A 268,195-nucleotide genomic window follows, 5' to 3' on the forward strand; every position below is an offset into this window, starting at 1 on the left:
CCACCCCTTGCCTCAGTTTGGGCATTCTGGAAAACGGGAGCTGTCGTTGTTGGTGGGAGTACTGCAGGCTTGGCCCTGCGGAGCAGACCTGAGACACAGTTGTCCTTCCAAATTTGGTGGCCTTTTCCTTGGTGGGGAGGAGAAAAGAAATGCAGCTGGCCTCCAGACTCGGCACCTTGCTGTGCCACCACCGCTGTGTGCCCTCAGGTGTGTCTGGCCTCCCTTGTCTGGATTTCCTAATCTTTAGGTGGGTACAGTGTTGCAGATAATGATAAGGAGACAGACGTCTCACGTGTTCCCCCCAGTGGCAAGGGCGGTGGTGGCGGCTGGCACTGGGCTAAGTGACCACCTCCTGAACATCACTCCCTTTCCTCCTCTCGACAACGTTTTGACGTGTGGACATCAGCTGGCAACTGAGGATGCAGAGAGCTTAACTACCTGATGCAAGGGCGCGCGTCTCATCGGTGGCAGAGCTGGCACTGGACACGTGGGCCGCTGCTCTGAAGCACATGGCTTGGCAAGTTGCCATTGACAGTCCTCCTTGTTGTCACACCACGAGAGGCTGGTCTCCCACCCCCAAATCCTCAGAATTACCCAGGCACTCAAACTATCTCCATGCCTGGGCCCACCCCAGACCCACTAAAGCAGCCTTTCTGGGACGTGGGCACCAGTATGTTGCAGGCTTTGCAGGTGATTGCTGTGCCTTGCCACGTTTGAGAAGCCTTGCTCTTCTAGTCCACCCCTCACAGATCACTTTCCTCCCCGTGTGGTCTTCACTGCCCTGTCCAGTCCTCTCTCTCCTGGTAGATCAGAGGAGCCTTCCTCTCCAGGGGCTTTCACCTCTGTCCCATACCCCTGACTGCTTCCCGGGCTAGGACGCCCTGCCCACCAGGGGTCCCACACCCTCATCCCCGGGTTGCACCCCTCTTCCTTGCCTTGATACCCGTTCCTCTCTCTGGGTCAGATCCCTTCCACCCCCATTACACCTCCCACCACCACCGTCTTTCCAGGTGTTGTTATGGGTTCCTACTTGGAAGAATAAAGGCCAGATGCCCATTATGCAGAATCTAGGAGGTTCCCCTCTCCCTGCCTTGTGCTAGGCATTAACCCTCTAGCTACTGGGTCGAGGGGCCAGGCTGGGGCACTAAGGGGGCTATGGCAGTAGCCATTTACTAACGGGTTGGAAAACACTTCAACGTTTTAAACCGTTGGTACAGCCATGCTGGTGAATGTGTCTCGGGTCAATGGTCAGCAAGAGGGCTTGTTGATTCTCACAGCGTCTGTCCTCAAAGGGGCTGGCTGTTTTGCAGACTCCAGTTCCATCTTTCCCACCCCACTTCCCAGTCCGGTGTTCCTGCCTGTCCCGTCCTCCCCACCACTGCAGTGCTCACCTGTCCATCCAGGCAGACAGGAACATCGTGGGCGGCCTGAGGCCTGGATATGGCAGCGGCCCATTTTGGAACAGAAGGAAGAACAGGGGTCCTTGAGTTGGGCCTGGCACCTCTGGCCAGTGAAGCCAGAGGGGCAGGTGCAGGAGAAGCTGGGGGCCAAGGGAGAGGGAAGGCTGGGGGAGCCTGGGAGGGCGGGAGGGAAGCAGAGCTTGGCAGCTGCCCCCATTCTGGCAGAGCTGGGCATCCTGGCAGGGGTCAGGAAAACTGGCATGTCTCACCCAGGAAGCCAGGGGCACACCTGAGCAGGGGAGGAGAGTGGAAACTTAAGTCACTGGGTCCTCTTTGCCTTCTCTCCCACCACCTCCCTTCCTTTGCCTTCATTTGTTTCCCTTTAGTGCCTTTACCTCCTCCCTTTCTCTCCTTCCTTCCCAGTCCCTCCTCCTCCCCAGCTCTCCCTCCCCATTTCCGGTCTCCCACTCCCAGGAGACACACTCACTGGCAGCTCCCTTGTCCCTGAGATAGGCTCAGGCAGGTGCCTCCGTTGGCACAGGGTTCTGGGAAGTCCCCACACCGAAGCACTAGGGATGGAGATGAGGAAGGCATGGGAGTGGGGAGCGCTGTGCTCCCAGATTTCTCTGGGTGCTTTGCTGCCTGCAGCAGCCCCACACGTGCTCTCAGCCACCACCACTTCTGCACTTGCCTGATCCTTAAGGGAGTGGTGCTCTTGCCCTCGCTTCGCCCCGCCCCCATCCCAGGCCTGGGGATCCTCTGAGCTCCTAATCCCCACCCCCTTTCCTGTTTATTAGCCAGCCTTCCAAGTCAGCCTCAGGCTCCATCCCTTGGAATGGAGACAACAGGGCTCAGGAGGGGGGCCCAGGGGACTCCTGGAAGGTGAATGGCTGAGACATTGAAGGGATTTCCTCCCGGAAGGGCCCAGCATTGAGCCATCCGGGGGGTGGGGACAGCTGGACCGGGAAAGGGACTTGGTCAGCCCTTGACCTTCCCATGTCTCCATCTCCTGCTTTTTTCTCATCGCCTTCCCTAGCAGGTGGCCAGTCTTTTTCCCTCTTTACCTCCTAAATGTGATTGCAAGAGCCTGCTGTCCGCCAGCACTAAGGCCAACTGGGTTCTCCCTGAGGCGGGCACCCTCCCACCCATTCCCCAGACAGTCACCGCCCCTGGCACAGGCCCCAAAGCCTTGGTTTGTGCAGCTGCAGCAGCAGAGTCTTCTCTCCCTGCATTTGGGGGGTGATGGTGGTGAGATTCTCTTCCACCCGGTGTCCTCTCAAAGCATGGGGCTTGGCCCTCCGCCCCCAACCCATCAACACCCTCTTAAGGAAGATGGGTCCCGTCACCTCTCTACCCCATGCCTCACCTCTGGTCTTGACGACTGAGTGACACAGCAGCAGCAGCAGCAGTGAAGGGGGCTGCATTCCAGAGCACCGCCCCACACCCAGATCCTCTGCCTCCTCAGGCAAGGACCCTCAGAGCCCTCAACCGAGGCAGGAGCCACCTCCTCTGCTCCCATGGCCCCTTCCTCCTCCTCTGCCCACTGCAAGCCTCACGTCTGAGCTGTTTCCTGAGTCACACAATGTCCTGGACACCCTAGTGATGGGAGGGGGAGGAGTGGAACAACATTGAGGGGGATGAGGGAGGGGCCTTCTGTCCCTGACAACCCCTGGGGAGAGGGGGAGTGGGATGGTGTGGCAGGTGAACAGGACGGGAGCACCGGGCTGGGAGGGGAGGTTCTGGGTTCAGTCCCAGCCCTTCTGTTGTTGTGTGGTCTCCCCTTTCTAGAGATGAGAATGACAAGGTGGCTTACCCTTGCCCTGGGAGGGTCAGGGCCTGGAACAGAGGTGTGGGGTGCTGAGGCATCTTCTATTCCAGGTTAGTATCCGTGCTTCTTGGTCAATCTGCAACTTTCTATAAGTCGAAACCACTAACCTTGGCAGTGGGAATGCAGGGCACTCCTAGCCATTACCTTGGCCCTTGCTGGGGACTTAGTTTTCTCCTCTGGGGGAATGGGCAAGTTACTGGGCTGGTTCTGGGGGAAATCTTGGCCTTCCTTTGTTGGGAAACGTATAAAACCAATATCAATGATAAATGAACGTTGTCGGTACTGAAATGTGCAGTCTGGATTATCCAGCACAAACTGTATATTTAGGTAGGTTCCCTTCCCTTTCTCTACCACAGAGATCTCTGAGATGTACGGAATGTCAGTTTCTGAGTTCAGAATTGGAGTAAATAAAATGACAAAAGAGAATTCATTTCCCTGACTCATCCTACCTTTTTCGAGTCAATCCAGGACAGCTCCAGGGTCAATCACACACTGAGTTTCCTTAGTAGCACAGAGAGCTGAGAGTCTGGGGTGGCTGGAGGTGTTATCAATAGCCATGCACAGCCCCAGCACTGTGGTACCCAAAGCGGCAGCCTGGTGTGCCCGGAGTACCTTCCCTTTTTAAAACTCTTTTTTATTAGCATAAGAGACTCTTAAAAACTGAGAACAAACTGAGGGTTTTTGGAGGGGGGGGTGGGAGGGAGGGAAGGGTAGGCGATGGGCATTGAAGAGGGCATCTTTTGGGATGAGCACGGGGTGTTGTATGGAAACCAATTTGACAAATAATTTCACATATTAAAAAAATAAAATTCTTTTTTTATTTGGAAATAATTTAAAGCTCACAGCAAAGGGGCAAGAATATAATTCCAGGATACTCTTCACTGAGATTCACCAACTGGCATCATGACCACATCTGCTTTATCATTATTTCTCTAAATACACAGTATTTTTTTCTGAACCACTTGAGAGTAAGTTGTACACAAGATATTCCTTTACTTATAAAAACACGGGTATGAATGTTTTAAGAACAAGAACATGTTTTATATAACTACAGTACAACTATCAAAATTGGGAAACTTAAGTTGATACAATAGTATTATCTAATCTACTGTCCATGTTCCAAATCTGCCAATTGCCCCATAATGTCCTTCATACTGAATTTTTTTTTCTTGGTCCAGGATCATGCCTTGCACTTAATCATCATGTCTTTTCAGTATCCTTTAATATGGATACAATTCCTTAGACGAACTTTGCCTTTTATTATATTAACAGGTTTGAAGAATACAGGTCAGCTATTTTGTAGGTTGTTTCTAAATTTAGGTATGTCTGATGTTTCTTCAGTTTACTCATTTTGGCCAGGAATACCACCAACGTGAGGCTATAGCCTTCTCAGCGCAGCACACCAGAAGACACACGGGCTAACATCATTCTTAATGGTTGGCAAGTATCCCACTGCTTGATGAACCCTCGTTCATTGAGTCCAGTTTCCCATTGTGGGGCATTTAGTTGGATCTCAATTCTTAAAATTACGGTAAGGCATGCTGCAGTAAATATTCTCGAACATACATATTTGCATGGTTGCCTAAGTGATTCCATGGGCCGAATTCCTAGAAGTGAAACCACTGAGTCAAAGCGTCAAAGGATAGGCTTATTTTGAAAGGTTTTGGTATCTAAGTGTTGCCGAGTCATTCTCCAGAAAGCAGCACAGGACTGCACCTGGGCCGTAGTGTCTGTGCATGCCCTTATTCTCGCCGACCCTGCTGATCAGAATCGGAATACCTACCACTTTGACAGGTGAAATGGTGTCTCATTGTTTTCAGTTGTGCTTGTTGGAGAGCTGACATTATTTTCATCTATTTAGTGGCTATCCTTGTTTCTTCTTCGTGAGTTTCCTGTGTGTGTTTCTGTCCCGTTGTCCTGTTTATGTCATTGCCACTTTCCCATCATCTTTGTTAGTTGGTGGCAGCTCTGAGGATGGAGTCTTGGGCAGAAGAAACCTAGTGTGAAAAGTCTCTCTTTCTGGTACCTTCTGGTTTGTTGACTGGTGGACGGGGTGAGATTTGATGTTTGTGAGAAGGGAAAGGAAAATAAGAAGGGACACTACGCTTCTCGCGGAACTATGAAGACCTGAGTGGAAAAAATGAAACTCTCCATTTCTTCCATATTCTTGACTCCACATTTTTTTGTGTGTGTGGGAAAGGAGGCTAGTGCACTAGGCCGCAGCTTGAGAGAATGAAAGGATAACAGAGACAGAAAGGGAGTGGTTGGGTAGAAGGGGGATTTGGGGTGTGATAGGGCAGAAGCTGAGTTTAAAGACAGTGTCAGTGGCGTGTATGGGTGGCTCAGTTAGTTAAGTGTCCAAATCTTGATTTCAGCTCAGGTCATGATCTCATGGTTCATGAGCCCAAGTACTGTGTCGGGCTCTGCACTGGTGGCTCGAAGCCTGCTTGGGATTCTCTGTCTCCTTCTCTCTGCCCCTCCCCTGCTCGCTCTCTCTCTCTCTCTCTCTCACAAAAATAAATAAACATAAGAAAAAAGACGGGGCACCTTGGTAGCTCAGTCAGTTGAGCACCCCACTTCGGCTCAGGTCGTGATCTTGTGGTACCTGAGTTCGAGCCCCGAGACGGGCTCTGTGCTTACAGCTCGGAGCCTGGAGCCTTCTTCGGGTTCTGTGTCTCGCGCTCTCTCTGCCTCTCCCCCACTTGCGCTCTGTCATTCTCTCTCAAAAATAAATAAACATTAAAAAAGAAGACATTGTCAAGAAAGTGCACAGCCCACTTCTTGCCTTATCCCTGCCTAAGGAAGACAGCATGCACCTGTTCAGGTGTTATGAGCTGTGCTTGGGTCACAGATACCCTCCCTGGCCTTTAGGATCTTACCGTCCAAAAGAGTATTGATGCTTTCCTAAGAGCTTGTTTCTCTGTCCCAGGAGACACAGAAAGTTCTTTCTGGTGTAAAGTGACCTCATTCCTTACAACATTCCATCAAATAGAGGTTTGTTTTACTCAACTGACTCTTCTTATATTGTATATCCCCTGAGGAGAATAAACTTGTCAATCATTCACACTTTAGTCCTGGGGACTTTTGACTTTAAGATAGGATCCATCTCTGAGCTGGGCCTTGATAATGTGACCAAACACAGAGAAGATGCTCACGGTAGATGTAGAAATGCACAACAGTTGGCCCACCCTGAGAGATTACTTGTGATTATATAGTTCAGGAGACTTGGAGCCTCTCTTGTTCCCTCAGACCTCCCTTCCCTGCTGGTGACTTCTCGTCTCCTCAACTGTGTACCACTGTAGTGTCCATGGTTCAATCTCTGGGCCTCTTCTATTTTTCATCTGTCCCTGAGTGATCCCATCCAGTCTCATGTCTTTGCCAGATTTAAATATCACCTAGGAAGACTACCTTTGTGTTGATGACTCCCAAATTAGTGTTTCTAGATCAGACTACTCTCTTAAACTCTTAATGTACACTTCCAGGGTCTCATGAGTACTTCAGACTGGTCATGTCCAGAACTGATGCGACCTTCCTCTCCAAACCTTCTCCTTCCTCTCAATGGACTTGGCCTTTGCCTATTCTTTTAGTCTGTTCAGGCCCAGATCCTTGGAGACATTGCTGACTCCTCTCTCTCATACTGTATATCCAATCTCTCTTAAATCCTACTGGCCGACATTCACAATCTTTCCAGAATCTGACCACTTCTCATCTCTTCTCTTCCCCACTGGTAGCACCCTAGTCCAAACCACCATCATCTCTTGCATCTCCTAACTTGCCTCCTTGCTGTTGTCATTGTTCCCTTGGCTATTTGTCTATACAGTAGTCACAGTGAATCTGTTAAAATATGAGTCAGAGCATGTCGCTCCTATGCCCAAAACTCTCCAATCACTTCTGCATTCACTCATAGTAAAGCCAAATTTCTTAAAGGGCGGGCAAGGCCCTACATATTGTCTCCTTTCCTCTCCTGCCTTGTTTACCTCTCTGACCTCATCTCCTATTACTCCTCCCCTCCACTGTGCCACACTGGCCTCCTAACTGTTCTGTAAACAGGCACATTCACACCTGAGGACCTTTGTACTTGTTCTTCCCACTCCCTGGACTGCTTCCCCCCCCCCCCCCCCCCGCCCCCAGCTACCCATATGGCTTGCTCCCTCAACTCAAAAACTTTCATAAAATTCATAGAAAATATGAAGGACTCAGAATAGCCAAAACAATAGATTTATATTTCCCAATTTCAAAAGTTACGACAAAGCTATGGTAATCAAGGCAGTGTGGTATGGACATAAGTTTAGACATTAAGCTCAATGCAATAGAATTGATTTATGGTCAATTGATTTTCAACAAAGGTGCCGAGACAATTCAGAGGGAGGAAGAAAAGTGTTTTCAACAAATGGTAGTGGGGGGCACCTGGGTGGCTTGGTCAGTTAAGCACTGGATTCTTGATTTTGGCTCAGGTCATGATCTCATGGTTATGAGATCAAGTCCTGCATCGAGCGCTGAACGTGGAGCCTGCTTGGAATTCTCTCTGTCTCTGTCTCTCTCTGCCCCTCTGTCCTACTCACTCTCTGTCTTTTTTTTTTTAACGTTTTTTAATTTATTTTTGAGACAGAGAGAGACACAGCATGAACGGGGGAGGGGCAGAGAGAGAGGGAGACACAGAATCAGAAGCAGGCTCCAGGCTCTGAGCCATCAGCCCAGAGCCCGACGCGGGGCTCAACTCGCGGACCGTGAGATCGTGACCTGGCTGAAGTCGGACGCTGAACCGACTGCGCCACCCAGGCGCCCCACACTCTCTGTCTTAAAATAAATATGTTAACATTAAAAAAACCCACAACCAAATAGGGGCGCCTGGGTGGCTCAGTCAATTAAGCGTCCGACTTCGGCTCAGGTCATAATCCTGCACTTTGTGAGTTCAAGCCCCACATCAGGCTCTGTGCTTATAGCTCAGAGCCTGGGGCCTGCTTCAGATTCTGTGTCTCTCTCTCTCTGCCTCTCCCCCACTCATGCTCTGTCTTTCTCTCTCTCTCTCAAAAATAAATAAACATTTAAAAAATTTAAAAACAAACAAACAAAGAAACACCAAATAGTACTGGGACAATTGTTTCTCTACATACAAAGAATGAGTTTGGACACTTACCTCACAAAATACACAAAATTTAACTCAAAATCAATCATAGACCTAAACATAATAGCTAAAGTATAAAAATGTTAAAAGAAACCCTAAGAGTGAATATCATGGTTTTGGATTGGACAATGGTTTTAACATGTGATACCGATGCCTAAGCAACAAAATAAAATTTTGATAAATTGGACTTTATCAAAATTACAAATTTTTGTGCTCTGAAAGGCGCCTTAAGAAAATGAAAAGACAAGCAACAGAATGAGAGCAAATATTTGCAAATCATATATCAGATAGGGGACTTGTATCCAGAATATATGAAAAATTCATAAGTCAATCATGAGACTCAGAAATGGGCAAAATATTTGAACAGCTTTTCCCCCAAGAAGATGTACCAATGGCTAATAAACACATGGAAATATGCTCTTTGGGATTCACTCAGCTTCTTTTTTTTTTTTTTTTTTTCCTTTTTCTCGCCCAGGTAAAAATTGAGACATACATTTATTTATTTATTTATTGCCTTATTTATTTATTTATTTATTTATTTATTTATTTATTTTTAACGTTTATTTATTTTTGAGACAGAGAGAGACAGAGCATGAACAGGGGAGGGGCAGAGAGAGAGGGAGACACAGAATCTGAAACGGGCTCCAGGCTCTGAGCTGTCAGCACAGAGCCCTATGTGGGGCTCAAACTCACAGATCGAGAGATCATGACCTAAGCCGAAGTCGGACACTTAACCGACTGAGCCACCCAGGCACTCCGATTTTTTATTTTTTAAAATTTACACCCAAATCAGTTGGCGTATAGTGCCACAATGAGTTCAGGAGTAGATTCCTTAGTGCCCCTTACCCATTTAGTCCATCTCCCCTCCCACAGCCCCTCCTGTAACCCTCAGTTGGTTCTCCATAGAGTCTCTTCTGTTTTGTCCCCCTCCCTGTTTTTATATTATTTTTGTTTCCCTTCCCTTATGTTCATCTGTTTTGTCTCTTAAAGTCCTCACATGAGTGAAGTCATGTGGTTTTGTCTTTCTCTGACTGACTAATTTCACTTAGCGTAATACCCTCCAGTTCCATCCACGTAGTTGCACATGGCAAGATTTCATTGTTTTTGACTGCTGAGTAATACTCTATTGTATATATATATCACATCTTCTTTATCCATTCTTCCATTGATTGGTTCGGCTATTCAGGGTCTTTTCTGGTTTCATACAAATTTTAGGATTATTTGTTCTAGCTCTGTGAAGAATGCTGGTGTTACTTTGATTGCGTTGACTATGTAGATTGCTTTGGGTAGTATCGACATTTTAACAATATTTGTTCTTCCTATCCAGGAGCATGGAATCTTTTTCCATTTTTTTGTGTCTTCTTCAATTTCTTTCATCAGCTTTCTATAGTTTTCAGTGTATAGATTTTTCACCTCTTTGGCTAGATTTATTCATAGGTATTTTATGATTTTTTGTGCAACTGTAAATGGGATCAAGTCCTTGATTTCTCTTTCCGTCACTTCATTGTTGGTGTAGAGGAATGCAACCAATTTCTGTGCATTGATTTTATATCCTGTAACTTTGCTGAATTCATGAATCAATTCTAGCAGTGTTTTGATGGGATCTTTTGGGTTTTCCATATAGAGTATCAAGTCATCTGCAAAGAGTGGAAGTTTGACCTCCTCCTGGCCAATTTGGATGCCTTTTACTTCTTTGTGTTTTCTGATTTCAGAGGCTAAGACTTCCAATACTATGTTGAGTATCAGTGGTGAGAGTGGACATCCCTGTCTTGTTCCTGACCTTAGGGGGAAAGCTCTCAGTTTTTCCCCATTGAGGATGATATTAGCATTGGGTTGTTCCTATATGGCCTGTATGATCTCAAGGTATGCTCCTTCTATCGCTACTTTCTTGAGGGTTTTTATCAAGAAAGGATGCTGTATCTTGTCAAATGCTTTCTCTGCATCTATTGAGAGGATCATATGATTCTTGTCCTTTCTTTTATTGATGTGATGAATCAATTGTTTGTGGATATTGAACCAGCCCTGCATCCCAGGTATAAATCCCTCTTGGTCGTGGTGAATAATTTTTTTAATGTATTGTTGGATCTGGTTGACTAATATCTTGTTGAGGATTTTTGCATCCATGTTCATCAGGGAAACTGGTCTATAGCTCTCCTTTTTAGTGGGGTCTCTGTCTGGTTTTGGAATCAAGGTAATGCTGGCTTCATAGAAAGAGTTTGGAAGTTTTCCTTCCATTTCTATTTTTTGGAACAGTTTTAAGAGAATAGGTGTTCACTCTGCCTTAAATGTTTGGTAGAAGTCCCCTGAAAAGCCATCTGACTCTTGTTTTTTGAGAGACTTTGATTACTAATTCCATTTCCTTACGGTTATGGGTCTGTTCAAATTTTCTATTTCTTCCTGTTTCGGTTTTGGTAGTGTATATGTTTCTAGGAATATGTCCATTTCTTCCAGATTGCCCTTTTTATTGGCATATAATTGCTCATAATATTCTCTTATTATTGTTTTTATTTCTTCTGTGTTGGTTGCGATCTCTCCTCTTTCATTCTTGATTTTATTTATTTGGGTCCTTTCCTTTTTCTTTTTGATCAAACTGGCTAGTGGTTTATCGATTTTGTTAATTCTTTCAAAGAACCTGCTTCTGGTTTCATTGATCTGTTCTACTGTTTTTTATTTTTTTTTTGGTTTTGATAGCATTAATTTCTGCTCTAATCTTTATTAGTTCCTGTCTTCTGCTGTTTTGGGGTTTTATTTGCTGTTCTTTTTCCAGCTCTTTATGTTGTAAGGCTAGGTTGTATATCTGAGATCTCTCTTCCTTCTTTAGGAAGGCTTGGATTGCTATATACTTTCCTCTTATCATTGCCTTTGCTGCATCCCAGAGGTTTTGATTGTGGTGTTCTCATTTTCATTGGCTTCCATGTACTTTTTAGTGTCCTCTTTAACTGTTTGGTTAGCCCATTCATTCTTTAGTAGGATGTTTTTCAGTCTCCAAGTATCTGTTACCTTTCCAAACTTTTTCTTGTGGTTGATTTTGAGTTTCATAGTGTTGTGGTCTGAAAATATGCACGGTATGATCTCGATCTTTTTGTACTTACTTAGGGCTGGTTTGTGTTCCAGTATATGGTCTATTGTGGAGAACGTTCCATGTGCACTGGAGGAGAATGTATATTCTGCTGCTTTAGGATGAAATGTTCTGAAGTTATCTGTTAAGTTCATCAGGTCCAGTGTGTCCTTCAAAGCCATTGTTTCCTTGTTGATTTTCTGATTAGATGATCTGCCCATTGCTGTAAGTAGGGTGTTGAAGTCCCCTACTATTATGGTATTGTTATTAATGAGTTTCTTTATGTTTGTGATTGATTGATTTATATATTTGGGTGCCGCCACATTTGGAGCATAATGGAGCATAAATGTTTACCATTGTTAGGTCTTCGTGGTGGATAGACCCCTTAATTATGATATAATGCCCTTCTTCATCTCTTGTTACCGTCTTTATTTTGAAGTCTAGATTGTCTGAGATAAGTATGGTTACTCCGGCTTTCTTTTGTCGACCATTAGCATGATAGATGGTTCTCCGTCCCCTCACTTTCAATCTGAAGGTGTCTTTTGGTCTAAAGTGGGTCTCTTGTAAGCAGAATATAGATGGATCTTGTTTTCTTATCCATTCTGTTACCCAATGTCTTTTGATTGGAGCTTTGAGTCCATTGACGTTTAGAGTGAGTACTGAAAGATATGAATTTATTGCCATTATGTTTCTTGTAGAGTTGGAGTTTCTGGTGGTGTTCTCTGGTCTTTTCTAGTCTTTGTTGCTTTTTGTCTTTTTTTTTTTTTTGGCTTTTCTCCCTTACAGATTCCCCCTTATAATTTCTTGCAGGATGGGTTTAGTGGCATGAACTCCCTTAATTTTTGTTTGTCTGAGAAACTTTTTATCTCTCCTTGTATTTTGAATGACAGCCTTGCTGGATAAAGAATTCTTGGCTGCATATTTTTCTGATTCAGCACACTGAATATATCCTGCCACTCCTTTCTGGCCTGCCAAGTTTCTGTGGATATGTCTGCTCTACACCTGATCTGTCTTCCCTTGTAGGTTGAAGACTGTTTTTTCCCTTGCTGCTTTCATGATTCTCTCCTTGTCTGAGTATTTTGTGAGTTTGACTATGATATCCCTTGTTGATGGTTGGTTTCTGGTGAATCTAATGGGAGTCCTCTGTGCTTCCTGGATTTTGATGTCTGGTCTCCCCTCAGGTTAGGAAATTTTTCTGCTATGATTTGCTGACATAACCCTTCTACCCCTATTTCTCTCTTTTCATATTCTGGGACCCCTATGATTCTGATGTTGTTCCTTTTTAATGAGTCACTGATTTCTCTAATTCTTAAATTGTGCTCTTTTGCCTCAGTCTCCCTCTTTTTTTTGCTTCATTATTCTCTATAAGTTTGTCGTCTGTATCACTGATTCTCTGCTCTGCCTCATCCATCCTTGCCGCTGAACATCCATTTGAGATTGCAGTTCAGTGATAGCATCTTTTATTTCATTCTGACTAGCTTTTACTTCTTTTATCTCTGCAGAAAAGGATTCTAATCTATTTTCGACCCTAGCTAGTATTATTATCATGATTCTAAATTCTGGTTCCGACATCTTGTTTGTATCTGTGTTAGTTAAGTCCCTGGCTGTTGTTACTTCCTGTTCTTTCTTTTTGTGTGAATTCCTTCATTTCATAATCTTGAAGGGAGAAAAGGAATTAATGAGGGAAAAAATTTTTTTTAATTAAAATTAAAAAAAACTCACAATTAAGGAACTAAAAACAGCACACACACACAAAAAGTCAAATAAATTATGCTAGATCTAAGCTGTGTTTTGGTCAGGGTGTTGAAAGGGGCATGATAGATTAGAGAAAATAGGGAAAGAAAAAAAATCATTTGAAAATTTGAAAACATGAATACACTGAAAGAGAATAAAATGAAATGATGGAAGTAAAATAGAATTTGAAAAAATTTACACAAAAGTAAAAAATATAGTAGAAAAAAATTAAAAATATTTTTAATAAAAATTGAAAATAAAAATAAATTTTTTCTCTTTGTGCATTCAAGAAAAAGAAAAGAAACGAAAAGAGTAAAAATATAAAGGAAAAAGAAAGAAAATTGAATAGATGGACCAGTGAACAGACTGAAATATGATTGAAATTAGTTCGTTTTCCCCTAGAAGTCAAACTATGAAGTGCTTTATAGTTTGTATACTAAGCAGACAGAGAGACTTGTGTTCCTGAAGAGTGAAGTTGGCCCAGTTGGGTGGGGCTTAATGTAATGGCCTTGTTCTCCACTAGATGGCGCTGCTTCGCTTCCTGGGGTGGATTGTTGTGGCGCTTGTAGGGGTGTATGTGCATGCGCCAGAGTAGTGAAAGTGGTGTCACCCAGCTACCCAGTCTCTAGTATCAGAACCCTGTTTTCCCCTATCAGCAATCACTCACCCATCCTTTGTCTTTGGCTTCTGTCCACTCCCCAGTTTTACACTGTCCATGACCAAGGCTCAGGCAGCACCTCCCTCCTGAGTTTCATCTCAGATGCAACTGTGTTTCCTGACCCCTTAATTCTGAGGGCCTGTTTCTTTGACCCATTCTGTCCCTCTGTGGGAGGGTCTCACAGAGCAAAGGACAGGTGCTGGCTGCACCCAGAAACGTTCGTGGGACTGTGCTGCTACCAATGTCCAGAGACTATGGCTGGGTGGCAGCCTGCTCCAGAAAGAGTTCACACGATTGTGTAGTAGCACCGTGTCAGGGATTATGGCAACTCACAACATGCATCTGGCACCAGGCTTCACCCCCAACAACTTTGTTCCAGCAGCAGTAAATATGATTGTTCTCCCTTACCCACTGGGGCCTTTGCCTTGGGGTGGGGGGGGGCACACAGCTCCTACCAGATGTCCTCCCAGCAGGGGAACCTCCTCTCCCCGTGTGGCCTGAAGATCGCTGGACTTCACTCTGCTCCTGGGGATTCACCCTTCCCACCAGAGCACCACCAGGTATCGGGCTGTGGAGTTTCAGACTCTGTGCTCCCCCTGTTTATAGAGTTTTAATGAAATTTAAACCCTCTCCTTTCTCCTTTCTCCCTTTTTAGTTTAATCCCTGTGACTGTTTCCACTTTGCCCCGTTGTCTCCAGCTGGTTTGGGGGCGGGGTGCTTTTCCCATATTCTCCCCCGCCCCCCTGTCTCCATCCTTTCTCTGCATGCAAAAACAGCTCCTTGCCCTCCGTGGCTTCTGTCTCCCCCAGTTCACCTCTCTGTGCCATGCACCTGCTGAATTTTGTGGTTCAGGTTATGCAGATTGTTGTGTTAATCCTCAGATCAGTTTTCTAGGTATGCAGGATGGTTTAGTGTTGATCTGGATGTATTTCATGGATGCAAGACACAAAAAAACCTTCCATGCTGTTCTGCCATCTTGGCTCCCTGCCATTTGCTTTTTAAGATAAGAAGTATATCATGTTTGTTTTCTTGTGGGTGTGATTTTCAGAGGGAAAGGCAGCATTGCAGAAGAGGGAGGGTTGCAGGAGGAATGTCCTTGAATAGGTGGGAGGGGCTGGGGTTCAGTGACCAAGTGGAGGAGTTGGTTATCAGTTGAAAGTGGAGGGGAGGGAGGGTGTGTAATTAAGAAGAAATGTGAAATAATTGCCTTGAAAGTTTGTGAGTGAGTAAACGGGAAAATTCTGTGTCCTTTTATCGACGAGCATGAAGTTTGGATTATAAATATTCCATAGGCATGTTTGAGTATTTTTATCCAATCACTTAGCTGCTTGTATTTACACATGGAGTAGGTGGGAAGTTGGATTTAGGCAAAGCTGGATTTTTCCAGGATGGTATGATGGAGAGAATGCGGAAAATGGGAGTTGAGTGTGCAAGGTAGTTATAACAATGGGTCTGGAAATCTAAGTGGGATATTGTTAAAATCGGGCAGAAGCGGTTGGAAGTCTGGGAAGAGGACAAATTATGGGGGTGGGGCAGAAGAGTGACTTGCAAAAACAGGAGGTGTTGAGCACAGTGTGGGATACTGAAAAATTTTCAGTATTTCCTAAATGACCTCCTTCCAGCTTCAGAGAAGGGTTTCCATTTCCTGGATCCTGGTTTCTTGTGAATCAGGCTAATTGCCTTTCTTATAGGGACTGCTCTCCCCACATGCATCTCTCAGCTGCCCTGGCCCTCTCCCCATAGATGACCAGTATGTGGTTCTTGGTTCTTGGATATTCTGGAGAATTTATTACATCGAGTGACTGCTCTGTGCTCATGGAAGGTATAGATAGGGCCCTTGGGGCTTCTGGACAGTGGCTCTGAAGGTGACCCCGAAGATGCTGACATCCTTTCATGATGTGAGAGCCCAGAGTAGTACCTTCTGGAAAGTCTGACCTGGGAGGAGGGGTGGGCTGGGGAAATGGTTGCCTCTCTAGGTCTGGGATCCAGAAGGGGCTGAAAGCGGCTCCTGACATAGCACAAAGTGTGTTCTTCCTAAGTCAGTGAACTGTGCCTGTCCCTTTTCCTCAGCACACTACTGGCCCTGGGCACTCACACCTTGGCCGTGGAGGTTGGGGCTAGTGTGGGTCAGTCAGTAAGTGCTGGATTAGGAGCATGGGAGGTGCACAGGGAGGTACATGGGTACTTGACCAGTCAGATACTGTCCTAGAAGACCCTAAACTGGGGCTGCTGGGTGGTGCAACATTACGGGTTATCCCTTTGCCAGAAAGATTGGCAATTAAACCCATAAAATAGACTAACATTTTTACTGGACACACATGATCATAGACTGATTCAGAACATTCTCCATTTTAAAATTACAAACTATTGCATAAGCAGACAAAAGTTAAAGATAGCACAACGACTTATTTATTCTTTTCCTGAAGAGAAGCAGTCTTTTACTGGGGCCTAGTATGAGGAACAAATTTATTTAAATATTAAGGAAATTTAAGTCCACAAGTTGATAAGTATTAAAACAATTGGCAGGATAAGTAAGAGAAGCAAAACTACTACTTGACCTCCAGTAAATGTCTCTACGTCCTAAGCCCCAGGGACCCAAAGGGTTTGTGAATCTGTGTGTTTTCTCCTTTTTTTCCTACCTCTTTTGCCAAAGTTTACTGAATTCTTGGTGAAGAGAGAGGACTGTTGGATGTGTTTTCAGTGGAAGGAGGAAGAAGCCCTTAGGCAGTGGCTGGGAGTGGGGTGGTGGAGGGTCTGGAGTAGGCAGGGGACGTGGCTGGGGTTGGGGAGTGGTGGGAGAGTTGAGGTTAGGATGGGGAGAGGTGGAGTTGGGGAGGTAATGGGGGTGGGGTGTGACTGGGGTGGGGGCAGCAGGCTGGGGCTTTAGGACTTGTCCTGGGGGGAACTGTTTAGAGGGCAGACTCAGTGAGGATGCAGAGGGTCCCAAGATGCGTGATGTGGGGGCAGGGAGGTCATCGTGCAGCGAAGGCAGCCAGAGGTGGTGAGATTGGCAGCTAGCTACCTGTGTGGGCTGCTCTGGTCTACTCACAATCCACCCTCCCTGGGTGTTTGGGACAAGAGGTAAAGTCTCTGCTACATGGCCTATGTTGATGGAAAGGCTGGGAGTGGCTCTCCTGGGTCTTGGGCCCCGGCCTGGCACAGTCATGGGGCAAGAGCTGCCCAGCTGGTACTTTCTTCATGGGTTCTCTGGGCCTGACCCAGCTTTAGGTGTTGGGAGGATCTGTCTATACTAAAGGATCTTTGACCTTCCACTGCCCTCCAGAGGTTCCCAAACTGTGTGGGAGACCCGGACAGTTATAATAAGTAAAACTGTGGATGTGAAGGGAGGTGGTATGAACATCCCCTGTGGAAGCTCAGAGAGAAGCCAGCTGTTCTCCATCCCCACAGCTCTGACCACCATCAAATGGTCCTGAGCCACACAAAGGATGTTTCCAGCCCAGAACTTTTCTTTTTTTAATAATGCTTATTTATGTTTTGAGAGAGAGAGTGAGAGAGAGAGAGAGAGAGCATGAGCAGGGGATGGGCAGAGAGAGAGGGAGACACAGAATCAAAAGAGGCTCCAGGCTCTGAGCTGTCAGCACAGAGCCCGATGCAGGCTTTGAACTCACAAACTGCAAGATCGTGACCTTAATCAAAGTCGGATGCTCAACTGACTGAGCCACCCAGGCGCTCCAGTACTTTTCTTGGGCTTAAGACCTACATGTTCAACTGTGTCTTCCACTCCCCACCAAGATGTCTAACAAAAAAGTCAACAGAAACACATCTAACCCCAAACTCTTGATTCCCTTCCCCGAAATGGAGCTCTCTGGGCTGGATGTGGGCAGAGGCACTGTGGATTCTGCCCTTCTGGGCACAGGAGCTCCTTGGGTGCAGTTGAGGCCTGAAGACTCTCCCCTTCTGTGACCTCTGGGACTTGGGAAAAGGGGAGGCCCTTAGGAAGCTCCTGGAAGACTTTTCACCCCCATAGCCCCAAAGCATATCCTTTGGTGCATGTGACCTGTCACATGCTACCTGGGGAGAAGGCCTCCTTGAAGTGTGGGTGCTGGGCTTCTGCCCACTGAGGATGTCCAACTCTTGGCTGTGGAAAGGGGGAGGAGCAGGCTGACCCCTGTCTCCCAGCAGGTGCTGATGTGGCCCGTGCCCTGCAGACCTCTTCAGAAGCCAGTGGCCAGGCTTGGCACTCTGGAAGAGGGGCAGTGTACATGTGGTGGGTGCAGGTCTAGGGCATTACAGGAATCTTACCCTGCAATGCGGGAAGGCCCAGGGCCAGGGAAGGCCAGGTTGCCTCAGGGAGAGGCAGCCAGCCACAATCATTGGGAGCCACTCCCTCTGCCCATCTGTATTTTTAGCCAAGGAGAAGGTATCACTTTAGAGGTAGAGAAGATAGAGTGGGAAATGGTGAGCAAGGTCAGTGGATAACTTGAACTCAAGGGTTTGAACTAGAAGTTTCCAGGGCTCCTTTGGGTCTCCTATCTGACACCTGATGGCAGTGAGTAATTTGAGGAGGGACTGAGAAGAACTGAGTGGCAGGGAAGACGTGGAGTGGCCGGTCAAAGGAAATTGAGGATGGTTGTTGCCCACAGAAGCTAGTCTGTGTGGGTGAGGGTGGTGCACGAGAATAGGGCTGGTGAGTGCAGGAAGGCAAAGCGGGAGAGGGGGAGCTGGGATCATGGGGTTAAGGCACTGGGCTTCCCAGAGCAGACAGGTGTGACAGGAGAGTCCTGAGGGGATGGAGAGACATCTGCAGAGTAAATCTGGGGCATGGGGAACAGCCTCAGAGCTCAATGGGGTGAGAGATTTGGGGAGAGGAGGTGGTTCTGGAATAGCCTGAGGCTGGTCCCACTCAGCTACTGTGCTTGGCCCCCTGCCAGCTGTCATTGTATAGGCCTGTGAGAACCTTGTATTTTGACAATCCTTCTTTTCTGTGTCCTTATGTTTCCTTTTGCATTTCCTATGCAAAGTTCTCTAAAAATGAATCTCTACCTTTTGCGTGTGAACTAAAAGGATGCAGGGGGTGATTCTTCCTGGCCTCTGTGGTGGTGATGGTGGCAGAAGTGGATGGGGGCTGTCTCTGGGGAAGGCTCCTGGGGGTAAACCTACATAGAACCTAGTCCTCAGGTCTTTGTAAACACCTGCTGGGAGGCTCCCCACCGTTCCTAGTCTGGGCTATGACTTTGGGCCTGGAGACATCAAGAATTGTGTTTTGTCCACTCCAGAGCTGCCTGGCAGGCCTCCCTACCTCTCCCACCTCTATATGCACCCAGATTCCCCACTCACTGGGCTTGTCACTGGTGTCCTTATCTTTGTTGGGGGGAGGGTTGTCATCTGGCAGAAGCAGTAGTTGGATCACTTGGGAAGGTGCTTGTGGCAGAGATGGATCAGGTGGGGGTTCTCATGTTAACCTCTTCCCCTGGGTCCCTTTGTCCTTTGTTGTGTTACTCCCTGTCTGCCCTTCCTTGCTCTTCCTTGTCTTTTCTCACCTTTCCCTGCCTCACTCTGTACCTGGGGACACTGACTCCCTGGACTGATCACAGGGAGCGAGGGCTTAGGGACTTGCTGGTGGCTTCTCACTGGGGACAGCCAATGGGAGGCACTAGAGGGAGGCTTTGGTGGAGGGAGAGTAGGTGGGGTATTCTCCCTCCCTCCCTGCCAGTATCTGGGCTCCTCTTCCCTGTCCCTTTAAGGCTGGGAGGGGGAATAAAGGCTCTCAGGTGCCTCAGAAGCCCCTGCTGTTCCCTTGTCCCACCTACCCCCAGATAAATTACTTCTTTACAACTTTGTAACTGAACCATCTAATGGAATTCTGCTTCCTTCTGGGGCCCTCCACCTCTCTTCTGTCACACTCTGGCCTCAGGTGGGCTGGCTAAGAACTGAGTTTCCATGTGGTGGGAGACCCTCTCTCCTCACTCAGTGCTGTGCTTTTCTCACCACAAACTGTAAGGCAGAATCTTCAGCTTCCTTTCCATCGCTCACCCTCTTGGGATTCAGTCTTTAACTCCCTCCCTCTACCTTGAATCTCTGGTTCCAACTCTGAGCCAGTGTCTCCTCAGCAAGGAAGCTGTCTTCTCAGAGGTGTCACACTTGGACTTGCCACTTCCAGCTTTGTTCCAGGGAATTTGGAGTTTCTCAAGGGGAGTCAACATTGCAAACCTAGGGCACTTCTCCAGCAAGTCTGCCCAGGGCCTCCCTTAGGTGTATCGTATCTTTAGTGTATCTGAGGGTCCACGCTTCTTGCTCACATTGCCTTGCGGTTTCTCTGCTTTGCCATGTGTCATATTAAGTGGCCAGGTTGTGAGAATGTCTGGGGCAAGAGACTTTCTTTGTCTCCCCCAGATGCTTGAAGCCAGCTGTCAATAGATGCCCACTGAACAAGTGAGTGTAGAGATTGTGTCCTATGACCTTTACTAGGGGCACAGTGAGGGGTGAAAGGGGAGGGGGCAGGTGGAGAAGACAGCTTTTGGTTTGGGGGAAATGGCAGAGCCAAGGCCTGGCAGTGTGGACCTTTTGCAAAGACAGGATACAGTGGTGTGTGTGTGTGTGTGTGTGTGTGTGTGTGTGTATGGGGGTGTCTGTGAAGGGGGATCCTCACCCTACCAGGCTTTAGAGGAACAGTGAGAATGGGGAGCCAAACCAATGTGTGGAGACTTGGTTGGACAGAGATGCTGACATCTGTCCCAGCACTTTCCTGTGGGAACTCAGTTTTGTTCTTTAAAAATGAATAATATTTAATTACAATAAATACATAAAATAAAAATAATAAATAAAATGAATAAGCTAACTTCAGTAAGTCGGTAAGTATGAATGAAGCCCCACCACCCCAGGATAACTATGTGGTGTCCTTTCCTGTCCTAACTACCCCTCAGTGCTATGGAACTCCTCATCGGACTTCTGCCACCGCGGATCCGTTTTACCTTCCGTTTTGCCTGTTCTCTAATTTCATCTATCAGGAGTCCTGTAGCCCTCGGTCTTTTGTGCCTGGTTTCCTGTGCTCCCATCCACATTTATAAGGTTGTATCTGTCCCTCTGTCCTCCCGCAGGGAAGCGCTCCTTCGGTGCTGTGCGTGCTGGCCACAAGGGGGCAGCAGAGCCTGATGGAATCTGGGAGACTTGCTAGAGTCTCCAGGGTTACTCTCCCCTCACAGCACCCTCTGTCTGGTTGCCTCCCAGGCAGCTGCTGCAGCATAGTCCTCCTGCTTCCGTCTCTGAGACCTGCTACTTTAGAGAGGATTTCTGGGCCCAGGGCCTCCAATCTGGTGCCCTCTGTTTAGGGCTCACCTGAGTTTTGGGGTGGACCTGCCTCAAGTAGGGTTTGGCCCTGGGCAGGTCCTCGTGTCCCCGTGTATTCTTCAGCTTCTGTCTCTCAGCTTTAAAGTGAGGAAAGACTCTCCTCTGAGGATTAGAGTAAGTCATTTATTGAAACAAAGTACATAATGACCAGAGTGAAATAGCACTAGATAAATGGTGGGCCTGAGTATTTGGTGAAAGTCAGTAGTGAGCTGGGGCCTGGCCTCAGGGCTTCAGCCTACAGCTCAGCCTGTGGAGGCAAGTCTCCCTGACATGGAGGAACAGGGTGTTGGGCATGCTGGGGACTGTTAGAATCAGCCTCTCAAGCTTGGCCAGGGCCCCTCCTGACTTTTCTGCCTCGGGCCTCTCTCCTCTGATTCTTTCAAGGTCAGAGGCTAAAGTAGCAGATCTCCAGGCCCTTTTCCCATAACTTGGCACTCACCCTCCTACAAGGACTTAACTGTTTCAGCCTTGACTGTGGATGGGCCTGACCTACATGCGATTGGGAGAGTGAGTAAATGCTTCCCAGGTTATGACTGGGTCACCTATATGTGGGCGGTACTCGTATTCACTCACTGCAAAACATTCACTGACATCTCAGTGACTAGTGAATGTACTTGAGACACTGTGGGCATACCTGTGTCCCATTCAGGTGTCTTGTCCCCAGATAGATCAGGGCTGAATGCAAGGTGGGGCTTGCACCTCCTCTTTTCCCTTTCCTTTCCTCCCTGCTTGCCCTTCCGTCCCTCTGTCATCCTGTTCTCCCTTTTCCTCTCCCTCCTTCACTTCTTTCTTCTTGCTCTTTCCATTCTTTTTTTCCCCTGTTCTTTCCATTCTTACACCATTTTTCTCTTGGCTTTCTTTCAATTTCTTATTTATCTTTTGCTAATTGATGGCGTAATAAAATTTACTAAAATTTCTATAAGAATGTCTTTCTCCCAGGTCTCAGTCCTTTGCCTTTATATATAGCTCAGAGGGGTGGGAGTGATGCCTCTTCATGTCCCCAGGAATCTCAGACTTTGGAAGCAAAGGGACTTGCCCATTCGGAGGGTGCCGGGGTAGGTGCCCTGGCCAGTTGGGCTTTGCCGTCGACCTCTGAGAGGCCTGGGCAGGCCCCACTCCTGGGAATGAGTAAGGGTCTAAGGAATTTTCTGAGGCATCTTTGGTTGGATAGTTCAGATATGGGAAGACAGCCTCCATTAGGAAGGGCTGTGCTCACCAGAGGGGCAGGTGTGCAGACTCAGGGGATACTGATCATCCCCACTGAGCCCTTGGTCTTGTCCTCAGCAGACTCCCAGGGCAGAGCTCAACCCACCAGAATGGTCATACTGGTTAGAAAAGGAAGGAACATTTTGAAATCTACACGGAAAGTATCGCCTTATGTGTGTGTACCCGCATGTGTGTATGTGTGTGTGTGTTTCCTGTTATTTTTCAGCTTTCCAGATACCAAACAAGCAGGAAAACTTGTATAAACTTTTTTCCTGCAGTGGAAGATAACCCAGTGAACCTTCACCTTCACAGCGTCAAAATAAATTAAGATTCACCAGATTGCAGATTTTTAAAGATGAGGTTTAATCCTTTCCACCAAATGTCACATTTTAAAATTACACTTCTTTTTATATTAGCCGTTGATTTATGGCTTAATATTTATCTGAAAAGTGTTTCAAAAGTACTTGTAACAACTAAAGATAAGAGGCATTAGATGGCTGTTAAAGGAGAAAGTATAATATTAACACACTAGCATCGGGATCACTTATATTGAGCAAGAAAAATCATTCATGGCCAGTGGACAGTATTTGTTGACGAACAGCTGGAACATGAGTCTGAGAGCTGGGGGAGGACGGTGAAGTTTGCTGTGTGGTGTCCTTCCTGCAGTGTCCCCAGGTGTCCTTCCAGTGTCCTTCAGGAACATCTTCCCAGTGCTTTGTCATTCCTTCCTCTCCCCTTCCTCCCATCCTGGGATCGAAGGACTGGCCTTCAAGGGAGATAAGCTTTCTGGCCATATCATTCTGGTCCGTTGCTGAGTTCAAGGTCCTCTTCCTGCTCCTCTTTCACCCAGAGCTGTGTGGAGCTAGGGGCCGGGCTGGGCTCGTGGACTGGGTCATATGGGGCAGTAAGGAGGGGTGCAGCTTGCAGATCAAGCCTTCCCTCCTCTAGGAAGTTCCTGGATTAAAGGTTAATAGAGGGCAGGGCTCATGTCTTTCTTCATCTCTGTGTGCATGTGTGAAAATGAAGTGTCATAAATACAACTTGTGTAGCCCAGTTCCTGGCACTTAGTAGGAACTCAGTCAAATTCTTCCCACAGTCTTTTCAACAAATTCCCCTAATGTCTCTTAGGCCTTGAGGAGTCTCCCCGTTGGGCAGGGATTGGTGGTGGCATGGTTGGGGGGTGAACCTGGAAGCTGATATTGGTCCTTATCTCATTTGTTATTTTTCTTTCTTTTTTTTGAAAAAATATTGACTTTTTAAAAAGTTTATTTATTTTTGAGAGAGAGAGTGAGTGTGTGCACCCACGTGAGTGAGCGAAGGTCAAAAAGAGAGGGAGAGAAAGAATCCCAAGCAGGTTCCTCTCTCAGCACAGAGCCCAACAAGGGACTTGATCCCACAAACTGTGAGATCGTGACCTGAGCCAAAATCAAGAGTCAAATACTTAATGGACTGAGTCACCCAGCCTCCCCTCATTTGTTATTTTTCCGTTAAGGTACATTTTCCCAATAGTTCCAAGTCTAAGTGGATATTGGCAGAATAGACCTTTGCGGATGACAACCTGGGATGTGTTCAGATATATCCAGAGGTCTTGGATTTGTGCAGAGTTTTCATATCTCAGACCAGACATCTAGGCAGAAAACTATCAAGCCCATGCACCATGAGCCAGTCAGGCCTTGTTTCATGAAAACAAATCCAGTGAATTATTCAGAACAATCAAGAGTGAATGCAGGCTGGGTGAGGCTTTGCTGGGTGTGTGGTTGCAAAACTCTGAGAGATTTGGTTTCCTCTCCTGTAGAATGAAGATAAATGACAACAACCTGGCAGAAATGTGACCAGGGAAGCTGTAGCCCAAGCTAGTGTCTTAACACCAGTCACTTAACTCATGAACACCCGAGCACTGGGCAGGCTTGAGGGAGTAAACAAAGGTGGTTGAATCTGAGTTTCTAGCCTGGGGATGTTTCGGTGAAGCGTATATATTTGGGGCAGGAAGAAACAAGGAGCAGGAAAGATGGTGGGGTTGTACCACTGAGGGGCTGGGCTGACTTGTTTAGGTCAGAGTTAACCGTCTTTGTGTTTCTCAGTGGAATGAAATGTTTTCCAAATTTGGTCAAGGCTGAGTAGCCAATGGGCTGCTGCAGTGAGTCCTCTGCAAATGAGCTCAAGCAAAGTTTATTGTTTACTGTGTCCTGGGCATGTGAGCAGGGCAGACAGTGCCTCCCTTTGTGGATGCCACAGACATTCCACAGAAGAACCAATGTCAGAGCTGTGCTGGAGGACAGGGTGCTGGTAAAACTCCAACAAGTACGTGTATGGGGCACGTATGGGGATGAGCAGGTGGGCGAGGGTTCCTCTGAAGAAGGTCACATTAGGCAAGACTGAGACGTTAAGGAGTTTGGGGGATGAGAGAGAGAGAGAGAGAGAGAGAGAGAATGAGAGAGCAAGATGATACAATGACTTGTGAGAAGGCCCGAGGCTTCAGAACGGAGGAACTCACTCAGGCCAGTGAGGGACAACTGGCAGAGTGATGGAAAGAGGTCAGAGAGGAAGCTGTGCCCTGGGAATCACAGACAAGGCGTTTATAGGAGGATCCCTTGAACAGATAAGGCAGATCTGACTTGAGAGGATCATGACCTTGGAAGGAAAATGAACTTGAGGAGGTCAGGCTGGAGGTGGGCAGGGGACACTCATGGGGAAGCAGGGACACCCTGCTTGGGCCAGGGGAGAAATGGGGGTGGTACTGGCCACGGATATGGATTTGAGAAAAGTCTTGAACATTTCTGGTGCATTGGAGGTAGACTGGGTGGGAACATGGACTGTGTAGTGGAATGACCCTCCAGTTTCTGGCAGATGTAACTGAGTGAACCAAGGTGTCCTGCTGAGATGGGAACATACAGGTAGGGAGGGGCTGGAGGAAGCCCCAGTGCTCCAGGGTTTTCCTTCAGAGACCATAACATCCATCTTTCCTAGAGCACACTGCAGCCTGGCAGGGAGGGGACTAAATGGTGTACCCAGGCCATGCATACTTGTAAAATACTAACAAGCCACAGGGTGCTGCCCATTCAGCTTGGGCAGGGCCAGAGTCCTGGAACTGGTCCTGGAAGCTCCTGATGCCCAGTAGTAACCTTTCTGTTGCCACACCTATGTGGTCTCAGGGTGAAGAAAAGCAAAGCAGCTACACCAGGGGCTTTTCAAAGACTCTTGCCTGATGGTATTCACCAACTGTCATGAGTAGTCTCAGTAGTGAACAGCCATGCATAGGGCTAGGTATTAGTCTTGGCTGTGCCATACACACTCTCTGCTTATGGTTTAGAAGTTAGCCAACCTGGAGAGTAGCAGTTGTTCATCAAACTATTGCTGAGTCTGTCCCTCTGTGTGACTCCCTGCAGGGTGGGTCAGTGGACCTGGACCTGCCGTGTTTCTGTGGCTCTGATCACGTTGCTTCCTTACTGATAACTGGGGTGCACCATCCAGAGGGCAGGGCAGAGTCTGCTGGGATTGTTTTTTGTAAGCTTTCACTTTCAAATGGTGCAGGAGTCAGAGAAGGGTGGATTCTCCTGTCTGGGAGTGCTTAGTGGGGGCCCAGGACCCTGTTTTGGCTCAGACTCCTGCAACCTGTTCAGGTTCTGCTTCCCCACTCATCTGGGAACCACCTGCCTCTCAGGCAAGAAGACCCTATGGCACCCAACGTTGGAATTGGAAGCAGGTTTTGGGGCTCAGAACAGCTAACTGGAAGTGCAATCTCTGAGAGCAGATTTGGGGTCTGCTGAGATCTCACACTACTGAGTTAGAGACATTCCAGAAGACTCAGCTTTCTAAGCAGGTAAGTTGGTTCTGAAGATGCTTTTGGCCAATAAAAGGAAAGGTGGGAGCAGCTGGCTTTGAGGAAGTGGCTGAGATTGTGGTGAGGGTGGTGGTGCTGGGTAATAATGAGGCTCTGAGAAGACCCAGGACAAATACAGTGATGCCTGCACTTCATTCACTTACTGACATTTGTGTAGCACTACATCCTTGCATGTTGGGGTGAGATCCCATTACTATCCCCACTTGACATTGAGGAAACTGGGGCAGAACAGGTCAAGAAACTAGCCTAAGGTGGGTGCCTAAAGAGTGGCTGAATCTGGCCACTAGAGAAGTCAGCAGTCACCTCCAGCATCTGTTCTTCTCAGTACTATTTGCTGCTGGACCCCCACCCAACCAGCAGTAGGTGGTTTGAAGCCCCTTTTTGTCTGACCAGGACACATTTTATCGTTTCTGTGCTCTGTCTCTCCTGGGATCCTCTTATTTATTTTTTTTTAAGTAGGCTTCACACGCTGTGCCAACGTGGGGCTTGAACTCATGACTTGAGAACAAGACCTGAGCTGGAATTAAGGGTCAGATATTTAACCGACTAAGCTACCCAGGCAGCCCCCTCCTGGATACCTTTGTCCTGGGGCAGAAACTCCTCAGAGATATAGAGGATGAGGATCAACTTTTCATGGGGAATTGATGGAGCCCTCTGTTGGGAGTAAGGCCAGTTGCTTTGTCCTGAGCAGCCTTTGTCCTGGGGCCCCCAGCCCCATCAGCATAATGACTAGTAACAAAAACTCTTCTTGTTCTGGGGATTATTATCAGCCCTGAGCCCTTCTGTCTGTTCTGAGGCCCAGAGCTGTGGGCTGGCCCTCCTCATCTCTGTAGGTGTTCTCCTGCCTCCTGCCGTGTGTCTCCCCAGCCCTGAGGAAATGGAGGATTGCTGCAGAGGCTCTTGGCTCTCCTGTCTCACCTCCCTGCTTCTCTTCTTCCAGTTGCCTGCTGGGGGGTCTGCAGGTAAGTGTGTCCCCATCCCCCTTCCTGCATCTCCCTTGGGTGGGCGAGAGCCTCTGGGAGCCCTGCTGTGTCTCCATCAGGACAGATGGTTCTTGGTGGAGGCCCTGGCTGTAGGAAAGGTCTGGTAGTCCCCCAACCACTAGGTATAATTAAATATTTAAGAAGAGTCCCAGAACCAAATGCAACCTGGTGCAGCCACTCTAGAAGACAGTATGGAGGTTCCTCAAAACATTAACAATAAAACCACCCTACAACTCAGCAATTGCACTATTAAGTATTTATCCAAAGGAAAACTATGTACTGATTAAAAGGGGCACACCCCCCCAATGTTTATAACAGCACTATCAACAATAGCCAAAGTATTGGAAAGAGCCCAAATGTCCATTGACTGATTAATAGATAAATAAGAAACAGTATAGATGTACAATGGAATACTACTCGTTGAGCAAGAAGAATGATATCTTGCCATTTGCAACAATGTGGATGGAACTTGAGGGCGTTATGCTAAGCGAGATGAGTCCAAGAGAGACAAATACCATATGATTTCACTCATCTGTAGAATTTAAGAAACAAAACAGCAGAGGGGAAGGAAAAGTAAGATAAAAACAGAGAGGGAGGCAAACCATTAGAGACTCTTTTTTTCTTAAATTTTTTTCAACGTTTTTTATTTATTTTTGGGACAGAGAGAGACAGAGCATGAACGGGGGAGGGGCAGAGAGAGAGGGAGACACAGAATCGGAAACAGGCTCCAGGCTCCGAGCCATCAGCCCAGAGCCTGACGCGGGGCTCGAACTCACGGACCGCGAGATCGTGACCTGGCTGAAGTCGGACGCTTAACCGACTGCGCCATCCAGGCGCCCCATTAGAGACTCTTAAATACAGAGAACAAACTGAGGACTGCTAGAGGAGAGGTGGGTAGGGGATGGGCTAAATGTGTGATGGGCATTAAGGAGGGCACTTGTTGGGATGAGCACTGGGTGTCATATGCAAGTGATGAATCACTGGGTCCTACTCTTGAAACCAATACTACACTGTATGTTAACTAATTTGAATGTATATAAAATAAATTAAAAAAAAAGGAAGAGTCCCAGGATCATAAAATAAGGGAAGGGGACCAAGACAGTTGTCCAATGAGGAGTTTATGTCTTACAAAGTAAAAAAATGTGAATTTCACTATGAAAAGTGTGAAAATAAATTTCTTTTATTTTTTGTTTGCTGGCTCTATTGGTATCTAAGTAGTTATTCGATTATTAATTCATTACATTCCATAAATATTTACAGGTTATGAAGTTTGTGTAAGGTGCTGATCTATGTACACACCAGAGTCCCTGTCTCCACAGAGCTTACATTCTGGCAGGAGACAGCGAGTACTAACTACCTCAACTCCATGGAATCTATGTCTGTTAGAGGAGTGGACAGTATGGGAGAAGGAAGTAGAGCAGGGTGGGCAGTCAGCGGTGCAGGAGGGTGTGTGGGCGGGCAGCTGTGCTCAATAAGGTGGTCGGTGTAGGCAGTGAGATGGGAATGAAGATGTGGAGTACCATCCTGTCCGGATCCCCATGGAAAGAGGGTTTCCAGAGTGGGGAGCAGCCAGAGCAAAGCAGGCAGTGTGCCTGGGTGTTGAAGGAGCAGAGGAGGCACGTGTTGGGTGGAACAGAGTGAGCAAGAAAGAGAAACAAGAGTTGGATGTCAGAGAGCACTGAGGGATCATCCTTATTGGGCTTGCAGGTCACCTCGGGAACCCGAGAGGCATTGGAGGGCTTGGATAGAGAGGGGACCTGGTTTTACTTGCAGGTTAAAAGGGTCACACAAATGGGGCCGGGAAGAGGATAGTCCCAGGGAGACTAGTCACTGTCATTCCTCAGGTGAGACAGATAGTGACTCAGCCAAAGTTGAGTAGCACAGGAGATGAGAAGTCACTCTTTGGCGATCCAACAGGGTTCTTTCTGCAGAAGTGTCATGTCGTGACATGTCCACCAGGTCTCAGAAAACCAAGGCCTGTGAAAGGTGGTGGTGATTTGGGTGCTTGTGTGATGGAGTGAGGGCAGGTTTTAATGGAAATAACTGTGGGCTCTAGTTTTTAATGCACATGTAATTCAGCAGAGGAGAAACACATGGGCAGAAATAATAAACTTCAACCAGTTTTCAGTCCTGTTCTAAGAGGAGCCAAACTGGAGCTGTGATCTCAGAGTATGGTCCCTGGAACATCAGTCTCAGCATCCCTGGGAACCCCTTAGAAATGTGCATCGTTGGATCCACCCCAGATGTACTGAGCCAGAAGCTCTGGGGGTGGAGCCCAGCTGTCAGTGTTTTACAAGCCTTCCTGGTGATTGTAATGCTTGTGGAAGGTTAGAAACCCTGAGTTAGAGAGTCCTTCATGGAGGGCTCGAAACCAAGAACACAGGCTGCTGAGGGAGTCTCTTTGATATCATTTCCGGGTTTCAAAGGTGTGGTAAGATGATCTTGTCCCAATTCAGAGTGGTCACAGCTCAGTCTGTCAGGTCAGAGCCTCCCACCTGCTACTCACCCCTGCCTGCCTGGGCCCCCCACCTGACAGTATGTGTTCCATGCCTCCCTACCTGTGTCTCTCCACTTTCTCACTCCTGTGTCTGTGTCCACAGAGGAGTTTGTGGTGGTTGGCCCCTCGGACCCCATTGTGGCAGTGATTGGTGGGAACGTCACGCTGCCCTGTCATGTGTCCCCAGCCATGGATGTGGAAAACATGGAGCTGCGGTGGTTCCGCTCCAAGTTCTCAGAAGTAGTGTTCATCTATGAAAACCAGCAGGAACAGAAAGAAGAGCAGCTGGCTCAGTACACAGGGCGGACCTCGCTGGTGAAGGACTTCCTCAGCCAGGGGAAGGCCACTGTGCGTATCCACAAGGTCCAGGCTTCCGACAACGGGCTGTATACCTGCTTGTTCAGAAAGGGAAGTTTCTATGAAGAGGCCAGTTTGGAGCTGAAGGTGGCAGGTGAGTGGTTGATCTATATTTAGTGTCCTGAGTGTTGGAGTTGGGAGCGACCTCAGGGGCCAAGTGAATCAGTCCCCTCATTTTAGAGAGGAGGAAAGGAGCGATTTTCACTTATTGATTAGTTCAATAGGAATCCTTATAATTCTTTTTAAAAATTTTTTAATGTTTACTTTTTTATTTATTTATTTATTATATAATTTATTGTCTAATTGGTTTCCATACAACCCCCAGTGCTCATCCCAACAGGTGCCCTCCTCAATGCCCATCACTCACTTAATTCTTTTCTTGTTGTTGTTAGAAAAATCATCAGTTTATTTCTTTTTTTTAATGTTTATTTATTTTTGAGAGAGACAGAGACAGAATGCGAGTGGGTTGGGGCAGAGAAAGAGGGAGACACCGAATCTGAAGCAGGCTCCAGGCTCTGAGCTGTCAGCACAGAGCCCAACGCAGGGCTCGAACTCACAAGCTGTGAGATCATGACGTGAGTTGAAGTCGGACGCTAAACCGACTGAGCCACCCAGGTGCCCCAATCACCAGTTTATTTTTAAGTTTTCTTTCCTAAAATAAAGTATTATGACTTGAGTATAAAATCACATTTTTGTTAAATTGATGAAAAGTAAATCAAATATTTCTTTTGATTTACAACTCTGTCATCAATGCATGCAAGTTCATGAGTACATCCTTTTAAAATTTTTCCTCTGAGGACTGGCTAATTTCTGTTACTCAACACCCCTTGCCCCCATTTTTGCATTAAGTTGTCTGTCCTAACAATATACCAGTATCTTTTTTTTCCCACGCCTGAACTTTATTTATTTATTTATTTATTATTTATTTAATTTTTAATTTTTTAAAATTTACATCCAAATTAGTTGGCATATAGTACAACAATGATTTCAGGAGTAGATTCTTTAGTGCCCCTTACCCATTTAGCCCATCCCCCTCCCTTAACCCCTCCAGTAACCCTAAGTTTGTTCTCCATATTTATGAGTCTCTTCTGTTTTGTCCCCCTTCCTGTTTTTATATTATTTTTGTTTCCCTTCCTTTATGTTCATCTGTGTTGTCTCTTAAAATCCTCATATGAGTGAAGTGATAGGATTTTTGTCTTTCTCTGACTGACTAATTTCACTTAGCATAATACCCTCTAGTTCCATCCATGTAGTTGCAAATGGCAAGATATCATTCTTTTTGATTGCCGAGTAGTACTCCATTGTATATATATACCACCTCTTCTTTATCCATTCATCCATTGATGGACAGTTGGGCTCTTTCCATACTTTGGCTATTGTTGATAGTGCTGCTATAAACATGGGGGTGCATGTGTCCCTTCGAAACAGCACAACTGTATCCCTTGGATAAATGCCTAGTAGTTCAATGGCTGGGTCATAGGGTAGTTCTATTTGTAGTTTTTTTGAGGAACCTTCATAGTGTTTTCCAGAGTGGCTGCACCAGCTTGCATTCCCAACCCACTTAATTCTTTATACCCTTATAAGATATATAGAATCCCTACTAAGTGCCAGGGCCCCTCTGGGCACCTGAATACATCAGTGAACCAAATAGAGATCCCTGTCCTGCAGAGTTTATGTTAAAGACAGTAAATAGACAGACAGATGGGTTATAGAGGATGTTCGATGGTGGTGAGTAGAGACTTAGCTAAGTGGGTATCTGGGGGTGAGAGTTCCAAGCAGAGGAATACTCATGTGAAACAACCAAGGTTGGAGTGTGGCTGGTGTGTCTGGGCAGACAAGGAAGCCATGTGGTTGGTGAGACAGGTGGATGGGAGGTTGGTGAGAAGTGACAATCCTGGTCCACGGGCAGAGAGAAGGGATTGATCTTAAACAGTGCATGAGGAGTACATGCTTGTGCAGGTACTTGAGTGAATCCAGAAAGTGTTCCAAAGAGCCCTGGTGGTTGATGAAGGGCACAGAGAGCATGGTGAATGTGGTTATAAGCAGTTCAACAGTTAACCAAATAGTCCTGGGGCTGGAGTGGCCTGGGTGGGAGAACTTGGGAAGAAGTGGTGAGGGGTTTTGAGGTTAGGGGCGATGCCAGACCATAGAAGGCTTTGTGTGGTGTATTACGGAGTTGGGAAGAAGAGCTGAAGACATTTTAAACAGAGCAGTGAAGGGAGGTGTTTTTGGGAGGAGGTTTGCTTTGACAGCTGTAAGAGAGGGTACATAGAAGGTGAGCAAGACTGGAGAAAGACATGTAGTTACAGGGTGGGGAGGATGGTTCCCTGAATTGATGTCACAGCAGTGGGGTGGAAGAAGAGAAGGGGTTCCAGTGTCAGAGATGTTTGGAAAGTAGACCCAACTGAGTGGGTGGATTTGGGGACACAAAGAGTTTGGGGGTTGGAGAGAAGGGACTGGAGACTCCCAAGGTTTTTTTTGTTTTGTTTTTGTTTTAATTGTTGTTTGTTTGCATGTTTTTTGGCAACTTGTTGTTTAGTAGTAGTATTTAGAAGTATTGCTATTTTGTGTTAGTTGTTGATTGCTGTCATAATGCTGTGCAACATAGACAGAAATCTCAGCTGCGCATAGTAACAACCATTTATTTACTGTTGAGCATTAGGGGAGTTCAGCTCACCTGGGCTGTGTTTGACAAATCTTAATGGTGCTTACTCATACATCTTAAGTGTAGGGGAAATATAATTAAAGACAAAGTCTCCGAATCCAGAAATCGTCTTCACAAAGGTAGTAGGGAGAGAAAACATTTTTATTCTGGCATTAGCATTAACCAGTAAGTGATGTGCACCCCAGAGAATCTACCAAGGGGTTTCAAAGACAGAAAAAATCTCACCTTTTTACATAGCCATGCAGACGCAACTTGTTACATACATGTTCTCTGGATAGACAGTTACTAGCCCTCAAGTAAATGGACTTGACAGTATCATTTGTCATGGGCAGTGCACCCTAAATGTACTTGGTAATTGTGGTGACCATCTATGTTAGCTGATTGGCTTTATCCCAAGGAAAACAAATTCTCCAATCTTAAAAGTTAAAAAAAAAGCTTTTAAATTCCAGTGTAGTTAACATGTAGTTTTATTTTATTTATTTATTTATTTATTTATTTATTTATTTATTTATTTTTCAACGTTTATTTTTTTGGGACAGAGAGAGACAGAGCATGAATGGGGGAGGGGCAGAGAGAGAGGGAGACACAGATTCGGAAACAGGCTCCAGGCTCTGAGCCATCTGCCCAGAGCCCGACGTGGGGCTCGAACTCCCGGACCGGGAGATCGTGACCTGGCTGAAGTCGGACGCTTAACCGACTGCGCCACCCAGGCGCCCCAACATGTAGTTTTATATAGTGGCTCAATATAGTGCAATATAGTGGTTCAACACTTCCTCCTGTTACTCGGTAGAGATTTCAACAGAAACTTGTCAGGCCAGGAGGGAGTGGCATGATACATTCAGAGTAACTGAAAGGAAAAAACCTGCAGCAAGGCTGTCATTCAGAATGGAAGGAAAGATGAAGAGTTTTCCAGACAAATAAAAGTTAAAACAGTTTGTTTTTACAACTTCTCCCATCTTTATGACAGGAAGTGGTTTTGCGCTTGGTCCCTGGTCCCCAGTGAGGTTAGGCTCCTACACTCCCCCAGTAACTGGGAGAGAGGGGTGCTGTCCACCTTGGTGTTAACAGTTCAGAAAGAGGGCTCCCATGGTCTTTAGAAACACATTCCTGGATCACAACCCCGACAAAAAGTCTATGTAGTTTTCGCGAAGGACTTATATACATTTCAAAGAGGAGAGAAAGCCCCCACAATCACAAATTTCCTCAAGTAAATGGCATAAGAAAACTGATGGGAAGGGACCTTACTTTCAACAGGGACAAGAAGCCTCTGCCTTTTAATATATTTTGCCCTGACAGTCGACCTTGACTAGGTTTACTCACACGGGTGAAGTTCATTGGGCTGTTGGCTGATCTAGGACAGCTTTGGCTGGAAGGACTGCTCTAGCCCAAGCATGTCCTTCCTGTGGCAGAGGGCAAGGCAATGGCACAAGTACTTTCCAACTCTGCTGGAGTCACATTCCCTGACCTCTCAGTGGCCCAGATAAGTCCCATGATGGAACCCGGAAGCAGAGTGTGAAGGCATTAAAAATATGTGGCAGAAGGTGAGCTGGATGTGAAACAGGCTTAAGGATTGGGAATATTTTCATCATCAGCCTATCACAGAGAAGCCAAATATGAATCAGTTCAGGGTTTGAGTTTGAAGCATCTGTGAGGAATCCTGGCAGAGCTAACATGTGGATATTAGCGGGGGGAGCTCAGGAAGTAGGTAGGGTTGTCAAGGATGGAAATGATTTACCACAGGGTACTGAGTGTGCTAGCGGATGCCCTGGAGAGTGTGTGAGGTGAGAAGAGCAGAGAAGGATAGAACTTGGGACGAAATTCCTTTGTGTTACTCTGGGTGATGGACTTCCCAGCTTTATGGATGGGAGAAGAGCCCTGCCCTCTGCAGGTCCCCATGCTCCTTCCTTCTGTTCCCTGTGGCAGGACCCCTGCTCTAATCCTTGCAGGGACCACTCCCCAGGGAGCCCTGGAATGCAATGCTACACCAGAGTTGTGCAGAGGAAGGCTCTGCTGGCATCCCTGGATTCTGGAAGGCCTCCTTGTGCTCTCCAGCTTCTCTCTCACAGGTGTGGGCTCTGTCCCTCAAGTGCACATCACAGGGCCAGAGGAGGACGGGGTCCGAGTGGTGTGCACGGCCTCGGGATGGTTCCCAAAGCCCCAGATACAGTGGAGAGCTGCTAATGGGGAAAAGTTCCTGACATTCTCTGAGACCCATGCCCAAGACACTGAAGGGCTGTTCAGCGTGGAGTCTGCTCTGGTGGTGAGGGACAGCTCTTCAGGGAACATGACCTGCTCAGTCCTCAACCCCGTCCTGGACCAGAAGAAGGCGATGGCCATTTTCATCCCAGGTCAGCACTACTTCCCATTCCCAGCAGGGCCAGAGGGAGTGGCCTAGGGCTTCTGTGAGTGTTGGGCTGGGTTGCCCTGGTCTGTGCCGCTGATGGGGTCTCTGGCTGGCCGCAGAGCCCTTCTTCCCCCAGGCCTCTCCCTGGAAGCCAGCTTTCATAGTGAGCCTTGTGGTGCTGATGCTCTCACTCCTTGGGGCTGCCTATTACATCAAGACAGAACATACTGTAAAGAGGCAGGAGATGCAGGAATGGGAGAGACTGCACAGGGACAAGGAGGAGGCCCGGCGGACAAAGGAGGAGGCGTTGAAGGCCAGAGGTAAGGCAGCTCAGGAGCCAAGGCAGGCAAGTGTGGAAGGTGGTGCAGAGGACAAGCTGACAGCAAGGGGCTTGGCTGGAAGCAGGTGGCTGAACAGGTCCAGAGAGAACAGCTGGAGCTGTAGAGGCGGGTCTGGAGTTAGATCTTCAGGGTACAGAGAACTCCTTTTTTTTTTTTTTTTTTTTTCCAACGTTTATTTATTTTTGGGACAGAGAGAGACAGAGCATGAACGGGGGAGGGGCAGAGAGAGAGGGAGACACAGAATCGGAAACAGGCTCCAGGCTCTGAGCCATCAGCCCAGAGCCTGACGCGGGGCTCGAACTCACGGACCGCGAGATCGTGACCTGGCTGAAGTCGGACGCTTAACCGACTGCGCCACCCAGGCGCCCCGAGAGGAGTCCTTTTATGGGTTCTCTAGGTGCAGTCTTTCCTTTCTTAAGGATGGGAGTTCAGACTTATTTTTCACTCTCTTTCAGATGAACTCCAAGAAGATCTCGGTAAATTCTGTTCTTTCCCCAGAAGTTTCTGAGTCCCCTGTGTAGGAGACACTCTGGTTATTAGCTCACCAGTTTCCTGTGTTGTCTTTCAGGCAGGAGGAAATCCATTTACCTGGGTGGTGAGTGACTCTCCAGTTGTCTTTGGGTCTCCTGTCCTACCTAAGCTAAGGTGTCCCTTCTCCTTGTTTCAGGCACAGACATACGGACCCTTCCCTGGGGCAGAAGTGGAAGCTGGTGGGGGGCAGGACCCTGCCCCATGGACTTTCCCTATCTGGGGTGCTGTTTCCCACCCAGTGCTTGGGAACCTGGGGGGATGGTGGTCCCTGGAGTCTGTCACGCATCTTGGGTTTATTCCAGTGCTGATCTCCCCACCATCTTGCCAACTTTTTAGCCTTCAATGCAACTAGTTCTCATTCAAACTGGATGCTCTGAGATTTTGGCAAAGAAGCTATGTAAATAAATGGGGTCATTAAGTTTAGGAGTGTGTCCCCTGCATATAACACCATCCAGGGAGAGTCTTTTCTCTCTAGTTCCTGGAGGTGCTGGTCACAAAGTATGGGTAGAGGACTGGGCAGACCATGGGTGGGAATGTGGTGGGGTCAGCTGTCAATGCTCCAGAACAGTGATGTGTTTTCTGAGAAAGTTTGGCCCCTTTTACCCCAGATCTTACCTAACGTCCCTATCCTTAATTCATGTCCCCTTTTGTGTTCTTTCCCAAATATCTCTTTGCTGGAAAACATTGGATGTAATAATGATTTCTGTTTATAATTATGGAATAATTTATATTTTATTCCCTAAAATATTTTCATAGAAGCAAAACTGAATGGAGATAGAATAAAAATATTTGAGGTTTTTAGGGCACAGGATACTAAATGGCTTTGCAAAAGGTCACACAGCTGCAGCAGGCTGGGGTGGAACTCAGCCTGCAATTCAGGCTTTCTGACCTGTGATCCAGGGAATTTCCCCCAATACCCTGCTGTCTGCACATCGCAGGAGGATATCTCCTCTCCAGCCTCCCTACTCTGTTGGGAGTGTCACCTGTAGTACATAGAGGAGGCAAGGCCAGTAGATCAATGCTGAGCATACTTGTTCTGGCCCATATTTCACTAGAGTGTGTCCCTTTTCAGGCTGGAGGAAGGCGCAGTTGTATGCAGGTGAGTAACTCAGTTTTCTGTGCCCTTACCCCTTCAGCCTCAACTCTTCCCCCTTCTCTGTCAGTGGACCCCATACCAGGACAGGGTGGGTGTCCCTGTTCTCCTTGTCATGTTTGTCATTTCCTTGTGAAGACTTCAGGGACTCTTCTGGGAAACACAGATCTGCCTCTATTCTGACATGTCTTCCACTGTAGTTCACTATTAGGCTTAGCAACTTCATCTGAACACACCTTGTTCAACTGATGCTTTTGCTGGTGCAGTGACAAAAGAGTGCTCATTTATAAGAACAGTTGGAACACAGTAATGGCATTGTAGACCAGAAATTGCTGTCTCTAGAAGATTTCAGATATCATTCTTGCTTGCTTACGATTCAGTATTCCTAAGGGGATCCTTGGTTCTGAATCCATTTTACCCTGAATTCCTACATCTTGCAGATCTACTTTTGATTTTCCTGTTTTTGTCTTGGTCCCCTGGAATGGTGGTCATCATTTGTTTCCTCATGCTCCTTGTCCAAGTTGGGTTTCTTCCTCTAAACTTCCCTGCTTGCTGTGAAAGTAATTGCTTTAAATTGCCTGTTCTGAATCTGAGATCCAGAGCTTCCAGGATATTTATGGACTCCTGGTGGTGGGTCTGAGAGCTACCTGCAATTATATACAAAATCTTATGTGTATGTTTGTGTTACAGAGGAAGAAGTTAAAAAAATTTTTTTTTGAACTGTAACTTATAATTGTTCGCAACCATTATCTCTCCTTTAGGAGAATTGCATGTTTACCTGATGGGCTTGTTACTGGTTTGATTTATCAGGGCAATGTGTGAAGATACGATAGGAGAAAGTTAGAGGAGTGAAAATTGTTTATCAGAGAAAAGTTGGGAACAAATCAGGGAAAGAAAAGCAGTGAGGAAGAGAGGAGATGAGAAGGGAGTAGAAATCCTGTGATTCCTCTTGGAGAGATTTTGGGTAGCTCAGAGTGGTGGAAGAGAGACCACAAATTATAATCACGGTGGTTTGAGTGTAAAGTACACAGAGGGTGTGCACAGTTTTTGGGTGCACAAGAAGTAATAAAGTCCCTGATACCTCTTTGAGAGATTTCTGAAAAGACTTACAGTATTTTGAGCAGTTTTGAAGTACTTTTCTGACTGAGTTTGCTTCTGATCTGAGATCATCTCAACCTTCCAGTAGCAGTTGGGGCAAGAGTGTGGTGAGGGGGATCTTAAAGCAGTGAAAGGTTATCTAGAACACCACTTAGCACCGGTGTGAGTTAAGAATCTGGGTCCTTTGAACCTGTGTGGGGTGTGTATGTGTGTGTGTGCACGCGCGGGTGTTTGTCCCAGCTGTTTTGTTCATGATCATGTACATGGACTATGACAGCAGAGAAGGGGGAGCCAGGGATGCAGGAGACCTGGGTCTAGATGTGTGAGGAACCCCCCTTAGAGAGTCTCACTGATTCTTGGGATTTATTTATTAAAAATAAGGATCAAATAGTCTTCTTTTAGCATTCCCCCTTCTCTGATGGATTGAAGTGCATGTGTTTTAATGTATACCTTGTATACCTTTTTATTTTGTAAGGACGATAGCATCACAGTAGAATAAATATTTGCATATTGATTGGCTCATAGCATGAGGTGAACTAATGTCTGAAAGCATCATATTTAAAAATTGAAAAATAGGGGCGCCCGGGTGGCGCAGTCGGTTAAGCGTCCGACTTCAGCCAGGTCACGATCTCAACGTCCGGGAGTTCGAGCCCCGCGTCAGGCTCTGTGCTGATTGCTCGGAGCCTGGAGCCTGTTTCCGATTCTGTGTCTCCCTCTCTCTCTGCCCCTCCCCCGTTCATGCTCTGTCTCTCTCTGTCCCAAAAATAAATAAACGTTGAAAAAAATTAAAAAAAAAATTGAAAAATAATTTTTCAGTGTCATGAATAAGGGGGCCTAGGACATGGGGTTTGGGTACCTACCACGTGGGGTTTCTCCTGGTGATTTCGATCTCTCTGAGCAATTAAGGGGGGAAGCAGATGACTAGACCCGATGTTTTTGATTTCCCCTTACATATAGGGATATTTTTCCTCCCAATAACCCACGAAAAGGGGAAACAAGTTCATAGTGTCTGTCCTTTCACTGGATGTATGTCTTTTCTGCTTGAACTTCTGTCTCTCCCTTCCTTGAAACCTCTCCATTGCCTTCTGACTAGGGACAATTTCTCTGATGCTGTGTCCTGAATTCTCCTTGCCCAGGGCTTGTAGTTGTCCTCCAAGTTCAGCTCTGCCAGGTTGTATGGTCTCTACCATGGCTTAGATTCAACCTCCAAGTTCAGTTTAATCAATTCTTTAGAAATAAATGGAGGCCTCAGAATTTTTTATCTCCCCAATTCTTCTCAAGAAAACCTAGCTTTCAGGATAGATGTGTGGCTAAGGATTCTTGAGAAAGCATAATATGATGGTGAAATCTGGGTCTAGAGCTTTCTTTTCAGGTTGTTATCCAGCCTCTCAGTGGTATTAAGTTTTATAGCTTGTCTTTCATGGGAAGGCTGTAGCATGATGGCTGTGTGTGTGTGTGTGTGTGTGTGTGTGTGTAAAGAAATAAATGCTTCACTTGAATGTTTCCAAATGATTTTTCCAAAAGATATCGACACTGATATGTACAGTCTCCTCAAATCTCTGATTTGTTGTTACATTTGTGAAATATGGTTCTCTTGTAGACTGGCGGAAGGAGAAGTTCCAGGCCTGTGAGTTACTTCTCATTCTTTCTGGGTACTCCTACTGCTGCCCCATGGCCTCTGATGTCTCCTTTAGCTTGCTGTGGTGATACAAATGCTGGCACCATCAATGGTTGTGCAGTGGGATGGGGCAGTAAAAGTCACATAGCTGAGCCTAGTGGATGTGACTGATGTTGGATTCTAAATAGATATCTTTCAGTCCTTGAGTCCAGACTAGTCCTCAAGTTCCCTGTGACCCATCTAACCCTCAGATCAGTCTTATGCTTACTTCTCCTGCTTGGAGAGCTGTGTACTTGAGTCACAAGACTCTCATCTCAGGAGGCTTAGCCCTTCCCATATGCAACTAGGTGTCTGAGGGTGGTGGTGGTGTTTGTGTGCCCTTGTTATGGGGCAGGGGAAGGTCTTGCATGATTGGCAACTCTCTCTGCAGTGTCTGTCACTCTGGATCCAGCGTCTGCACATCCGCACCTTGCTGTCTCTGGTGGACAGACTAGTGTGACCTTGGAGGACACAACTGAGGACCCAGGAGGACCCTGTAGCATCTTGGGCCAGGAGGCCATCACATCAGGGCGCTGTTACTGGGAGGTGGAGATCAAGAATGGAAACAGAAGCGAGTGGGTTCTAGGGGTCTGTAGGGGAGATGTGGGGATGAAAAGCTGGTACAGAGAGTGGCCAGAAGTGAGGTTCTGGGTTCTGGGGTGGTACGGAGGTAAATTCTGGGCCTTTCTCCCCCATGAGCATCAGGTAATCTGTGATGAAGTTCCCCACAGGGTGGGTGTTTTCTTAGACCTCAAAGAAGGGGATGTCTCCTTCTATAACATGACTGATGGATCTCACTTTTTCTCCTTCCCTCTAACTTCCTCCACTGGGACTCTGTTTCCATACTTCATGATTCAGTCAGGGGATGTGTCCCTGACCATCTGCTCTGTGGTGGGTGTGCCTACAGAGACCCCTGTTCCCCTTAACAATCCTGTTTCTTCTTTGGAGGAACCTGTAAGCCTCTCAGGGGATGGGTTCAGCTCAGGCTCTGCTGTTGATGGTGCTCTCCCAGGGGCCGACTCTCCATTACTCTCCTATGGCCCTGAGGCTATGTGACCATAGGACCCCAACACTGTCCCAGACTCCTTATGGTGGCTTTTTCTGGAGCTTCACATTCCTTGAGACAAAAGCCTCTGAGGTCAGTCCTGGATGACCTGGTGTCTTGCACTCTTGCTCTGGATGCAGTCTCCTGGGGTATGCCTATGAGAACAGTCAGTTCATGCCTTATGCTCAGGCAACAGAAGATGATAGTTGACTGAGCTGGTTTAGGGTAGGCTGCATTTAACTGTTGGAAGTAATGCTTCTTTTGGTAATGAAAATTATTTCATACAGTCTTTATTCTGCTTGGATATGAAGGAGATGAGGGCTGAATGACTGCAGAATTAAATGGTGTATATTTTATCCAACTTGAGTTGTGCAGATGAACCCAGAGGCTATGAGTAGGTCACCAGTTCTATTTTGGGAAATGTGCACTCTGACCAGAGACATTGGCCATCCAAAAATTTCTGGAGAAATGAATGGCTGATTGATGTTCAAGAGGAAAGCAGTCTAATATTCTACTGTATATACCTCCTATTCTGGAATGGTGGAAGCACACTTATCTTACCAACCTTAGTAAATATCTGTTATTTGTGAAATACCAGTGCTGTGTTAATACAGGAATGAAGAAGAAGGGTCTGGTTCTTCCTGTGTGTCAACTCCAGTTGGAAAGAAGAGAACTTCTACCAGAATAAAGATATGAATGAGGAAGAGAATTTTCAGATGCTGGGTGAATTTCAGAAAGCTTTGACTATGAGCACAGTTTCCAGAATCTGTGTAGTGCCTCTCATTACTTCCAAGTCCAAAGGTGGAGTGCCTGAGTGGCTCAGTGGGTTAAGCGTCCAACTTCAGCTCAGGTCATGATCTCACAGTTCGTGGGTTCAAGCCACACATCAGGCTCTGTGCTGACAGCTCACAGCCTGGAGCCTGCTGCGGATTCTGTGTCTCCCTCTCTCTGCCCCTCCCTGCTCACGCTCTGTCTCTTTCTCTCTCAAATGTAAATAAACATTAAAAAAATGGGGGAGGGGAAGAGGACCTAATAGATATTTTTCCAAAGAAGACATACAGATCACCAATAGACACATGAAAAGATGCTCGACCTCACTCATCATCAGGGAAATGCAAATCAAAACCACAATGAGATATTACTTGACACCTGTCAGAATGGCTAAAATCAAAAAGACAAGAAATAAGAAGTTGGTGAGGATGTGGAGAAAGGGGAACCTTCTTGCACTGCTGGTGGGAATGCAACCTGTTGCAGCCACTGTGGAAAACAGTATAGAGTTTCCTCAAAAAATTAAAAATAGTATTGCAAAATAGTAATAGTAATAAATGAATGATTGATTAATATCACTATTAGGTATTTACACAAAGAAAATGAAAACACTAATTTGAAGTGATGTATGCATCCCTATGTTTGTTGTAGCATTATTTACAAAAGCCAAGTATGGAAGCAACTTCAGAGTTCACGGATTGAGGAATGGATAAGGAAAAGTTGGTTTATATACATAATCGAATATTACCCAGACATAAAAAAGGATGAGATTGTGCTATTTGTGACAATATGAATGGACCTAGAGGGTATTATGCTAAGTGAAATAAGTCAGACTGAGAAAGACAAATGCCATATGAGTTAACTCCTATGTGGAATCTAAAAAAAAAAAAAAAAAGGGAGAGAAATGAATAAACAAGCGAGCAAAAAAGCAGAATCAGACCTGTAAACACAGAGCACAGCTAGCATAATGTTTAAACTTGTTGAGTCACTAGGTTATACATCTGAAGCTCATGTAACATAGTGTGTCTACTATACTCAAATAAAAAAATTAATAAAAAATTAAAATAACATAAGTTAAGCTTTATTTTATTACAGGTTTTTAAAAAGCGTGTTTAATCGTTTCCACCAACTGTCACATTATAAAAACACAATTCATTTTACCTTAGCCCTTCTTTCATGGCTTAGGTATTTCTCTGAAACTGTTTGAAACACACATGAAGAAAGATAGATATTCTATGGCTGCTAAAGAAGAAAGTATAGGGGCGCCTGGGTGGCTTGGTCGGTTAGGCGTCCGACTTCGGCTCAGGTCATGATCTCACGGTCCGTGGGTTCGAGCCCCGCGTCCGGCTCTGTGCTGACAGCTCAGAGCCTGGAGCCTGTTTCAGATTCTGTGTCTCCCTCTCTCTGACCCTCCCCTGTTCATGCTCTGTCTCTCTCTGTCTCAAAAATAAATAAACGTTAAAAAAATTAAAAAAAAAGAAGAAAGTATAATATTAACAGCATTAACATTAGAATAATTTATATTCTGAGCAAGAAAAATCATTAATGGCCAGTGAGCAGCCAGTGAGCAGTAGTTGCTGATAAAGCAGTTGAGACATGAGCCTGATGAGCTGGGGGAGAGCAGTGAAGTTTGCTGTTTGGTGTCCTTCCTGCAGTACCTCCAGGTGTCCTTCCAAGGTCCTTAGGGAACATCTTCCCTGTGCTTTGTCATTCCTTCATGTTTCTCCCTCCCAACATGGGATCCAAGGACTGGAATTCAGAGGAGATAAGCTTTCTGGCCATGTCATTCTGAGCCATTGCTGAGTCCAATGTCCTCTTCCTGCTCCTTTTTCACCTAGAGTTGTGTAGAGCTGGGGGCTGGGCTGGGCTTGAGGACTGGGAGGTGGGGGGAGTGTCCTTGCAGGTCCAGCCTTCCCTCCTCTAGGAAGTTCCTGGATTAAAGGCTAATAGATGGCAGGGCTCATGTCTTCCTTCATCTCTGTGTGCATGTGTGAAAATGAAGTGTCATAAATACAACTTGTGTAGCCCAGTTCCTGGCACTTAGTACAAGCGCAGTCAGATTTGTTTTCCTTCCCTCAGTCTTTTCATCAAACTCCCCTAATGTCTCTTAGGTCTTGAGGAGTCTCCCTCAAGCAGACTTGAGGGCAGGGATTGGCGGGGGCCATGGTGGATGGATCTGGAGGCTAATATAGGTCCTTATCTCATTAGTTTACTTTGCATTAAGTTGCATTTTGCCAACATTGACAAGTCTAAGTAGATATTGGAAGAAATGGACATTTGGGGATAAAAAATCAGATGTTTCAGATCTCTCCAGATGTCCTAGGTGTGCTTAGAGTTTTAGTATCTCAGACCAGACCTCTGAGCAGAAGCCAATCACTCTCGTGTATCAGTGGATCAGGCAGTCCTTGTTTCATGAAAACAAATATAGCAGATCATTCAGAACAATCAAGAGTGAACAGAGGATTAGAGAGTCTTTGCCAAGTATGTGGTTGTGGAATTCAGACAGATTTGGTTTCCTCACGTGCAGAATGAAGACAGTAATGACAACAACATGGCAGAAGTGTGACCAGGGAGGCTCTAGGCCAAGCTATTGTCTTAACACCAATCACTTAACATGTGAACACCTGAGAACTGGGAAGACTTAAGTGAGCAAACAAAGGTGTTTGATGTTGAATCTGATGATTCTATCCTGGGGATATTTCAGTGATGAACTAACTTATGTTTGGGGTAAGAAGAAAAGTGGGAAAGATGGTGGAGTTGTTGTATCCACCAAGGGGCTGACTTGTTTAGGTCAGCGTTTTAACAGTCTTCGTGTTTCTCAATGGACAGAAATGTTTGCCCAATTTAGATAAGGCTGAGTAGCCAATGGGCTGCTGCAGTGAGTCCTCTGCAAATGAGCTCAACAAAGTTTATTGAGTGTTTACTATGTGCTGGCCATGTAAGCAGGGCACACAGGGCCTCCCTTTGTGAATGTCACAGAAATGCCCCAGAAGAATGCTTGTCAGGGCTATTGTGGAAAGCAGGGTGTCATTAAACTCCAACAAGCGTGTGTATGGGGCATGTATGGGGATGAATGGTTGGCAAGGGTCCCTCTGAGGAAGGTCACTTTAGGTGAGACTGGAATGTTGAGGGGTTTGGGGGACAAGAGAACAAGCAGGATCAACCAGTGGCTTGCGAGAAGGCCTGAGGATGGCAAAGCTCCATGAACTGGAGGGAGTCACCCAAGCCAGTGAGGGAGCAACTGGGAGAGTGTGGAAAGAGGTCAGAGAGGAAGCCTGGGATTGGGGGTCACAGACAAGGGGTTGATAGGGGGATTCCTTGGACAGATGAGGCAGATCTGACACAAGCTGATTTGAAAGGATCATGAACTTGGAAGGAAAATGAACTTGAGGAGGTCAGGCTGGAGGTGAGTAGGGGACACTCATGGGAAAGCAGGAACACCCTTCTTGGGCCGGGGGGGTGGGGATGAGGGTGGTCAGGAGCCAGGTAATGGCCATGGATACGGATTTGAGAAAAGTCTTGAACATTCTGGTACATTGGAGGTAGACTGGGTGGGAAAATGGAGTGTATAGTGGAATGTGCCTCCAGTTTCTGGCAGAGATAACTGGGTTCACCCAGTTATCCTTTACTGAGATGGGAACCTGCAGGTAGGGAGGGGCTGGTGAGGAAGCCCCGGTACTCCCTGGTTTTCTTTTGGAGACCATAGAATCTGCCTTTTTTTGTGCACACTGTGGCCTGCCAGGGAGAGGGCTGAATTGTTGTAATGAAGCCATGTGTGAGAACAAAATACTAACAAGCGATAGGTCAATGTCCATTCATTTGGTCAAAGCCAGGGTCCTGGAGTTGATTCTGGAAGCTTCTGTTGCTCAGTCTTAACCTCTCTGCTGCCAAGTTGTGGGGAGCACCTTGGTGGTCTCCTGGTGAAAAAAACACATAGCAACTACACTGGGACTCCTCAATGGCTCTGGCCACATGTGATTCACAAAAAGACATGTAATCATCTGGGTAGTGAAGAGCCAGTACAGAGAGCCCCATGCACAGGGATAGGTATTAATCTTGGCTCTGCCACACATACTCTCTGCTTTTGGTCTAGAAGTTAGCCAAAGTGGAGAGTAGCAGTGCTTCAACAAAGGATTGCTGAATCTGGGCCTCTGTTTGTCTTCATGCAGGGTGGGTTTGTCCTGTATTTCTGGTTCTGGTCATTCTGTTTTATTCCTGATAATGGGGGTGCATATCCAGAAGATAGGGCAGAGTCTGCTGGGATTGTTTTTTGTAAGCTTTCACTTTCAAATGGTGCAGGAGTCAGAGAAGGGTGGACTCTCGAGTCTGGGAGTGCTTAGTGGGGGCCCAGGACCCTGTTTTGGCTCTGACCCCTGTAACCCGTTCAGGTTCTGCTTCCCCACTCACCTGGGAACCACCTGCCTCTCAGGCAAAAAGACCCTATGGCACCCAACATTGGATTTGGAAGCAGGGTTTGGGGCTCAGAGCAGCTAACTGCAAGTGCAATCTCCGAGAGCAGATCTGGGGTCTGCTGAGATCTCACACTACTGAGTTAGAGACATTCCAGAAGTCTCAGCTTTTTAAACAGATAAATTGGTTCTGATGATGCTTTCGGCCAATAAAAGGAAAGGTGGGAGCAGCTGGCTTTGAGGAAGTGGCTGAGATTGTGGTGAGGGTGTTGGTGCTGGGTCATAATGAGGCTCTGAGAAGACCCAGGACAAATACAGTGATGCCTGCACTTCATTCATTTATTGACATTTGTGTAGCACTACATCCCTGCATGTTGGGGTGAAATCCTGTTACTGTCCCCACTTGACATTGAGGAAACTGAGGCAGAACAGGTCAAGAAACTAGCCTAAGGTGGTTGCCTAGAGAGTGGCTGAATCTGGACACTAGAGAAGTCAGCAGTCACCTCCAGCATCTGTTCTTCTCAGTACTATTTGCTGCTGGACCCCCACTCCACCCAGCAGTAGGTGGTTTGAAGCCCTTTTTTGTCTGACCAGGACAAATTTTATCTTCTCTCTGCTCTCTCTCCTGGGATCCTCTTTTTTTTTTTTTTAAGTAGGCTTCACGTGTCGTGCCAACGTGGGGCTTGAACTCATGACTTGAGAAGAAGACCTGAGCTGGAATTAAGGGTCAGATATTTAACCGACTAAGCTACCCAGGCAGCCCCCTCCTGGATTCCTTTGTCTTGAGGCAGAAACTCCTCAGAGATATAGAGGATGAGGATCAACTTTTCATGGGGAATTGATGGAGCCCTCTGTTGGGAGTAAGGCCAGTTGCTTTGTCCTGAGCAGCCTTTGTCCTGGGGCCCCCAGCCCCATCAGCATAATGACTAGTAACAAAAACTCTTCTTGTTCTGGGGATTATTATCAGCCCTGAGCCCTTCTGTCTGTTCTGAGGCCCAGAGCTGTGGGCTGGCCCTCCTCGTCTCTGTAGGTGTTCTCCTGCCTCCTGCCCTGTGTCTCCCCAGCCCTGAGGAAATGGAGGATTGCTGCAGAGGCTCTTTGCTCTCCTGTCTCACCTCCCTGCTTCTCTTCTTCCAGTTGCCTGCTGGGGGGTCTGCAGGTAAGTGTGTCCCCATCCCCCTTCCTGCATCTCCCTTGGGTGGGCGAGAGCCTCTGGGAACCCTGCTGTGTCTCCATCAGGACAGATGGTTATTGGTGGAGCCCCTGGCTGTAGGAAAGGTCTGGTGATCCCCCAACTGCTAGTTGTAACTAAATATTAAAGAAGACGGTTTGCGAGGGCAATGGCAGACCTCCCAAGGCTTTGTGTTCTGTCTCATGGAGTTTGGATGCAGAGCTGAGGAAATTTTCAACAGAGCAGTGGAAGGAGGTGTTTTGGGTAGGAGTTTTGCTTTGACTGCTCTAAGGGAGGGTATACGCAAGGTGAGCAAACCTGGAACAAACAGGTAGTTATGGGGTGGGGAGGTGTCTGAATTCACATAGGGGCAATGAGATAGAAGAGGGGTTTCCAGCGTCAGAGAGGTTAGGAAAGTAGACTTAACTGAGTGAGGAACTTTGGAGACAGGAGTTTGGAGGGGGAAGAGGGGACTGCAGAGACTCCCAAGGTTCTCTTTGGCAGTTTGTTGTTTAGCAGTAGAAATATTGATAACTATGTGTTAGTTGCCTATTGTGAGTGTGTTGTCTCAGAAAGCTGACGCAGAAAGCTCAGGGGCATATAGCAACAACCATTTAATTAATCTGTGCATTAAAGCAGTTCGCCTCATCTGGGCTGTGTTTGGCTGATCCTTTTTTCTTTTTAAATTTTTTTTAACATTTATTTATTTTTGAGAGACAGAGAGAGGCAGAGCATGAGCAGGGGAGGGGGAGAGAGAGAGATACAGAATCTGAAGCAGCCTCCAGGCTCTGAGCTGTTTGTTAGCACAGAGCCCAACGCGGGACTTGAACTCACAAACTGCAAGACCATGACTGAGCTGAAGTCAGATGCGCAACCGACTGAGCCACCCTGGCGCCCCTGTGTTTGGCTAATCTTAACTGGGCTTACTCATACATCTTCGGTCATGTAGGGGAAATATGATTAAACACAAAATCTCTCAACTTGGAAATCCTTTTCAGAAAGATAGTAGGGAAAGGAAACATTTTTATCATTGCATTAGCATTAACCAGATTGTGTTGTGCATCACAGAGAATCTACCAAGGGATTGCAAAGACAGAAGAAATCTCACCCTTTTACATAGCCATGCAGACACAATGCATTACACACATGTTCTCTGGATAAACAGGTATTAACCCTCAAGTAAGTGGATGTGACAGCAATATTTGTCACAGTTCATTCCAAGTTTGCTTGGTAATTGGGGTGATTAACTCTTGGCTTCATCCAGAACCCCCCCCCCCAAGTTTCCTATCTTAATGACAGGAGATAGTGTTACACTGGAATCATGGTACCCACTGAGATTTGGGTCACAGGAATGGGGACAGAGGGGTGCTGTCCTTCTTGATGTTAACAGTTCAGAGAGAGGGCTCCCTGGTTCCAATCCCTGGAAACACTGATCTCTCTGTTTCTGTTGCTTTACCTCTTCTGGGATTTTCATGTGCATGGAATCATTCAACATAGCCTTTTGTGTCTGGCTACATAACATGATGGTGGTTAATAATTCTTGAAATTTTTAATGAGAATAACATTTTTATTACCAAGGAATATCCCCCAAAGAACATAGATTATGTGAAGCTCCAAAATGAACTATCTTCATTATGTGGGATAGGGACACCTTTTGTATGTAAGTTTGACTCGAGGGCCACAAACTACAAAAGAAATGTCTGGACCAGTAAAATACCTGTAAAATCTTTCATTTTCCCGGACAGGCCATGTTTAAATTAGGCTAATGGGCATAGTATAAAAATACCACAATAAAATATTAAATCTTCCCATTTATTACCAATATTTTAGGTAATAAAGTATATTATTGAAGGTTTTAGATGAGTTGTTTATTTAATAAAATAATAATTTAAGTAATGCAGATAGGTGCAGGGTGACTAGTTGAGCGTCCAATTCTCGATTTCGGCTCAGGTCATGATCTCACAGTTTGTGGGACTGAGCCCCTAGTCAGGGTCTGTGCTGACAGTTTGGAGCCCTGCACAGGATTCTCTCTCCCTCTTTCTGCCCTTTCCCCACCGGTGTTTACTCTTTTTCGTTCTCTCTTTCTCTCTCTCAAAATAAACATTAAAAAATAACAAATAACTGAATATGAAGAAAAAAGATACACTCCTAACAACAAATAATTGCAATAACAAATGGTTTCCCTGTTTCCAGTCCTTTCTCTTTGTAGCATGTGTGTGTGTGTGTGTGTGTGTGTGTGTGTGTGTGTCTGTGAGTGTGTGTTGGGTTGGGGCGTGGAGGGTTCCAAGACTATGCTCTTATACTACCTAATGTCTCCACAGTGACAGGCACAGTCACTCCTGTCCCCTTGTGCATTCTCAGTGGCCACACATCATCATTTATTCAGTGTCTCCAGCTGTTGAATAATTGAGCCAATTCCAATTTTTTGACTCGCATAATTGTAGTGAACGGTATATCTGTGCCATAAATCTCTCTTTCTTTAGGACTGATCCCTATAAGCACAATTCCTGGAATATAATTTATATACTTTCTTGAGGTATTGGTTACAGTTTCCAATAGTTACAGTCTCTCTTTTTTTTCAATATATGAAATTTATTGTCAAATTGGTTTCCATACAACACCCAGTGCTCATTCCAAAAGGTGCCCTCCTCAATACCCATCACCCACCCTCCCCTCCATCCCACCCCCCATCAACCCTCAGTTTGTTCTCAGTTTTTAAGAGTCTCTTATGCTTTGGCTCTCTTCCACTCTAACCTCTTTTTTTTTCCCTTCCCCTCCCCCATGGGTTTCTGTTAAGTTTCTCAGGATCCACATAAGAGTGAAACCATATGGTATCTGTCTTTCTCTGTATGGCTTATTTCAGTTCGCATAACACTCTCCAGTTCCATCCATGTTGCTACAAAGGGCCATATTTCATTCTTTCTCATTGCCACGTAGTATTCCATTGTACAGTCTCTTTATTAAGTTGGGGCCTTATTTGGGAAAGGAGGGACCCCAGAGACTGAGTGGATACCTGAAGAATTAGGAGGACAAGCCAAGATTGAGCACATGAGAGTACCTAGGAGTGACCCATAGAGCAGGGAAGAGCCCAAATCCCCCTCATATGGCCACCCTGACAGCATCCCTATCCTATGTCCTGGAGCACACCTCATCCAGGCCCCGTCCTGTGATGCACCCCAGCCACTTCTTCCCTCCTGTTCCATAACTCAGCTTCTAAGTAGAGCAGCTGGGCCCTGCTTTCAGGCTAGTGGGAGATGCAGCCTGGGCCACTGCTGTCTGTTTGCTGGCCCTTCGCCCTGGCTGGGCCTGTTCCTCTCAGGAAAGAACCTGTAAGTGCAGATCAGGTCATGAGTTATAGACCATCAGTAGGAAATGTAGTTGAATGTATTCATCCAGATGTAGTTTTATTGGCAACAGCAAGAACCACTTGAACTTCTGTGAGCAAGGGAGACCTTTACAAATCACATTAAGTGCTCATGGAAGCTGCAGGATAGATAGAGCCTCAGCCAGGGGTTTTGGCACTGGGTATACCCCTCAACACCCCTCAGGCTCCTCCGGCAGTGACCCCCTGCACCTGCTAGCCCCAACCTTGGTATCCCTCAAGTTCAATTTTTGTGAGAGAGGGGGCTGTGCTTCCTGTTTAAGATACCATGTGAGAAGAAGGGGGGTTTCCTCTCCTCCCATAAAGTCAATTCAGGGAGAGTCCACTTTATCTGAAGCAGTAAGAGAGGCCATGGGCAGCAACCTATGTCTTCTCTGCCGCAAGATGGGGCTCCCCAGACAGAGGAGATAGATCCTCAAAAGGAGGAAACTTGGGGCTCTCCCTGAAGGAAGAGAGAGAAACACCATTGAATGGGGAGCAGGTAAGAGAGGAGAGTCGTGAGGGCTAAGGGGGAAAGGCTGCCATGAGCTGGGTTACTGCCATATTGGTCAGGGGCACAGGCTCTGTGGTGGTTTGTTGGAAGTGGCCAAGCTTCATCCTACTGATGTTTCCATCAAAACCCAAATTCACCTCCAGAAAATATTTTCAATACTAAGCACCAAAAGACACTGGGATCCTAGCATCCAATGAGGCCCAAGATGCTGTGCACCACTGATTGCACAGAAGGGGTGGGGAAGGCAGGTGCCATGGGGGGCTGAGGGCAGCTTGCTTTGGCTGCTTTGGAGGGAAAGAGCTCCTTCAGTGAGCATTACAAAATTTGGCCCAAGGAGGAGCTGACAGTTCAGGGAACTCCAGAGCACAGATCTCAACACTTGGGACTATGTCCAGAGACACAAGCTGTGGGTGATGTCCAGTCCTAGGGCTGGCCTGGGTGTGATGGGTGAACAACAGTGCTGTGGGAGCCCAATTGAGGGACACTCCACCCACACTGGAGGTGATAAAAGGCTTTCTGGAGGGACAGTTGAGTCAGAGGGAGCAGGGCGAACCAGGCAGAGGGGACAGAGAATGCAGAGGTTGAGTCCATGGCAGCAGTGGGCTCACAGTGGAGTAACATGTACAGGTACAGCTAAGGATTACTGAGTGCCTTTTTGGGACATGAATCATGTCACTAAGTCACCATAACAATTCCATGAGGAAGGTAGAAATGCTGTCCCTGTTTGACTAATGAGGGAACTCTGCCCCACAGAGAGGCGGAGGCAGGATTCGAATTCGGTGCTTGTCACCCCTGTGGGGCCTACCTGACAAGAAGGCTGCAATCAGATGCTGCAGACGAGACATCTCAGCCCTGAAGCTACATGAACCTTTGTTCCTGGTGCCCAGGGAGAACCCTCCTCTTTCTCAGATAAAGGCTGGCTGCCATTCCTGGCCAACAAGCCAAGCCCCAGTCATAAGGGCAGGCAACACTGCCCCCTCAGTTCAGTGAGGTCTTCAGGCCTAGAGATTCGATATGGAAGATTTGCAGACCTCTGGGTTCCTGGGTGGAGCAGTGTGGATGGAGCACAAGTTCCAAAGGCAGAGAGACAGCAGTTCTAGCCCCTGCTCAGCCTCTTTGTAGTTGAGTGACCCCAGGGGTTCCTATGAGCCTCACGACCCCATCTCTGAAATGGAGAAAGAACTGATGTTGCTAAGTGGGTTGTCAGACGAATCACTTGAGAAATGATTTGTACGATTCTTGCCTGGTGCCTGGAGCACATGAAGAGCCAAGTGGAAAGGCAATCATGTTGGTGACCATTTATCCACATATGTGTTTTTCCTCTTGTTGATTTTGGTATCATCCTTAAGAAACAGATGCCAAAATAAGGTCAGGAAGACTTGTTCTTATGCTTTCTTCTCAGAGTTTTAGTTTTATCTCTTAAATTTAGGTCTTTGATCACTGTGGGTTCATTTTCTATATTATGTTAGGTGAACGTCCACCTTCATTCAGTCATTCATAATTTTATGTGTCTGTGTAAGAAGGGACATCTTCTAGTCAGCATATTACTTTAAGTGTTACTTGCATAGCATTTTCAATAGATCCCAAAGAAACTAGAGCGTAAAAGCGAATAAGTAGTCGTTAAAGCAACTGGCGAAGACTGTGAACTAAGTCCTGAAGGAGATTAATTTGGATCCTCTGTTGAAGTGGAGCCGTGTCCTTGTCAAGAGCAGCCAAACACCGCCCTCTCGTGGTCACAAGAGACATTGCCGGAATACTGCTAGGCTGTCTGATCTTTCTGCAAAGGAAGCCCCATGCAAAATTAAGACATCCTCACAGGATTCCAGGTAGATCAGAAACACTTCTGTAAAATTCAGTGTTTTGGGGAGGGTGCCTTTCAGGAAATCTATGAAAAAATAAGTCTCTCCCCAAGTGCATTATTTCGAGAAATATTCATTGAAGAGTTGAGTCAGGCACTGGGTTCCAGGACAGAAAAAAGAGACAGGGTGGCTGTCTCCCAAGACGCACAGAGTGTGGGGTGGGAAAGTGTTGGGAAGAACCGGTCTATGTCACAGCTCTATATGTCTGGTTTAAAGAAAACAGTATATCAAAAACAAACCATACTTATGGACTCGTTTGATTATATTAACAACAAAAGATTTTAGAAAATTTGAAAACAATCACTCCATATGTCTGCATACTCTCATCCAAGTTAGATGACATCATTCTATATTCCCAGTTACCTTTTCACTTATTAGGAGTGCATGATATGCCATATAGAAACCTAAATAACCCTACAAAAATGCCCTTAGAACTAGTAAATGAATTCAGCAAAGTTTAAGAACAGATATTCAATATATAAAAATGTGTTGAATTTCTATACATGAATAACAAACTAGCAGAGAGAGAAATCAAGAAAATAATTTGCAGTCTCTCAAAAAGAATAAAATACTTAGGAATAAATTTAAACCAGAAGATGAAAGACCTGTATACCGAAAACCATAACTCATTGGTGAACGAATTACAAGAAACAGAAATAAGTGGAAAGACGTTCCATGATAATGGATCCCAAGAGTTAGTATTGTCAAAATGCCCACAGTGCTTAAAGCAGTGTGCACATTCAGTGCAATCCCTATCAAAATTTAAGAACATGTCCAAAAATAGAATGTGAAAAGAATATTCCTTAAATGTGAATAGAACCACAAATGGCCCCGAATAGCCAAAGCCATCTTGAGAAGGAAGAACAAAGCTGGAGGCATCATGTTTTCTGCTTTCAAACTCTATCACAAAGCTATAGTAATCAAAACAGTATGGCATTGGTATAAAAGTAGACACCTAGATCAATGGAACAGAAACAGAAATCCCAAAAAGAAACCCACACATATGTAGCCAGTTAATTTACAACAAGAGCCAAGGATGTAACATGGGCAAAAAGCAGTCTCCTCAATAGGTGGTGTTGGAAACACTGGGCAGCCACAAGCAAAGGAATGCAACCGGACACCTATCTAACACCATACACAAAAACTAAGTCAAGATGTATTCCAGACTTAAACATAAGAGCTAAAACTATAAAACTCCTGGGTGAAACTGGGGGCAGAACGTTTTTGATCTCCGTCTTGACACTGAGTTTTTGGATTTGACACCAGAAGTAAAAGCTACAAAGTAAAAACAAACAAGTGGGACTACATCAAACCAAAAAGCTTCTGCACAACAAAGGAAATCATCAGCAGAATGAAAAGGCAACATACTGAATGGGAGAAAACATCTGCAAGCTACATATCTGGTGAGGGGTTAATATCCAAAATATATAAAGAACTCATACAACTCAATAACACAAAAGCAAATAGCAATTACAAAATGTGCAGTGTTCTGAATAGATATTTTTCCAAAGGAGATATACAGATGGCCAAGAAATACAGGAAGAGATGTTCAAGATCACTCATCGTTAGAGAAATGCAAATCAAAACGCAAAGAGATATCACCTATCAACTGTCAGAATGGCTGTAATAAAAAAGACAAGAAATAACAAGGATTGGCAAAAATGGGGAGGAAAGGGCAACAATGTGCTCTGTTGGTGTGATTGTAAATTGGTGCAGTGACTATGGAAAACAATATAAAGGTTTCTCAAAAAACTCAAATAGAGCAACCATTATCACCCAGCAATTCCCCTCCTAGGTATTAATCAAAGGAAATGAAATTACTAAACTCATAAAGATACCTGCACACCTGTATTATTGCCACATTATTTTTAATAGCCAGGAGGGCATTATGCTAAGGGAAATAAATCAGAAAGAGAAAGACATATACCAAATTATCTCACGTATATGTGGAATCTGAAACAAAAAACAAGAAAAAAAAATACCACCCCCTCAACATAATAACCCAAACTCACAAATACAGAGAAGATATAGACGATTGCCAAGGTGAGGGGCAAGAAGTAGGCAAAGTAGGTAAAAGGGGTCAAAAGATATAAACTAATAATAATACTATTTTTTATGGTTTTAAATTTACATCCAATTTAGTTAGCATATAGCGCAACAGTGATTTCAGAAGTAGATTCCTTAATGTCCCTTTCCCATTTAGCCCATCTCGCCTCCCACAGCCCCTCCAGCAACCCTCTGTTTGATCTCTATATTTGTCTCTTATGTTTTGTCCCTCGCCCTGTTTTTCTATTATTTTTTGCTTTTCTTCCCTTATGTTCATCTTTTTTTTTTCTCTTAAAGTCCTCATATGAGTGAAGTCATATGATTTTTGTCTTTCTCTGACTAATTTCACTTAGCATAATACCCTCCAGTTCCATCCACGGAGTTGCAAGTGGCAAGATTTCATTCTTTTTTCATTGCCAAGTAATACTCCATTGTATATATATATACCACTTCTTTACCCATTCTTCCATTGATGGAAATTTGGGCTCTTCCGTATTTTGGCTATTGTTCATAGTGCTTCTATAAACATTGGGGTGCATGTGCCCCTTCAAAACAGCACACCTGTATCCCTTGGATAAATGCCTAGTAGTGCAATTGCTGCGTCGTCGGGTAGTTCTATTTTTAGTTTAGTTTTGGTTTAAAAAATTTTTTTTAATGTTTATTTATTTCTGAGACAGAGCATGAGCAGGGGAGGGGCAGAGAGAGAGTGGGAGAGACAGAATCAGAAGCAGGCTGCAGGCTCAGAGCTGTCTGCACAGAGCCCGACACAGGGTTCAAACTCACGAACTGCGAGATCATGACCTGAGCCGAAGTCGGTCGCTCAATGGACTGAGCCACCCAGGCGCCCCTATTTTTAGTTTTTTGAGGAACCTCCAAGCTGGTTAGTAGCTGCACCAGCTTGCATTGCTACCAACAATGCAAAAGAGATCCTCTTTCTCTGCATCCTCGCCAACATCTCTTGTTGCCTGAGTTGTTAATGTGAGCCATTCTGACAGGTGTCAGGTGGTATCTCATGGTGGTTTTGATTTGTATTTCCCTGATGATGAGTGACGTTGAGCAGTTTTTCATGCATCGGTTGGCCATCTGGATGTCTTCTTTGGAGAAGTGTCTATTCATGTCTTTTGCCCATTTCTTCACTGGATTATTTGTTTTTTGGGTGTTGAGTTTGATAAGTTTTTTGTAGATTTTAAATACTAACCCTTTATCTGATATGTCATTTGCAAATATCTTTTCCCATTCTGTCGGTTGCCTTTTAGTTTTGCTGATTGTTTCCTTTGCTGTGCAGAAGCTTTTATTTTGAAGAGGTCCCACTAGTTCATTTTTGCTTTTGTTTCCCTTGCCTTTGGAGGTGTGTTGGGTAAGAAGTTGCTGCGGCCAAGATCAAAGAGGTTTTTGCCTGCTTTCTCCTCGAGGATTTTGATGGCTTCCTGTCTTACATTGAGGTCTTTCATCCATTTTGAGTTTATTTTTGTGTATGGTGTAAGAAAGTGGTCCAGGTTCATTCTTCTGCATGTCGCTGTCCAGTTTCCCCAGCACCACTTGGTGAAGAGACTGTCTTTATTCCATGGGATATTCTTTCCTGCTTTGTCAAAGATTAGTTGGCCATATGTTTGTGGGTGCATTTCTGGGTTCTCTATTTTGTTCCATTGATCTGGGTGTCTGTTCTTGTGCCAGAACCATATTGTCTTGATGCTTACAGCTTTGTAACAGCTTGAAGTCTGGGATTGTGATGCCTCGTGCTTTGGTTTTCTTTTTCAAGATTACTTTGGCTATTTGGGGTCTTTTCTGGTTCCATACAAATTTTAGGATTATTTGTTCTAGCTCTGTGAAGAATGCTGGTGTTCCTTTGATAGGGATTGCATTGAATATGTAGATTGCTTTGGGTGGTATCGACATTTTAACAATATTTGTTCTTCCTATCCAGGAGCATGGAATTTTTTTCCATTTTTTTTTTTTTTGTGTCTTCTTCAATTTCTTTCATAAGCTTTCTATAGTTTGGGGCATAAATGTTTACAATTGTTAGGTCTTCTTGGTGGATAGACCCCTTGATTATGATATAATGCCCTTCTCCATCTCTTGATACAGACTTTATTTTAAAGTCTAGATTGTCTGATTAAGTATGGCTACTCTGGCTTTCTTTTGTTGACCATTAGCCTGATAGATGGTTCTCCATCCCCTTATTTTCAATCTGAAGGTGTCTTTATGTCGAAAGTGGGTCTCTTGTAAATAGCATATCAATGGATCTTGTTTTCTTAACCATTCTGTTACCCCATATCTTTTGTTTGGAGCATTGAGTCCATTGGCGTTTAGAGTGAATACTGAAAGTTATGAATTTATTGCCATTATGATGCTTGTAGAGTTGGAGTTTCTGGTGGTGTTCTCTTGTCCTTTCTAATCTTTGTTGCTTTTGTATTTATACACACACACACACACACACGCACGCGCGCACACACACACACACACACACATATATATATATATATATATATATAAAATTTTTTTTCATCTTTTCTCCCCTCAAAATTTCTTGCAGGGCTGGTTGAGTGGTCACAAACTCCTCTAGTTTTTGTTTGTCTGAGAAACTTTTTATCTCTCCTTGTATTTTGAATGACAGCCTTGCTGGATAAAGAATTCTCGGCTGCATATTTTTCTGATTCAGCACACTGAATATGTCCTGCCATTCCTTTCTGGCCTCCCAAGTTTCTGTGGATAGATCTGCGGCAAACCTGATCTGTCTTCCCTTGTAGGTTAGGAACTTTTTTCCCCTTTCTGCTTTCATGATTCTCTCCTTGCCTGAGTGAGAGGGACTCAGGATCGCCAAAGAAACTTGACCCCCTTCTTCATTCCAGAGAGATGCCTGATATTCCACTGCCTCTAGGGCACAGGTTGCTAAGTGGATACAGCTCCAGAGCAATGGGCTTAGTCAGGCCCTGGGTGGTAGGTAGTTGAGACACTCTAATGTCTATGACACCCTTGTTTCCTAAGACTGTCCCTTCTCCCTACCCTCCCAAGCTCTCCTGTCTCCCTGAAGGAGAGTCCAAAGACCTTTTCCCTCAGGGGTGCTGGTTGTTAGGGGAGATACTCCATGGCAACAGGTCTTAGAGAGGCTTGAGGCCAGAGCTCTCACAACTCTTAGGAGCCCAGACAGAGGCAGTGCCCTCCTTCCTGGTCCCCATGTTAAATATTGATGCTGCCCTATTCCCCTGGGCTGGAGCCTAGTGTCTTCCACCCCTACTTGGCAATGGTTATCAAGGGTGGAAACTGCCTGGAGTTGAGGCTGTGGTCACACTGTAACTTAGAGGCCTCCCCACCCCCAACCTGAAGTCAGGGTTTTAGGCTCACGTGCAGGCTGGAGGAGTCTCACAGTCGTAGCCATCAAACAGACACTCTGCAGAGTCACACTGTGGGTGGCACTGCCCATCCCGGAAGAGAAGCCAACACCGGGAGAGGGAAGGGCAGCCCTTCCAGGGGTCCGGGACCCCCAGGGAGCAGTCTCCCCCATCCCAATTTCCTCCAGGGCCGCTGCAGCCAGCATCACAGGCCCCATCTCCACCTCTGCCCTCACATCCCTTTGCTCCAGGCCTCTGACACCGGGGCCCTGGAGAGCTGGGAGGGCAGGAGCATCGGAAGGCTGGGGACCCCAGCCCAGGGATCTCTGAGCAACTGCCATTGTGTAGGAATGGAGAAGGAGGGCCACAGCCATGAGGAGCAGGTGGGGTCAGACAGTCAGGGCCCCCGTAGCCATTGAGGCAGGCACAGCGGGGTGGGAAGCCAGGCTTGGGGGAGGGCAGACACAGGCCACCGTGGTGGCAGTGGTGGTGGCCACAGGAGGGGGCTCTGTGGTTACAGGTGGGGCCGTCAAAACCCTGTGGAGAGGAGAGAGATGTTGGGGAAGGCCCTTGTATTATTCTTCCCACTCCCCCCAAGCAAACTCTTGGGTTAAGATAACACAGATGGCCCTAGAATCTCATATCTGGAAGGGGCCTCAGAGAACATCAGGTTTATATCAAGTCATTTTATAGATGTTGAAACCATGGCCCATGGTTTTTTCACATAATGACATATTACACAGTGAAAACGGATGAACCACCGCTGTGTGCAACAACCTGGAAGACTAAACACTTAATAGAGTGGTATTAAATGAATATTATCTTAATCCTTGGACATAGGGTGATAAACTGTCTTTCTCTGGAAGCGGAAGAGGCTAGAGGAAGACATAAGTACATGTGAGTCATCGTTACTGTTGTAATTCTTAGGTTAGGTTCCTGGGTATTATGTTGTAAGAATAATAAAAAGAAGGCGGTGCACAAACCAATGATGATAGTGTATCATGAGCAAAGGCTTATGATTAACCTGATTTCATGCATCTGAGGTCCACGCGCGCGCACACACATACACACGCACACGTAAAAGAACTTACCCAAGGTCGCCCAGCTTGACTCTGGGGCCTTACCTTGGGCAGTGCCAATGATTTCTGAAAATCCATTCATGCTAACACCTGATCCTGCCTGCCCCCCTGAACTGCTTCTGAGAGCCACTCATCGCCATTCACGTGGGCTTGTTCTCATCAATAATTCCCACTCCAGTGCTCCCTAGACTCCCCTCTAGGATCCCACTCAGGCATTCTCACCTGGCACCAGTGTTGGGGGAAACAGAGAAGACTGCTTTGTGGTTACTTACCTGGAGGCAGTGGCAGGTGAAACCCAGGGGTGGTCCTGCTGTTGTCTCACAAGACCCTCCGTTGGAGCAGGGCTGGCTCTGGCAAGGGTCTGTCTCCACTTCACACCACTGGCCTGTGGTGGGTGGAGTTAGATGTCATATGCTACTTCAGTTATTGCCCCCTTCTTAGCTCATTACTGGGAATTGACCCAGTACTACCTGCACAGGAAGGGATCCTGGGGCATATTCCCTGGGGTGGGGAGGCAGGGGGATGGACATGATGACTAGGCTGCCTTGTGGGTGGGGGTTGTCAACTCAGCTGTGCCACAGAGATGCCTACACACACCCTCCCAGCCCTCACCCGTGTATCCAGGCAGCCATTGACAGTACAAATCATTGGCCAGAGAGTGGCAGGCTGCAGTGCCTGGGGGGTGGCAGGGCTGGTCCAGACACTCATCTACGTCCCCTTCACAGCGCAACCCCACAAACCCTGGAGGGCAGGTGCAGTAGAATCCTCCAGGTTTGTGGGTGCAGGTCCCATGGTTGTGACAGGGCTGGGATTGACAAGCGTTGGATTCCTTTGAGCAGTTCTGTCCATTATAGCCTGGGGCACACTGCCAGCAAGGAGGGCCAGACAGGGAACCAATAATCCAGCCCATCTCAACAGTACAGGGGAGCCAGCTCAAGACCGTCTGCCCAATCCCTTCCCTACCTTCCAGTTCAGAGTATCACTCAACTGATCATCCATCACAGCCCTGCGTAGCTTCACCTTTGTATCTCAACTCCATGCTATACCCTTGTTCAATAGTGGGCAATTTAACCGCTCCAGCAGTCCCAAACCATCTTATGATACAATGCTATTAAACATAGTTCTGTTTTTGGTAAGACCTCCCTCCCTCAATCACACGCCTGACAGCCAGGCTCTGCCATGCTTTCTTAATTAATTTGTAAGTGTTTATTGAATGCCTGCTTCATGCCAGGCACTGTTGTAGGCACTAGGAATATGAAGAAAATTAGAACTCATCCCTGCTTCCATGACGTTCTCAGTAAACCAGAGAGACAGCTAGCATTTATTGCATGATTTCTATACATAAGCTCATAAAACCCTCCCAACAAACTTGTATGTGAATTATCTCATTTGATTCTCACTTTACAGAAAAGGCAAATGATTCCTGGAAAGACTGCATGACTCGGCTAGCAGGTGGAAGAGCTGGGATTCAGTGCAAGTCTGTGACTTCATAACCAGTACCCTTAGCCATTTTCCAATTGTTTACCTTTCTGCTAGTGAGAGAAGGGTCATCGATGAGGTCTGTACCATGTGCTGAGTTCTTGCAAGAGGAAGGAGAGCATGTAAGAATGCAGTACCAGGCTTCAGAAAGGTGGAGCAAAAGGGAATTACAGAGAGCGTGAGGAGTGGCTGGAGGGCTGGGAGAAGCGGGTGAGGGGGTATCTTGGACATATCGGAGGGAAGGAGTCTCAGGAAAGGGGAGGTAAAGCTGAGTGTTGGGTGAAGGGGTGTTTGCTACTAATTAGTACACTGCTTTTGTGTGTTTGAAAATGGTCATAATAAAAAGTTAAAGAATAAAATTAAAAAGTTAAAGAGGATGGTTGGGGGATTTGCATCACACCTTTTATCCAAAGTCAGCCTTCTGAGTACAGGCATCAGGCTGCTTGGGCTTGAATCCCAGCTTTGCCTCTTCTGCTCAGTGATCTGAACCACCAGGGAGAGGCCCAAACCCAGTCTGGAGAGAAGTTAGGGATATTTCCCTGAGGAAGGCACCTCTTGAGCACCGTCCAGTGGAAGTGGGTGGGGAAGGACACTGGAGAGCCAGTATAAGGGGTGTGTAGGGAAGCCAACAGCAGCTGGAGCAGAGAGTAGGAGGGCGGGGATGTGGGGACATGAGACCTAAGAAGCAGGCAAGGCTGGGTCACGCTGGCCTTAGATTTCACTATCAAAGAGCCACAACGGGGCGCCTGGGTGGCTCAGTCAGTTGGGCGTCCGACTTAGGGTCAGGTCATGATCTCGCGGTCTGTGAGTTCGAGCCCCATGTCGGGCTCTGTGCTGACAGCTCAGAGCCTGGAGCCTGCTTTGGATTCTGTGTCTCCCTTGCTCTCTGCCCCTCCCCCGCTCATGCTCTGTCTCTGTCAAAAATAAACATTAAAAAAATTTTTTTTTTTTTTAAAAAGAGGTGGGCAGCCACTGAAGGATTTTAAGCAGGGGAGTGACAGGTCAGCTTAACGTTTTCAACAGAGCACCCTGGTAGTGGAGTAAAGGTTGAGCCTATAGGTGGACAAGGGGGGAGGCAGGGACAATAGGAGGAGGGTGGAAGGCAGCAAAGGCCTAGACTGAGGCAGTGGGACAAAGGGTGAAGGAGGAAGGACAGAACTGAGAAAGATTTAGGAGGCAAAATGGCATGACTTGGTGGTTGGTTGGGTATGTGGGTAAAGGAAAGGGAAATGAATACATCACTACACGCCCCCACAACTGCTTTTCCCACATCCACCCACGCTTGTCTCCCCTACTGCTCTCCTCTAGACCGGCTTACCTGGCAGAGATACCCAGTGGGCTGGGCCATGCACGTGGCCCCATGTTGGCAGGGCCTGGACTCACATGGGTTCACCCTGTCCTGACATACGCTGCCTTGGAATCCAGGGGGGCAGTGGCAGAAATAGGAGGAGCCACTGTCGATGCAGAGACCTCCATTCTGGCACAGGGAAGAAACTTCTGTGCCTGAGAAGAAGGGCAAACAGGGATAGACAAAGCTAAGTTAGGTTCTCAGGGGCCCCAGACACAGAGCAGAGAGGCTCATGGGGATCACTGACATTCCTGGGGTAGGTGGAGGACACTTGGAGCCTGAGGAGTCAATAAATTCTGGTGTTCAAGAGATTAAGACATCAAGATCCCCCTCCTGCCTGTTCTGCCAGAATGGAGAGAGATAACTCTTGTTAAACTTATTAGAGCATTGTAAGCAACTGTATTCTTGGCTTAAAACAAGTCTCAAGGAAGAAAGAACTCAGTGGAAACTTTAGGTGCCTAAGTCTGTCCCCTGAATTGGCATCCTGTGATGTTCTCTCACTGTGATTCCCATCTGCTAACCCCACAGTAGTCTCTTTCCTGATTTCTGCTCATATTAAACCTCATTGGAATGAGGGGGGGTATTCTTTCACAAGGGGTTTGGCATAACATGAAAATGATTGGGAGCAGCAGTTGAGTGAAGTTGGGTTAAGTGTGATCCATTCTAGCTGAGTTATGATGATAGTGACAGAGTTGAGTTGCTTCACATGGAGTTATGTCTCAGTGGTTGTGATAAACTGGAGTCTTGTTGTCTGGGTTGGTTGGTGTTGCTTGAGTTGCTTTGAGCATGGTGATAGGAGGGCTGAGCTATAGAATCAGCAGTAGTGGTTGGTCTGTGTTACTTTGACTCTTAGTTGGTTGTTTTGGTCAAAGGTTGTATGTGGATGCCCTTAGGGATCGGGTAGAGAGGGACACCCGTTCTCTCTTCATCTGTTCCCCAGTTGGTCCTTGGGTTAGTACCTTGGCTCAAAGCGGCCTTCTGGCAGGAGGACAGTGGAAGGTTGCAGAGAGGCCCGGTCCATCCCTGGAGGCACAGGCACTGGAAGGAGGGCCCAGTCTGGAGGCAGTGGGAATTGTGTGGACAGGGCTTCTGGGCACAGATGTCCACCAGAGTCTGAGGTTTAGGAGACAGCATGGGGCAAGACTGAGTGTCATGTGTTCAGGCCCAGAGATGGTCTTCTGCCAGCTGCTCAAAATCCTTACCTGTCAAGCTCTCTCCTGAATGGTCTGGGGCCAGGTGATAGCCTCCCTCCCCCACCCCCACATCCCAGAACAGTTCCTGGGATCAGAAATCCTTTCCTTACTTCTACTCCATGCAAACCTCAAGCTAGAGCTCAACTCCCAGATTCCACACCCCCTTTCATGTGGTTACCTTCCCAAGCTCCCTGCTCTTCTAGTCCCTGAGACCCTCCCACTAGAGCCCATCAGCCACTGCCCTCCTCAGCACACTTGGCTCAGCACCCCTCACCTTGCAGCTGTCTCCTGTGTAGCCAGGGGGGCAGAGGCAGTGGGGACCCTGAGGACCATCTTGGCAGGTTGCCCTGTTCCTACAGGGGCTGGACAGGACAGAGGCAAGGCATGGTGGGAGGCAAGGCATGGTGGGAGGCAATCCCGGCAACCAAAGAGGAGGGAGTGTGTGACGCGGTGATGAGATAGGAAACCAGAAAGGGAGTCATAGTGAAAGGATGTGGGATGTGGATTCAAGGCAGCCTGGAGCCCCAGAGGAGATGGACAGGAAGGGTGGGAAGGCTGAGGGGCCCCTTCCCTTCCTCTAGGGGTCTTTTCTCACTTGTCTGCACAGCTAGGACGGGTCCTTCCCTCACAGCAAGGCACCTGCTGGGACCCGAGGGGCAGCAAGGAAGTACCTTTGGGGGCCATTCTCTGTGCCCAGATGGCAGGCTCACTGGGCTGGGCTAATGAGCCTGGAGGTCCTCAAGGTCAAATGAAACAAATGGGCATCTGCTTGGAGGTGAGTCATGCCCCTTGTTCTACCCCAGCAGGCTTCTGTGCCAGGGAGACCAGGAGTCCCCAAGGGGGGGTATTTGAAGGGCATTTGGGTAGCCTGTTGGTCACATATTTGTCCTGTGTCTTTGGGCTTGTCCTGGTATCCACAGTCTCACCCTGAACTGAAGCTGGATCAGCCTCTAGACCTCGGCTGCCTCCCACTTCTTGCCTGGGGATTCTGCTTCTGAAGTTCCTTGGTATCTATGACCTTGTCCCTTGGATGACTGCATGGTTTTCTCAGCTTTTTTCCTTGGATGCTGCTCAGTTTAGGAAGGCTGTTTGGTGTAGTGGTTAAATCTACTGAAGCCCTGGGTTTGAATCCCGGCCATGCCACTTACTGGCTGGACAACTCACTTAATCTCTCTGTGTCTGTTTCTTGTAAAATGGATACAGTAACAATACTGACCTTAGAGGGTTCTTGCCACGATGACAAAATGCATGTAAGATGTTCAGGTGGTACTTGGCATAAAGTAAGCTATTATTTTTTTGGTTTCATTCAGCTTCCTGATATCGGGTTGGTGACTATACCCCTGGGGAGACCTGTCTCCTTTAAAAGTAACTTGGAGGTAGGTGCAGCCTTGTGGCACTTTTTTTTCCTATTGTACCAAATTCAAGCATACAGGCCCTTTGGGGTTTTAAGGATTTACTCAATCTCTACAGGGGAGAGTTTCTGTGATTAGGAGGAACATTCTGAGTTGGCATGAGCCGAGGCTGCTGTTGTTCTGCTCTTCCTTGATGGGCCTCTGTGCACAGTGGACCAGGCTGCGCACTTTACAATGACTATGAAGTGAATGCTCTCCTGTCACCCCCAGAGTTGAGCAGTGTACAACCTCAGTACCATCTGTGGCTGCCCTTCTCCTAGAGGCCATGGGTTTCCCAGAGTGTTCATCTTGGGTGGGGAGATGAGAAAGAGGTATTCTTTGATAGCTGATCCCAACTGGCCTGGGGCTATCTATGTTCTGGAGGGGTCATGCCTAGTGGGTTCAGGATTAGTCCCCTGTGTCCTCTACTCAGGGCCCCATCCATCTAGTACCTGGTGGGCAGAGGCAGTGGAAGGTGGCAAGCAGGTCCAGGCAGGTGCTGCCTAGATGGCAGGGCTGGGACAGGCACTCATTGTGATCAGCCTCGCAGCGGGAGCCCGTGTAGCCAGGGGGACAGAGGCAGTCAAAGGAGCCAGGGGTGTTGAGGCAAGAGCCGCCGTGTTCACAGGGACTGGGGCCTTGCTGGGCTAGGAGGAGAGGAGTCAGAAGTTCACAGGGGCCCAGGGCAGAAGGGCAAGGAGGCCAGACTGCCAGGGAAGGCACGAGGGCCTGCTTGTGGCAGAATGAACACAGCGGAGAAAGGGCTGGTGTCTTTAACACAGACGAGGACTAAGTGGGGCCCGGAGGGCTAAGCACTGGTGAGAAGACCGTGTAGGGAAGAATTGCCAAATCTGGACCAAATTGGGAAAAAAGAGATGATTGTATTTTTAATTTGAAAAACAATTTGCAGAGGCTGTTTGGGACTCAGAGAGGATCTGATGTGGGGATGCCTTACCCATCTGACACTCGTCCAGGTCCTGGTGGCAGGTGGGCCCCGAGTAGCCAGGCTGACACAGGCAGAGTGGAGAGCCTGTCAGGGGATTGGTGCTGCACTGGGCTTCCCCGTGGCATGGCTGGTTCAGGCACATGTCCTCCATGTGGCACAGGAGTCCTGGAGGGCAGGATGGGCCGCTTGAGGATCCCAGCTGCCCCCCTTATGCTTCTGTCACTTGCCATCCTCACGGCCACCTCCCCGAGCCCTCTGTCACACCTGTGCGGCCAGGTGGGCAAAGGCAGGAGAAGGAGCCCACACGATCGATGCAGGTGGATCCCGGGGCACAGGTGGCAGCAACACAGTCGTCTAGGTTCTCTTCACAGCCTGTGCCTCCCCAGCTGCTCACACACACACAATGGAAGCTGCCAGCTGAGTTCTGGCAGGTACCCCCATTTTGGCAGCGAGGGGGACCCTGAGCCTCACATTCATCCACATCTTCGGAGCAATCCCAGCCTGTGGGGGATGGGATGGGAAGGGGACAAAGGCTGGAGTTGGGAGCCCTGTGAGGAGGGGAGGCTAGGGGCTGATCATATGGACCACGGGGGCCATGGACTTGGCTTAAACGACTCACCTGTCCAGGCCTCTGGGCAGAGGCACGTGTAGGTGCTCAGCCCATCCGGGCAAGTGCCCCCGTTCTGACACTGGTGCCCAGCACAGTCATCTGGATTCACCTCACAGCTCGGGCCTCTGAAACCTGACAGGGTCATGGGATTAGCGAAGGGAAGGGGCCTCCCTGCCCCGGGAGAGGGGTGGCAGACGTGAGGACGCACCTTGGGGGCAGAGGCAGAGGTGGAGGGTGGAGTCTCTCCCTGGAACCAGCTGACAGGTGCCCCCATTGGGACAGCCCGTAGTGGGGCAGGGTCCTGGCTGGAGCTCACAGCGTGGACCCTCCTGCCCAGTGGGGCAGTGACACCAGAAAGATCCCAAGGTGTTATGGCAGGAAGTGCCTTTGGGGCAGGGCCCTGGGTCCAGGAAACACTCATTGATATCATGTTCGCAGGCATGACCCTCGAAGCCAGGTGGGCAGCGGCACTGGATCTGGGGGTACGTGGCCAGACACACCCCTCCATTGACGCAGGGATTGGCTGAGCAGAAGTCCCGAAGCTGGCACTGCTCACCTGAGGCAGAGGACAGAGGGCGCTGTTCAATCCCCGCCCCCTCTCTGCTGGGAGAATCCAGCTCTCACTCTGGATTATCTGTGTCTGATTTTCATGTTGCCTTCTCTTTGTTCCCATACGCTTTTTGCCCTGCTCCACTACCCCTTGCCTCAGTTTGGGCATTCTGGAAAACGGGAGCTGTCGTTGTTGGTGGGAGTACTGCAGGCTGGCCCTGCGGAGCAGACCTGAGACACAGTGTCCTTCCAAATTTGGTGGCCTTTCCTTGGTGGGGAGGAGAAAAGCAGCTGGCCTCCAGACTCGGCACCTTGCTGTGCCACCACCGCTGTGTGCCCTCAGGTGTGTCTGGCCTCCCTTGTCTGGATTTCCTAATCTTTAGGTGGGTACAGTGTTGCAGATAATGATAAGGAGACAGACGTCTCATGTGTTCCCCCCAGTGGCAACGGCGGTGGTGGCGGCTGGCACTGGGCTAAGTGACCACCTCCTGAACATCACTCCCTTTCCTCCTCTCGACAACGTTATGACGTGTGGACATCAGCTGGCAACTGAGGATGCAGAGAGCTTAACTACCTGATGCAAGGGCGTGCGTCTCATCGGTGGCAGAGCTGGCACTGGACACGTGGGCCGCTGCTCTGAAGCACAAGGCCTGGCAAGTTGCCATTGACAGTCCTCCTTGTTGTCACACCACGAGAGGCTGGTCTCCCACCCCCAAATCCTCAGAATTACCCAGGCACTCAAACTATCTCCATGCCTGGGCCCACCCCAGACCCACTAAAGCAGCCTTTCTGGGACGTGGGCACCAGTATGTTGCAGGCTTTGCAGGTGATTGCTGTGCCTTGCCACGTTTGAGAAGCCTTGCTCTTCTAGTCCACCCCTCACAGATCACTTTCCTCCCCGTGTGGTCTTCACTGCCCTGTCCAGTCCCCTCCCTCCTGGTAGATCAGAGGAGCCTTCCTCTCCAGGGGCTTTCACCTCTGTCCCATACCCCTGACTGCTTCCCCGGGCTAGGACGCCCTGCCCACCAGGGGTCCCACACCCTCATCCCCGGGTTGCACCCCTCTTCCTTGCCTTGATACCCGTTCCTCTCTCTGGGTCAGATCCCTTCCACCCCCATTACACCTCCCACCACCACCGTCTTTCCAGGTGCTGTTATGGGCTCCTACTTGGAAGAATAAAGGCCAGATGCCCATTATGCAGAATCTAGGAGGTTCCCCTCTCCCTGCCTTGTGCTAGGCATTAACCCTCTAGCTACTGGGTCGAGGGGCCAGGCTGGGGCACTAAGGGGGCTATGGCAGTAGCCATTTACTAACGGGTTGGAAAACACTTCAACGTTTTAACCGTTGGTACAGCCATGCTGGTGAATGTGTCTTGGGTCAATGGTCAGCAAGAGGGCTTGTTGATTGTCACAGCCTCTGTCCTCAAAGGGGCTGGCTGTTTTGCAGACTCCAGTTCCATCTTTCCCACCCCACTTCCCAGTCCAGTGTTCCTGCCTGTCCCGTCCTCCCCACCACTGCAGTGCTCACCTGTCCATCCAGGCAGACAGGAACATCGTGGGCGGCCTGAGGCCTGGATATGGCAGCGGCCCATTTTGGAACAGAAGGAAGAACAGGGGTCCTTGAGTTGGGCCTGGCACCTCTGGCCAGTGAAGCCAGAGGGGCAGGTGCAGGAGAAGCTGGGGGCCAAGGGAGAGGGAAGGCTGGGGGAGCCTGGGAGGGCGGGGAGCAGAGCTTGGCAGCTGCCCCCATTCTGGCAGAGCTGGGCATCCTGGCAGGGGTCAGGAAACTGGCATGTCTCACCCAGGAAGCCAGGGGCACACCTGAGCAGGGGAGGAGAGTGGAAACTTAAGTCACTGGGTCCTCTTTGCCTTCTCTCCCACCTCCCTTCCTTTGCCTTCATTTGTTTCCCTTTAGTGCCTTTACCTCCTCCCTTTCTCCTTCCTTCCCAGTCCCTCCTCCTCCCCAGCTCTCCCTCCCCATTTCTGGTTTCCCACTCCAAGGAGACACACTCACTGGCAGCTCCCTTGTCCCTGAGATAGGCTCAGGCAGGTGCCTCCATTGGCACAGGGTTCTGGGAAGTCCCCACACCGAAGCACTAGGGATGGAGATGAGGAAGGCATGGGAGTGGGGAGCGCTGTGCTCCCAGATTTCTCTGGGTGCTTTGCTGCCTGCAGCAGCCCCACATGTGCTCTCAGCCACCACCACTTCTGCAGTTGCCTGATCCTTAAGGGAGTGGTGCTCTTGCCCTCGCTTCGCCCCGCCCCCATCCCAGGCCTGGGGATCCTCTGAGCTCCTAATCCCCACCCCCTTTCCTGTTTATTAGCCAGCCTTCCAAGTCAGCCTCAGGCTCCATCCCTTGGAATGGAGACAACAGGGCTCAGGAGGGGGGCCCAGGGGACTCCTGGAAGGTGAATGGCTGAGACATTGAAGGGATTTCCTCCCGGAAGGGCCCAGCATTGAGCCATCCGGGGGGTGGGGACAGCTGGACCGGGAAAGGGACTTGGTCAGCCCTTGACCTTCCCATGTCTCCATCTCCTGCTTTTTTCTCATCGCCTTCCCTAGCAGGTGGCCAGTCTTTTTCCCTCTTTACCTCCTAAATGTGATTGCAAGAGCCTGCTGTCCGCCAGCACTAAGGCCAACTGGGTTCTCCCTGAGGCGGGCACCCTCCCACCCATTCCCCAGACAGTCACCGCCCCTGGCACAGGCCCCAAAGCCTTGGTTTGTGCAGCTGCAGCAGCAGAGTCTTCTCTCCCTGCATTTGGGGGGTGATGGTGGTGAGATTCTCTTCCACCCGGTGTCCTCTCAAAGCATGGGGCTTGGCCCTCCGCCCCCAACCCATCAACACCCTCTTAAGGAAGATGGGTCCCGTCACCTCTCTACCCCATGCCTCACCTCTGGTCTTGACGACTGAGTGACACAGCAGCAGCAGCAGCAGTGAAGGGGGCTGCATTCCAGAGCACCGCCCCACACCCAGATCCTCTGCCTCCTCAGGCAAGGACCCTCAGAGCCCTCACCGAGGCAGGAGCCACCTCCTCTGCTCCCACGGCCCCTTCCTCCTCCTCTGCCCACTGCAAGCCTCACGTCTGAGCTGTTTCCTGAGTCACACAATGTCCTGGACACCCTAGTGATGGGAGGGGGAGGAGTGGAACAACATTGAGGGGGATGAGGGAGGGGCCTTCTGTCCCTGACAACCCCTGGGGAGAGGGGGAGTGGGATGGTGTGGCAGGTGAACAGGACAGGAGCACCGGGCTGGGGGGGGGGGCGGTTCTGGGTTCAGTCCCAGCCTTTCTGTTGTTGTGTGGTCTCCCCTTTCTAGAGATGAGAATGACAAGGTGGCTTACCCTTGTCCTGGGGGGGTCAGGGCCTGGAACAGAGGTGTGGGGTGCTGAGGCATCTTCTATTCCAGGTTAGTATCCGTGCTTCTTGGTCAATCTGCAACTTTCTATAAGTCGAAACCACTAACCTTGGCAGAGGGAATGCAGGGCACTCCTAGCCATTACCTTGGCCCTTGCTGGGACTTAGTTTTCTCCTTTGGGGGAATGGGCAAGTTACTGGGCTGGTTCTGGGGGAAATCTTGGCCTTCCTTTGTTGGGAAACGTATAAAACCAATATCAATGATAAATGGACGTTGTCGGTACTGAAATGTGCAGTCTGGATTATCCAGGGCAAAGTGTATATTTAGGTAGGTTCCCTTCCCTTTCTCTACCACAGAGATCTCTGAGATGTATGGAATGTCAGTTTCTGAGTTCAGAATTGGAGTAAATAAAACGACAAAAGAGAATTCATTTCCCTGACTCATCCTACCTTTTTCGAGTCAATCCAGGACAGCTCCAGGGTCAGTCACACACTGAGTTTCCTTAGTAGCACAGAGAGCTGAGAGTCTGGGGTGGCTGGAGGTGTTATCAATAGCCATGCACAGCCCCAGCACTGTGGTACCCAAAGCGGCAGCCTGGTGTGCCCGGAGTACCTTCCCTTTTTAAAACTCTTTTTTATTAGCATAAGAGACTCTTAAAAACTGAGAACAAACTGAGGGTTGATGGGGGGGGGGTGGGAGGGAGGGAAGGGTAGGTGATGGGCATTGAAGAGGGCATCTTTTGGGATGAGCACTGGGTGTTGTATGGAAACCAATTTGACAATAAATTTCATATATTAAAAAAAATAAGACTCTTTTTTATTTGGAAATAATTTAAAGCTCACAGCAAAGGGGCAAGAATATAATTCTAGGATACTCTTCACTCAGATTCACCAACTGGCATCATGACCACATCTGCTTTATCATTATTTCTCTAAATACACAGTATTTTTTTCTGAACCACTTGAGAGTAAGTTGTACACAAGATATTCCTTTACTTATAAAAACACAGGTATGAATGTCTTAAGAACAAGAACATGTTTTATATAACTACAGTACAACTATCAAAATTGGGAAACTTAAGTTGATACAGTAGTATTATCTAATCTACTGTCCATGTTCCAAATCTGCCAATTGCCCCATAATGTCCTTCATACTGAATTTTTTTTCTTGGTCCAGGATCATGCCTTGCACTTAATCATCATGTCTTTTCAGTATCCTTTAATATGGATACAATTCCTTAGATGAACTTTGCCTTTTATTATATTAACAGGTTTGAAGAATACAGGTCAGCTATTTTGTAGGTTGTTTCTAAATTTAGGTATGTCTGATGTTTCTTCAGTTTACTCATTTTGGGCCAGGAATACCACCAACGTGAGGCTATAGCCTTCTCAGCGCAGCACACCAGAAGACACACGGGCTAACATCATTCTTAATGGTTGGCAAGTATCCCACTGCTTGATGAACCCTCGTTCATTGAGTCCAGTTTCCCATTGTGGGGGCATTTAGTTGGATCTCAATTCTTAAAATTACGGTAAGGCACGCTGCAGTAAATATTCTTGAACATACATATTTGCATGGTTGCCTAAGTGATTCCATGGGCCGAATTCCTAGAAGTGAAACCACTGAGTCAAAGCGTCAAAGGATAGGCTTATTTTGAAAGGTTTTGGTATCTAAGTGTTGCCGAGTCATTCTCCAGACAGCAGCACAGGACCGCACCTGGGCCATAGTGTCTGTGCATGCCCTTATTCTCGCCGACCCTGCTGATCAGAATCAGAATACGTACCACTTTGACAGGTGAAATGGAGTCTCATTGTTTTCAGTTGTGCTTGTTGGAAAGCTGACATTATTTTCATCTATTTAGTGGCTATTCTTGTTTCTTCTTCGTGAGTTTCCTGTGTGTGTTTCTGTCCCCTTGTCCTGTTTATGTCATTGCCACTTTCCCATCATCTTTGTTAGTTGGTGGCAGCTCTGAGGATGGAGTCTTGGGCAGAAGAAACCTAGTGTGAAAAGTCTCTCCTTCTGGTACCTTCTGGTTTGTTGACTGGTGGACGGGGTGAGATTTGATGTTTGTGAGAAGGGAAAGGAAAATAAGAAGGGACACTATGCTTCTCGCGGAACTATGAAGACCTGAGTGGAAAAAATGAAACTCTCCATTTCTTCCATATTCTTGACCCCAGATTTTGTGTGTGTGTGTGTGTGTGTGGAAAAGGAGGCTAGTGCACCAGGCCGCAGCTTGAGAGAATGAAAGGATAACAGAGACAGAAAGGGAGTGGTTGGGTAGAAGGGGGACCTGGGGTGTGATAGGGTAGAAGCTTAGTGTAAAGACAGTGTCAGTGGGGTGTATGGGTGGCTCAGTTAGTTAAGTGTCCAAATCTTGATTTCAGCTCAGGTCATGATCTCGTGGTTCATGAGCCCAAGTACTGTGTCAGCCTCTGCATTGGTGGCTCGAAGCCTGCTTGGGATTCTCTGTCTCCTTCTCTCTCTGCCCCTCCCCTGCTCTCTCTCTCTCTCTCTCACACACACACACACACACACAAATAAGTAAGCATTTGTGTTGATGACTCCCAAATTAGTGTTTCTAGATCAGACTACTCTCTTAAACTCTTAATGTATACTTCCAGGGTCTCATGAGTACTTCAGACTGGTCATGTCCAGAACTGATGCGATCTTCCTCTCCAAACCTTCTCCTTCCTCTCAATGGACTTGGCCTTTGCCTATTCTTTTAGTCGTTCAGGCCCAGATCTTTGGAGACATTGCTGACTCCTCTCTCTCATACTGTATATCCAATCTCTCTTAAATCCTACTGGCCTACATTCACAATCTTTCCAGAATCTGACCACTTTTCATCTCTTCTCATCCTCACTGGTAGCACCCTAGTCCAAACCACCATCACCTCTTGCATCTCCTAACTTGCCTCCTTGCTGTTGTCATTGCTCCCTTAGCTATTTGTCTATACAGTAGTCACAGTGAATCTGCTAAAATATGAGTCAGACCATGTTGCTCCTATGCCCAAAACTCTCCAATCACTTCTGCATTCACTGATAGTAAAGCCAAATTTCTTAAAGGGCGGGCAAGGCCCTACATATTGGCTCCTTTCCTCTCCTGCCTTGTTTACCTCTCTGACCTCATCTCCTATTACTCCTCCCCTCCACTGTGTCACACTGGCCTCCTAACTGTTCTGTACACAGGCACATTCACACCTGAGGACCTTTGTACTTGTTCTTCCCACTCCTTGGACTGCTTTTTCCCCCCAGCTACCCGTATGGCTTGCTCCCTCAACTCAAAAAACTTTCATAAAATTCATAGGAAATATGAAGGACTCAGAATAGCCAAAAGAATAGATTTATATTTCCCAATTTCAAAAGTTACGACAAAGCTTTGGTAATCAAGGCAGTGTGGTATGGACATAAGTTTAGACATTAAGCTCAATGCGATAGAATTGATTTATGGTCAATTGATTTTCAACCAAGGTGCCGAGACAATTCAGAGGGAGGAAGAAAAGTGTTTTCAACAAATGGTAGTGGGGGGCACCTGGGTGGCTTGGTCAGTTAAGCACCGGATTCTTGATTTTGGCTCAGGTCATGATCTCATAGTTATGAGATCAAGTCCTGCACTGAGCGCTGAATGTGGAGTCTGCTTGGAATTCTCTCTGACTCTGTCTCTCTGTCTCTGTCTCTCTCTGCCCCTCTGTCCTACTCACTCTCTGTCGTAAAATAAATATGTTAACATTAAAAAAACCCACAACCAAATAGGGGCGCCTGGGTGGCTCAGTCAGTTAAGTGTTTGACTTTGGCTCAGGTCATAATCTCTCACTTCGTGAGTTCAAGCGCCACATCAGGCCCTGTGCTTACAGCTCAGAGCCTGGGGCCTGCTTCACATTCTGTGTCTACCTCTCTCTCTGCCCCTCCCCCGCTCTTGCTCTGTCTCTCTCAGTCTCAAAAATGAAAAAATGTTAAAAAAAATTTAAAAACAAACAAACAAAGAAACACCAAATAGTACTGGGACGATTGGTTCTCTACATACAAAGAATGAGTTTGGACACTTACCTCACAAAATACACAAAATTTAACTCAAAATCAATCATAGACTTAAACATAATAGCTAAAGTATAAAAATGTTAAAAGAAACCCTAAGAGTGAATATCATGATTTGGGATTGGACAATGGTTTTAACATGTGATACCGATGCCTAAGCAACAAAATAAAATTTTGATAAATTGGACTTTATCAAAATTAAAAATTTTTGTGCTCTGAGAGGAGCCTTAAGAAGATGAAAAGACAAGCAACAGAATGAGAGCAAATATTTGCAAATCATATATCAGATAGGGGACTTGTATCCAGAATATATGAAAAATTCATAAGTCAATCATGAGACTCAGAAATGGGCAAAATATTTGAACAGCTTTTCCCCCAAGAAGATGTACCAATGGCTAATAAACACATGGAAATATGCTCTTTGGGATTCACTCAGCTTCTTTTTTTTTTTTTTTTCCTTTTTCTCCCCCAGGTAAAAATTGAGACATACATTTATTTATTTATTTATTTATTGCTTTTTATTTATTAATTTAATTTAATTTAATTTAATTAATTTAATTTTTTTAACGTTTATTTATTTTTGAGACAGAGAGAGACAGAGCATGAACAGGGGAGGGGCAGAGAGAGAGGGAGTCACAGAATCTGAAACGGGGTCCACTCTCTGTGCTGTCAGCAGAGAGCCCTACGCAGGGCTCAAAATCACAGATTGAGAGATCATGACCTGAGGCGAATGGGACACTTAACCGACTGAGCCACCCAGGCGCTCTGATTTTTTATTTTTTAAAATTTACATCCAAATTAGTTAGCATATAGTGCCACAATGAGTTCAGGAGTAGATTCCTTAGTGCCCCTTACCCATTTAGTCCATTTCCCCTCCCACCGCCCCTCCTGTAACCCTCAGTTGGTTCTCCATAGAGTCTCTTCTGTTTTGTCCCCCTCCCTGTTTTTATGTTATTTTTGTTTCCCTTCCCTTATGTTCATCTGTTTTGTCTCTTAGAATCCTCATATGAGTGAAGTCATATGGCTTTGTCTTTCTCTGACTGACTTTTCACTTAGCATAATACCCTCCAGTTCCATCCACGTAGTTGCACATGGATTTCATTGTTTTTGATTGTCGAGTAATACTCCATTGTATATATATATCACATCTTATTTATCCATTCTTCCATTTACCCAAAAGTAAAAAATATAGTAGAAAAAAATTAAAAATACTTTTAATAAAAATTGAAAATAAAAATAATTTTTTTCTCTTTGTGCATTCAAGAAAAAGAAAAGAAACGAAAAGAGTAAAAATATAAAGGATAAAGAAAGAAAATTGAATAGATGGACCAGCGAACAGACTGAAATATGATTGAAATTAGTTCGTTTTCCTCTCGAAGTCAAACTATGAAGTGCTTTATAGTCTGTAAACTAAGCAGGCAGAGAGACTTGTGTTCCTGAAGAGTGAAGTTGGCCCAGTTGGGTGGGGCTTAATGTAATGGCCTTGTTCTCCACTAGATGGCACTGCTTCGCTTCCTGGGGTGGATTGTTGTGGCGCTTGTAGGGGTGTATGTGCATGCGCCAGAGTGGTGAATGTGGTGTCACCCAGCTACCCAGTCTCTAGTATCGGAACCCTGTTTTCCCTGATCAGCAATCACTCACCCATCCTTTGTCTTTGGCTTCTGTCCACTCCCCAGTTTTACACTGTCCATGACCAAGGCCCAGGCAGCACCTCCCTCCTGAGTTTCATCTCAGATTCAGCTGTGTTTCTTGACCCCTTAATTCTGAGGGCCTGTTTCTTTGACCCATTCTGTCCCTCTTGGGAGGGTCTCACAGAGCAAAGGACAGGTGCCAGCTGCACCCAGAAACGTTCGTGGGACTGTGCTGCTGCCAATGCCCAGAGACTATGGCTGGGTGCCAGCCTGCTCCAGAAAGAGTTCACACGGTTGTGTAGTAGCACTGTGTCAGGGATTATGGCAACTCACAACATGTATCTGGCACCAGGCTTCACCCCCAACAACCTTGTTCCAGTGCCAGTAAATATGATTGTTCTCCTGTATCCACTGGGGCCTTTGCCTTAGCGCGGGGGGGGGGTGGCACACAGCTTCTACCAGATGTCCTCCCAGCAGGGGAACCTCCTCTCCCTGTGTGGCCTGAAGATCCCCGGACTTCACTCTGCTCCTGGGGAATCGCCCTTCACACCAGAGCACCACCAGGTGTCGGGCTGTGGAGTTTCAGACTCTGTGCTCCCCCTGTTTATAGAGTTTTAATGGAATTTAAACCCTCTCCTTTCTCCTTTCTCCCTTTTTAGTTTAATCCCTGTGACTGTTTCCACTTTTCCCCTTTCTCTCCAGCTGGTTTGGGGGGGGGGCTTTTTCCATATTCTCCCCCGCCCCCCTGTCTCCATCCTTTCTCTGCATGCAAAAACAGCTCCTTGCCCTCCGTGGCTTCTGTCTCCCCCAGTTCACCTCTCTGTGCCATGTACCTGCTGAATTTTGTGGTTCAGGTTGTGCAGATTGTTGTGTTAATCCTCAGATGAGTTTTCCAGGTATGCAGGATGGTTTAGTGTTGATCTGGATGTATTTCATGGACGCAAGACACAAAAAAACCTTCCATGATGTTCTGCCATCTTGGCTCCCTGCCATTTGCATTTTAAGATAGGAAGTATACCATGTTTGTTTTCTTGTGGGTGTGATTTTCAGAGGGAAAGGCAGCATTGCAGAAGAGGGAGGGTTGCAGGAGGAATGTCCTTGAATAGGTGGGAGGGGCTGGGGTTCAGTGACCAAGTGGAGGAGTTGGTTATCAGTTGAAAGTGGAGGGGAGGGAGGGTGTGTAATTAAGAAGAAAATGTGAAATAATTGCCTTGAAAGTTTGTGAGTGAGTAAACGGGAAAATTCTGTGTCCTTTTATCAACGAGCATGAAGTTTGTGATTATAAATATTCCATAGGCATGTTTGAGTATTTTTATCCAATCACTTAGCTGCTTGTATTTACACATGGAGTAGGTGGGAAGTTGGATTTAGGCAAAGCTGGATTTTTCCAGGGTGGTATGATGGAGAGAATGCGGAAAATGGGGGCAGCAGGCTGGGGCTTTAGGACTTGTCCTGGGGGGAACTGTTTAGAGGGCAGACTCAGTGAGGATGCAGAGGGTCCCAACATGCATGATGTGGAAGCAGGGAGGTCATCGTGCAGTGAACACAGCCAGAGGTGGTGAGATTGGCAGCTAGCTACCTGCGTGGGCTGCTCTGGTCTACTCACAACCCACCCTCCCTGGGTGTTTGGGACAAGAGGTAAAGTCTCTGGTCCATGGCCCATGTTGATGGAAAGGCTGGGAGTGGCTCTCCTGGGTCCTGGGCCCCAGGCTGGCACAGTCACGGGGCAAGAGCTGCCCAGCATGGTACCTTCCTCATGGGTTCTCTGGGCCTGACCCAGCTTTAGGTGTTGGGAGGATCTGTCTGCACTAAAGGATCTTTGACCTTCCACTCTCCTCCAGAGGTTCCCAAACTGTGTGGGAGACCCGGACAGTTATAATAAGTAAAACTGTGGATGTGAAGGGAGGTGGTATGAACATCCCCTGTGGAAGCTCAGAGAGAAGCCAGCTGTTCTCCATCCCCACAGCTCTGACCACCATCAAATGGTCTTGTAGCCACACAAGGATGTTTCCAGCCCAGAACTTTTCTTTTTTTAATAATGCTTATTTATTTTTTGAGAGAGAGAGAGAGAGAGAGAGAGCGAGCGAGAGCGCATGAGCAGGGGATGGGCAGAGAGAGAGGGAGACACAGAATCAAAGCAGGCTCCAGGCTCTGAGCTGTCAGCACAGAGCCCGATGTAGGCTTTGAACTCACAAACTGCAAGATCATGACCTTAGTCAAAGTCAGATGCTCAACTGACTGAGCCACCCAGGCCCTCCAGAACTTTTCTTGGGCTTAAGACCTACATGTTCAACTGTGTCTTCCACTCCCCACCAAGATGTCTAACAAAAAATCAACAGAAACACATCTAACCCCAAACTCTTGATTCCCTTCCCTGAAATGGAGAGCTCTGGGCTGGATGTGGGCAGAGGCACTGTGGATTCTGCCCTTCTGGGCACAGGAGCTCCTTGGGTGCAGTTGAGGCCTGAAGACTCTCCCCTTCTGTGACCTCTGGGACTTGGGAAAAGGGGAGGCCCTTAGGAAGCTCCTGGAAGACTTTTCACCCCATACCCCCAAAGCATATCCTTTGGTGAATGTGACCTGTCACCTGCTCCCTGGAGGGAAGGCCTCCTTGAAGTGTGGGTGCTGGGCTTCTGCCCACTGAGGATGTCCAACTCTTGGCTGTGGAAAGGGGGAGGAGCAGGCTGACCCCTGTCTCCCAGCAGGTGCTGATGTGGCCCGTGCCCTGCAGACCTCTTCAGAAGCCAGTGGCCAGGCTTGGCACTCTGGAAGAGGGGCAGTGTACATGTGCTGGGTGCAGGTCTAGGACATGACAGGACTCTTACCCTGCAATGGGGGAAGACCCAGGGCCAGGGAAGGCCAGGTTGCCTCAGGGAGAGGCAGCCAGCCACAATCATTGGGAGCCACTCCCTCTGCCCATCTGCATTTTTAGCCAAGGAGAGGGTATCACTTTAGAGGTAGAGAAGATAGAGTGGGAAATGGTGAGCAAGGTCAGTGGATAACTTGAACCCAAGGGTTTGAACTAGAAGTTTCCAGGGCTCCTTTGGGTCTCCTATCTGACACCTGATGGCAGTGAGTAATTTGAGGAGGGACTGAGAAGAACTGAGTGGCAGGGAAGACGTGGAGTGGCCGGTCAAAGGGAATTGAGGATGGTTGTTGCCCACAGAAGCTAGTCTGTGTGGGTGAGGGTGGTGCACGAGAATAGGGCTGGTGAGTGCAGGAAGGCAAGGCGGGAGAGGGGGAGCTGGGATCATGGGGTTAAGGCACTGGGCTTCCCAGAGCAGACAGGTGTGATAGAAGAGTCCTGAGGGGATGGAGAGACATCTGCAGAGTAAATCTGGGGCATGGGGAACAGCCTCAGAGCTCAATGGGGTGAGAGATTTGGGGAGAGGAGGTGGTTCTGGAATAGCCTGAGGCTGGTCCCACTCAGCTACTTTGCTTGGCCCCCTGCCAGCTGTCATTGTATGGGCCCGTGAGAGCCTTGTATTTTGACAATCCTTCTTTTCTGTGTCCTTATGTTTCCTTTTGCATTTCCTATGCAAAGTTCTCTAAAAATGAATCTCTACCTTTTGAGTGTGAACTAAAAGGATGCAAGGGGTGATTCTTCCTGGCCTCTGTGGTGGTGATGGTGGCAGAAGTGGATGGGCGCTGTCCCTGGGGAAGGCTCCTGGGGGTAAACCTACATAGAACCTAGTCCTCAGGTCTTTGTAAACACCTGCTGGGAGGCTCCCCACCGTTCCTAGTCTGGGCTATGACTTTGGGCCTGGAGACATCAAGAATTATGTTTTGTCCACTCCAGAGCTGCCTGGCAGGCCTCCCTACCTCTCCCACCTCTATATGCACCCAGATTCCCCACTCACTGGGCTTGTCACTGGTGTTCTTATCTTTGTTGGGGGAACGTTGTCATCTGGCAGAAGCAGTAGTTGGATCACTTGGGAAGGTGCTTGTGGCAGAGATGGATCAGGTGGGGGTTCTCATGTTAACCTCTTCCCCTGGGTCCCTTTGTCCTTTGTTGTGTTACTCCCTGTCTGCCCCCTCTTCCTTGTCTTTTCTCACCTTTCCCTGCCTCACTCTGTACCTGGGTACACTGACTCCCTGGACTGATCACAGGGAGCGAGGGCTTAGGGACTTGCTGGTGGCTTCTCACTGGGGACAGCCAATGGGAGGCACTAGAGGGAGGCTTTGGTGGAGGGAGAGTAGGTGGGGTATTCTCCCTCCCTCCCTGCCAGTATCTGGGCTCCTCTTCCCTGTCCCTTTAAGGCTGGGAGGGGGAATAAAGGCTCTCAGGTGCCTCAGAAGCCCCTGCTGTTCCCTTGTCCCACCCATCCCCAGATAAATTACTTCTTTACAACTTTGTAACTGAACCATCTAATGGAATTCTGCTTCCTTCTGGGGCCCTCCACCTCTCTTCTGTCACACTCTGGCCTCAGGTGGGCTGGCTAAGAACTGAGTTTCCATGTGGTGGGAGACCCTCTCTCCTCACTCAGTGCTGTGCTTTTCTCACCACAAACTGTAAGGCAGAATCTTCAGCTTCCTTTCCATCGCTCACCCTCTTGGGATTCAGTCTTTAACTCCCTCCCTCTACCTTGAATCTCTGGTTCCAACTCTGAGCCAGTGTCTCCTCAGCAAGGAAGCTGTCTTCTCAGAGGTGTCACACTTGGACTTGCCACTTCCAGCTTTGTTCCAGGGAATTTGGAGTTTCTCAAGGGGAGTCAACATTGCAAACCTAGGGCACTTCTCCAGCAAGTCTGCCCAGGGCCTCCCTTAGGTGTATCGTATCTTTAGTGTATCTGAGGGTCCACGCTTCTTGCTCACATTGCCTTGCGGTTTCTCTGCTTTGCCATGTGTCATATTAAGTGGCCAGGTTGTGAGAATGTCTGGGGCAAGAGACTTTCTTTGTCTCCCCCAGATGCTTGAAGCCAGCTGTCAATAGATGCCCACTGAACAAGTGAGTGTAGAGATTGTGTCCTATGATCTTTCACTAGGGGCACAGTGAGGGGTGAAAGGGGAGGGGGCAGGTGGAGAAGACAGCTTTTGGTTTGGGGGAAATGGCAGAGCCAAGGCCTGGCAGTGTGGACCTTTTGCAAAGACAGGATACAGTGATGTGTGTGTGTGTGTGTGTGTGTGTGTGTGTGTGTGTGTATGGGGGTGTCTGTGAAGGGGGATCCTCACCCTACCAGGCTTTAGAGGAACAGTGAGAATGGGGAGCCAAACCAATGTGTGGAGACTTGGTTGGACAGAGATGCTGACATCTGTCCCAGCACTTTCCTGTGGGAACTCAGTTTTGTTCTTTAAAAATGAATAATATTTAATTACAATAAATACATAAAATAAAAATAATAAATAAAATGAATAAGCTAACTTCAGTAAGTCGGTAAGTATGAATGAAGCCCCACCACCCCAGGATAACTATGTGGTGTCCTTTCCTGTCCTAACTACCCCTCAGTGCTATGGAACTCCTCATCGGACTTCTGCCACCGCGGATCCGTTTTACCTTCCGTTTTGCCTGTTCTCTAATTTCATCTATCAGGAGTCCTGTAGCCCTCGGTCTTTTGTGCCTGGTTTCCTGTGCTCCCATCCACATTTATAAGGTTGTATCTGTCCCTCTGTCCTCCCGCAGGGAAGCGCTCCTTCGGTGCTCTGCGTGCTGGCCACAAGGGGGCAGCAGAGCCTGATGGAATCTGGGAGACTTGGTAGGGTCTCCAGGGTTGCTCTCCCCTCACAGCACCCTCTGTCTGGTTGCCTCCCAGGCAGCTGCTGCAGCATAGTCCTCCTGCTTCTGTCTCTGAGACCTGCTGCTTTAGAGAGGATTTCTGGGCCCAGGGCCTCCAATCTGGTGCCCTCTGTTTAGGGCTCACCTGAGTTTTGGGGTGGACCTGCCTCAAGTAGGGTTTGGTCCTGGGCAGGTCCCCGTGTCCCCGTGTATTCTTCAGCTTCTGTCTCTCAGCTTTAAAGTGAGGAAAGACTCTCCTCTGAGGATTAGAGTAAGTCATTTATTGAAACAAAGTACATAATGACCAGAGTGAAATAGCACTAGATAAATGGTGGGCCTGAGTATTTGGTGAAAGTCAGTAGTGAGCTGGGGCCTGGCCTCAGGGCTTCAGCCTACAGCTCAGCCTGTGGAGGCAAGTCTCCCTGACATGGAGGAACAGGGTGTTGGGCATGCTGGGGACTGTTAGAATCAGCCTCTCAAGCTTGGCCAGGGCCCCTCCTGACTTTTCTGCCTCGGGCCTCTCTCCTCTGATTCTTTCAAGGTCAGAGGCTAAAGTGGCTGATCTCTAGGCCCTTTTCCCATAACTTTGCACTCACCCTCCTACAAGGACTTAACTGTTTCAGCCTTGACTGTGGATGGGCCTGATCTACATGGGATTGGGAGAGTGAGTAAATGCTTCCCAGGTTATGACTGTGTCACCTATATGTGGGCGGTACTTGTATTCACTCACTGCAAAACATTCACTTACATCTCAGTGACTAGTGAATGTACTTGAGACACTGTGGGCATACCTGTGTCCCATTCAGGTGTCTTGTCCCCAGATAGATCAGGGCTGAATGCAAGGTGGGGCTTGCACCTCCTCTTTTCCCTTTCCTTTCCTCCCTGCTTGCCCTTCCGTCCCTCCGTCATCCTGTTCTCCCTTTTCCTCTCCCTCCTTCACTTCTTTCTTCTTGCTCTTTCCATTCTTTTTTTTCCCTGTTCTTTCCATTCTTACACCATTTTTCTCTTGGCTTTCTTTCAATTTCTTATTTATCTTTTGCTAATTGATGGCGTAATAAAATTTACTAAAATTTCTATAAGAATGTCTTTCTCCCAGGTCTCAGTCCTTTGCCTTTATGTAGCTCAGAGGGGTGGGAGTGATGCCTCTTCATGTCCCCAGGAATCTCAGACTTTGGAAGCAAAGGGACTTGCCCATTCAGAGGGTGCCGGGGCAGGTGCCCTGGCCAGTTGGGCTTTGCCGTCGACCTCTGAGAGGCCTGGGCAGGCCCCACTCCTGGGAATGAGTAAGGGTCTAAGGAATTTTCTGAGGTATCCTTGGTTGGATAGTTCAGATATGGGAAGACAGCCTCCATTAGGAAGGGCTGTGCTCACCAGAGGGGCAGGTGTGCAGACTCAGGGGATACTGATCATCCCCACTGAGCCCTTGGTCTTGTCCTCAGCAGACTCCCAGGGCAGAGCTCAACCCACCAGCATGGTCATGCTGGTTAGAAAAGGAAGGAACATTTTGAAATCTACACGGAAAGTATCGCCTTATGTGTGTGTACGTGCATGTGTGTATGTGTGTGTGTGTTTCCTGTTATTTTTCAGCTTTCCAGATACCAAACAAGCAGGAAACACTTGTATAAACTTTTTTCCTGCAGTGGAAGATAACCCAGTGAACCTTCACCTTCACAGCGTCAAAATAAATTAAGATTCACCAGATTGCAGATTTTTAAGATGAGGTTTAATCCTTTCCACCAAATGTCACATTTTAAAATTACACTTCTTTTTATATTAGCCATTGATTTATGGCTTCAGTATTTATCTGAAAAGTGTTTCAAAAGTACTTGAAACAACTAAAGATAAGAGGCATTAGATGGCTGTTAAAGGAGAAAGTATAATATTAACACACTAGCATCGGGATCACTTATATTGAGCAAGAAAAATCATTCATGGCCAGTGGACAGTATTTGTTGATGAACAGCTGAACATGAGTCTGAGAGCTTGGGGAGGACGGTGAAGTTTGCTGTGTGGTGTCCTTCCTGCAGTGTCCCCAGGTGTCCTTCCAGTGTCCTTCAGGAACATCTTCCCTGTGCTTTGTCATTCCTTCCTCTCCCCTTCCTCCCATCCTGGGATCGAAGGACTGGCCTTCAAGGGAGATAAGCTTTCTGGCCATATCATCCTGGTCCCTTGCTGAGATCAAGGTCCTCTTCCTGCTCCTCTTTCACCCAGAGCTGTGTGGAGCTAGGGGCTGGGCTGGGCTCGTGGACTGGGTCATGTGGTGCAGTAAGGAGTGGTGCACCTTGCAGGTCCAGCCTTCCCTCCTCTAGGAAGTTCCTGGATTAAAGGTTAATAGAGGGCAGGACTCATGTCTTCCTTCATCTCTGTGTGCATGTATGAAAATGAAGTGTCATAAATACAACTTGTGTAGCCCAGTTCCTGGCACTTGGTAGGAACTCAGTCAAATTCTTCCCACAGTCTTTTCATCAAATTCCCCTAATGTCTCTTAGGCTTTGAGGAGTCTCCCCGTTGGGCAGGGATTGGTGGTGGCATGGATGGGGGGGTGGACCTGGAAGCTGATATTGGTCCTTATCTCATTTGTTATTTTTCTTTCTTTTTTTTAAAAAAAATATTGACTTTTTAAAAGTTTATTTATTTTTGAGAGAGAGTGAGTGTGTGCACCCACGTGAGTGGGTGAGAGACAAAAAGAGAGGGAGAGAAAGAATCCCAAGCAGGCTCCACTCTCAGCACAGAGCCCGACAAGGGACTTGATCCCACAAACTGTGAGATGGTGACCTGAGCCAAAATCAAGAGTCAAATGCTTAATGGACTGAGTCACCCAGCCTCCCCTCATTTGTTATTTTTCCGTTAAGGTACATTTTCCCAATAGTCCCAAGTCTAAGTGGATATTGGCAGAATAGACCTTTGCGGATGACAACCTGGGATGTGTTCAGATATATCCAGAGGTCTTGGATTTGTGCAGAGTTTTCATATCTCAGACCAGACATCTAGGCAGAAAACTATCAAGCCCATGCACCATGAGCCAGTCAGGCCTTGTTTCATGAAAACAAATCCAGTGAATTATTCAGAACAATCAAGAGTGAATGCAGGCTGGGTGAGGCTTTGCTGGGTGTGTGGTTGCAAAACTCTGAGAGATTTGGTTTCCTCTCGTGTAGAATGAAGATAAATGACAACAACCTGGCAGAAATGTGACCAGGGAAGCTGTAGCCCAAGCTAGTGTCTTAACACCAGTCACTTAACTCATGAACACCCGAGCACTGGGCAGGCTTGAGGGAGTAAGCAAAGGTGGTTGAATCTGAGTTTCTAGCCTGGGGATGTTTCGGTGAAGCGTATATATTTGGGGCAGGAAGAAAAAAGGAGCAGGAAAGATGGTGGGGTTGTACCACCGAGGGGCTGGGCTGACTTGTTTAGGTCAGAGTTAACCGTCTTTGTGTTTCTCAGTGGAATGAAATGTTTTCCAAATTTGGACAAAGCTGAGTAGCCAATGGGCTGCTGCAGTGAGTCCTCTGCAAATGAGCTCAAGCAAAGTTTATTGTTTACTGTGTCCTGGGCATGTGAGCAGGGCAGACAGTGCCTCCCTTTGTGGATGCCACAGACATTCCACAGAAGAACCAATGTCAGAGCTGTGCTGGAGGACAGGGTGCCGGTAAAACTCCAACAAGCACGTGTATGGGGCACGTATGGGGATGAGCAGGTGGGCGAGGGTTCCTCTGAGGAAGGTCACATTAGGCAAGACTGAGACGTTAAGGAGTTTGGGGGATGAGAGAGAGAGAGAGAGAGAGAGAGAGAGAGAGAGAGAGAGAATGAGAGAGCAAGATGATACAATGACTTGTGAGAAGGCCCGAGGCTTCGGAACGATGGAACTCACTGGAGGAACTCACTCAGGCCAGTGAGGGACAACTGGCAGAGTGATGGAAAGAGGTCAGAGAGGAAGCTGTGCCCTGGGAATCACAGACAAGAGGTTTATAGGAGGATCCCTTGAACAGATAAGGCAGATCTGACTTGAGAGGATCATGACCTTGGAAGGAAAATGAACTTGAGGAGGTCAGGCTGGAGGTGGGCAGGGGACACTCATGGGGAAGCAGGGACACCCTGCTTGGGCCAGGGGGAGAAATGGGGGTGGCCAGGAACTAGGTACTGGCCACGGATATGGATTTGAGAAAAGTCTTGAACATTTCTGGTGCATTGGAGGTAGACTGGGTGGGAACATGGACTGTGTAGTGGAATGACCCTCCAGTTTCTGGCAGATGTAACTGAGTGAACCAAGGTGTCCTGCTGAGATGGGAACATACAGGTAGGGAGGGGCTGGAGGAAGCCCCAGTGCTCCAGGGTTTTCCTTCAGAGACCATAACATCCATCTTTCCTAGAGCACACTGCAGCCTGGCAGGGAGGGGACTGAATGGTGTATCCAGGCCATGCATACTTGTAAAATACTAACAAGCCACAGGGTGCTGCCCATTCAGCTTGGGCAGGGCCAGAGTCCTGGAACTGGTCCTGGAAGCTCCTGATGCCCAGTAGTAACCTCTCTGTTGCCACACCTATGTGGTCTCCGGGTGAAGAAAAGCAAAGCAGCTACACCAGGGGCTTTTCAAAGACTCTTGCCTGATGGTATTCACCAACTGTCATGAGTAGTCTCAGTAGTGAACAGCCATGCATAGGGCTAGGTATTAGTCTTGGCTGTGCCATACACACTCTCTGCTTATGGTTTAGAAGTTAGCCAAGCTGGAGAGTAGCAGTTGTTCATCAAACTATTGCTGAGTCTGTCCCTCTGTGTGACTCCCTGCAGGGTGGGTCAGTGGACCTGTACCTGCCCTGTTTCTGTGGCTCTGATCACGTTGCTTCCTTACTGATAACTGGGGTGCACCATCCAGAGGGCAGGGCAGAGTCTGCTGGGATTGTTTTTTGTAAGCTTTCACTTTCAAATGGTGCAGGAGTCAGAGAAGGGTGGATTCTCCTGTTTGGGAGTGCTTAGTGGGGGCCCAGGACCCTGTTTTGGCTCAGACTCCTGCAACCTGTTCAGGTTCTGCTTCCCCACTCATCTGGGAACCACCTGCCTCTCAGGCAAGAAGACCCTATGGCACCCAACGTTGGAATTGAAAGCAGGGTTTGGGGCTCAGAGCAGCTAACTGCAAGTGCAATCTCTGAGAGCAGATTTGGGGTCTGCTGAGATCTCACACTACTGAGTTAGAGACATTCCAGAAGTCTCAGCTTTCTAAGCAGGTAAGTTGGTTCTGAAGACGCTTTTTGCCAATAAAAGGAAAGGTGGGAGCAGCTGGCTTTGAGAAAGTGGCTGAGATTGTGGTGAGGGTGGTGGTGCTGGGTAATAATGAGGCTCTGAGAAGACCCAGGACAAATACAGTGATGCCTGCACTTCATTCACTTACTGACATTTGTGTAGCACTACATCCTTGTATCTTGGGGTGAGATCCCGTTACTATCCCCATTTGACATTGAGGAAGCTGGGGCAGAAAAGGTCAAGAAACTAGCCTAAGGTGGTTGCCTAGAGAGTGGCTGAATCTGGAGAAGTCAGTAGTCACCTCCAGCATCTGTTCTTCTCAGTACTATTTGCTGCCGGACCCCCACTCCACCCAGCAGTAGGTGGTTTGAAGCTCTTTTTTGTCTGACCAGGACACATTTTATCATTTCTGTGCTCTCTCTCTCCTGGGATCCTCTTATTTATTTTTTTTTTTTAAGTAGGCTTCACACGCTGTGCCAACGTGGGGCTTGAACTCATGACTTGAGATCAAGACCTGAGCTGGAATTAAGGGTCAGCTATTTAACCGACTAAGCTACCCAGGCAGCCCCCTCCTGGATTCCTTTCTCTTGGGTCAGAAAGTCCTCAGAGATATAGAGGATGAGGGTCAACTTTTCATGGGGAATTGATGGAGCCCTCTGTTGGGAGTAAGGCCAGTTGCTTTGTCCTGAGCATCCTTTGTCCTGGGGCCCCCAGCCCCATCAGCATAATGACTAGTAGCAAAAACTCTTCTTGTTCTGGGGATTATTATCAGCCTTGAGCCCTTCTGTCTGTTCTGAGGCCCAGAGCTGTGGGTTGGCTCTCCTCATCTCTGTAGGTGTTCTCCTGCCTCCTGCCGTGTGTCTCCCCAGCCCTGAGGAAATGGAGGATTGCCGCAGAGGCTCTTTGCTCTCCCGTCTCACCTCCCTGCTTCTCTTCTTCCAGTTGCCTGCTGGGGGGTCTGCAGGTAAGTGTGTCCCCATCCCCCTTCCTGCATCTCCCTTGGGTGGGCAAGAGCCTCTGGGAGCCCTGCTGTGTCTCCATCAGGACAGATGGTTCTTGGTGGAGGCCCTGGCTGTTGGATAGTTCTGGTGGTCCCCCAACCACTAGGTATAATTAAATATTTAAGAAGAGTCCCAGAACCAAATGCAACATGGTGCAGCCACTCTAGAAGACAGTATGGAGGTTCCTCAAAACATTAACAATAAAACCACCCTACAACTCAGCAATTGCACTACTAGGTATTTATCCAAAGGAAACCAATGTACTGATTAAAAGGGGCACACACACCCCAATGTTTATAACAGCACTATCAACAATAGCCAAAGTATTGGAAAGAGCCCAAATGTCCATTGACTGATTAATAGATAAATAAGAAACAGTATAGATGTACAATGGAATACTACTCGGTGAGCAAAAAGAATGATATCTTGCCATTTGCAACAATGTGGATGGAACTTGAGGGTGTTATGCTAAGTGAGATGAGTCCGAGAGAGACAAATACCATATGATTTCACTCATCTGTAGAATTTAAGAAACAAAACAGCAGAGGGGAATGCAAAGTAAGATAAAAACAGAGAGGGAGGCAAACCATTAGAGACTCTTAAGTACAGAGAACAAACTGAGGACTGCTAGAGGAGAGGTGGGTAGGGGATGGGCTAAATGTGTGATGGGCATTAAGGAGGGCACTTGTTGGGATGAGCACTGGGTGTCATATGCAAGTGATGAATCACTGGGTCCTACTCTTGAAACCAATACTACACTGTATGTTAACTAATTTGAATGTAAATAAATACAGTAAAAAAAAAAGGAAGAGTCCCAGGATCATAAAATAAGGGAAGGGGACCAAGACAGTTGTCCAAAGAGGAGTTTATGTCTTACAAAGTAAAAAAAAATGTGAATTTCACTATGAAAAGTGTGAAAATAAATTTCTTTTATTTTTTATTTGCTGGCTCTATTGGTATCTAAGTAGTTATTCGGTTATTAATTCATTACATTCCATAAATATTTACAGGGTATGAAGTTTGTGTAAGGTGCTGATCTATGTACACACCAGAGTCCCTGTCTCCACAGAGCTTACATTCTGGCAGGAGACAGCGAGTACTAACTACCTCAACTCCATGGAATCTATGTCTGTTAGAGGAGTGGACAGTATGGGAGAAGGAAGTAGAGCAGGGTGGGCAGTCAGTGGTGCAGGAGGGTGTGTGGGCGGGCAGCAGTGCTCCATAAGGTGGTCGGTGTAGGCAGTGAGATGGGAATGAAGATGTGGAGTACCATCCTGTCCGGATCCCCATGGAAAGAGGGTTTCCAGAGTGGGGAGCAGCCAGAGCAAAGCAGGCAGTGTGCCTGGGTGTTGAAGGAGCAGAGGAGGCACGTGTTGGGTGGAACAGAGTGAGCAAGAAAGAGAAACAAGAGTTGGATGTGAGAGAGCACTGAGGGATCATCCTTATTGGGCTTGCAGGTCACTTCGGGAACCAGAGAGGCATTGGAGGGCTTGGATAGAGAGGGGACCTGGTTTTACTTGCAGGTTAAAAGGGTCACACAAATGGGGCCGGGAAGAGGATAGTCCCAGGGAGACTAGTCACTGTCATTCCTCAGGTGAGACGGATAGTGACTCAGCCAAAGTTGAGTAGCACAGGAGATGAGAAGTCACTCTTTGGCGATCCAACAGGGTTCTTTCTGCAGAAGTGTCATGTCGTGACGTGTCCACCAGGTCTCAGAAGACCAAGGCCTGTGAAACGTGGTGGTGATTTGGGTGCTTGTGTGATGGAGTGAGGGCAGGTTTTAATGGAAATAACTGTGGGCTCTAGTTTTTAATGCACATGTAATTCAGCAGAGGAGAAACACATGGGCAGAAATAATAAACTTCAGTCAGTTTTCAGTCCTGTTCTAAGAGGAGCCAAGCTGGAGCTGTGATTGCAGAGTATGGTCCCTGGAACATCAGTCTCAGCATCCCTGGGAACCCCTTAGAAATGTGCATCGTTGGATCCACCCCAGATGTACTGAGCCAGAAGCTCTGGGGGTGGAGCCCAGCTGTCAGTGTTTTACAAGCCTTCCTGGTGATTGTAATGCTTGTGGAAGGTTAGAAACCCTGAGTTAGAGAGTCCTTCATGGAGGGCTGGAAACTGGGAACACAGGCTGCTGAGGGAGTCTCTTTGATATCATTTCCGGGTTTCAAAGGTGTGGTAAGATGATCTTGTGCCAATTCAGAGTGGTCACAGCTCAGTCTATCAGGTCAGAGCCTCCCACCTGCTACTCACCCCTGCCTGCCTGGGCCCCCCACCTGACAGTATGTGTTCCATGCCTCCCTACCTGTGTCTCTCCACTTTCTCACTCCTGTGTCTGTGTCCACAGAGGAGTTTGTGGTGATTGGCCCCTCGGACCCCATTGTGGCAGTGCTGGGTGGGAACGTCACGCTGCCCTGTCATGTGTCCCCAGCCATGGATGTGGATAACATGGAGCTGCGGTGGTTCCGCTCCAAGTTCTCAGAGGCAGTGTTCATCTATGAAAACCAGCAGGAACAGAAAGAAGAGCAGCTGGCTCAGTACACAGGGCGGACCTCGCTGGTGAAGGACTTCCTCAGCCAGGGGGAGGCCACTGTGCGTATCCACAAGGTCCAGGCTTCCGACAATGGGCTGTATACCTGCTTCTTCAGAAAGGGAAGTTTCTATGAAAAGGCCAGTTTGGAGCTGAAGGTGGCAGGTGAGTGGTTGATCTATATTTAGTGTTCTGAGTGTTGGAGTGGGGAGGGACCTCAGGGGCCAAGTGAATCAGTCCCCTCATTTTAGAGACGAGGAAAGGAGTGATTTTCACTTATTGCTTAGTTTAATAGGAATTCTTATAATTCTTTTTTTTATTTTTAATGTTCATTTATTTATTTATTATATAATTTATTGTCTAATTGGTTTCCACACAACACCCAGTGCTCATCCCAACAGGTGCCCTCCTCAATGCCCATCACTCACTTAATTCTTTTTTTTTGTTGTTAGAAAAATCATCAGTTTATTTCTTTTTTTTAACGTTTATTTATTTTTGAGAGAGACAGAGACAGAATGCGAGTGAGTTGGGTCAGAGAGAGAGGGAGACACAGAATCTGAAGCAGGCTCCAGGCTCTGAGCTGTCAGCAAAGAGCCCGACACGGGGCTCGAACTCACGAGCTGCGAGATCATGACATGAGCTGAAGTTGGACGCTGAACCGACTGAGCCACCCAGGTGCCCCAAACATCAGTTTATCTTTAAGTTTTCTTTCCTAAAAGAAAGTAATATGACTCGAGTATAAAATCACATTTTTGTTAAATTGATGAAAAGTAAATCAGAAATATTTCTTTTCATGTACAACTCTGTCATCAATGCATGCAAGTTCTTGAGTACATTCTTTTAAAATTTTTCCTATGAGGACTGGCTAATTATCTGTTACTCAACACCCCTTGCCCCCATTTTTGCATTAATTTGTCTGTCCTAACAATAAACCAGTATCTTTTTTTTCCCACACCTGTACTTTATTTATTTATTTAATTTATTTAATTTTTAATTTTTAATTTAATTTAATTTTATTTTTTTTAAAATTTTTTAAAGTTTATTTATCTTTGAGACAGAGAGAGACAGAGCATGAACAGGGGAGGGGCAGAGGGAGAGGGAGACACAGAATCCGAAACAGGCTCCAGGCTCTGAGCGGTCAGCCCAGAGCCCGACGCGGGGCTCGAACTCACGGACCGTGAGATCATGACCTGAGCCGAAGTCGGCCGCCCAACCGACCAAACCACCCAGGCGCCCCTTAATTTTTTATTTTTTTAACATTTACATCCAAATTAGTTAGCATATAGTACAATAATGATTTCAGGAGTAGATTCTTTAGTGCCCCTTACCCATTTAGCCCACTCCCCTCCTTCAACCCTTCCAGTAACCCTCAGTTTGTTCTCCATATTTATGAGTCTCTTCTGTTTTGTCCCCCTCCCTGTTTTTATATTATTTTTGTTTCCTTTCCTTTATGTTCATCTGTTTTGTCTCTTAAAATCCTCATACGAGTGAAATGATATGATTTTTGTCTTTCTCTGACTGACTAATTTCACTTAGCATAATACCCTCTAGTTCCATCCACGTACTTGCAGATGGCAAGATTTCATTCTTTTTGATTGCCGAGTAATACTCCATTGTATATATATACCACCTCTTCTTTATCCATTCATCCATCGATGGACAGTTGGGCTCTTTCCATACTTTGGCTAATGTTGATAGTGCTGCTATAAACATGGGGGTGCATGTGTCCCTTCAAAACAGCATACCTGTACCCTTGGATAAATGCCTAGTAGTTCAATGGCTGGGTCATAAGGTACTTCTTTTGTAGTTTTTTTGAGGAAGCTTCATAGTGTTTTCCAGAGTGGCTGCACCAGCTTGCATTCCCAACCCACTTAATTCTTTATACCCTTTTAAGATATATAGAATCCCTACTAAGTGCCAGGTCCCCTCTGGGCACCTGAATACATCAGTGAGCCAAATAGAGATCCCTGTCCTGCAGAGTTTATGTTAAAGACAGTAAATAGACAGACAGATGGGTTATAGAGGATGTTAGATGGTGGTGAGTAGAGACTTAGCTAAGTGGGTATCTGGGGGTGAGAGTTCCAAGCAGAGGAATACTCATGTGAAACAACCAAGGTTGGAGTGTGGCTGGTGTGTCTCGGCAGACAAGGAAGCCATGTGGTTGGTGAGACAGGTGGATGGGAGGTTGGTGAGAAGTGACAATCCTAGTCCACGGGCAGAGAGAAGGGATTGATCTTGAACAGTGCATGAGGAGTACACACTTGAGCAGGTACTTGAGTCAATCCAGAAAGTGTTCCAAAGAACCCTGGTGGATGATGAAGGGCACAGAGAGCATGGTGATTGTGGTTACGAGCAGTTCAACAGTTAACCAAATAGTCCTGGGGCTGGAGTGGCCCGGGTGGGAGAACTTGGGAAGAAGACGTTAGGGGCAATGCCAGACCATAGAAGGCTTTGTGTGGTGTATTACAGAGTTGGGAGGAAGAGCTGAAGAAATTTTAAACAGAGCAGTGAAGGGAGGTGTTTTTGGGAGGAAGTTTGCCTTGACAGCTGTGAGAGAGGGTACATAGAAGGTGAGCAAGACTGGAGAAAGACATGTAGTTACAGGGTGGGGAGGATGGTTCCCTGAATTGATGTCAGAGCAGTGGGGTGGGAGAAGAGAAGGGGTTCCAGTGTCAGAGATGTTTGGAAAGTAGACCCAACTGAGTGGGTGGATTTGGGGACACAAAGAGTTTGGGGGTTGGAGAGAAGGGACTGGAGACTCCCAAGGTTTTTTTTTTTTTTTTAATTGTTGTTTGTTTGCGTGTTTTTGGCATTTGTTGTTTAGTAGTAGTATTTAGAAGTATTGCTATTTTGTGTTAGTTGTTGATTGCTGTCATAATGCTGTGCAACATAGACAGAAATCTCAGTTGCACATAGTAACAACCATTTATTTACTGTTGAGCATTAGGGGAGTTCAGCTCACCTGAGCTGTATTTGACAAATCTTAATGGTGCTTACTCATACATCTTAAGTGTAGGGGAAATATAATTAAAGACAAAGTCTCCGAATCCAGAAATCGTCTTCACAAAGGTAGTAGGGAAAGAAAACATTTTTATTATGTTTATTATTATTATGTTATTAGCATTAACCAGTAAGTGATGTGCATCCCAGAGAATCTACCAAGGGGTTTCAAAGACAGAAAGAATCTCACCTTTTTATAGCCATGCAGACGCAACTTGTTACATACATGTTCTCTGGATAGACACTTACTAGCCCTCAAGTAAATGGACTTGACAGTATCATTTGTCATGGGCAGTGCACCCTAAATGTACTTGGTAATTGTGGTGACCATCTATGTTAGCTGATTGGCTTTATCCCAAGGAAAACAAATTCTCCAATCTTAAAAGAAAAAAAGGTTTTTTAAATTCCAGTGTAGTTAGCATGTAGTTTTATATAGTGGCTCAATATAGTGCAATATAGTGGTTCAACACTTCCTCCTGTTACTCGGTAGAGATTTCAACAGAAACTTGTCAGGCCAGGAGGGAGTGGCATGATACATTCAGAGTAACTGAAAGGAAAAAACCTGCAGCAAGGCTGTCATTCAGAATGGAAGGAAAGATGAAGAGTTTTCCAGACAAATAAATGTTAAAATAGTTTGTTTTTACAACTTCTCCCATCTTTATGACAGGAAGTGGTTTTGCGCTTGTCCCTGGTCCCCAGTGAGGTTAGGCTCCTACACTCCCCCAGTAACTGGGAGAGAGGGGTGCTGTCCACCTTGGTGTTAACAGTTCAGAAAGAGGGCTTGAGGTCTTGAGAAACACAACCTGGATCACAACCCTGACAAAAGGCCTATGTAGTTTTCGCAAAGGACGTGTATACATTTCAAAGAGGAGAGAAAGCCCCCACAATCACAAATTTCCTCAAGTAAATGGCATAAGAAAAGGATGGGAAGGGACCTTACTTTCAACAGGGACAAGAAGCCTCTGCCTTTTAATATATTTTGTCCTGACAGTCGACCTTGACTAGGTTTACTCACACGGGTGAAGTTCATTGGGCTGTTGGCTGATCTAGGACAGCTTTGGCTGGAAGGACTGCTCTAGCCCAAGCATGTCCTTCCTGTGGCAGAGGGCAAGGCAATGGCACAAGTACTTTCCAACTCTGCTGGAGTCACATTCCCTGACCTCTCAGTGGCCCAGATAAGTCCCATGATGGAACCCGGAAGCAGAGTGTGAAGGCATTAAAAATATGTGGCAGAAGGTGAGCTGGATGTGAAACAGGCTTAAGGATTGGGAATATTTTCATCATCAGCCTATCACAGAGAAGCCAAATATGAATCAGTTCAGGGTTTGAGTTTGAAGCATCTGTGAGGAATCCTGGCAGAGCTAACATGTGGATATTAGCGGGGGGAGCTCAGGAAGTAGGTAGGGTTGTCAAGGATGGAAATGATTTACCACAGGGTACTGAGTGTGCTAGCGGATGCCCTGGAGAGTGTGTGAGGTGAGAAGAGCAGAGAAGGAAAGAACTTGGGACGAAATTCCTTTGTGTTACTCTGGGTGATGGACTTCCCAGCTTTATGGATGGGAGAAGAGCCCTGCCCTCTGCAGGTCCCCATGCTCCTTCCTTCTGTTCCCTGTGGCAGGACCCCTGCTCTAATCCTTGCAGGGACCACTCCCCAGGGAGCCCTGGAATGCAATGCTACACCAGAGTTGTGCAGAGGAAGGCTCTGCTGGCATCCCTGGATTCTGGAAGGCCTCCTTGTGCTCTCCAGCTTCTCTCTCACAGGTGTGGGCTCTGTCCCTCAAGTGCACATCACAGGGCCAGAGGAGGACGGGGTCCGAGTGGTGTGCACGGCCTCGGGATGGTTCCCAAAGCCCCAGATACAGTGGAGAGCTGCTAATGGGGAAAAGTTCCTGACATTCTCTGAGACCCATGCCCAAGACACTGAAGGGCTGTTCAGCGTGGAGTCTGCTCTGGTGGTGAGGGACAGCTCTTCAGGGAACATGACCTGCTCAGTCCTCAACCCCGTCCTGGACCAGAAGAAGGCGATGGCCATTTTCATCCCAGGTCAGCACTACTTCCCATTCCCAGCAGGGCCAGAGGGAGTGGCCTAGGGCTTCTGTGAGTGTTGGGCTGGGCTGCCCTGGTCTGTGCCGCTGATGGGGTCTCTGGCTGGCCGCAGAGCCCTTCTTCCCCCAGGCCTCTCCCTGGAAGCCAGCTTTCATAGTGAGCCTCGTGGTGCTGATGCTCTCACTCCTTGGGGCTGCCTATTACATCAAGACAGAACATACTGTAAAGAGGCAGGAGATGCAGGAATGGGAGAGACTGCACAGGGACAAGGAGGAGGCCCGGCAGACAAAGGAGGAGGCGTTGAAGGCCAGAGGTAAGGCAGCTCAGGAGCCAAGGCAGGCAAGTGTGGAAGGTGGTGCAGAGGACAGCTGACAGCAAGGGGCTTGGCTGGAAACAGGTAGCTGAGCATGTCCAGAGAGGACAGCTGGAGCTGTAGAGGCGGGTCTGGAGTTAGATCTTCAGGATACCAAGAAGTCCTTTTATGGGTTCTGTAGGTGCAGTCTTTCCTTTCTTAAGGATGGGAGTTCAGACTTATTTTTCACTCTCTTTCAGATGAACTCCAAGAAGATCTTGGTAAATTCTGTTCTTTCCCCAGAAGTTTCTGAGTTCCCTGTGTAGGAGACACTCTAGTTATTAGCTCACCAGTTTCCTGTGTTGTCTTTCAGGCAGGAGGAAATCTATTTACCTGGGTGGTGAGTGACTCTCCAGTTGTCTTTGGGTCTCCTGTCCTACCTAAGCTAAGGTGTCCCTTCTCCTTGTTTCAGGCACAGACATACGGACCCTTCCCTGGGGCAGAAGTGGAAGCTGGTTGGGGGCAGGACCCTGCTCCATGGACTTTCCCTATCTGGGGTGCTGTTTCCCACCCAGTGCTTGGGAACCTGGGGTGATGGTGATCCCTGGAGTCTGTCACGCATCTTGGGTTTATTCCAGTGCTCATCTTCCCACCATCTTGCTAACTTTTTAGCCTTCAGTGCAACTAGTTCTCATTCAAACTGGATGCTCTGAGATTTTGGTAAAGAAGCTGTGTAAATAAATGGGGTCATTAAGTTTAGGAGTGTGTCCCCTCCATATAACACCATCCAGGGAGAGTCTTTTCTCTCCAGTTCCTGGAGGTGCTGGTCACAAAGTGATGGGTAGAGGACTGGGCAGACCATGGGTGGGAATGTGGTGGGGTTAGCTGTCAGTGCTCCAGAACAGTGATGTGTTTTCTGAGAAAGTTTGGCCCTTTTTACCCCAGATCCCACCTAACGTCCCTGTCCTTAATTCATGTCCCCTTTTGTGTTCTTTCCCAAATATCTCTTTGCTGGAAAACATTGGATGTAATAATGATTTCTGTTTATAATTATGGAATAATTTGTATTTTATTCCCTAAAATATTTTCATAGAAGGAAGACTGAATGGAGATAGAATAAGAATATTTGAGGTTTTTAAGGCACAGGATACTAAATGGCTTTGCAAAAGGTCACACAGCTGCAGCAGGCTGGGGTGGAACTCAGCCTGCAATTCAGGCTTTCTGACCTGTGATCCAGGGAATTTCCTCCAATACCCTGCTGTCTGCACATTGCAGGAGGATATCTCCTCTCCAGCCTCCCTACTCCGTTTGGAGTGTCACCTGTAGTACAGAGAGGAGGCAAGGCCAGTAGATCAATGCTAAGCATTTTTGTTCTGGCTCATATTTCACTAGAGTGTGTCCCTTTTCAGGCTGGAGGAAGGCGCAGTTGTATGCAGGTGAGTAACTCAGTTTTCTGTGCCCTTACCCCTTCAGCCTCAACTCTTCCCCCTTCTCTGTCAGTGGACCCCATACCAGGACAGGGTGGGTGTCCCTGTTCTCCTTGTCATGTTTGTCATTTCCTTGTGAAGACTTCAGGGACTCTTCTGGGAAACACAGATCTGCCTCTATTCTGACATGTCTTCTACTGTAGGTCACTATTAGGATTAACAACTTCATGTGAACACACCTTGTTCAACTGATGCTTTTGCTGGTGCAGTGACAAAAGAGTGCTCATTTATAAGGACAGTTGGAACACAGTAATGGCATTGTAGACCAGAAATTGCTGTCTCTAGAAGATTTCAGATATCATTCTTGCTTGCTTACAATTCAGGTATTCCTAGGGGATCCTTGGTTGTAAATCCATTTTACCCTGAAATTCCTACATCTTGCGGATCTACTTTTGATTTTCCTGTTTGTGTGTGTTTGGTCTCCTGGAATGGTGGTCATCATTTGTTTCCTCATGCTCCTTGTCCAAGTTGGGTTTCTTCCTCTAAACTTCCCTGCTTGCTGTGAAAGTAATTGCTTTAAATTGCCTGTTCTGAATCTGAGATCCAGAGCTTCCAGGATATGTATGGACTCCTGGTGGTGGGTCTGAGAGCTACCTGCAATTATATACAAAATCTTATTTGTATGTTTGTGTAACAGAGGAAGAACTTAAAAAAATTTTTTTTGAAAGAACTTTAACTTATAATTGTTCACAACTATTATCTCCCTTTTAGGAGAATTGCATGTTTACCTGATGGGCTTGTTACTGGTTTGATTTATCAGGGCAATGTGTGAAGATATGATAGGAGAAAGTTAGAGGAGTGAAAATTGTTTACCAGAGAAAAGTTGGGAACAAATCAGGGAAAGAAAAGCAGTGAGGAAGAGAGGAGATGAGAAGGGAGTAGAAATCCTGTGATTCCTCTTGGATAGTTTTTGGTTAGCTCAGAGTGGTGGAAGAGAGACCACAAATCATAGTCACAGTGGTTTGAGTGTAAAGTACACAGAGGGTGTGCAAAGTTTTTGGGTGCACAAGAAGTAATAAAGAGAGATTTCTGAAAAGACTTACAGTATTTTGAGCAGTTTTGAAGTACTTTTCTGACTGAGTTTGCTTCTGATCATGAGATCAGTAGCAGTTGGGGCAGAAGTGTGGTGTGGGGGATCCTAAAGCAGTGAAAGATTATCCAGAACACCACTTAGCACCGGTGTGAGTTACGAATCTGGGTCCTTTGAACCTGTGTGGGGTGTGTATGTGTGTGTGTGTGCATGCGTGGGTGTTTGTCCCAGCTGTTTTGTTCATGATCATGGACATGGACTATGAGAGCAGAGAAGGGGGAGCCAGGGATGCAGGAGACCTGGGGCTAGATGTGTGAGGAAACCCCCTTAGAGAGTCTCACTGATTCCTGGGATTTATTTATTAAAAATAAGGATCAAATAGTCTTCCTTTAGCATTCCCCCTTCTCTGATGGATTGAAGTGCACGTGTTTTAATGTATACCTTGCATACCTTTTTATTTTGTAAGGACAGATACCATTACAGTAGAATCAATATTTGCATATTGATCAGCTCATAGCATGAGGTGAAGTAATATCTGATCTCATTGTATTTAAAAATTGAAAAATAATTTTTCAATGTCATGAATAAGGGGGCCTAGGACATGACCATATTTGGGTACCTACTACGTGGGGTTTCTCCTGGTGATTTTGATCTCTCTGAGCAGTTAAGGGGGGAAGCAGATGACTAGACCTGATATTTTTGATTTCCCCTTACACATAGGGATATTTTCCTCCCAATAACCCACAAAAAGGGGAAACAAGTTCATAGTGTCTGTCCTTTCCCTAGATGTATGTCTTTCCTGCTTGAACTTCTGTCTCTCCCTTCCTTGAAACCTCTCCATTGCCTTCTGACTAGGGACAATTTCTCTGATGCTGTGTCCTGAATTCTCCTCGCCCAGGGCTTGTAGTTGTCTTCCAAGTTCAGCTCTGCCAGGTTGTATGGTCTCTACCATGGCTTAGATTCAACCTCCAACTTCAGTTTAATCAATTCTTTAGAAATAAATGGAGGCCTCGGAATTTTTTATCTCCCCAATTCTTCTTTCAGGATAGATGTGTGGCTAAGGATTCTTGAGAAAGCATAATATGATGGTGAAATCTGGGTCTAGAGCTTTCTTTTCAGGTTGTTATCCATCCTCTCAGTGGTATTAAGTTTTATAGCTTGTCTTTCATGGGAAGGCTGTAGCATGATGGCTGTGTGTGTGTGTGTGTGTGTGTGTGTGTGTAAAGAAATAAATGCTTCAGTTGAATGTTTCCAAACGATTTTTCCAAAAGATATCGACACTGATATGTACAGTCTCCTCAAATCTCTGATTTGTTGTTACATTTGTGAAATATGGCTCTCTTGTAGATTGGCGGAAGGAGAAGTTCCAGGCCTGTGAGTTACTTCACATTCTTTCTGGGTACTCCTACTGCTGACCCATGGCTTCTGATGTCTCCTTTAGCTTGCTGTGGTGATACAAATGCTGGCACCATCAATGGTTGTGTAGTGGGATGGGGCAGTGAAAGTCACATAGCTGAGCTTAGTGGATGTGGCTGATATTGGATTCCAAATAGATATCCTTAAGTCCTTGAGTCCAGACTAGTCCTCAAGTTCCCTGTGACCCATCTAACCCTCAGATCAGCCTTATGCTTACTTCTCCTGCTTGGAGAGCTGTGTACTTGAGTCACAAGACTCTCATCTCAGGAGGCTTAGCCCTTCCCATATGCAACTAGGTGTCTGAGGGTGGTGGTGGTGGTTGTGTGCCCTTGTTATGGGGCAGGGGAAGGTCTTGCATGATTGGCAACTCTCTCTGCAGTGTCTGTCACTCTGGATCCAGCGTCTGCACATCCGCACCTTGCTGTCTCTGGTGGACAGACTAGTGTGACCTTGGAGGACACAACTGAGGACCCCGGAAGATCCTGTAGCATCTTGGGCCAGGAGGCCATCACATCAGGGCGCTGCTACTGGGAGGTGGAGATCAAGAATGGAAACAGAAGCGAGTGGGGTCTGGGGGTCTGTAGGGGAGATGTGGTGAGGAAAGGCTGGTACAGAGAGTTGCCAGAAGTGGGGTTCTGGGTTCTGGGGTGGTACGGAGGTAAATTATATGCCCTTATCCTCCCTGAGAGTCAGGAAATCTGTGATGAAGTTCCCCACAGGGTGGGTGTTTTCTTAGACCTCAAAGAAGGGGATGTCTCCTTCTATAACATGACTGATGGATCTCACCTTTTCTCCTTCCCTCTAACTTCCTCCACTGGGACTCTGTTTCCATACTTCATGATTCAGTCAGGAGATGTGTCCCTGACCATCTGCTCTGTGGTGGATGTGCCTACAGAGACCCCTGTGCCCCTTAAGAATCCTTCTTCTTCTTTGGAGGAACCTGTAAGCCTCTCAGGGGATGGGTTCAGCTCAGGCTCTGCTGTTGATGGTGCTCTCCCAGGGGCCGACTCTCCATTACTCCCCTATGGCCCTGAGGCTATGTGACCATAGGACCCCTACACTGTCCCAGACTCCTTATGGTGGCTCTTTCTGGAGCTTCACATTCCTTGAGACAAAAGCCTCTGAGGTCAGTCCTGGATGACCTGGTGTCTTGCACTCTTGCTCTGGATGCAGTCTCCTGGGGTATGGCTATGAAAACACTCAGTTCATGCCTTATGCTAAGGCAATAGAAGATAATAGTTGACTGAGCTGGTTTAGGGTAGGCTGACTTTAACTATTAGAAGTAGTGCTTCTTTTGGTAATGAAAATTATTTCATACAGTCTTTATTCTGCTTGGATATGAAGGAGATGAGGGCTGAATGACTCTGCAGAATTAAATGGTGTATATTTTATCCAACTTGAGTTGTGCAGATGAACGCAGAGGCTATGAGTAGGTCACCAGTTCTATTTTGGGAAATGTGCACTCTGACCAGAGACATTGGCCATCCAAAAATTTCTGGAGAAATGAATGGCTGATTGATGTTCAAGAGGAAAGCAGTCTAATATTCTACTGTATATACCTCCTATTCTGGAATGGTGGAAGCACACTTATCTTACCAACCTTAGGAAATATCTGTTATTCGTGAAATACCAGTGCTGTGTTAATTCAGGAATTAAGAAGAAGGGTCTGGTTCTTCCTGTGTGTCAACTCCAGTTGGAAAGAAGAGAACTTCTACCAGAATAAAGATATGAATGAGGAAGAGAATTTTCAGATGCTGGGTGAATTTCAGAAAGCTTTGACTATGAGCACAGTTTCCAGAATCTGTGTAGTGCCTCTCATTACTTCCAAGTCCAAAGGTGGAGTGCCTGAGTGGCTCAGTGGGTTAAGCGTCCAACTTCAGCTCAGGTCTCACAGTTCGTGGGTTCAAGCCACACATCAGGCTCTGTGCTGACAGCTCAGAGCCTGGAGCCTGCTTCAGATTCTGTGTCTCCCTCTCTCTGCCCCTCCCTGCTCATGCTCTGTCTCTCTCTCTCTCTCTCAAATATAAATAAACATTAAAAAAATGAGGGAGGGGAAGAGGATCTAATAGATATTTTTCCAAGAAGACATACAGATCACCAATAGACACATGAAAGGATGCTCGACCTCACTCAACATCAGGGAAATGCAAATCAAAACCACAATGAGATATTACTTGACCCCTGTCAGAATGGCTAAAATCAAAAAGATAAGAAATAAGAAGTGTTGGTGAGGATGTGGAGAAAGGGGAACCTTCTTGCACTGCTGGTGGGAATGCAACCTGTTGCAGCCACTGTGGAAAACAGTATAGAGTTTCCTCAAAAAATTAAAAATAGTATTGCAAAATAGTAATAGTAATAAATGAATGATTGATTAATATCACTATTAGGTATTTACACAAAGAAAATGAAAACACTAATTTGAAGTGATGTATGCATCCCTATGTTTGTTGTAGCATTATTTACAAAAGCCAAGTATGGAAGCAACTTCAGAGTTCACTGATTGAGGAATGGATAAGGAAAAGTTGGTTTATATACATAATCGAATATTACCCAGACATAAAAAAGGATGAGATTGTGCTATTTGTGACAATATGAATGGACCTAGAGGGTATTATGCTAAGTGAAATAAGTCAGACTGAGAAACACAAATGCCATATGAGTTAACTCCTATGTGGAAATGTGGAATCTAAAAAAAAAAAAAAAAAAGGGAGAGAAATGAATAAACAAGCGAGCAAAAAAGCAGAATCAGACCTGTAAACACAGAGCACAGCTAGCATAATGTTTAAACTTGTTGAGTCACTAGGTTGTACATCTGAAGCTCATGTAACATAGTGTGTCTACTATACTCAAATAAAAAAATTAATAAAAAATTAAAATAACATAAGTTAAGCTTTATTTTATTACAGGTTTTTAAAAAGCGTGTTTAATCATTTCCACCAACTGGCACATTATAAAAACACAATTCATTTTACCTTAGTCCTTCTTTCATGGCTTAGGTATTTCTCTGAAACTGTTTGAAACACACATGAAGAAAGATAGATATTCTATGGCTGCTAAAGCAGAAAGTATAATATTAACCGCATTAACATCAGAATAATTTATATTCTGAGCAAGAAAAATCATTAATGGCCAGTGAGCAGCCAGTGAGCAGTGTTTGCTGATAAAGGAGCTGAGACATGAGCCTGATGAGCTGGGGGAGAGCAGTGAAGTTTGCTGTTTGGTGTCCTTCCTGCAGTACCTCCAGGTGTCCTTCCAGGGTCCTTAGGGAACATCTTCCCTGTGCTTTGTCATTCCTTCATGTTTCTCCCTCCCAACATGGGATCCAAGGACTGGAATTCAGAGGAGATAAGCTTTCTGGCCGTGTCATTCTGGGCCATTGCTGAGTCCAATGTCCTCTTCCTGCTCCTTTTTCACCTAGAGTTGTGTAGAGCTGGGGGCTGGTCTGGGCTTGAGGACTGGGAGGTGGGGGGAGTGTCCTTGCAGGTCCAGCCTTCCCTCCTCTAGGAAGTTCCTGGATTAAAGGCTAATAGATGGCAGGGCTCATGTCTTCCTTCATCTCTGTGTGCATGTGTGAAAATGAAGTGTCATAAATACAACTTGTGTAGCCCAGTTCCTGGCACTTAGGAGGAGCGCAGTCAAATTTGTTTTCCTTCCCTCAGTCTTTTCATCAAACTCCCCTAATGTCTCTTAGGTCTTGAGGAGTCTCCCTCAAGCAGACTTGAGGGCAGGGATTGGTGGGGGCCATGGTGGATGGATCTGGAGGCTAATATAGGTCCTTATCTCATTAGTTTACTTTGCATTAAGTTGCATTTTGCCAACATTGACAAGTCTAAGTGGATATTGGAAGAAATGGACATTTGGGGATAAAAAATCAGATGTTACAGGTCTCTCCAGATGTCCTGGGTGTGTTTAGATTTTTAATATCTCAGACCAGACTTCTGAGCAGAAGCCAATCACTCTCGTGTATCAGTGTATCAGGCAGTCCTTGTTTCATGAAAACAAATATAGCAGATCATTCAGGACAATCAAGAGTGAGCACAGGATGAGAGACTCTTTGCCAAGTATGTGGTTGTGGAACTGAGACAGATTTGGTTTCCTCACGTGCAGAATGAAGACAGTAATGACAACAACATGGCAGAAGTGTGACCAGGGAGGCTCTAGGCCAAGTTATTGTCTTAACACCAATCACTTAACATGTGAACACCTGAGAACTGGGCAGGCTTAAGTGAGCAAACAAAGGTGTTTGGTTGTTGAATCTGACGATTCTATCCGGGGGACATTTCACTGATGAACTAACTTATGTTTGGGGTAAGAAGAAAAGTGGAAAAGATGGTGGAGTTGTTGTATCCACCAAGGGGCTGACTTGTTTAGGTCAGCGTTTTAACAGTCTTTGTGTTTCTCAATGGACCGAAATGTTTGCCCAATTTAGATAAGGCTGAGTAGCCAATGGGCTGCTGCAGTGAGTCCTCTGCAAATGAGCTCAACAAAGTTTATTGAGTGTTTACTATGTGCTGGACACGTGAGCAGGGCACACAGGGCCTCCCTTTGTGAATGTCACAGACATACCCCAGAAGAATGCTTGTCAGGGCTATTGTGAAAGCAGGGTGTCATTAAACTCCAACAAGCGTGTGTTTGGGGCATGTATGGGGATGAATAGGTTGGCGAGGGCTCCTCTGAGGAAGGTCACTTTAGGTGAGACTGGAATGTTGAGGGGTGTGGGGGACAAGAGAGCAAGCAGGATCAACCAGTGGCTTGTGAGAAGGCCTGAGGATGGCAAAGCTCCATGAACTGGAGGGAGTCACCCAAGCCAGTGAGGGAGCAACTGGGAGAGTGTGGAAAGAGGTCAGAGAGGAAGCCTGGGATTGGGGGTCACAGACAAGAGGCTGATAGGGGGATTCCTTGAACAGATGAGGCAGATCTGACACAAGCTGATTTGAAAGGATCATGACCTTGGAAGGAAAATGAACTTGAGGAGGTCAGGCTGGAGGTGAGCAGGGGACACTCATGGGAAAGCAGGAACACCCTTCTTGGGCCAGGGGGGATGAGGGTGGTCAGGAGCCAGGTAATGGCCATGGATATGGATTTGAGAAAAGTCTTGAACATTCTGGTACATGGGAGGTAGACTGGGTGGAAAAACGGAGTGTATAGTGGAATATGCCTCCAGTTTATGGCAGAGATAACTGAGTTCACCCAGTTATCCTTTACTGAGATGGGAACCTGCAGGTAGGGAGGGGCTGGTGAGGAAGCCCTGGTGCTCCCTGGTTTTCTTTCGGAGACCATAGAATCTGCCTTTTTTTGTGCACACTGTGGCCTGCCAGGGAGCGGGCTGAATTGTTGTACCAAAGCCATGTGTGAGAACAAAATACTAAGAAGCAATAGGTCAATGTCCATTCATTTGGTCAGGGCCAGGGTCCTGGAGTTGATTCTGGAAGCTTCTGTTGCTCAGTCTTAACCTCTCTGCTGCCAAGTTGTGGGGAGCACCTTGGTGGTCTCCTGGTGAAAAAAACACATAGCAACTACACTGGGACTCCTCAATGGCTCTGGCCACATGTGATTCACAAATAGACATGTAATCATCTGGGTAGTGAAGAGCCAGTACAGAGAGCCCCATGCACAGGGATAGGTATTAATCTTGGCTCTGCCACACAGACTCCCTGCTTTTGGTCTAGAAGTTAGCCAAAGTGGAGAGAAGCAGTGCTTCAACAAAGGATTGCTGAATCTGGGCCTCAGTTTGTCCTCATGCAGGGTGGGTTAGTCCTGTATTTCTGGTTCTGGTCATGCGGTTTCATTCCTGATAATGGGGGTGCATATCCAGAAGATAGGGCAGAGTCTGCTGGGATTGTTTTTTGTAAGCTTTCACTTTCAAATGGTGCAGGAGCCAGAGAAAGGTGGACTCTCCTGTCTGGGAGAGCTTAGTGGGGGTCCAGGACCCTGTTTTGGCTCAGACCCCTGTAACCCGTTCAGGTTCTGCTTCCCCACTCACCTGGGAACCACCTGCCTCTCAGGCAAAAAGACCCTATGGCACCCAACGTTGGATTTGGAAGCAGGGTTTGGGGCTCAGAGCAGCTAACTGCAGGTGCAATCTCTGAGAGCAGATCTGGGGTCTGCTGAGATCTCACACTACTGAGTTAGAGACATTCCAGAAGTCTCAGCTTTTTAAACAGATAAGTTGGTTCTGATGATGCTTTCGGCCAATAAAAGGAAAGGTGGGAGCAGCTGGCTTTGAGGAAGTGGCTGAGATTGTGGTGAGGGTGGTGGTGCTGGGTAATAATGAGGCTCTGAGAAGACCCAGGACAAATACAGTGATGTCTGCACTTCATTCATTTATTGCCATTTGTGTAGCACTACATCCTTGTATCTTGGGGTGAGATCCCGTTACTATCCCCACTTGACATTGAGGAAACTGGGGCAGAACAGGTCAAGAAACTAGCCTAAGGCGGTTGCCTAGAGAGTGGCTGAATCTGGCCACTAGAGAAGTCAGCAGTCACCTCCAGAATCTGTTCTTCTCAGTACTATTTGCTGCCGGACCCCCACTCCACCCAGCAGTAGGTGGTTTGAAGCCCTTTTTTGTCTGACCAGGACAAATTTTATCTTCTCTCTGCTCTCTCTCCTGGGATCCTCTTATTTTTTTTTTAAGTAGGCTTCACGTGCCGTGCCAACGTGGGGCTTGAACTCATGACTTGAGAACAAGACCTGAGCTGGAATTAAGGGTCAGATATTTAACCGACTAAGCTACCCAGGCAGCCCCCTCCTGGATTCCTTTGTCCTGAGGCAGAAACTCCTCAGAGATATAGAGGATGAGGATCAACTTTTCATGGGGAATTGATGGAGCCCTCTGTTGAGAGTAAGGCCAGGTCCTTTGTCCTGAGCAGCAACAGGCTGGGGGGAGGTGGGAGCTGAAATTTGGGTGAACTCAATAAGCAAACGGCCTCAATACAGGATGCGTGTGGTGGGAACCACAATGTCCTTGAGGAGGATGTTGTCTGACACTCATGCTTCTCAGTGGTTCCTGGTCATAATTAGGGGGCAGGAGAAGAACAGCACACAGGACCTGGCGGGTCCTTCACGGGCAGGGGCCTGAGTCTGGGCCTGTGTCCCTGGGCATCTCTGGTGGTCTGCGACTCATACAGACTTGGAGGAGGCCCTGTACTAAGGCAGGAGGGTTCTGGTCCTATGAGCAGAGCAGTCTGCGAAAGCTTTCTGAGGGACTGGGAGGGATTTCTTGGTACCAGGGTTGTGGGGGTTCCCAGCCCCATCAGCATAATGACTAGTAACAAAAACTCTTCTTGTTCTGGGGATTATTATCAGCCTTGAGCCCTTCTGTCTGTTCTGAGGCCCAGAGCTGTGGGCTGGCCCTCCTCATCTCTGTAGGTGTTCTCCTGCCTCCTGCCCTGTGTCTCCCCAGCCCTGAGGAAATGGAGGATTGCCGCAGAGGCTCTTTGCTCTCCCGTCTCACCTCCCTGCTTCTCTTCTTCCAGTTGCCTGCTGGGGAGTCTGCAGGTAAGTGTGTCCCCATCCCCCTTCCTGCATCTCCCTTGGGTGGGCGAGAGCCTCTGGGAGCCCTGCTGTGTCTCCATCAGGACAGATGGTTATTGGTGGAGGCCCTGGCTGTAGGAAAGGTCTAGTGATCCCCCAACTGCTAGTTGTAACTAAATATTAAAGAAGACGGTTTGCGAGGGCAATGGCAGACCTCCCAAGGCTTTGTGTTCTGTCTCATGGAGTTTGGATGCAGAGCTGAGGAAATTTTCAACAGAGCAGTGGAAGGAGGTGTTTTGGGTAGGAGTTTTGCTTTGACTGCTCTAAGGGAGGGTATATGCAAGGTGAGCAAACCTGGAACAAACATGTAGTTATGGGGTGGGAAGGTGTCTGAATTCACATAGGGGCAATGAGATAGAAGAGGGGTTTCCAGCGTCAGAGAGGTTAGGAAATGAGACTTAACTGAGTGAGGAACTTTGGAGACAGGAGTTTGGAGGGGGAAGAGGGGACTGCAGAGACTCCCAAGGTTTCTCTTTGGCAGTTTGTTGTTTAGCAGTAGAAATATTGATAACTATGTGTTAGTTGCCTATTGTGACAATGTGTTAGTTGCCTATTGTGAGTGTGTTGTCTCAGAAAGCTGACGCAGAAAGCTCAGGGGCATATAGCAACAACCATTTAATTAATCTGTGCATTAAAGCAGTTCGCCTCATCTGGGCTGTGTTTGGCTGATCCTTTTTTCTTTTTAAATTTTTTTAACATTTATTTATTTTTGAGAGACAGAGAGAGGCAGAGCATGAGCAGGGGAGGGGGAGAGAGAGAGATACAGAATCTGAAGCAGCCTCCAGGCTCTGAGCTGTTTGTTAGCACAGAGCCCAACGCGGGGCTTTTACTCACAAACTGCAAGACCATGACCTGAGCTGAAGTCAGACGCACAACCGACTGAGCCATCCCGGTGCCCCTGTGTTTGGCTAATCTTAACTGGGCTTACTCATACATCTTCGGTCATGTAGGGGAAATATGATTAAACACAAAATCTCTCAACCTGGAAATCCTTTTCAGAAAGATATTGGGGAAAGGAAACATTTTTATCATTGCATTAGCATTAACCAGATTGTGTTGTGCATCACAGAGAATCTACCAAGGGATTGCAAAGACAGAAGAAATCTCACCCTTTTACATAGCCATGCAGACACAACTCATTACACACATGTTCTCTGGATAAACAGGTATTAACCCTCAAGTAAGTGGATGTGACAGCAATATTTGTCACAGTTCATTCCAAGTTTGCTTGGTAATTGGGGTGACCAACTCTTGGCTTCATCCAGAAAAAAAAAACCCAAGTTTCCTATCTTAATGACAGGAGATAGTGTTACACTGGAATCATGGTACCCCCTGAGATTGGGTCTCAGGAATGGGGACAGAGGGGTCCTGTCCTTCTTGATGTTAACAGTTCAGAGAGAGGGCTCCCTGGTTCTTAAGAAAGACATTCTTGGACCTCGAAGCTGGCAAAAGACCTATTTAGTTTTCACAAAGCACTTGTATACATTTCAAAGAGGGGAGAAAGCCTCTGAAATCACAAATTTCCTAAAGTAAATGCTGTAAGTAAAAGGATGGGAAGGGACTTTCTTCCTTTATTTTCAACAGGGACAATAAACTTCTTACCTTTTTTTTGCCCTTACAGTGGACTTTGGTTGTGTTTCGTCCCATGGGTGTTGTTCAGCTGGCTGTTGGCTGATTGATCTAGGAGAGTTTTAGCTGGAAAGGCTTTGCTAGACTGAGCATGTCCTTCCTGTGTCAGAGGCCAAGGCCAAGGCACAGTTTCTAGCCACTACTAGAGTCACATTCCCTGAACTCTCAGTGGCTGAGTCAAGGTGCATGATGGAACCCAGAGGCAGAGTGTGAAGGCACTAAAAATATGTGGCAGAAGCTGAGATAGATGTAAAGGAGGCTGAAGGATTAGGAATATGTTCATCATCAGACTATCACAGATGGGGCCAAATATGAATTAGTTCAGGATTTGAGTTTGAAACATCTGTGAGGAATTCTGGCAGAGCTAACCCCCAGGGATGTGGATATTAGGGAGATAGCTCAGGAAGGAAGTAGGTAGGGTTTTCCATGGTGGAAGCAGATGCCCTGGAGCGTGTGTGAGGTGAGAAGAGCAGAGAAGGATGTAACCTGGGACCAAATTCCTCTTTCTGTCACTAGGGGTAATGGACATGCCACTCTCATGGTTGGAGAGAAGAGCCCTGCCCTCTGTGCCCAATGCAGGACCCCATGCTCCTTCCTTCTGTTCTCTCTGGCAGGGCCACTGCTTTGCTCCCTAGGGAGCCCCCAGAATGCATGCTGCCCCTGGAGTTATGCACAGGAAGACTCTGATGGCATCCCGGGTTCTGGAAGGCCTCCCTGTGCTCTCCAACTTCTCTCTTGCAGGCATGGGCTCTGTCCCCAAAGTACACGTTACCAGGCCAGAGAGGGACAGGGTTTCAGTGCACAGCCTTGGGGTGGCTCCCAAAGCCCCACGTGCAGTGGAGGTCCCTCGGTAGGGAGAGGTTCCTGGCATTCTCAGAGACCCATGCCCAAGATGCTAAAGGGCTGTTCAGTGTGGAGGCTGCCTGGTGGTGAGTGACAGGTCTCCAGGCAATATGACCTGCTCAGTGCTTAGCCTCATCTGACCTGCCCACCATATTGCCAGCTGTTTTGCCTTCAATGCAACTAGTTCTCAGTCAGCACCTGGAAGCCACAAACCAGGTATACTTACGTTGAAACCTTGCCGTTGTGCTTCACCATTCTGCTCTTTGTAGCTTCATTCCCCCTTTCTGCTTTTTGTTTTAATTATTTTTAGTTATGCCATTTTCTCCTCTGTTGGCTTTAATAATATCTAGATCATGTGTCTTGATTTCTCTGTTAATTATAGTATTTTTATTATTTGTTGACTACCCTTGAGATTCAGCTTTATATCTTTCCTTTTTTTTCTTTTTCTTTTCTTTCTTTCTTTCTTTCTTTTTTTTTTAATTAAACTGGGTCCCGAGCTCCACCAGGTGAGGGTCCAATGAGGTTGTGCTGAGCTGACATTAATATTTTCTTCAGCAGGACAGGAAGGAGTCAGTCCTGCACAAATCTGAGCATATGCAGCCTGGCAAAGGGCACAGGAGTGCAGATGCTGGGAGGCAGAAGTTGGTGTTGTCAGAGTGGAGGTTAGAAAGGAGGCTAGGAAGGCTGGAGAGAGTTGGGGAGGAGAGCAGAGAGGGAGAAGGAGGAGGGCCGGGCTTGGGGCAGGATGACATTTTCAGCACTCTGCTACTAGTGCTGTATGACCGTATTTCCCCACACTTAGTGGCTTGACCCACAAACACTGTCTCACAGTCCCAGGGAACCAGGAATCCAGCAGCACTCAGCTGGGGGCTCCTACCAGAGTCTCTCAGGAGTTTGGGGCTGTTGTCAGCACCGAGGCAGGACTTGCTTCACTCAGAACCCCTGAGCTCACTTAGGGGTGTTAGCAGGGTTCAGTCCACATCAAAGGCCTGAGTTCTTCTCTTCTGTTGTTGTCTCTCAGTGCTAGACCACATGCATGTGTCTGTGTCATGACTCAACATAGAGGCCTGTTCCCCAGTGTGAGGATCTGAGAGAGAACACAGGTCAGAGTGAGCACGTGGCTGGGCACTGAGATTTTTTAACCAAACCTTGGAAGGGGCTTTGGGTCCTGTTGCCATCTTCTGTAGAATAGAAGTGAATCACTAAGTCTAGGCCACACTCCAAAGGAGGGAGTTACACAAGGACATGTATACAGGAGGTGGGGATCTCAAGGAGCCACTGAGGGGAAAAGATGAGGACCCTGACAGGATCAGTGCCTTTTCCAGAATCACAGGGACTGGTCAAAAGGCAGAACCAAGCATGAATCTAGCTCCATGTCCTTAAAGTTGGGGTCCTGGCTGCACCCAGGCTTTCTGAGGGGGCTCTGGAAAAGGTTGTGTTATTGTACCTGTACAGACATGGAGATGGTGTGGGGGTGAGGGTGAACAGGAGGGTGACAGGAGGCATTCCAGCACATTCTTGTCTGAGGAGGACCCCCGGTCAGGGCAACCCACTGAGTGCATCCCTGTCCACATTGCACCCAGTGGAGAGGGAGAGAATGGCAGAGCCTAAAGGTAAGGGTGGGTTCTGACCTTCTAGGCCAAAGCTCCAATCCATTCTGTCTGGTTTGCTTTGGAAATTAGCGTAAGATCTTGGGAAGCTTTTGCCCATCCTTCCCATCTTCTGGGCCTCCAGAATGTGAACACTGGTACACACACACACACACACACACACACACACACACACACCAGTAAGGACGGTGGGGTGGGATCTGAGGAGCTGCAGGTTCAGAGGTGGTGAAGAGACGACGAAAATACGGTTGGAAGCATTTCCTATGTGTGACACTACTCCTCCAATTTCATAGGTATCATCCCAAATATGCCTGAGGACATCCCGAGGAAGTACATGCTAGAATAATCTCCATTGCACAGGGAGGACACAGACCATCCCTGAGAGGCACAATGGCTTATCCAGGGTCAAAATCAGGTAAGAATGAAGACTTGCATCTGAACCTAGATGTGTCTCAAAGGTAGGACCTGGATGCACCCAGACCTTCCCAGGGGACTGTAGAGAGGAGTGTATTGGTGTAACTGTGTACAGATGAGACATTTCATGGAGAAAGGGGGTGAGAAGCCAGCAGCCCAGGGCTCTATTTGCATAGGTGTTATCCCTGGAGGGGACTCGGGTAGGTGATCCTAGGCAGTGAAGTTACTGCCTTGACAACAGACCCCAAGAGAACTTGGAATCCCCATAACCAGGCACCCATATTCTAGTATAGTCCCATACCAGACTCACTTGGCTGGAGACACTTGATAGTAAAAAATGTTTTCTTGCTGTTCTTTCTTTCTGGAGCTCTGGCTTCCAGAGACCCCAGTGGGGAAGATGTTTCTGATGCTGTGGATGTTGGCTCAACCCTCGCTCCCAATGCCTCAGGCTGTTTTTCTGAAGGCCCCGTAAAGTAATACAGAGCAGCCTAGGGAAGGCCAGTTCAGCTCAGGCCACCTCTTCGAGCCATCCCTGGGCAGCCCCATTCCCTCCTCTTCAGTTTCAGGGAAAGAGGGACATGTGAGGAGGTCCTGCCCGGGGCTAGGGAAGGTTGGAGGGCAGTGGATAACCTGGTGGCCCCATCATGTCCACACCAATGTCATGGTGGGTAGGGTGGAAAAGGGATTCTTGAGGTGCTTCTTTCCTGTGCAAGGGTTAATCCAAGATCCTTGCGCATGTATCTTTTTCCTCCTTGGTAGAAGTCTGTGCACACTGTGCTGTAGTGTGTCTGGAATGGAGTCACATGGGTCTGAGGGCCAGTAAAGGCAGCCAGTCAGGACTCTGAGGCCTCCTGCCTATCTGCTGCACTGTCTTTACAGAACTGCACACCAGAGATAGGGCAGGAGTTGAGTGATGAGATCCTCTGCTCAACTTCCGTGAAGGACAGGAATATGCCCCACACCACCAACAGGATGCAGGCCCGAAGCGGCTCAGGGTGAGTGCAGGTACCAGGGAGACCCAACAGCCAGGGCTCATATGTAGCAAAAAGATCCCAGGGCCCAGAAGCCACACTGCTAGTCCCCTGAGCCCCCTTGTAGACTTCTGCTCGCAGATGAATCTGGATCCCCAAATCCTCCTCAAATTTGCCTTCACGGCTCAGCCCCTGCCATGGCCAGATGCAAAGTCACTGTCCACTTATTTGTAGGAATATCAGAAAAGAGACCTGAAGTCATTTCACATCCCATCTGGTCTAGAGTATTTTTTCACTGTTGTAAGTATTTTCCTAACTCCTGTTCCCAGGTGTCCCTGTTGGCCTGACCATCCTTGCACACCTTCTCCAAATCGGGCACATGATCATCATGAGTAGGGAGATTTTTGCCAGAAGGGACATGGGGCTCATGGGATTTTGTCTGCTGCTCTGCAGTTTGGTTGCCAAGGAACACATCCCTGAGGCCCCTCCAGGTCAGGAGTAGGGGCCTCTCTGGGCTATGCAACATTCCAGAAGGGAGATGGGTTACCACACCCATTTAGCTCTTCACTGATGTGGGACTTTGACATGATTCCCTTTTGTTGCCATGTTACAGTGCTCACTGGACATCCTACATGACCTATTACCCTAATCCCTCTAACCCCAGGAAATGCCTCTGCCTTCTCTTCTCTAGAATGGGCTGTGTCGTCAGAAATCACACGGATGATGTTGTTAATGCAGGGAGGTGCTGTCAATACTCAGCTAACAATCTGACCTGAAATACTCACATGTTCAGTCACTATCCACCTCAGATTCTAGTTTTAACGCCAAAATCCTTTTTCCTACTGTGGGTACCTATGTTTCACTCTTGCCACAAGCCACTGAAGGCTTGGGGATTTGTTCTGCATTCTGTCCCCTAACCCTCCTGGTGGCCAGTGTGCTGCCTGACTCCGTGTCCCTCCTCTGTTCCACCTCAGGGTAAAAATGCCTCAACCGTGAATAAGAATGAGAGCAGTGTGGTGTGGACCATCTAGGCAGGCTTGCTGGATAAGCAAGTGTAGCATCCTGTGCCTGTCTTCCTGGGCAGAGACCGCTGCCCCCCCGCCCCCATGTCTCCATGCTCCTGGACATGTACAGAACTTTTCCACTACTGAAAAGGTGCTGGATCTGTTGATTCCACGGTGAGCACCCTGCCTCTCCACAGCCCCACTGAATTTGGCCACTTACAGGCTTTGAGTCTTGGGAATGTCACCAAACCTCCCCAAGTCTCAGTCTGTTCCTCAGATGGGGGCAGAATTATTATAGGGACCCAGTGGAGCCCTGCAGGGAAAGTGCACCTGGCATTGTGGAACGGTCTGCTGGCAGGGCTGTGGCTGTGCTGGGTTATTATTGTCCTCTTCCCCATGATGACGTTTCTGCCTCATCTGTCACTGTCACCAGGTCTTGAGCTGGGACATTTTCCCATTTGAAAAGGAGATTTGAGGCTCCATCTGGGGGTCTGAATCCTGGCTGAGACCAGAGCAGAGATCACTGGGGGTGAGCAGGTGGCCCCAGGCCCACTCAGATATCTGTGATGGTGCTAGTTGAGGCCCATTCATTCATCAAACATACAGGAAGCTCCACCAGATGCAGACACTTCTTTAGGAGCTGACTGTCATCCAAGGCACAGAGCAGACAATACCCTGCCCTCTAGGGCTCCATTCTACACAGGGGTCAGTGACACTAGGTATGACAAGAGGTAGCATACACAGGACAGGTCATATGATGCCCTCCTGGCCTCCTCTAGGTATGGATGCATCCATCCTGAAATGGGATGAAGATGGAAGACCCCAGGAGCAGCAGAAAATGTAGGTGGGCTTTAGACTATGCAGGAGGGTCTTCCCCCTCCAAGAGGGCAGCGGGGGGGCGGTGAGTTGGAAGGGCTCTGGACCCTGCATCCCACACATCTGCGATTCCTTTGAGCGGGCAAAGGTCTGAGGGCTTCTCCTGGAAGAGGAGAAAGGGGTTCTAGAGAGCCGTAGATGAGGTGTGGGCACAGTGGGACAGCAGAGGGGGCCAGAGGACAGAGTCACCTCCTAAGAGAGTCCAACCCCATCTCTTCCCACTCCCAGTCCTGCCTCCACCCCCATCCTGGGACCTAGAACAAAGGGTGTGGGGAGCATCACACTCACCAATCTGGTGGCACTTCAATGGTGGGTGCTCAGCAAGTGCTTTGGAGACCCAGTGAGGGCTCAGGGACCAGATGTCCCCCACCTTGTGGGAGATTAGGGTCAGTGGGGGGACACCCACATGGATGCGAAGTGAATAAAGCAACATGTAGGCGGAGGAGGTAAAGTTTGAGGTATCAGGAGGGTCCTGAGAAGCCCTGCTGAGAGATGTGTTCCTTTGTTTCCTATTTGTTCCGATATTCATGGAGCACTGGTGTATGCAGTGAGGACAATGAACCGACCAGACACCACCCCTCCCTGCCCACATGGAGTTGAATTCCAGCAGGAAGTAGGCAGGGAGACAGAGCAAAGAGTCCTTCTCCCAGAAGGACAGAGATGGCCCCATCATTGGTTAAGGGCTCCCATTCAAAACGGCTTTTTTTCCAGCCTCTCCTCAGTGACCAGGACTATCTTAGCAGGAGTGCCAAGTCAGAGGTGGACAAGGAGTAGGACCAGCCTCTGGACAGCTGGAGGCATAGGAGCCCAGGTTCCCACTGGGTGCCCTGAGACATCAGTCTTGATTCTTCTGCCCACTTCTGTATCTCCAGGGCCATCTTCTCCATTCTGGGCACCTGGATGGACCACTCCCCTGAGGATTTTTTCCAACCTGCAGAATTTCCCTGCCTGAAGATGCTGCTGGCATATGTGGGGCTTAACATGCTGGGCTCACACCTGGAGCACCATGCCTATGTTTTCCTCTCATAACTGGGACACATGGAGCCCAATGAACCAGAGGTTGAGGGTGAGGAGAACTCAGGGTGGGCGATGTGAGCATGTGGAGGGCACAGGGTAGGCCACACAGAACAAGTATCCTTAAGCTGTGTTTGGATCAGGAGCCGTGAGTAGTCTCAGATAACTGTCCCCATGGTCTGCCATCTGGGGAGACTTCCTGGGGGTGGGTTCTTGGACTCAGAAGACATTGACTGGTGGGAGAGGTTTCCTTTATTTGGAAGAGACATGGAAAGGCAATCATGGTGATGATACTTTCTCTTCTTGAAGCTATAGCACCCGTTCCGGAGCAGGATCCAGAACCAACTCAAGAGCTAGCCCCAGCTCCCACTGTGGTGCCTGCTGCAGCTTCAGAGCCCAAGGTGGCTGAAGCCATCACTCCTGCTGGAGCTCAGCAATTAGGAAAAGCAGTGACCCTCCCTGCAGTGTCAGAGCCAGTGCAGGTGGTAGTTATAGCTCTGATTCACTGTCAGGAGCTGGAAGAGCCACCTGCACCTTTGGCAGCCCTGGAGCATGAGCAGGCTCCAGCCCCAGCTACTGGGGTTATGGAAGGACTAGAACAACCACTTGCTACAGCTGAACAACCAGCCTCAGCTCCCAAGCAGTGGCTCATGTTGCCTGCAGCCCCAAAGGATGGCTTCCCCTCCCCTGTCGTTGCTTTTTTTTTTGAAATTTTTGTGTTTTTATTCAGATATGGAATGGCTTAGTGTATTTTGTTTTATAAGTAAAGTATAAATTGACTTCAAGTAAAGTTTGACTCTGATCCTTTTAAATTGGATGTTGAAGTGTCATTAGGTACTTTGACAATGTTGTACAACCATGACCACTAGGTACTGCTAGAACACTTCCATCACAGAGACACCTGTGCTACTGATCGGTCACTGCTCATTCCCTCACCCCAATCCCTGGAACCACTGGTCTCTCTGTTTCTGTTGCTTTACCTCTTCTGGGATTTTCATGTGCATGGAATCATTCAACATGGCCTTTTGTGTCTGGCTATATACCATGACGGTGATTAATAATTCTTGAAATTTTTAATGAAAATAACATTTTTAATACAAAGGAATATCCCCCAAAGAACATAGATTATGTGAAGCCCCAAAATGAACTATCTTCATTATGTGGCATAGGGACACCTTTTGTAAGTAAGTTTGACTCGAGAGCCACAAACCACAAGAGAAGTGTCTGGACCAGGAAAATACCTGTAAAATCTTTTATTTTCCCGGACAGGCCATGTTTAAATTAGGCTAATGGGCATAGTATAAAAATATCACAATAAAATATTAAATCTTCCCATTTATTACCAATATTTTAGGTAATAAAGTATATTATTGAAGGTTTTAGATGAGTTGTTTATTTAGTAAAATAATAATTTAAGTAATGCAGATAGGTGCAGGGTGACTCAGTTGAGCGTCCAATTCTTGATTTCGGCTCAGGTCATGATCTCACAGTTTGTGGGACTGAGCCCCCAGTCAGGGTCTGTGCTGACAGTTTGGAGCCCTGCACAGGATTCTCTCTCCCTCTTTCTGCCCTTTCCCCACTGGTGTTTACTCTTTTTCTTTCTCTCTTTCTTTCTCTCAAAATAAACATTAAAAAATAACAAATAAATGAATATGAAGAAAAAAGACACACTCCTAACAACAAATAATTGCCCATAACAAATTGTTTCCCTTTTCCAATCCTTTCTCTTTGTAGCGTGTGTGTGTGTGTGTGTGTGTGTGTGTGTGTGTGTCTGTGAGTGTGTGTTGGGTTGGGGCGTGGAGGGTTCCAGGACTATGCTCTTATACTACCTAATGTCTCCACAGTGGACAGGCATAGTCACGCCTATCCCCTTGTGCATTCTCAGTGGCCACACATCATCATTTATTCAGTGTCTCCAGCTGTTGAATAATTGGGCCAATTCCAATTTTTTGACTTGCATAATTGTAGTGAATGGTATATCTGTGCCATAAATCTCTCTTTCTTTAGGACTGATCCCTATAAGCACAATTCCTGGAGTATAATTTATATACTTTCTTGAGGTATTGATTACAGTTTCCAATAGTTACAGTTTCTCTTTTTTTTAATTTTCAATATATGAAGTTTATTGTCAAATTGGTTTCCATACAACACCCAGTGCTCATTCCAAAAGTTGCCCTCCTCAATACCCATCGCCCACACCCCCCCACTCCCCATTAACCCTCAGTTTGTTCTCAGTTTTTAAGAGTCCCTTATGCTTTGGCTGTCTTCCACTCTAACCTCTTTTTTTTTTTCCTTCCCCTCCCCCATGGGTTTCTGTTAAGTTTCTCAGGATCCACATAAGAGTGAAACCATATGGTATCCGTCTTTCTCTGTATGGCTTATTTCACTTCGCATAACACTCTCCAGTTCTATCCATGTTGCTACAAAGGGCCATATTTCATTCTTTTTCATTGCCACGTAGTATTCCATTGTACAGTCTCTTTATTAAGTTGGGGCCTTGTTTGGGAAAGGAGGGACCCCAGAGACTGAGTGGATACCTGAAGAATTAGGAGGACAAGCCAGGATTGAGCCCATGAGAGTACCTAGGAGTGACCCATAGAGCAGGGAAGAACCCAAATCCCCCTCATATGACCACCCTGACAGCATCCCTATCCTATGTCCTGGAACACACCTCATCCAGGCCCCGTCCTGTGATGCACCCCAGCCACTTCTTCCCTCCTGTTCCGTAACTCAGCTTCTAAGTAGAGCAGCTGGGCCCTGCTTTCAGGCTAGGGGAAGATGCAGCCTGGGCCACTGCTGTCTGTTTGCTGGCCCTCCACCCTGGCTGGGCCTGTGCCTCTCAGGAAAGAACCTGTAAGTGCAGGTCAGGTCAATGAGTTATAGACCATCAGTAGGAAATGTATTTGAATGTATTCATCCAGATGTAGTTTTATTGGCAACAGCAAGAACCACTTGAACTTCTGTGAGCAAGGGAGACCTTTACAAATCACATTAAGTGCTCATGGAAGCTGCAGGATAGATAGAGCCTCAGCCAGGGGTTTTGGCACTGGGTATACCCCTCAACACCCCTCAGGCTCCTCCGGCAGTGACCCCCTGCACCTGCTAGCCCCAACCTTGGTATCCCTCAAGTTCAATTTTTGTGAGAGAAGGGGCTGTGCTTCCTGTTCAAGATACCATGTGAGGAGAAGCGGGGGTTCCTCTCCTCCCATAAAGTCAACTCAGGGAGAGTCCACTTGATCTGAAGCAGTAAGAGAGGCCACGGGCAGCAACCTATGTCTTCTCTGCCACAAGATGGGGCTCCCCAGACAGAGGAGATAGATCCTCAGAAGGAGGAAACTTGGGGCTCTCCCTGCAGAAAGAGAGAGAAACACCATTGAATGGGGAGCAGGTAAGAGAGGAGAGTCGTGAGGACTAAGGGGGAAAGGCTGCCATGAGCTGGGTTACTGCCATATTGGTCAGGGGCTCTGTGGTGGTTTGTTGGAAGTGGCCACGCTTCATCCTACTGATGTTTCCATCAAAACCCAAATTCACCTCCAGAAAATATTTTCAATACTAAGCACCAAAAGGCACTGGGATCCTGGCATCCAATGAGGCCCAAGATGCTGTGCACCACTGATTGCACAGAAGGGGTGGGGAAGGCAGGTGCCATGGGGCTGAGGGCAGCTCGCTTTGGCTGCTTTGGAGGGAAAGAGCTCCTTCAGTGAGCACTACAACATATGGTCCAAGGAGGAGCTGACAGTTCAGGGAACTCCAGAGCACAGATCTCAACACTTGGGACTATGTCCAGAGACACAAGCTGTGGGTGATGTCCAGTGCTAGGGCTGGCCTGGGTGTGATGGGTGAACAACAGTGCTGTGGGAGCCCAGTTGAGGGACACTCCACCCACACTGGAGGTGATAAAAGGCTTTCTGGAGGGACAGTTGAGTCAGAGGGAGCAGGGCGTGCCAGGCAGAGGGGACAGAGAATGCAGAGGTTGAGTCCATGGCAGCAGTGGGCTCACAGTGGAGTAACATGTACAGGTACAGCTAAGGATTACTGAGTGTCTTTTTGGGACATGAATCATGTCACTAAGTCACCATAACAATTCCATGAGGAAGGTAGAAATGCTGTCCCTCTTTGACTGAGGGAACTCTCCCCTTCTATGCCCCACAGAGAGGCGGAGGTAGGATTCGAATTTGGTGCTTGTCACCCCTGTGGGGCCTACCTGACAAGAAGGCTGCAATCAGATGCTGCAGAAGAGGCATCTCAGCCCTGAAGCTACATGAACCTTTGTTCCTGGTGCCCAGGGAGAAACCTCCTCTTTCTCAGATAAAGGCTGGCTGCCATTCCTTGGCCAACAAGCCAAGCCCCAGTCATAAGGGCAGGCAACACTGCCCCCTCAGTTCAGTGAGGTCTTCAGGCCTAGAGATTTGATATGGAAGATTTGCAGACCTCTGGGTTCCTGGGTGGAGCAGTGTGGACGGACACAGGGTTCAAAGGCAGAGAGACAGCAGTTCTAGAACCTGCTCAGCCTCTTTGTAGTTGAGTGACCCCACGGGTTCCTATGAGCCTCACGACCCCATCTCTGAAATGGAGAAAGAACTGATGTTGCTAAGTGGGTTGTCAGACGAATCACTTGAGAAATGATTTGTACGATTCTTGCCTGGTGCCTGGAGCACATGAAGAGCCAAGTGGAAAGGCAATCATGTTGGTGACCATTTATCCACATACGCGTTTTTCCTCTTGTTGATTTTGGTATCATCCTTAAGAAACAGATGCCAAAATAAGGTCAGGAAGACTTGTTCTTATGCTTTCTTCTCAGAGTTTTAGTTTTATCTCTTAAATTTAGGTCTTTGATCACTGTGGGTTCATTTTCTATATTATGTTAGGTGAACGTCCACCTTCATTCAGACATTCAAAGTTTTATGTGTCTGCATGTGTAAGAAGGGACATCTTCTAGTCAGCGTATTACTTTAAGTTGTTACTTGCATAGCATTTTCAATAGATCCCAAGGAAACTAGAGCATAGAAGCGAATAGGTAGTCCTTAAGGCAACTGGCGAAGACTGTGAACTAAGTCCTGAAGGAGATTAATTTGGATCTTCTGTTGAAATGGAGCAGTGTCCTTGTCAAGAGCAGCCAAACCCCGCCCTCTGGTGGTCACAAGAGACATTGCCGGAATACTGCTGGGCTGTCTGATCTATCTGCAAAGGAAGCCCCATGCAAAATTAAGACATCCTCACAGGATTCCAGGTAGATCAGAAACACTTCTGTAAAATTCAGTTTTCGGGGGCGGGGGGGGGGGTGCCTTGCAGGAAATCTATGAAAAAATAAGCCTCTTCCCAAGTGCATTATTTCGAGAAGTATTCATTGAAGAATTGAGTCAGGCACTGGGTTCCAGGACAGAAAAAAGAGACAGGGTGGCTGTCTCCCAAGACGCACAGAGTGTGGGGTGGGAAAGTGTTGGGAAGAACCGGACTATGTCACAGCTCTATATGTCTGGTTTAAAGAAAACAGTATATCAAAAACAAACCATACTTATGGACTCGTTTGATTATATTAACAACAAAAGATTTTAGAAAATTTGAAAACTATCACTCCATATGTCTGCATACTCTCATCCAAGTTAGACGACATCATCCTATATTCCCAGTTACCTTTTCACTTAGTAGGAGTGCATGATATGCCATATAGAAACCTAAATAACCCCACAAAAATGCTCTTAGAACTAGTAAATGAATTCAGCAAAGTTTAAGAACAGATATTCAATACATAAAAATGTGTTGAATTTCTATACATGAATAACAAACTATCAGAGAGAGAAATCAAGAAAATAATGTACAGTCTCTCAAAAAGAATAAAATACTTAGGAATAAATTTAAACCAGAAGATGAAAGACCTGTATACCGAAAACCATAACTCATTGGTGAACGAATTACAAGAAGCAGAAATAAGTGGAAAGACGTTCCATCCTAATGGATCCCAAGAGTTAATATTGTCAAAATGCCCATAGTGCTTAAAGCAGTCTGCACATTCAGTGCAATCCCTATCAAAATTTAAGCACATTTCCAAAAAAAAAATGTGAAAAGAATATTCCTTAAATGTGAATAGAACCACAAATGGCCCCGAATAGCCAAAGCCATCTTGAGAAGGAAGAACAAAGTTGGAGGCATCATGTTTTCTGCTTTCAAACTCTATCACAAAGCTATAGTAATCAAAGCATATGGCATTGGTATAAAAGTAGACACCTAGATCAATGGAACAGAAACAGAAAGCCCAAAAAGAAACCCACACATATGTAGCCAATTAATTTACAATAAAAGAGCCAAGGATGTAACACGGGCAAAAAGCAGTCTCCTCAATAGGTGGTGTTGGAAACACTGGGCAGCCACAAGCAAAGGAATGCAACTGGACACCTATCTAACACCATACACAAAAACTAAGTCAAGATGTATTCCAGACTTAAACATAAGAGCTAAAACCATAAAACTCCTGGGTGAAACTGGGGGCGGAACGTTTTTGATCTCCGTCTTGACACTGAGTTTTTGGATTTGACACCAGAAGTAAAAGCTACAAAGTAAAAACAAACAAGTGGGACTACATCAAACCAAAAAGCTTCTGCACAACAAAGGAAATCATCAGCAGAATGAAAAGGCAACATACTGAATGGGAGAAAACATCTGCAAGCTACATATCTGGTGAGGGTTTAATATCCAAAATATATAAAGAACTCATACAACTCAATAACACAAAAGCAAATAGCAATTACAAAATGGGCAGTGTTCTGAATAGATATTTTTCCAAAGAAGATATACAGATGGCCAAGAAATACAGGAAGAGATGTTCAAGATCACTCATCGTTAGAGAAATGCAAATCAAAACCCAAAGAGATATCACCTATCAACTGTCAGAATGGCTGTAATAAAAAAGACAAGAAATAACAAGGATTGGCAAAAATGGGGAGGAAAGGGCAACAATGTGCTCTGTTGGTGTGATTGTAAATTGGTGCAATGACTATGGAAAACAATATAAAGGTTTCTCAAAAAACTCAAATAGAGCAACCGTTATCACCCAGCAATTCCCCTCCTAGGTATTAATCAAAGGAAATGAAATTACTAAACTCATAAAGATATCTGCACACCTGTATTATTGCCACATTATTTTTAATAGCCAGGAGGGCATTATGCTAAGGGAAATAAATCAGAAAGAGAAAGACATATACCAAATTATCTCACGTATATGTGGAATCTGAAACAAAAAACAAGAAAACAAAATACCACCCCCTTAACATAATAACCCAAACTCATAAATACAGAGAAGATATAGATGATTGCCAAGGTGAGGGGCAAGAAGTAGGCAAAGTAGGTAAAAGGGGTCAAAAGATATAAACTAATAATAATACTATTTTTTATGGTTTTAAATTTACATCCAATTTAGTTAGCATATAGTGCAACAGTGATTTCAGAAGTAGATTCCTTAATGTCCCTTTCCCATTTAGCCCATCCCCCCTCCCACAGCCCCTCCAGCAACCCTCTGTTTGATCTCTATATTTGTCTCTTATGTTTTGTCCCTCGCCCTGTTTTTCAATTATTTTTTGCTTTTCTTCCCTTATGTTCCTCTTTTTTTTTCTCTTAAAGTCCTCATATGAGTGAAGTCATATGATTTTTGTCTTTCTCTGACTAATTTCACTTAGCATAATACCCTCCAGTTCCATCCACGGAGTTGCAAGTGGCAAGATTTCATTCTTTTTTCACTGCCAAGTAATACTCCATTGTATATATATATATATATATATATATATATATATATAGCACTTCTTTACCCATTCTTCCATTGATGGAAATTTGGGCTCTTCCATATTTTGGCTATTGTTCATAGTGCTGCTATAAACATTGGGGTGCATGTGCCCCTTCAAAACAGCACACCTGTATCCCTTGGATAAATGCCTAGTAGGCAATTGCTGGGTCGTCGGGTAGTTCTATTTTTAGTTTAGTTTTGGTTTAAAAAAATTTTTTTTAATGTTTGTTTATTTCTGAGACAGAGCATGAGCGGGGGAGGGGCAGAGAGAGAGGGAGAGACAGAATCAGAAGCAGGCTGCAGGCTCTGAGCTGTTTGCACAGAGCCCGACGCGGGGCTCAAACTCACGAACTGCGAGATCATGACCTGAGCCGAAGTCGGTCGCTCAATCGACTGAGCCACCCAGGCGCCCCTATTTTTAGTTTTTTGAGGAACCTCCAAGCTGGTGAGTAGCTGCACCAGCTTGCATTGCTACCAACAATGCAAAAGAGATCCTCTTCCTCTGCATCCTCGCCAACATCTCTTGTTGCCTGAGTTGTTAATGTGAGCCATTCTGACAGGTGTCAGGTGGTATCTCATGGTGGTTTTGATTTGTATTTCCCTGATGATGAGTGACGTTGAGCATTTTTTCATGCATCGGTTGGCCATCTGGATGTCTTCTTTGGAGAAGTGTCTATTCATGTCTTTTGCCCATTTCTTCACTGGATTATTTGTTTTTTGGGTGTTGAGTTTGATAAGTTCTTTGTAGATTTTAAATACTAACCCTTTATCTGATATGTCATTTGCAAATATCTTTTCCCATTCTGTCGGTTGCCTTTTAGTTTTGCTGATTGTTTCCTTTGCTGTGCAGAAGCTTTTATTTTGAAGAGGTCCCAGTAGTTCATTTTTGCTTTTGTTTCCCTTGCCTTTGGAGATGTGTTGGGTAAGAAGTTGCTGCGGCCAAGATCAAAGAGGTTTTTGCCTGCTTTCTCCTCGAGGATTTTGATGGCTTCCTGTCTTACATTGAGGTCTTTCATCCATTTTGAGTTTATTTTTGTGTATGGTGTAAGAAAGTGGTCCAGGTTCATTCTTCTGCATGTCGCTGTCCAGTTTCCCCAGCACCACTTGGTGAAGAGACTGTCTTTATTCCATGGGATATTCTTTCCTGCTTTGTCAAAGATTAGTTGGCCATATGTTTGTGGGTGCATTTCTGGGTTCTCTATTCTGTTCCATTGATCTGGGTGTCTGTTCTTGTGCCAGTACCATACTGTCTTAATGATTACAGCTTTGTAGTATAGCTGGCAGTCTGGGATTGTGATGCCTCCTGCTTTGGTTTTCTTTTTCAAGATTGCTTCGGCTATTCGGGGTCTTTTCTGGTTCCATACAAATTTTAGGATTATTTGTTCTAGCTCTGTGAAGAATGCTGGTGTTCCTTTGATAGGGATTGCATTGAATATGTAGATTGCTTTGGGTGGTATCGACATTTTAACAATATTTGTTCTTCCTATCCAGGAGCATGGAATTTTTTTCCATTTTTTTTTTTTGTGTCTTCTTCAATTTCTGTCATAAGCTTTCTATAGTTTGGGGCATAAATGTTTACAATTGTTAGGTCTTCTTGGTGGATAGACCCCTTGATTATGATATAATGCCCTTCTCCATCTCTTGATACAGACATTATTTTAAAGTCTAGATTGTCTGATTAAGTATGGCTACTCCGGCTTTCTTTGGTTGACCATTAGCATGATAGATGGTTCTCCATCCCCTTATTTTCAATCTGAAGGTGTCTTTATATCTAAAGTGGGTCTCTTGTAAACAGCATATCAATGGATCTTGTTTTCTTAACCATTCTGTTACCCCATATCTTTTGTTTGGAGCATTGAGTCCATTGGCGTTTAGAGTGAATACTGAAAGTTATGAATTTATTGTCATTATGATGCTTGTAGAGTTGGAGTTTCTGGTGGTGTTCTCTTGTCCTTTCTAATCTTTGTTGCTTTTGGTATTTATACACACACACACACACACACACATATATATATATATATATATATATATATAATTTTTTTTCATCTTTTCTCCCCTCAAAATTTCTTGCAGGGCTGGTTGAGTGGTCACAAACTCCTCTAGTTTTTGTTTGTCTGAGAAACTTTTTATCTCTCCTTGTATTTTGAATGACAGCCTTGCTGGATAAAGAATTCTTGGCTGCATATTTTTCTGATTCAGCACACTGAATATGTCCTGCCATTCCTTTCTGGCCTCCCAAGTTTCTGTGGATAGATCTGCTGCAAACCTGATCTGTCTTCCCTTGTAGGTTAGGAACTTTTTTCCCCTTTCTGCTTTCATGATTCTCTCCTTGCTTGAATGAGAGGGACTCAGGATCGCCAAAGAAACTTGACCCCCTTCTTCATTCCAGAGAGATGCCTGATATTCCACTGCCTCTAGGGCACAGGTTGCTAAGTGGATACAGCTCCAGAGCAATGGGCTTAGTCAGGCCCTGGGTGGTAGGTAGTTGAGACACTCTAATGTCTATGACACCCTTGTTTCCTAAGACTGTCCCTTCTCCCTACCCTCCCAAGCTCTCCTGTCTCCCTGAAGGAGAGTCCAAAGACCTTTTCCCTCAGGAGTGCTGGTTGTTAGGGGAGATACTCCATGGCAACAGGTCTTAGAGAGGCTTGAGGCCAGAGCTCTCACAACTCTTAGGAGCCCAGACAGAGGCAGTGCCCTCCTTCCTGGTCCCCATGTTAAATATTGATGCTGCCCTATTCCCCTGGGCTGGAGCCTAGTGTCTTCCACCCCTACTTGGCAATGGTTATCAAGGGTGGAAACTGCCTGGAGTTGAGGCTGTGGTCACACTGTAACTTAGAGGCCTCCCCACCCCCAACCTGAAGTCAGGGTTTTAGGCTCACGTGCAGGCTGGAGGAGGCTCACAGTCATAGCCATCAAACAGACACTGCAGAGTCACACTGTGGGTGGCACTGCCCATCCTGGAAGAGAAGCCAACACCGGGAGTGGGAAGGGCAGCCCTTCCAGGGGTCCGGGACCCCCAGGGAGCAGTCTTCCCCATCCCAATTTCCTCCAGGGCCGCTGCAGCCAGCATCACAGGCCCCATCTCCACCTCTGCCCTCACATCCCTTTGCTCCAGGCCTCTGACACCAGGGCCCTGAAGAGCTGGGAGGGCAGGAGCATCAGGAAGGCTGGGGACCCCAGCCCAGGGATCTCTGAGCAACTGCTATTGTGTAGGCATGGAGAAGGAGGGCCACAGCCATGAGGAGTAGGTGGGGTCAGGCAGTCAGGGCCCCCGTAGCCATTGAGGCAGGCACAGTGGGGTGGGAAGCCAGGCTTGGGGGAGGGCAGACACAGGCCACCATGGTGGCAGTGGTGGTGGCCACAGGAGGGGGCTCTGTGGTTGCAGGTGGGGCCGTCAAAACCCTGTGGAGAGGAGAGAGATGTTGGGGAAGGCCCTTGTATTATTCTTCCCACTCCCCCCCACCGAGCAAACTCTCGGGTTAAGATAACTCAGATGGTCCTAGAATCTCATATCTGGAAGGGGCCTCAGAGAACATCAAGTTTATATCAAGTCATTTTATAGATGTTGAAACCATTGTCCATGGTTTTTTCACATAATGTCATATTACACAGTGAAAACGGACGAACCACCGCTGTGTGCAACAACCTGGAAGACTAAACACTTAATAGAGTGGTATTAAATGAATATTATCTTAATCCTTGGACATAGGGTGATAAACTCTCTTTCTCTGGAAGCGGAAGAGGCTAGAGGAAGACATAAGTACATGTGAGTCATCGTTACTGTTGTAATTCTTAGGTTAGGTTCCTGGGTATTATGTTGTAAGAATAATAAAAAGAAGGCCATGCACAAACCAATGATGATAGTGTATCATGAACGAAGGCTTATGATTAACCTGATTTCATGCATCTGAGGTCCACGCGCACACACACACACACACACACCCACACGTAAAAGAACTTACCCAAGGTCGCCCAGCTTGACTCTGGGGCCTTACCTTAGGCAGTGCCAATGATTTCTGAAAATCCATTCATGCCACCACCTGATCCTGCCTGCCCCCCTGAACTGCTTCTGAGAGCCACTCATTGCCATTCACATGGGCTGGTTCTCATCAATAATTCCCACTCCAGTGCTCCCTAGACTCCCCTCTAGGATCCCACTCAGGCATTCTCACCTGGCACCAGTGTTGGGGGAAACAGAGAAGACTGCTTTGTGGTTACTTACCTGGAGGCAGTGGCAGGTGAAACCCAGGGGTGGTCCTGCTGTTGTCTCACAAGACCCTCCGTTGGAGGAGGGCCGGCTCTGGCAAGGGTCTGTCTCCACTTCACACCACTGGCCTGTGGTGGGTGGGGTTAGATGTCATACGCTACTTCAGTTATTGCCCCCTTCTTAGCTCATTACTGGGAATTGACCCAGTACTACCTGCACAGGAATGGATCCTGGGGCATATTCCCTGGGGTGGGGAGGCAGGGGGATGGACATGATGACTAGGCTGCCTTGTGGGTGGGGGTTGTCAACTCAGCTGTGCCACAGAGATGCCTACACACACCCTCCCAGGCCTCACCCGTGTATCCAGGCAGACATTGACAGTAGAAAGCATTGGCCAGAGAGTGGCAGGCTGCAGTGCCTGGGGGGTGGCAGGGCTGATCCAGACACTCATCTACGTCCCCTTCACAGCGCAGCCCCACAAACCCTGGAGGGCAGGTGCAGTAGAAGCCTCCAGGTTTGTGGGTGCAGGTCCCATGGTTGTGACAGGGCTGGGATTGACAAGTGTTGGATTCCTTTGAGCAGTTCTGTCCATTGTAGCCTGGGGCACACTGCGGGCAAGGAGGGCCAGACAGGGAACCAATAATCCAGCCCACCTCAACAGTACAGGGGATCCAGCTCAAGACAGTCTGCCCAATCCCTTCCCTACCTTCCAGTTCAGAGTATCACTCAACTGATCATCCATCACAGCCCTGTGTAGCTTCACCCTTGTATCTCAACTCCATGCTATACCCTTGTTCAACAGTGGGCAATTTAACCGCTCCAGCAGTCCCAAACCATCTTATGATACAATGCTATTAAACATAGTTCTGTTTTTGGTAAGACCTCCCTCCCTCAATCACACGCCTCACCCCCAGGCTCTGTCATGCTTTCTTAATTAATTTGTAAGTGTTTATTTGTGCCTACTTTGTGCCAGGCACTGTTGTAGGCCCTAGGAATATGAAGAAAATTAGAACTCATCCCTGCTTCCATGACTTTCTCAGTAAACCAGAGAGACAGCTAGCATTTATTGCATGATTTCTATACATAAGCTCATAAAACCCTCCCAACAAACTTGTATGTGAATTATCTCATTTGATTCTCACTTTACAGAAAAGGCAAATGATTCCTGGAAAGACTGCATGACTCGGCTAGCAGGTGGCAGAGCTGGGATTCAGTGCAAGTCTGTGACTTCATAACCAGTACCCTTAGCCATTTTCCAATTGTTTACCTTTCTGCTAGTGGGAGAAGGGTCATCGATGAGGTCTGTACCATGTGCTGAGTTCTTGCAAGAGGAAGGAGAGCATGTAAGAACGCAGTACCAGGCTTCAGAAAGGTGGAGCAAAAGGGAATTACAGAGCGTGAGGAGTGGCTGGAGGGCTGGGAGAAGCGGGTGAGGGGGTATCTTGGACATATCGGAGGGAAGGAGTCTCAGGAAAGGGGAGGTAAAGCTGAGTGTTGGGTGAAGGGGTGTTTGCTACTAATTAGTACACTGCTTTTGTGTGTTTGAAAATGGTCATAATAAAAAGTTAAAGAATAAAATTAAAAAGTTAAAGAGGATGGTTGGGGGATTTGCATCACACCTTTTATCCAAAGTTAGCCTTCTGAGTACAGGCATCAGGCTGCTTGGACTTGAATCCCAGCTTTGCCTCTTCTGCTCAGTGATCTGAACCACGAGGGAGAGGCCCAAACCCAGTCTGGAGAGAAGTTAAGGACATTTCCCTGAGGAAGGCACCTGTTGAGCACCGTCCAGTGGAAGTGGGTGGGGAAGGACACTGGAGAGCCAGTATAAGGGGTGTGTAGGGAAGCCAACAGCAGCTGGAGCAGAGAGTAGGAGGGCGGGGGTGTGGGGACATGAGACCTAAGAAGCAGGCAAGGCTGGGTCACACTGGCCTTAGATTTCACTATCAAAGAGCCACAATGGGGCGCCTGGGTGGCTCAGTCAGTTGGGCGTCCGACTTAGGCTCAGGTCATGATCTCGCAGTCTGTGAGTTCTAGACCCGTGTCGGGCTCTGTGCTGACAGCTCAGAGCCTGGAGCCTGCTTTGGATTCTGTGTCTCCCTCGGTCTCTGCCCCTCCCCCGCTCATGCTCTGTCTCTCTCTGTCAAAAATAAATAAACATTAAAAGAAATTTTTTTTTTTTTTAAAAAGAGGTGGGCAGCCACTGAAGGGTTTTAAGCAGGGGAGTGACAGGTCAGCTTAACGTTTTCAACAGAGCACCCTGGTAGTGGAGTAAAGGTTGAGCCTATAGGTGGACAAGGGGGGAGGCAGGGACAATAGGAGGGTGCTCCATGTGTGGAGGAGGGTGGAAGGCAGCAAAGGCCTAGACTGAGGCAGTGGGACAAAGGGTGAAGGAGGAAGGACAGAATTGAGAAAGATTTAGGAGGCAAAATGGCATGACTTGGTGGTTGGTTGGGTATGTGGGTAAAGGAAAGGGAAATGAATACATCACTACACGCCCCCTCAACTGCTTTTCCCACATCCACCCACGCTTGTCTCCCCTACTGCTCTCCTCTAGACCGGCTTACCTGGCAGAGATACCCAGTGGGCTGGGCCATGCACGTGGCCCCATGTTGGCAGGGCCTGGACTCACATGGGTTCACCCTGTCCTGACATACGCTGCCTTGGAATCCAGGGGGGCAGTGGCAGAAATAGGAGGAGCCACTGTCGATGCAGAGACCTCCATTCTGGCACAGGGAAGAAACTTCTGTGCCTGAGAAGAAAGGCAAACAGGGATAGACAAAGCTAAGTTAGGTTCTCAGGGGCCCCAGACACAGAGCAGAGAGGCTCATGGGGATCACTGGCATTCCTGGGGTGGGTGGAGGCCACTGGAGCCTGAAGAGTCAATAAATTCTGGTGCTGAAGAGATTAAGACATCAAGATCCCCCTCCTGCCTGTTCTGCCAGAATGGAGAGAGATACCTCTTGTTAAACTTATTAGAGCGTTATAAGCAACTGTATTCTTGGCTTAAAACAAATGTCAAGGAAGAAAGAACTCAGCGGAAACTTTAGGTGCCTAAGTCTGTCCCCTGAATTGGCATCCTGTGATGTTCTCTCACTGTGATTCCCATCCCCTAACCCCACAGTAGTCTCTTTCCTGAGTTCTGCTCATATTAAACTCATTGGAATGAGGGGGCGGTATTCTTTCACAAGGGGGTTGGCATAACATGAAAATGATTGGGAGCAGCAGTTGAGTGAAGTTGGGTTAAGTGTGATCCATTCTAGCTGAGTTATGATGATAGTGACAGAGTTGAGTTGCTTCACATGGAGTTATGTCTCAGTGGTTGTGATAAACTGGAGTCTTGTTGTCTGGGTTGGTTGGTGTTGCTTGAGTTGCTTTGAGCATGGTGATAGGAGGGCTGAGCTATAGAATCAGCAGTAGTGGTTGGTCTGTGTTACTTTGACTCTTAGTTGGTTGTTTTGGTCAAAGGTTGTATGTGGATGCCCTTAGGGATCGGGTAGAGAGGGACACCCTTTCTCTCTTCATCTGTTCCCCAGTTGGTTCTTGGGTTAGTACCTTGGCTCAAAGCAGCCTTCTGGCAGGAGGACAGTGGAAGGTTGCAGAGAGGCCCGGTCCATCCCTGGAGGCACAGGCACTGGAAGGAGGGCCCAGTCTGGAGGCAGTGGGAATTGTGTGGACAGGGCTTCTGGGCACAGATGTCCACCAGAGTCTGAGGTTTAGGAGACAGCATGGGGCAAGACTGAGTGTCATGTGTTCAGGCCCAGAGATGGTCTTCTGCCAGCTGCTCAAAATCCTTACCTGTCAAGCTCTCTCCTGAATGGTCTGGGGCCAGGTGATAGCCTCCCTCCCCCACCCCCACATCCCAGAACAGTTCCTGGGATCAGAAATCCTTTCCTTACTTCTACTCCATGCAAACCTCAAGCTAGAGCTCAACTCCCAGATTCCACACCCCCTTTCATGTGGTTACCTTCCCAAGCTCCCTGCTCTTCTAGTCCCTGAGACCCTCCCACTAGAGCCCATCAGCCACCGCCCTCCTCAGCACACTTGGCTCAGCACCCCTCACCTGGCAGCTGTCTCCTGTGTAGCCAGGGGGGCAGAGGCAGTGGGGACCCTGAGGACCATCTTGGCAGGTTGCCCTGTTCCTACAGGGGCTGGACAGGACAGAGACAAGGCATGGTGGGAGGCAGTCCCGGCAACCAAAGGGCAGGGAGTGTGTGACGCGGTGATGAGATAGGAAACCAGAAAGGGAGTCATAGTGAAAGGATGTGAGATGTGGAATTCAAGGCAGCCTGGAGCCCCAGAGGAGATGGACAGGAAGGGTGGGAAGGCTGAGGGGCCCCTTCCCTTCCTCTAGGGGTCTTTGCTCACTTGTCTGCACAGCTAGGACGGGTCCTTCCCTCACAGCGTGGGCCTTGGAAGCCCGCAGCACAGAGGCAGGAGGAGGTGCCAGGCCTGTTCACACAGGTACCCCCATTGAGGCACGGGGCTGGAGAGAGGAGGCTGTGAGGGGTTGGGTCCTTACCCATACCTGGCCTGTGACCTTAGTCACACCCCGCACAGGACATACACGCACTCCCTGCTGCCCCCATCAAAACTGCAGCTCGTGGTGGCCAGTTGATTTTTATCAGACGGCACCAACACACCCTGACCAGTTCCTCCATCCACCTGTGGCCCAGCCCCAGAACATGGTAGGTACTCACCAGAGGCACAGTGGTCAGTGCTTGTCTGGCAGCGGGGCCCAGTGTGGCTCCGAGGGCAGGTGCAGGAATAGCCCCCAGGGCTGGGGCTACAGGAGCCACCATTGAGACAGGGCCCTGAGTGACAAGCCGTTAGCTCCTCGCTGCAGGTGGGGCCTGAGGGAAATGAGTGGGGTCTGAGAAAGGGCATCCTCTTCTGTCTGTCTTCCTCCACTTATCTCCCCTTCCTTTTCCTCATCCCCATCCCTTTTGTCTTCCATCCAACCTCTTTTCTTTTCTTACCACCTCCTGCATATCGCCTGTGGTCCCTGCAGCACATGCCCAGTTCTCCTTGGTGGTGACCAAGACCCAGAGGCCTTGGACACATGCCTCTACTGGTCTTGCTCTTGATTAGAGGTGGCCAGCCCAGAATGTCTGTGGTTTGGGAAGGGCCTCACCTGTGTAGCCTGTGGGGCAGGTACAGTTGTAGCCCGAGGGCTGGGGGTGGCAGGTCCCCCCATGCGCACAGGGCGTGGAGATGCAGCCCCCTAGCTCTGCTTCACATTCTGGTCCTGTCCATCCCACATCACACACACATGAGGATCTGGTCATAACGAGAAAAAGAAGGGTGTTTTTCTTCTTCTGGTGATTTTTTCTTCTCCCCTCCCCACTCCTCATCATTGGTTAGACCCCTATGACTTTCTTTTTTTTTTTCTTTTTCATGTTCATTTTCGAGAGAGAGAGAGAGAGAGAGAGAGAGAGAGAGAGAGAGAGAGAGACAGGGTGTGAGTGGGGAGGGGCAGAGAGAGAGGAAGACACAGAATTTGAGGCTGGCTCCAGGCTCTGAGCTGTCAGCCGCGAGATCACAACTTGAGCCGAAGTCAGATGCTGAACTGACTGAGACATCCAGGCACCTCTTCTGTTTTTAAGTAGGCTTCACGCCCATTCCGGAGTCCAATCCAGCGTGGGACCTGAACTCACCACGCTGAGATCACATCCTGAGCTGAGGTCAAGAGTTGGAAATTGAACCAACTGAGCCACCCAGCTCTCTGATCTCTTCTTTTTTTTGGCCCTGAGACTCTGGTCCCCTTCTTCAGTGGCTCTGTTCTCAGCATTTTCCCCTTCCATACCTGCCTCCTGCTTGTTTTCTCCGACTATATGTATGAATATGTATATACATTTCTTCTATAATTTGTTTATTATCTGTCTTTCCTCATTAGAATGAGAGCTCCATGAGAACAGACACTTTGTCTCTTTCGTTTTGTGCTATTCCTCCAGTGCCTGGAAAAGTATCCACACATAGTAGATGTTCAATATTTGTCTAATGTATGATTTTTTTTCAAATTTTTCAATTTTTTATTTTTGAGAGAGAGAGAGACAGAGTGAGAGTGGGAGAAGGGCAGAGAGAGAGAGGGAGACACAGAATCTGAAGCAGGCTCCAGGCTCCGAGCTGTCAGCACAGCTTGGACGCGGGGCCTGAACTCATGAACTGTGAGATCATGACCTGAGCCGAAGTCGGACGCTCCACCGACTGAACCACCCAGGTACCCCTCTAATGTATGGCTAATTAGCCCTGGGATTTCATGTTTTTCTTCCTGTTCTGACCCTCTAGCCCTCCGTTTCTCCTGTTATTTATGAACTCTCCCCTCACGGGATAGCACTCACTAGTGGATCCCTCACCTTGGCTTTGACCTCAGAACTTGGCCACTTCCTTCTTCTTCCCTATTGGTCATTTCTTGCAGACTCACCCCTCCCTGGTTGTCTCCCCCTGGCCTAGCTGAGGAGGACCCAGAGGACAGTGGAAGGTTACCTCTGGCAGTGTCCGTGGTGGCAGGTGCAGTTGTCCTCAACGGGGGCACAGCCAGGGCTTCCGTCGGGGCAGAGGCAGTGAGCCTTGTCTTCCTGATCTTGGCATTTTTGCTTGGGCTGGCACAGGTTGGGGGCACACAGGGGAACCTCACAGAGATGACCTGGGGTGGGGAGATGGGTCACAGGGAAAACAGAGTCCCTCTATGTCCTCGATGGTGCCAAAACCACTTTTTACATATGACTTGCTCACTCCCCACGAACCTGTCCTTCAGTGGCTCCCTGTTGCCTCAGGATACTGTCTAACTTCCTTAGAATGGCACACAGGGTCCTGCATGGCATCATTTCGCAATGCAGTTACCTGCAGCTAAAACATGTAATCATTCTGTCTTGACAAACTCCTACTCATTCTTCCAGACTCAGCATAGCCATTACCTCCTCATGAAGCCTTCTCATCTCTAGTCTGGTTGGCTGGTCCTTTGTGCTCTTATAGAATCCTGTGCAGTCCTCTCTCAGAGCACCTGTGGCCATAACCAACAGGAGACTTCTTGGTCTCTCTGCACTAGATTTAAAGCCACTTGAGGAGAGCAGGTTTCTTACCAACTTGTGTCTGTGTCTGGCTGTGCATAGGAGGCACTTAATACATTCTAAATAAGCAAATGAATGGCTTCCTCTTGAACCCCATCCTGTTTCTGACCCTAATCACACCATTCATGTTGGGCCCAGTGTGGGCCCTGTAAATAACACCTGCTGTCAGCCTCAAGTTGTGCAGGTTTTGCATTGAATAATTTGAAGGGGTTCCATTCTCATTCTCTTTTTACAGTCCAACCCTTGACTATCCAGCAATGACCTCTGCTCCACCCCTAATGGACTCAACTATCCTGCCAGTCCTTTCTAACACCTCCCCTGCTTACCTGTGAAGCCAGAGGGGCAGAGGCAAAAGAAGGCTCCTGGGAGATCCAGGCAGCTTGCTCCAGTGGGGCATGGGCCACTCAGACACTCATCCACCTCGGCCTGACAGCGAGGGCCTTCAAAGCCTATGGCACAGCAGGAGGGTCAGGGACCTGCAGGGGAGTCTGCACTTGGCCCCCACTCTTCCCTCCAGTGTTTGAGCACTGGTCTACCTGGAAGACACTCGCAGTGGAATGATCCAGGCTGGTCCTGGCACTGCCCACCGTTGGCACAGGGAGAGCTTCCACACTCATCGATGTCCTCCTCACACCGGGAGCCAGTGAATCCTGGGGGGCAGGGAGTAAGTGGGGAGAGATGGTAAAGGTTCTCTTTCCTCTCCTCTCCTCTCCTCTCTTCTCCTCTCCTCTCCTCCCCTCCCCTCCCCTCCCCTCCCTTCCCCTCCCCTCTCCTCTCCTTTCCTTCTTTTTCTTTCTTTTGTGACTTTGGATTCATCAGGGAGTTTGTTACAAATATTTGTGACTGAGATGTACAGGTATGATTTCATGGATTCAAACAAGAAATTTAGAGTTAATGCCACTATTTAACCTTCTATTTACACAGACAGAAATAACATTCCTATGAATTGCAGTGAAGAGAATCTTGTTTCAAATGGCTTGGTTTGGAGGTTCATCTGCATGTATCATTATATAATGAAGGTACCAATCTGGGGGCTTCTCAAAGAGTGATTTGAATTTCAGAACATAACAGCATATCTTAGTAACTTCATTCTTTATATAAAGAAGGTATAACTGGCTGTGTGTGTGAATGGTGAAAATACTATGTATCAAAAGCATAAATGCAAGTCGTGGCCCCTCCCCTCAGCAGGAAAAGTGAACCTGGGGGGCTTCCCAGAGAAGACACCTGGGGCAGGTGGAGGTGACAGGAGGATGATGTTCCGCACCTGCCAGTTGTGTGACTTTGGGCAAGTTACTCAAGCTCTCTAGGCTGCAGTGTCCTCTTCTGTAAAAGGGGAATAATAGAACCTACCTTATGGTGTCAATGAAAGGATTAAAGGAGGTAATGCCTGAAAAGTACACAGCCAAGTGCCTGGCCTGGAGCAAATATTCAAGAAACATCTGTTATCATCACATCAGGGAACAGAGGGATCGATAATGGTGGAGAAGGAAGGCCGGGGGCAGTTTTCCCTGCATCCAGGGTGAGCAGTGCCAAGACCAGCCTGGGATCCCCACGAGCGGACTCTGGAGGAGGGCCAGAAGGGACGATTTGGGTAATTTGGCAGGACAGAGATAAAGGTGGATGAGTAGGCGAGGAAGGTTTGGGATGTAACAGAAGAGAGTTGGGGGAGCAGAGGAGTTGGGAGAAATGGGAGCCTCGTTGGCCAAGCCAGGGTGAACTTCAAAAGGTTTGGGATTGCCGGGCCTGCACTGTGGTTCAGGGGCCTGGGCTGAAGGACTGGAGTGGAATCTGTACTCACCAGGCAGGCAGACACACAGGAAGCCGTTGAGGAGGTCCTGGCAGTCAGCGTGGTTCAGGCAAGGAGCAGAGGCACACTCGTCTGTCTCCACCTCACAGAGCTGCCCTTCTAAGCCTGGGACATGGAGATGTGGTGCAGGCTGAGCCCTGCCCGGGCTGCTCACCCCTTCTGCCCAGGAGGACCAGGGTTCTAGAACCCTCCCAGGGTGCTGTGTGCCTGAAGGTTGGGGCGACGAGCCTGCGGTCCTGCTGCTCTGCTGTGTGTGGCTCTGCCCCCTTTAAATGAATGTGAAAGCTCGGGGGGAGGGCACCTGCTGGGACCCGAGGGGGCAGCAAGGAAGTACCTTTGGGGGCCATTCTCTGTGCCCAGACGGCAGGCTCACTGGGCTGGGCTAATGAGCCTGGAGGTCCTCAAGGTCAAATGAAACAAATGGGCATCTGCTTGGAGGTGAGTCATGCCCCTTGTTCTACCCCAGCAGGCTTCTGTGCCAGGGAGACCAGGAGTCCCCAAGGGGGGTATTTGAAGGGCATTTGGGTAGCTTGTTGGTCACATATTTGTCCTGTATCTTTGGGCTTGTCCTGGTATCCACAGTCTCACCCTGAACTGAAGCTGGATCAGCCTCTAGACCTCGGCTGCCTCCCACTTCTTGCCTGGGGATTCTGCTTCTGAAGTTCCTTGGTATCTATGACCTTGTCCCTTGGAGGACTGCATGGTTTTCTCAGCTTTTTTCCTTGGATGCTGCTCAGTTTAGGAAGGCTGTTTGGTGTAGTGGTTAAATCTACTGAAGCGCTGGGTTTGAATCCCGGCCATGCCACTTACTGGCTGGACAACTCACTTAATCTCTCTGTGTCTGTTTCTTGTAAAATGGATACAGTAACAATACTGACCTTAGAGGGTTGTTCCCAAGATGACAAAATGCATGTAAGATGTTCAGGTGGTACTTGGCATAAAGTAAGCTATTATTTTTTCGGTTTCATTCAGCTTCCTGATATCGGGTTGGTCACTATACCCCTGGGGAGACCTGTCTCCCTTAAAAGTAACTTGGAGGTAGGTGCAGCCTTGTGGCACTTTTTTTTTTCTATTGTACCAAATTCAAGCATACAGGCCCTTTGGGGTTTTAAGGATTTACTCAATCTCTACAGGGGAGAGTTTCTGTGATTAGGAGGAACATTCTGAGTTGGCATGAGCCGAGGCTGCTGTTGTTCTGCTCTTCCTTGATGGGCCTCTGTGCACAGTGGACCAGGCTGCGCACTTTACAATGACTATGAAGTGAATGCTCTCCTGTCACCTCCAGAGTTGAGCAGTGTACAACCTCAGTACCATCTGTGGCTGCCCTTCTCCTAGAGGCCATGGGTTTCCCAGAGTGTTCATCTTGGGTGGGGAGATGAGAAAGAGGTATTCTTTGATAGCTGATCCCAACTGGCCTGGGGCTATCTATGTTCTGGAGGGGTCATGCCTAGTGGGTTCAGGATTAGTCCCCTGTGTCCTCTACTCAGGGCCCCATCCATCTAGTACCTGGTGGGCAGAGGCAGTGGAAGGTGGCAAGCAGGTCCAGGCAGGTGCTGCCTAGATGGCAGGGCTGGGACAGGCACTCATTGTGATCAGCCTCGCAGCGGGAGCCCGTGTAGCCAGGGGGACAGAGGCAGTCAAAGGAGCCAGGGGTGTTGAGGCAAGAGCCGCCGTGTTCACAGGGACTGGGGCCTTGCTGGGCTAGGAGGAGAGGGGTCAGAAGTTCACAGGGGCCCAGGGCAGAAGGGCAAGGAGGCCAGACTGCCAGGGAAGGCACGAGGGCCTGCTTGTGGCAGAATGAACACAGCAGAGAAAGGGCTGGTGTCTTTAACACAGACGAGGACTAAGTGGGGCCCGGAGGGCTAAGCACTGGTGAGAAGACCGTGTAGGGAAGAATTGCCGAATCTGGACCAAATTGGGAAAAAAGAGATGATTGTATTTTTAATTTGAAAAATAATTTGCAGAGGCTGTTTGGGACTCAGAGAGGATCTGATGTGGGGGTGCCTTACCCATCTGACACTCGTCCAGGTCCTGGTGGCAGGTGGGCCCCGAGTAGCCAGGCTGACACAGGCAGAGTGGAGAGCCTGTCAGGGGATTGGTGCTGCACTGGGCTTCCCCGTGGCATGGCTGGCTCAGGCACATGTCCTCCATGTGGCACAGGAGTCCTGGAGGGCAGGATGGGCCGCTTGAGGATCCCAGCTGCCCCCCTTATGCTTCTGTCACTTGCCATCCTCACGGCCACCTCCCCGAGCCCTCTGTCACACCTGTGCGGCCAGGTGGGCAAAGGCAGGAGAAGGAGCCCACACGATCGATGCAGGTGGATCCCGGGGCACAGGTGGCAGCAACACAGTCGTCTAGGTTCTCTTCACAGCCTGTGCCTCCACAGCCGCTCACACACACACAATGGAAGCTGCCAGCTGAGTTCTGGCAGGTACCCCCATTTTGGCAGCGAGGGGGACCCTGAGCCTCACATTCATCCACATCTTCGGAGCAATCCCAGCCTGTGGGGGATGGGATGGGAAGGGGACAAAGGCTGGAGTTGGGAGCCCTGTGAGGAGGGGAGGCTAGGGGCTGATGATATGGGCCACGGGGGCCATGGACTTGGCTTAAACGACTCACCTGTCCAGGCCTCTGGGCAGAGGCACGTGTAGGTGCTCAGCCCATCCAGGCAAGTGCCCCCGTTCTGACACTGGTGCCCAGCACAGTCATCTGGATTCACCTCACAGCTCGGGCCTCGGAAACCTGACAGGGTCATGGGATTAGCGAAGGGAAGGGACCTCCCTGCCCCGGGAGAGGGGTGGCAGATGTGAGGACGCACCTTGGGGGCAGAGGCAGAGGTGGAGGGTGGAGTCTCTCCCTGGAACCAGCTGACAGGTGCCCCCATTGGGACAGCCCTTGCGGGGGCAGGGTCCTGGCTGGAGCTCACAGCGTGGACCCTCCTGCCCAGTGGGGCAGTGACACCAGAAAGATCCCAAGGTGTTATGGCAGGAAGTGCCTTTGGGGCAGGGCCCTGGGTCCAGGAAACACTCATTGATATCATGTTCGCAGGCATGACCCTCGAAGCCAGGTGGGCAGCGGCACTGGATCTGGGGGTACGTGGCCAGACACACCCCTCCATTGACGCAGGGATTGGCTGAGCAGAAGTCCCGAAGCTGGCACTGCTCACCTGAGGCAGAGGACAGAGGGCGCTGTTCAATCCCCGCCCCCCCACCCTCCACCCCTGCTGGGAGAATCCAGCTCTCACTCTGGATTATCTGTGTCTGATTTTCATGTTGCCTTCTCTTTGTTCCCATACGCTTTTTGCCCTGCTCCACCACCCCTTGCCTCAGTTTGGGCATTCTGGAAAACGGGAGCTGTCGTTGTTGGTGGGAGTACTGCAGGCTGGCCCTGCGGAGCAGACCTGAGACACAGTGTCCTTCCAAATTTGGTGGCCTTTCCTTGGTGGGGAGGAGAAAAGCAGCTGGCCTCCAGACTCGGCACCTTGCTGTGCCACCACCGCTGTGTGCCCTCAGGTGTGTCTGGCCTCCCTTGTCTGGATTTCCTAATCTTTAGGTGGGTACAGTGTTGCAGATAATGATAAGGAGACAGACGTCTCACGTGTTCCCCCCAGTGGCAAGGGCGGTGGTGGCGGCTGGCACTGGGCTAAGTGACCACCTCCTGAACATCACTCCCTTTCCTCCTCTCGACAACGTTTTGACGTGTGGACATCAGCTGGCAACTGAGGATGCAGAGAGCTTAACTACCTGATGCAAGGGCGCGCGTCTCATCGGTGGCAGAGCTGGCACTGGACACGTGGGCCGCTGCTCTGAAGCACATGGCTTGGCAAGTTGCCATTGACAGTCCTCCTTGTTGTCACACCACGAGAGGCTGGTCTCCCACCCCCAAATCCTCAGAATTACCCAGGCACTCAAACTATCTCCATGCCTGGGCCCACCCCAGACCCACTAAAGCAGCCTTTCTGGGACGTGGGCACCAGTATGTTGCAGGCTTTGCAGGTGATTGCTGTGCCTTGCCACGTTTGAGAAGCCTTGCTCTTCTAGTCCACCCCTCACAGATCACTTTCCTCCCCGTGTGGTCTTCACTGCCCTGTCCAGTCCTCTCTCTCCTGGTAGATCAGAGGAGCCTTCCTCTCCAGGGGCTTTCACCTCTGTCCCATACCCCTGACTGCTTCCCCGGGCTAGGACGCCCTGCCCACCAGGGGTCCCACACCCTCATCCCCGGGTTGCACCCCTCTTCCTTGCCTTGATACCCGTTCCTCTCTCTGGGTCAGATCCCTTCCACCCCCATTACACCTCCCACCACCACCGTCTTTCCAGGTGTTGTTATGGGTTCCTACTTGGAAGAATAAAGGCCAGATGCCCATTATGCAGAATCTAGGAGGTTCCCCTCTCCCTGCCTTGTGCTAGGCATTAACCCTCTAGCTACTGGGTCGAGGGGCCAGGCTGGGGCACTAAGGGGGCTATGGCAGTAGCCATTTACTAACGGGTTGGAAAACACTTCAACGTTTTAACCGTTGGTACAGCCATGCTGGTGAATGTGTCTCGGGTCAATGGTCAGCAAGAGGGCTTGTTGATTCTCACAGCGTCTGTCCTCAAAGGGGCTGGCTGTTTTGCAGACTCCAGTTCCATCTTTCCCACCCCACTTCCCAGTCCGGTGTTCCTGCCTGTCCCGTCCTCCCCACCACTGCAGTGCTCACCTGTCCATCCAGGCAGACAGGAACATCGTGGGCGGCCTGAGGCCTGGATATGGCAGCGGCCCATTTTGGAACAGAAGGAAGAACAGGGGTCCTTGAGTTGGGCCTGGCACCTCTGGCCAGTGAAGCCAGAGGGGCAGGTGCAGGAGAAGCTGGGGGCCAAGGGAGAGGGAAGGCTGGGGGAGCCTGGGAGGGCGGGAAGCAGAGCTTGGCAGCTGCCCCCATTCTGGCAGAGCTGGGCATCCTGGCAGGGGTCAGGAAACTGGCATGTCTCACCCAGGAAGCCAGGGGCACACCTGAGCAGGGGAGGAGAGTGGAAACTTAAGTCACTGGGTCCTCTTTGCCTTCTCTCCCACCTCCCTTCCTTTGCCTTCATTTGTTTCCCTTTAGTGCCTTTACCTCCTCCCTTTCTCCTTCCTTCCCAGTCCCTCCTCCTCCCCAGCTCTCCCTCCCCATTTCCGGTCTCCCACTCCCAGGAGACACACTCACTGGCAGCTCCCTTGTCCCTGAGATAGGCTCAGGCAGGTGCCTCCGTTGGCACAGGGTTCTGGGAAGTCCCCACACCGAAGCACTAGGGATGGAGATGAGGAAGGCATGGGAGTGGGGAGCGCTGTGCTCCCAGATTTCTCTGGGTGCTTTGCTGCCTGCAGCAGCCCCACACGTGCTCTCAGCCACCACCACTTCTGCACTTGCCTGATCCTTAAGGGAGTGGTGCTCTTGCCCTCGCTTCGCCCCGCCCCCATCCCAGGCCTGGGGATCCTCTGAGCTCCTAATCCCCACCCCCTTTCCTGTTTATTAGCCAGCCTTCCAAGTCAGCCTCAGGCTCCATCCCTTGGAATGGAGACAACAGGGCTCAGGAGGGGGGCCCAGGGGACTCCTGGAAGGTGAATGGCTGAGACATTGAAGGGATTTCCTCCCGGAAGGGCCCAGCATTGAGCCATCCGGGGGGTGGGGACAGCTGGACCGGGAAAGGGACTTGGTCAGCCCTTGACCTTCCCATGTCTCCATCTCCTGCTTTTTTCTCATCGCCTTCCCTAGCAGGTGGCCAGTCTTTTTCCCTCTTTACCTCCTAAATGTGATTGCAAGAGCCTGCTGTCCGCCAGCACTAAGGCCAACTGGGTTCTCCCTGAGGCGGGCACCCTCCCACCCATTCCCCAGACAGTCACCGCCCCTGGCACAGGCCCCAAAGCCTTGGTTTGTGCAGCTGCAGCAGCAGAGTCTTCTCTCCCTGCATTTGGGGGGTGATGGTGGTGAGATTCTCTTCCACCCGGTGTCCTCTCAAAGCATGGGGCTTGGCCCTCCGCCCCCAACCCATCAACACCCTCTTAAGGAAGATGGGTCCCGTCACCTCTCTACCCCATGCCTCACCTCTGGTCTTGACGACTGAGTGACACAGCAGCAGCAGCAGCAGTGAAGGGGGCTGCATTCCAGAGCACCGCCCCACACCCAGATCCTCTGCCTCCTCAGGCAAGGACCCTCAGAGCCCTCAACCGAGGCAGGAGCCACCTCCTCTGCTCCCATGGCCCCTTCCTCCTCCTCTGCCCACTGCAAGCCTCACGTCTGAGCTGTTTCCTGAGTCACACAATGTCCTGGACACCCTAGTGATGGGAGGGGGAGGAGTGGAACAACATTGAGGGGGATGAGGGAGGGGCCTTCTGTCCCTGACAACCCCTGGGGAGAGGGGGAGTGGGATGGTGTGGCAGGTGAACAGGACGGGAGCACCGGGCTGGGAGGGGAGGTTCTGGGTTCAGTCCCAGCCCTTCTGTTGTTGTGTGGTCTCCCCTTTCTAGAGATGAGAATGACAAGGTGGCTTACCCTTGCCCTGGGAGGGTCAGGGCCTGGAACAGAGGTGTGGGGTGCTGAGGCATCTTCTATTCCAGGTTAGTATCCGTGCTTCTTGGTCAATCTGCAACTTTCTATAAGTCGAAACCACTAACCTTGGCAGTGGGAATGCAGGGCACTCCTAGCCATTACCTTGGCCCTTGCTGGGGACTTAGTTTTCTCCTCTGGGGGAATGGGCAAGTTACTGGGCTGGTTCTGGGGGAAATCTTGGCCTTCCTTTGTTGGGAAACGTATAAAACCAATATCAATGATAAATGAACGTTGTCGGTACTGAAATGTGCAGTCTGGATTATCCAGCACAAACTGTATATTTAGGTAGGTTCCCTTCCCTTTCTCTACCACAGAGATCTCTGAGATGTACGGAATGTCAGTTTCTGAGTTCAGAATTGGAGTAAATAAAATGACAAAAGAGAATTCATTTCCCTGACTCATCCTACCTTTTTCGAGTCAATCCAGGACAGCTCCAGGGTCAATCACACACTGAGTTTCCTTAGTAGCACAGAGAGCTGAGAGTCTGGGGTGGCTGGAGGTGTTATCAATAGCCATGCACAGCCCCAGCACTGTGGTACCCAAAGCGGCAGCCTGGTGTGCCCGGAGTACCTTCCCTTTTTAAAACTCTTTTTTATTAGCATAAGAGACTCTTAAAAACTGAGAACAAACTGAGGGTTTTTGGAGGGGGGGGTGGGAGGGAGGGAAGGGTAGGCGATGGGCATTGAAGAGGGCATCTTTTGGGATGAGCACGGGGTGTTGTATGGAAACCAATTTGACAAATAATTTCACATATTAAAAAAATAAAATTCTTTTTTTATTTGGAAATAATTTAAAGCTCACAGCAAAGGGGCAAGAATATAATTCCAGGATACTCTTCACTGAGATTCACCAACTGGCATCATGACCACATCTGCTTTATCATTATTTCTCTAAATACACAGTATTTTTTTCTGAACCACTTGAGAGTAAGTTGTACACAAGATATTCCTTTACTTATAAAAACACGGGTATGAATGTTTTAAGAACAAGAACATGTTTTATATAACTACAGTACAACTATCAAAATTGGGAAACTTAAGTTGATACAATAGTATTATCTAATCTACTGTCCATGTTCCAAATCTGCCAATTGCCCCATAATGTCCTTCATACTGAATTTTTTTTTCTTGGTCCAGGATCATGCCTTGCACTTAATCATCATGTCTTTTCAGTATCCTTTAATATGGATACAATTCCTTAGACGAACTTTGCCTTTTATTATATTAACAGGTTTGAAGAATACAGGTCAGCTATTTTGTAGGTTGTTTCTAAATTTAGGTATGTCTGATGTTTCTTCAGTTTACTCATTTTGGCCAGGAATACCACCAACGTGAGGCTATAGCCTTCTCAGCGCAGCACACCAGAAGACACACGGGCTAACATCATTCTTAATGGTTGGCAAGTATCCCACTGCTTGATGAACCCTCGTTCATTGAGTCCAGTTTCCCATTGTGGGGGCATTTAGTTGGATCTCAATTCTTAAAATTACGGTAAGGCATGCTGCAGTAAATATTCTCGAACATACATATTTGCATGGTTGCCTAAGTGATTCCATGGGCCGAATTCCTAGAAGTGAAACCACTGAGTCAAAGCGTCAAAGGATAGGCTTATTTTGAAAGGTTTTGGTATCTAAGTGTTGCCGAGTCATTCTCCAGAAAGCAGCACAGGACTGCACCTGGGCCGTAGTGTCTGTGCATGCCCTTATTCTCGCCGACCCTGCTGATCAGAATCGGAATACCTACCACTTTGACAGGTGAAATGGTGTCTCATTGTTTTCAGTTGTGCTTGTTGGAGAGCTGACATTATTTTCATCTATTTAGTGGCTATCCTTGTTTCTTCTTCGTGAGTTTCCTGTGTGTGTTTCTGTCCCGTTGTCCTGTTTATGTCATTGCCACTTTCCCATCATCTTTGTTAGTTGGTGGCAGCTCTGAGGATGGAGTCTTGGGCAGAAGAAACCTAGTGTGAAAAGTCTCTCTTTCTGGTACCTTCTGGTTTGTTGACTGGTGGACGGGGTGAGATTTGATGTTTGTGAGAAGGGAAAGGAAAATAAGAAGGGACACTACGCTTCTCGCGGAACTATGAAGACCTGAGTGGAAAAAATGAAACTCTCCATTTCTTCCATATTCTTGACTCCACATTTTTTTGTGTGTGTGGGAAAGGAGGCTAGTGCACTAGGCCGCAGCTTGAGAGAATGAAAGGATAACAGAGACAGAAAGGGAGTGGTTGGGTAGAAGGGGGATTTGGGGTGTGATAGGGCAGAAGCTGAGTTTAAAGACAGTGTCAGTGGCGTGTATGGGTGGCTCAGTTAGTTAAGTGTCCAAATCTTGATTTCAGCTCAGGTCATGATCTCATGGTTCATGAGCCCAAGTACTGTGTCGGGCTCTGCACTGGTGGCTCGAAGCCTGCTTGGGATTCTCTGTCTCCTTCTCTCTGCCCCTCCCCTGCTCGCTCTCTCTCTCTCTCTCTCTCACAAAAATAAATAAACATAAGAAAAAAGACGGGGCACCTTGGTAGCTCAGTCAGTTGAGCACCCCACTTCGGCTCAGGTCGTGATCTTGTGGTACCTGAGTTCGAGCCCCGAGACGGGCTCTGTGCTTACAGCTCGGAGCCTGGAGCCTTCTTCGGGTTCTGTGTCTCGCGCTCTCTCTGCCTCTCCCCCACTTGCGCTCTGTCATTCTCTCTCAAAAATAAATAAACATTAAAAAAGAAGACATTGTCAAGAAAGTGCACAGCCCACTTCTTGCCTTATCCCTGCCTAAGGAAGACAGCATGCACCTGTTCAGGTGTTATGAGCTGTGCTTGGGTCACAGATACCCTCCCTGGCCTTTAGGATCTTACCGTCCAAAAGAGTATTGATGCTTTCCTAAGAGCTTGTTTCTCTGTCCCAGGAGACACAGAAAGTTCTTTCTGGTGTAAAGTGACCTCATTCCTTACAACATTCCATCAAATAGAGGTTTGTTTTACTCAACTGACTCTTCTTATATTGTATATCCCCTGAGGAGAATAAACTTGTCAATCATTCACACTTTAGTCCTGGGGACTTTTGACTTTAAGATAGGATCCATCTCTGAGCTGGGCCTTGATAATGTGACCAAACACAGAGAAGATGCTCACGGTAGATGTAGAAATGCACAACAGTTGGCCCACCCTGAGAGATTACTTGTGATTATATAGTTCAGGAGACTTGGAGCCTCTCTTGTTCCCTCAGACCTCCCTTCCCTGCTGGTGACTTCTCGTCTCCTCAACTGTGTACCACTGTAGTGTCCATGGTTCAATCTCTGGGCCTCTTCTATTTTTCATCTGTCCCTGAGTGATCCCATCCAGTCTCATGTCTTTGCCAGATTTAAATATCACCTAGGAAGACTACCTTTGTGTTGATGACTCCCAAATTAGTGTTTCTAGATCAGACTACTCTCTTAAACTCTTAATGTACACTTCCAGGGTCTCATGAGTACTTCAGACTGGTCATGTCCAGAACTGATGCGACCTTCCTCTCCAAACCTTCTCCTTCCTCTCAATGGACTTGGCCTTTGCCTATTCTTTTAGTCTGTTCAGGCCCAGATCCTTGGAGACATTGCTGACTCCTCTCTCTCATACTGTATATCCAATCTCTCTTAAATCCTACTGGCCGACATTCACAATCTTTCCAGAATCTGACCACTTCTCATCTCTTCTCTTCCCCACTGGTAGCACCCTAGTCCAAACCACCATCATCTCTTGCATCTCCTAACTTGCCTCCTTGCTGTTGTCATTGTTCCCTTGGCTATTTGTCTATACAGTAGTCACAGTGAATCTGTTAAAATATGAGTCAGAGCATGTCGCTCCTATGCCCAAAACTCTCCAATCACTTCTGCATTCACTCATAGTAAAGCCAAATTTCTTAAAGGGCGGGCAAGGCCCTACATATTGTCTCCTTTCCTCTCCTGCCTTGTTTACCTCTCTGACCTCATCTCCTATTACTCCTCCCCTCCACTGTGCCACACTGGCCTCCTAACTGTTCTGTAAACAGGCACATTCACACCTGAGGACCTTTGTACTTGTTCTTCCCACTCCCTGGACTGCTTCCCCCCCCCCCCCCCCCCCGCCCCCAGCTACCCATATGGCTTGCTCCCTCAACTCAAAAACTTTCATAAAATTCATAGAAAATATGAAGGACTCAGAATAGCCAAAACAATAGATTTATATTTCCCAATTTCAAAAGTTACGACAAAGCTATGGTAATCAAGGCAGTGTGGTATGGACATAAGTTTAGACATTAAGCTCAATGCAATAGAATTGATTTATGGTCAATTGATTTTCAACAAAGGTGCCGAGACAATTCAGAGGGAGGAAGAAAAGTGTTTTCAACAAATGGTAGTGGGGGGCACCTGGGTGGCTTGGTCAGTTAAGCACTGGATTCTTGATTTTGGCTCAGGTCATGATCTCATGGTTATGAGATCAAGTCCTGCATCGAGCGCTGAACGTGGAGCCTGCTTGGAATTCTCTCTGTCTCTGTCTCTCTCTGCCCCTCTGTCCTACTCACTCTCTGTCTTTTTTTTTTTTAACGTTTTTTAATTTATTTTTGAGACAGAGAGAGACACAGCATGAACGGGGGAGGGGCAGAGAGAGAGGGAGACACAGAATCAGAAGCAGGCTCCAGGCTCTGAGCCATCAGCCCAGAGCCCGACGCGGGGCTCAACTCGCGGACCGTGAGATCGTGACCTGGCTGAAGTCGGACGCTGAACCGACTGCGCCACCCAGGCGCCCCACACTCTCTGTCTTAAAATAAATATGTTAACATTAAAAAAACCCACAACCAAATAGGGGCGCCTGGGTGGCTCAGTCAATTAAGCGTCCGACTTCGGCTCAGGTCATAATCCTGCACTTTGTGAGTTCAAGCCCCACATCAGGCTCTGTGCTTATAGCTCAGAGCCTGGGGCCTGCTTCAGATTCTGTGTCTCTCTCTCTCTGCCTCTCCCCCACTCATGCTCTGTCTTTCTCTCTCTCTCTCAAAAATAAATAAACATTTAAAAAATTTAAAAACAAACAAACAAAGAAACACCAAATAGTACTGGGACAATTGTTTCTCTACATACAAAGAATGAGTTTGGACACTTACCTCACAAAATACACAAAATTTAACTCAAAATCAATCATAGACCTAAACATAATAGCTAAAGTATAAAAATGTTAAAAGAAACCCTAAGAGTGAATATCATGGTTTTGGATTGGACAATGGTTTTAACATGTGATACCGATGCCTAAGCAACAAAATAAAATTTTGATAAATTGGACTTTATCAAAATTACAAATTTTTGTGCTCTGAAAGGCGCCTTAAGAAAATGAAAAGACAAGCAACAGAATGAGAGCAAATATTTGCAAATCATATATCAGATAGGGGACTTGTATCCAGAATATATGAAAAATTCATAAGTCAATCATGAGACTCAGAAATGGGCAAAATATTTGAACAGCTTTTCCCCCAAGAAGATGTACCAATGGCTAATAAACACATGGAAATATGCTCTTTGGGATTCACTCAGCTTCTTTTTTTTTTTTTTTTTTTCCTTTTTCTCGCCCAGGTAAAAATTGAGACATACATTTATTTATTTATTTATTGCCTTATTTATTTATTTATTTATTTATTTATTTATTTATTTTTAACGTTTATTTATTTTTGAGACAGAGAGAGACAGAGCATGAACAGGGGAGGGGCAGAGAGAGAGGGAGACACAGAATCTGAAACGGGCTCCAGGCTCTGAGCTGTCAGCACAGAGCCCTATGTGGGGCTCAAACTCACAGATCGAGAGATCATGACCTAAGCCGAAGTCGGACACTTAACCGACTGAGCCACCCAGGCACTCCGATTTTTTATTTTTTAAAATTTACACCCAAATCAGTTGGCGTATAGTGCCACAATGAGTTCAGGAGTAGATTCCTTAGTGCCCCTTACCCATTTAGTCCATCTCCCCTCCCACAGCCCCTCCTGTAACCCTCAGTTGGTTCTCCATAGAGTCTCTTCTGTTTTGTCCCCCTCCCTGTTTTTATATTATTTTTGTTTCCCTTCCCTTATGTTCATCTGTTTTGTCTCTTAAAGTCCTCACATGAGTGAAGTCATGTGGTTTTGTCTTTCTCTGACTGACTAATTTCACTTAGCGTAATACCCTCCAGTTCCATCCACGTAGTTGCACATGGCAAGATTTCATTGTTTTTGACTGCTGAGTAATACTCTATTGTATATATATATCACATCTTCTTTATCCATTCTTCCATTGATTGGTTCGGCTATTCAGGGTCTTTTCTGGTTTCATACAAATTTTAGGATTATTTGTTCTAGCTCTGTGAAGAATGCTGGTGTTACTTTGATTGCGTTGACTATGTAGATTGCTTTGGGTAGTATCGACATTTTAACAATATTTGTTCTTCCTATCCAGGAGCATGGAATCTTTTTCCATTTTTTTGTGTCTTCTTCAATTTCTTTCATCAGCTTTCTATAGTTTTCAGTGTATAGATTTTTCACCTCTTTGGCTAGATTTATTCATAGGTATTTTATGATTTTTTGTGCAACTGTAAATGGGATCAAGTCCTTGATTTCTCTTTCCGTCACTTCATTGTTGGTGTAGAGGAATGCAACCAATTTCTGTGCATTGATTTTATATCCTGTAACTTTGCTGAATTCATGAATCAATTCTAGCAGTGTTTTGATGGGATCTTTTGGGTTTTCCATATAGAGTATCAAGTCATCTGCAAAGAGTGGAAGTTTGACCTCCTCCTGGCCAATTTGGATGCCTTTTACTTCTTTGTGTTTTCTGATTTCAGAGGCTAAGACTTCCAATACTATGTTGAGTATCAGTGGTGAGAGTGGACATCCCTGTCTTGTTCCTGACCTTAGGGGGAAAGCTCTCAGTTTTTCCCCATTGAGGATGATATTAGCATTGGGTTGTTCCTATATGGCCTGTATGATCTCAAGGTATGCTCCTTCTATCGCTACTTTCTTGAGGGTTTTTATCAAGAAAGGATGCTGTATCTTGTCAAATGCTTTCTCTGCATCTATTGAGAGGATCATATGATTCTTGTCCTTTCTTTTATTGATGTGATGAATCAATTGTTTGTGGATATTGAACCAGCCCTGCATCCCAGGTATAAATCCCTCTTGGTCGTGGTGAATAATTTTTTTAATGTATTGTTGGATCTGGTTGACTAATATCTTGTTGAGGATTTTTGCATCCATGTTCATCAGGGAAACTGGTCTATAGCTCTCCTTTTTAGTGGGGTCTCTGTCTGGTTTTGGAATCAAGGTAATGCTGGCTTCATAGAAAGAGTTTGGAAGTTTTCCTTCCATTTCTATTTTTTGGAACAGTTTTAAGAGAATAGGTGTTCACTCTGCCTTAAATGTTTGGTAGAAGTCCCCTGAAAAGCCATCTGACTCTTGTTTTTTGAGAGACTTTGATTACTAATTCCATTTCCTTACGGTTATGGGTCTGTTCAAATTTTCTATTTCTTCCTGTTTCGGTTTTGGTAGTGTATATGTTTCTAGGAATATGTCCATTTCTTCCAGATTGCCCTTTTTATTGGCATATAATTGCTCATAATATTCTCTTATTATTGTTTTTATTTCTTCTGTGTTGGTTGCGATCTCTCCTCTTTCATTCTTGATTTTATTTATTTGGGTCCTTTCCTTTTTCTTTTTGATCAAACTGGCTAGTGGTTTATCGATTTTGTTAATTCTTTCAAAGAACCTGCTTCTGGTTTCATTGATCTGTTCTACTGTTTTTTATTTTTTTTTTGGTTTTGATAGCATTAATTTCTGCTCTAATCTTTATTAGTTCCTGTCTTCTGCTGTTTTGGGGTTTTATTTGCTGTTCTTTTTCCAGCTCTTTATGTTGTAAGGCTAGGTTGTATATCTGAGATCTCTCTTCCTTCTTTAGGAAGGCTTGGATTGCTATATACTTTCCTCTTATCATTGCCTTTGCTGCATCCCAGAGGTTTTGATTGTGGTGTTCTCATTTTCATTGGCTTCCATGTACTTTTTAGTGTCCTCTTTAACTGTTTGGTTAGCCCATTCATTCTTTAGTAGGATGTTTTTCAGTCTCCAAGTATCTGTTACCTTTCCAAACTTTTTCTTGTGGTTGATTTTGAGTTTCATAGTGTTGTGGTCTGAAAATATGCACGGTATGATCTCGATCTTTTTGTACTTACTTAGGGCTGGTTTGTGTTCCAGTATATGGTCTATTGTGGAGAACGTTCCATGTGCACTGGAGGAGAATGTATATTCTGCTGCTTTAGGATGAAATGTTCTGAAGTTATCTGTTAAGTTCATCAGGTCCAGTGTGTCCTTCAAAGCCATTGTTTCCTTGTTGATTTTCTGATTAGATGATCTGCCCATTGCTGTAAGTAGGGTGTTGAAGTCCCCTACTATTATGGTATTGTTATTAATGAGTTTCTTTATGTTTGTGATTGATTGATTTATATATTTGGGTGCCGCCACATTTGGAGCATAATGGAGCATAAATGTTTACCATTGTTAGGTCTTCGTGGTGGATAGACCCCTTAATTATGATATAATGCCCTTCTTCATCTCTTGTTACCGTCTTTATTTTGAAGTCTAGATTGTCTGAGATAAGTATGGTTACTCCGGCTTTCTTTTGTCGACCATTAGCATGATAGATGGTTCTCCGTCCCCTCACTTTCAATCTGAAGGTGTCTTTTGGTCTAAAGTGGGTCTCTTGTAAGCAGAATATAGATGGATCTTGTTTTCTTATCCATTCTGTTACCCAATGTCTTTTGATTGGAGCTTTGAGTCCATTGACGTTTAGAGTGAGTACTGAAAGATATGAATTTATTGCCATTATGTTTCTTGTAGAGTTGGAGTTTCTGGTGGTGTTCTCTGGTCTTTTCTAGTCTTTGTTGCTTTTTGTCTTTTTTTTTTTTTTGGCTTTTCTCCCTTACAGATTCCCCCTTATAATTTCTTGCAGGATGGGTTTAGTGGCATGAACTCCCTTAATTTTTGTTTGTCTGAGAAACTTTTTATCTCTCCTTGTATTTTGAATGACAGCCTTGCTGGATAAAGAATTCTTGGCTGCATATTTTTCTGATTCAGCACACTGAATATATCCTGCCACTCCTTTCTGGCCTGCCAAGTTTCTGTGGATATGTCTGCTCTACACCTGATCTGTCTTCCCTTGTAGGTTGAAGACTGTTTTTTCCCTTGCTGCTTTCATGATTCTCTCCTTGTCTGAGTATTTTGTGAGTTTGACTATGATATCCCTTGTTGATGGTTGGTTTCTGGTGAATCTAATGGGAGTCCTCTGTGCTTCCTGGATTTTGATGTCTGGTCTCCCCTCAGGTTAGGAAATTTTTCTGCTATGATTTGCTGACATAACCCTTCTACCCCTATTTCTCTCTTTTCATATTCTGGGACCCCTATGATTCTGATGTTGTTCCTTTTTAATGAGTCACTGATTTCTCTAATTCTTAAATTGTGCTCTTTTGCCTCAGTCTCCCTCTTTTTTTTGCTTCATTATTCTCTATAAGTTTGTCGTCTGTATCACTGATTCTCTGCTCTGCCTCATCCATCCTTGCCGCTGAACATCCATTTGAGATTGCAGTTCAGTGATAGCATCTTTTATTTCATTCTGACTAGCTTTTACTTCTTTTATCTCTGCAGAAAAGGATTCTAATCTATTTTCGACCCTAGCTAGTATTATTATCATGATTCTAAATTCTGGTTCCGACATCTTGTTTGTATCTGTGTTAGTTAAGTCCCTGGCTGTTGTTACTTCCTGTTCTTTCTTTTTGTGTGAATTCCTTCATTTCATAATCTTGAAGGGAGAAAAGGAATTAATGAGGGAAAAAATTTTTTTTAATTAAAATTAAAAAAACTCACAATTAAGGAACTAAAAACAGCACACACACACAAAAAGTCAAATAAATTATGCTAGATCTAAGCTGTGTTTTGGTCAGGGTGTTGAAAGGGGCATGATAGATTAGAGAAAATAGGGAAAGAAAAAAAATCATTTGAAAATTTGAAAACATGAATACACTGAAAGAGAATAAAATGAAATGATGGAAGTAAAATAGAATTTGAAAAAATTTACACAAAAGTAAAAAATATAGTAGAAAAAAATTAAAAATATTTTTAATAAAAATTGAAAATAAAAATAAATTTTTTCTCTTTGTGCATTCAAGAAAAAGAAAAGAAACGAAAAGAGTAAAAATATAAAGGAAAAAGAAAGAAAATTGAATAGATGGACCAGTGAACAGACTGAAATATGATTGAAATTAGTTCGTTTTCCCCTAGAAGTCAAACTATGAAGTGCTTTATAGTTTGTATACTAAGCAGACAGAGAGACTTGTGTTCCTGAAGAGTGAAGTTGGCCCAGTTGGGTGGGGCTTAATGTAATGGCCTTGTTCTCCACTAGATGGCGCTGCTTCGCTTCCTGGGGTGGATTGTTGTGGCGCTTGTAGGGGTGTATGTGCATGCGCCAGAGTAGTGAAAGTGGTGTCACCCAGCTACCCAGTCTCTAGTATCAGAACCCTGTTTTCCCCTATCAGCAATCACTCACCCATCCTTTGTCTTTGGCTTCTGTCCACTCCCCAGTTTTACACTGTCCATGACCAAGGCTCAGGCAGCACCTCCCTCCTGAGTTTCATCTCAGATGCAACTGTGTTTCCTGACCCCTTAATTCTGAGGGCCTGTTTCTTTGACCCATTCTGTCCCTCTGTGGGAGGGTCTCACAGAGCAAAGGACAGGTGCTGGCTGCACCCAGAAACGTTCGTGGGACTGTGCTGCTACCAATGTCCAGAGACTATGGCTGGGTGGCAGCCTGCTCCAGAAAGAGTTCACACGATTGTGTAGTAGCACCGTGTCAGGGATTATGGCAACTCACAACATGCATCTGGCACCAGGCTTCACCCCCAACAACTTTGTTCCAGCAGCAGTAAATATGATTGTTCTCCCTTACCCACTGGGGCCTTTGCCTTGGGGTGGGGGGGGGCACACAGCTCCTACCAGATGTCCTCCCAGCAGGGGAACCTCCTCTCCCCGTGTGGCCTGAAGATCGCTGGACTTCACTCTGCTCCTGGGGATTCACCCTTCCCACCAGAGCACCACCAGGTATCGGGCTGTGGAGTTTCAGACTCTGTGCTCCCCCTGTTTATAGAGTTTTAATGAAATTTAAACCCTCTCCTTTCTCCTTTCTCCCTTTTTAGTTTAATCCCTGTGACTGTTTCCACTTTGCCCCGTTGTCTCCAGCTGGTTTGGGGGCGGGGTGCTTTTCCCATATTCTCCCCCGCCCCCCTGTCTCCATCCTTTCTCTGCATGCAAAAACAGCTCCTTGCCCTCCGTGGCTTCTGTCTCCCCCAGTTCACCTCTCTGTGCCATGCACCTGCTGAATTTTGTGGTTCAGGTTATGCAGATTGTTGTGTTAATCCTCAGATCAGTTTTCTAGGTATGCAGGATGGTTTAGTGTTGATCTGGATGTATTTCATGGATGCAAGACACAAAAAAACCTTCCATGCTGTTCTGCCATCTTGGCTCCCTGCCATTTGCTTTTTAAGATAAGAAGTATATCATGTTTGTTTTCTTGTGGGTGTGATTTTCAGAGGGAAAGGCAGCATTGCAGAAGAGGGAGGGTTGCAGGAGGAATGTCCTTGAATAGGTGGGAGGGGCTGGGGTTCAGTGACCAAGTGGAGGAGTTGGTTATCAGTTGAAAGTGGAGGGGAGGGAGGGTGTGTAATTAAGAAGAAATGTGAAATAATTGCCTTGAAAGTTTGTGAGTGAGTAAACGGGAAAATTCTGTGTCCTTTTATCGACGAGCATGAAGTTTGGATTATAAATATTCCATAGGCATGTTTGAGTATTTTTATCCAATCACTTAGCTGCTTGTATTTACACATGGAGTAGGTGGGAAGTTGGATTTAGGCAAAGCTGGATTTTTCCAGGATGGTATGATGGAGAGAATGCGGAAAATGGGAGTTGAGTGTGCAAGGTAGTTATAACAATGGGTCTGGAAATCTAAGTGGGATATTGTTAAAATCGGGCAGAAGCGGTTGGAAGTCTGGGAAGAGGACAAATTATGGGGGTGGGGCAGAAGAGTGACTTGCAAAAACAGGAGGTGTTGAGCACAGTGTGGGATACTGAAAAATTTTCAGTATTTCCTAAATGACCTCCTTCCAGCTTCAGAGAAGGGTTTCCATTTCCTGGATCCTGGTTTCTTGTGAATCAGGCTAATTGCCTTTCTTATAGGGACTGCTCTCCCCACATGCATCTCTCAGCTGCCCTGGCCCTCTCCCCATAGATGACCAGTATGTGGTTCTTGGTTCTTGGATATTCTGGAGAATTTATTACATCGAGTGACTGCTCTGTGCTCATGGAAGGTATAGATAGGGCCCTTGGGGCTTCTGGACAGTGGCTCTGAAGGTGACCCCGAAGATGCTGACATCCTTTCATGATGTGAGAGCCCAGAGTAGTACCTTCTGGAAAGTCTGACCTGGGAGGAGGGGTGGGCTGGGGAAATGGTTGCCTCTCTAGGTCTGGGATCCAGAAGGGGCTGAAAGCGGCTCCTGACATAGCACAAAGTGTGTTCTTCCTAAGTCAGTGAACTGTGCCTGTCCCTTTTCCTCAGCACACTACTGGCCCTGGGCACTCACACCTTGGCCGTGGAGGTTGGGGCTAGTGTGGGTCAGTCAGTAAGTGCTGGATTAGGAGCATGGGAGGTGCACAGGGAGGTACATGGGTACTTGACCAGTCAGATACTGTCCTAGAAGACCCTAAACTGGGGCTGCTGGGTGGTGCAACATTACGGGTTATCCCTTTGCCAGAAAGATTGGCAATTAAACCCATAAAATAGACTAACATTTTTACTGGACACACATGATCATAGACTGATTCAGAACATTCTCCATTTTAAAATTACAAACTATTGCATAAGCAGACAAAAGTTAAAGATAGCACAACGACTTATTTATTCTTTTCCTGAAGAGAAGCAGTCTTTTACTGGGGCCTAGTATGAGGAACAAATTTATTTAAATATTAAGGAAATTTAAGTCCACAAGTTGATAAGTATTAAAACAATTGGCAGGATAAGTAAGAGAAGCAAAACTACTACTTGACCTCCAGTAAATGTCTCTACGTCCTAAGCCCCAGGGACCCAAAGGGTTTGTGAATCTGTGTGTTTTCTCCTTTTTTTCCTACCTCTTTTGCCAAAGTTTACTGAATTCTTGGTGAAGAGAGAGGACTGTTGGATGTGTTTTCAGTGGAAGGAGGAAGAAGCCCTTAGGCAGTGGCTGGGAGTGGGGTGGTGGAGGGTCTGGAGTAGGCAGGGGACGTGGCTGGGGTTGGGGAGTGGTGGGAGAGTTGAGGTTAGGATGGGGAGAGGTGGAGTTGGGGAGGTAATGGGGGTGGGGTGTGACTGGGGTGGGGGCAGCAGGCTGGGGCTTTAGGACTTGTCCTGGGGGGAACTGTTTAGAGGGCAGACTCAGTGAGGATGCAGAGGGTCCCAAGATGCGTGATGTGGGGGCAGGGAGGTCATCGTGCAGCGAAGGCAGCCAGAGGTGGTGAGATTGGCAGCTAGCTACCTGTGTGGGCTGCTCTGGTCTACTCACAATCCACCCTCCCTGGGTGTTTGGGACAAGAGGTAAAGTCTCTGCTACATGGCCTATGTTGATGGAAAGGCTGGGAGTGGCTCTCCTGGGTCTTGGGCCCCGGCCTGGCACAGTCATGGGGCAAGAGCTGCCCAGCTGGTACTTTCTTCATGGGTTCTCTGGGCCTGACCCAGCTTTAGGTGTTGGGAGGATCTGTCTATACTAAAGGATCTTTGACCTTCCACTGCCCTCCAGAGGTTCCCAAACTGTGTGGGAGACCCGGACAGTTATAATAAGTAAAACTGTGGATGTGAAGGGAGGTGGTATGAACATCCCCTGTGGAAGCTCAGAGAGAAGCCAGCTGTTCTCCATCCCCACAGCTCTGACCACCATCAAATGGTCCTGAGCCACACAAAGGATGTTTCCAGCCCAGAACTTTTCTTTTTTTAATAATGCTTATTTATGTTTTGAGAGAGAGAGTGAGAGAGAGAGAGAGAGAGCATGAGCAGGGGATGGGCAGAGAGAGAGGGAGACACAGAATCAAAAGAGGCTCCAGGCTCTGAGCTGTCAGCACAGAGCCCGATGCAGGCTTTGAACTCACAAACTGCAAGATCGTGACCTTAATCAAAGTCGGATGCTCAACTGACTGAGCCACCCAGGCGCTCCAGTACTTTTCTTGGGCTTAAGACCTACATGTTCAACTGTGTCTTCCACTCCCCACCAAGATGTCTAACAAAAAAGTCAACAGAAACACATCTAACCCCAAACTCTTGATTCCCTTCCCCGAAATGGAGCTCTCTGGGCTGGATGTGGGCAGAGGCACTGTGGATTCTGCCCTTCTGGGCACAGGAGCTCCTTGGGTGCAGTTGAGGCCTGAAGACTCTCCCCTTCTGTGACCTCTGGGACTTGGGAAAAGGGGAGGCCCTTAGGAAGCTCCTGGAAGACTTTTCACCCCCATAGCCCCAAAGCATATCCTTTGGTGCATGTGACCTGTCACATGCTACCTGGGGAGAAGGCCTCCTTGAAGTGTGGGTGCTGGGCTTCTGCCCACTGAGGATGTCCAACTCTTGGCTGTGGAAAGGGGGAGGAGCAGGCTGACCCCTGTCTCCCAGCAGGTGCTGATGTGGCCCGTGCCCTGCAGACCTCTTCAGAAGCCAGTGGCCAGGCTTGGCACTCTGGAAGAGGGGCAGTGTACATGTGGTGGGTGCAGGTCTAGGGCATTACAGGAATCTTACCCTGCAATGCGGGAAGGCCCAGGGCCAGGGAAGGCCAGGTTGCCTCAGGGAGAGGCAGCCAGCCACAATCATTGGGAGCCACTCCCTCTGCCCATCTGTATTTTTAGCCAAGGAGAAGGTATCACTTTAGAGGTAGAGAAGATAGAGTGGGAAATGGTGAGCAAGGTCAGTGGATAACTTGAACTCAAGGGTTTGAACTAGAAGTTTCCAGGGCTCCTTTGGGTCTCCTATCTGACACCTGATGGCAGTGAGTAATTTGAGGAGGGACTGAGAAGAACTGAGTGGCAGGGAAGACGTGGAGTGGCCGGTCAAAGGAAATTGAGGATGGTTGTTGCCCACAGAAGCTAGTCTGTGTGGGTGAGGGTGGTGCACGAGAATAGGGCTGGTGAGTGCAGGAAGGCAAAGCGGGAGAGGGGGAGCTGGGATCATGGGGTTAAGGCACTGGGCTTCCCAGAGCAGACAGGTGTGACAGGAGAGTCCTGAGGGGATGGAGAGACATCTGCAGAGTAAATCTGGGGCATGGGGAACAGCCTCAGAGCTCAATGGGGTGAGAGATTTGGGGAGAGGAGGTGGTTCTGGAATAGCCTGAGGCTGGTCCCACTCAGCTACTGTGCTTGGCCCCCTGCCAGCTGTCATTGTATAGGCCTGTGAGAACCTTGTATTTTGACAATCCTTCTTTTCTGTGTCCTTATGTTTCCTTTTGCATTTCCTATGCAAAGTTCTCTAAAAATGAATCTCTACCTTTTGCGTGTGAACTAAAAGGATGCAGGGGGTGATTCTTCCTGGCCTCTGTGGTGGTGATGGTGGCAGAAGTGGATGGGGGCTGTCTCTGGGGAAGGCTCCTGGGGGTAAACCTACATAGAACCTAGTCCTCAGGTCTTTGTAAACACCTGCTGGGAGGCTCCCCACCGTTCCTAGTCTGGGCTATGACTTTGGGCCTGGAGACATCAAGAATTGTGTTTTGTCCACTCCAGAGCTGCCTGGCAGGCCTCCCTACCTCTCCCACCTCTATATGCACCCAGATTCCCCACTCACTGGGCTTGTCACTGGTGTCCTTATCTTTGTTGGGGGGAGGGTTGTCATCTGGCAGAAGCAGTAGTTGGATCACTTGGGAAGGTGCTTGTGGCAGAGATGGATCAGGTGGGGGTTCTCATGTTAACCTCTTCCCCTGGGTCCCTTTGTCCTTTGTTGTGTTACTCCCTGTCTGCCCTTCCTTGCTCTTCCTTGTCTTTTCTCACCTTTCCCTGCCTCACTCTGTACCTGGGGACACTGACTCCCTGGACTGATCACAGGGAGCGAGGGCTTAGGGACTTGCTGGTGGCTTCTCACTGGGGACAGCCAATGGGAGGCACTAGAGGGAGGCTTTGGTGGAGGGAGAGTAGGTGGGGTATTCTCCCTCCCTCCCTGCCAGTATCTGGGCTCCTCTTCCCTGTCCCTTTAAGGCTGGGAGGGGGAATAAAGGCTCTCAGGTGCCTCAGAAGCCCCTGCTGTTCCCTTGTCCCACCTACCCCCAGATAAATTACTTCTTTACAACTTTGTAACTGAACCATCTAATGGAATTCTGCTTCCTTCTGGGGCCCTCCACCTCTCTTCTGTCACACTCTGGCCTCAGGTGGGCTGGCTAAGAACTGAGTTTCCATGTGGTGGGAGACCCTCTCTCCTCACTCAGTGCTGTGCTTTTCTCACCACAAACTGTAAGGCAGAATCTTCAGCTTCCTTTCCATCGCTCACCCTCTTGGGATTCAGTCTTTAACTCCCTCCCTCTACCTTGAATCTCTGGTTCCAACTCTGAGCCAGTGTCTCCTCAGCAAGGAAGCTGTCTTCTCAGAGGTGTCACACTTGGACTTGCCACTTCCAGCTTTGTTCCAGGGAATTTGGAGTTTCTCAAGGGGAGTCAACATTGCAAACCTAGGGCACTTCTCCAGCAAGTCTGCCCAGGGCCTCCCTTAGGTGTATCGTATCTTTAGTGTATCTGAGGGTCCACGCTTCTTGCTCACATTGCCTTGCGGTTTCTCTGCTTTGCCATGTGTCATATTAAGTGGCCAGGTTGTGAGAATGTCTGGGGCAAGAGACTTTCTTTGTCTCCCCCAGATGCTTGAAGCCAGCTGTCAATAGATGCCCACTGAACAAGTGAGTGTAGAGATTGTGTCCTATGACCTTTACTAGGGGCACAGTGAGGGGTGAAAGGGGAGGGGGCAGGTGGAGAAGACAGCTTTTGGTTTGGGGGAAATGGCAGAGCCAAGGCCTGGCAGTGTGGACCTTTTGCAAAGACAGGATACAGTGGTGTGTGTGTGTGTGTGTGTGTGTGTGTGTGTGTATGGGGGTGTCTGTGAAGGGGGATCCTCACCCTACCAGGCTTTAGAGGAACAGTGAGAATGGGGAGCCAAACCAATGTGTGGAGACTTGGTTGGACAGAGATGCTGACATCTGTCCCAGCACTTTCCTGTGGGAACTCAGTTTTGTTCTTTAAAAATGAATAATATTTAATTACAATAAATACATAAAATAAAAATAATAAATAAAATGAATAAGCTAACTTCAGTAAGTCGGTAAGTATGAATGAAGCCCCACCACCCCAGGATAACTATGTGGTGTCCTTTCCTGTCCTAACTACCCCTCAGTGCTATGGAACTCCTCATCGGACTTCTGCCACCGCGGATCCGTTTTACCTTCCGTTTTGCCTGTTCTCTAATTTCATCTATCAGGAGTCCTGTAGCCCTCGGTCTTTTGTGCCTGGTTTCCTGTGCTCCCATCCACATTTATAAGGTTGTATCTGTCCCTCTGTCCTCCCGCAGGGAAGCGCTCCTTCGGTGCTGTGCGTGCTGGCCACAAGGGGGCAGCAGAGCCTGATGGAATCTGGGAGACTTGCTAGAGTCTCCAGGGTTACTCTCCCCTCACAGCACCCTCTGTCTGGTTGCCTCCCAGGCAGCTGCTGCAGCATAGTCCTCCTGCTTCCGTCTCTGAGACCTGCTACTTTAGAGAGGATTTCTGGGCCCAGGGCCTCCAATCTGGTGCCCTCTGTTTAGGGCTCACCTGAGTTTTGGGGTGGACCTGCCTCAAGTAGGGTTTGGCCCTGGGCAGGTCCTCGTGTCCCCGTGTATTCTTCAGCTTCTGTCTCTCAGCTTTAAAGTGAGGAAAGACTCTCCTCTGAGGATTAGAGTAAGTCATTTATTGAAACAAAGTACATAATGACCAGAGTGAAATAGCACTAGATAAATGGTGGGCCTGAGTATTTGGTGAAAGTCAGTAGTGAGCTGGGGCCTGGCCTCAGGGCTTCAGCCTACAGCTCAGCCTGTGGAGGCAAGTCTCCCTGACATGGAGGAACAGGGTGTTGGGCATGCTGGGGACTGTTAGAATCAGCCTCTCAAGCTTGGCCAGGGCCCCTCCTGACTTTTCTGCCTCGGGCCTCTCTCCTCTGATTCTTTCAAGGTCAGAGGCTAAAGTAGCAGATCTCCAGGCCCTTTTCCCATAACTTGGCACTCACCCTCCTACAAGGACTTAACTGTTTCAGCCTTGACTGTGGATGGGCCTGACCTACATGCGATTGGGAGAGTGAGTAAATGCTTCCCAGGTTATGACTGGGTCACCTATATGTGGGCGGTACTCGTATTCACTCACTGCAAAACATTCACTGACATCTCAGTGACTAGTGAATGTACTTGAGACACTGTGGGCATACCTGTGTCCCATTCAGGTGTCTTGTCCCCAGATAGATCAGGGCTGAATGCAAGGTGGGGCTTGCACCTCCTCTTTTCCCTTTCCTTTCCTCCCTGCTTGCCCTTCCGTCCCTCTGTCATCCTGTTCTCCCTTTTCCTCTCCCTCCTTCACTTCTTTCTTCTTGCTCTTTCCATTCTTTTTTTCCCCTGTTCTTTCCATTCTTACACCATTTTTCTCTTGGCTTTCTTTCAATTTCTTATTTATCTTTTGCTAATTGATGGCGTAATAAAATTTACTAAAATTTCTATAAGAATGTCTTTCTCCCAGGTCTCAGTCCTTTGCCTTTATATATAGCTCAGAGGGGTGGGAGTGATGCCTCTTCATGTCCCCAGGAATCTCAGACTTTGGAAGCAAAGGGACTTGCCCATTCGGAGGGTGCCGGGGTAGGTGCCCTGGCCAGTTGGGCTTTGCCGTCGACCTCTGAGAGGCCTGGGCAGGCCCCACTCCTGGGAATGAGTAAGGGTCTAAGGAATTTTCTGAGGCATCTTTGGTTGGATAGTTCAGATATGGGAAGACAGCCTCCATTAGGAAGGGCTGTGCTCACCAGAGGGGCAGGTGTGCAGACTCAGGGGATACTGATCATCCCCACTGAGCCCTTGGTCTTGTCCTCAGCAGACTCCCAGGGCAGAGCTCAACCCACCAGAATGGTCATACTGGTTAGAAAAGGAAGGAACATTTTGAAATCTACACGGAAAGTATCGCCTTATGTGTGTGTACCCGCATGTGTGTATGTGTGTGTGTGTTTCCTGTTATTTTTCAGCTTTCCAGATACCAAACAAGCAGGAAAACTTGTATAAACTTTTTTCCTGCAGTGGAAGATAACCCAGTGAACCTTCACCTTCACAGCGTCAAAATAAATTAAGATTCACCAGATTGCAGATTTTTAAAGATGAGGTTTAATCCTTTCCACCAAATGTCACATTTTAAAATTACACTTCTTTTTATATTAGCCGTTGATTTATGGCTTAATATTTATCTGAAAAGTGTTTCAAAAGTACTTGTAACAACTAAAGATAAGAGGCATTAGATGGCTGTTAAAGGAGAAAGTATAATATTAACACACTAGCATCGGGATCACTTATATTGAGCAAGAAAAATCATTCATGGCCAGTGGACAGTATTTGTTGACGAACAGCTGGAACATGAGTCTGAGAGCTGGGGGAGGACGGTGAAGTTTGCTGTGTGGTGTCCTTCCTGCAGTGTCCCCAGGTGTCCTTCCAGTGTCCTTCAGGAACATCTTCCCAGTGCTTTGTCATTCCTTCCTCTCCCCTTCCTCCCATCCTGGGATCGAAGGACTGGCCTTCAAGGGAGATAAGCTTTCTGGCCATATCATTCTGGTCCGTTGCTGAGTTCAAGGTCCTCTTCCTGCTCCTCTTTCACCCAGAGCTGTGTGGAGCTAGGGGCCGGGCTGGGCTCGTGGACTGGGTCATATGGGGCAGTAAGGAGGGGTGCAGCTTGCAGATCAAGCCTTCCCTCCTCTAGGAAGTTCCTGGATTAAAGGTTAATAGAGGGCAGGGCTCATGTCTTTCTTCATCTCTGTGTGCATGTGTGAAAATGAAGTGTCATAAATACAACTTGTGTAGCCCAGTTCCTGGCACTTAGTAGGAACTCAGTCAAATTCTTCCCACAGTCTTTTCAACAAATTCCCCTAATGTCTCTTAGGCCTTGAGGAGTCTCCCCGTTGGGCAGGGATTGGTGGTGGCATGGTTGGGGGGTGAACCTGGAAGCTGATATTGGTCCTTATCTCATTTGTTATTTTTCTTTCTTTTTTTTGAAAAAATATTGACTTTTTAAAAAGTTTATTTATTTTTGAGAGAGAGAGTGAGTGTGTGCACCCACGTGAGTGAGCGAAGGTCAAAAAGAGAGGGAGAGAAAGAATCCCAAGCAGGTTCCTCTCTCAGCACAGAGCCCAACAAGGGACTTGATCCCACAAACTGTGAGATCGTGACCTGAGCCAAAATCAAGAGTCAAATACTTAATGGACTGAGTCACCCAGCCTCCCCTCATTTGTTATTTTTCCGTTAAGGTACATTTTCCCAATAGTTCCAAGTCTAAGTGGATATTGGCAGAATAGACCTTTGCGGATGACAACCTGGGATGTGTTCAGATATATCCAGAGGTCTTGGATTTGTGCAGAGTTTTCATATCTCAGACCAGACATCTAGGCAGAAAACTATCAAGCCCATGCACCATGAGCCAGTCAGGCCTTGTTTCATGAAAACAAATCCAGTGAATTATTCAGAACAATCAAGAGTGAATGCAGGCTGGGTGAGGCTTTGCTGGGTGTGTGGTTGCAAAACTCTGAGAGATTTGGTTTCCTCTCCTGTAGAATGAAGATAAATGACAACAACCTGGCAGAAATGTGACCAGGGAAGCTGTAGCCCAAGCTAGTGTCTTAACACCAGTCACTTAACTCATGAACACCCGAGCACTGGGCAGGCTTGAGGGAGTAAACAAAGGTGGTTGAATCTGAGTTTCTAGCCTGGGGATGTTTCGGTGAAGCGTATATATTTGGGGCAGGAAGAAACAAGGAGCAGGAAAGATGGTGGGGTTGTACCACTGAGGGGCTGGGCTGACTTGTTTAGGTCAGAGTTAACCGTCTTTGTGTTTCTCAGTGGAATGAAATGTTTTCCAAATTTGGTCAAGGCTGAGTAGCCAATGGGCTGCTGCAGTGAGTCCTCTGCAAATGAGCTCAAGCAAAGTTTATTGTTTACTGTGTCCTGGGCATGTGAGCAGGGCAGACAGTGCCTCCCTTTGTGGATGCCACAGACATTCCACAGAAGAACCAATGTCAGAGCTGTGCTGGAGGACAGGGTGCTGGTAAAACTCCAACAAGTACGTGTATGGGGCACGTATGGGGATGAGCAGGTGGGCGAGGGTTCCTCTGAAGAAGGTCACATTAGGCAAGACTGAGACGTTAAGGAGTTTGGGGGATGAGAGAGAGAGAGAGAGAGAGAGAGAGAATGAGAGAGCAAGATGATACAATGACTTGTGAGAAGGCCCGAGGCTTCAGAACGGAGGAACTCACTCAGGCCAGTGAGGGACAACTGGCAGAGTGATGGAAAGAGGTCAGAGAGGAAGCTGTGCCCTGGGAATCACAGACAAGGCGTTTATAGGAGGATCCCTTGAACAGATAAGGCAGATCTGACTTGAGAGGATCATGACCTTGGAAGGAAAATGAACTTGAGGAGGTCAGGCTGGAGGTGGGCAGGGGACACTCATGGGGAAGCAGGGACACCCTGCTTGGGCCAGGGGAGAAATGGGGGTGGTACTGGCCACGGATATGGATTTGAGAAAAGTCTTGAACATTTCTGGTGCATTGGAGGTAGACTGGGTGGGAACATGGACTGTGTAGTGGAATGACCCTCCAGTTTCTGGCAGATGTAACTGAGTGAACCAAGGTGTCCTGCTGAGATGGGAACATACAGGTAGGGAGGGGCTGGAGGAAGCCCCAGTGCTCCAGGGTTTTCCTTCAGAGACCATAACATCCATCTTTCCTAGAGCACACTGCAGCCTGGCAGGGAGGGGACTAAATGGTGTACCCAGGCCATGCATACTTGTAAAATACTAACAAGCCACAGGGTGCTGCCCATTCAGCTTGGGCAGGGCCAGAGTCCTGGAACTGGTCCTGGAAGCTCCTGATGCCCAGTAGTAACCTTTCTGTTGCCACACCTATGTGGTCTCAGGGTGAAGAAAAGCAAAGCAGCTACACCAGGGGCTTTTCAAAGACTCTTGCCTGATGGTATTCACCAACTGTCATGAGTAGTCTCAGTAGTGAACAGCCATGCATAGGGCTAGGTATTAGTCTTGGCTGTGCCATACACACTCTCTGCTTATGGTTTAGAAGTTAGCCAACCTGGAGAGTAGCAGTTGTTCATCAAACTATTGCTGAGTCTGTCCCTCTGTGTGACTCCCTGCAGGGTGGGTCAGTGGACCTGGACCTGCCGTGTTTCTGTGGCTCTGATCACGTTGCTTCCTTACTGATAACTGGGGTGCACCATCCAGAGGGCAGGGCAGAGTCTGCTGGGATTGTTTTTTGTAAGCTTTCACTTTCAAATGGTGCAGGAGTCAGAGAAGGGTGGATTCTCCTGTCTGGGAGTGCTTAGTGGGGGCCCAGGACCCTGTTTTGGCTCAGACTCCTGCAACCTGTTCAGGTTCTGCTTCCCCACTCATCTGGGAACCACCTGCCTCTCAGGCAAGAAGACCCTATGGCACCCAACGTTGGAATTGGAAGCAGGTTTTGGGGCTCAGAACAGCTAACTGGAAGTGCAATCTCTGAGAGCAGATTTGGGGTCTGCTGAGATCTCACACTACTGAGTTAGAGACATTCCAGAAGACTCAGCTTTCTAAGCAGGTAAGTTGGTTCTGAAGATGCTTTTGGCCAATAAAAGGAAAGGTGGGAGCAGCTGGCTTTGAGGAAGTGGCTGAGATTGTGGTGAGGGTGGTGGTGCTGGGTAATAATGAGGCTCTGAGAAGACCCAGGACAAATACAGTGATGCCTGCACTTCATTCACTTACTGACATTTGTGTAGCACTACATCCTTGCATGTTGGGGTGAGATCCCATTACTATCCCCACTTGACATTGAGGAAACTGGGGCAGAACAGGTCAAGAAACTAGCCTAAGGTGGGTGCCTAAAGAGTGGCTGAATCTGGCCACTAGAGAAGTCAGCAGTCACCTCCAGCATCTGTTCTTCTCAGTACTATTTGCTGCTGGACCCCCACCCAACCAGCAGTAGGTGGTTTGAAGCCCCTTTTTGTCTGACCAGGACACATTTTATCGTTTCTGTGCTCTGTCTCTCCTGGGATCCTCTTATTTATTTTTTTTTTAAGTAGGCTTCACACGCTGTGCCAACGTGGGGCTTGAACTCATGACTTGAGAACAAGACCTGAGCTGGAATTAAGGGTCAGATATTTAACCGACTAAGCTACCCAGGCAGCCCCCTCCTGGATACCTTTGTCCTGGGGCAGAAACTCCTCAGAGATATAGAGGATGAGGATCAACTTTTCATGGGGAATTGATGGAGCCCTCTGTTGGGAGTAAGGCCAGTTGCTTTGTCCTGAGCAGCCTTTGTCCTGGGGCCCCCAGCCCCATCAGCATAATGACTAGTAACAAAAACTCTTCTTGTTCTGGGGATTATTATCAGCCCTGAGCCCTTCTGTCTGTTCTGAGGCCCAGAGCTGTGGGCTGGCCCTCCTCATCTCTGTAGGTGTTCTCCTGCCTCCTGCCGTGTGTCTCCCCAGCCCTGAGGAAATGGAGGATTGCTGCAGAGGCTCTTGGCTCTCCTGTCTCACCTCCCTGCTTCTCTTCTTCCAGTTGCCTGCTGGGGGGTCTGCAGGTAAGTGTGTCCCCATCCCCCTTCCTGCATCTCCCTTGGGTGGGCGAGAGCCTCTGGGAGCCCTGCTGTGTCTCCATCAGGACAGATGGTTCTTGGTGGAGGCCCTGGCTGTAGGAAAGGTCTGGTAGTCCCCCAACCACTAGGTATAATTAAATATTTAAGAAGAGTCCCAGAACCAAATGCAACCTGGTGCAGCCACTCTAGAAGACAGTATGGAGGTTCCTCAAAACATTAACAATAAAACCACCCTACAACTCAGCAATTGCACTATTAAGTATTTATCCAAAGGAAAACTATGTACTGATTAAAAGGGGCACACCCCCCCAATGTTTATAACAGCACTATCAACAATAGCCAAAGTATTGGAAAGAGCCCAAATGTCCATTGACTGATTAATAGATAAATAAGAAACAGTATAGATGTACAATGGAATACTACTCGTTGAGCAAGAAGAATGATATCTTGCCATTTGCAACAATGTGGATGGAACTTGAGGGCGTTATGCTAAGCGAGATGAGTCCAAGAGAGACAAATACCATATGATTTCACTCATCTGTAGAATTTAAGAAACAAAACAGCAGAGGGGAAGGAAAAGTAAGATAAAAACAGAGAGGGAGGCAAACCATTAGAGACTCTTTTTTTCTTAAATTTTTTTCAACGTTTTTTATTTATTTTTGGGACAGAGAGAGACAGAGCATGAACGGGGGAGGGGCAGAGAGAGAGGGAGACACAGAATCGGAAACAGGCTCCAGGCTCCGAGCCATCAGCCCAGAGCCTGACGCGGGGCTCGAACTCACGGACCGCGAGATCGTGACCTGGCTGAAGTCGGACGCTTAACCGACTGCGCCATCCAGGCGCCCCATTAGAGACTCTTAAATACAGAGAACAAACTGAGGACTGCTAGAGGAGAGGTGGGTAGGGGATGGGCTAAATGTGTGATGGGCATTAAGGAGGGCACTTGTTGGGATGAGCACTGGGTGTCATATGCAAGTGATGAATCACTGGGTCCTACTCTTGAAACCAATACTACACTGTATGTTAACTAATTTGAATGTATATAAAATAAATTAAAAAAAAAGGAAGAGTCCCAGGATCATAAAATAAGGGAAGGGGACCAAGACAGTTGTCCAATGAGGAGTTTATGTCTTACAAAGTAAAAAAATGTGAATTTCACTATGAAAAGTGTGAAAATAAATTTCTTTTATTTTTTGTTTGCTGGCTCTATTGGTATCTAAGTAGTTATTCGATTATTAATTCATTACATTCCATAAATATTTACAGGTTATGAAGTTTGTGTAAGGTGCTGATCTATGTACACACCAGAGTCCCTGTCTCCACAGAGCTTACATTCTGGCAGGAGACAGCGAGTACTAACTACCTCAACTCCATGGAATCTATGTCTGTTAGAGGAGTGGACAGTATGGGAGAAGGAAGTAGAGCAGGGTGGGCAGTCAGCGGTGCAGGAGGGTGTGTGGGCGGGCAGCTGTGCTCAATAAGGTGGTCGGTGTAGGCAGTGAGATGGGAATGAAGATGTGGAGTACCATCCTGTCCGGATCCCCATGGAAAGAGGGTTTCCAGAGTGGGGAGCAGCCAGAGCAAAGCAGGCAGTGTGCCTGGGTGTTGAAGGAGCAGAGGAGGCACGTGTTGGGTGGAACAGAGTGAGCAAGAAAGAGAAACAAGAGTTGGATGTCAGAGAGCACTGAGGGATCATCCTTATTGGGCTTGCAGGTCACCTCGGGAACCCGAGAGGCATTGGAGGGCTTGGATAGAGAGGGGACCTGGTTTTACTTGCAGGTTAAAAGGGTCACACAAATGGGGCCGGGAAGAGGATAGTCCCAGGGAGACTAGTCACTGTCATTCCTCAGGTGAGACAGATAGTGACTCAGCCAAAGTTGAGTAGCACAGGAGATGAGAAGTCACTCTTTGGCGATCCAACAGGGTTCTTTCTGCAGAAGTGTCATGTCGTGACATGTCCACCAGGTCTCAGAAAACCAAGGCCTGTGAAAGGTGGTGGTGATTTGGGTGCTTGTGTGATGGAGTGAGGGCAGGTTTTAATGGAAATAACTGTGGGCTCTAGTTTTTAATGCACATGTAATTCAGCAGAGGAGAAACACATGGGCAGAAATAATAAACTTCAACCAGTTTTCAGTCCTGTTCTAAGAGGAGCCAAACTGGAGCTGTGATCTCAGAGTATGGTCCCTGGAACATCAGTCTCAGCATCCCTGGGAACCCCTTAGAAATGTGCATCGTTGGATCCACCCCAGATGTACTGAGCCAGAAGCTCTGGGGGTGGAGCCCAGCTGTCAGTGTTTTACAAGCCTTCCTGGTGATTGTAATGCTTGTGGAAGGTTAGAAACCCTGAGTTAGAGAGTCCTTCATGGAGGGCTCGAAACCAAGAACACAGGCTGCTGAGGGAGTCTCTTTGATATCATTTCCGGGTTTCAAAGGTGTGGTAAGATGATCTTGTCCCAATTCAGAGTGGTCACAGCTCAGTCTGTCAGGTCAGAGCCTCCCACCTGCTACTCACCCCTGCCTGCCTGGGCCCCCCACCTGACAGTATGTGTTCCATGCCTCCCTACCTGTGTCTCTCCACTTTCTCACTCCTGTGTCTGTGTCCACAGAGGAGTTTGTGGTGGTTGGCCCCTCGGACCCCATTGTGGCAGTGATTGGTGGGAACGTCACGCTGCCCTGTCATGTGTCCCCAGCCATGGATGTGGAAAACATGGAGCTGCGGTGGTTCCGCTCCAAGTTCTCAGAAGTAGTGTTCATCTATGAAAACCAGCAGGAACAGAAAGAAGAGCAGCTGGCTCAGTACACAGGGCGGACCTCGCTGGTGAAGGACTTCCTCAGCCAGGGGAAGGCCACTGTGCGTATCCACAAGGTCCAGGCTTCCGACAACGGGCTGTATACCTGCTTGTTCAGAAAGGGAAGTTTCTATGAAGAGGCCAGTTTGGAGCTGAAGGTGGCAGGTGAGTGGTTGATCTATATTTAGTGTCCTGAGTGTTGGAGTTGGGAGCGACCTCAGGGGCCAAGTGAATCAGTCCCCTCATTTTAGAGAGGAGGAAAGGAGCGATTTTCACTTATTGATTAGTTCAATAGGAATCCTTATAATTCTTTTTAAAAATTTTTTAATGTTTACTTTTTTATTTATTTATTTATTATATAATTTATTGTCTAATTGGTTTCCATACAACCCCCAGTGCTCATCCCAACAGGTGCCCTCCTCAATGCCCATCACTCACTTAATTCTTTTCTTGTTGTTGTTAGAAAAATCATCAGTTTATTTCTTTTTTTTAATGTTTATTTATTTTTGAGAGAGACAGAGACAGAATGCGAGTGGGTTGGGGCAGAGAAAGAGGGAGACACCGAATCTGAAGCAGGCTCCAGGCTCTGAGCTGTCAGCACAGAGCCCAACGCAGGGCTCGAACTCACAAGCTGTGAGATCATGACGTGAGTTGAAGTCGGACGCTAAACCGACTGAGCCACCCAGGTGCCCCAATCACCAGTTTATTTTTAAGTTTTCTTTCCTAAAATAAAGTATTATGACTTGAGTATAAAATCACATTTTTGTTAAATTGATGAAAAGTAAATCAAATATTTCTTTTGATTTACAACTCTGTCATCAATGCATGCAAGTTCATGAGTACATCCTTTTAAAATTTTTCCTCTGAGGACTGGCTAATTTCTGTTACTCAACACCCCTTGCCCCCATTTTTGCATTAAGTTGTCTGTCCTAACAATATACCAGTATCTTTTTTTTCCCACGCCTGAACTTTATTTATTTATTTATTTATTATTTATTTAATTTTTAATTTTTTAAAATTTACATCCAAATTAGTTGGCATATAGTACAACAATGATTTCAGGAGTAGATTCTTTAGTGCCCCTTACCCATTTAGCCCATCCCCCTCCCTTAACCCCTCCAGTAACCCTAAGTTTGTTCTCCATATTTATGAGTCTCTTCTGTTTTGTCCCCCTTCCTGTTTTTATATTATTTTTGTTTCCCTTCCTTTATGTTCATCTGTGTTGTCTCTTAAAATCCTCATATGAGTGAAGTGATAGGATTTTTGTCTTTCTCTGACTGACTAATTTCACTTAGCATAATACCCTCTAGTTCCATCCATGTAGTTGCAAATGGCAAGATATCATTCTTTTTGATTGCCGAGTAGTACTCCATTGTATATATATACCACCTCTTCTTTATCCATTCATCCATTGATGGACAGTTGGGCTCTTTCCATACTTTGGCTATTGTTGATAGTGCTGCTATAAACATGGGGGTGCATGTGTCCCTTCGAAACAGCACAACTGTATCCCTTGGATAAATGCCTAGTAGTTCAATGGCTGGGTCATAGGGTAGTTCTATTTGTAGTTTTTTTGAGGAACCTTCATAGTGTTTTCCAGAGTGGCTGCACCAGCTTGCATTCCCAACCCACTTAATTCTTTATACCCTTATAAGATATATAGAATCCCTACTAAGTGCCAGGGCCCCTCTGGGCACCTGAATACATCAGTGAACCAAATAGAGATCCCTGTCCTGCAGAGTTTATGTTAAAGACAGTAAATAGACAGACAGATGGGTTATAGAGGATGTTCGATGGTGGTGAGTAGAGACTTAGCTAAGTGGGTATCTGGGGGTGAGAGTTCCAAGCAGAGGAATACTCATGTGAAACAACCAAGGTTGGAGTGTGGCTGGTGTGTCTGGGCAGACAAGGAAGCCATGTGGTTGGTGAGACAGGTGGATGGGAGGTTGGTGAGAAGTGACAATCCTGGTCCACGGGCAGAGAGAAGGGATTGATCTTAAACAGTGCATGAGGAGTACATGCTTGTGCAGGTACTTGAGTGAATCCAGAAAGTGTTCCAAAGAGCCCTGGTGGTTGATGAAGGGCACAGAGAGCATGGTGAATGTGGTTATAAGCAGTTCAACAGTTAACCAAATAGTCCTGGGGCTGGAGTGGCCTGGGTGGGAGAACTTGGGAAGAAGTGGTGAGGGGTTTTGAGGTTAGGGGCGATGCCAGACCATAGAAGGCTTTGTGTGGTGTATTACGGAGTTGGGAAGAAGAGCTGAAGACATTTTAAACAGAGCAGTGAAGGGAGGTGTTTTTGGGAGGAGGTTTGCTTTGACAGCTGTAAGAGAGGGTACATAGAAGGTGAGCAAGACTGGAGAAAGACATGTAGTTACAGGGTGGGGAGGATGGTTCCCTGAATTGATGTCACAGCAGTGGGGTGGAAGAAGAGAAGGGGTTCCAGTGTCAGAGATGTTTGGAAAGTAGACCCAACTGAGTGGGTGGATTTGGGGACACAAAGAGTTTGGGGGTTGGAGAGAAGGGACTGGAGACTCCCAAGGTTTTTTTTGTTTTGTTTTTGTTTTAATTGTTGTTTGTTTGCATGTTTTTTGGCAACTTGTTGTTTAGTAGTAGTATTTAGAAGTATTGCTATTTTGTGTTAGTTGTTGATTGCTGTCATAATGCTGTGCAACATAGACAGAAATCTCAGCTGCGCATAGTAACAACCATTTATTTACTGTTGAGCATTAGGGGAGTTCAGCTCACCTGGGCTGTGTTTGACAAATCTTAATGGTGCTTACTCATACATCTTAAGTGTAGGGGAAATATAATTAAAGACAAAGTCTCCGAATCCAGAAATCGTCTTCACAAAGGTAGTAGGGAGAGAAAACATTTTTATTCTGGCATTAGCATTAACCAGTAAGTGATGTGCACCCCAGAGAATCTACCAAGGGGTTTCAAAGACAGAAAAAATCTCACCTTTTTACATAGCCATGCAGACGCAACTTGTTACATACATGTTCTCTGGATAGACAGTTACTAGCCCTCAAGTAAATGGACTTGACAGTATCATTTGTCATGGGCAGTGCACCCTAAATGTACTTGGTAATTGTGGTGACCATCTATGTTAGCTGATTGGCTTTATCCCAAGGAAAACAAATTCTCCAATCTTAAAAGTTAAAAAAAAAGCTTTTAAATTCCAGTGTAGTTAACATGTAGTTTTATTTTATTTATTTATTTATTTATTTATTTATTTATTTATTTATTTTTCAACGTTTATTTTTTTGGGACAGAGAGAGACAGAGCATGAATGGGGGAGGGGCAGAGAGAGAGGGAGACACAGATTCGGAAACAGGCTCCAGGCTCTGAGCCATCTGCCCAGAGCCCGACGTGGGGCTCGAACTCCCGGACCGGGAGATCGTGACCTGGCTGAAGTCGGACGCTTAACCGACTGCGCCACCCAGGCGCCCCAACATGTAGTTTTATATAGTGGCTCAATATAGTGCAATATAGTGGTTCAACACTTCCTCCTGTTACTCGGTAGAGATTTCAACAGAAACTTGTCAGGCCAGGAGGGAGTGGCATGATACATTCAGAGTAACTGAAAGGAAAAAACCTGCAGCAAGGCTGTCATTCAGAATGGAAGGAAAGATGAAGAGTTTTCCAGACAAATAAAAGTTAAAACAGTTTGTTTTTACAACTTCTCCCATCTTTATGACAGGAAGTGGTTTTGCGCTTGGTCCCTGGTCCCCAGTGAGGTTAGGCTCCTACACTCCCCCAGTAACTGGGAGAGAGGGGTGCTGTCCACCTTGGTGTTAACAGTTCAGAAAGAGGGCTCCCATGGTCTTTAGAAACACATTCCTGGATCACAACCCCGACAAAAAGTCTATGTAGTTTTCGCGAAGGACTTATATACATTTCAAAGAGGAGAGAAAGCCCCCACAATCACAAATTTCCTCAAGTAAATGCAATGGCATAAGAAAACTGATGGGAAGGGACCTTACTTTCAACAGGGACAAGAAGCCTCTGCCTTTTAAATATATTTTGCCCTGACAGTCGACCTTGACTAGGTTTTTACTCACACGGGTGAAGTTCATTGGGCTGTTGGCTGATCTAGGACAGCTTTGGCTGGAAGGACTGCTCTAGCCCAAGCATGTCCTTCCTGTGGCAGAGGGCAAGGCAATGGCACAAGTACTTTCCAACTCTGCTGGAGTCACATTCCCTGACCTCTCAGTGGCCCAGATAAGTCCCATGATGGAACCCGGAAGCAGAGTGTGAAGGCATTAAAAATATGTGGCAGAAGGTGAGCTGGATGTGAAACAGGCTTAAGGATTGGGAATATTTTCATCATCAGCCTATCACAGAGAAGCCAAATATGAATCAGTTCAGGGTTTGAGTTTGAAGCATCTGTGAGGAATCCTGGCAGAGCTAACATGTGGATATTAGCGGGGGGAGCTCAGGAAGTAGGTAGGGTTGTCAAGGATGGAAATGATTTACCACAGGGTACTGAGTGTGCTAGCGGATGCCCTGGAGAGTGTGTGAGGTGAAGAAGGAGCAGAGAAGGACTAGAACTTGGGACGAAATTCCTTTGTGTTACTCTGGGTGATGGACTTCCCAGCTTTATGGATGGGAGAAGAGCCCTGCCCTCTGCAGGTCCCCATGCTCCTTCCTTCTGTTCCCTGTGGCAGGACCCCTGCTCTAATCCTTGCAGGGACCACTCCCCAGGGAGCCCTGGAATGCAATGCTACACCAGAGTTGTGCAGAGGAAGGCTCTGCTGGCATCCCTGGATTCTGGAAGGCCTCCTTGTGCTCTCCAGCTTCTCTCTCACAGGTGTGGGCTCTGTCCCTCAAGTGCACATCACAGGGCCAGAGGAGGACGGGGTCCGAGTGGTGTGCACGGCCTCGGGATGGTTCCCAAAGCCCCAGATACAGTGGAGAGCTGCTAATGGGGAAAAGTTCCTGACATTCTCTGAGACCCATGCCCAAGACACTGAAGGGCTGTTCAGCGTGGAGTCTGCTCTGGTGGTGAGGGACAGCTCTTCAGGGAACATGACCTGCTCAGTCCTCAACCCCGTCCTGGACCAGAAGAAGGCGATGGCCATTTTCATCCCAGGTCAGCACTACTTCCCATTCCCAGCAGGGCCAGAGGGAGTGGCCTAGGGCTTCTGTGAGTGTTGGGCTGGGTTGCCCTGGTCTGTGCCGCTGATGGGGTCTCTGGCTGGCCGCAGAGCCCTTCTTCCCCCAGGCCTCTCCCTGGAAGCCAGCTTTCATAGTGAGCCTTGTGGTGCTGATGCTCTCACTCCTTGGGGCTGCCTATTACATCAAGACAGAACATACTGTAAAGAGGCAGGAGATGCAGGAATGGGAGAGACTGCACAGGGACAAGGAGGAGGCCCGGCGGACAAAGGAGGAGGCGTTGAAGGCCAGAGGTAAGGCAGCTCAGGAGCCAAGGCAGGCAAGTGTGGAAGGTGGTGCAGAGGACAAGCTGACAGCAAGGGGCTTGGCTGGAAGCAGGTGGCTGAACAGGTCCAGAGAGAACAGCTGGAGCTGTAGAGGCGGGTCTGGAGTTAGATCTTCAGGGTACAGAGAACTCCTTTTTTTTTTTTTTTTTTAAGGATTTCCAACGTTTATTTATTTTTGGGACAGAGAGAGACAGAGAGCATGAACGGGGGAGGGGCAGAGAGAGAGGGAGACACAGAATCGGAAACAGGCTCCAGGCTCTGAGCCATCAGCCCAGAGCCTGACGCGGGGCTCGAACTCACGCGGACCGCTGATCGTGACCTGGCACGGAGTCGGAGATCGTGACCGCTTAACGTCTTAACTGCGCCACCCAGGCGCCCCGAGAGGAGTCCTGGAGTTTATGGGTTCTCTAGGTGCAGTCTTTCCTTTCTTAAGGATGGGAGTTCAGACTTATTTTTCACTCTCTTTCAGATGAACTCCAAGAAGATCTCGGTAAATTCTGTTCTTTCCCCAGAAGTTTCTGAGTCCCCTGTGTAGGAGACACTCTGGTTATTAGCTCACCAGTTTCCTGTGTTGTCTTTCAGGCAGGAGGAAATCCATTTACCTGGGTGGTGAGTGACTCTCCAGTTGTCTTTGGGTCTCCTGTCCTACCTAAGCTAAGGTGTCCCTTCTCCTTGTTTCAGGCACAGACATACGGACCCTTCCCTGGGGCAGAAGTGGAAGCTGGTGGGGGGCAGGACCCTGCCCCATGGACTTTCCCTATCTGGGGTGCTGTTTCCCACCCAGTGCTTGGGAACCTGGGGGGATGGTGGTCCCTGGAGTCTGTCACGCATCTTGGGTTTATTCCAGTGCTGATCTCCCCACCATCTTGCCAACTTTTTAGCCTTCAATGCAACTAGTTCTCATTCAAACTGGATGCTCTGAGATTTTGGCAAAGAAGCTATGTAAATAAATGGGGTCATTAAGTTTAGGAGTGTGTCCCCTGCATATAACACCATCCAGGGAGAGTCTTTTCTCTCTAGTTCCTGGAGGTGCTGGTCACAAAGTATGGGTAGAGGACTGGGCAGACCATGGGTGGGAATGTGGTGGGGTCAGCTGTCAATGCTCCAGAACAGTGATGTGTTTTCTGAGAAAGTTTGGCCCCTTTTACCCCAGATCTTACCTAACGTCCCTATCCTTAATTCATGTCCCCTTTTGTGTTCTTTCCCAAATATCTCTTTGCTGGAAAACATTGGATGTAATAATGATTTCTGTTTATAATTATGGAATAATTTATATTTTATTCCCTAAAATATTTTCATAGAAGCAAAACTGAATGGAGATAGAATAAAAATATTTGAGGTTTTTAGGGCACAGGATACTAAATGGCTTTGCAAAAGGTCACACAGCTGCAGCAGGCTGGGGTGGAACTCAGCCTGCAATTCAGGCTTTCTGACCTGTGATCCAGGGAATTTCCCCCAATACCCTGCTGTCTGCACATTCGCAGGAGGATATCTCCTCTCCAGCCTCCCTACTCTGTTGGGAGTGTCACCTGTAGTACATAGAGGAGGCAAGGCCAGTAGATCAATGCTGAGCATACTTGTTCTGGCCCATATTTCACTAGAGTGTGTCCCTTTTCAGGCTGGAGGAAGGCGCAGTTGTATGCAGGTGAGTAACTCAGTTTTCTGTGCCCTTACCCCTTCAGCCTCAACTCTTCCCCCTTCTCTGTCAGTGGACCCCATACCAGGACAGGGTGGGTGTCCCTGTTCTCCTTGTCATGTTTGTCATTTCCTTGTGAAGACTTCAGGGACTCTTCTGGGAAACACAGATCTGCCTCTATTCTGACATGTCTTCCACTGTAGTTCACTATTAGGCTTAGCAACTTCATCTGAACACACCTTGTTCAACTGATGCTTTTGCTGGTGCAGTGACAAAAGAGTGCTCATTTATAAGAACAGTTGGAACACAGTAATGGCATTGTAGACCAGAAATTGCTGTCTCTAGAAGATTTCAGATATCATTCTTGCTTGCTTACGATTCAGGTATTCCTAAGGGGATCCTTGGTTCTGAATCCATTTTACCCTGAAATTCCTACATCTTGCAGATCTACTTTTGATTTTCCTGTTTTTGTCTTGGTCCCCTGGAATGGTGGTCATCATTTGTTTCCTCATGCTCCTTGTCCAAGTTGGGTTTCTTCCTCTAAACTTCCCTGCTTGCTGTGAAAGTAATTGCTTTAAATTGCCTGTTCTGAATCTGAGATCCAGAGCTTCCAGGATATTTATGGACTCCTGGTGGTGGGTCTGAGAGCTACCTGCAATTATATACAAAATCTTATGTGTATGTTTGTGTTACAGAGGAAGAAGTTAAAAAAATTTTTTTTTGAACTGTAACTTATAATTGTTCGCAACCATTATCTCTCCTTTAGGAGAATTGCATGTTTACCTGATGGGCTTGTTACTGGTTTGATTTATCAGGGCAATGTGTGAAGATACGATAGGAGAAAGTTAGAGGAGTGAAAATTGTTTATCAGAGAAAAGTTGGGAACAAATCAGGGAAAGAAAAGCAGTGAGGAAGAGAGGAGATGAGAAGGGAGTAGAAATCCTGTGATTCCTCTTGGAGAGATTTTGGGTAGCTCAGAGTGGTGGAAGAGAGACCACAAATTATAATCACGGTGGTTTGAGTGTAAAGTACACAGAGGGTGTGCACAGTTTTTGGGGTGCACAAGAAGTAATAAAGTCCCTGATACCTCTTTGAGAGATTTCTGAAAAGACTTACAGTATTTTGAGCAGTTTTGAAGTACTTTTCTGACTGAGTTTGCTTCTGATCTGAGATCATCTCAACCTTCCAGTAGCAGTTGGGGCAAGAGTGTGGTGAGGGGGATCTTAAAGCAGTGAAAGGTTATCTAGAACACCACTTAGCACCGGTGTGAGTTAAGAATCTGGGTCCTTTGAACCTGTGTGGGGTGTGTATGTGTGTGTGTGCACGCGCGGTGTGTTTGTCCCAGCTGTTTTGTTCATGATCATGTACATGGACTATGACAGCAGAGAAGGGGGAGCCAGGGATGCAGGAGACCTGGGTCTAGATGTGTGAGGAACCCCCCTTAGAGAGTCTCACTGATTCTTGGGATTTATTTATTAAAAATAAGGATCAAATAGTCTTCTTTTAGCATTCCCCCTTCTCTGATGGATTGAAGTGCATGTGTTTTAATGTATACCTTGTATACCTTTTTATTTTGTAAGGACAGATAGCATCACAGTAGAATAAATATTTGCATATTGATTGGCTCATAGCATGAGGTGAACTAATGTCTGAAAGCATCATATTTAAAAATTGAAAAATAGGGGCGCCCGGGTGGCGCAGTCGTTTAAGCGTCCGACTTCAGCCAGGTCACGATCTCAACGTCCGGGAGTTCGAGCCCCGCGTCAGGCTCTGTGCTGATTGCTCGGAGCCTGGAGCCTGTTTCCGAATTCTGTGTCTCCCTCTCTCTCTGCCCCTCCCCCGTTCATGCTCTGTCTCTCTCTGTCCCAAAAATAAATAAACGTTGAAAAAAATTAAAAAAAAAAATTGAAAAATAATTTTTCAGTGTCATGAATAAGGGGGCCTAGGACATGGGGTTTGGGTACCTACCACGTGGGGTTTCTCCTGGTGATTTCGATCTCTCTGAGCAATTAAGGGGGGAAGCAGATGACTAGACCCGATGTTTTTGATTTCCCCTTACATATAGGGATATTTTTCCTCCCAATAACCCACGAAAAGGGGAAACAAGTTCATAGTGTCTGTCCTTTCACTGGATGTATGTCTTTTCTGCTTGAACTTCTGTCTCTCCCTTCCTTGAAACCTCTCCATTGCCTTCTGACTAGGGACAATTTCTCTGATGCTGTGTCCTGAATTCTCCTTGCCCAGGGCTTGTAGTTGTCCTCCAAGTTCAGCTCTGCCAGGTTGTATGGTCTCTACCATGGCTTAGATTCAACCTCCAAGTTCAGTTTAATCAATTCTTTAGAAATAAATGGAGGCCTCAGAATTTTTTATCTCCCCAATTCTTCTCAAGAAAACCTAGCTTTCAGGATAGATGTGTGGCTAAGGATTCTTGAGAAAGCATAATATGATGGTGAAATCTGGGTCTAGAGCTTTCTTTTCAGGTTGTTATCCAGCCTCTCAGTGGTATTAAGTTTTATAGCTTGTCTTTCATGGGAAGGCTGTAGCATGATGGCTGTGTGTGTGTGTGTGTGTGTGTGTGTGTGTAAAGAAATAAATGCTTCACTTGAATGTTTCCAAATGATTTTTCCAAAAGATATCGACACTGATATGTACAGTCTCCTCAAATCTCTGATTTGTTGTTACATTTGTGAAATATGGTTCTCTTGTAGACTGGCGGAAGGAGAAGTTCCAGGCCTGTGAGTTACTTCTCATTCTTTCTGGGTACTCCTACTGCTGCCCCATGGCCTCTGATGTCTCCTTTAGCTTGCTGTGGTGATACAAATGCTGGCACCATCAATGGTTGTGCAGTGGGATGGGGCAGTGAAAAGTCACATAGCTGAGCCTAGTGGATGTGGACTGATGTTGGATTCTAAATAGATATCTTTCAGTCCTTGAGTCCAGACTAGTCCTCAAGTTCCCTGTGACCCATCTAACCCTCAGATCAGTCTTATGCTTACTTCTCCTGCTTGGAGAGCTGTGTACTTGAGTCACAAGACTCTCATCTCAGGAGGCTTAGCCCTTCCCATATGCAACTAGGTGTCTGAGGGTGGTGGTGGTGTTTGTGTGGCCCTTGTTATGGGGCTAAGGTCTTGCATGATTGGCAACTCTCTCTGCAGTGTCTGTCACTCTGGATCCAGCGTCTGCACATCCGCACCTTGCTGTCCTCTGGTGGGGACAGACTAGTGTGACCTTGGAGGACACAACTGAGGACCCAGGAGGACCCTGTAGCATCTTGGGCCAGGAGGCCATCACATCAGGGCGCTGTTACTGGGAGGTGGAGATCAAGAATGGAAACAGAAGCGAGTGGGTTCTAGGGGTCTGTAGGGGAGATGTGGGGATGAAAAGCTGGTACAGAGAGTGGCCAGAAGTGAGGTTCTGGGTTCTGGGGTGGTACGGAGGTAAATTCTGGGCCTTTCTCCCCCAGGAGCATCAGGTACTCTGTGATGAAGTTCCCCACAGGGTGGTGTGTTTTCTTAGACCTCAAAGAAGGGGATGTCTCCTTCTATAACATGACTGATGGATCTCACTTTTTCTCCTTCCCTCTAACTTCCTCCACTGGGACTCTGTTTCCATACTTCATGATTCAGTCAGGGATGTGTCCCTGACCATCTGCTCTGTGGTGGGTGTGCCTACAGAGACCCCTGTTCCCCTTAACAATCCTGTTTCTTCTTTGGAGGAACCTGTAAGCCTCTCAGGGGATGGGTTCAGCTCAGGCTCTGCTGTTGATGGTGCCCTCCCAGGGGCCGACTCTCCATTACTCTCCAATGGCCCTGAGGCTATGTGACCATAGGACCCCAACACTGTCCCAGACTCCTTATGGTGGCTTTTTCTGGAGCTTCACATTCCTTGAGACAAAAGCCACTGAGGTCAGTCCTGGATGACCTTGGTGTCTTGCACTCTTGCTCTGGATGCAGTCTCCTGGGGTATGCCTATGAGAACAGTCAGTTCATGCCTTATGCTCAGGCAACAGAAGATGATAGTTGACTGAGCTGGTTTAGGGTAGGCTGCATTTAACTGTTGGAAGTAATGCTTCTTTTGGTAATGAAAATTATTTCATACAGTCTTTATTCTGCTTGGATATGAAGGAGATGAGGGCTGAATGACTCTGCAGAATTAAATGGTGTATATTTTATCCAACTTGAGTTGTGCAGATGAACGCAGAGGCTATGAGTAGGTCACCAGTTCTATTTTGGGAAATGTGCACTCTGACCAGAGACATTGGCCATCCAAAAATTTCTGGAGAAATGAATGGCTGATTGATGTTCAAGAGGAAAGCAGTCTAATATTCTACTGTATATACCTCCTATTCTGGAATGGTGGAAGCACACTTATCTTACCAACCTTAGAAATATCTGTTATTTGTGAAATACCAGTGCTGTGTTAATTCAGGAATGAAGAAGAAGGGTCTGGTTCTTCCTGTGTGTCAACTCCAGTTGGAAAGAAGAGAACTTCTACCAGAATAAAGATATGAATGAGGAAGAGAATTTTCAGATGCTGGGTGAATTTCAGAAAGCTTTGACTATGAGCACAGTTTCCAGAATCTGTGTAGTGCCTCTCATTACTTCCAAGTCCAAAGGTGGAGTGCCTGAGTGGCTCAGTGGGTTAAGCGTCCAACTTCAGCTCAGGTCATGATCTCACAGTTCGTGGGTTCAAGCCACACATCAGGCTCTGTGCTGACAGCTCAGAGCCTGGAGCCTGCTTCGGATTCTGTGTCTCCCTCTCTCTGCCCCTCCCTGCTCACGCTCTGTCTCTTTCTCTCTCAAATGTAAATAAACATTAAAAAAATGGGGGAGGGGAAGAGGACCTAATAGATATTTTTCCAAAGAAGACATACAGATCACCAATAGACACATGAAAAGATGCTCGACCTCACTCATCATCAGGGAAATGCAAATCAAAACCACAATGAGATATTACTTGACCCCTGTCAGAATGGCTAAAATCAAAAAGATAAGAAATAAGAAGTGTTGGTGAGGATGTGGAGAAAGGGGAACCTTCTTGCACTGCTGGTGGGAATGCAACCTGTTGCAGCCACTGTGGAAAACAGTATAGAGTTTCCTCAAAAAATTAAAAATAGTATTGCAAAATAGTAATAGTAATAAATGAATGATTGATTAATATCACTATTAGGTATTTACACAAAGAAAATGAAAACACTAATTTGAAGTGATGTATGCATCCCTATGTTTGTTGTAGCATTATTTACAAAAGCCAAGTATGGAAGCAACTTCAGAGTTCACGGATTGAGGAATGGATAAGGAAAAGTTGGTTTATATACATAATCGAATATTACCCAGACATAAAAAAGGATGAGATTGTGCTATTTGTGACAATATGAATGGACCTAGAGGGTATTATGCTAAGTGAAATAAGTCAGACTGAGAAAGACAAATGCCATATGAGTTAACTCCTATGTGGAATCTAAAAAAAAAAAAAAAAAAAAGGGAGAGAAATGAATAAACAAGCGAGCAAAAAAGCAGAATCAGACCTGTAAACACAGAGCACAGCTAGCATAATGTTTAAACTTGTTGAGTCACTAGGTTGTACATCTGAAGCTCATGTAACATAGTGTGTCTACTATACTCAAATAAAAAAATTAATAAAAAATTAAAATAACATAAGTTAAGCTTTATTTTATTACAGGTTTTTAAAAAGCGTGTTTAATCGTTTCCACCAACTGTCACATTATAAAAACACAATTCATTTTACCTTAGCCCTTCTTTCATGGCTTAGGTATTTCTCTGAAACTGTTTGAAACACACATGAAGAAAGATAGATATTCTATGGCTGCTAAAGAAGAAAGTATAGGGGCGCCTGGGTGGCTTGGTCGGTTAGGCGTCCGACTTCGGCTCAGGTCATGATCTCACGGTCCGTGGGTTTCGAGCCCCGCGTCCGGCTCTGTGCTGACAGCTCAGAGCCTGGAGCCTGTTTCAGATTCTGTGTCTCCCTCTCTCTGACCCTCCCCTGTTCATGCTCTGTCTCTCTCTGTCTCAAAAATAAATAAACGTTAAAAAAAATTAAAAAAAAAGAAGAAAGTATAATATTAACAGCATTAACATTAGAATAATTTATATTCTGAGCAAGAAAAATCATTAATGGCCAGTGAGCAGCCAGTGAGCAGTAGTTGCTGATAAAGCAGTTGAGACATGAGCCTGATGAGCTGGGGGAGAGCAGTGAAGTTTGCTGTTTGGTGTCCTTCCTGCAGTACCTCCAGGTGTCCTTCCAAGGTCCTTAGGGAACATCTTCCCTGTGCTTTGTCATTCCTTCATGTTTCTCCCTCCCAACATGGGATCCAAGGACTGGAATTCAGAGGAGATAAGCTTTCTGGCCATGTCATTCTGAGCCATTGCTGAGTCCAATGTCCTCTTCCTGCTCCTTTTTCACCTAGAGTTGTGTAGAGCTGGGGGCTGGGCTGGGCTTGAGGACTGGGAGGTGGGGGGAGTGTCCTTGCAGGTCCAGCCTTCCCTCCTCTAGGAAGTTCCTGGATTAAAGGCTAATAGATGGCAGGGCTCATGTCTTCCTTCATCTCTGTGTGCATGTGTGAAAATGAAGTGTCATAAATACAACTTGTGTAGCCCAGTTCCTGGCACTTAGTACAAGCGCAGTCAAATTTGTTTTCCTTCCCTCAGTCTTTTCATCAAACTCCCCTAATGTCTCTTAGGTCTTGAGGAGTCTCCCTCAAGCAGACTTGAGGGCAGGGATTGGTGGGGGCCATGGTGGATGGATCTGGAGGCTAATATAGGTCCTTATCTCATTAGTTTACTTTGCATTAAGTTGCATTTTGCCAACATTGACAAGTCTAAGTGGATATTGGAAGAAATGGACATTTGGGGATAAAAAATCAGATGTTTCAGATCTCTCCAGATGTCCTAGGTGTGCTTAGAGTTTTAGTATCTCAGACCAGACCTCTGAGCAGAAGCCAATCACTCTCGTGTATCAGTGGATCAGGCAGTCCTTGTTTCATGAAAACAAATATAGCAGATCATTCAGGACAATCAAGAGTGAGCACAGGATTAGAGACTCTTTGCCAAGTATGTGGTTGTGGAAATTCAGACAGATTTGGTTTCCTCACGTGCAGAATGAAGACAGTAATGACAACAGACATGGCAGACAGAAGTGTGACCAGGGAGGCTCCTAGGCCCAAGCTATTTGTCTCTTAACACCAATCACTTAACATGTGAACACCTGAGAACTGGGGAAGACTTAAGTGAGCAAACAAAAGGTGTTTGATGTTGAATCTGATGATTCTATCCTGGGGATATTTCAGTGATGTTTGAACTAACTTATGTTTGGGGTAAGAAGAAAAGTGGGAAAGATGGTGGAGTTGTTGTATCCACCAAGGGGCTGACTTGTTTAGGTCAAGCGTTTTAACAGTCTTCGTGTTTCTCAATGGACAGAAATGTTTGCCCAATTTAGATAAGGCTGAGTAGCCAATGGGCTGCTGCAGTGAGTCCTCTGCAAATGAGCTCAACAAAGTTTATTGAGTGTTTACTATGTGCTGGCCATGTAAGCAGGGCACACAGGGCCTCCCTTTGTGAATGTCACAGAAATGCCCCAGAAGAATGCTTGTCAGGGCTATTGTGGAAAGCAGGGTGTCATTAAACTCCAACAAGCGTGTGTATGGGGCATGTATGGGGATGAATGGTTGGCAAGGGTCCCTCTGAGGAAGGTCACTTTAGGTGAGACTGGAATGTTGAGGGGTTTGGGGGACAAGAGAACAAGCAGGATCAACCAGTGGCTTGCGAGAAGGCCTGAGGATGGCAAAGCTCCATGAACTGGAGGGAGTCACCCAAGCCAGTGAGGGAGCAACTGGGAGAGTGTGGAAAGAGGTCAGAGAGGAAGCCTGGGATTGGGGGTCACAGACAAGGGGTTGATAGGGGGATTCCTTGGACAGATGAGGCAGATCTGACACAAGCTGATTTGAAAGGATCATGAACTTGGAAGGAAAATGAACTTGAGGAGGTCAGGCTGGAGGTGAGTAGGGGACACTCATGGGAAAAAGCAGGAACACCCTTCTTGGGCCGGGGGGGGTGGGGATGAGGGTGGTCAGGAGCCAGGTAATGGCCATGGATACGGATTTGAGAAAAGTCTTGAACATTCTGGTACATTGGAGGTAGACTGGGTGGGAAAATGGAGTGTATAGTGGAATGTGCCTCCAGTTTCTGGCAGAGATAACTGGGTTCACCCAGTTATCCTTTACTGAGATGGGAACCTGCAGGTAGGGAGGGGCTGGTGAGGAAGCCCCGGTACTCCCTGGTTTTCTTTTTGGAGACCATAGAATCTGCCTTTTTTTGTGCACACTGTGGCCTGCCAGGGAGAGGGCTGAATTGTTGTAATGAAGCCATGTGTGAGAACAAAATACTAACAAGCGATAGGTCAATGTCCATTCATTTGGTCAAAGCCAGGGTCCTGGAGTTGATTCTGGAAGCTTCTGTTGCTCAGTCTTAACCTCTCTGCTGCCAAGTTGTGTGGGGAGCACCTTGGTGGTCTCCTGGTGAAAAAAAACACATAGCAACTACACTGGGACTCCTCAATGGCTCTGGCCACATGTGATTCACAAAAAGACATGTAATCATCTGGGTAGTGAAGAGCCAGTACAGAGAGCCCCATGCACAGGGATAGGTATTAATCTTGGCTCTGCCACACATACTCTCTGCTTTTGGTCTAGAAGTTAGCCAAAGTGGAGAGTAGCAGTGCTTCAACAAAGGATTGCTGAATCTGGGCCTCTGTTTGTCTTCATGCAGGGTGGGTTTGTCCTGTATTTCTGGTTCTGGTCATTCTGTTTTATTCCTGATAATGGGGGTGCATATCCAGAAGATAGGGCAGAGTCTGCTGGGATTGTTTTTTGTAAGCTTTCACTTTCAAATGGTGCAGGAGTCAGAGAAGGGTGGACTCTCGAGTCTGGGAGTGCTTAGTGGGGGCCCAGGACCCTGTTTTGGCTCTGACCCCTGTAACCCGTTCAGGTTCTGCTTCCCCACTCACCTGGGAACCACCTGCCTCTCAGGCAAAAAGACCCTATGGCACCCAACATTGGATTTGGAAGCAGGGTTTGGGGCTCAGAGCAGCTAACTGCAAGTGCAATCTCCGAGAGCAGATCTGGGGTCTGCTGAGATCTCACACTACTGAGTTAGAGACATTCCAGAAGTCTCAGCTTTTTAAACAGATAAATTGGTTCTGATGATGCTTTCGGCCAATAAAAGGAAAGGTGGGAGCAGCTGGCTTTGAGGAAGTGGCTGAGATTGTGGTGAGGGTGTTGGTGCTGGGTCATAATGAGGCTCTGAGAAGACCCAGGACAAATACAGTGATGCCTGCACTTCATTCATTTATTGACATTTGTGTAGCACTACATCCCTGCATGTTGGGGTGAAATCCTGTTACTGTCCCCACTTGACATTGAGGAAACTGAGGCAGAACAGGTCAAGAAACTAGCCTAAGGTGGTTGCCTAGAGAGTGGCTGAATCTGGACACTAGAGAAGTCAGCAGTCACCTCCAGCATCTGTTCTTCTCAGTACTATTTGCTGCTGGACCCCCACTCCACCCAGCAGTAGGTGGTTTGAAGCCCTTTTTTGTCTGACCAGGACAAATTTTATCTTCTCTCTGCTCTCTCTCCTGGGATCCTCTTTTTTTTTTTTTTAAGTAGGCTTCACGTGTCGTGCCAACGTGGGGCTTGAACTCATGACTTGAGAAGAAGACCTGAGCTGGAATTAAGGGTCAGATATTTAACCGACTAAGCTACCCAGGCAGCCCCCTCCTGGATTCCTTTTTGTCTTGAGGCAGAAACTCCTCAGAGATATAGAGGATGAGGATCAACTTTTCATGGGGAATTGATGGAGCCCTCTGTTGGGAGTAAGGCCAGTTGCTTTGTCCTGAGCAGCCTTTGTCCTGGGGCCCCCAGCCCCATCAGCATAATGACTAGTAACAAAAACTCTTCTTGTTCTGGGGATTATTATCAGCCCTGAGCCCTTCTGTCTGTTCTGAGGCCCAGAGCTGTGGGCTGGCCCTCCTCGTCTCTGTAGGTGTTCTCCTGCCTCCTGCCCTGTGTCTCCCCAGCCCTGAGGAAATGGAGGATTGCTGCAGAGGCTCTTTGCTCTCCTGTCTCACCTCCCTGCTTCTCTTCTTCCAGTTGCCTGCTGGGGGGTCTGCAGGTAAGTGTGTCCCCATCCCCCTTCCTGCATCTCCCTTGGGTGGGCGAGAGCCTCTGGGAACCCTGCTGTGTCTCCATCAGGACAGATGGTTATTGGTGGAGCCCCTGGCTGTAGGAAAGGTCTGGTGATCCCCCCCCAACTGCTAGTTGTAACTAAATATTAAAGAAGACGGTTTGCGAGGGCAATGGCAGACCTCCCAAGGCTTTGTGTTCTGTCTCATGGAGTTTGGATGCAGAGCTGAGGAAATTTTCAACAGAGCAGTGGAAGGAGGTGTTTTGGGTAGGAGTTTTGCTTTGACTGCTCTAAGGGAGGGTATACGCAAGGTGAGCAAACCTGGAACAAACAGGTAGTTATGGGGTGGGGAGGTGTCTCTGAATTCACATAGGGGCAATGAGATAGAAGAGGGGGTTTCAGCGTCAGAGAGGTCAGGAACTTAGACTACTAAGATGAGTGACAAAGTTTGGAGGGGGAAATCTGGAGGGGGACTCAGAGGGGACTCTGCAGAGACTTCACAAGGTTCTAACTATGGCAGTTATTTGTTTAGCAGTAGAAATATTGAGAAAACTATGTGTTAGTTGCCTATTGTGAGTGTGTTGTCTCAGAAAGCTGACGCAGAAAGCTCATGGCATATAGCAACAACCGCAATTAAGCACTTCATTAAAGCATTAATTAACTCATCTGGGCTTTTCTTTGGCTGATTCTTTTTTTTCTTTTTAAATTTTTTTTAACATTTATTTATTTTTGAGAGACAGAGAGAGGCAGAGCATGAGCAGGGGAGGGGGAGAGAGAGAGATACAGAATCTGAAGCAGCCTCCAGGCTCTGAGCTGTTTGTTAGCACAGAGCCCAACGCGGGACTTGAACTCACAAACTGCAAGACCATGACTGAGCTGAAGTCAGATGCGCAACCGACTGAGCCACCCTGGCGCCCCTGTGTTTGGCTAATCTTAACTGGGCTTACTCATACATCTTCGGTCATGTAGGGGAAATATGATTAAACACAAAATCTCTCAACTTGGAAATCCTTTTCAGAAAGATAGTAGGGAAAGGAAACATTTTTATCATTGCATTAGCATTAACCAGATTGTGTTGTGCATCACAGAGAATCTACCAAGGGATTGCAAAGACAGAAGAAATCTCACCCTTTTACATAGCCATGCAGACACAATGCATTACACACATGTTCTCTGGATAAACAGGTATTAACCCTCAAGTAAGTGGATGTGACAGCAATATTTGTCACAGTTCATTCCAAGTTTGCTTGGTAATTGGGGTGATTAACTCTTGGCTTCATCCAGAACCCCCCCCCCCAAGTTTCCTATCTTAATGACAGGAGATAGTGTTACACTGGAATCATGGTACCCACTGAGATTTGGGTCACAGGAATGGGGACAGAGGGGTGCTGTCCTTCTTGATGTTAACAGTTCAGAGAGAGGGCTCCCTGGTTCCAATCCCTGGAAACACTGATCTCTCTGTTTCTGTTGCTTTACCTCTTCTGGGATTTTCATGTGCATGGAATCATTCAACATAGCCTTTTGTGTCTGGCTACATAACATGATGGTGGTTAATAATTCTTGAAATTTTTAATGAGAATAACATTTTTATTACCAAGGAATATCCCCCAAAGAACATAGATTATGTGAAGCTCCAAAATGAACTATCTTCATTATGTGGGATAGGGACACCTTTTGTATGTAAGTTTGACTCGAGGGCCACAAACTACAAAAGAAATGTCTGGACCAGTAAAATACCTGTAAAATCTTTCATTTTCCCGGACAGGCCATGTTTAAATTAGGCTAATGGGCATAGTATAAAAATACCACAATAAAATATTAAATCTTCCCATTTATTACCAATATTTTAGGTAATAAAGTATATTATTGAAGGTTTTAGATGAGTTGTTTATTTAATAAAATAATAATTTAAGTAATGCAGATAGGTGCAGGGTGACTAGTTGAGCGTCCAATTCTCGATTTCGGCTCAGGTCATGATCTCACAGTTTGTGGGACTGAGCCCCTAGTCAGGGTCTGTGCTGACAGTTTGGAGCCCTGCACAGGATTCTCTCTCCCTCTTTCTGCCCTTTCCCCACCGGTGTTTACTCTTTTTCGTTCTCTCTTTCTCTCTCTCAAAATAAACATTAAAAAATAACAAATAACTGAATATGAAGAAAAAAGATACACTCCTAACAACAAATAATTGCAATAACAAATGGTTTCCCTGTTTCCAGTCCTTTCTCTTTGTAGCATGTGTGTGTGTGTGTGTGTGTGTGTGTGTGTGTGTGTCTGTGAGTGTGTGTTGGGTTGGGGCGTGGAGGGTTCCAAGACTATGCTCTTATACTACCTAATGTCTCCACAGTGACAGGCACAGTCACTCCTGTCCCCTTGTGCATTCTCAGTGGCCACACATCATCATTTATTCAGTGTCTCCAGCTGTTGAATAATTGAGCCAATTCCAATTTTTTGACTCGCATAATTGTAGTGAACGGTATATCTGTGCCATAAATCTCTCTTTCTTTAGGACTGATCCCTATAAGCACAATTCCTGGAATATAATTTATATACTTTCTTGAGGTATTGGTTACAGTTTCCAATAGTTACAGTCTCTCTTTTTTTTTCAATATATGAAATTTATTGTCAAATTGGTTTCCATACAACACCCAGTGCTCATTCCAAAAGGTGCCCTCCTCAATACCCATCACCCACCCTCCCCTCCATCCCACCCCCCATCAACCCTCAGTTTGTTCTCAGTTTTTAAGAGTCTCTTATGCTTTGGCTCTCTTCCACTCTAACCTCTTTTTTTTTCCCTTCCCCTCCCCCATGGGTTTCTGTTAAGTTTCTCAGGATCCACATAAGAGTGAAACCATATGGTATCTGTCTTTCTCTGTATGGCTTATTTCAGTTCGCATAACACTCTCCAGTTCCATCCATGTTGCTACAAAGGGCCATATTTCATTCTTTCTCATTGCCACGTAGTATTCCATTGTACAGTCTCTTTATTAAGTTGGGGCCTTATTTGGGAAAGGAGGGACCCCAGAGACTGAGTGGATACCTGAAGAATTAGGAGGACAAGCCAAGATTGAGCACATGAGAGTACCTAGGAGTGACCCATAGAGCAGGGAAGAGCCCAAATCCCCCTCATATGGCCACCCTGACAGCATCCCTATCCTATGTCCTGGAGCACACCTCATCCAGGCCCCGTCCTGTGATGCACCCCAGCCACTTCTTCCCTCCTGTTCCATAACTCAGCTTCTAAGTAGAGCAGCTGGGCCCTGCTTTCAGGCTAGTGGGAGATGCAGCCTGGGCCACTGCTGTCTGTTTGCTGGCCCTTCGCCCTGGCTGGGCCTGTTCCTCTCAGGAAAGAACCTGTAAGTGCAGATCAGGTCATGAGTTATAGACCATCAGTAGGAAATGTAGTTGAATGTATTCATCCAGATGTAGTTTTATTGGCAACAGCAAGAACCACTTGAACTTCTGTGAGCAAGGGAGACCTTTACAAATCACATTAAGTGCTCATGGAAGCTGCAGGATAGATAGAGCCTCAGCCAGGGGTTTTGGCACTGGGTATACCCCTCAACACCCCTCAGGCTCCTCCGGCAGTGACCCCCTGCACCTGCTAGCCCCAACCTTGGTATCCCTCAAGTTCAATTTTTGTGAGAGAGGGGGCTGTGCTTCCTGTTTAAGATACCATGTGAGAAGAAGGGGGGTTTCCTCTCCTCCCATAAAGTCAATTCAGGGAGAGTCCACTTTATCTGAAGCAGTAAGAGAGGCCATGGGCAGCAACCTATGTCTTCTCTGCCGCAAGATGGGGCTCCCCAGACAGAGGAGATAGATCCTCAAAAGGAGGAAACTTGGGGCTCTCCCTGAAGGAAGAGAGAGAAACACCATTGAATGGGGAGCAGGTAAGAGAGGAGAGTCGTGAGGGCTAAGGGGGAAAGGCTGCCATGAGCTGGGTTACTGCCATATTGGTCAGGGGCACAGGCTCTGTGGTGGTTTGTTGGAAGTGGCCAAGCTTCATCCTACTGATGTTTCCATCAAAACCCAAATTCACCTCCAGAAAATATTTTCAATACTAAGCACCAAAAGACACTGGGATCCTAGCATCCAATGAGGCCCAAGATGCTGTGCACCACTGATTGCACAGAAGGGGTGGGGAAGGCAGGTGCCATGGGGGCTGAGGGCAGCTTGCTTTGGCTGCTTTGGAGGGAAAGAGCTCCTTCAGTGAGCATTACAAAATTTGGCCCAAGGAGGAGCTGACAGTTCAGGGAACTCCAGAGCACAGATCTCAACACTTGGGACTATGTCCAGAGACACAAGCTGTGGGTGATGTCCAGTCCTAGGGCTGGCCTGGGTGTGATGGGTGAACAACAGTGCTGTGGGAGCCCAATTGAGGGACACTCCACCCACACTGGAGGTGATAAAAGGCTTTCTGGAGGGACAGTTGAGTCAGAGGGAGCAGGGCGAACCAGGCAGAGGGGACAGAGAATGCAGAGGTTGAGTCCATGGCAGCAGTGGGCTCACAGTGGAGTAACATGTACAGGTACAGCTAAGGATTACTGAGTGCCTTTTTGGGACATGAATCATGTCACTAAGTCACCATAACAATTCCATGAGGAAGGTAGAAATGCTGTCCCTGTTTGACTAATGAGGGAACTCTGCCCCACAGAGAGGCGGAGGCAGGATTCGAATTCGGTGCTTGTCACCCCTGTGGGGCCTACCTGACAAGAAGGCTGCAATCAGATGCTGCAGACGAGACATCTCAGCCCTGAAGCTACATGAACCTTTGTTCCTGGTGCCCAGGGAGAACCCTCCTCTTTCTCAGATAAAGGCTGGCTGCCATTCCTGGCCAACAAGCCAAGCCCCAGTCATAAGGGCAGGCAACACTGCCCCCTCAGTTCAGTGAGGTCTTCAGGCCTAGAGATTCGATATGGAAGATTTGCAGACCTCTGGGTTCCTGGGTGGAGCAGTGTGGATGGAGCACAAGTTCCAAAGGCAGAGAGACAGCAGTTCTAGCCCCTGCTCAGCCTCTTTGTAGTTGAGTGACCCCAGGGGTTCCTATGAGCCTCACGACCCCATCTCTGAAATGGAGAAAGAACTGATGTTGCTAAGTGGGTTGTCAGACGAATCACTTGAGAAATGATTTGTACGATTCTTGCCTGGTGCCTGGAGCACATGAAGAGCCAAGTGGAAAGGCAATCATGTTGGTGACCATTTATCCACATATGTGTTTTTCCTCTTGTTGATTTTGGTATCATCCTTAAGAAACAGATGCCAAAATAAGGTCAGGAAGACTTGTTCTTATGCTTTCTTCTCAGAGTTTTAGTTTTATCTCTTAAATTTAGGTCTTTGATCACTGTGGGTTCATTTTCTATATTATGTTAGGTGAACGTCCACCTTCATTCAGTCATTCATAATTTTATGTGTCTGTGTAAGAAGGGACATCTTCTAGTCAGCATATTACTTTAAGTGTTACTTGCATAGCATTTTCAATAGATCCCAAAGAAACTAGAGCGTAAAAGCGAATAAGTAGTCGTTAAAGCAACTGGCGAAGACTGTGAACTAAGTCCTGAAGGAGATTAATTTGGATCCTCTGTTGAAGTGGAGCCGTGTCCTTGTCAAGAGCAGCCAAACACCGCCCTCTCGTGGTCACAAGAGACATTGCCGGAATACTGCTAGGCTGTCTGATCTTTCTGCAAAGGAAGCCCCATGCAAAATTAAGACATCCTCACAGGATTCCAGGTAGATCAGAAACACTTCTGTAAAATTCAGTGTTTTGGGGAGGGTGCCTTTCAGGAAATCTATGAAAAAATAAGTCTCTCCCCAAGTGCATTATTTCGAGAAATATTCATTGAAGAGTTGAGTCAGGCACTGGGTTCCAGGACAGAAAAAAGAGACAGGGTGGCTGTCTCCCAAGACGCACAGAGTGTGGGGTGGGAAAGTGTTGGGAAGAACCGGTCTATGTCACAGCTCTATATGTCTGGTTTAAAGAAAACAGTATATCAAAAACAAACCATACTTATGGACTCGTTTGATTATATTAACAACAAAAGATTTTAGAAAATTTGAAAACAATCACTCCATATGTCTGCATACTCTCATCCAAGTTAGATGACATCATTCTATATTCCCAGTTACCTTTTCACTTATTAGGAGTGCATGATATGCCATATAGAAACCTAAATAACCCTACAAAAATGCCCTTAGAACTAGTAAATGAATTCAGCAAAGTTTAAGAACAGATATTCAATATATAAAAATGTGTTGAATTTCTATACATGAATAACAAACTAGCAGAGAGAGAAATCAAGAAAATAATTTGCAGTCTCTCAAAAAGAATAAAATACTTAGGAATAAATTTAAACCAGAAGATGAAAGACCTGTATACCGAAAACCATAACTCATTGGTGAACGAATTACAAGAAACAGAAATAAGTGGAAAGACGTTCCATGATAATGGATCCCAAGAGTTAGTATTGTCAAAATGCCCACAGTGCTTAAAGCAGTGTGCACATTCAGTGCAATCCCTATCAAAATTTAAGAACATGTCCAAAAATAGAATGTGAAAAGAATATTCCTTAAATGTGAATAGAACCACAAATGGCCCCGAATAGCCAAAGCCATCTTGAGAAGGAAGAACAAAGCTGGAGGCATCATGTTTTCTGCTTTCAAACTCTATCACAAAGCTATAGTAATCAAAACAGTATGGCATTGGTATAAAAGTAGACACCTAGATCAATGGAACAGAAACAGAAATCCCAAAAAGAAACCCACACATATGTAGCCAGTTAATTTACAACAAGAGCCAAGGATGTAACATGGGCAAAAAGCAGTCTCCTCAATAGGTGGTGTTGGAAACACTGGGCAGCCACAAGCAAAGGAATGCAACCGGACACCTATCTAACACCATACACAAAAACTAAGTCAAGATGTATTCCAGACTTAAACATAAGAGCTAAAACTATAAAACTCCTGGGTGAAACTGGGGGCAGAACGTTTTTGATCTCCGTCTTGACACTGAGTTTTTGGATTTGACACCAGAAGTAAAAGCTACAAAGTAAAAACAAACAAGTGGGACTACATCAAACCAAAAAGCTTCTGCACAACAAAGGAAATCATCAGCAGAATGAAAAGGCAACATACTGAATGGGAGAAAACATCTGCAAGCTACATATCTGGTGAGGGGTTAATATCCAAAATATATAAAGAACTCATACAACTCAATAACACAAAAGCAAATAGCAATTACAAAATGTGCAGTGTTCTGAATAGATATTTTTCCAAAGGAGATATACAGATGGCCAAGAAATACAGGAAGAGATGTTCAAGATCACTCATCGTTAGAGAAATGCAAATCAAAACGCAAAGAGATATCACCTATCAACTGTCAGAATGGCTGTAATAAAAAAGACAAGAAATAACAAGGATTGGCAAAAATGGGGAGGAAAGGGCAACAATGTGCTCTGTTGGTGTGATTGTAAATTGGTGCAGTGACTATGGAAAACAATATAAAGGTTTCTCAAAAAACTCAAATAGAGCAACCATTATCACCCAGCAATTCCCCTCCTAGGTATTAATCAAAGGAAATGAAATTACTAAACTCATAAAGATACCTGCACACCTGTATTATTGCCACATTATTTTTAATAGCCAGGAGGGCATTATGCTAAGGGAAATAAATCAGAAAGAGAAAGACATATACCAAATTATCTCACGTATATGTGGAATCTGAAACAAAAAACAAGAAAAAAAAATACCACCCCCTCAACATAATAACCCAAACTCACAAATACAGAGAAGATATAGACGATTGCCAAGGTGAGGGGCAAGAAGTAGGCAAAGTAGGTAAAAGGGGTCAAAAGATATAAACTAATAATAATACTATTTTTTATGGTTTTAAATTTACATCCAATTTAGTTAGCATATAGCGCAACAGTGATTTCAGAAGTAGATTCCTTAATGTCCCTTTCCCATTTAGCCCATCTCGCCTCCCACAGCCCCTCCAGCAACCCTCTGTTTGATCTCTATATTTGTCTCTTATGTTTTGTCCCTCGCCCTGTTTTTCTATTATTTTTTGCTTTTCTTCCCTTATGTTCATCTTTTTTTTTTCTCTTAAAGTCCTCATATGAGTGAAGTCATATGATTTTTGTCTTTCTCTGACTAATTTCACTTAGCATAATACCCTCCAGTTCCATCCACGGAGTTGCAAGTGGCAAGATTTCATTCTTTTTTCATTGCCAAGTAATACTCCATTGTATATATATATACCACTTCTTTACCCATTCTTCCATTGATGGAAATTTGGGCTCTTCCGTATTTTGGCTATTGTTCATAGTGCTTCTATAAACATTGGGGTGCATGTGCCCCTTCAAAACAGCACACCTGTATCCCTTGGATAAATGCCTAGTAGTGCAATTGCTGCGTCGTCGGGTAGTTCTATTTTTAGTTTAGTTTTGGTTTAAAAAATTTTTTTTAATGTTTATTTATTTCTGAGACAGAGCATGAGCAGGGGAGGGGCAGAGAGAGAGTGGGAGAGACAGAATCAGAAGCAGGCTGCAGGCTCAGAGCTGTCTGCACAGAGCCCGACACAGGGTTCAAACTCACGAACTGCGAGATCATGACCTGAGCCGAAGTCGGTCGCTCAATGGACTGAGCCACCCAGGCGCCCCTATTTTTAGTTTTTTGAGGAACCTCCAAGCTGGTTAGTAGCTGCACCAGCTTGCATTGCTACCAACAATGCAAAAGAGATCCTCTTTCTCTGCATCCTCGCCAACATCTCTTGTTGCCTGAGTTGTTAATGTGAGCCATTCTGACAGGTGTCAGGTGGTATCTCATGGTGGTTTTGATTTGTATTTCCCTGATGATGAGTGACGTTGAGCAGTTTTTCATGCATCGGTTGGCCATCTGGATGTCTTCTTTGGAGAAGTGTCTATTCATGTCTTTTGCCCATTTCTTCACTGGATTATTTGTTTTTTGGGTGTTGAGTTTGATAAGTTTTTTGTAGATTTTAAATACTAACCCTTTATCTGATATGTCATTTGCAAATATCTTTTCCCATTCTGTCGGTTGCCTTTTAGTTTTGCTGATTGTTTCCTTTGCTGTGCAGAAGCTTTTATTTTGAAGAGGTCCCACTAGTTCATTTTTGCTTTTGTTTCCCTTGCCTTTGGAGGTGTGTTGGGTAAGAAGTTGCTGCGGCCAAGATCAAAGAGGTTTTTGCCTGCTTTCTCCTCGAGGATTTTGATGGCTTCCTGTCTTACATTGAGGTCTTTCATCCATTTTGAGTTTATTTTTGTGTATGGTGTAAGAAAGTGGTCCAGGTTCATTCTTCTGCATGTCGCTGTCCAGTTTCCCCAGCACCACTTGGTGAAGAGACTGTCTTTATTCCATGGGATATTCTTTCCTGCTTTGTCAAAGATTAGTTGGCCATATGTTTGTGGGTGCATTTCTGGGTTCTCTATTTTGTTCCATTGATCTGGGTGTCTGTTCTTGTGCCAGAACCATATTGTCTTGATGCTTACAGCTTTGTAACAGCTTGAAGTCTGGGATTGTGATGCCTCGTGCTTTGGTTTTCTTTTTCAAGATTACTTTGGCTATTTGGGGTCTTTTCTGGTTCCATACAAATTTTAGGATTATTTGTTCTAGCTCTGTGAAGAATGCTGGTGTTCCTTTGATAGGGATTGCATTGAATATGTAGATTGCTTTGGGTGGTATCGACATTTTAACAATATTTGTTCTTCCTATCCAGGAGCATGGAATTTTTTTCCATTTTTTTTTTTTTGTGTCTTCTTCAATTTCTTTCATAAGCTTTCTATAGTTTGGGGCATAAATGTTTACAATTGTTAGGTCTTCTTGGTGGATAGACCCCTTGATTATGATATAATGCCCTTCTCCATCTCTTGATACAGACTTTATTTTAAAGTCTAGATTGTCTGATTAAGTATGGCTACTCTGGCTTTCTTTTGTTGACCATTAGCCTGATAGATGGTTCTCCATCCCCTTATTTTCAATCTGAAGGTGTCTTTATGTCGAAAGTGGGTCTCTTGTAAATAGCATATCAATGGATCTTGTTTTCTTAACCATTCTGTTACCCCATATCTTTTGTTTGGAGCATTGAGTCCATTGGCGTTTAGAGTGAATACTGAAAGTTATGAATTTATTGCCATTATGATGCTTGTAGAGTTGGAGTTTCTGGTGGTGTTCTCTTGTCCTTTCTAATCTTTGTTGCTTTTGTATTTATACACACACACACACACACACGCACGCGCGCACACACACACACACACACACATATATATATATATATATATATATAAAATTTTTTTTCATCTTTTCTCCCCTCAAAATTTCTTGCAGGGCTGGTTGAGTGGTCACAAACTCCTCTAGTTTTTGTTTGTCTGAGAAACTTTTTATCTCTCCTTGTATTTTGAATGACAGCCTTGCTGGATAAAGAATTCTCGGCTGCATATTTTTCTGATTCAGCACACTGAATATGTCCTGCCATTCCTTTCTGGCCTCCCAAGTTTCTGTGGATAGATCTGCGGCAAACCTGATCTGTCTTCCCTTGTAGGTTAGGAACTTTTTTCCCCTTTCTGCTTTCATGATTCTCTCCTTGCCTGAGTGAGAGGGACTCAGGATCGCCAAAGAAACTTGACCCCCTTCTTCATTCCAGAGAGATGCCTGATATTCCACTGCCTCTAGGGCACAGGTTGCTAAGTGGATACAGCTCCAGAGCAATGGGCTTAGTCAGGCCCTGGGTGGTAGGTAGTTGAGACACTCTAATGTCTATGACACCCTTGTTTCCTAAGACTGTCCCTTCTCCCTACCCTCCCAAGCTCTCCTGTCTCCCTGAAGGAGAGTCCAAAGACCTTTTCCCTCAGGGGTGCTGGTTGTTAGGGGAGATACTCCATGGCAACAGGTCTTAGAGAGGCTTGAGGCCAGAGCTCTCACAACTCTTAGGAGCCCAGACAGAGGCAGTGCCCTCCTTCCTGGTCCCCATGTTAAATATTGATGCTGCCCTATTCCCCTGGGCTGGAGCCTAGTGTCTTCCACCCCTACTTGGCAATGGTTATCAAGGGTGGAAACTGCCTGGAGTTGAGGCTGTGGTCACACTGTAACTTAGAGGCCTCCCCACCCCCAACCTGAAGTCAGGGTTTTAGGCTCACGTGCAGGCTGGAGGAGTCTCACAGTCGTAGCCATCAAACAGACACTCTGCAGAGTCACACTGTGGGTGGCACTGCCCATCCCGGAAGAGAAGCCAACACCGGGAGAGGGAAGGGCAGCCCTTCCAGGGGTCCGGGACCCCCAGGGAGCAGTCTCCCCCATCCCAATTTCCTCCAGGGCCGCTGCAGCCAGCATCACAGGCCCCATCTCCACCTCTGCCCTCACATCCCTTTGCTCCAGGCCTCTGACACCGGGGCCCTGGAGAGCTGGGAGGGCAGGAGCATCGGAAGGCTGGGGACCCCAGCCCAGGGATCTCTGAGCAACTGCCATTGTGTAGGAATGGAGAAGGAGGGCCACAGCCATGAGGAGCAGGTGGGGTCAGACAGTCAGGGCCCCCGTAGCCATTGAGGCAGGCACAGCGGGGTGGGAAGCCAGGCTTGGGGGAGGGCAGACACAGGCCACCGTGGTGGCAGTGGTGGTGGCCACAGGAGGGGGCTCTGTGGTTACAGGTGGGGCCGTCAAAACCCTGTGGAGAGGAGAGAGATGTTGGGGAAGGCCCTTGTATTATTCTTCCCACTCCCCCCAAGCAAACTCTTGGGTTAAGATAACACAGATGGCCCTAGAATCTCATATCTGGAAGGGGCCTCAGAGAACATCAGGTTTATATCAAGTCATTTTATAGATGTTGAAACCATGGCCCATGGTTTTTTCACATAATGACATATTACACAGTGAAAACGGATGAACCACCGCTGTGTGCAACAACCTGGAAGACTAAACACTTAATAGAGTGGTATTAAATGAATATTATCTTAATCCTTGGACATAGGGTGATAAACTGTCTTTCTCTGGAAGCGGAAGAGGCTAGAGGAAGACATAAGTACATGTGAGTCATCGTTACTGTTGTAATTCTTAGGTTAGGTTCCTGGGTATTATGTTGTAAGAATAATAAAAAGAAGGCGGTGCACAAACCAATGATGATAGTGTATCATGAGCAAAGGCTTATGATTAACCTGATTTCATGCATCTGAGGTCCACGCGCGCGCACACACATACACACGCACACGTAAAAGAACTTACCCAAGGTCGCCCAGCTTGACTCTGGGGCCTTACCTTGGGCAGTGCCAATGATTTCTGAAAATCCATTCATGCTAACACCTGATCCTGCCTGCCCCCCTGAACTGCTTCTGAGAGCCACTCATCGCCATTCACGTGGGCTTGTTCTCATCAATAATTCCCACTCCAGTGCTCCCTAGACTCCCCTCTAGGATCCCACTCAGGCATTCTCACCTGGCACCAGTGTTGGGGGAAACAGAGAAGACTGCTTTGTGGTTACTTACCTGGAGGCAGTGGCAGGTGAAACCCAGGGGTGGTCCTGCTGTTGTCTCACAAGACCCTCCGTTGGAGCAGGGCTGGCTCTGGCAAGGGTCTGTCTCCACTTCACACCACTGGCCTGTGGTGGGTGGAGTTAGATGTCATATGCTACTTCAGTTATTGCCCCCTTCTTAGCTCATTACTGGGAATTGACCCAGTACTACCTGCACAGGAAGGGATCCTGGGGCATATTCCCTGGGGTGGGGAGGCAGGGGGATGGACATGATGACTAGGCTGCCTTGTGGGTGGGGGTTGTCAACTCAGCTGTGCCACAGAGATGCCTACACACACCCTCCCAGCCCTCACCCGTGTATCCAGGCAGCCATTGACAGTACAAATCATTGGCCAGAGAGTGGCAGGCTGCAGTGCCTGGGGGGTGGCAGGGCTGGTCCAGACACTCATCTACGTCCCCTTCACAGCGCAACCCCACAAACCCTGGAGGGCAGGTGCAGTAGAATCCTCCAGGTTTGTGGGTGCAGGTCCCATGGTTGTGACAGGGCTGGGATTGACAAGCGTTGGATTCCTTTGAGCAGTTCTGTCCATTATAGCCTGGGGCACACTGCCAGCAAGGAGGGCCAGACAGGGAACCAATAATCCAGCCCATCTCAACAGTACAGGGGAGCCAGCTCAAGACCGTCTGCCCAATCCCTTCCCTACCTTCCAGTTCAGAGTATCACTCAACTGATCATCCATCACAGCCCTGCGTAGCTTCACCTTTGTATCTCAACTCCATGCTATACCCTTGTTCAATAGTGGGCAATTTAACCGCTCCAGCAGTCCCAAACCATCTTATGATACAATGCTATTAAACATAGTTCTGTTTTTGGTAAGACCTCCCTCCCTCAATCACACGCCTGACAGCCAGGCTCTGCCATGCTTTCTTAATTAATTTGTAAGTGTTTATTGAATGCCTGCTTCATGCCAGGCACTGTTGTAGGCACTAGGAATATGAAGAAAATTAGAACTCATCCCTGCTTCCATGACGTTCTCAGTAAACCAGAGAGACAGCTAGCATTTATTGCATGATTTCTATACATAAGCTCATAAAACCCTCCCAACAAACTTGTATGTGAATTATCTCATTTGATTCTCACTTTACAGAAAAGGCAAATGATTCCTGGAAAGACTGCATGACTCGGCTAGCAGGTGGAAGAGCTGGGATTCAGTGCAAGTCTGTGACTTCATAACCAGTACCCTTAGCCATTTTCCAATTGTTTACCTTTCTGCTAGTGAGAGAAGGGTCATCGATGAGGTCTGTACCATGTGCTGAGTTCTTGCAAGAGGAAGGAGAGCATGTAAGAATGCAGTACCAGGCTTCAGAAAGGTGGAGCAAAAGGGAATTACAGAGAGCGTGAGGAGTGGCTGGAGGGCTGGGAGAAGCGGGTGAGGGGGTATCTTGGACATATCGGAGGGAAGGAGTCTCAGGAAAGGGGAGGTAAAGCTGAGTGTTGGGTGAAGGGGTGTTTGCTACTAATTAGTACACTGCTTTTGTGTGTTTGAAAATGGTCATAATAAAAAGTTAAAGAATAAAATTAAAAAGTTAAAGAGGATGGTTGGGGGATTTGCATCACACCTTTTATCCAAAGTCAGCCTTCTGAGTACAGGCATCAGGCTGCTTGGGCTTGAATCCCAGCTTTGCCTCTTCTGCTCAGTGATCTGAACCACCAGGGAGAGGCCCAAACCCAGTCTGGAGAGAAGTTAGGGATATTTCCCTGAGGAAGGCACCTCTTGAGCACCGTCCAGTGGAAGTGGGTGGGGAAGGACACTGGAGAGCCAGTATAAGGGGTGTGTAGGGAAGCCAACAGCAGCTGGAGCAGAGAGTAGGAGGGCGGGGATGTGGGGACATGAGACCTAAGAAGCAGGCAAGGCTGGGTCACGCTGGCCTTAGATTTCACTATCAAAGAGCCACAACGGGGCGCCTGGGTGGCTCAGTCAGTTGGGCGTCCGACTTAGGGTCAGGTCATGATCTCGCGGTCTGTGAGTTCGAGCCCCATGTCGGGCTCTGTGCTGACAGCTCAGAGCCTGGAGCCTGCTTTGGATTCTGTGTCTCCCTTGCTCTCTGCCCCTCCCCCGCTCATGCTCTGTCTCTGTCAAAAATAAACATTAAAAAAATTTTTTTTTTTTTTAAAAAGAGGTGGGCAGCCACTGAAGGATTTTAAGCAGGGGAGTGACAGGTCAGCTTAACGTTTTCAACAGAGCACCCTGGTAGTGGAGTAAAGGTTGAGCCTATAGGTGGACAAGGGGGGAGGCAGGGACAATAGGAGGAGGGTGGAAGGCAGCAAAGGCCTAGACTGAGGCAGTGGGACAAAGGGTGAAGGAGGAAGGACAGAACTGAGAAAGATTTAGGAGGCAAAATGGCATGACTTGGTGGTTGGTTGGGTATGTGGGTAAAGGAAAGGGAAATGAATACATCACTACACGCCCCCACAACTGCTTTTCCCACATCCACCCACGCTTGTCTCCCCTACTGCTCTCCTCTAGACCGGCTTACCTGGCAGAGATACCCAGTGGGCTGGGCCATGCACGTGGCCCCATGTTGGCAGGGCCTGGACTCACATGGGTTCACCCTGTCCTGACATACGCTGCCTTGGAATCCAGGGGGGCAGTGGCAGAAATAGGAGGAGCCACTGTCGATGCAGAGACCTCCATTCTGGCACAGGGAAGAAACTTCTGTGCCTGAGAAGAAGGGCAAACAGGGATAGACAAAGCTAAGTTAGGTTCTCAGGGGCCCCAGACACAGAGCAGAGAGGCTCATGGGGATCACTGACATTCCTGGGGTAGGTGGAGGACACTTGGAGCCTGAGGAGTCAATAAATTCTGGTGTTCAAGAGATTAAGACATCAAGATCCCCCTCCTGCCTGTTCTGCCAGAATGGAGAGAGATAACTCTTGTTAAACTTATTAGAGCATTGTAAGCAACTGTATTCTTGGCTTAAAACAAGTCTCAAGGAAGAAAGAACTCAGTGGAAACTTTAGGTGCCTAAGTCTGTCCCCTGAATTGGCATCCTGTGATGTTCTCTCACTGTGATTCCCATCTGCTAACCCCACAGTAGTCTCTTTCCTGATTTCTGCTCATATTAAACCTCATTGGAATGAGGGGGGGTATTCTTTCACAAGGGGTTTGGCATAACATGAAAATGATTGGGAGCAGCAGTTGAGTGAAGTTGGGTTAAGTGTGATCCATTCTAGCTGAGTTATGATGATAGTGACAGAGTTGAGTTGCTTCACATGGAGTTATGTCTCAGTGGTTGTGATAAACTGGAGTCTTGTTGTCTGGGTTGGTTGGTGTTGCTTGAGTTGCTTTGAGCATGGTGATAGGAGGGCTGAGCTATAGAATCAGCAGTAGTGGTTGGTCTGTGTTACTTTGACTCTTAGTTGGTTGTTTTGGTCAAAGGTTGTATGTGGATGCCCTTAGGGATCGGGTAGAGAGGGACACCCGTTCTCTCTTCATCTGTTCCCCAGTTGGTCCTTGGGTTAGTACCTTGGCTCAAAGCGGCCTTCTGGCAGGAGGACAGTGGAAGGTTGCAGAGAGGCCCGGTCCATCCCTGGAGGCACAGGCACTGGAAGGAGGGCCCAGTCTGGAGGCAGTGGGAATTGTGTGGACAGGGCTTCTGGGCACAGATGTCCACCAGAGTCTGAGGTTTAGGAGACAGCATGGGGCAAGACTGAGTGTCATGTGTTCAGGCCCAGAGATGGTCTTCTGCCAGCTGCTCAAAATCCTTACCTGTCAAGCTCTCTCCTGAATGGTCTGGGGCCAGGTGATAGCCTCCCTCCCCCACCCCCACATCCCAGAACAGTTCCTGGGATCAGAAATCCTTTCCTTACTTCTACTCCATGCAAACCTCAAGCTAGAGCTCAACTCCCAGATTCCACACCCCCTTTCATGTGGTTACCTTCCCAAGCTCCCTGCTCTTCTAGTCCCTGAGACCCTCCCACTAGAGCCCATCAGCCACTGCCCTCCTCAGCACACTTGGCTCAGCACCCCTCACCTTGCAGCTGTCTCCTGTGTAGCCAGGGGGGCAGAGGCAGTGGGGACCCTGAGGACCATCTTGGCAGGTTGCCCTGTTCCTACAGGGGCTGGACAGGACAGAGGCAAGGCATGGTGGGAGGCAAGGCATGGTGGGAGGCAATCCCGGCAACCAAAGAGGAGGGAGTGTGTGACGCGGTGATGAGATAGGAAACCAGAAAGGGAGTCATAGTGAAAGGATGTGGGATGTGGATTCAAGGCAGCCTGGAGCCCCAGAGGAGATGGACAGGAAGGGTGGGAAGGCTGAGGGGCCCCTTCCCTTCCTCTAGGGGTCTTTTCTCACTTGTCTGCACAGCTAGGACGGGTCCTTCCCTCACAGCAAGGCACCTGCTGGGACCCGAGGGGCAGCAAGGAAGTACCTTTGGGGGCCATTCTCTGTGCCCAGATGGCAGGCTCACTGGGCTGGGCTAATGAGCCTGGAGGTCCTCAAGGTCAAATGAAACAAATGGGCATCTGCTTGGAGGTGAGTCATGCCCCTTGTTCTACCCCAGCAGGCTTCTGTGCCAGGGAGACCAGGAGTCCCCAAGGGGGGGTATTTGAAGGGCATTTGGGTAGCCTGTTGGTCACATATTTGTCCTGTGTCTTTGGGCTTGTCCTGGTATCCACAGTCTCACCCTGAACTGAAGCTGGATCAGCCTCTAGACCTCGGCTGCCTCCCACTTCTTGCCTGGGGATTCTGCTTCTGAAGTTCCTTGGTATCTATGACCTTGTCCCTTGGATGACTGCATGGTTTTCTCAGCTTTTTTCCTTGGATGCTGCTCAGTTTAGGAAGGCTGTTTGGTGTAGTGGTTAAATCTACTGAAGCCCTGGGTTTGAATCCCGGCCATGCCACTTACTGGCTGGACAACTCACTTAATCTCTCTGTGTCTGTTTCTTGTAAAATGGATACAGTAACAATACTGACCTTAGAGGGTTCTTGCCACGATGACAAAATGCATGTAAGATGTTCAGGTGGTACTTGGCATAAAGTAAGCTATTATTTTTTTGGTTTCATTCAGCTTCCTGATATCGGGTTGGTGACTATACCCCTGGGGAGACCTGTCTCCTTTAAAAGTAACTTGGAGGTAGGTGCAGCCTTGTGGCACTTTTTTTTCCTATTGTACCAAATTCAAGCATACAGGCCCTTTGGGGTTTTAAGGATTTACTCAATCTCTACAGGGGAGAGTTTCTGTGATTAGGAGGAACATTCTGAGTTGGCATGAGCCGAGGCTGCTGTTGTTCTGCTCTTCCTTGATGGGCCTCTGTGCACAGTGGACCAGGCTGCGCACTTTACAATGACTATGAAGTGAATGCTCTCCTGTCACCCCCAGAGTTGAGCAGTGTACAACCTCAGTACCATCTGTGGCTGCCCTTCTCCTAGAGGCCATGGGTTTCCCAGAGTGTTCATCTTGGGTGGGGAGATGAGAAAGAGGTATTCTTTGATAGCTGATCCCAACTGGCCTGGGGCTATCTATGTTCTGGAGGGGTCATGCCTAGTGGGTTCAGGATTAGTCCCCTGTGTCCTCTACTCAGGGCCCCATCCATCTAGTACCTGGTGGGCAGAGGCAGTGGAAGGTGGCAAGCAGGTCCAGGCAGGTGCTGCCTAGATGGCAGGGCTGGGACAGGCACTCATTGTGATCAGCCTCGCAGCGGGAGCCCGTGTAGCCAGGGGGACAGAGGCAGTCAAAGGAGCCAGGGGTGTTGAGGCAAGAGCCGCCGTGTTCACAGGGACTGGGGCCTTGCTGGGCTAGGAGGAGAGGAGTCAGAAGTTCACAGGGGCCCAGGGCAGAAGGGCAAGGAGGCCAGACTGCCAGGGAAGGCACGAGGGCCTGCTTGTGGCAGAATGAACACAGCGGAGAAAGGGCTGGTGTCTTTAACACAGACGAGGACTAAGTGGGGCCCGGAGGGCTAAGCACTGGTGAGAAGACCGTGTAGGGAAGAATTGCCAAATCTGGACCAAATTGGGAAAAAAGAGATGATTGTATTTTTAATTTGAAAAACAATTTGCAGAGGCTGTTTGGGACTCAGAGAGGATCTGATGTGGGGATGCCTTACCCATCTGACACTCGTCCAGGTCCTGGTGGCAGGTGGGCCCCGAGTAGCCAGGCTGACACAGGCAGAGTGGAGAGCCTGTCAGGGGATTGGTGCTGCACTGGGCTTCCCCGTGGCATGGCTGGTTCAGGCACATGTCCTCCATGTGGCACAGGAGTCCTGGAGGGCAGGATGGGCCGCTTGAGGATCCCAGCTGCCCCCCTTATGCTTCTGTCACTTGCCATCCTCACGGCCACCTCCCCGAGCCCTCTGTCACACCTGTGCGGCCAGGTGGGCAAAGGCAGGAGAAGGAGCCCACACGATCGATGCAGGTGGATCCCGGGGCACAGGTGGCAGCAACACAGTCGTCTAGGTTCTCTTCACAGCCTGTGCCTCCCCAGCTGCTCACACACACACAATGGAAGCTGCCAGCTGAGTTCTGGCAGGTACCCCCATTTTGGCAGCGAGGGGGACCCTGAGCCTCACATTCATCCACATCTTCGGAGCAATCCCAGCCTGTGGGGGATGGGATGGGAAGGGGACAAAGGCTGGAGTTGGGAGCCCTGTGAGGAGGGGAGGCTAGGGGCTGATCATATGGACCACGGGGGCCATGGACTTGGCTTAAACGACTCACCTGTCCAGGCCTCTGGGCAGAGGCACGTGTAGGTGCTCAGCCCATCCGGGCAAGTGCCCCCGTTCTGACACTGGTGCCCAGCACAGTCATCTGGATTCACCTCACAGCTCGGGCCTCTGAAACCTGACAGGGTCATGGGATTAGCGAAGGGAAGGGGCCTCCCTGCCCCGGGAGAGGGGTGGCAGACGTGAGGACGCACCTTGGGGGCAGAGGCAGAGGTGGAGGGTGGAGTCTCTCCCTGGAACCAGCTGACAGGTGCCCCCATTGGGACAGCCCGTAGTGGGGCAGGGTCCTGGCTGGAGCTCACAGCGTGGACCCTCCTGCCCAGTGGGGCAGTGACACCAGAAAGATCCCAAGGTGTTATGGCAGGAAGTGCCTTTGGGGCAGGGCCCTGGGTCCAGGAAACACTCATTGATATCATGTTCGCAGGCATGACCCTCGAAGCCAGGTGGGCAGCGGCACTGGATCTGGGGGTACGTGGCCAGACACACCCCTCCATTGACGCAGGGATTGGCTGAGCAGAAGTCCCGAAGCTGGCACTGCTCACCTGAGGCAGAGGACAGAGGGCGCTGTTCAATCCCCGCCCCCTCTCTGCTGGGAGAATCCAGCTCTCACTCTGGATTATCTGTGTCTGATTTTCATGTTGCCTTCTCTTTGTTCCCATACGCTTTTTGCCCTGCTCCACTACCCCTTGCCTCAGTTTGGGCATTCTGGAAAACGGGAGCTGTCGTTGTTGGTGGGAGTACTGCAGGCTGGCCCTGCGGAGCAGACCTGAGACACAGTGTCCTTCCAAATTTGGTGGCCTTTCCTTGGTGGGGAGGAGAAAAGCAGCTGGCCTCCAGACTCGGCACCTTGCTGTGCCACCACCGCTGTGTGCCCTCAGGTGTGTCTGGCCTCCCTTGTCTGGATTTCCTAATCTTTAGGTGGGTACAGTGTTGCAGATAATGATAAGGAGACAGACGTCTCATGTGTTCCCCCCAGTGGCAACGGCGGTGGTGGCGGCTGGCACTGGGCTAAGTGACCACCTCCTGAACATCACTCCCTTTCCTCCTCTCGACAACGTTATGACGTGTGGACATCAGCTGGCAACTGAGGATGCAGAGAGCTTAACTACCTGATGCAAGGGCGTGCGTCTCATCGGTGGCAGAGCTGGCACTGGACACGTGGGCCGCTGCTCTGAAGCACAAGGCCTGGCAAGTTGCCATTGACAGTCCTCCTTGTTGTCACACCACGAGAGGCTGGTCTCCCACCCCCAAATCCTCAGAATTACCCAGGCACTCAAACTATCTCCATGCCTGGGCCCACCCCAGACCCACTAAAGCAGCCTTTCTGGGACGTGGGCACCAGTATGTTGCAGGCTTTGCAGGTGATTGCTGTGCCTTGCCACGTTTGAGAAGCCTTGCTCTTCTAGTCCACCCCTCACAGATCACTTTCCTCCCCGTGTGGTCTTCACTGCCCTGTCCAGTCCCCTCCCTCCTGGTAGATCAGAGGAGCCTTCCTCTCCAGGGGCTTTCACCTCTGTCCCATACCCCTGACTGCTTCCCCGGGCTAGGACGCCCTGCCCACCAGGGGTCCCACACCCTCATCCCCGGGTTGCACCCCTCTTCCTTGCCTTGATACCCGTTCCTCTCTCTGGGTCAGATCCCTTCCACCCCCATTACACCTCCCACCACCACCGTCTTTCCAGGTGCTGTTATGGGCTCCTACTTGGAAGAATAAAGGCCAGATGCCCATTATGCAGAATCTAGGAGGTTCCCCTCTCCCTGCCTTGTGCTAGGCATTAACCCTCTAGCTACTGGGTCGAGGGGCCAGGCTGGGGCACTAAGGGGGCTATGGCAGTAGCCATTTACTAACGGGTTGGAAAACACTTCAACGTTTTAACCGTTGGTACAGCCATGCTGGTGAATGTGTCTTGGGTCAATGGTCAGCAAGAGGGCTTGTTGATTGTCACAGCCTCTGTCCTCAAAGGGGCTGGCTGTTTTGCAGACTCCAGTTCCATCTTTCCCACCCCACTTCCCAGTCCAGTGTTCCTGCCTGTCCCGTCCTCCCCACCACTGCAGTGCTCACCTGTCCATCCAGGCAGACAGGAACATCGTGGGCGGCCTGAGGCCTGGATATGGCAGCGGCCCATTTTGGAACAGAAGGAAGAACAGGGGTCCTTGAGTTGGGCCTGGCACCTCTGGCCAGTGAAGCCAGAGGGGCAGGTGCAGGAGAAGCTGGGGGCCAAGGGAGAGGGAAGGCTGGGGGAGCCTGGGAGGGCGGGGAGCAGAGCTTGGCAGCTGCCCCCATTCTGGCAGAGCTGGGCATCCTGGCAGGGGTCAGGAAACTGGCATGTCTCACCCAGGAAGCCAGGGGCACACCTGAGCAGGGGAGGAGAGTGGAAACTTAAGTCACTGGGTCCTCTTTGCCTTCTCTCCCACCTCCCTTCCTTTGCCTTCATTTGTTTCCCTTTAGTGCCTTTACCTCCTCCCTTTCTCCTTCCTTCCCAGTCCCTCCTCCTCCCCAGCTCTCCCTCCCCATTTCTGGTTTCCCACTCCAAGGAGACACACTCACTGGCAGCTCCCTTGTCCCTGAGATAGGCTCAGGCAGGTGCCTCCATTGGCACAGGGTTCTGGGAAGTCCCCACACCGAAGCACTAGGGATGGAGATGAGGAAGGCATGGGAGTGGGGAGCGCTGTGCTCCCAGATTTCTCTGGGTGCTTTGCTGCCTGCAGCAGCCCCACATGTGCTCTCAGCCACCACCACTTCTGCAGTTGCCTGATCCTTAAGGGAGTGGTGCTCTTGCCCTCGCTTCGCCCCGCCCCCATCCCAGGCCTGGGGATCCTCTGAGCTCCTAATCCCCACCCCCTTTCCTGTTTATTAGCCAGCCTTCCAAGTCAGCCTCAGGCTCCATCCCTTGGAATGGAGACAACAGGGCTCAGGAGGGGGGCCCAGGGGACTCCTGGAAGGTGAATGGCTGAGACATTGAAGGGATTTCCTCCCGGAAGGGCCCAGCATTGAGCCATCCGGGGGGTGGGGACAGCTGGACCGGGAAAGGGACTTGGTCAGCCCTTGACCTTCCCATGTCTCCATCTCCTGCTTTTTTCTCATCGCCTTCCCTAGCAGGTGGCCAGTCTTTTTCCCTCTTTACCTCCTAAATGTGATTGCAAGAGCCTGCTGTCCGCCAGCACTAAGGCCAACTGGGTTCTCCCTGAGGCGGGCACCCTCCCACCCATTCCCCAGACAGTCACCGCCCCTGGCACAGGCCCCAAAGCCTTGGTTTGTGCAGCTGCAGCAGCAGAGTCTTCTCTCCCTGCATTTGGGGGGTGATGGTGGTGAGATTCTCTTCCACCCGGTGTCCTCTCAAAGCATGGGGCTTGGCCCTCCGCCCCCAACCCATCAACACCCTCTTAAGGAAGATGGGTCCCGTCACCTCTCTACCCCATGCCTCACCTCTGGTCTTGACGACTGAGTGACACAGCAGCAGCAGCAGCAGTGAAGGGGGCTGCATTCCAGAGCACCGCCCCACACCCAGATCCTCTGCCTCCTCAGGCAAGGACCCTCAGAGCCCTCACCGAGGCAGGAGCCACCTCCTCTGCTCCCACGGCCCCTTCCTCCTCCTCTGCCCACTGCAAGCCTCACGTCTGAGCTGTTTCCTGAGTCACACAATGTCCTGGACACCCTAGTGATGGGAGGGGGAGGAGTGGAACAACATTGAGGGGGATGAGGGAGGGGCCTTCTGTCCCTGACAACCCCTGGGGAGAGGGGGAGTGGGATGGTGTGGCAGGTGAACAGGACAGGAGCACCGGGCTGGGGGGGGGGGCGGTTCTGGGTTCAGTCCCAGCCTTTCTGTTGTTGTGTGGTCTCCCCTTTCTAGAGATGAGAATGACAAGGTGGCTTACCCTTGTCCTGGGGGGGTCAGGGCCTGGAACAGAGGTGTGGGGTGCTGAGGCATCTTCTATTCCAGGTTAGTATCCGTGCTTCTTGGTCAATCTGCAACTTTCTATAAGTCGAAACCACTAACCTTGGCAGAGGGAATGCAGGGCACTCCTAGCCATTACCTTGGCCCTTGCTGGGACTTAGTTTTCTCCTTTGGGGGAATGGGCAAGTTACTGGGCTGGTTCTGGGGGAAATCTTGGCCTTCCTTTGTTGGGAAACGTATAAAACCAATATCAATGATAAATGGACGTTGTCGGTACTGAAATGTGCAGTCTGGATTATCCAGGGCAAAGTGTATATTTAGGTAGGTTCCCTTCCCTTTCTCTACCACAGAGATCTCTGAGATGTATGGAATGTCAGTTTCTGAGTTCAGAATTGGAGTAAATAAAACGACAAAAGAGAATTCATTTCCCTGACTCATCCTACCTTTTTCGAGTCAATCCAGGACAGCTCCAGGGTCAGTCACACACTGAGTTTCCTTAGTAGCACAGAGAGCTGAGAGTCTGGGGTGGCTGGAGGTGTTATCAATAGCCATGCACAGCCCCAGCACTGTGGTACCCAAAGCGGCAGCCTGGTGTGCCCGGAGTACCTTCCCTTTTTAAAACTCTTTTTTATTAGCATAAGAGACTCTTAAAAACTGAGAACAAACTGAGGGTTGATGGGGGGGGGGGTGGGAGGGAGGGAAGGGTAGGTGATGGGCATTGAAGAGGGCATCTTTTGGGATGAGCACTGGGTGTTGTATGGAAACCAATTTGACAATAAATTTCATATATTAAAAAAAATAAGACTCTTTTTTATTTGGAAATAATTTAAAGCTCACAGCAAAGGGGCAAGAATATAATTCTAGGATACTCTTCACTCAGATTCACCAACTGGCATCATGACCACATCTGCTTTATCATTATTTCTCTAAATACACAGTATTTTTTTCTGAACCACTTGAGAGTAAGTTGTACACAAGATATTCCTTTACTTATAAAAACACAGGTATGAATGTCTTAAGAACAAGAACATGTTTTATATAACTACAGTACAACTATCAAAATTGGGAAACTTAAGTTGATACAGTAGTATTATCTAATCTACTGTCCATGTTCCAAATCTGCCAATTGCCCCATAATGTCCTTCATACTGAATTTTTTTTCTTGGTCCAGGATCATGCCTTGCACTTAATCATCATGTCTTTTCAGTATCCTTTAATATGGATACAATTCCTTAGATGAACTTTGCCTTTTATTATATTAACAGGTTTGAAGAATACAGGTCAGCTATTTTGTAGGTTGTTTCTAAATTTAGGTATGTCTGATGTTTCTTCAGTTTACTCATTTTGGGCCAGGAATACCACCAACGTGAGGCTATAGCCTTCTCAGCGCAGCACACCAGAAGACACACGGGCTAACATCATTCTTAATGGTTGGCAAGTATCCCACTGCTTGATGAACCCTCGTTCATTGAGTCCAGTTTCCCATTGTGGGGGCATTTAGTTGGATCTCAATTCTTAAAATTACGGTAAGGCACGCTGCAGTAAATATTCTTGAACATACATATTTGCATGGTTGCCTAAGTGATTCCATGGGCCGAATTCCTAGAAGTGAAACCACTGAGTCAAAGCGTCAAAGGATAGGCTTATTTTGAAAGGTTTTGGTATCTAAGTGTTGCCGAGTCATTCTCCAGACAGCAGCACAGGACCGCACCTGGGCCATAGTGTCTGTGCATGCCCTTATTCTCGCCGACCCTGCTGATCAGAATCAGAATACGTACCACTTTGACAGGTGAAATGGAGTCTCATTGTTTTCAGTTGTGCTTGTTGGAAAGCTGACATTATTTTCATCTATTTAGTGGCTATTCTTGTTTCTTCTTCGTGAGTTTCCTGTGTGTGTTTCTGTCCCCTTGTCCTGTTTATGTCATTGCCACTTTCCCATCATCTTTGTTAGTTGGTGGCAGCTCTGAGGATGGAGTCTTGGGCAGAAGAAACCTAGTGTGAAAAGTCTCTCCTTCTGGTACCTTCTGGTTTGTTGACTGGTGGACGGGGTGAGATTTGATGTTTGTGAGAAGGGAAAGGAAAATAAGAAGGGACACTATGCTTCTCGCGGAACTATGAAGACCTGAGTGGAAAAAATGAAACTCTCCATTTCTTCCATATTCTTGACCCCAGATTTTGTGTGTGTGTGTGTGTGTGTGGAAAAGGAGGCTAGTGCACCAGGCCGCAGCTTGAGAGAATGAAAGGATAACAGAGACAGAAAGGGAGTGGTTGGGTAGAAGGGGGACCTGGGGTGTGATAGGGTAGAAGCTTAGTGTAAAGACAGTGTCAGTGGGGTGTATGGGTGGCTCAGTTAGTTAAGTGTCCAAATCTTGATTTCAGCTCAGGTCATGATCTCGTGGTTCATGAGCCCAAGTACTGTGTCAGCCTCTGCATTGGTGGCTCGAAGCCTGCTTGGGATTCTCTGTCTCCTTCTCTCTCTGCCCCTCCCCTGCTCTCTCTCTCTCTCTCTCACACACACACACACACACACACAAATAAGTAAGCATTTGTGTTGATGACTCCCAAATTAGTGTTTCTAGATCAGACTACTCTCTTAAACTCTTAATGTATACTTCCAGGGTCTCATGAGTACTTCAGACTGGTCATGTCCAGAACTGATGCGATCTTCCTCTCCAAACCTTCTCCTTCCTCTCAATGGACTTGGCCTTTGCCTATTCTTTTAGTCGTTCAGGCCCAGATCTTTGGAGACATTGCTGACTCCTCTCTCTCATACTGTATATCCAATCTCTCTTAAATCCTACTGGCCTACATTCACAATCTTTCCAGAATCTGACCACTTTTCATCTCTTCTCATCCTCACTGGTAGCACCCTAGTCCAAACCACCATCACCTCTTGCATCTCCTAACTTGCCTCCTTGCTGTTGTCATTGCTCCCTTAGCTATTTGTCTATACAGTAGTCACAGTGAATCTGCTAAAATATGAGTCAGACCATGTTGCTCCTATGCCCAAAACTCTCCAATCACTTCTGCATTCACTGATAGTAAAGCCAAATTTCTTAAAGGGCGGGCAAGGCCCTACATATTGGCTCCTTTCCTCTCCTGCCTTGTTTACCTCTCTGACCTCATCTCCTATTACTCCTCCCCTCCACTGTGTCACACTGGCCTCCTAACTGTTCTGTACACAGGCACATTCACACCTGAGGACCTTTGTACTTGTTCTTCCCACTCCTTGGACTGCTTTTTCCCCCCAGCTACCCGTATGGCTTGCTCCCTCAACTCAAAAAACTTTCATAAAATTCATAGGAAATATGAAGGACTCAGAATAGCCAAAAGAATAGATTTATATTTCCCAATTTCAAAAGTTACGACAAAGCTTTGGTAATCAAGGCAGTGTGGTATGGACATAAGTTTAGACATTAAGCTCAATGCGATAGAATTGATTTATGGTCAATTGATTTTCAACCAAGGTGCCGAGACAATTCAGAGGGAGGAAGAAAAGTGTTTTCAACAAATGGTAGTGGGGGGCACCTGGGTGGCTTGGTCAGTTAAGCACCGGATTCTTGATTTTGGCTCAGGTCATGATCTCATAGTTATGAGATCAAGTCCTGCACTGAGCGCTGAATGTGGAGTCTGCTTGGAATTCTCTCTGACTCTGTCTCTCTGTCTCTGTCTCTCTCTGCCCCTCTGTCCTACTCACTCTCTGTCGTAAAATAAATATGTTAACATTAAAAAAACCCACAACCAAATAGGGGCGCCTGGGTGGCTCAGTCAGTTAAGTGTTTGACTTTGGCTCAGGTCATAATCTCTCACTTCGTGAGTTCAAGCGCCACATCAGGCCCTGTGCTTACAGCTCAGAGCCTGGGGCCTGCTTCACATTCTGTGTCTACCTCTCTCTCTGCCCCTCCCCCGCTCTTGCTCTGTCTCTCTCAGTCTCAAAAATGAAAAAATGTTAAAAAAATTTAAAAACAAACAAACAAAGAAACACCAAATAGTACTGGGACGATTGGTTCTCTACATACAAAGAATGAGTTTGGACACTTACCTCACAAAATACACAAAATTTAACTCAAAATCAATCATAGACTTAAACATAATAGCTAAAGTATAAAAATGTTAAAAGAAACCCTAAGAGTGAATATCATGATTTGGGATAGGACAATGGTTTTAACATGTGATACCGATGCCTAAGCAACAAAATAAAATTTTGATAAATTGGACTTTATCAAAATTAAAAATTTTTGTGCTCTGAGAGGAGCCTTAAGAAGATGAAAAGACAAGCAACAGAATGAGAGCAAATATTTGCAAATCATATATCAGATAGGGGACTTGTATCCAGAATATATGAAAAATTCATAAGTCAATCATGAGACTCAGAAATGGGCAAAATATTTGAACAGCTTTTCCCCCAAGAAGATGTACCAATGGCTAATAAACACATGGAAATATGCTCTTTGGGATTCACTCAGCTTCTTTTTTTTTTTTTTTCCTTTTTCTCCCCCAGGTAAAAATTGAGACATACATTTATTTATTTATTTATTTATTGCTTTTTATTTATTAATTTAATTTAATTTAATTTAATTAATTTAATTTTTTTAACGTTTATTTATTTTTGAGACAGAGAGAGACAGAGCATGAACAGGGGAGGGGCAGAGAGAGAGGGAGTCACAGAATCTGAAACGGGGTCCACTCTCTGTGCTGTCAGCAGAGAGCCCTACGCAGGGCTCAAAATCACAGATTGAGAGATCATGACCTGAGGCGAATGGGACACTTAACCGACTGAGCCACCCAGGCGCTCTGATTTTTTATTTTTTAAAATTTACATCCAAATTAGTTAGCATATAGTGCCACAATGAGTTCAGGAGTAGATTCCTTAGTGCCCCTTACCCATTTAGTCCATTTCCCCTCCCACCGCCCCTCCTGTAACCCTCAGTTGGTTCTCCATAGAGTCTCTTCTGTTTTGTCCCCCTCCCTGTTTTTATGTTATTTTTGTTTCCCTTCCCTTATGTTCATCTGTTTTGTCTCTTAGAATCCTCATATGAGTGAAGTCATATGGCTTTGTCTTTCTCTGACTGACTTTTCACTTAGCATAATACCCTCCAGTTCCATCCACGTAGTTGCACATGGATTTCATTGTTTTTGATTGTCGAGTAATACTCCATTGTATATATATATCACATCTTATTTATCCATTCTTCCATTTACCCAAAAGTAAAAAATATAGTAGAAAAAAATTAAAAATACTTTTAATAAAAATTGAAAATAAAAATAATTTTTTTCTCTTTGTGCATTCAAGAAAAAGAAAAGAAACGAAAAGAGTAAAAATATAAAGGATAAAGAAAGAAAATTGAATAGATGGACCAGCGAACAGACTGAAATATGATTGAAATTAGTTCGTTTTCCTCTCGAAGTCAAACTATGAAGTGCTTTATAGTCTGTAAACTAAGCAGGCAGAGAGACTTGTGTTCCTGAAGAGTGAAGTTGGCCCAGTTGGGTGGGGCTTAATGTAATGGCCTTGTTCTCCACTAGATGGCACTGCTTCGCTTCCTGGGGTGGATTGTTGTGGCGCTTGTAGGGGTGTATGTGCATGCGCCAGAGTGGTGAATGTGGTGTCACCCAGCTACCCAGTCTCTAGTATCGGAACCCTGTTTTCCCTGATCAGCAATCACTCACCCATCCTTTGTCTTTGGCTTCTGTCCACTCCCCAGTTTTACACTGTCCATGACCAAGGCCCAGGCAGCACCTCCCTCCTGAGTTTCATCTCAGATTCAGCTGTGTTTCTTGACCCCTTAATTCTGAGGGCCTGTTTCTTTGACCCATTCTGTCCCTCTTGGGAGGGTCTCACAGAGCAAAGGACAGGTGCCAGCTGCACCCAGAAACGTTCGTGGGACTGTGCTGCTGCCAATGCCCAGAGACTATGGCTGGGTGCCAGCCTGCTCCAGAAAGAGTTCACACGGTTGTGTAGTAGCACTGTGTCAGGGATTATGGCAACTCACAACATGTATCTGGCACCAGGCTTCACCCCCAACAACCTTGTTCCAGTGCCAGTAAATATGATTGTTCTCCTGTATCCACTGGGGCCTTTGCCTTAGCGCGGGGGGGGGGTGGCACACAGCTTCTACCAGATGTCCTCCCAGCAGGGGAACCTCCTCTCCCTGTGTGGCCTGAAGATCCCCGGACTTCACTCTGCTCCTGGGGAATCGCCCTTCACACCAGAGCACCACCAGGTGTCGGGCTGTGGAGTTTCAGACTCTGTGCTCCCCCTGTTTATAGAGTTTTAATGGAATTTAAACCCTCTCCTTTCTCCTTTCTCCCTTTTTAGTTTAATCCCTGTGACTGTTTCCACTTTTCCCCTTTCTCTCCAGCTGGTTTGGGGGGGGGGCTTTTTCCATATTCTCCCCCGCCCCCCTGTCTCCATCCTTTCTCTGCATGCAAAAACAGCTCCTTGCCCTCCGTGGCTTCTGTCTCCCCCAGTTCACCTCTCTGTGCCATGTACCTGCTGAATTTTGTGGTTCAGGTTGTGCAGATTGTTGTGTTAATCCTCAGATGAGTTTTCCAGGTATGCAGGATGGTTTAGTGTTGATCTGGATGTATTTCATGGACGCAAGACACAAAAAAACCTTCCATGATGTTCTGCCATCTTGGCTCCCTGCCATTTGCATTTTAAGATAGGAAGTATACCATGTTTGTTTTCTTGTGGGTGTGATTTTCAGAGGGAAAGGCAGCATTGCAGAAGAGGGAGGGTTGCAGGAGGAATGTCCTTGAATAGGTGGGAGGGGCTGGGGTTCAGTGACCAAGTGGAGGAGTTGGTTATCAGTTGAAAGTGGAGGGGAGGGAGGGTGTGTAATTAAGAAGAAAATGTGAAATAATTGCCTTGAAAGTTTGTGAGTGAGTAAACGGGAAAATTCTGTGTCCTTTTATCAACGAGCATGAAGTTTGTGATTATAAATATTCCATAGGCATGTTTGAGTATTTTTATCCAATCACTTAGCTGCTTGTATTTACACATGGAGTAGGTGGGAAGTTGGATTTAGGCAAAGCTGGATTTTTCCAGGGTGGTATGATGGAGAGAATGCGGAAAATGGGGGCAGCAGGCTGGGGCTTTAGGACTTGTCCTGGGGGGAACTGTTTAGAGGGCAGACTCAGTGAGGATGCAGAGGGTCCCAACATGCATGATGTGGAAGCAGGGAGGTCATCGTGCAGTGAACACAGCCAGAGGTGGTGAGATTGGCAGCTAGCTACCTGCGTGGGCTGCTCTGGTCTACTCACAACCCACCCTCCCTGGGTGTTTGGGACAAGAGGTAAAGTCTCTGGTCCATGGCCCATGTTGATGGAAAGGCTGGGAGTGGCTCTCCTGGGTCCTGGGCCCCAGGCTGGCACAGTCACGGGGCAAGAGCTGCCCAGCATGGTACCTTCCTCATGGGTTCTCTGGGCCTGACCCAGCTTTAGGTGTTGGGAGGATCTGTCTGCACTAAAGGATCTTTGACCTTCCACTCTCCTCCAGAGGTTCCCAAACTGTGTGGGAGACCCGGACAGTTATAATAAGTAAAACTGTGGATGTGAAGGGAGGTGGTATGAACATCCCCTGTGGAAGCTCAGAGAGAAGCCAGCTGTTCTCCATCCCCACAGCTCTGACCACCATCAAATGGTCTTGTAGCCACACAAGGATGTTTCCAGCCCAGAACTTTTCTTTTTTTAATAATGCTTATTTATTTTTTGAGAGAGAGAGAGAGAGAGAGAGAGCGAGCGAGAGCGCATGAGCAGGGGATGGGCAGAGAGAGAGGGAGACACAGAATCAAAGCAGGCTCCAGGCTCTGAGCTGTCAGCACAGAGCCCGATGTAGGCTTTGAACTCACAAACTGCAAGATCATGACCTTAGTCAAAGTCAGATGCTCAACTGACTGAGCCACCCAGGCCCTCCAGAACTTTTCTTGGGCTTAAGACCTACATGTTCAACTGTGTCTTCCACTCCCCACCAAGATGTCTAACAAAAAATCAACAGAAACACATCTAACCCCAAACTCTTGATTCCCTTCCCTGAAATGGAGAGCTCTGGGCTGGATGTGGGCAGAGGCACTGTGGATTCTGCCCTTCTGGGCACAGGAGCTCCTTGGGTGCAGTTGAGGCCTGAAGACTCTCCCCTTCTGTGACCTCTGGGACTTGGGAAAAGGGGAGGCCCTTAGGAAGCTCCTGGAAGACTTTTCACCCCATACCCCCAAAGCATATCCTTTGGTGAATGTGACCTGTCACCTGCTCCCTGGAGGGAAGGCCTCCTTGAAGTGTGGGTGCTGGGCTTCTGCCCACTGAGGATGTCCAACTCTTGGCTGTGGAAAGGGGGAGGAGCAGGCTGACCCCTGTCTCCCAGCAGGTGCTGATGTGGCCCGTGCCCTGCAGACCTCTTCAGAAGCCAGTGGCCAGGCTTGGCACTCTGGAAGAGGGGCAGTGTACATGTGCTGGGTGCAGGTCTAGGACATGACAGGACTCTTACCCTGCAATGGGGGAAGACCCAGGGCCAGGGAAGGCCAGGTTGCCTCAGGGAGAGGCAGCCAGCCACAATCATTGGGAGCCACTCCCTCTGCCCATCTGCATTTTTAGCCAAGGAGAGGGTATCACTTTAGAGGTAGAGAAGATAGAGTGGGAAATGGTGAGCAAGGTCAGTGGATAACTTGAACCCAAGGGTTTGAACTAGAAGTTTCCAGGGCTCCTTTGGGTCTCCTATCTGACACCTGATGGCAGTGAGTAATTTGAGGAGGGACTGAGAAGAACTGAGTGGCAGGGAAGACGTGGAGTGGCCGGTCAAAGGGAATTGAGGATGGTTGTTGCCCACAGAAGCTAGTCTGTGTGGGTGAGGGTGGTGCACGAGAATAGGGCTGGTGAGTGCAGGAAGGCAAGGCGGGAGAGGGGGAGCTGGGATCATGGGGTTAAGGCACTGGGCTTCCCAGAGCAGACAGGTGTGACAGAAGAGTCCTGAGGGGATGGAGAGACATCTGCAGAGTAAATCTGGGGCATGGGGAACAGCCTCAGAGCTCAATGGGGTGAGAGATTTGGGGAGAGGAGGTGGTTCTGGAATAGCCTGAGGCTGGTCCCACTCAGCTACTTTGCTTGGCCCCCTGCCAGCTGTCATTGTATGGGCCCGTGAGAGCCTTGTATTTTGACAATCCTTCTTTTCTGTGTCCTTATGTTTCCTTTTGCATTTCCTATGCAAAGTTCTCTAAAAATGAATCTCTACCTTTTGAGTGTGAACTAAAAGGATGCAAGGGGTGATTCTTCCTGGCCTCTGTGGTGGTGATGGTGGCAGAAGTGGATGGGCGCTGTCCCTGGGGAAGGCTCCTGGGGGTAAACCTACATAGAACCTAGTCCTCAGGTCTTTGTAAACACCTGCTGGGAGGCTCCCCACCGTTCCTAGTCTGGGCTATGACTTTGGGCCTGGAGACATCAAGAATTGTGTTTTGTCCACTCCAGAGCTGCCTGGCAGGCCTCCCTACCTCTCCCACCTCTATATGCACCCAGATTCCCCACTCACTGGGCTTGTCACTGGTGTTCTTATCTTTGTTGGGGGAACGTTGTCATCTGGCAGAAGCAGTAGTTGGATCACTTGGGAAGGTGCTTGTGGCAGAGATGGATCAGGTGGGGGTTCTCATGTTAACCTCTTCCCCTGGGTCCCTTTGTCCTTTGTTGTGTTACTCCCTGTCTGCCCCCTCTTCCTTGTCTTTTCTCACCTTTCCCTGCCTCACTCTGTACCTGGGGACACTGACTCCCTGGACTGATCACAGGGAGCGAGGGCTTAGGGACTTGCTGGTGGCTTCTCACTGGGGACAGCCAATGGGAGGCACTAGAGGGAGGCTTTGGTGGAGGGAGAGTAGGTGGGGTATTCTCCCTCCCTCCCTGCCAGTATCTGGGCTCCTCTTCCCTGTCCCTTTAAGGCTGGGAGGGGGAATAAAGGCTCTCAGGTGCCTCAGAAGCCCCTGCTGTTCCCTTGTCCCACCCATCCCCAGATAAATTACTTCTTTACAACTTTGTAACTGAACCATCTAATGGAATTCTGCTTCCTTCTGGGGCCCTCCACCTCTCTTCTGTCACACTCTGGCCTCAGGTGGGCTGGCTAAGAACTGAGTTTCCATGTGGTGGGAGACCCTCTCTCCTCACTCAGTGCTGTGCTTTTCTCACCACAAACTGTAAGGCAGAATCTTCAGCTTCCTTTCCATCGCTCACCCTCTTGGGATTCAGTCTTTAACTCCCTCCCTCTACCTTGAATCTCTGGTTCCAACTCTGAGCCAGTGTCTCCTCAGCAAGGAAGCTGTCTTCTCAGAGGTGTCACACTTGGACTTGCCACTTCCAGCTTTGTTCCAGGGAATTTGGAGTTTCTCAAGGGGAGTCAACATTGCAAACCTAGGGCACTTCTCCAGCAAGTCTGCCCAGGGCCTCCCTTAGGTGTATCGTATCTTTAGTGTATCTGAGGGTCCACGCTTCTTGCTCACATTGCCTTGCGGTTTCTCTGCTTTGCCATGTGTCATATTAAGTGGCCAGGTTGTGAGAATGTCTGGGGCAAGAGACTTTCTTTGTCTCCCCCAGATGCTTGAAGCCAGCTGTCAATAGATGCCCACTGAACAAGTGAGTGTAGAGATTGTGTCCTATGATCTTTCACTAGGGGCACAGTGAGGGGTGAAAGGGGAGGGGGCAGGTGGAGAAGACAGCTTTTGGTTTGGGGGAAATGGCAGAGCCAAGGCCTGGCAGTGTGGACCTTTTGCAAAGACAGGATACAGTGGTGTGTGTGTGTGTGTGTGTGTGTGTGTGTGTGTGTGTATGGGGGTGTCTGTGAAGGGGGATCCTCACCCTACCAGGCTTTAGAGGAACAGTGAGAATGGGGAGCCAAACCAATGTGTGGAGACTTGGTTGGACAGAGATGCTGACATCTGTCCCAGCACTTTCCTGTGGGAACTCAGTTTTGTTCTTTAAAAATGAATAATATTTAATTACAATAAATACATAAAATAAAAATAATAAATAAAATGAATAAGCTAACTTCAGTAAGTCGGTAAGTATGAATGAAGCCCCACCACCCCAGGATAACTATGTGGTGTCCTTTCCTGTCCTAACTACCCCTCAGTGCTATGGAACTCCTCATCGGACTTCTGCCACCGCGGATCCGTTTTACCTTCCGTTTTGCCTGTTCTCTAATTTCATCTATCAGGAGTCCTGTAGCCCTCGGTCTTTTGTGCCTGGTTTCCTGTGCTCCCATCCACATTTATAAGGTTGTATCTGTCCCTCTGTCCTCCCGCAGGGAAGCGCTCCTTCGGTGCTCTGCGTGCTGGCCACAAGGGGGCAGCAGAGCCTGATGGAATCTGGGAGACTTGGTAGGGTCTCCAGGGTTGCTCTCCCCTCACAGCACCCTCTGTCTGGTTGCCTCCCAGGCAGCTGCTGCAGCATAGTCCTCCTGCTTCTGTCTCTGAGACCTGCTGCTTTAGAGAGGATTTCTGGGCCCAGGGCCTCCAATCTGGTGCCCTCTGTTTAGGGCTCACCTGAGTTTTGGGGTGGACCTGCCTCAAGTAGGGTTTGGTCCTGGGCAGGTCCCCGTGTCCCCGTGTATTCTTCAGCTTCTGTCTCTCAGCTTTAAAGTGAGGAAAGACTCTCCTCTGAGGATTAGAGTAAGTCATTTATTGAAACAAAGTACATAATGACCAGAGTGAAATAGCACTAGATAAATGGTGGGCCTGAGTATTTGGTGAAAGTCAGTAGTGAGCTGGGGCCTGGCCTCAGGGCTTCAGCCTACAGCTCAGCCTGTGGAGGCAAGTCTCCCTGACATGGAGGAACAGGGTGTTGGGCATGCTGGGGACTGTTAGAATCAGCCTCTCAAGCTTGGCCAGGGCCCCTCCTGACTTTTCTGCCTCGGGCCTCTCTCCTCTGATTCTTTCAAGGTCAGAGGCTAAAGTGGCAGATCTCTAGGCCCTTTTCCCATAACTTTGCACTCACCCTCCTACAAGGACTTAACTGTTTCAGCCTTGACTGTGGATGGGCCTGATCTACATGGGATTGGGAGAGTGAGTAAATGCTTCCCAGGTTATGACTGTGTCACCTATATGTGGGCGGTACTTGTATTCACTCACTGCAAAACATTCACTTACATCTCAGTGACTAGTGAATGTACTTGAGACACTGTGGGCATACCTGTGTCCCATTCAGGTGTCTTGTCCCCAGATAGATCAGGGCTGAATGCAAGGTGGGGCTTGCACCTCCTCTTTTCCCTTTCCTTTCCTCCCTGCTTGCCCTTCCGTCCCTCCGTCATCCTGTTCTCCCTTTTCCTCTCCCTCCTTCACTTCTTTCTTCTTGCTCTTTCCATTCTTTTTTTTCCCTGTTCTTTCCATTCTTACACCATTTTTCTCTTGGCTTTCTTTCAATTTCTTATTTATCTTTTGCTAATTGATGGCGTAATAAAATTTACTAAAATTTCTCTAAGAATGTCTTTCTCCCAGGTCTCAGTCCTTTGCCTTTATGTAGCTCAGAGGGGTCGGAGTGATGCCTCTTCATGTCCCCAGGAATCTCAGACTTTGGAAGCAAAGGGACTTGCCCATTCAGAGGGTGCCGGGGCAGGTGCCCTGGCCAGTTGGGCTTTGCCGTCGACCTCTGAGAGGCCTGGGCAGGCCCCACTCCTGGGAATGAGTAAGGGTCTAAGGAATTTTCTGAGGTATCCTTGGTTGGATAGTTCAGATATGGGAAGACAGCCTCCATTAGGAAGGGCTGTGCTCACCAGAGGGGCAGGTGTGCAGACTCAGGGGATACTGATCATCCCCACTGAGCCCTTGGTCTTGTCCTCAGCAGACTCCCAGGGCAGAGCTCAACCCACCAGCATGGTCGTGCTGGTTAGAAAAGGAAGGAACATTTTGAAATCTACACGGAAAGTATCGCCTTATGTGTGTGTACGTGCATGTGTGTATGTGTGTGTGTGTTTCCTGTTATTTTTCAGCTTTCCAGATACCAAACAAGCAGGAAACACTTGTATAAACTTTTTTCCTGCAGTGGAAGATAACCCAGTGAACCTTCACCTTCACAGCGTCAAAATAAATTAAGATTCACCAGATTGCAGATTTTTAAAGATGAGGTTTAATCCTTTCCACCAAATGTCACATTTTAAAATTACACTTCTTTTTATATTAGCCATTGATTTATGGCTTCAGTATTTATCTGAAAAGTGTTTCAAAAGTACTTGAAACAACTAAAGATAAGAGGCATTAGATGGCTGTTAAAGGAGAAAGTATAATATTAACACACTAGCATCGGGATCACTTATATTGAGCAAGAAAAATCATTCATGGCCAGTGGACAGTATTTGTTGATGAACAGCTGAACATGAGTCTGAGAGCTTGGGGAGGACGGTGAAGTTTGATGTGTGGTGTCCTTCCTGCAGTGTCCCCAGGTGTCCTTCCAGTGTCCTTCAGGAACATCTTCCCTGTGCTTTGTCATTCCTTCCTCTCCCCTTCCTCCCATCCTGGGATCGAAGGACTGGCCTTCAAGGGAGATAAGCTTTCTGGCCATATCATCCTGGTCCCTTGCTGAGATCAAGGTCCTCTTCCTGCTCCTCTTTCACCCAGAGCTGTGTGGAGCTAGGGGCTGGGCTGGGCTCGTGGACTGGGTCATGTGGTGCAGTAAGGAGTGGTGCACCTTGCAGGTCCAGCCTTCCCTCCTCTAGGAAGTTCCTGGATTAAAGGTTAATAGAGGGCAGGACTCATGTCTTCCTTCATCTCTGTGTGCATGTATGAAAATGAAGTGTCATAAATACAACTTGTGTAGCCCAGTTCCTGGCACTTGGTAGGAACTCAGTCAAATTCTTCCCACAGTCTTTTCATCAAATTCCCCTAATGTCTCTTAGGCTTTGAGGAGTCTCCCCGTTGGGCAGGGATTGGTGGTGGCATGGATGGGGGGGTGGACCTGGAAGCTGATATTGGTCCTTATCTCATTTGTTATTTTTCTTTCTTTTTTTTAAAAAAAATATTGACTTTTTAAAAGTTTATTTATTTTTGAGAGAGAGTGAGTGTGTGCACCCACGTGAGTGGGTGAGAGACAAAAAGAGAGGGAGAGAAAGAATCCCAAGCAGGCTCCACTCTCAGCACAGAGCCCGACAAGGGACTTGATCCCACAAACTGTGAGATTGTGACCTGAGCCAAAATCAAGAGTCAAATGCTTAATGGACTGAGTCACCCAGCCTCCCCTCATTTGTTATTTTTCCGTTAAGGTACATTTTCCCAATAGTCCCAAGTCTAAGTGGATATTGGCAGAATAGACCTTTGCGGATGACAACCTGGGATGTGTTCAGATATATCCAGAGGTCTTGGATTTGTGCAGAGTTTTCATATCTCAGACCAGACATCTAGGCAGAAAACTATCAAGCCCATGCACCATGAGCCAGTCAGGCCTTGTTTCATGAAAACAAATCCAGTGAATTATTCAGAACAATCAAGAGTGAATGCAGGCTGGGTGAGGCTTTGCTGGGTGTGTGGTTGCAAAACTCTGAGAGATTTGGTTTCCTCTCGTGTAGAATGAAGATAAATGACAACAACCTGGCAGAAATGTGACCAGGGAAGCTGTAGCCCAAGCTAGTGTCTTAACACCAGTCACTTAACTCATGAACACCCGAGCACTGGGCAGGCTTGAGGGAGTAAGCAAAGGTGGTTGAATCTGAGTTTTTAGCCTGGGGATGTTTCGGTGAAGCATATATATTTGGGGCAGGAAGAAACAAGGAGCAGGAAAGATGGTGGGGTTGTACCACCGAGGGGCTGGGCTGACTTGTTTAGGTCAGAGTTAACCGTCTTTGTGTTTCTCAGTGGAATGAAATGTTTTCCAAATTTGGACAAGGCTGAGTAGCCAATGGGCTGCTGCAGTGAGTCCTCTGCAAATGAGCTCAAGCAAAGTTTATTGTTTACTGTGTCCTGGGCACGTGAGCGGGGCAGACAGTGCCTCCCTTTGTGGATGCCACAGACATTCCACAGAAGAACCAATGTCAGAGCTGTGCTGGAGGACAGGGTGCCGGTAAAACTCCAACAAGCACGTGTATGGGGCACGTATGGGGATGAGCAGGTGGGTGAGGGTTCCTCTGAGGAAGGTCACATTAGGCAAGACTGAGACGTTAAGGAGTTTGGGGGATGAGAAAGAGGGATAGAGAGAGAATGAGAGAGCAAGATGATACAATGACTTGTGAGAAGGCCTGAGGCTTCGGAACGGAGGAACTCACTGGAGAAACTAACTCAGGCCAGTGAGGGACAACTGGCGGAATGATGGAAAGAGGTCAGAGAGGAAGCTGTGCCCTGGGAATCACAGACAAGAGGTTTATAGGGGGATCCCTTGAACAGATAAGGCAGATCTGACTTGAGAGGATCATAACTTTGGAAGAAAAATGAACTTGAGGAGGTCAGGCTGGAGGTGGGCAGGGGACACTCATGGGGAAGCAGGGACACCCTGCTTGGGCCAGGGGAGAAATGGGGGTGGCCAGGAACTAGGTACTGGCCACGGACATGGATTTGAGAAAAGTCTTGAACATTTCTGGTGCATTGGAGGTAGACTGGGTGGGAACATGGACTGTGTAGTGGAATGGCCCTCCAGTTTCTGGCAGATGTAACTGAGTGAACCAAGGTGTCCTGCTGAGATGGGAACATACAGGTAGGGAGGGGCTGGAGGAAGCTCCAGTGCTCCAGGGTTTTCCTTCAGAGACCATAACATCCATCTTTCCTAGAGTACACTGCAGCCTGGCAGGGAGGGGACTGAATGGTGTATCCAGGCCATGCATACTTGTAAAATACAAGCCACAGGGTGCTGCCCATTCAGCTTGGGGAGGACTAGAGTCCTGGAACTGATCCTGGAAGCTCCTGATGCCCAGTAGTAACCTCTCTGTTGCCACACCTATGTGGTCTCCGGGTGAAGAAAAGCAAAGCAGCTACACCAGGGGCTTTTCAAAGACTCTTGCCTGATGGTATTCACCAACTGTCATGAGTAGTCTCAGTAGTGAACAGCCATGCATAGGGCTAGGTATTAGTCTTGGCTGTGCCATACACACTCTCTGCTTATGGTTTAGAAGTTAGCCAAGCTGGAGAGTAGCAGTTGTTCATCAAACTATTGCTGAGTCTGTCCCTCTGTGTGACTCCCTGCAGGGTGGGTCAGTGGACCTGTACCTGCCCTGTTTCTGTGGCTCTGATCACGTTGCTTCCTTACTGATAACTGGGGTGCACCATCCAGAGGGCAGGGCAGAGTCTGCTGGGATTGTTTTTTGTAAGCTTTCACTTTCAAATGGTGCAGGAGTCAGAGAAGGGTGGATTCTCCTGTTTGGGAGTGCTTAGTGGGGGCCCAGGACCCTGTTTTGGCTCAGACCCCTGTAACCTGTTCAGGTTCTGCTTCCCCACTCATCTGGGAACCACCTGCCTCTCAGGCAAGAAGACCCTATGGCATCCAACGTTGGAATTGGAAGCAGGGTTTGGGGCTCAGAGCAGCTAACTGCAGGTGCAATCTCTGAGAGCAGATTTGGGGTCTGCTGAGATCTCACACTACTGAGTTAGAGACATTCCAGAAGACTCAGCTTTCTAAGCAGGTAAGTTGGTTCTGAAGATGCTTTTGGCCAATAAAAGGAAAGGTGGGAGCAGCTGGCTTTGAGGAAGTGGCTGAGATTGTGGTGAGGGTGTTGGTGCTGGGTAATAATGAGGCTCTGAGAAGACCCAGGACAAATACAGTGATGCCTGCACTTCATTCACTTACTGACATTTGTGTAGCACTACATTCTTGTATCTTGGGGTGAGATACCGTTACTATCCCCATTTGACATTGAGGAAGCTGGGGCAGAAAAGGTCAAGAAACTAGCCTAAGGTGGTTGCCTAGAGAGTGGCTGAATCTGGAGAAGTCAGTAGTCACCTCCAGCATCTGTTCTTCTCAGTACTATTTGCTGCCGGACCCCCACTCCACCCAGCAGTAGGTGGTTTGAAGCCCTTTTTGTCTGACCAGGACAAATTTTATCATTTCTGTGCTCTCTCTCTCCTGGGATCCTCTTATTCTTTTTTTAAGTAGGCTTCACACGCTGTGCCAACATGGGGCTTGAACTCATGACTTGAGATCAAGGCCTGAGTTGGAATTAAGGGTCAGATATTTAACCGACTAAGCTACACAGGAAGCCCCTTCCTGGATTCCTTTTTTTTGGGGCAGAAAGTCCTCAGAGATATAGAGGATGAGGGTCAACTTTTCATGGGGAATTGATGGAGCCCTCTGTTGGGAGTAAGGCCAGTTGCTTTGTCCTGAGCAGCCTTTGTCCTGGGGCCCCCAGCCCATCAGCATAATGACTAGTAGCAGAAACTCTTCTTGTTCTGGGGATTATTATCAGCCCTGAGCCCTTCTGTCTGTTCTGAGGCCCAGAGCTGTGGGCTGGCCCTCCTCGTCTCTGTAGGTGTTCTCCTGCCTCCTGCCGTGTGTCTCCCCAGCCCTGAGGAAATGGAGGATTGCCGCAGAGGCTCTTTGCTCTCCAGTCTCACCTCCCTGCTTCTCTTCTTCCAGTTGCCTGCTGGGGGGTTTGTAGGTAAGTGTGTCCCCATCCCCTTTCCTGCATCTCCCTTGGGTGGGCGAGAGTCTCTGGGAGCCCTGCTGTGTCTCCATCGGGACAGATGGTTCTTGGTGGAGGCCCTGGCTGTCGGAAAGTTCTGGTGGTCCCCCAACCACTAGGTATAATTAAATATTTAAGAAGAGTCCCAGAACCAAATGCAACATGGTGCAGCCACTCTAGAAGACAGTATGGAGGTTCCTCAAAACATTAACAATAAAACCACCCTACAACTCAGCAATTGCACTATTAAGTATTTATCCAAAGGAAACCAAAATACTGATTAAAAGGGGCACACCCCCCCAATGTTTATAACAGCACTATCAACAATAGCCAAAGTATTGGAAAGAGCCCAAATGTCCATTGACTGATTAATAGATAAATAAGAAACAGTATAGATGTACAATGGAATACTACTCGGTGAGCAAAAAGAATGATATCTTGCCATTTGCAACAATGTGGATGGAACTTGAGGGTGTTATGCTAAGCGAGATGAGTCCAAGAGAGACAAATACCATATGATTTCACTCATCTGTAGAATTTAAGAAACAAAACAGCAGAAGGGAAGGAAAAGTAAGATAAAAACAGAGAGGGAGGCAAACCATTAGAGACTCTTAAATACAGAGAACAAACTGAGGACTGCTAGAGGAGAGGTGGGTAGGGGATGGGCTAAATGTGTGTTGGGCATTAAGGAGGGCACTTGTTGGGATGAGCACTGGGTGTCATATGCAAGTGATGAATCACTGGGTCCTACTCTTGAAACCAATACTACACTGTATGTTAACTAATTTGAATGTATATAAAATAAATTAAAAAAAAAAGGAAGAGTCCCAGGATCATAAAATAAGGGAAGGGGACCAAGACAGTTGTCCAATGAGGAGTTTATGTCTTACAAAGTAAAAAAATGTGAATTTCACTATGAAAAGTGTGAAAATAAATTTCTTTTATTTTTTGTTTGCTGGCTCTATTGGTATCTAAGTAGTTATTCGGTTATTAATTCATTACATTCCATAAATATTTACAGGGTATGAAGTTTGTGTAAGGTGCTGATCTATGTACAAACCAGAGTCCCTGTCTCCACAGAGCTTACATTCTGGCAGGAGACAGTTAGTACTAACTACCTCAACTCCATGGAATCTATGTCTGTTAGAGGAGTGGACAGTATGGGAGAAGGAAGTAGAGCAGGGTGGGCAGTCAGCGGTGCAGGAGGGTGTGTGGGCAGGCAGTAGTCTCCATAAGGTGGTCGGTGTAGGCAGTGAGATGGGAATGAAGATGTGGAGTACCATCCTGTCCGGATCCCCATGGAAAGAGGGTTTCCAGAGTGGGGAGCAGCCAGAGCAAAGCAGGCAGTGTGCCTGGGTGTTGAAGGAGCAGAGGAGGCACGTGTTGGGTGGGACAGAGTGAGCAAGAAAGAGAAACAAGAGTTGGATATGAGAGAGCACTGAGGGATCATCCTTATTGGGCTTGCAGGTCACTTCGGGAACCAGAGAGGCATTGGAGGGCTTGGATAGAGAGGGGACCTGGTTTTACTTGCAGGTTAAAAGGGTCACACAAATCGGGCCGGGAAGAGGATAGTCCCAGGGAGACTAGTCACTGTCATTCCTCAGGTGAGACGGATAGTGACTCAGCCAAAGTTGAGTAGCACAGGAGATGAGAAGTCACTCTTTGGCGATCCAACAGGGTTCTTTCTGCAGAAGTGTCATGTCGTGACGTGTCCACCAGGTCTCAGAAGACCAAGGCCTGTGAAACGTGGTGGTGATTTGGGTGCTTGTGTGATGGAGTGAGGGCAGGTTTTAATGGAAATAACTGTGGGCTCTAGTTTTTAATGCACATGTAGTTCACCAGAGGAGAAACACATGGGCAGAAATAATAAACTTCAACCAGTTTTCGGTCCTGTTCTAAGAGGAGCCAAGCTGGAGCTGTGATCTCAGAGTATGGTCCCTGGAACATCAGTCTCAGCATTCCTGGGAACCCCTTAGAAATGTGCATCGTTGGATCCACCCCAGATGTACTGAGCCAGAAGCTCTGGGGGTGGAGCCCAGCTGTCAGTGTTTTACAAGACTTCCTGGTGATTGTAATGCTTGTGGAAGGTTAGAAACCCTGAGTTAGAGAGTCCTTCATGGAGGGCTCGAAACCAAGAACACAGGCTGCTGAGGGAGTCTCTTTGATATCATTTCCGGGTTTCAAAGGTGTGGTAAGATCTTGTCCCAATTCAGAGTGGTCACAGCTCAGTCTGTCAGGTCAGAGCCTCCCACCTGCTACTCACCCCTGCCTGCCTGGGCCCCCCACCTGACAGTATGTGTTCCATGCCTCCCTACCTGTGTCTCTCCACTTTCTCACTCCTGTGTCTGTGTCCACAGAGGAGTTTGTGGTGGTTGGCCCCTCGGACCCCATTGTGGCAGTGATTGGTGGGAACGTCACGCTGCCCTGTCATGTGTCCCCAGCCATGGATGTGGAAAACATGGAGCTGCGGTGGTTCCGCTCCAAGTTCTCAGAGGCAGTGTTCATCTATGAAAACCAGCAGGAACAGAAAGAAGAGCAGCTGGCTCAGTACACAGGGCGGACCTCGCTGGTGAAGGACTTCCTCAGCCAGGGGGAGGCCACTGTGCGTATCCACAAGGTCCAGGCTTCCGACAATGGGCTGTATACCTGCTTCTTCAGAAAGGGAAGTTTCTATGAAGAGGCCAGTTTGGAGCTGAAGGTGGCAGGTGAGTGGTTGATCTATATTTAGTGTCCTGAGTGTTGGAGTTGGGAGCGACCTCAGGGGCCAAGTGAATCAGTCCCCTCATTTTAGAGATGAGGAAAGGAGCGATTTTCACTTATTGATTAGTTCAATAGGAATCCTTATAATTCTTTTTAAAAATTTTTTAATGTTTACTTATTTATTTATTTATTTATTTATTTATTTATTATATAATTTATTGTCTAATTGGTTTCCATACAACCCCCAGTGCTCATCCCAACAGGTGCCCTCCTCAATGCCCATCACTCACTTAATTCTTTTCTTGTTGTTGTTAGAAAAATCATCAGTTTATTTCTTTTTTTTAATGTTTATTTATTTTTGAGAGAGACAGAGACAGAATGCGAGTGGGTTGGGGCAGAGAAAGAGGGAGACACCGAATCTGAAGCAGGCTCCAGGCTCTGAGCTGTCAGCACAGAGCCCAACGCAGGGCTCGAACTCACAAGCTGTGAGATCATGACGTGAGTTGAAGTCGGACGCTAAACCGACTGAGCCACCCAGGTGCCCCAATCACCAGTTTATTTTTAAGTTTTCTTTCCTAAAATAAAGTATTATGACTTGAGTATAAAATCACATTTTTGTTAAATTGATGAAAAGTAAATCAGAAATATTTCTTTTGATTTACAACTCTGTCATCAATGCATGCAAGTTCATGAGTACATTCTTTTAAAAATTTTCCTCTAAGGACTGGCTAATTATCTGTTACTCAATACCCTTTGCCCCCAGTTTTGCATTAATTTGTCTATCCTAACAATATACCAGTATCTTTTTTTCCCACGCCTGAACTTTATTTATTTATTTATTTATTTATTTATTTATTTATTTATTTAAGTTTACATCCAAATTAGTTAGTATATAGTACAACAATGATTTCAGGAGTAGATTCTTTAGTGCCCCTTACCCATTTAGCCCATCCCCCTCCCACAACCCCTCCAGTAACCCTCAGTTTGTTCTCCATATTTATGAGTCTCTTCTGTTTTGTCCCCCTCCCTGTTTTTATATTACTTTTGTTTCCCTTCCCTTCCGTTCATCTGTTTTGTCTCTTAAAATCCTCATATGAGTGAAGTCATATGATTTTTGTCTTTCTCTGACTAATTTCACTTAGCATAATACCCTCTAGTTCCATCCACGTAGTTGCAAATGGCAAGATTTCATTCTTTTTGATTGCCAAGTAACTCCATTGTATATATATACCACCTCTTCTTTATCCATTCATCCATCGATGGACAGTTGGGCTCTTTCCATACTTTGGCTGTGTTGATAGTGCTGCTATAAACATGGGGGTGCATGTGTCCCTTCGAAACAGCACACCTGTATCCCTTGGATAAATGCCTAGTAGTTCAATGGCTGGGTCATAGGGTACTTCTATTTGTAGTTTTTTTTGAGGAAGCTTCATAGTGTTTTCCAGAGTGGCTGCACCAGCTTGCATTCCCAACCCACTTAATTCTTTATACCCTTATAAGATATATAGAATCCCTACTAAGTGCCAGGTCCCCTTCTGGGCACCTGAATACATCAGTGAACCAAATAGAGATCTCTGTCCTGCAGAGTTTATGTTAAAGACAGTAAATAGACAGACAGATGGGTTATAGAGGATGTTAGATGGTGGTGAGTAGAGACTTAGCTAAGTGGGTATCTGGGGGTGAGATTTCCAAGCAGAGGACTACTCATGTGAAACAACCAAGGTTGGAGTGTGGCTGGTGTGTATGGGCAGACAAGGAAGCCATGTGGTTGGTGAGACAGGTGGATGGGAGGTTGGTGAGAAGTGACAATCCTGGTCCACGAGCAGAGAGAAGGGATTGATCTTGAACAGTGCATGAGGAGTACACGCTTGTGCAGGTACTTGAGTGAATCCAGAAAGTGTTCCAAAGAGCCCTGGTGGATGATGAAGGGCACAGAGAGCATGGTGATTGTGGTTACGAGCAGTTCAACAGTTAACCAAATAGTCCTGGGGCTGGAGTGGCCCGGGTGGGAGAACTTGGGAAGAAGTGGTGAGGGGTTTTGAGGTTAGGGGCGATGCCAGACCGTAGAAGCCTTTGTGTGGTGTATTACAGAGTTGGGAGGAAGAGCTGAAGAAATTTTAAACAGAGCAGTGAAGGGAGGTGTTTTTGGGAGGAGGTTTGCTTTGACAGCTGTGAGAGAGGGTACATAGAAAGTGAGCAAGACTGGAGAAAGACATGTAGTTACAGGGTGGAGAGGATGGTTCCCTGAATTGATGTCAGAGCAGTGGGGTGGGAGAAGAGAAGGGGTTCCAGTGTCAGAGATGTTTGGAAAGTAGACCCAACTGAGTGGGTTGATTTGGGGACACAAAGAGTTTGGGGGTTGGAGAGAAGGGACTGGAGACTCCCAAGGTTTTTTTTTTGTTTTAATTGTTTGTTTGCATGTTTTTTGGCAATTTGTTGTTTAGTAGTAGTATTTAGAAGTATTGCTATTTTGTGTTAGTTGTTGATTGCTGTCATAATGCTGTGCAACATAGAAATCTCGGCTGCGCATAGTAACAAACATTTATTTACAGTTGAGCATTAGGGGAGTTCAGCTCACCTGAGCTGTGTTTGACAAATCTTAATGGTGCTTACTCATACATCTTAAGTGTAGGGGAAATATAATTAAAGACAAAGTCTCTGAATCCAGAAATCGTCTTCACAAAGGCAGTAGGGAAAGAAAACATTTTTATTATGGCATTAGCATTAACCAGTAAGTGATGTACCTCCCAGAGAATCTACCAAGGGGTTTCAAAGACAGAAGAAATCTCACCTTTTTACATAGCCATGCAGACGCAACTTGTTACATACATGTTCTCTGGATAGACAGTTACTAGCCCTCAAGTAAATGGACTTGACAGTATCATTTGTCATGGGCAGTGCACCCTAAATGTACTTGGTAATTGTGGTGACCATCTATGTTAGCTGATTGGCTTTATCCCAAGGAAAAAAAAATTCTCCAATCTTAAAAGTTAAAAAAAGGTTTTTAAATTCCAGTGTAGTTAACCTGTAGTTTTATATAGTGGCTCAATATAGTGCAATATAGTGGTTCAACACTTCCTCCTGTTACTCAGTAGAGATTTCAACAGAAACTTGTCAGGCCAGGAGGGAGTGGCATGATATATCAGAGTACTGAAAGGAAAAAACATGCAGCAAGGCTGTCATTCAGAATGGAAGGAAAGATGAAGAGTTTTCCAGACAAATAAAAGTTAAAACAGTTTGTTTTTACAACTTCTCCCATCTTTATGACAGGAAGTGGTTTTGCATTTGGGCCCTGGTCCCCAATGAGGTTAGGCTCCTACACTCCCCCAGTAACTGGGAGAGAGGGGTGCTGTCCACCTTGGTGTTAACAGTTCAGAAAGAGGGCTCCCATGGTCTTTAGAAACACATTCCTGGATCACAACCCCGACAAAAAGTCTATGTAGTTTTCGCAAAGGACGTATATACATTTCAAAGAGGAGAGAAAGCCCCCACAATCACAAATTTCCTCAAGTAAATGGCATAAGAAAAGGATGGGAAGGGACCTTACTTTCAACAGGGACAAGAAGCCTCTGCCTTTTAATATATTTTGTCCTGACAGTCGACCTTGACTAGGTTTACTCACACGGGTGAAGTTCATTGGGCTGTTGGCTGATCTAGGACAGCTTTGGCTGGAAGGACTGCTCTAGCCCAAGCATGTCCTTCCTGTGGCAGAGGGCAAGGCAATGGCACAAGTACTTTCCAACTCTGCTGGAGTCACATTCCCTGACCTCTCAGTGGCCCAGATAAGTCCCATGATGGAACCCGGAAGCAGAGTGTGAAGGCATTAAAAATATATGGCAGAAGGTGAGCTGGATGTGAAACAGGCTTAAGGACTGGGAATATTTTCATCATCAGCCTATCACAGAGAAGCCAAATATGAATCAGTTCAGGGTTTGAGTTTGAAGCATCTGTGAGGAATCCTGGCAGAGCTAACATGTGGATATTAGCGGGGGGAGCTCAGGAAGTAGGTAGGGTTGTCAAGGATGGAAATGATTTACCACAGGGTACTGAGTGTGGTAGCAGATGCCCTGGAGAGTGTGTGAGGTGAGAAGAGCAGAGAAGGATAGAACTTGGGACGAAATTCCTTTGTGTTACTCTGGGTGATGGACTTCCCAGCTTTATGGATGGGAGAAGAGCCCTGCCCTCTGCAGGTCCCCATGCTCCTTCCTTCTGTTCCCTGTGGCAGGACCCCTGCTCTAATCCTTGCAGGGACCACTCCCCAGGGAGCCCTGGAATGCAATGCTACACCAGAGTTGTGCAGAGGAAGGCTCTGCTGGCATCCCTGGATTCTGGAAGGCCTCCTTGTGCTCTCCAGCTTCTCTCTCACAGGTGTGGGCTCTGTCCCTCAAGTGCACATCACAGGGCCAGAGGAGGACGGGGTCCGAGTGGTGTGCACGGCCTCGGGATGGTTCCCAAAGCCCCAGATACAGTGGAGAGCTGCTAATGGGGAAAAGTTCCTGACATTCTCTGAGACCCATGCCCAAGACACTGAAGGGCTGTTCAGCGTGGAGTCTGCTCTGGTGGTGAGGGACAGCTCTTCAGGGAACATGACCTGCTCAGTCCTCAACCCCGTCCTGGACCAGAAGAAGGCGATGGCCATTTTCATCCCAGGTCAGCACTACTTCCCATTCCCAGCAGGGCCAGAGGGAGTGGCCTAGGGCTTCTGTGAGTGTTGGGCTGGGCTGCCCTGGTCTGTGCCGCTGATGGGGTCTCTGGCCGGCCGCAGAGCCCTTCTTCCCCCAGGCCTCTCCCTGGAAGCCAGCTTTCATAGTGAGCCTCGTGGTGCTGATGCTCTCACTCCTTGGGGCTGCCTATTACATCAAGACAGAACATACTGTAAAGAGGCAGGAGATGCAGGAATGGGAGAGACTGCGCAGGGACAAGGAGGAGGCCCGGCGGACAAAGGAGGAGGCGTTGAAGGCCAGAGGTAAGGCAGGTCAGGAGCCAAGGCAGGCAAGTGTGGAAGGTGGTGCAGAGGACAAGCTGACAGCAAGGGGCTTGGCTGGAAGCAGGTGGCTGAACAGGTCCAGAAAGGACAGCTGGAGCTGTGGAGGCGGGTCTGGAGTTAGATCTTCAGGGTACAGAGAAGTCCTTTTATGGGTTCTCTAGGTGCAGTCTTTCCTTTCTTAAGGATGGGAGTTCAGACTTATTTTTCACTCTCTTTCAGATGAACTCCAAGAAGATCTCGGTAAATTCTGTTCTTTCCCCAGAAGTTTCTGAGTCCCCTGTGTAAGAGACACTCTGGTTATTAGCTCACCAGTTTCCTGTGTTGTCTTTCAGGCAGGAGGAAATCCATTTACCTGGGTGGTGAGTGACTCTCCAGTTGTCTTTGGGTCTCCTGTCCTACCTAAGCTAAGGTGTCCCTTCTCCTTGTTTCAGGCACAGACATACGGACCCTTCCCTGGGGCAGAAGTGGAACCTGGTGGGGGGCAGGACCCTGCTCCATGGACTTTCCCTATCTGGGGTGCTGTTTCCCACCCAGTGCTTGGGAACCTGGGGTAATGGTGGTCCCTGGAGTCTGTCACGCATCTTGGGTTTATTCCAGTGCTGAAACCCCACCATCTTGCCAACTTTTTAGCCTTCAATGCAACTAGTTCTCATTCAAACTGGATGCTCTGAGATTTTGGCAAAGAAGCTATGTAAATAAATGGGGTCATTAAGTTTAGGAGTGTGTCCCCTGCATATAACACCATCCAGGGAGAGTCTTTTCTCTCTAGTTCCTGGAGGTGCTGGTCACAAAGTATGGGTAGAGGACTGGGCAGACCATGGGTGGGAATGTGGTGGGGTCAGCTGTCAATGCTCCAGAACAGTGATGTGTTTTCTGAGAAAGTTTGGCCCCTTTTACCCCAGATCTTACCTAACGTCCCTATCCTTAATTCATGTCCCCTTTTGTGTTCTTTCCCAAATATCTCTTTGCTGGAAAACATTGGATGTAATAATGATTTCTGTTTATAATTATGGAATAATTTATATTTTATTCCCTAAAATATTTTCATAGAAGCAAAACTGAATGGAGATAGAATAAAAATATTTGAGGTTTTTAAGGCACAGGATACTAAATGGCTTTGCAAAAGGTCACACAGCTGCAGCAGGCTGGGGTGGAACTCAGCCTGCAATTCAGGCTTTCTGACCTGTGATCCAGGGAATTTCCTCCAATACCCTGTTGTCTGCACATTGCAGGAGGATATCTCCTCTCCAGCCTCCCTACTCTGTTGGGAGTGTCACCTGTAGTACAGAGAGGAGGCAAGGCCAGTAGATCAATGCTAAGCATTCTTGTTCTGGCTCATATTTCACTAGAGTGTGTCCCTTTTCAGGCTGGAGGAAGGCGCTGTTGTATGCAGGTGAGTAACTCAATTTTCTGTGCCCTTATCCCTTCAGCTTCAACTCTTCCCCCTTCTCTGTCAGTGGACCCCATACCAGGACAGGGTGGGTGTCCCTGTTCCTCTTGTCATGTAGTTGTTTCCTTGTGAAGACTTCAGGGACTCTTCTGGGAAACACAGATCTGCCTCTATTCTGACATGTCTTCTACTGTAGGTCACTATTGGGCTTAGCAACTTCATCTGAACACACCTTGTTCAACTGATGCTTTTGCTGGAGCAGTGATGAAAGAGTGCTCATTTATAAGGACAGTTGTAACACAGTAATGGCTTTGTAGACCAGGAATTGCTGTCTCTAGAAGATTTCAGATATCATTCTTGCTTGCTTACGATTCAGGTATTCCTAAGGGGATCCTTGGTTCTGAATCCATTTTACCCTGAAATTCCTACATCTTGCAGATCTACTTTTGATTTTCCTGTTTTTGTCTTGGTCCCCTGGAATGGTGGTCATCATTTGTTTCCTCATGCTCCTTGTCCAAGTTGGGTTTCTTCCTCTAAACTTCCCTGCTTGCTGTGAAAGTAATTGCTTTAAATTGCCTGTTCTGAATCTGAGATCCAGAGCTTCCAGGATATTTATGGACTCCTGGTGGTGGGTCTGAGAGCTACCTGCAATTATATACAAAATCCTATGTGTATGTTTGTGTAACAGAGGAAGACATTAAAAAAATTTTTTTTGAAAGAACTGTAACTTATAATTGTTCACAACCATTATCTCTCCTTTAGGAGAATTGCATGTTTACCTGATGGGCTTGTTACTGGTTTGATTTATCAGGGCAACATGTGAAGATACGATAGGAGAAAGTTAGAGGAGTGAAAATTGTTTACCAGAGAAAAGTTGGGAACAAATCAGGGAAAGAAAAGCAGTGAGGAAGAGAGGAGATGAGAAGGGAGTAGAAATCCTGTGATTCCTCTTGGAGAGATTTTGGGTAGCTCAGAGTGGTGGAAGAGAGACCACAAATCATAATCACGGTGGTTTGAGTGTAAAGTACACAGAGGGTGTGCACAGTTTTTGGGTGCACAAGAAGTAATAAACTCCCTGATACCTCTTTGAGAGATTTCTGAAAAGTGTTACAGTATTTTGAGCGGTTTTGAAGTACTTTTCTGACTGAGTTTGCTTCTGATCATGAGACCATCTCAAGCTTCCAGTAGCAGTTGGGGCAGAAGTGTGGTGTGGGGGATCCTAAAGCAGTGAAAGGTTATCCAGAACATCACTTAGCACCGGTGTGAGTTAAGAATCTGGGTCCTTTGAACCTGTGTGGGGTGTGTATGTGTGTGTGTGCATGCGCGGGTGTTTGTCCCAGCTGTTTTGTTCATGATCATGGACATGGACTATGAGAGCAGAGAAGGGGGAGCCAGGGATGCAGGAGACCTGGGGCTAGATGTGTGAGGAAACCCCCTTAGAGAGTCTCACTGATTCCTGGGATTTATTTATTAAAAATAAGGATCAAATAGTCTTCTTTTAGCATTCCCCCTTCTCTGATGGATTGAAGTGCATGTGTTTTAATGTATACTTAGTATACCTTTTTATTTTGTAAGGACAGATACCATCACAGTAGAATCAATATTTGCATATAGATCAGCTCATAGCGTGAGGTGAAGTAATATCTGATCTCATCGTATTTAAAAATTGAAAAATAATTTTTCAGTGTCATGAATAAGGGGGCCTAGGACATGGGGTTTGGGTACCTACCACGTGGGGTTTCTCCTGGTGATTTCGATCTCTCTGAGCAATTAAGGGGGGAAGCAGATGACTAGACCCGATGTTTTTGATTTCCCCTTACATATAGGGATATTTTTCCTCCCAATAACCCACGAAAAGGGGAAACAAGTTCATAGTGTCTGTCCTTTCACTGGATGTATGTCTTTTCTGCTTGAACTTCTGTCTCTCCCTTCCTTGAAACCTCTCCATTGCCTTCTGACTAGGGACAATTTCTCTGATGCTGTGTCCTGAATTCTCCTTGCCCAGGGCTTGTAGTTGTCCTCCAAGTTCAGCTCTGCCAGGTTGTATGGTCTCTACCATGGCTTAGATTCAACCTCCAAGTTCAGTTTAATCAATTCTTTAGAAATAAATGGAGGCCTCAGAATTTTTTATCTCCCCAATTCTTCTCAAGAAAACCTAGCTTTCAGGATAGATGTGTGGCTAAGGATTCTTGAGAAAGCATAATATGATGGTGAAATCTGGGTCTAGAGCTTTCTTTTCAGGTTGTTACCCAGCCTCTCAGTGGTTAAGTTTTATAGCTTGGCTTTCATGGGAAGGCTGTAGCATGATGGCTGTGTGTGTGTGTGTGTGTGTGTGTGTGTGTGTGTGTGTAAAGAAATAAATGCTTCAGTTGAATGTTTCCAAACGATTTTTTCCAAAAGATATCGACACTGATATGTACAGTCACCTCAAATCTCTGATTTGTTGTTACATTTGTGAAATATGGCTCTCTTGTAGATTGGCGGAAGGAGAAGTTCCAGGCCTGTGAGTTACTTCACATTCTTTCTGGGTACTCCTACTGCTGCCCATGGCCTCTGATGTCTCCTTTAGCTTGCTGTGGTGATACAAATGCTGGCACCATCAATGGTTGTGCAGTGGGACGGGGCAGTGAAACTCACATAGCTGAGCTTAGTGGATGTGGCTGATATTGGATTCTAAATAGAAATCTTTCAGTCCTTGAGTCTATATATTCTTAAGTCCATGAGTCCAGACTAGTCCTCAAGTTCCCTGTGACCCATCTAACCCTCAGATCAGTCTTATGCTTACTTCTCCTGCTTGGAGAGCTGTGTACTTGAGTCACAAGACTCTCATCTCAGGAGGCTTAGCCCTTCCCATATGCAACTAGGTGTCTGAGGGTGGTGGTGGTGGTTGTGTGCCCTTGTTATGGGGCAGGGGAAGTCTTGCATGATTGGCAACTCTCTCTGCAGTGTCTGTCACTCTGGATCCAGCGTCTGCACATCCGCACCTTGCTGTCTCTGGTGGACAGACTAGTGTGACCTTGGAGGACACAACTGAGGACCCAGGAGGACGCTGTAGCATCTTGGGCCAGGAGGCCATCACATCAGGGCGCTGCTACTGGGAGGTGGAGATCAAGAATGGAAACAGAAGCGAGTGGGCTCTGGGGGTCTGTAGGGGAGATGTGGAGAGGAAAGACTGGTACAGAGAGGGGTCAGAAGTGGGGTTCTGGGTTCTGGGGTGGTGCAGAGGTAAATTATATGCCCTTATCCTACCTAAGAGTCAGGAAATCTGTGATGAAGTTCCCCACAGGGTGGGTGTTTTCTTAGACCTCAAAGAAGGGGATGTCTCCTTCTATAACATGACTGATGGATCTCACCTTTTCTCCTTCCCTCTAACTTCCTCCACTGGGACTCTGTTTCCATACTTCGTGATTCAGTCAGGAGATGTGTCCCTGACCATCTGCTCTGTGGTGGGTGTGCCTACAGAGACCCCTGTGCCCCTTAACAATCCTCCTTCTTCTTTGGAGGAACCTGTAAGCCTCTCAGGGGATGGGTTCAGCTCAGGCTCTGCTGTTGATGGTGCTCTCTCAGGGGCCGACTCTCCATTACTCTCCTATGGCCCTGAGGCTATGTGACCATAGGACCCCAACACTGTCCCAGACTCCTTATGGTGGCTCTTTCGGGAGCTTCACATTCCTTGAGACAAAAGCCTCTGAGGTCAGTCCTGGATGACCTGGTGTCTTGCACTCTTGCTCTGGATGCAGTCTCCTGGGGTATGGCTATGAGAACAGTCAGTTCATGCCTTATGCTCAGGCAACAGAAGATAATAGTTGACTGAGCTGGATTAGGGTAGGCTGCATTTAACTGTTGGAAGTAATGCTTCTTTTGGTAATGAAAATTATTTCATACAGTCTTTATTCTGCTTGGATATGAAGGAGATGAGGGCTGAATGACTCTGCAGAATTAAATGGTGTATATTTTATCCAACTTGAGTTGTGCAGATGAACGCAGAGGCTATGAGTAGGTCACCAGTTCTATTTTGGGAAATGTGCACTCTGACCAGAGACATTGGCCATCCAAAAATTTCTGGAGAAATGAATGGCTGATTGATGTTCAAGAGGAAAGCAGTCTAATATTCTACTGTATATACCTCCTATTCTGGAATGGTGGAAGCACACTTATCTTACCAACCTTAGGAAATATCTGTTATTCGTGAAATACCAGTGCTGTGTTAATTCAGGAATTAAGAAGAAGGGTCTGGTTCTTCCTGTGTGTCAACTCCAGTTGGAAAGAAGAGAACTTCTACCAGAATAAAGATATGAATGAGGAAGAGAATTTTCAGATGCTGGGTGAATTTCAGAAAGCTTTAACTGTGAGCATGGTTTCCAGAATCTGTGTAGTGCCTCTCATTACTTCCAAGTCCAAAGGTGGAGTGCCTGAGTGGCTCAGTGGGTTAAGCGTCCAACTTCAGCTCAGGTCATGATCTCACAGTTCGTGGGTTCAAGCCACACATCAGGCTCTGTGCTGACAGCTCAGAGCCTGGAGCCTGCTTCGGATTCTGTGTCTCCCTCTTTCTGCCCCTCCCTGCTCACGCTCTGTCTCTTTCTCTCTCAAATGTAAATAAACATTAAAAAAATGGGGGAGGGGAAGAGGACCTAATAGATATTTTTCCAAAGAAGACATACAGATCACCAATAGACACATGAAAAGATGCTCGACCTCACTCATCATCAGGGAAATGCAAATCAAAACCACAATGAGATATTACTTGACCCCTGTCAGAATGGCTAAAATCAAAAAGATAAGAAATAAGAAGTGTTGGTGAGGATGTGGAGAAAGGGGAACCTTCTTGCACTGCTGGTAGGAATGCAACCTGGTGCAGCCACTGTGGAAAACAGTATAGAGTTTCCTCAAAAAATTAACAATAGTATTGCAAAATAGTAATAGTAATAAATGAATGATTGATTAATATCACTATTAGGTATTTACACAAAGAAAATCAAAACACTAATTTGAAGTGATGTATGCATCCCTATGTTTGTTGTAGCATTATTTACAAAAGCCAAGTATGGAAGCAACTTCAGAGTTCACGGATTGAGGAATGGATAAGGAAAAGTTGGTTTATATACATAATCGAATATTACCCAGACATAAAAAAGGATGAGATTGTGCTATTTGTGACAATATGAATGGACCTAGAGGGTATTATGCTAAGTGAAATAAGTCAGACTGAGAAAGACAAATGCCATGTGAGTTAACTCCTATGTGGAATCTAAAAAAAAAAAAAAAGAGAGAGAGAAATGAATAAACAAGCGAGCAAAAAAGCAGAATCAGACCTGTAAACACAGAGCACAGCTAGCATAATGTTTAAACTTGTTGAGTCACTAGGTTGTACATCTGAAACTCATGTAACATAGTGTGTCTACTATACTCAAATAAAAAAATTAATAAAAAATTAAAATAACATAAGTTAAGTTTTACTTTATTACGGGTTTTTAAAAAGCGTGTTTAATCGTTTCCACCAACTGTCACATTATAAAAACACAATTCATTTTACCTTAGCCCTTCTTTCATGGCTTAGGTATTTCTCTGAAACTGTTTGAAACACACATGAAGAAAGATAGATATTATATGGCTGCTAAAGAAGAAAGTATAGGGGCGCCTGGGTGGCTTGGTTGGTTAGGCGTCCGACTTCGGCTCAGGTCATGATCTCACGGTCCGTGGGTTTGAGCCCCGCGTGGGGCTCTGTGCTGACAGCTCAGAGCCTGGAGTCTGTTTCAGATTCTGTGTCTCCCTCTCTCTCTGCTCCTCCCCTGTTCATGCTCTGTCTCTCTCTGTCTCAAAAATAAATAAACGTTAAAAAAAATTAAAAAAAGAAAAAAGTATAATATTAACCGCATTAACATCAGAATAATTTATATTCTGAGCAAGAAAAATCATTAATGGCCAGTGAGCAGTGTTTGCTGATAAAGCAGCTGAGACATGAGCCTGATGAGCTGGGGGAGAGCAGTGAAGTTTGCTGTTTGGTGTCCTTCCTGCAGTACCTCCAGGTGTCCTTCCAAGGTCCTTAGGGAACATCTTCCCTGTGCTTTGTCATTCCTTCATGTTTCTCCCTCCCAACATGGGATCCAAGGACTGGAATTCAGAGGAGATAAGCTTTCTGGCCATGTCATTCTGAGCCATTGCTGAGTCCAAGGTCCTCTTCCTGCTCCTTTTTCACCTAGAGTTGTGTAGAGCTGGGGGCTGGTCTGGGCTTGAGGACTGGGAGGTGGGGGGAGTGTCCTTGCAGGTCCAGCCTTCCCTCCTCTAGGAAGTTCCTGGATTAAAGGCTAATAGATGGCAGGGCTCATGTCTTCCTTCATCTCTGTGTGCATGTGTGAAAATGAAATGTCATAAATACAACTTGTGTAGCCCAGTTCCTGGCACTTAGGAGGAGTGCAGTCAAATTTGTTTTCCTTCCCTCAGTCTTTTCATCAAACTCCCCTAATGTCTCTTAGGTCTTGAGGAGTCTCCCTCAAGCAGACTTGAGGGCAGGGATTGGTGGGGGCCATGGTGGATGGATCTGGAGGCTAATATAGGTCCTTATCTCATTAGTTTACTTTGCATTAAGTTGCATTTTGCCAACATTGACAAGTCTAAGTGGATATTGGAAGAAATGGACATTTGGGGATAAAAAATCAGATGTTTCAGGTCTCTCCAGATGTCCTAGGTGTGCTTAGAGTTTTAGTATCTCAGACCAGACCTCTGAGCAGAAGCCAATCACTCTCGTGTATCAGTGGATCAGGCAGTCCTTGTTTCATGAAAACAAATATAGCAGATCATTCAGGACAATCAAGAGTGAGCACAGGATGAGAGACTCTTTGCCAAGTATGTGGTTGTGGAACTGAGACAGATTTGGTTTCCTCACGTGCAGAATGAAGACAGTAATGACAACAACATGGCAGAAGTGTGACCAGGGAGGCTCTAGGCCAAGCTATTGTCTTAACACCAATCACTTAACATGTGAACACCTGAGAACTGGGCAGGCTTAAGTGAGCAAACAAAGGTGTTTGGTGTTGAATCTGACGATTCTATCCTGGGGACATTTCAGTGATGAACTAACTTATGTTTGGGGTAAGAAGAAAAGTGGGAAAGATGGTGGAGTTGTTGTATCCACCAAGGGGTTGACTTGTTTAGGTCAGCGTTTTAACAGTCTTTGTGTTTCTCAATGGACCGAAATGTTTGCCCAATTTAGATAAGGCTGAGTAGCCAATGGGCTGCTGCAGTGAGTCCTCTGCAAATGAGCTCAACAAAGTTTATTGAGTGTTTACTATGTGCTGGACACGTGAGCAGGGCACACAGTGCCTCCCTTTGTGAATGTCATAGAAATGCCCCAGAAGAATGCTTGTCAGGGCTATTGTGGAAAGCAGGGTGTCATTAAACTCCAACAAGTGTGTGTATGGGGCATGTATGGGGATGAATGGTTGGCCAGGGTCCCTCTGAGGAAGGTCACTTTAGGTGAGACTGGAATGTTGAGGGGTTTGGGGGACAAGAGAGCAAGCAGGATCAACCAGTGGCTTGTGAGAAGGCCTGAGGATGGCAAAGCTCCATGAACTGGAGGGAGTCACCCAAGCCAGTGAGGGAGCAACTGGGAGAGTGTGGAAAGAGGTCAGAGAAGAAGCCTGGGATTGGGGGTCACAGACAAGAGGCTGATAGGGGGATTCCTTGAACAGATGAGGCAGATCTGACACAAACTGATTTGAAAGGATCATGACCTTGGAAGGAAAATGAACTTGAGGAGGTCAGGCTGGAGGTGAGCAGGGGACACTCATGGGAAAGCAGGAACACCCTTCTTGGGCCAGGGGGGAATGAGGGTGGTCAGGAGCCAGGTAATGGCCATGGATACGGATTTGAGAAAAGCCTTGAACATTCTGGTACATTGGAGGTAGACTGGGTGGGAACATGGAGTGTGTAGTGGAATGTCCCTCCAGTTTCTGGCAGAGATAACTGGGTTCACCCAGTTATCCTTTACCGAGATGGGAACCTGCAGGTAGGGAGGGGCTGGTGAGGAAGCCCCAGTGCTCCCCGGTTTTCTTTCAGAGACCATAGAATCTGCCTTTTTTTGTGCACACTGTGGCCTGGCAGGGAGAGGGCTGAATTGTACCGAAGCCATGTGTGAGAACAAAATACTAACAAGCGATAGGTCAATGTCCATTCATTTGGTCAAAGCCAGGGTCCTGGAGTTGATTCTGGAAGCTTCTGTTGCTCAGTCTTAACCTCTCTGCTGCCAAGTTGTGGAGAGCACCTTGGTGGTCTCCTGGTGAAAAAAAACACATAGCAACTACACTGGGACTCCTCAATGACTCTGGCCACATGTGATTCACAAATAGACATGTAATCATCTGGGTAGTGAAGAACCAGTGCAGAGAGCCCCATGCACAGGGATAGGTATTAATCTTGGCTCTGCCACACACACTCCCTGCTTTTGGTCTAGAAGTTAGCCAACCTGGACAGTAGCAGTTCTTCAACAAAGGATTGCTGAATCTGGGCCTCTGTCCCATGCAGGGTGGGTTTGTCCTGTATTACTGGTTCTGGTCATGCTGTTTCACTCCTGATAATGGGGGTGCATATCCAGAAGATAGGGCAGAGTCTGCTGGGATTGTTTTTTTTTTTTTTTAATTTTTTTTTTCAACGTTTATTTATTTTTGGGACAGAGAGAGACAGAGCATGAACGGGGGAGGGGCAGAGAGAGAGGGAGACACAGAATCGGAAACAGGCTCCAGGCTCTGAGCCATCAGCCCAGAGCCTGACGCGGGGCTTGAACTCGCGGACTGCGAGATCGTGACCTGGCTGAAGTCGGACCCTTAACCGACTGCGCCACCCAGGCGCCCCTGGGATTGTTTTTTGTAAGCTTTCACTTTCAAACGGTGCAGGAGTCAGAGAAGAGTGGATTCTCCTTTTGGGAGCACTTAGAGGGGGCTCAGGACTCTGTTTTGGCTCAGACCCCTGTAACCTGTTCAGGTTCTGCTTCCCCACTCATCTGGGAACCACCTGCCTCTCAGCCAAGAAGACTCTATGGCACCCAACGTTGGATTTGGAAGCAGGGTTTGGGGCTCAGAGCAGCTAACTGCAGGTGCAATCTCTGGGAGCAGATTTGGGGTCTGCTGAGATCTCACATTACTGAGTTAGAGACATTCCAGATGTCTCAGCTTTTTAAGCAGATAAGTTGGTTCTGAAGATGCTTTTGCCAATAAAAGGAAAGGTAGGAGCAGCTGGCTTTGAGGAAGTGGCTGAGATTGTGGTGAGGGTGGTGGTGCTGGGTCATAATGAGGCTCTGAGAAGACCCAGGACAAATACAGTGATGCCTGCACTTCATTCACTTACTGACATTTGTGTAGCACTACATCCTTGTATCTTGGGGTGAGATACCGTTACTATCCCCATTTGACATTGAGAAACTGAGGCAGAACAGGTCAAGAAACTAGCCTAAGGTGGTTGCCTAGAGAGATCTGAATCTGGCCACTAGAGAAGTCAGCAGTCACCTCCAGAATCTGTTCTTCTCAGTACCATTTGCTGCCAGATCCCCACTCCACTCAGCAGTAGGTGGTCTGAAGCCCTTTTTTGTCTGACCAGGATGCATTTTATCGTTTCTGTGCTCTCTCTCTCCTGGGATCCTCTCTCTTTTTTTTTTTTTTTAAGTAGGCTTCACACGCCGTGCCAACGTGGGGCTTGAACTCATGACTTGAGATCAAGACCTGAGCTGCAATTAAGGGTCATATATTTAACCAACTAAGCAACCCAGACAGCCCCCTCCTGGATTCCTTTGTCCTGAGGCAGAAACTCCTCAGAGATATAGAGGATGAGGATCAACTTTTCATGGGGAATTGATGGAGCCCTCTGTTGGGAGTAAGGCCAGGTCCTTTGTCCTGAGCAGCAACAGGCTGGGGGGAGCTGGGAGCTGAAATTTGGGTGAACTCAATAAGCAAACGGCCTCAATACAGGATGCGTGTGGTGGGAACCACAATGTCCTTGAGGAGGATGTTGTCTGACACTCATGCTTCTCAGTGGTTCCTGGTCATAATTAGGGGGCAGGAGAAGAACAGCACACAGGACCTGGCAGGTCCTTCATGGGCAGGGGCCTGAGTCTGGGCCTGTGTCCCTGGGCATCTCTGGTGGTCTGCGACTCATACAGACTTGGAGGAGGCCCTGTGCTAAGGCAGGAGGGTTCTGGTCCTATGAGCAGAGCAGTCTGCGAAAGCTTTCTGAGGGACTGGGAGGGATTTCTTGGTACCAGGGTTGTGGGGGTTCCCAGCCCCATCAGCATAATGACTAGTAGCAAAAACTCTTCTTGTTCTGGTTATTGTTATCAACCCTTAGCCCTTCTGTCTGTTCTGAGGCCCAGAGCTGTGGGCTGGCCCTCCTCATCTCTGTAGGTGTTCTCCTGCCTCCTGCCCTGTGTCTCCCCAGCCCTGAGGAAATGGAGGATTGCCGCAGAGGCGCTTTGCTGTCCTGTCTCACCTCCCTGCTTCTCCCCTTCCAGCTGTCTGCTGGGGGTCTGCAGGTAAGTGTGTCCCCATCCCCCTTCCTGCGTCTCCCTTGGTTGGGCGAGAGCCTCTGGGAGCCCTGCTGTGTCTCCATCAGGACAGATGGTTATTGGTGGAGCCCCTGGCTGTAGGAAAGGTCTGGTGATCCCCCAACTGCTAGTTGTAACTAAATATTAAAGAAGATGGTTTGCGAGGGCAATGGCAGACCTCCCAAGTCTTTGTGTTCTGTCTCATGGAGTTTGGATGCAGAGCTGAGGAAATTTTCAACAGAGCAGTGGAAGGAGGTGTTTTGGGTAGGAGTTTTGCTTTGACTGCTCTAAGGGAGGGTATATGCAAGGTGAGCAAACCTGGAACAAACATGTAGTTATGGGGTGGGGAGGTGTCTGAATTCACATAGGGGCAATGAGATAGAAGAGGGGTTTCCAGCGTCAGAGATGTTAGGAAAGTAGACTTAACTGAGTGAGGAACTTTGGAGACAGGAGTTTGTAAGGGGATGAGGGGACTGCAGAGACTCCCAAGGTTTCTCTTTGGCAGTTTGTTGTTTAGCAGTAGAAATATTGATAACTATGTGTTAGTTGTCTATTGTGACAATGTGTTAGTTGCCTATTGTGAGTGTGTTGTCTCAGGAAGCTGACGCAGAAAGCTCAGGGGCATATAACAACAACCATTTAATTAATCTGTGCATTAAAGCAGTTCACCTCATCTGGGCTGTGTTTGCTGATCCTTTTTTCTTTAAAAAATTTTTTTAACATTTATTTATTTTTGAGAGACAGAGGCAGAGCATGAGCAGGGGAGGGGGAAGAGGAGAGAGAGAGATACAGAATCTGAAGCAGGCTCCAGACACTGAGCTGTTTGTTAGCACAGAGCCCAACGCGGGGCTTTTACTCACGAACTGCAAGACCATGACCTGAGCTGAAATCAGACGCACAACCGACTGAGCCACCGCGGTGCCCTTGTGTTTGGCTAATCTTAACTGGGCTTACTCATACATCTTCGGTCATGTAGGGGAAATATGATTAAACACAAAATCTCTCAACCTGGAAATCCTTTTCAGAAAGATAGTAGGGAAAGGAAACATTTTTATCATTGCATTAGCATTAACCAGATTGTGTTGTGCATCACAGAGAATCTACCAAGGGATTGCAAAGACAGAAGAAATCTCACCCTTTTACATAGCCATGCAGACACAACTCATTACACACACGTTCTCTGGATAAACAGGTATTAACCCTCAAGTAAGTGGATGTGACAGCAATATTTGTCACAATTCATTCCAAGTTTGCTTGGTAATTGGGGTGACCAACTCTTGGCTTCATCTAGAAACACCCCCCCCCCAAGTTTCCTATCTTAATGACAGGAGATGGTGTTACACTGGAATCATGGTACCCACTGAGATTTGGGTCACAGGAATGGGGACAGAGGGGTGCTGTCCTTCTTGATGTTAACAGTTCAGAGAGAGGGCTCCCTGGTTCTTGAGAAAGACACTCTTGGACCTCAAAGCTGGCAAAAGACCTATATAGTTTTCACAAAGGACATATATATACATTTCAAAGAGGGGAGAAAGCCTCTGAAATCACAAATTTCCTAAAGTAAATGCTGTAAGTAAAAGGATGGGAAGGGACTTTCTTCCTCTATTTTCAACAGGGACAATAAACTTCTGACCTTTTTTTTTTGTCCTTACAGTGGACTTTGGTTGTGTTTGCTCCCATGGGTGTTGTTCAGCTGGCTGTTGGCTGATTGATCTAGGAGAGTTTTAGCTGGAAAGGCTTTGCTAGACTGAGCATGTCCTTCCTGTGTCAGAGGCCAAGGCAAAGGCACAAGCAGTTTCTAGCCTCTGCTAGAGTCACATTCCCTGAACGCTCAGTGGCTGAGTCAAGGTGCATGATGGAACCCAGAGGCAGAGTGTGAAGGCACTAAAAATATGTGGCAGAAGCTGAGATAGATGTAAAGGAGGCTGAAGGATTAGGAATATGTTCATCATCAGACTATCACAGATGGGGCCAAATATGAATTAGTTCAGGATTTGAGTTTGAAACATCTGTGAGGAATTCTGGCAGAGCTAACCCCCAGGGATGTGGATATTAGGGAGATAGCTCAGGAAGGAAGTAGGTAGGGTTTTCGATGGTGGAAGCAGATGCCCTGAGCGTGTGTGAGGTGAGAAGAGCAGAGAAGGATGTAACCTGGGACCAAATTCCTCTTTCTGTCACTAGGGGTAATGGACATGCCACTCTCATGGTTGGAGAGAAGAGCCCTGCCCTCTGTGCCCAATGCAGGACCCCATGCTCCTTCCTTCTGTTCTCTATGGCAGGGCCACTGCTTTGCTCCCTAGGGAGCCCCCAGAATGCATGCTGCCCCTGGAGTTATGCACAGGAAGACTCTGATGGCCTTCCCGGGTTCTGGAAGGCCTCCCTGTGCTCTCCACCTTCTCTCTTGCAGGCGTGGGCTCTGTCCCCAAAGTACACGTCACCGGGCCAGAGAGGGACAGGGTTTCAGTGCACAGCCTTGGAGTGGCTCCCAAAGCCCCACGTGCAGTGGAGGTCCCTCAGTAGGGAGAGGTTCCTGGCATTCTCAGAGACCCATGCCCAAGATGCTAAGGGCTGTTCAGTGTGGAGGCTGCCTGGTGGTGAGTGACAGGTCTCCAGGCCATATGACCTGCTCAGTGCTTAGCCTCATCTGACCTGCCCACCATATTGCCAGCTGTTTTGCCTTCAATGCAACTAGTTCTCAGTCAGCACCTGGAAGCCACAAACCAGGTATACTTACGTTGAAACCTTGCCGTTGTGCTTCACCATTCTGCTCTTTGCAGCTTCATTCCCCCTTTCTGCTTTTTGTTTTAATTACTTTTAGTTATGCCATTTTCTCCTCTGTTGGCTTTAATAATATCTAGATCATGTGTCTTGATTTCTGTATTAATTATAGTATTTTTATTATTTGTTGACTACCCTTGAGATTCAGCTTTATTTCTTTCCTTTTTTTTCTTTTTCTTTTCTTTCTTTCTTTCTTTTTTTTTTAAATTAAACTGGGTCCCAAGCTCCACCAGGTGAGGGTCCAATGAGGTTGTGCTGAGCTGACATTAATATTTTCTTCAGCAGGACAGGAAGGAGTCAGTCCTGCACAAATCTGAGCATATGCAGCCTGGCAAAGGGCACAGGAGTGCAGATGCTGGGAGGCAGAAGTTGGTGTTGTCAGAGTGGAGGTTAGAAAGGAGGCTAGGAAGGCAGGAGAGAGTTGGGGAGGAGAGCAGAGAGGGAGAAGGAGGAGGGCCAGGGCCTGGGGCAGGATGACATTTTCAGCACTCTGCTACTAGTGCTGTATGACCGTATTTCCCCACACTTAGTGGCTTGACCCACAAACACTTACTGTCTCACAGTCCCAGGGAACCAGGAATCCAGCAGCACTCAGCTGGGGGCTCCTACCAGAGTCTCTCAGGAGTTTGGGGCTTTTGTCAGCACCGAGGCAGGACTTGCTTCACTCAGAACCTGAGCTCACTTAGGGGTGTTAGCAGGGTTTAGTCCACATCAAAGGCCTGAGTTCTTCTCTTCTGTTGTTGTCTCTCAGTGCTAGACCACATGCATGTGTCTGTGTCATGACTCAACATAGAGGCCTGTTCCCCAGTGTGAGGATCTGAGAGAGAACACAGGTCAGAGTGAGCACATGGCTGGGCACTGAGATTTTATAACCAAACCTTGGAAGGGGCTTTGGGTCCTGTTGCCATCTTCTGTAGAATAGAAGTGAATCACTAAGTCTAGGCCACACTCCAGAGGAGAGAGTTACACAAAGACATGTATACAGGAGTTGGGGATCTCAAGGAGCCACTGAGGGGAAAAGATGAGGACCCTGACAGGGTCAGTGCCTTTTCCAGAATCACAGGGACTGGTCAAAAGGCAGAACCAAGCATGAATCTAGCTCCATGTCCTTAAAGTTGGGGTCCTGGCTGCACCCAGGCTTTCTGAGGGGGCTCTGGAAAAGGTTGTGTTATTGTACCTGTACAGACATGGAGATGGTGTGGGGGTGAGGGTGAACAGGAGGGTGACAGGAGGCATTCCAGCACATTCTTGTCTGAGGAGGACCCCAGGTCAGGGCAACCCACTGAGTGCACCCCTGTCCACATTGCACCCAGTGGAGAGGGAGAGAATGGCAGAGCCTAGAGGTAAGGGTGGGTTCTGACCTTCTAGGCCAAAGCTCCAATCCATTCTGTCTGGTTTGCTTTGGAAATTAGCGTAAGATCTTGGGAAGCTTTTGCCCATCCTTCCCATCTTCTGGGCCTCCAGAATGTGAACACTGGTATACACACACACACACACACACACACACACACACACACACCAGTAAGGACGGTGGGGGGGGGATCTGAGGAGCTGCAGGTTCAGAGGTGGTGAAGAGACGACGAAAATACGGTTGGAAGCATTTCCTATGTGTGACACTACTCCTCCAGTTTCATAGGTATCATCCCAAATATGCCTGAGGACATCCCGAGGAAGTACATGCTAGAATAATCTCCATTGCACAGGAAGGACACAGACCATCCCTGAGAGGCACAATGGCTTATCCAGGGTCAAAATCAGGTAAGAATGAAGACTTGCGTCTGAACCTAGATGTGTCTCAAAGGTAGGACCTGGATGCACCCAGACCTTCCCAGGGGACTGTAGAGAGGAGTGTATTGGTGTAACTGTGTACAGATGAGACATTTCATGGAGAAAGGGGGTGAGAAGCCAGCAGCCCAGGGCTCTATTTGCATAGGTGTTATCCCTGGAGGGGACTCGGGTAGGTGATCCTAGGCAGTGAAGTTACTGCCTTGACAACAGACCCCAAGAGAACTTGGAATTCCCATAACCAGGCACCCATATTCTAGTATAGTCCCACACCAGGCTCACTTGGCTGGAGACACTTGATAGTGAAAAATGTTTTCTTGCTGTTCTTTCTTTCTGGAGCTCTGGCTTCCAGAGACCCCAGTGGGGAAGATGTTTCAGATGCTGTGGATGTTGGCTCAACCCTCGCTCCCAATGCCTCAGGCTGTTTTTCTGAAGGCCCCGTAAAGTAATACAGAGCAGCGTAGGGAAGGCCAGTTCAGCTCAGGCCACCTCTTCGAGCCATCCCTGGGCAGCCCCATTCCCTCCTCTTCAGTTTCAGGGAAAGAGGGACATGTGAGGAGGTCCTGCCCGGGGCTAGAGAAGGTTGGAGGCAGTGGATAACCTGGTGGCCCCATCATGTCCACACCAATGTCATGGTGGGTAGGGTGGAAAAGGGATTCCTGAGGTGCTTCTTTCCTGTGCAAGCGTTAATCCAAGGTCCTTGCACATGTATCTTTTTCCTCCTTGGTGGAAGTCTGTGCACACTGTGGTGTAGTGTGTCTGGAATGGAGTCACATGGGTCTGAGGGCCAGTAAAGGCAGTCAGTCAGGACTCTGAAGCCTCCTGCCTATCTGCTACACTGTCTTTACAGAACTGCACACCACAGATGGGACAGGAGTTGAGTGATGAGATCCTCTGCTCAACTTCCGTGAAGGACAGGAATATGCCCCACACCACCAACAGGATGCAGCACCGAAGCGGCTCAGGGTGAGTGCAGGTACCAGGGAGACCCAACAGCCAGGGCCCAGATGTAGCAAAAAGATCCCAGGGCCCAGAAGCCACACTGCTACTCCCCTGGGCCCCCTTGTAGACTTCTGCTCGCAGATGAATCTGGATCCCCAAATCCTCCTCAAATTTGCCTTCACGGCCCAGCCCCTGCCATGGCCAGATGCAAAGTCACTGTCCACTTATTTGTAGGAATATCAGAAAAGAGACCTGAAGTCATTTCACATCCCATCTGGTCTAGAGTATTTTTTCACTTTTGTATGTATTTTCCTAACTCCTGTTCCCAGGTGTCCCTGTTGGCCTGACCATCCTTGCACACCTTCTCCAAATCTGGCACATGATCATCATGAGTAGGGAGATTTTTGCCAGAAGGGACATGGGGCTCATGGTATTTTGTCTGCTGCTCTGCAGTTTGGTTGCCAAGGAACACATCCCTGAGGCCCCTCCAGGTCAGGAGTAGGGGCCTCTCTGGGCTATACAACATTCCAGAAGGGAGATGGGTTACCACACCCATTTAGCTCTTCACTGATGTGGGACTTTGACATGATTCCCTTTTGTTGCCATGTTACAGTGCTCACTGGACATCCTACATGACCTATTACCCTAATCCCTCTAACCCCAGGAAATGCCTCTGCCTTCTCTTCTCTAGAATGGGCTGTGTCATCAGAAATCACACGGATGATGCTGTTAATGCAGGGAGGTGCTGTCAATACTCAGCTAACTATCTGACCTGAAATACTCACATGTTCAGTCACTATCCACCTCAGATTCTAGTTTTAACGTCAAAATCCTTTTTCCTACTGTGGGTACCTATGTTTCAGTCTTGCCACAAGCCACTGAAGGCTTGGGGATTTGTTCTGCATTCTGTCCCCTAACCCTCCTGGTGGCCAGTGTGCTGCCTGACTCCGTGTCCCTCCTCTGTTCCACCTCAGGGTAAAAATGCCTCAACCGTGAATAAGAATGAGACCAGTGTGGTGTGGACCATCCAGGCAGGCTTGCTGGATAAGCAAGTGTAGCACCCAGTGCCTGTCTTCCTGGGAGAGACCACCGCCCCCGCCCCCATGTCTCCATGTTCCTGGACATGTACAGAACTTTTCCACTACTGAAAAGGTGCTGGATCTGTTGATTCCAAGGTGAGCACCCTGCCTCTCCACAGCCCCACTGAATTTGGCCACTTACAGGCTTTGAGTCTTGGGAATGTCACCAAACCTCCCCAAGTCTCAGTCTGTTCCTCAGATGGGGGCAGAGTTATTATAGGGACCCAGTGGGGCCCTGCTGGGAAAGTGCACCTGGCATTGTGGAACGGTCTGCTGGCAGGGCTGTGGCTGTGCTGGGTTATTATTGTCCTCTTCCCCATGATGACGTTTCTGCCTCATCTGTCACTGTCACCAGATCTTGAGCTTTCCCATTTGAAAAGGAGATTTGAGGCTCCATCTGGGGGTCTGAATCCTGGCTGAGACCAGAGCAGAGATCCCTGGGGGTGAGCAAGTGACCCCAGGCCCACTCAGATATCTGTGATGGTGCTAGTTGAGGCCCATCCATTCATCAAACATACAGGAAGCTCCACCAGATGCAGGCACTTCTTTAGGAGCTGACTGTCATCCAAGGCACAGAGCAGACAATACCCTGCCCTCTAGGGCTCCATTCTACACAGGGGTCAGTGACACTAGGTATGACAAGAGGTAGCATACACAGGACAGGTGATATGATGCCCTCCTGGCCTCCTCTAGGTATGGATGCATCCTTCCTGAAATGGGATGAGGATGGCAGACCCCTGGAGGAGCAGAAAATGTGAGTGGGCTTTAGACAATGCAGGAGAGTCTTCCCCCTCCAAGAGGGCAGCAGTGGGGGAGGGCGGTGAGTTGGAAGGGCTTTGGACCCTGCATCCCACACATCTGCGATTCCTTTGAGCGGGCAAAGGTCTGAGGGCTTCTGGAAGAGGAGAAAGGGGTTCTAGAGAGCCGTAGATGAGGTGTGGGCACAGTGGGACAGCAGAGGGGGCCAGAGGACAGAGTCACCTCCTAAGAGAGTCCAACCCCATCCCTTCCCACTCCCAGTCCTGCCTCCACCCCCATCCTGGGACCTAGAACAAAGGGTGTGGGGAGCATCACACTCACCAATCTGGTGGCACTTCAATGGTGGGTGCTCAGCAAGTGCTTCGGAGACCCAGTGAAGGGGTCAGGGACCAGATGTCCCCCACCTTGTGGGAGATTAGGGTCAGTGGGGGGACACCCACATGGATGCGAAGTGAATAAAGCAACATGTAGGCGGAGGAGGTAAAGTCTGAGGTATTAGGAGGGTCCTGAGAAGCCCTGCTGAGAGACGGGTTCCTTTGTTTCCTATTTGTTCCGATATTCATGGAGCACTGGTGTATGCAGTGAGGACAATGAACCGACCAGACACCACCCCTCCCTGCTCACATGGAATTGAATTCCAGCAGGAAGTAGGCAGGCAGACAGAGCAAAGAGTCCTTCTCCAAGAAGGACAGAGATGGCCTCATCATTGGTTAAGGGCTCCCATTCAAAACGGCTTTTTTCCAGACTCTCCCCAGTGACCATGACTATCTTAGCAGGAGTGCCAAATCAGAGGTGGACAAGGAGTAGGACCAGCCTCTGGACAGCTGGAGGCATAGGAGCCCAGGTTCCCACTGGGTGCCCTGAGACATCAGTCTTGATTCTTCTGCCCACTTCTGTATCTCCAGGGCCATCTTCTCCATTCTGGGCACCTGGATGGACCACTCCCCTGAGGATTTTTTCCAACCTGCAGAATTTCCCTGCCTGAAGATGCTGCTGGCATATGTGGGGCTTAACATGCTGGGCTCACACCTGGAGCACCATACCTCTGTTTTCCTCTCATAGCTGGGACACATGGAGCCCAATGAGCCAGAGGTTGAGGGTGAGGAGAACTCAGGGTGGGCGATGTGAGCATGTGGAGGGCACAGGGTAGGCCACACAGAACAAGTATCCTTAAGCTGTGTTTGGGTCAGGAGCCGTGAGTAGTCTCAGATAACTGTCCCCATGGTCTGCCATCTGGGGAGACTTCCTGGGGGTGGGTTTCTTGGACTCAGAAGACATTGACTGGTGGGAGAGGTTTCCTTTATTTGGAAGAGACATGGAAAGGCAATCATGGTGATGATACTTTCTCTTCTTGAAGCTATAGCACCCGTTCCGGAGCAGGATCCAGAACCAACTCAAGAGCTAGCCCCAGCTCCCACTGTGGTGCCTGCTGCAGCTTCAGAGCCCGAGGTGGCTGAAGCCATCACTCCTGCTGGAGCTCAGCAATTAGGAAAAGCAGTGACCCTCCCTGCAGTTTCAGAGCCAGTGCAGGTGGTAGTTATAGCTCTGATTCACTGTCAGGAGCTGGAGGAACCACCTGCACCTTTGGCAGCCCTGGAGCATGAGCAGGCTCCAGCCCCAGCTACTGGGGTTATGGAAGGACTAGAACAACCACTTGCTACAGCTGAACAACCAGCCTCAGCTCCCAAGCAGTGGCTCATGTCGGCTGCAGCCCCAAAGGATGGCTTCCCCTCCTCTGTTGTTGCTTTTTTTTTGAAATTTTTGTGTTTTTTATTCAGATATGGAATGGCTTAGTGTATTTTGTTTTATAAGTAAAGTATAAATTGACTTCAAGTAAAGTTTGGCTCTGATCCTTTTAAATTGGATGTTGAAGTGTCATTAGGTAGTTTGACAATGTTATACAACCATGACCACTAGGTACTGGTAGAACACTTCCATCACAGAGACACCTGTGCTACTGATCCGTCACTGCTCATTCCCTCCCCCCAATCCCTGGAACCACTGGTCTCTCTGTTTCTGTTGCTTTACCTCTTCTGGGATTTTCATGTGCATGGAATCATTCAACATGGCCTTTTGTGTCTGGCTACATAACATGACGGTGATTAATAATTCTTGAAATTTTTAATGAAAATAACATTTTTATTACAAAGGAATATCCCCCAAAGAACATAGGTTATGTGAAGCCCCAAAATGAACTATCTTCATTATGTGGGATAGGGACACCTTTTGTAAGTGAGTTTGACTCGAGAGCCACAAACCACAAGAGAAGTGTCTGGACCAGTAAAATACCTATAAAATCTTTTATTTTCCCGGACAGGCCATGTTTAAATAAGGCTAATGGGCATAGTATAAAAATACCACAATAAAATATTAAATCTTCCCATTTATTACCAATATTTTAGGTAATAAGGTATATTATTGAAGGTTTTAGATGAGTTGTTTATTTAGTAAAATAATAATTTAAATAATGAAAGTAGGTGCAGGGTGACTCAGTTGAGCGTCCAATTCTCGATTTCGGCTCAGGTCATGATCTCACAGATCGTGGGCATGAGCCCCCAGTCAGGGTCTGTGCTGACAGTTTGGAGCCCTGCACAGGATTCTCTCTCCCTCTTTCTGCCCTTTCCCCACTGGTGTTTACTCTTTTTCTTTCTCTCTTTCTCTCTCTCAAAATAAACATTAAAAAACAGCAAATAAATGAATATGAAGAAAAAAGATACACTCCTAACAACAAATAATTGCCCATAACAAATGGTTTCCCTGTTTCCAGTCCTGTCTCTTTGTAGCATGTGTGTGTGTGTGTGTGTGTGTGTGTGTGTGTCTGTGAGTGTGTGTTGGGTTGGGGCGTGGAGGGTTCCAGGACTATGCTCTTATACTACCTAATGTCTCCACAGTGGACAGGTATAGTCACGCCTGTCCCCTTGTGCATTCTCAGTGGCCACACATCATCATTTATTCAGTGTCTCCAGCTGTTGAATAATTGGGCCAATTCCAATTTTTTGACTCGCATGATTGTAGTGAAAGGTACATCTGTGCCATAAATCTCTTTCTTTAGGACTGATCCCTATAAGCACAATTCTTGGAACATAATTTATATACTTTCTTGAGGTATTGGTTACAGTTTCCAATAGCTACAGTCTATTTAAGTTGGGGCCTTATTTGGGAAAGGAGGGACCCTAGAGACTGAGTGGATGCCTGAAGAATTAGGAGGACAAGCCAGGATTGAGCCCATGAGAGTACCTAGGAGTGACCCATAGAGCAGGGAAGAGCCCAAATCCCCCTCATGTGACCACCCTGTCCCTATCCTATGTCCTGGAACACACCTCATCCAGGCCCCGTCCTGTGATGCACCCCAGCCACTTCTTCCCTCCTGTTCCATAACTCAGTTTCTAAGTAGAGCAGCTGGGCCCTGCTTTCAGGTTAGTGGGAGATACAGCCTGGGCCACTGCTGTCTGTTTGCTGGCCCTCCACCCTGGCTGGGCCTGTTCCTCTCAGGAAAGAACCTGTAAGTGCAGGTCAGGTCATGAGTTATAGACCATCAGTAGGAAATGTATTTGAATGTATTCATCCAGATGTAGTTTTATTGGCAACAGCAAAACCACTTGAACTTCTGTGAGCAAGGGAGACCTTTACAAATCACATTAAGTGCTCATGGAAGCTGCAGGATAGATAGAGCCTCAGCCAGGGGTTTTGGCACTGGGTATACCCCTCAACACCCCTCAGGCTCCTCCGGCAGTGACCCCCTGCACCTGCTAGCCCCAACCTTGGTATCCCTCAAGTTCAATTTTTGTGAGAGAGGGGGCTGTGCTTCCGGTTCAAAATACCATGTGAGGAGAAGCGGGGGTTCCTCTCCTCCCATAAAGTCAACTCAGGGAGAGTCCACTTGATCTGAAGCAGTAAGAGAGGCCATGGGCAGCAACCTATGTCTTCTCTAACACAAGATGCGGCCCCCGGACAGAGAAGATAGATCCTCAGAAGGAGGAAACCTGGGGCTCTCCCTGCAGGAAGAGAGAGAAACACCATTGAATGGGGAGCAGGTAAGACAGGAGAGTCGTGAGGGCTAAGGGGGAAAGGCTGCCATGAGCTGGGTTACTGCCATATTGGTCAGGGGCACAGGCTCTGTGTTGGTTTGTTGGAAGTGGCCAGGCATCATCCTACTGATGTTTCCATCAAAACCCAAATTCACCTCCAGAAAATATTTTCAATACTAAGCACCAAAAGGCACTGGGATCCTGGCATCCAATGAGGCCCAAGATGCTGTGCACCACTGGTTGCACAGAAGGGGTGGGGAAGGCAGGTGCCATGGGGCTGAGGGCAGCTTGCTTTGGCTGCTTTGGAGGGAAAGAGCTCCTTCAGTGAGCACTACAACATATGGTCCAAGGAGGAGCTGACAGTTCAGGGAACTCCAGAGCACACAAGCTGTGGGTGATGTCCAGTGCTAGGGCTGGCCTGGGTGTGATGGGTGAGCAACAGTGCTGTGGGAGCCCAATTGAGGGACACTCCACCCACACTGGAGGTGAAAAAGGCTTTCTGGAGGGACAGTTGAGTCAGAGGGAGCAGGGCGTGCCAGGCAGAGGGGACAGAGAATGCAGAGGTTGAGTCCATGGCAGCAGTAGGCTCACAGTGGAGTAACATGTACAGGTACAGCTAAGGATTACTGAGTGTCTTTTTGGGACACGAATCTTGTCACTAAGTCACCATAACAATTCCATGAGGAAGGTAGAAATGCTGTCCCTGTTTGACTAATGAGGGAACTCTCCCCTTCTATGTCCCACAGACAGGAAGAGGCAGGATTTGAATTCAGTGCTTGTCACCTCTGTGGGGTCTACCTGACAAGAAGGCTGCAATCAGATGCTGCAGACGAGACATCTCAGCCCTGAAGCAACATGAACCTTTGTTCCTGGTGCCCAGGGAGAAACCTCCTCTTTCTCAGATAAAGGCTGGCTGCCATTCCTGGCCAACAAGCCAAGCCCCAGTCATAAGGGCAGGCAACACTGCCCCCTCAGTTCAGTGAGGTCTTCAGGCCTAGAGATTTGATATGGAGGATTTGCAGACCTCTGGGTTCCTGGGTGGAGCAGTGTGGACGGACACAGGGAGAGAGTCAGCAGAGAGACAGCAGTTCTAGCCCCTGCTCAGCCTCTTTGTAGTTGAGTGACCCCAGGGGTTCCTATGAGCCTCATGACACCATCTCTGAAATGGAGAAAGAACTGATGTTGCTAAGTGGGTTGTCAGACGAATCACTTGAGAAATGATTTGTACGATTCTTGCCTGGTGCCTGGAGCACATGAAGAGCCAAGTGGAAAGGCAATCATGTTGGTGACCATTTATCCACATACGCGTTTTTCCTCTTGTTGATTTTGGTATCATCCTTAAGAAACAGATGCCAAAATAAGGTCAGGAAGACTTGTTCTTATGCTTTCTTCTCAGAGTTTTAGTTTTATCTCTTAAATTTAGGTCTTTGATTATGTTAGGTGAACGTCCACCTTCATTCAGTCATTCATAATTTTATGTGTCTGTATGTGTAAGAAGGGACATCTTCTAGTCTGCGTATTACTTTAAGTTGTTACTTGTATAGCATTTTCAATAGATCCCAAGGAAACTAGAGCATAAGTACGAATAAGTAGTCCTTACAGCATCTGGCGAAGAATGTAAACAAAGTCCTGAAGGAGATTAATTTGGATCTTCTGTTGAAGTGGAGCAGTGTCCTTGTCAAGAGCAGCCAAGCCCCGCCCTCTGGTGGTCACAAGGGACATTGCAGGAATACTGCTGGGCTCTCTGAACTGTCTACAAAGGAAGCCACATGCAAACTTAGATATCTTCACAGGATTCCAGGTAGATCAGAAACACTTCTGTAAAATTCAGTGTTTTTTTGGCGGGGGGTGCCTTGCAGGAAACCTATGAAAAAATAAGCCTCTTCCCAAGTGCATTATTTCGAGAAGTATTCATTGAAGAGTTGAGTCAGGCACTGGGTTCCAGGACAGAAAAAAGAGACAGGGTGGCTATCTCCCAAGACGCACAGAGTGTGGGGTGGGAAAGTGTTGGGAAGAACCGGTCTATGTCACAGCTCTATATGTCTGGTAAAGAAAACAGTATATCAAAAACAAACCATATTTATGGACTCGTTTGATTATATAAACAAAAGATTTTAGAAAATTTGAAAACTATCACTCCATATGTCTGCATACTCTCATCCGAGTTGGATGACATCATCCTATATTCCCAGTTACCTTTTCACTTAGTAGGAGTGCATGATATGCCATATAGAAACCTAAATAATCCCCAAAAATGCTCTTAGAACTAATAAGTGAATTCAGCAAAGTTTAAGAACAGAAATTCAATACATAAAACAGTGTTGAATTTCTATACATGAATAACAAACTATCAGAGAGAGAAATCAAGAAAATAATTTACAGTCTCTCAAAAAGAATAAAATACTTAGGAATAAATTTAAACAAGAAGATGAAAGACCTGTATACTGAAAACCGTAACTCATTGGTGAACGAATTACAAGAAGCAGAAATAAGTGGAAAGACATTCCATCCTAATGGATCCCAAGAGTTAATATTGTCAAAACGCCCACAGTGCTTAAAGCAGTCTGTACATTCAGTGCAATCCATATCAAAATTTAAGAACATGTCCAAAAATAGAATGTGAAAAGAATATTCCTTAAATGTGAATAGAACCACAAATGGCCCCAAATAGCCAAAGCCATCTTGAGAAGGAAGAACAAAGCTGGAGGCATCATGTTTTCTGCTTTCAAACTCTATCACAAAGCTATAGTAATCAAAACAGTATGGCATTGGTATAAAAGTAGACACCTAGATCAATGGAACAGAAACAGAAATCCCAAAAAGAAACCCACACATATGTAGCCAGTTAATTTACAACAAGAGCCAAGGATGTAACATGGACAAAAAGCAGTCTCCTCAATAGGTGGTGTTGGAAACACTGAGCAGCCACAAGCAAAGGAATGCAACCGGACACCTATCTAACACCATACACAAAAACTAAGTCAAGATGTATTCCAGACTTAAACATAAGAGCTAAAACCATAAAACTCCTGGGTGAAACTGGGGGCAGAACGTTTTTGATCTCCGTCTTGACACTGAGTTTTTGGATTTGACACCAGAAGTAAAAGCTACAAAGCAAAAACAAACAAGTGGGACTACATCAAACCAAAAAGCTTCTGCACAACAAAGGAAATTATCAACAGAATGAAAAGGCAACATACTGAATGGGAGAAAACATCTGCAAGCTACATATCTGGTGAGGGGTTAATATCCAAAATATATAAAGAACTCATACAACTCAAAAACACAAAAGCAAATAGCAATTACAAAATGGGCAGAGTTCTGAATAGATATTTTTCCAAAGGAGATATACAGATGGCCAAGAAATACAGGAAGAGATGTTCAAGATCACTCATCATTAGAGAAATGCAAATCAAAACCCAAAGAGATATCACTTATCACCTGTCAGAATGGCTGTAATAAAAAAGACAAGAAATAACAAGGGTTGGCAAAAATGGGGAGGAAAGGGCAACAATGTGCTCTGTTGGTGTGATTGTAAATTGGTGCAGTGACTATGGAAAACAATATAAAGGTTTCTCAAAAAATTCAAATAGAGCAACCATTATCACCCAGAAATTCCCCTCCTATTAATCAAAGAAAATGGAGTTACTAAACTCGTAAAGATACCTGCACATCTGTATTATTGCCGCATTATTTATAACAGCCAGGAGGGCATTATGCTAAGTGAAATGAATCAGAAAGAGAAAGACATATACCAAATTATCTCACGTATATGCGGAATCTGAAACAAAAAACAAGAAAACAAAATACCACCCCCCCACATAATAACCCAAACTCATAAATACAGAGAAGATATAGATGATTGCCAAGGTGAGGGGCAAGAAGTAGGCAAAGTAGATAAAAGGGGTCAAAAGATATAAACTAATAGTAATACTATTTTTATTGTTTTAAATTTACATCCAATTTAGTTAGCATATAGTGCAACAATGATTTCAGAGGTAGATTCCTTAATGTCTCTTACCCATTTAGCCCATCCCCCCTCCCACAACCCCTCCAGCAACCCTCTGTTTGATCTCAATATTTAAGATTCTCTTATGTTTTGTCCCTCTCCCTGTTTTTCTATTATTTTTTGCTTCTCTTCCCTTATGTTCATCTGTTTTTTCTCTTAAAGTCCTCATATGAGTGAAGTCATATGATTTTTGTCTTTCTCTGACTAATTTCACTTAGCATAATACCCTCCAGTTCCATCCACAGAGTTGCAAATGGCAAGATTTCATTCGTTTTTGATTGCCAAGTAATACTCCATTGTATATGTATACCACATCTTCTTTACCCATTCTTCCACTGATGGAAATTTGGGCTCTTCCATATTTTGGCTATTGTTCATAGAGCTGCTATAAACATTGGCGTGCATGTGCCCCTTCAAAACATCACACCTGTATCTCTTGGATAAATGCCTAGTAGTGCAATTGCAGGGTCGTAGCATAGTTCTATTTTTTAGTTTTTTGAGGAACCTCCAAGCTGGTGAGTGGCTGCACCAGCTTGCATTGCCACCAACAATGCAAAAGAGATCCTCTTTCTCTGCATCCTCGCCAACATCTGTTGTTGCCTGAGTTGTTAATGTGAGCCATTCTGACAGGTGTCAGGTGGTATCTTATGGTGGTTTTGATTTGTATTTCCCTGATGATGAGTGATGTTGAGCATTTTTTCATGCATCGGTTGGCCATCTGGATGTCTTCTTTGGAGAAGTGTCTATGCATGTCTTTTGCCCATTTCTTCACTGGATTATTTGTTTTTTGGGTGTTGAGTTTGATAAGTTCTTTGTAGATTTTAAATGCTAACCCTTTATCTGATATGTCATTTGCAAATATCTTTCCCCATTCTGTCAGTTGCCTTTTAGTTTTGCTGATTGTTTCCTTTGCTGTGCAGAAGCTTTTATTTTGAAGAGGTCCCAGTAGTTCATTTTTGCTTTTGTTTCCCTTGCCTCCGGAGACGTATTGGGTAAGAATTGGCTGCGGCCAAGATCAAAGAGGTTTTTGCCTGCTTTCTCCTCGAGGATTTTGATGGCTTCCTGTCTTACATTGAGGTCTTTCATCCATTTTGAGTTTATTTTTGTGTATGGTGTAAGAAAGTGGTCCAGGTTCATTCTTCTGCATGTCTCTGTCCAGTTTCCCCAGCACCACTTGGTGAAGAGACTGTCTTTATTCCATGGGATATTCTTTCCTGCTTTGTCAAAGATTAGTTGGCCATACGTTTGTGGGTGCATTCCTGGGTTCTCTATTCTGTTCCATTGATATGGGTGTCTGTTCTTGTGCTAGTACCATACTGTCTTAATGATTACAGCTTTGTAGTATAGCTTGAAGTCTGGGATTGTGATGCCTCCTGCTTTGGTTTTCTTTTTCAAGATTGCTTGGGCTATTCGGGGTCTTTTCTGGATCCATACAAATTTTAGGATTATTTGTTCTAGCTCTGTGAAGAATGCTGGTGTTACTTTGATAGGGATTGCATTGAATATGTAGATTGCTTTGGGTGGTATCGACATTTTAACAATATTTGTTCTTCCTATACAGGAGCATGGAATTTTTTTCCATTTTTTTTGTGTCTTCTTCAATTTCTTTCATAAGCTTTCTATAGTTTGGCGCATAAATGTTTACAATTGTTAGGTCTTCTTGGTGGATAGACCCCTTGATTATGATATAATGCCCTTCTCCATCTCTTGATACAGACATTATTTTAAAGTCTATGGGCGCCTGGGTGGCGCAGTCGGTTAAGCGTCCGACTTCAGCCAGGTCACGATCTCGCGGTCCGTGAGTTCGAGCCCGCGTCAGGCTCTGGGCTGATGGCTCAGAGCCTGGAGCCTGTTTCCGATTCTGTGTCTCCTTCTCTCTCTGCCCCTCCCCTGTTCATGCTCTGTCTCTCTCTGTCCCAAAAATAACTAAAAAAAAAATAAAGTCTAGATTGTCTGATTAAGTATGGCTACTCCGGCTTTCTTTGGTTGACCATTAGCATGATAGATGGTTCTCCATCCCCTTATTTTCAATCTGAAGGTGTCTTTATGTCTAAAGTGGGTCTCTTGTAAACAGCATATCAATGGATCTTGTTTTCTTATCCATTCTGTTACCCTATATCTTTTGTTTGGAGCATTGAGTCCATTGACGTTTAGAGTGAGTACTGAAAGACATGAATTTATTGCCATTATGATGCTTGTAGAGTTGGAGTTTCTGGTGGTGTTCTCTGGTCCTTTCTAATCTTTGTTGCTTTTGGTATTTGTATACACACACACACACACATATACATACACATATATGTGTGTATATATATATATATATATATATATATATATATTATTTTCAACTTTTCTCCCCTCAAAATTTCTTGCAGGGCTGGTTGAGTGGTCACAAACTCCTCTAATATTTGTTTGTCTGAAAAACTTTTTATCTCTCCTTGTATTTTGAATGACAGCCTTGCTGGATAAAGAATTCTTGGCTACACATTTTTCTGATTCAGCACACTGAATATATCCTGCCACTCCTTTCTGGCCTGCCAAGTTTCTGTGGATAGATCCACTGCAAACCTGATCTGTCTTCCCTTGTAGGCTCTGGACTTTTTTTCCCTTGCTGCTTTCATGATTCTCTCCTTGCCTGAGTATTTTGTGAATTTGACTATGATATGCCTTGTTGATGGTCGGTTTTTGTTGAATCTAATGGGGGTCATCTGTGCTTCCTGAATTTTGATGTCTGCATCTTTCCCCAAGTTAGGAAAGTTTTCCACTATGATTTGCTCACATAACACTTCTACCCCTATTTCTCTCTCTTCCTCTTCTGGGACCCCTATGATTCTGATGTTGTTCCTTTTTAATGAGTCACTGATTTCTCTAAATCTTAAATTGTGCTCTTTTGCCTTCACCTCCCTCTTTTTTTCTGCTTCATTATTCTCTATAAGTTTGTCCTCTATATCGCTGATTCTCTGTTCTGTCTCATCCATCCTTGCCACCGTGGCATCCATCCATGATTGCAGCTCAATTATAGCATTTTAAATTTCATTCTGGCTATTTTTTACTTCTTTTATCTCTGCAGAAAAGGATTTTAATCTATTTTTGACTCCCACTAGTATTCTTATTATCATGATTCTAAATTCTGGTTCAGACATCTTGCTTGTATCTGTGTTGGTTAAATCCCTGGCTGTCATTTCTTCGTGTTCTTTCTTTGGGGTGAATTCCTTCATTTTGTCATTTTGAAGGGAGGAAAGGAATTAATGAGGTAGAAAAATTAATATTAAAAAATTAAAACTAAAAAATTAAAGACACACACACACACAAATCGAATAAATGATGCTAGGTTAGGTGTGTTTTGGTCTGGGTGTTGAAAGTGGTTTGACAGATTAGAGAAAAAAAGGGGGGGAAAAGGAAATCGTTTGAGAATTTGAAAAAAATTCATAGAATTCAGAAAATTCAGTGAATACACTGAAGTAGACTAAAATGACATGATGGGAGTAAAATAGAATTTGAAAAAATTTACACAAAAGTAAAGAATATAGTAGAAAAAGTTAAAGAAAAATGTTTTTAATAAAAATTAAAAATAAAAATGAACTTTTTCTCTTTCTGTATTCAAGAGAAAGAAAAGAACTGAAGAGAAAAAAGGAAAAAAAGGGAAATATTTTGAAAATTTGAAAAAGTGAATACATTGTAGTAGACTAAAATAAAATGATAGAAGTAAAATAAAATTTGAAAAAATTTACACAAAAGTAAAAAATACAGTAAAAAATTAAAGACAAATATTTTAATAGAAATTTAAAGTAAAAATGAATTGTTTCTCTTTCTCTATTCAAGAAAAAGAAGTGAAAAAGAGAAAAAAAAAATTGAATAGACAGACCTGCTAATAGATTGAAATAGGACTGAAATTACTTCAGTTTCCCCTAGAAGTCAGACTCTGAAGTGCTTTATAGTCCATAAACTAAGTAGGCAGTGAGACTTGTTGTTCTTGAAGAGGGAGGTTTTTGTCTCAGTTGGGTGGGGCTCAGTGTAATGGCTCCCTTCTCCACTAGATGGCGCTGCTAGCCTACTGAGGTGGATTGTTGCCAAGCTTGTAGGTGCTATGCGCATGTGCGGGAGCAGTGACAATGGTGCCACTCAGCTACCCAGTCTGTTCTCCCGAATCAGCAATCGCACACTGGTCCTCCGTCTTCAGTTTTTGTCCACTCCCCGCTTTTTCACCCTCTGTGACCAGGCCCCAGGCAGTACCTCTCTCCCAAGTTTTGTCTCAGATGTGGCTGTTTTTCCCCGGCCCCTTACTTCTGAAGGACTGCAGCTTTGACCCGTTCCGCCCCTCTGTGGGACAGTCTCACTGAGCAATGGCCGAATAAGCAATGGCCGAATATTGGCTGCACCCAGGAATGCTTGCTGGACCCTGCTACTGGCAGTGCCCCGAGACTACAGCCAGTTGCCAGCCCGACCCCAGAAAGAGTTCATGAGATAGTGTAGCAGCAGCGTTTCAGGGATTATGGAAAAAACACAACACACATCTGGCACCAGGCTTCACCCTTAACGACCTTGTTCCAGCACCAGGGAGTGTGTCCGTTTTCTGGGGTCTGTCTGGGACCAGGTGGCTTCAACAGTCTCTACCAAATTGTCCATCCAGCAGTGGAACTGCTTTTCCCCGTGTGCCTGCCTGAGACCCTCCCGGACCCCACTCTGTTCCTGGGGATTCGCCCTTCTCACCAGAGCACCTCCAGGTATTGAGCTGCGGAGTTGCAGACTTTGTGCTCCCTTTGTTTACAGGCTTAATGGAATTTAAACCCTCTCCTTTCTCCCTTTTTAGTTTAGTCCCTGTGTTTGTTTCCAATTTTCCATTTTCTCTCCAGCTGCTTTTGGGGAGGGGTGCTTTTCATGTATTCTCCCCCCACTCCTGCCCCATCTTCCTCCTCTCTGCCTGCAAAAGCACCTCCCTTCTTGCTCTCTAAGTTCACCTCTCTGCACTGCGTACCTGCTGAATTCTGTGGTTCAGATTGTGCAGATTGTTGTGTTAATCCTCCAATCAGTTTTCTAGGTGTGCAGGATGGTTTAGTGTTGGTCTGGCTGTATTTCATGGACTCGAGAGACACAAAAACTTCCATGCTATTCTGCCATCCTGGCTCCTCTCAGGAGATTTTTAATTACTGGTTCAATTTCTTTGCTGACTATGAGTCTGTTCAAATTTTATATTTCTTCCTGTATCAGTTTTGGTAGTTTATATGTTTCTAGGAATTTATCCATTTCTTCCAGATTGCCCAATTTGTTGGCATATAATTTTTCATAATTATCATATAATTGTTTGTATTTCTGTGGTGTTGGTTGTGATTTTTCCTCTTTCATTCATGATTTTATTTACTTGGATCCTTTCTTTTCTTTTTGATAAGTCTGACTAGGGGTTTATTGCTAATTCTTTCAAAGAACCAGCTCTTAGTTTCGTTGATCTGTTCTACTGGTTTTTTTACCCCTATATAATTTGTTTCTGCTCTAATATTTATTATTTCCCTTCTTCTGCTGTTTTGGGGCTTTATTTGTTGTTCCTTTCCAGGTCCTTTAGCTGTAAGATTAGGTGATGTATTTGAGAGCTTCTTGGTTCTTGAAGAAGGCTTGTATTTCTATATGCTACCTTCTTATGACCATGTTTGCTGCATTCCAAAGGTTTTGGGGTGTCATGTTTTCATTTTCATTGGCTTCCATGCATTTTTTAAATTTTGTCTT

At 47.2% G+C, this 268,195-nt stretch overlaps 7 protein-coding genes, 6 long non-coding RNA genes and 1 pseudogene across 39 annotated transcripts; 10 read left to right on the plus strand and 4 right to left on the minus strand.

The window, feature by feature from the left end:
* Positions 1 to 151: 151 nt before the first annotated feature.
* Positions 152 to 1,066, plus strand: LOC123383588. The gene is made up of 2 exons (XR_006593435.1): positions 152 to 207; positions 306 to 1,066. It is a non-coding gene; the product is annotated as an uncharacterized LOC123383588 (long non-coding RNA).
* A 143-nt stretch (positions 1,067 to 1,209) lies between these two features.
* On the minus strand, positions 1,210 to 2,942 carry LOC123383587 (annotated as a pseudogene).
* A 21,438-nt stretch (positions 2,943 to 24,380) lies between these two features.
* LOC101088473 (butyrophilin-like protein 1) lies at positions 24,381 to 41,691 on the plus strand. 4 transcript variants are annotated; one of them, XM_045051515.1, is made up of 11 exons: positions 24,381 to 24,618; positions 25,938 to 26,137; positions 27,026 to 27,120; positions 29,742 to 30,089; positions 34,727 to 35,008; positions 35,124 to 35,324; positions 35,801 to 35,821; positions 35,914 to 35,940; positions 36,949 to 36,975; positions 39,668 to 39,694; positions 40,116 to 41,691. In XM_045051515.1, the coding sequence occupies exons 3-11, from the start codon at positions 27,036 to 27,038 to the stop codon at positions 40,778 to 40,780; spliced, it is 1,683 nt and encodes a 560-aa protein (XP_044907450.1). In that variant the 5' UTR covers positions 24,381 to 24,618; positions 25,938 to 26,137; positions 27,026 to 27,035; the 3' UTR covers positions 40,781 to 41,691. The 4 variants fall into 4 exon arrangements, with proteins under 4 accessions (XP_044907450.1, XP_044907449.1, XP_044907452.1 ...); XM_045051514.1 differs by having other exon boundaries at positions 24,382 to 24,618; positions 26,992 to 27,120; XM_045051516.1 differs by lacking the exons at positions 24,381 to 24,618; positions 25,938 to 26,137 and having other exon boundaries at positions 26,148 to 27,120.
* A 4,423-nt stretch (positions 41,692 to 46,114) lies between these two features.
* Positions 46,115 to 101,336, plus strand: LOC123383581 (butyrophilin-like protein 1). 3 transcript variants are annotated; one of them, XM_045051502.1, is made up of 10 exons: positions 85,601 to 86,774; positions 87,626 to 87,754; positions 90,142 to 90,489; positions 95,086 to 95,367; positions 95,483 to 95,683; positions 95,923 to 95,943; positions 96,036 to 96,062; positions 97,072 to 97,098; positions 99,527 to 99,553; positions 99,975 to 101,336. In XM_045051502.1, exons 2-10 carry the CDS (start codon positions 87,670 to 87,672, stop codon positions 100,637 to 100,639), a joined length of 1,683 nt encoding a protein of 560 aa, XP_044907437.1. In that variant the 5' UTR covers positions 85,601 to 86,774; positions 87,626 to 87,669; the 3' UTR covers positions 100,640 to 101,336. The 3 variants fall into 3 exon arrangements, with proteins under 3 accessions (XP_044907439.1, XP_044907437.1, XP_044907438.1); XM_045051503.1 differs by having other exon boundaries at positions 87,660 to 87,754; XM_045051504.1 differs by lacking the exons at positions 85,601 to 86,774; positions 87,626 to 87,754 and adding an exon at positions 46,115 to 47,105.
* LOC105260569 (neurogenic locus notch homolog protein 4-like) lies at positions 50,503 to 69,919 on the minus strand. 7 transcript variants are annotated; one of them, XM_045051497.1, is made up of 12 exons: positions 69,714 to 69,915; positions 68,835 to 68,916; positions 68,349 to 68,641; positions 66,481 to 66,828; positions 66,282 to 66,404; positions 65,927 to 66,163; positions 65,672 to 65,827; positions 65,169 to 65,363; positions 62,103 to 62,287; positions 59,918 to 60,170; positions 59,578 to 59,690; positions 50,503 to 50,941 (listed from the first exon to the last, which is right to left on the minus strand). In XM_045051497.1, the coding sequence occupies exons 1-12, from the start codon at positions 69,769 to 69,771 to the stop codon at positions 50,915 to 50,917; spliced, it is 2,070 nt and encodes a 689-aa protein (XP_044907432.1). In that variant the 5' UTR covers positions 69,772 to 69,915; the 3' UTR covers positions 50,503 to 50,914. The 7 variants fall into 7 exon arrangements, with proteins under 7 accessions (XP_044907432.1, XP_044907436.1, XP_044907434.1 ...); XM_045051498.1 differs by lacking the exon at positions 50,503 to 50,941 and adding an exon at positions 52,609 to 52,769; XM_045051495.1 differs by lacking the exon at positions 50,503 to 50,941 and adding an exon at positions 57,580 to 58,763 and having other exon boundaries at positions 69,714 to 69,916.
* On the plus strand, positions 64,371 to 67,627 carry LOC123383583. Its single transcript, XR_006593429.1, has 3 exons — positions 64,371 to 64,701; positions 66,982 to 67,164; positions 67,263 to 67,627. It is a non-coding gene; the product is annotated as an uncharacterized LOC123383583 (long non-coding RNA).
* A 607-nt stretch (positions 101,337 to 101,943) lies between the features above and the next one.
* LOC123383584 lies at positions 101,944 to 116,473 on the plus strand. The gene is made up of 7 exons (XR_006593430.1): positions 101,944 to 107,095; positions 111,507 to 111,628; positions 112,507 to 112,622; positions 113,573 to 113,776; positions 114,382 to 114,442; positions 115,351 to 115,544; positions 115,802 to 116,473. It is a non-coding gene; the product is annotated as an uncharacterized LOC123383584 (long non-coding RNA).
* Positions 116,474 to 118,390: 1,917 nt separating this feature from the next.
* On the minus strand, positions 118,391 to 142,580 carry LOC123383580 (neurogenic locus notch homolog protein 4-like). Of its 7 annotated transcripts, none has more exons than XM_045051490.1 (21): positions 142,412 to 142,580; positions 141,533 to 141,614; positions 141,047 to 141,339; positions 139,169 to 139,516; positions 138,970 to 139,092; positions 138,615 to 138,851; positions 138,360 to 138,515; positions 137,857 to 138,051; positions 136,342 to 136,455; positions 135,080 to 135,193; positions 134,870 to 134,992; positions 133,960 to 134,119; positions 132,608 to 132,753; positions 132,174 to 132,326; positions 131,842 to 131,959; positions 131,537 to 131,624; positions 131,029 to 131,182; positions 130,041 to 130,225; positions 127,832 to 128,084; positions 127,492 to 127,604; positions 118,391 to 118,841 (listed from the first exon to the last, which is right to left on the minus strand). In XM_045051490.1, exons 1-21 carry the CDS (start codon positions 142,467 to 142,469, stop codon positions 118,815 to 118,817), a joined length of 3,240 nt encoding a protein of 1,079 aa, XP_044907425.1. In that variant the 5' UTR covers positions 142,470 to 142,580; the 3' UTR covers positions 118,391 to 118,814. The 7 variants fall into 7 exon arrangements, with proteins under 7 accessions (XP_044907425.1, XP_044907423.1, XP_044907427.1 ...); XM_045051488.1 differs by having other exon boundaries at positions 118,391 to 120,673; XM_045051487.1 differs by lacking the exon at positions 118,391 to 118,841 and adding an exon at positions 126,296 to 126,671.
* On the plus strand, positions 136,453 to 140,722 carry LOC123383582. Its single transcript, XR_006593428.1, has 3 exons — positions 136,453 to 137,388; positions 139,680 to 139,862; positions 140,062 to 140,722. It is a non-coding gene; the product is annotated as an uncharacterized LOC123383582 (long non-coding RNA).
* A 21,454-nt stretch (positions 142,581 to 164,034) lies between the features above and the next one.
* LOC123383586 (butyrophilin-like protein 1) lies at positions 164,035 to 180,675 on the plus strand. The gene is made up of 12 exons (XM_045051519.1): positions 164,035 to 164,265; positions 165,585 to 165,784; positions 166,640 to 166,768; positions 169,390 to 169,737; positions 174,386 to 174,667; positions 174,783 to 174,983; positions 175,486 to 175,506; positions 175,599 to 175,625; positions 176,635 to 176,661; positions 179,361 to 179,387; positions 179,808 to 179,994; positions 180,606 to 180,675. Exons 3-12 carry the CDS (start codon positions 166,684 to 166,686, stop codon positions 180,673 to 180,675), a joined length of 1,275 nt encoding a protein of 424 aa, XP_044907454.1. The 5' UTR covers positions 164,035 to 164,265; positions 165,585 to 165,784; positions 166,640 to 166,683.
* Positions 180,676 to 186,476: 5,801 nt separating this feature from the next.
* On the plus strand, positions 186,477 to 240,880 carry LOC111560582 (butyrophilin-like protein 1). 2 transcript variants are annotated; one of them, XM_045051512.1, is made up of 11 exons: positions 224,656 to 224,998; positions 226,300 to 226,499; positions 227,343 to 227,471; positions 229,853 to 230,200; positions 234,564 to 234,845; positions 234,961 to 235,161; positions 235,402 to 235,422; positions 235,515 to 235,541; positions 236,549 to 236,575; positions 239,049 to 239,075; positions 239,519 to 240,880. In XM_045051512.1, exons 3-11 carry the CDS (start codon positions 227,387 to 227,389, stop codon positions 240,181 to 240,183), a joined length of 1,683 nt encoding a protein of 560 aa, XP_044907447.1. In that variant the 5' UTR covers positions 224,656 to 224,998; positions 226,300 to 226,499; positions 227,343 to 227,386; the 3' UTR covers positions 240,184 to 240,880. The 2 variants fall into 2 exon arrangements, with proteins under 2 accessions (XP_044907448.1, XP_044907447.1); XM_045051513.1 differs by lacking the exons at positions 224,656 to 224,998; positions 226,300 to 226,499; positions 227,343 to 227,471 and adding an exon at positions 186,477 to 186,836.
* LOC111558978 (neurogenic locus notch homolog protein 4-like) lies at positions 190,255 to 209,669 on the minus strand. Of its 7 annotated transcripts, none has more exons than XM_045051507.1 (12): positions 209,464 to 209,665; positions 208,585 to 208,666; positions 208,099 to 208,391; positions 206,231 to 206,578; positions 206,032 to 206,154; positions 205,677 to 205,913; positions 205,422 to 205,577; positions 204,919 to 205,113; positions 201,853 to 202,037; positions 199,668 to 199,920; positions 199,328 to 199,440; positions 190,255 to 190,693 (listed from the first exon to the last, which is right to left on the minus strand). In XM_045051507.1, the coding sequence occupies exons 1-12, from the start codon at positions 209,519 to 209,521 to the stop codon at positions 190,667 to 190,669; spliced, it is 2,070 nt and encodes a 689-aa protein (XP_044907442.1). In that variant the 5' UTR covers positions 209,522 to 209,665; the 3' UTR covers positions 190,255 to 190,666. The 7 variants fall into 7 exon arrangements, with proteins under 7 accessions (XP_044907442.1, XP_044907446.1, XP_044907444.1 ...); XM_045051508.1 differs by lacking the exon at positions 190,255 to 190,693 and adding an exon at positions 192,360 to 192,520; XM_045051505.1 differs by lacking the exon at positions 190,255 to 190,693 and adding an exon at positions 197,330 to 198,513 and having other exon boundaries at positions 209,464 to 209,666.
* Positions 204,121 to 207,377, plus strand: LOC123383585. The gene is made up of 3 exons (XR_006593431.1): positions 204,121 to 204,451; positions 206,732 to 206,914; positions 207,013 to 207,377. It is a non-coding gene; the product is annotated as an uncharacterized LOC123383585 (long non-coding RNA).
* Positions 240,881 to 245,424: 4,544 nt separating the features above from the next.
* On the plus strand, positions 245,425 to 256,271 carry LOC102900850. 3 transcript variants are annotated; one of them, XR_006593433.1, is made up of 8 exons: positions 245,425 to 247,088; positions 249,508 to 249,824; positions 251,507 to 251,636; positions 252,514 to 252,629; positions 253,580 to 253,780; positions 254,378 to 254,438; positions 255,349 to 255,542; positions 255,801 to 256,271. It is a non-coding gene; the product is annotated as an uncharacterized LOC102900850 (long non-coding RNA). The 3 variants fall into 3 exon arrangements; XR_006593432.1 differs by having other exon boundaries at positions 249,508 to 251,636; XR_006593434.1 differs by lacking the exon at positions 254,378 to 254,438 and having other exon boundaries at positions 249,508 to 251,636.
* Positions 256,272 to 268,195: the final 11,924 nt, after the last annotated feature.

The sequence above is a fragment of the Felis catus genome (assembly GCF_018350175.1).
Source record: "Felis catus isolate Fca126 chromosome B2 unlocalized genomic scaffold, F.catus_Fca126_mat1.0 chrB2_random_Un_scaffold_44, whole genome shotgun sequence".
Taxonomy (NCBI): Eukaryota; Metazoa; Chordata; class Mammalia; order Carnivora; family Felidae; genus Felis; species Felis catus.

Coding starts and splice junctions, on each gene's coding strand:
- LOC101088473 (XM_045051515.1), top strand. CDS start 27,036: ATGGAGGATTGCTGCAGAGGCTCTTGGCTCTCCTGTCTCACCTCCCTG. Junction 27,121..29,741: donor GCCTGCTGGGGGGTCTGCAG/GTAAGTGTGTCC, acceptor CTGTGTCCACAG/AGGAGTTTGTGGTGGTTGGC. Junction 35,822..35,913: donor TGAACTCCAAGAAGATCTCG/GTAAATTCTGTT, acceptor GTTGTCTTTCAG/GCAGGAGGAAATCCATTTAC.
- LOC123383581 (XM_045051504.1), top strand. CDS start 47,021: ATGGAGGATTGCTGCAGAGGCTCTTTGCTCTCCTGTCTCACCTCCCTG. Junction 47,106..90,141: donor GCCTGCTGGGGGGTCTGCAG/GTAAGTGTGTCC, acceptor CTGTGTCCACAG/AGGAGTTTGTGGTGATTGGC. Junction 95,368..95,482: donor GATGGCCATTTTCATCCCAG/GTCAGCACTACT, acceptor GGCTGGCCGCAG/AGCCCTTCTTCCCCCAGGCC.
- LOC105260569 (XM_045051495.1), bottom strand. CDS start 69,771: ATGCAGCCCCCTTCACTGCTGCTGCTGCTGCTGTGTCACTCAGTCGTC. Junction 65,364..65,671: donor CCTGGACGAGTGTCAGATGG/GTAAGGCATCCC, acceptor CTCTCCTCCTAG/CCCAGCAAGGCCCCAGTCCC. Junction 58,764..59,577: donor TCACCTGCCACTGCCTCCAG/GTAAGTAACCAC, acceptor TCCTCTCCACAG/GGTTTTGACGGCCCCACCTG.
- LOC123383580 (XM_045051487.1), bottom strand. CDS start 142,469: ATGCAGCCCCCTTCACTGCTGCTGCTGCTGCTGTGTCACTCAGTCGTC. Junction 136,456..137,856: donor CCACTGCCTCTGCCCACCAG/GTACTAGATGGA, acceptor TCCATGTCCCAG/GCTTAGAAGGGCAGCTCTGT. Junction 132,327..132,607: donor CTGCCCCACAGGCTACACAG/GTGAGGCCCTTC, acceptor CATTTCCCTCAG/GCCCCACCTGCAGCGAGGAG.
- LOC123383586 (XM_045051519.1), top strand. CDS start 166,684: ATGGAGGATTGCTGCAGAGGCTCTTGGCTCTCCTGTCTCACCTCCCTG. Junction 166,769..169,389: donor GCCTGCTGGGGGGTCTGCAG/GTAAGTGTGTCC, acceptor CTGTGTCCACAG/AGGAGTTTGTGGTGGTTGGC. Junction 175,626..176,634: donor GAAATCCATTTACCTGGGTG/GTGAGTGACTCT, acceptor GTCCCTTTTCAG/GCTGGAGGAAGGCGCAGTTG.
- LOC111560582 (XM_045051513.1), top strand. CDS start 186,752: ATGGAGGATTGCTGCAGAGGCTCTTTGCTCTCCTGTCTCACCTCCCTG. Junction 186,837..229,852: donor GCCTGCTGGGGGGTCTGCAG/GTAAGTGTGTCC, acceptor CTGTGTCCACAG/AGGAGTTTGTGGTGGTTGGC. Junction 236,576..239,048: donor GAAGGCGCTGTTGTATGCAG/GTGAGTAACTCA, acceptor GCTCTCTTGTAG/ATTGGCGGAAGGAGAAGTTC.
- LOC111558978 (XM_045051505.1), bottom strand. CDS start 209,521: ATGCAGCCCCCTTCACTGCTGCTGCTGCTGCTGTGTCACTCAGTCGTC. Junction 208,392..208,584: donor CAGGGACAAGGGAGCTGCCA/GTGAGTGTGTCT, acceptor TCCCCTGCTCAG/GTGTGCCCCTGGCTTCCTGG. Junction 199,441..199,667: donor ATGGCTGCCTGGATACACGG/GTGAGGGCTGGG, acceptor CACCCACCACAG/GCCAGTGGTGTGAAGTGGAG.